The sequence below is a fragment of the Narcine bancroftii genome, chromosome 6, assembly GCF_036971445.1.
Source record: "Narcine bancroftii isolate sNarBan1 chromosome 6, sNarBan1.hap1, whole genome shotgun sequence".
NCBI classification, from domain to species: Eukaryota; Metazoa; Chordata; class Chondrichthyes; order Torpediniformes; family Narcinidae; genus Narcine; species Narcine bancroftii.
This window is the reverse complement of record NC_091474.1, coordinates 173639588-173927945: the sequence shown is the minus strand read 5'-3', so window position 1 is coordinate 173927945 and position 288358 is coordinate 173639588. Positions and strand designations below refer to the sequence as shown.

The 288358-nt window shown below is 40.0% G+C and overlaps 4 protein-coding genes and 3 long non-coding RNA genes across 12 annotated transcripts; 5 read left to right on the top strand and 2 right to left on the bottom strand.

The window, feature by feature from the left end:
- Positions 1–38798: 38798 nt before the first annotated feature.
- LOC138737665 (uncharacterized) lies at positions 38799–43752 on the top strand. The gene is made up of 3 exons (XR_011341122.1): positions 38799–38972; positions 40578–40715; positions 41502–43752. It is a non-coding gene; the product is annotated as an uncharacterized lncRNA (long non-coding RNA).
- Positions 43753–52922: 9170 nt separating this feature from the next.
- LOC138736763 (uncharacterized) lies at positions 52923–63459 on the top strand. 2 transcript variants are annotated; one of them, XM_069886784.1, is made up of 3 exons: positions 52923–53082; positions 53313–62744; positions 62851–63459. In XM_069886784.1, exon 2 carries the CDS (start codon positions 55487–55489, stop codon positions 57491–57493), a length of 2007 nt encoding a protein of 668 aa, XP_069742885.1. In that variant the 5' UTR covers positions 52923–53082; positions 53313–55486; the 3' UTR covers positions 57494–62744; positions 62851–63459. The 2 variants fall into 2 exon arrangements, with proteins under 2 accessions (XP_069742885.1, XP_069742886.1); XM_069886785.1 differs by having other exon boundaries at positions 52923–62548; positions 62630–62744.
- A 7854-nt stretch (positions 63460–71313) lies between these two features.
- Positions 71314–78545, top strand: LOC138736765 (uncharacterized). Its single transcript, XR_011340558.1, has 2 exons — positions 71314–71723; positions 78247–78545. It is a non-coding gene; the product is annotated as an uncharacterized lncRNA (long non-coding RNA).
- On the bottom strand, positions 72747–140606 carry zufsp (zinc finger containing ubiquitin peptidase 1). Of its 4 annotated transcripts, none has more exons than XM_069886786.1 (12): positions 140439–140606; positions 115353–115407; positions 114184–114274; positions 112539–113178; positions 111245–111355; positions 103444–103547; positions 94676–94844; positions 93605–93793; positions 92983–93148; positions 84994–85157; positions 74986–75200; positions 72747–73254 (listed from the first exon to the last, which is right to left on the bottom strand). In XM_069886786.1, the coding sequence occupies exons 4-12, from the start codon at positions 113146–113148 to the stop codon at positions 73207–73209; spliced, it is 1776 nt and encodes a 591-aa protein (XP_069742887.1). In that variant the 5' UTR covers positions 113149–113178; positions 114184–114274; positions 115353–115407; positions 140439–140606; the 3' UTR covers positions 72747–73206. The 4 variants fall into 4 exon arrangements, with proteins under 4 accessions (XP_069742887.1, XP_069742889.1, XP_069742888.1 ...); XM_069886788.1 differs by having other exon boundaries at positions 140479–140606; XM_069886787.1 differs by lacking the exon at positions 115353–115407.
- A 250-nt stretch (positions 140607–140856) lies between these two features.
- kpna5 (karyopherin alpha 5 (importin alpha 6)) lies at positions 140857–202633 on the top strand. Of its 2 annotated transcripts, none has more exons than XM_069886783.1 (14): positions 140857–140960; positions 145543–145673; positions 145759–145863; positions 145941–146040; positions 157450–157544; positions 171287–171418; positions 171958–172046; positions 176856–176955; positions 178034–178197; positions 179090–179168; positions 187904–188029; positions 193236–193363; positions 196991–197169; positions 198987–202633. In XM_069886783.1, exons 1-14 carry the CDS (start codon positions 140945–140947, stop codon positions 199172–199174), a joined length of 1632 nt encoding a protein of 543 aa, XP_069742884.1. In that variant the 5' UTR covers positions 140857–140944; the 3' UTR covers positions 199175–202633. The 2 variants fall into 2 exon arrangements, with proteins under 2 accessions (XP_069742884.1, XP_069742882.1); XM_069886781.1 differs by lacking the exon at positions 140857–140960 and adding an exon at positions 141025–141090.
- On the bottom strand, positions 200536–268320 carry LOC138737354 (protein FAM162B-like). Its single transcript, XM_069888105.1, has 7 exons — positions 268222–268320; positions 267567–267596; positions 267337–267389; positions 267099–267172; positions 263834–263945; positions 207287–207395; positions 200536–204294 (listed from the first exon to the last, which is right to left on the bottom strand). Exons 1-7 carry the CDS (start codon positions 268318–268320, stop codon positions 204175–204177), a joined length of 597 nt encoding a protein of 198 aa, XP_069744206.1. The 3' UTR covers positions 200536–204174.
- LOC138736762 (uncharacterized) lies at positions 220346–229626 on the top strand. The gene is made up of 2 exons (XR_011340557.1): positions 220346–228074; positions 228868–229626. It is a non-coding gene; the product is annotated as an uncharacterized lncRNA (long non-coding RNA).
- Positions 268321–288358: the final 20038 nt, after the last annotated feature.

Below are 288358 nucleotides of genomic sequence, written 5' to 3'. Positions count from 1 at the left end.
AGAGGCTCTACCAGCAGCTGCCAGTACCCCAGGGTCAACCCTTGCTACACCTAAGGGACCAGCGACTGCGGCTTAGCCATGTGCTGTGATCAGACAGGCTAGAGCTCGACCCCAGAAATCCCGGAGCCAGCATGCACTTCAGCCGCTGGCAGAGATGTTTCAGAATTACATGGAGGGTGCTGAGGCATCGGATAAAGAGCTATTAATGCTGCTGTTAGCCCAGCTGGGAGACCACCCTTACTCCTTTATACAGGATGTCAGGTCCTACCAAGAGACAATGAGCATTTTACAGAGGCATTACAGTAAGGGGCATAGTGAACTCCACTCCCGGCACAGACAAATGACCAGGTCACAACAAGTAGGGGAGTCTGCTAGAGACTTTATACTCTCTCTGAAAGACCTGGCAAGAGGCTGTAACTTTAAAGCAGTATCAGCTCAGGAGTATGCGGAGGACCTTATTAGCGACAGAATTGCTGCAGGCATACGGTCCACTGAGACGAGACATCGATTGCTAGAGAAAGGAATGGTGGGGCTAGATGAGGCAGAGACTATTGCAGAAGCTTTAGAAAGCACCAGGAAAGAATTGGAGGAGTACTCACAGGACCCTGGGGCTGGGTCAAACATCACACTGCTGGACTCTCTAGCCCCACGAAAAGAAATGTATGTTGCCTCAGGAATTCACAGCAGCAGCAGCACCTTGAGGGTCCCAAGTGTACTGACAATAACTACAACAGCAGTGCGAGTATAAGACAGCTTGAATAAACTAATATGTACACTAAGAGGTCTTGTCTCTGCAAGACAAACCTGGAAGGCTTGACTGTAGCTCTAGACTGCTTTATATACAAGGTCACCAGGATGACCCCTGGTGACCTAGTGGTGTAATTACATATCACCACATTCCTAATTCAGCTTCTCAAAGAATCAATGAAGTCGCAGCCTTGGGTTGTCTGAGGCAGATATCAATATAACTTGAAGTGTGCACAAAGCCTCAACCTCCATCACAATGGCAGTCAAGTCCAGACACTCGAACTTCCGAGCCATCTTTTAAAAAACCAGTATCTTCCACAGTAACCTTGGCAACACCTCTTCACACGCAGTCTCCTGTCAAGATTCTATTCCTTCCTCTCAATTTCTCTGTCTCTGCTGCATCAGCTCCCTGGATGAAGCTTTCCATTCCAGGACATCTAAGATGTCCTCTTTTAAAAAGCATGGCTTCCTTCTATGCCATTAACTCAGCCCTCACCTGCATCTCCTCTATTTCCTGCCTTGGCCTCTTCCACCCCTGAGATGCAATAAATATAGGATTCCCCTTGTCTTCACCTCCACATCCAACATATTATCCTCCACAATATTCGCCACCTACAATGTAATCCCACCACAAGATGCATCTTCTTCTCCCTTCCCCACCTTACAAAGGGATTGCTCCCTTGTTCATTTGTCCCTTCCAGCCAATTGCCCCCTGTGACCGCAAGCAATGTTACACTTGCATCTTCACCCCCTCCCTCAGCATCATTGTGGACCTCTAGTATTTTATTTCAATCAAAAATAGACTTTTTCACAATGTTATTTACAAGGGAAAACCATTCAAAGTCTCTTTCTATCCTTAGTTCTGCATCCATACATTTCCATCGCTGCTACCCGGGTACAACAGTTGAAAAGCGCCTAGTATATGATGGAATGAACTATTCAAATTATTGAAAATTGTTACCATGATTACATATTTGGTATCAGTAAAGAGGTTCAGTCTCTGGAGAGGCTAAGGTAACAGTACCACTGATAACAAATAAATCTTAAAGGCTGGCCAGGAAAGAGAACCTATACGAGGACCAGAAGAGTCACTGAGTAGGCAAACAGATGATAAAAACAAGAAATATAGATAGTGTGATCAAGAACAGTTGGGATCTATGGAGGAGACATGCTCAACTGCATATGTGGTGGAACATCAGATAAAATGAAAAACTGAATATTTTTATTAAGATATCCATGGAGATAAGCGAATGAGTAAGTGAGGTATTACAAAGCAAAGCTGGAATTACAAAAAGCTGTCAGAACTGCAGTTGGAACTCAGTGGGTCAGGCAGCATCCAGGGAAAGAAATGGTGAGTCAATGTTTAAAGTCAGAACATTTTAATCAAGATTAGAGTTTTAAAAAAGTGGTGAAATTACATATAGAAAGGAAAAAAGAAGCAGGGAGGGATCAAACAAATTCAATATTTTTTGGATATAAATTCTAATTTAGTAGAGAATAAATTTGTTATATGGGTAGCACTCCTTTCTTTCTTTGGCTTGGCTTCGCAGATGAAGATTTATGGAGGGGTAAATGTCCACGTCAGCTGCAGGCTCGTTTGTGGCTGACAAGTCCGATGCGGGACAGGCAGACACGGTTGCAGCGGTTGCAGGGGAAAATTGGTTGGTTGGGGTTGGGTGTTGGGTTTTTCCTCCTTTGTCTTTTGTCAGTGAGGTGGACTCTGCGGTCTTCTTCAAAGGAGGTTGCTGCCCGCCGAACTGTGAGGCGCCAAGATGCACGGTTTGAGGCGATATCAGCCCACTGGCGGTGGTCAATGTGGCAGGCACCAAGAGATTTTTTTAGGCAGTCCTTGTATCTCTTCTTTGGTGCACCTCTGTCACGGTGGCCAGTGGAGAGCTCGCCATATAACACGAACTTGGGAAGGCGATGGTCCTCCATTCTGAAGACGTGACCTACCCAGCGCAGTTGGATCTTCAGCAGCGTGGATTCGATGCTGTCGGCCTCTGCCACCTCGAGTACTTCGATGTTAGGGATGAAGTCGCTCCAATGAATGTTGAGGATGGAGCGGAGACAACGCTGGTAGAAGCGTTCTAGGAGCCGTAGGTGATGCCGGTAGAGGCCCCATGATTCGGAGCCGAACAGGAGTTTGGGTATGACAACAGCTCTGTATACGCTAATCTTTGTGAGGTTTTTCAGTTGGTAGCACTTAAAGCATATTTAAATGGACAAATTATGTTATTTGGCTAAAATTAAGAAAGATTCTTTGAAAGATAAATCAGTTGGAATGAAATATACGATGGATAGAAAAGGAGTTACATAAGAAATTTTCTGAAGAGACAATTAATTAATTAATTAAAACTTCCATTTTTAAAAAACTATTTATTCATTCAAAAAACAAATAATATATGACATATACAGCAATTAAACATGAACATGAACATTTATATATATAAAAGAAAAGAAGAAAGGGAAACACCCCCTCCCCCTTCAGCCAACTCTCCTAAGGAGAGCCATAAAAAAAAGAAAGGATATTAAAAAAAGTTAAATATACATATTAAAATCTAATCAATATAAATTGAAATGTAAATATTCTGAATATAATAGCCACATTAATAAACAAATTATAATTATCATGCAAAACATACATAATTTTTTCCATTATTAAACAATATTTGATCTCATTATGCCATCTATTACTATCAATCATATTTGTATCTTTCCACGTACTACTAATACGTATTTTTGCTACGGATAAAGCTAAATATACAAAAGCACGCTGAAACTTATTTAGTCCCAAGCCTTTTTCAGAGGTTGAAAACTACCCAATAAAAATACAGTTGGATCTAAAACTATTTTAATCTTATACAGATATTTGAAAAACAATTGAATTTTCTTCCAAAAAGATTGAATATGTATACATAACCAAACAGCATGAAAAAAAGTTCCAACTGTATCACCACATCTAAAACACAAATCTGATTCATTAAAACCATATTTTAAAAATTTTTTCAGGTGTCAAATATAATTGATGTAAAAAATTGTAATTAATCATTGCATAACGTGCATTTATCAATCAGTTACACTATCATAACAGATATCTAACCAATCCTCTTCAGAAAAAATGAAACCAATATCCGCTTCCCATTTAATTTTAGATCTATCCCAACCTTTTTTATCTATACCATCCTGTAATATTTGATACATAAATGAAATATAACCCTTCTCTCGTACATTCATAAGAAAAGTCTCAAATTTAGTCATTTTAGGTAAATTCATCTCTCTACCAAACATACATTTTACCAAAGGTCGAATTTGATAATAAAGAAATAAAGAATTCTTATCAATACCAAAATCTTCCCTCATCTGATTAAAAGATAAAAACTTACCCTCTTTAAAACAATCTCCCAAATTTTTCACACCTTTAAATCTCCAATGCAATAAACTTTGATTATGTATTGAAATAGTAATAAGTTGAATATTATACAATGGAGTCAAAGCTAATAATTTACCCCTAGAACCTATCATTTTATTTTTCTTTATCCATAACTTCATTAAATGTTTTAGTATACGCACATTATATTGTTGTAACAAATTCATATTCCATCTAAACAAAAATTGATGTATTTCAAATTTAGAAATACTTTCCATCTCAATTTTAGGCCAACTAGGGGACCGTACCAAATCCATCAATGAACTAATAAATTTAAGTTGGGCTGCCTCATAATAATTTTGAAAATGTGGTAAGCTTAATCCCCCCTAACTCATATTTCCAAGTTAATTTATTCAAAGCTACTCTCGAAAATTTACCCATCCATAAAAACTCCCTAACCATTTTATTCAAATCTCGAAAAAAATTCTATCAAGTAAATACAAAATAGATTGAAACAAATATTGTATACGTGGAAAGATATTCATCTTAATTGTATTTATCCTTCCCATTAAATTAATAGGTAAATCTTTCCATTTAATCAAATCAGTTTTAATTTTTTTCATTAACGGAACATAATTTAATTTATATAAAGATTGATAATTAACATTCAAAATTATACCCAAATATTTAATTCGATCAGTCCACTTCAAATTAATAGTATTCTTATAAACTGAATAATTTCTTTCACTTACCGGTAATATTTCACTTTTTTCCCAATTAACTTTATATCTAGAAAGACATCCATATTGTATTAAACCTTCCTTCAAATGCAAAAAGTGACTGAGCTGGATTTGTTAAATATACCAATACGTCATCAGCAAATAAATTAATTTTATACTCCTCATCTAAAACTTTCATACCTTGTATCTGTGTATTTTATCTTATCAACTGTGCTAAAGGTTCAATCACTAACGCAAACAAAGCTGGTGATAAAGGACAACCTTGACGAGTTGATCGAGTTAACTTAAAAGATTCTGAAATCAAACCATTCGTCAATATTCTAGCTATTGGTTTACTATATAGAGCCCTAATCCAACCAATAAAAGAAGGACCAAACTTGAACTTCTCCAAAACTTTAAACAAAAAATTCCATTCAACTCTATGGAATGCTTTCTCTGCATTTAAGGATATCACCATCGGATGATCTAAAGATTGTTGACATCTATTAATCCAACTAATCACTCGCAAAATATTATCTGAAGCATATCTATTCTTTATAAACCCTGTTTGATCAATATGAATCAAATGAAGCAAATATTAGGGCAAGAATTTTTCCCGGGAGATTGGTACTGGAAAGAGCCCATAGTGCTTTAAGAAGAATACCCTCAGCTGGTCAACCCCCGAGAAGGGTAATAATTCAATGTCTGAGTTATTTGGATAGAGAAGCAATACTTCAACTTGCAGTACAAAATGCGAGACAACGACAAACCCCATTATTAATTCAAAATAGCAGTCTTTTTTTAAATTCTGATCTGACTCAAGATGTCATTCAAAATCGATGTCGATTCAATCCAGTTAAAGAAGTTTTGTGGCGTAAAGGTTATAAGTCTACTTTTCGTTACCATGCAGTCTTGAAGGTGTTTAACGGAGACTATCAATTTCGGTTTTTTGAAACTGATTGTGAAGCAATGATTTTTGCTGACTCATTGCCAGATATAAGAGGACAAAGATGTAGTTCACCATTATCTCCTAAAGTAAATTTGGTAGCTCTGGAAATGAAAGAAATGGCAGAAATGGGAAAAATTGGAATGGAAAGAGTCCACCTCCTTCCGAAATGGGATCTTCGAGATTGGAGTCTTTTGGATGAAAATAAGAATTTTCTTATTTTATTTTTTCTCTTGTTATTATGATACTTTGATGTTACTGATTGTTTGGCTGGAGAGGGAGAGATTTGCATTAAGTTCTTTACTAGTCATCGGCCACTGGTGGGTGATCCGCACCCAATTTCTGTTTAGGAGATTACTACTTTTGGTAGTTTTTTTGGGGGGGGGAATTTTCTTTCTTTATTTTTAAAAATTTTTTTAAATTTTTTCTTAGTTTTTAATTTGTGATTTTTTTTATTGGAGGGCCTATATACATTGATCTGAGTTTTTATATAAAGATATTATTGTTATTTAGTAATAATAGTATATATGTCAAAGTTGAAGTTTGCTACTTTTAATGTTCAAGGATTAAATAGTATGATTAAACGTAAGAGAATCTTGGAGTATATTAAGAAAATGAAAATTGATATTGGCTTTTTACAAGAAACACATTTGAATGTGAAGGAAAGTGTGAAATTAAAAAGGGATTGGGTTGGGCATGTATATACTTCTTCATTTAATTCTAGAGCTAAAGGTGTAGCAATTTTGATGCATAAAAATTTATCTTTTGAATTACAATCAATGGAGGAAGAGGCAGGATGTATTCTTAAATTGAATTGTAAAATTTTTAGTGAAGTTTGGACTTGACTTAATATTTATGCTCCAAATGCAGATGATGAAGAATTTATTTCAGATGCATTTTTATATTTTGGTCAAGCTAAAAATAATAATATTTTAGTTGGTGGTGATTTTAATTGTGTTTTGGAACCTTTATTAGATAAATCTCCGAAGAAAGTTAAAAAATCCAAGATGGCAATCCTGGTCCAAGCATTGATGAAAGATCTTAATTTAGTAGATATTTGGAGAGAAAGATTTTTCCTTTTATTCATCTAAACATGAATCGTTTTCAAGGACTGACTTCTTTTTAGTATCAGCACATTTAAAAGGGAAAATACAACAAGCAGAATATAAAGGTAGGGTGATTTCAGATCATTCTCTGTTATATTTTATATATGAAACTTCTGAGAAAATTCAAATAGCTTAACATTGGAGATTTAATGCAATGTTGTTAAAAATATGGAATTTATTGATTTTTTGAAAAAAAAATAATTTTTTTGAAAGAAAATTCTAAATCTGTTCAAAGTAAGTTTGTATTATGGGATGCTATGAAAGCCTATTTGAGAGGACAAATAATTAGTTATACTTCTAAAATAAAAAAGAATCAATTAAATCAGAGTCTTGAATTAGAGAAACAGCATGATGAGTTAGAAAATGAACTTCAGAAAGGTGCTCCAGAAGATCAGAAAATAGAATTATCTAGGCTGAAAATGAAATATAATACTTTGCAATCTTATCAATTTGAATGTGTGATTAATAGGACTAAACAACGGTATTATGAATGGGGGAGAGAAAGCACATAAGGTATTGGCATGGCAATTAAAGAAAGAACAGATATTGAGGACTATTAATGCTGTCAGATGGAATTCTCTTATTACTTATAAACCTCATGAGATTAATGATGAATTTTATAAAAACGTTATATACATCTGAAGGAAAACAGGAAACTGGATCGATTGTTTTTTTTAATCACAGTTGAATTTACTGATATTATTGGATGGAGATATACAGGAGTTAGAAGAACCATTTACTGATTCGGAAATTAAAATGGCTATTCTAGAAATGCTGAATGGTAAATCGCCTGGTGATGATGGATTTTCGGTTGAATTTTATAAATTTTTTAATGTTGATTTATCTACAGTTTTTGGGGGTGTATTATGTCAAGTTGGAGAACATTATGATTTACCTGAGTCTTGTTCTAGTGCTTTAATTACAGTAATTCCTAAAAAAGATAGAGATCCTTTGAAGGTATCTTCATAATGACCAATTTCGTTGTTAAACGTAGATTATAAAATAATAGCTAAAATATTAGCAAATAGATGAATTTTTACCAAAGTTGATTCATATTAAGAATTAACTTCAATTTAACACTTTTCAAATATATAGAACTGAAAAATTAATTCAAAAAAATCAAAGCAGAAATATTATGAATTAAGAGAAAGAGCTCACAAAGTCTCAGCCTGGCATTTGAAAGCAAAGCAGGTATCTCGAACAATTAATGCAGTTAAAAAACATTCTGGAAATATTATGTATAAACCACAAAAAATATTCTTTTAAGGATTTTTTTCTCAATTGTATCACTCAAAATCAATTCAAAATGAAAATAAGATTAATACATTGCTATTTCAAATAGATTTCCTAGTTTGAATGTTCAGGAATATTTGAATTCTCCTTCTACAGAGAAGGAAGTAATCGAGGAACCGAGTTCATTACAAAATATGTCACTGGGGAAGATGGGTTTCCTGTAAAGTGTTATTTTAAAAGTTAAGGATCTTTTGATACCTCCATTTATGGAGGTATTAAATCAAGCATCAGAAACTCATTCTCTCTCAGATTCATTTTCAACAGCAATTATTACATTAATACCTAAGAAAAATAGAGATCTATTGAAACCAGCTTCATATAGACTGATTTCATTATTAAATGCTGATAAGATATTGGCTAAAGTGTTATCAAACAGATTGATAAAATATCTACTGAAGTTAATACATATGGATTAAAATGGATTTATTAAAAAATAGGAAATATGCAGATAATGTGACAACGTTAATTATTTTAATACATTTAGCTCAAAAAAGGGATGATATGACTGTTGCAGAGGCTTCAGGTGCAAAAAAAGCATTTGATAGATTAGAATGGGATTATATTTTAAAGCTTTAAAAAATTTGGGTTATGATGAACATTTATTGACTGGATCAAAATAATATAAAGAATCCCACTGAAAAAGTAGTGACTAATCGTCAAAGGTCAACAAATTTTCAATTGGCTCGATCAAGTAAATATGGTTGTCGACTGTCACCGGTTTTATTTATTTTAGCAATTGAAGCCTTTGCTGAATTAATAAGACAAGATATGAAGATAAAGGGCAATAAAGTGAATCAGTAAGAATATAAAATAAGTTTGTTATGTTATATCCTCGGTTGTACCATCAGAGGTCTTAATAAACACTCAGATAAGATTGTAAGTTTACAGCACAACTTTTACTTGTATCTTAGGCTACTGGTCATGTATGAATACACAGTCACACTGAGCATGCTCACCACTCACGTGTGATGCAGCTCTTACTGTCTTGCAGTGTTCATGCTCCAGCATAAAATAATCCCAAGTTTCCACTCTTTCCACTACCATCCGTCCTTCTTTAAAAAAGGTCTAAAAATTAAAAGAATTATTAAGATTTAAATTTCTTAAGAATAAATTGTTCCTGCTTCTTTACCTGTACTTGCCATTAGGAATGAAATACTCTAATTATGCAATTGCAGTTTTATATTATTTTTATCGGAATCGCACTGGTGGTAGGATGTTGCTTCTCCACCTCGTAGACCTTGTTGTGTCTGTATGCTTCAGTGGTGTTAGTACGGTTGTGGGTGGTGGTGTTGTTTGCCTCGGTTCTCCTGTTGCCTGCTGTTCAGCTGTTATGGTGTTGTTGGTTGGGGTTTCTACTCACATTCCTTCAAAAGTTGTTGGATTTTTCGAAGCTGCTAGTACCTCTGGCACTTTCCATGTCAGATCTGGGGTTGGGCGAACGTGAATTCTATTTTGTCTCAGCTGCCTGCCAGATTCTGTCTCAATGATGTATGACCTTGGCATCTCAGCTTCTCGAACAATCTTTGCTGGACTCCAGGTTTTTATCACTGGCTCTTCAACATGGACATGCTGCCCTCAGAAGAGTTCTGGTAGTGTTTGTGCATGTTTATTATAATGTTGACAACTTTCCTCTTGTATGTTAGTCAACTTACTTTTTGTTTCCTCTTGGTCGTCTGGTGGATGGATTTTGCTTGGTAGGGTTGTCTTGTACTTTCTGCCATTCAGAAGCTTTTCCAGAGATTTCATGTCAGCCCTCAAAGGCATGGATCGCAATGACAGAAGGGCGAGATAGGGATCTTCCTTTGTCTCTGACACTTTGTGAGAGTCCATCTAATTGTCTGTACTTGCCTCTCAATTAATCCATGGCCTTTGGGGTAATGTGGAGATGAAATAGTGATGGTGAACCCATATTGTGCAGCCATTTCTCTGAATTCATGTGATGTGAATTGGGTCCCATTGTCACATATCACTTGTTTGAGTATCCCCTGTTCTGTGAAGAACGCACGTGCTGCAGCAGTGATGGTTGATGCTTCCAGGTCCTTCACTTTCCTGATGAAGGGGAATTTGGAGTAGTAGCAGGACACAATCAGATACCATTCTTGGTTTTCTTTGAACAGGTTTGCTCCCACTGTGTGCCATAGCCTGGCGGGTATTTCCGCGGGTATCATCTCTTCTTTTTGTTGTGTATTTCTGTATTTCTGGCATGCCGGACATGTAGCCACCATATTTTCGATAACCTTACACATGCCTTTCCAATAAACTGCTGACTTTGCTCTAAGTTTGCATTTCTCCATTCCTATGTGGCCTTGGTATATTTTCTGGAGAATTTCTTTTTCATTGTCCATTGGCCGAGCCCCGACCAGCAGTACACCATTCTCAAGTGATATGTCGTTCCTAACGGTCCAATACTGTCGTATTGTAGCTGAACCAGTTTTATCTTTTCTGGCCATTCCTGTATCACCTGTTGGTAGAGCACCTGCAGCTCTTCATTTTTTGCGGTTTCTTCTTTAATCAGGTTTAGTTTGTTATTAGTTACCCTGACGAAGTGATGTACTTTGATCTCCATATCTTTCATTTTGTATTTGTCATTTGGGGAAAGATGTGACAACGCATCAGCGAGCACCATTTCTTTTCCTGGCCTATACTTCAAGGTAAGACATAACATTGGAGCTGGAAGAGTAGCCTCTGTAGTCTGGCTAGTGCCTTGCTTAGGTTCTTTTTCTGGATGTGCTCCAGTGGACGATGATCACTCTCTACCACAAACTGTCTCCCATAGAGGAATTTGTGGAATTTTTCACAACCATATATGACTGCCAACAGCTCACTTTGGGTCTCTGCTGTTGTCAAGGCTTTTGAGGCAAAGGCCTATTGGTTTTCGTTCCTGCACCAATGATGCCCCGAGGCCTCTGCCGGAAGCGTCTACTTGTAATGTGACAACATTTTTCTGTCATAGTAGCTCAATTCTACTTCTCTGCCGACCACTTCCTTTAGCTTGTCGAAATCTCACTGATGTTTTTGATGTATTTAACAGATCCATTAAATTTGTTGTGTCAAATTAATTTTATATTAAAAGATTATGGAGAACTATCTGGTTATAAAATTAATTGGGGAAAAAAGTGAAATTATACCTTTACTAAAGGGGAATTACGTAAACTATGGGAATAAAATATTTAGGTATTTGAGTGGAAGATGAATTTTAAAATTTATTTAAATTAAATTATTCTCTATTATTAAAATGAATAAGAAGATTTGGAAAGATGGAATATGTTACCTGTTACTTTAATAGGCAGACTAAATTGTGTTAAGATTAATGTTTTTTCTAAAATAACTATAATTTGTCAGTCAATTCCTGTTCCAATTCCTCAAAAGTCTTTTAAAGAATAAAATGCTTGTGTTAGAAAATTTTTATGGAAAGGAAAGATGATAAGAGTTTTTTTGGATAAATTAACTTGGATTTATGATTTAGGAGGTTTGCAGCTCCCTAATTGTAAAGCTGCCCAGCTGTGTTTTGTTAATGTAATGTATAATATAAATAAAATTCCATCTTGGGTATATATAGAACTTAGTAAAATAGGGAAACTAAACCCACAAGATTTTATTTATAAATGGAATTTAATGTATCTAACAATGAATAGAGAAACTCCCATAATGAAGCTTTGGATAAGATTGATAAAGAAATTGGAAGAGGAGGTTTATTGTCTGGAAACCCACATTATTTCAGAATAGATTTATTCTGTTTTCCATGGTAAATAAATATTTAAAGATCTGGCAGGGTCAGGGAATTAAGAAGATGGTTTTGAAGCATGAAAATTTATTTGTTTTAATAGAATAAAGGAGAAGTTCAAAATACCTGAAAATACTAGATTTTATTATTATCAAGTCATGGTAGCAACAGAATTTGAATCATTGTTATGTAATGGAAATATAAAGAAATTTATTTCAATTTTAATACAAAAGAAAGCCCAAAAAATAGGACCTAAGCTAAAAAAAAACCTGCCCCAATTTATCTCCCCAAAACATATCTATATACAATATAAAACACAACATAATCTGTCACAATAATAATGAAAATGTAAGTTCTTGATGTTAGTTAAAAGTAGACTACTTTTGTTTTAAGAAAGAGAGATGCAATGATAGTGATCAGGTTTGCATTACAACTACCAATGCCTTACTCTTTGATTAGACTTGGCTGCCAGCAGGGGACTGACACACAGAGTATGCAGATCTCTAATGGAGACTTGCAGCCTCATTGCATGCTTCATGGTGCTGTTTACAACAATTTTAAAGTAAAGAACCTTTTCCCTTCATCCATGTACTGTCTAATAACTCACACATACTAATATAAGATGAAACACCCCCTTTTTAATATATTAATATAGAGGCTTAGTTTGGCTGCTCTGAACACATGGAATGGATGCAAATCTTCACGGTTAATGTGTGGACATAATTCAACTATGTGATTTAACTGTAAAAGTACAATGAAAATATACTGACAATTGATTTTTACTTTTGAATTTTGACTGCATACCCCAAGAATGGTACAAGCAGAATATGCAATAACAACCAAGTTGAAGTCATACATTCTATTGAAACTTCAAATGTGAATTCATTGGGTGATTTATCAGGTCAACCAACTCATGGAAAATAAATTGTTTCCAAAAGCATCTGTTCAAATTTTGTTCCCAGTTTTGTTTTATTGTATGGTTGTTAATAAAAGTGTGTACTACATTGTGCAGTATTCAATATGATTACATTTGTAATATTAGTAGACCTTGTCATCAGAACTTCAGATAAAAATGTTACTTTTGGTAAGATTCAGTCTGTACACAGATTATTTAAATTGCTAATATGGTTTTGATGCAATTGGTTCAATAGCATTGTAGTTTTTACTTTCAAATCTTTTACCCTCTGATTCACTAAACTAAAAACATTTAACTTAAAGTTAAAACACAAACAATAATTTATATGGTAGATATTAGAAATGTATGCTGCTTGCCTCATTCCTCTCCATCTACTTAACAACACATTTCAGGCCATAATTGCTGCCATTTGCAATACCAGTAACATGGTGGAACAAATTCACTTTTGAGGAGCATTGTATGTTCATTAGTAAAGTGCTTTTCCACTTTTGCCAACAATTGGCAGCATCATACATTTCTAAATCAGGAGGAAACACAGCCAGCAGCGATTATGGCCTGAAATGTGTTGTTAAGTAGATGGAGAGGAATGAGGCAAGCAGCATATCTGGAGAATCCAAGGTTAGAGAGAGCCAGGTGACCATAAAATAGGCCTCACTTACACCCGGAGGCTCACTGCTAAATCTACATCCTGGCTCTCAACTAGCGGAGCATTGCATTAGTGGAATCTGATCACCTGCTGTATCTTTGCAAACATATGGTTGCCTGATGAAACAAGTAGGTTCAGGTCACAGCTCATCACGAAGTTAGAGGGATCAGAAGTGGGAAGTAACAGTGCTCATTTTTATTATTGTACCTCTCTCCATTCAACAAGTTTCCCCAAGATGATAAAATAAGAATATTCATTTAAATGATCACAAATAGGGAAAAGTGGCCCCTCCTCCTTAATTTTATTTGAAATTAATAGATTGAGATTTATTTGGCAACTGCCACTACTATATTTACTATATTTGAATTGCAATGGCAAAAGAAAACAAATTTAACGCAACTCTTGCCATGACAAATTAAATTTAAGGATAGGAAATAATTTAAAAAAATAAAAAATAAGAAAAGTGGAGAGCAGGTCCTCCTCCACATTGCTCAACAATTAATTTATATTTGTTGATATATAAACAAAAATATTGGTTTATTGAGATATTGGTGTCTCTGTTACTTCTCTGAATGTGGATCCAAACTTCTCAGGCATCACCGCATGATTTCCCCAGTCCTGGTCCAAGCTATGTCCACCTGGTTCCCACCATCGCCACCGGGTGCCAATCACCTGACTCCAACCATTGCCATTTAGTCCCGACCATTCCCATCTGGTCCTGACCATCACCATCTGGTTCTGACCATCACCATCTGGTCCTGACCATCACCATCTGGTCCCGACCATCTCCACCTTGTCTCGACCATCTCGACTTCATCCCAACCGTGTCCACTTCATCCTGACCATGACCACCTGATCCCAAACATCTCCACCTGGGCTCTATCACCTTGTCCCAACAATCTCCTCCTGGACTGTGAACCTAAACTTATCACACATATAACACAGCACAGTACAGGCCCTTCAGCCCATGGTATTGTACCAATCTATATAAACCTACTCAACAGCAATCTAATTTTTCCCTCCCTTACACCCATAACCCTCTAGATTTAGAATGGGGTTAGGTTAGATTACGTTAAGTAAGTTAATCATAATATGTAAGTTAAAGCTTTTTTATTTTCATGCTTAAAGATAATTAAAAGCAACTTTTGTTTAAGGAACCATTTGTCTTGGTGAAGATCTATTGCTGCTGGGTTTTGGGATCCTTTGAGCTCGTAACAAGCAAAGAAGATTTTGTCTTGTTCGTTCATTAGCAAAGCTTTTTCAAATATTTCCTGTGACATTTATCGACCCAATCTACCAAATAGTTATTGATCTCCTCAAACTTGCCTTCTTTTATGTCTCTTCTAATTGTTGAAAATGTTCTTTCTATACACAGGAACATAAGGCACATTGGGCCTGCCCTGTTATTGAAAAAGATAACTCTCAATGCCCCAACTATGTAAAAATATTACATTGCCCACAAAGGTTGGACAGAACAATGATTTTAATATGGACCACTGCAAAACATATAACATATAACAATTCACAGTACGGAAACAGGCCATATTGGCCCTTCTAGTCCACACTAATTTATGTGAAACTCCACTAGCTCCACCTACCTACTCCCTTGCCCATAACCCTCCAACCCCCTCACATCCATGTACTCATCTAACTTCCTCTTAAATGACAGAATTGACCCTGCTGCAACTACTTCTTCCAGTAGATCATTCCACTCAGCTTAAGGTAGGTGCATTACTCAAGAGAGAACAACTCTTTTTTTAACTAAAGATACAACTGTCATAAAAGATTTGATTCCAGTTCTCTTGTTAATTCCCAGTCATTTCTAATCATTAAAATTTATACAACTGTTGCTATCTCTTATGGTGGCTGCAGCAATAAAAGTTCCGACACATCTGTACGTCAAACTTGTGTAACTGACAATTAATTTTAATTTAAATCTTTTTAAAATTTGCAATTAAAAAACATCACATATTTCTCTAGTCCAATTTTTTTTAGTCCAACACTGTTTCATAAATAAACTTTAAATTCTGTGTACCTCAACATTAAATCAGCAACATGAATTATTTAGAAAATTTCCTAGAAGAGAACATTCTACCATCTACAGTAGAAGCATTCGCTTCTTTACTTCCAATAGAGAATACATTTTTTAATTGGATTCTGTTTTACAAATTAATGTTAACTAAAATCCATTCCCTCATATCATAGTATCAATTACCTTGTCTGTGAGCAATAATATGCCAATAAGTCAAAAGCTATATAGTTTATTCCTTTTATTGAGTATAAATATAATAACAACTCTCAAACTTATGTTGCACATTGAGAGACACTTAGATCCTCTGCTACTTCCTTGTTTAGCATTCCCTTGATTATCTAATGCACACATGTCAAACTCAGGCCCGCGGGCCAAATTTGGCCCGTGATATAATTATATTTAGCCCGCAAGATCATATCAAATATGTATTAGAGCTGGCCCGCTGGCCGCCGCGCCAGTATAGCGCATGCACAGCTAATACTACAAATCCCAGAATGCTTTGCAAATATGTTGCCATCGGCCCGTCAGCCCGCTAATCGCCCCCACCTCCTCTCTTTACTTTCATTAGCATCTGCGACCTGTCGCCCAACTCACATGTAATAAACCCCTTACGAAAAATGGCCAAACGAAAGACAGAAAACAGGACCTTTCTGAACGAGAAGCAAAAGCTCCAGAAGATGGAGGAGATGAAAAGAAGTCTGGTTTTACAGCAAACTATGTTCACTAAAGCAGAATCCCAAAGTGAGGCTGCTGTAAAGGGTAGTTTTATTGTGGCTGCAGAGATCGCCAAATCAGCCAGGCCCTTTACGGAGGGAGAGTTTGTTAAAAAGCGCCTGCTCAAAGTTTGCGATGTCATTTGCCCAAATAAAAAGCAAGCGTTTTTAAATGTGAGCCTGAGCAGAAACACCGTGGCTACGCGTGCTTGTGAGCTTGCTACTAATCTACAAGAACAACTGAAGGAGAAGGGGAAAGATTTTATGGCATACTCACTTGCTGTAGACGAGAGCAGCGACATCAGATACTGCCCAGCTATCAATATTCATCCGTGGAGTGGACACCAAACTTTCCGTTACAGAGGAACTTTTAGGATTGAAATCCATGCATGGCACAACCACAGGAAAAGAAATCTTTGAGGAGGTGTCCAAATGTCTCAATGAAATGATGCTGCCTTGGGATAAACTTGTGGGACTAACGACAGATGGTGCACCTGTGATGCGTGGTCAGAAAAATGGACTGGTGGGCAGGATTCGGGAGAAGATGTGGGAGAATCATGCAGGTGAGCTTACAGTTTACCACTGCAGAATCCATGAGGAAGCCTTGTGTGGCAAAGCCTTGAAAACGGAGCATATTATGAACACTGTAACTCGAGTAGTTAACTTCATAAGAGCCAAAGGTTTAAATCACCGCCAGTTCAAGTCCTTTCTGGAGGAGTTAGGATCAGAATACGGAGACGTGCCCTATCACACAGAGGTGCGATGGCTTAGCCAAGGAAAAGTACTGAAGAGATGCTTTGAGCTGCGTGAAGAAATATGTCTGTTTATGGAGAGCAAAGGCAAAGACACAACAGAGCTCAGGGATAAAAAGTTTCAATGTGAGCTGGCATTCCTGTGTGACATCGTGAGCCATCTCGATGCGCTAAACCTGCAGCTTCAGGGACGAGGGCATGTCATTACAGACATGTACAGTGCAGTGAGGGCTTTTAGAAACAAGTTGTGCTTGTGGGAGACTCAGATGCTGCAGGGAAACATGGCTCATTTTCTGTGCTGCCAAATTATGAAAGAACAGATCTCACCTGCCGTGTTGCCCAGTGCAGTTTGCTGAAAAACTAAGCGTACTTCGTGCGGAGTTTTCCCGACGATTTGCTGACTTTGAAGCCCAGAAATGCAGATTTGAACTACTCAGCAATCCGTTTGCGGTTGATGTGACAAGCGCTCCAACCAACCTCCAAATGGAGCTGATTGAGCTCCAGTGTAATGACACACTCAAGTCAAAGTATGACTTGGTCAGTGCTGCGCAGTTCCCACAGTTCCTTCCCGACACACTGCCCCAACTCCGTGCTCAAATGCTGTCAATGTTTGGCAGAACATATCTCTGTGAACAACTCTTCTCTTTGATGAAGATAAACAAAACACCACACAGGAGTCGTCTTACTGACAAACACCTTCATTCAGTCCTGAGGATTTCCTCAGCTCAGAGTCTGACACCAGAGTTTGATGAACTTGCATCTAAGAAGAGATGCCAAGTATCTGGTTTAGACCCAGGTGCATCAGAGTAAATCACAGTGTAGCAAGCTAAGCTTGGAGTAATATTTTCCTTGGTTAACTTTAGACTGTTCATAGTTGAAAGATTGGATTTTCATTGAAGCAAGTTGTTATTTTTTTGACTTGTTGGCTTGTGGAAAAAAAAACATTTAAAAGGAGCTTAAAGGCTATAGAGAAATATTATTTATTGAATACTTTATTTCTCATTTGTTAATGCTTCTTCTGGAAAGAGTTTAACCAAAACTATTATTAAACATTTATTTTAATAAGAAAAAGTTTAACATTACATATGTTGAAAGAAGAGAAAACATGCATATGTTGTTGAAAATTTTCAATAAATATTTAGTTTGGCCCACGACTTAGTCCAAGTTTTTAATTTTGGCCCTTTGTGAATTTGAGTTTGACACCCCTGATCTTTCTTTCTTCTTTGGCTTGGCTTCACGGACGAAGATTTATGGAGGGGTAATGTTCACGTCAGCTGCAGGCTCGTTTGTGGCTGACAAATCCGATGCGGGACAGGCAGACATGGTTGCAGCGGTTGCAAGGGAAAAATGGTTGGTAGGGGTTTGGTGTTGGGCCCTTCCTCCTCCGTCCCCTGTCAGTGAGGTGGGCTCTGTGGTCTTCCCCAAAGGAGGTTGCTGCCCGCCGAACCGTGAGATGCCAAATGCACGGCGCGAGGCGACACCAGCCCACTGGCGGTGGTCAATGTGGCAGGCACCAAGAGATCTCCCCAGGCAGTCCCTGCACCTCTTCCCCGGTGCACCTCCATCACGGTGGCCAGTGGAGAGCTCACCATACAACACGATCTTGGGAAGGCAATGGTCCTCCATTCTGGAGATGTGACCTACCCAGCGCAGTTGGATCTTCAGCAGCGTGAATTCAATGCTGTCGGCCTCTGCCATCTCGAGTACTTCGATGTTGGTGATGAAGTCGCTCCAATGAATGTTGAGGATGGAGCGGAGACAACGCTGGTGGAAGCGTTCTAGGAGCCATAGGTGATGCCAGTAGAGGACCAATGATTCGGAGCTGAACAGGAGTGTGGGTATGACAACGGCTCTGTATACGCTAATCTTTGTGATGTTTTTCAGTTGGTTGTTTTTCCAGACTCTTTTGTGTTGTCTTCCCAAGGCACTATTTGCCTTGACGAGTCTGTTGTCTATCTCGTTGTTGATCCTTGCATCCGATGAAATAGTGCAGCAGAGATAGGTAAACTGGTTGACCGTTTTGAGTTTTGTGTGCCCGATGGAGATGTGGGGGGGCTGGTAGCCATGGTGGGGAGCTGGCTGATGGAGGACCTCAGTTTTCTTCAGGCTGACTTCCAGGCCAAACATTTTGGCAGTTTCCGCAAAACAGGATGTCAAGCGCTGAAGAGCTGGCTCTGAATGGGCAATTAAAGCGGCATCGTCTGCAAAGAGTAGTTCACGGACAAGTTGCTCTTGTGTCTTGGTGTGAGCTTGCAGGCGCATTAGACCCTGATCTAATGGTCTCCTAATTACACCACTTCATATTATTTTACTTTTACTGTGCCCCTGATGCACAGTAAAGGTAAAAGAATGCAAGTTTGTAATGGACATTCTTAGCATTGTAAGATATTGTAACAATACTGCAGACAGACAAAATATTTGTAAACCCAGAGTTGTACTTTGCAATCAGATGATAAGTAAACTTGAACTTGGAAAAAATAGTTTATATTGGATAATTAGATGAGGGCAGACTTGACAAAGGTATATATCAGCAAATTAGATAAGGTGGAGATCCAGCAACATTTTTCTGGGGTGGAAATAGCAAATTTCAGAGGACATATGTTGAGTGGAGGAATGTTTAGGGGAAATGTCAGGGGCAAGTTCTTTTACAAAGAATGATGGGTGTTTCAGATGCATTCACAGGGGTTCAGGTGGAGGCTGGTGCAATGGGGACATTCAAAAGACTCTTGTACAGGTACATGGATCTAAGAAAAATAGAGGGTTATGTGTGTGAGGAAGAGAAAAATTATATTGCTGTTGAGTAGGTTTATATAGATTGGGACAATATCATGGGCTGAAGGGCCTGTACTGTGCTATAAAGTTCTCTGTTCAATAATGGTATTAATTATATTGATTATTTTTAAATAGATTTAATGTGCATTAGTAACATTTATTTAGCACCAAATATACATAAAAGAGGTATAATTTTATTGCATTGAAATAATTGGTGTATTGAAAAAGATGTTGGTCCAAAAATAAGAGATTGTGGCAGCCTGGGATCGGGCCGGCACATTGCGCGGCAGCAGATGCAGACAGAGATCGCTAAAGCGACTCCCAGGCCAACGAACCGGCAGGGGTAGACTGGGGCAGCATCAGACCAACAGCCCTAAAATGGCATTGGTCAAGCTGCCCATCTAACTCAACAGAAACAGGCTGGGGAAGAAGGGCATTCATATGCATGGACGTTCCTGCCTGCTAATGTTATTCATATGGCTGACTCAGTCAAAAATGGCGGAACTTGAACAATATAAAAGCAGCCTTTCCAACCCTAAAATAAAGGAGTGAGCTTAACCTGTAACACTCTGTGTGTGTGTGTGTGTGTGTGTGTGTGTGTGTGTGTGTGTGTGTGTGTGTGTAAGTGTGTGTGTGTGTGTGGGTGTGTGTGTGTGTGTGTGTGTGTGTGTGTGTGTGTGTGTGTTTCTTTCAAGTGGTAGCTATAACTGGTGACCCCGATGGGTTGAGACAGCATCTAAACCCAGCGATGGATAGCAAAGTAGCACTCAGCGCAGTCAGCGGTTCCAGATTCAGGGCAGCACAGCAGAGACCACCCGGTACTACCATGTGGTTACCACCCTGGATCCGCAGACTGCAGACAGAGTGACCAACTTTATTCACAGGCCACCATCAGAAGGCACTTACATTGCCTTCAAAGAGCTATTAACCAAGATGTTCAGACTCTTGCAGCGAGAGCGAGAAGCACATTTGCTCCACCTGGATGGCACTCATCAACGAGATGCTAGCCCTCCTGGGAGATGAGCAGCCCAGCATCATGTGCAAGCAGGCATTCCTGGAACAGATGCCTGAAGACATCCAACTGCTCCTGGTGGATGTGAATTTCACTGACCTCCAGAAAGTCGCAGCACAGGCAGACATTCTGTGGAAACAGAAACAGAAGTGCTCGGCTACCGTGGGGCTCGTAAAGAAGTCCCGCAATAAAACCAGAGCAGTCCCAAACAAGGAAGAGCAGACGAGATGCAGGAGCAAGTCCAGTGACATGTAGTGCTTCTATCACCAGAGATGGGGCACTGAGGCTTCCCGATGCCAGTCCTCCTGCAAGTTCCAAGGAAACGACAAAGCCAAGCCATCGCTGATGGACGTGATGGCTGGCCAATGAGAGATCCTCCTGTACGTCTGAGACCGCCTGTCCGGCAGACAATTCCTGGTGGATACAGGAGCAGAGGTCAGCGTGATACCTCTGACAGGGTTGGACACTAGGCGCAGGCTAGTGGGACCACGTTGAGGACTGCCAAAAACAGCAGTATATGGCTCTTGTAGGGCCGAGCTGCAGTTCAGGGGCAGTCACTTCTTGTGGGAGTTCACACTGGCTGCAGTGGAACAACCACACCTCAGAGCAGATTTCCTGCAAGCACACTGCCTCCTAGTGGACCTTAAGGGTAAGTGACTCGTCCAGACCATCGCACTGAGGGGTGCTAGATTTCCGGCAATGCACCTGGACTCCATTCAGAGCTCAGAGGATGAGTTCTCCAAGGTGCTAGCAGGATTCCCAGCAATCCTTTCCCCTCAGTTCATAGTCGAGATGCCTTTACACGATGTCAGATATCACATCCTGACCAAGGGCCCACCTCTCCACGCAAGGGCGAGACGACTTCCCCTGGAAAAGCTCCAACTGGCCAAGGAGGAGTTCTGCAAGCTCGAGGAGTTGGGTGTTGTTCGACAGTCAGACAACCCACGAGCCTCATCCCTGGACATGGTGCCTAAAGCAACTGAGGGCTGGAGACCATGTGGTAACTATCATCGTCTCAACGAGGCCACCACTCCAGATAGTTACCCCATGCCACACATCAAAAAGTGGACCTCATGCGAGGATATCACCAGATCGTGGTGCATCCTGATGACATCCCTAAGACGGCCATCATCACTCCATTAGGGCTGTTCGAGTTCCTGAGGATGCCATTCAGGATCAAAAATGTGACACAGGCATTCCAGCAACTGATGGACGCAGTGGGCATAGACCTGAACGGCACTTTTGTCTACCTTGACGATATCCTCGTGGAAAGTAGAACCCTACAGGAACACCTTCATCACCTCCGAAATCTCTATAATCATCAGCAGAAGTTCAGCTGCAACATCAACCTGGTCAAATACCAGTTTGGCCCGAACACCATCAATTTCCTGGGCCACAGGATTACAAAGGATGGGGCTACACCACTGCCTGACAAGGTCGAGGCCATCCACAGCTTCCTAAAACCCAGTATAACCAAAGGTCTGCAGGAGATCGTGGGGATGATCAATTTTTATTGCAGGTTTATCCCTGCAGCTGCCTGAATGATGCTGATGTCTGGCAAGGAGAAGGACCTGACCTGGGACAACGAATCCACATGTGTGTTTGTGGAAGCCCTGGCCAAAGTTGCACACCTGACCCACCTCAGACCAGATGCACCCACGGCCCTCACAGTTGATGCCTCAGGAACAGCAATTGGTGAAATCCTGGAGCAGCAGATAGAAGGAAAGTGGTACCCACTAGCCACTTGCCAACCTGTGGGGTGCTCAGCTACACCATATGATGGCATACCACCCACAAGCCAACAGCATGGTGGAATGTTTCCACAAGCACCTCAAGACCCCCCTCATGACCAGACTCAAGGGCCCCAACTGGGTGGACGAGCTACCATGGGCACTACTGGGCATCTGAACAGCGCCATAAGAAGACATCCATGCATCCTCCACTGAACTCATCTACAGAGACTTACTCACAAATCCCGGGGATTTCATTCCACAGACCAGAGGACAGCAGGAGGAGACAACCACCTTCCTGGACAGGCTGCATAAAAATGTCAGTAACCTGGCTCCAATCCCACCCTCCAGACACGGACAAGCCAAGTCCAACATCCCCAAAGAACTCAAAAACTCTGAGTAAGTGTTTGTATGCAGAGGACCCCACTGTTCACCACTGCAGAAGCCATACAAAGGTCCTTTTCAAGTCATCTGGAACAACGGAGCCACCTTCGAGCTGTACAACGGTGGTTAACCAAAGGTTTTCACTACAGATAGACTCAAGCCTGCCAAAACAGACCCAGCAGAACCCATGGAGACACCAAAACCTTGATGCAGAGGCAGACCACAAAAGACTTTGGAGACTATACCTACGGACACTATAGACTGTAACGCCAGTTCTGTGGGGGGGGTCATGTGGCAGCCCGCAATTGCGGAGATCGAGCCAGCACATCACTTGGCAGCAGACGCGGACAGAGAACACTAAAGCGACTCCTAGGACAATGAACCAGCAGGGGTAGAAGCTAGGGCAGCATCAGACCAACAGCCCTGGGGGGGGCGTGGTAAGATGGCGTAAGGAACAGACGTGCCTTCCAGTCCTCTCCTGACTCTAACTTATTGTTTTGTCTTTAAGTGCCCGTTAAAACTTTTTTAAAAAGTTTATAAATAGTATGAGGTGTTGAATTAATACCTAATGGTACATTTGTTAAAAAAAAAGTAAAAGGAAACATCAACAGATTGTTAAAAAATTATATTTTCCGAAATTATCTGAGCCTGATTGTTTACAAAAAGCCACGACTCAATATGAAATGGATCCAGGAAAACAAGCGAAGAATTCAGCCTTGGAGCTCCGTTCTGATTCCGTAAGTCTTTCTGAAGGTCGTTTTCAGCTGCCTTTAGAACAAAGGGCTGGCCGGATGCCAGTATTTCAAACAACGTCTACTGAGACTTTGACTGCTGAATTAGCTGGGGCGCCACCAGTTGGAGAGTTAAAGAGTTGTTATTTGACTGCTATACCACCAGTTATAACAACTCTTCCAGATACTGACGTAACGAAGCTTTTAAAGGAGGTTTGGATCAAAGATAACCCTGATCATCAGCCTCCTGATACTTCTGGGGGGTCTGTGGCAGGGGCTCTTACACGGAGTCAAACTGCTAGAAAAGCTACTAAATTAAAAGAAGGGATAGAAGGTCCTCTGATTCCACAAGAACAGCAGGATCCCACCATGTCTGGATCTACTGATGTTGATATACTTTTCAAGAGTCTTGAACATAAGATATTTTCTTCAATGATGCATTTAGGTGATTCTATGAATAATCTTACTTCTAAGATTAATGCATTGGTGGATGTCAATACTCAACAGATGGCTGATTATGGAGCTTTTAAAGTTGAAACTATTGAAAGACTTGAGATGTGTGATCAAGGATTATCTGATGTACAAGATCAATTGCAAGATGTGAATAAAACAATTGAAACGTTACAGATTCAGAATAAAAATTTAGCAAAAAAGGTTGATTATTTGGAGAACCAATCCAGACAGAATAATGTGAAAATTGTTGGCTTGCCAGAAGGCATAGAAGGGCCAGATACAAGAAAAATTTTCACTGAATGGATTCCACAAGTGTTGGGACAAGATAAGTTTTCTGAAGGTTTAATATTGGAACGGGCTCATAGAGCTTTGAGAAGGAGACCTTTTTCAGGACAGAATCCAAGACCTGTTCTGGTTCGCTGTTTAAATTACTGTGATAGAGAGACTATTTTACGTATGGCTATTAGAAATGCACAGCAAAACAAATCTCCTTTGATGGTTCAGAGTAATCCTGTTTTCTTCTATCCGGATTTGAGTCAGGAAATTATGTTTCAATGACGTGAATTTAATTCTGTGAAAGAATTATTGTGGTAAAAAGGATATAAGGCAACATTTAGATACCCTGCGGTACTGAAGATTTTTCAGGATGGATATCAACCAAAGTTCTTTGATAATCCTAAAGTAGCTATGGATTTTGCTCAGTCTTTACCAATTACGCAATTCCAGGAACGACGTAGTCCTCCATGGTCTCCAAAGAGGGCAGAGCTGCAAGAAGGGAATTTGATTTCTGGAAGAAATGGAAGAAACGGTGGTCGCAATGGCAAAGGAAACTCATTTAATAGATAAGGAACATTTGAAACTCAAACGTGAATGGGTTGGGCACGTTTTTTATTCTTCGTTTAATTCTAAAGCAAAAGGTGTGGCAATTTTGGTACATAAGAATCTACCATTTTAGTTACAGAGTGAAGAGAAAAATGGTGGAAGATTATTAAAATTAAATTGTACAATCTTTAATGAGGCATGGACTTTGCTTGATGTTTATGCTCCTAATGTTGAGGATACAGCTTTTGTTGTGGATATGTCTTTATTACTTGGACAATCGAACTCTAATGTGATGTTGGGGGAGATTTGAATGTGGTGTTGGAGCCTTTATTGGATAAGTACTCAAGAGTAATTAAGAAGTCTAAGATGGCAATCCAAGTGATTAATATGATGGCAGATTTGAATTTAATTGATATTTGGCAAAGAGTTAATCCTACAGAGAAAGTTTTTTCTTTTTATTCCTTGCGACATAATTCTTTTTCTAGAATTGATTATTTTTTAATATCAGCACATTTGCAGGATAGGGTTACATCTGTGGAGTATAAGGCTAGATTGGTTTTGGATCATTCATTATTATTATTAGAATATTTGAGTTCACAAGATGTTCAGAAAGCTTCAAGATGGAGATTTAATACTATGCTATTACGACACGAATTTAATTCTGTGAAAGAACGGTTGTGGAAAAAAAAGACATAGGGCAACATTCAGGTATTCTGCGGTACTGAAGATTTTTTAGGATGGAAATTAGCCAAAATTATTTGACAATCCTAAAGAGGTTATGGATTTTGCTCAGTCTCTACCAATCATGCAGTTTCAGGAACGATGTAGTCCTTCAGGGTCTCCAAAGAGAGTAGAGATGTAAGGTGGGATCCAGATTTTTAAAAGAAATGGAAGCAATGGTGATCGAAGTGGTAACGTTGATTTAAAAAAATAAATCTTTTATCTTTTTTTTGAAAAGAGTTTAAATAGTTTAAATAATGATGATAGTTTAATGAAATGGGAGTTGGGAGAGGGAACTGGGTGGGCACTAGTTTCCAGAAGTCATCAGCTAACTGTGAGTTATCTCACACCCAATATTTTGGGGGAGTTACCACTTTGGGCGGTTTAAACAGGAGGAGGTAGTTGTGACCTCTGACCTGTTTTTTTTTTCTTTTTAATTTTTGGGTTAAGAAGTGAAGATTTTTTAAAATTTTTTTTAAAAAAATAAATATATATATATTTTTAAACTCTTTTTGCTTTCTGATTGTAATTGAGAGGGAATTAGGAGGTTTTTTTTCTCTCCTTTTTTTCTTTTTTTGGGGGGGGATTTTATCTCTTTTTTCTTTCTTTTTTTAAGAGGATGATGTTACAGAAGATAATAAGTCAAAAATTGAGGATGTTGAATTAGATGAAGAGGAAGATGAGGGGAAAGGTGATAAGAAGAGAAAGAAGAAAATTAAGTACAAATACATTGAGGGAGAAGAGTTTAATAAAATTAAGTTAATTTAGATAGAGAATTTTGAAGATGTTATAAATGAAGAATATGGAGAATTTTATAAGAATTTGAACTTTTTTTTCTTTTTTTTTCTTTTTTTTATATAAGGGGAGGGGAAGGGAATAAAAAGTTTATCTGATTGTTTTTCTAAAGGATGTTTTTGTTCTCTCGATGAATTATAAAGGAAATTTGGTATTAATAGAAATTCTGTATTTATGTATTATTAATTATGATTTTTTTGTATAACAGATATGTGGTTGATATATGATTTTAATATTTGAACTTAGTTTTAAAGTGGATTTCATTTGTTAAATACATGTATTATGTTTGATTTAAATATATGTTTAAGGGTATTATTTTAGTATTGATTTTTTTTGTTGTTAGTAATTTTTTTTTGTTGTTAAGTTTTATCTTTTTTTTGTAAGTGGGGTTTTTTTATTTTATTTACAACATTGTTAATTAATTCTTCACTCTTTATTTTTGGGGGGGAGGGTTGGACTAATTTTAAATTAGATGATTAATGATTAATGTGTTATAATTATTGGGGGGGTTAATTTGTGTAGTTTAATGATGTAGTATTCTAATTTTTATTATCTTATTTTTATTATTTCTTTAAATGTAATTTTTATTTTATTCATGTCATAAAATTTTAAATAAAGTTAAAAAAAAGACCAACAGCCCTAAAATAGAGTTGGTCAAGCTGCCCAGCTAATTCATCAGAAACAGGCTGGGGAAGAAGGGCATTCATATGCATGGATGTTCCCACCCGCTATTGTTATTCATATGGGTGACTCAGTTAATGGACAACACCAGCAGGATCTTGAACAATATAAAAGCAGCCGTTCCAACCCTAAAATAAAAGAGTGAGCTTAACCTGCCACACTATGTGTGTGTGTGTGTGTGTGTGTGTGTGTGTGTGTGTGTGTGTGTGTGTGTGTGTGTGTGTGTAACTTTGTAATGGTCGGCTACAGGTACACAATCCTTTATCCGGAACCCTTGGGGGAACAGTGTGTTCCAAATTTTGGATTTTTCCAGATTTCTGAAAGTGCACTCGAATTGTGCTGCCTTATCCACCCCCACCACCTTCCAGTCACCCAGCCGTCTCCCACAACTGCCGGTCCCCTGCCCCAAGGACCAGCTTCCTGGCCACCTTCCCCGAGCGCCGGTCCCTCGGCTGCCTCCCCCAAGCACTGGCCCCTCGGCCATGTCCTTGAGTGCCGGCCATCTCCCCCAAGCGCCGGTCCTTCAGCCATCTCCCCCAACTTCTCTCCCCACTTACTGGATTTTGGAGCTTTCCAAATTTTAGATGTCCGGATAAAGGATCGTGTACCTGTAATGATTATCCAAAGATAAATTTAGTCTCTGAAAAATCAAATGTGTAAATGATATGAAACAAAATAATAATTAGTTTGGATATCAGTATTTGGAAAAAAAATCAGTTTGGATCAAGGTTACAATTGATATATATTTTATATTCATCCAAGAATGTTACAGTAGAGGTGGTGTATGTGTTTGAGTTGGGAAACAGCCATAATCTTACAATGGACTTATCAGAAGTCAAAGCAAAAGTGGGTCATGGTCAAGAACATTTGAAAAAAAATCTGGACTTGACAACTGGACCACCTTTTTATCTTTCTCAGCACTTCTAAAATATGATGAAATGTTTAATTCTCTACCTTTAGGTACTTACCAATTACTCCCTGTTTGCACAAATGGAAATAAACAATTATAACCTGCTAATTCATCAATGTTATTTTCTGAATGTATGCAGATTTCATAAAGAAACTTCAGTGTGTTTTTCCAGGGATGGTGGGGTGGTTGGTACAATAGGGACATTTAAAAGACTCTTAAACAGGCATGTTTATGTGGATACAAGCTAAATAGAGGGTTATGGGTATAAAGTAGGGAAGGCTCAGCTTGTTGAATGGGTTTTTATTGTCAGCACAACATACCAATGCCTATTTAAACATTGGCAACACCTGTGACACCACTTTTTTTTCAGGCAGTATATTAGGTGTGATAGAATTGGAGGGGTAAGAGGGGGTGGTGTGGCATTGCTTGTCAGGAAAAATATTACTACGGTGCTGATGCGAGATAGATTGGAGTGCTCGTCAAGGAAGGCGGTATGGATGGAATTTAAAAATTGAAAAGGAGAAGTTACGATTATAGGGGTGTATTATAGATCACCTAGTGGGGAGCGAGAAATAGAGGGGAAAATGTGTAAGAAAATAGCAGAGATTTGTAATAAGCACAGGGCTGTGTTAGTGGGGGATTTTAATTTTCCTAATATAGATTGGGAAACACATTCTGTGAAAGGGCTGGATAGATTAGAATTTGTAAAATGTGTGCAGGATAGTTTTTTGAAGCATTACGTTGAGGTACCCACTAGAGAAGGGGGAATGTTGGGAAATGAGATAAAGCAGGTGATTGAGGTGTGTGTTGGGGAGCACTTCAAATCCAGTGATCATGGTACCATTAGTTTCAATATAATTATGGAAAGGGAATAGGTCTGGTCTAAAGATTAAGGTTTTTGAGTGGAGGAAAGCCAGATTTGAAGAAATGAGAAATGATTTGCAAGGAGTGGTTTGGGCTGATTTGTTTTATTGGAAGGAGATAGAGGAGAATTGGAGGTCTTTTAAAGGTGAGATTTTGAGGGTCCAGAATCTTTATGTTCCTGTTAGGATAAAAGGCAATGGTTTGAGAGAGCTGTGGTTTTCAAGGGAGATTAGAAAGTTGGTTTAAATTAAAAGGGAGTCCTATATTAAATATAAGAAACAAGGTATAAATGAGATGCTTGGAAAATACATGGATGGTAAAAAGAAGCTTTCAAAAGAAATTAGGAAAGCAAAAAGAAAGTGCGAGGTGGCTATAGCGGACAGGGTGAAAATAAATCCAAAGGGTTTTTACAAATATGTAAATAGCAAAAGGAGATCGAAGAATAAAATTGGTCCCTTAGAGAATCAGAATGGACAACCATGTGCGGAGCCGAATGAGATGGGGGAGGTATTGAACGAGTTCTTCTCTTTGGTATTCACAAGGGAAAAAGATATGGAATTGTGTAGGATGAGAAGCAAAAGAGGTGATTATGGAAAATGTAGGGATTAGGAAAGAGGTGGTGTTGGAACCTTTGAGGCATATAAAGGTGGATAAGTCTCTGGGTCCCAACAGGATTTTCCCCAAGGCGTTAAGGGAAGTCAGGTAGGAAATAGCGGAGGTTCTGACAGTGATTTTTTAACAGTCACTAGAGGGGAGCATGGTGCCACAGGATTGGTGCATCACAAACGTGGTTCTCTGTTTAAAAAGGGCTTCAGGTGTAGGCCCTGCAATTATAGGCCAGTAAGTTTGACATTGATGGTCAGTAAACTAATGGAAAATGTTCTTAGGGATAATATGTATAAGTATCTAGAGAGGCAAGGACTGATCAGGGACACCCAATTCAGTGTCTTACTGAAGAAACTTGCCCTTTCAGGGTTCTCTTTGTTTCAGGTCACCACAGAGTTCTTTTTTTGTTTTTCTTATTCCAAGTGAAACATTAGACAGCCTGTCCTCTCCTCTTGCATGAACCATAAAGGCTGAACTAAGCACTCACAACCCATCTTCTAAATGGGGTTTTCCACAAGTTTGCCAGCTTGTCGGGAGAGGAGTCACGTGATGGAGTAGTGGCCGGTAGGAGAATACTAGCCTTCTCCAGTAAAGAAGAAATAAAGTGAAGAAAACGTAAAGCTCAAGAAACACAAAACACAACAAATAAAAGATAAAGGTGTGGAGAAAAGAAAGAAAATGGCAGCCAAGAAGGAAAAAGCAAAAACAACGGGAAAAAAAGAAGGAAAGACGCTGGAAGAGAAAGGAGAAGGCCTTACCTGCATGAAGAGGCAGGGAGCCGCCATGGATAGAGGAGCCCACTCCCCGAGGTTAGTGGAGACCCCGCAGGGACGCGACATCCTGACCGCGGGACTGCAAAAATGGCTCTCTGAGTCAAACAGAAGTGTGCAATGCGCACATCAAGGAAAAGGAAAACACCGATGGGAGGGGGACCCAGATCTGGAGTGAACTTACACAGCGTGACCAGCTGAGAGATGCGCGACAACAGGGCTCTCAGCTGGAAGAGGAGGAAAGCAACGGGAAAGGGAATTATAAGAAAGAAAAACAGCAACAGGAAGCCCAACAGATAATTAGCCCAGAAGAAGAGGACCAACATCAAGAAGCTAATGCAAAAAAACACCCAACAAACTGAGACAAGCAGCTCAACAAGAAAGTCAGAAGAGACACAGATACAAGGAAGAGAAGTAGAAGACACAAACCCAAATGCAGACACAGAAGAGAAGAGGAAGATGAAGACCAAGATCTGCACAGAGGAATAGAAGGCAAAATAAATGGACAGAGTATAGATTTTTTTTAAATTTCATGAACAAATGAAAGCATTAAAAGAATGGTTGACATTAGAATTTAGTGAAATGAAAAGTACAGAAGAAAAAGTGAGTAGAATAGAGCTGGTCATGACAGAAATAGGGAAAAGATTAGAACATGTGGAAGAATGAGAAATGGCTGTAGAAATGGAAGTGAATGACTTAAGAAGAAAATTGGAAGACAGTGACAAAAAATTAAAGAGTCACAAGAGTTGTTAGCTCAGAAGATGGATATAATGAAAAACTATAGTTGGCAAAACAACATCAAGATAATGGGCCTAAAGGAAGATGAAGAAGGCAAAAATATGAAATAATTTATAAAAGAATGGATCCCAAAGTTCCTGGGAATGCCAGAAATACAGGAAGGAATGGAAATAGAAAGGGCACATAGAACACTAGTCCCGAAACCACACTCACAACAACAACCAAGATCCATTTTAGTAGAATTTATGAGATACACGACAAGAGAAAATGTATTGGAAAGGGCAAGGAATAAAATTAGAGAAGACAAAAAAATCATTGGAATACAAGAGTCAAAAAATATTTTTTTATCCAGACATAAGTTTTAAACTCCTAAAGAAGAGGAAGGAGTTTAACACAGCAAACTCGATCCTATGGAAAAAAGGCTATAAATTTAAGTTAAGATATCCAGCTGTGCTTAAAATAGTTAGCCCAGGGCAGCAAAACAGACTGTTCTCAGATCCTGAGAAAGCACGAGAATTTGCAGAATGCCTGCAGGATAGAAAGAGAGATGAAGAAATGTAACAAGAACGAAGAACAATGACAAACTACATATAAAGATGTAAAAATAATGTGTAAGTAAGAACTAAAGAAGGGTGAGCTTTGTTAAATGTGAAGATAAAAGTCTTTTCTGGAGGGGGTTGGGTGAGAGAGAATAACAGTCACTGTGAAATCAGTTGACATTTGCGAGCGGGTTCACAATCCAAATGGAGAGGAGGATTTGTGGTAGCCCAGCAAGGGACAAGGGGCAACTCAGAGGGGGGGGGGTACACTTGGGGTTAAGCGAATTTTAGATGTGGGAGTTGTTGAAGTATATTATGTTTTAGAAGTGTTGTCAAACATTGAGTTCAAAAATGGAAAACTGAGAGATAAAAATGAAGAAAAGGGGAAAGATGGTGGCGAGGAAGTTAAAATGAGGTGTAAACTGAGTATGAGATGGTCATATTCAACTATATGACTATAAATATTAATGGAATACATAACCAAATCAAAAGGAAGAGGCTATTAAATTTATTGAAAAAAGAAAAAAGTAAATATAGCATTCATGCAGGAAACGCATCTAACTGAAGAGGAACATAATAAATTAAGGAGAGATGGGTAGGTCATGTAACAGCAGCATCATATAATTCAAAAGACAGAGGTGTAGCTATATTAATCAATAAAAATATACCAATAAAAAAAGAGGAGGAAATAATAGATCAAGCAGGGAGGTATGTAATGATAAAGTGTCAGATATATTCTGAATTCTTGAATTTGGTCAATATAAATGCACCTAATGAAGAGGATCAAAAGTTTATGCAAGATTTTTTTTGAAGATTGTAGATATGCAGGGGAATATATTGATAGGAGGAGATTTTAACCTTAATTTGGATTAAAGGTGGATAAAACTGGACAACAGACAAGCAAAAAGAATAAATTGGCCAAATTTATGGTTAAATCAATGCAGGAAATGCAACTTTTGGATATATGGAGGAGGAAACACCCAAAGGAGAAGGAATACTCATATTATTTGAGTAGACATAAAACATACTCAAGGATTGACTTGTTCCTGTTGTCAGCCCATATCCAAGGGAGAGTTACGAAAATGGAATATAAAGCTAGATTGCTATCTGATCATTCACCCCTGTTATTAGTAATAGAACTGGAGGACATCCACCAAGAACATATAGATGGAGATTAAACTCCATGCTACTTAAAAGGCAGAATTTAGAGAATTTATTGAACACCAAATTAAAATGTACTTTGAAATAAATACAGAATCAGTGAAAGATAAATTTATACTATGGGATGCAATGAAAGTCTTCATTAGAGGGCAGATAATAAGTTATGTAAATAAGATGAAAAAGGACTACAATTGGGAAATAGAACAGTTGGAAAGGGAAATAGTAAGTACAGAAAAAGAACAAGCAACAAGGGAAGATACAACAAAAATAAGAGAATTGGCGGATAAAAAAATAAAATACGAAACATTACAAATGTATAAGGTGGAAAAGAACATATAGAAAATAAAGCAGAAGTACTACAAGCTAGGAGAAAAAAAAACACACAAAATATTAGCCAGGCAACTTAAAACAGAACAAGCTAAAAGAACTGTATTGGCATCAAGGAAAAAGGACAAACAAATTACATATTACCCAACAGAGATCAATTAAAAATTTAAGGAATTCTATGAACAATTATACCGAACTGAGAATGAAGGGAAAGAAGACAAAATAGATGAGTTTTTAGCTAAAATTGAACTACCAAAATTGCAAGAAGAGGAGCAAAGCAAATTGATAAAACCTTTTGAAATAGAGGAAATACAAGATATATTAAAAAAGTTGCCAAACAATAAAACATCTGGAGAGGCTGAACTCCCAATAGAATTCTATAAAACATTTAAAGAGTTATTAATTCCTTCTCTCCTGGAAGAAATGAACAAGATAGAAGAAACACAAACATGCCAGATTCATGTAAAACAGGAATAATTACAGTAATACCAATGACAGGGAAAGATCCACTAACAACAGCATCATATAGACCAATATCTCTACTTAATTCAAATTATAAGGTAATAGCAAAACTATTAGCAAACAGATTGTGCCGACTGTGTACCAAAAATAGTAAAACAAGATCAAACTGCTTTTATTAAGAAAAGACGGACATGGACAATGACTGTAAGTTCATTAATTTAATTCCTGCAGTACAAGGAAATAAGATACCCACAGTGGCTGTTGCCTTAGACGCAGAGAAAGCCTTTCACAGGGTAGAATGGAATTATTTATTCAAAGTATTACAGAGGTTCAATCTACCAGAAAAATATATTAATTGGATTAAAGCATTATATAATGGACCATTGGTGAAGGTGACAGTAAATGGATATGTATCGAACCAATTTAAATTAAGTATGTCAACTGGGCAGGGATGTCCACTATCTCCCTCACTGTTCACTTTAGCTATAGAACCATTGGTAGAACTGATAAGAACAGAAAATAAAATGAAAGGGATAAAAATAAAGGAGAAGAAATATAAAATCAGTTTATTTGCAGATGGCATCATAGTATACTTAACAGAACCAGAATTATCAATAAAAGAAGTACATAAGAAATTGAAGGAATATGGAGAAATATCGGGGTACGAGATCAACGCAAATAAAAGTGAGGCGATGCCAATGAATAACGCGGATTACACAGAATTTAAAAAAGAATCACCATTTAAATGGCAAACACAAGCAATCCGATACCAAGGTATTAGATTAGACAATAATTAAGGCCACCTAAACAAATTAAATTATCGGCATTAATGAAGAAATTACTGGATGACTAGAACATTGGAAAGAATTGCCACTAACATTGATAGGGAAGGTAAATTGCATTAAAATGAATATCTTCCCAAGGATACAATACCTATTTCAATCATTACCAATTCCCTTTACAGAGAAATTCTTCAACAAACTAATGAGAATAATAAGGAAATTCTTATGGAAAGGAGGGAAACTGAGGATAGCGCTAGATAAATTAACAAAATGGTACAAACAAGGGGGCTTACAGCTACCAAACTTTAAAAATTATTATAGAGCAACACAATTAAGGTATCTATCAGATTTTTATCAAACAAGGGAAAAACTAGATTGGACCAAGATAGAGCTAGATAAACTAGTGGAGAAGGTACCAGAACATATACTTATAAGTGAGATGAAAAACTGGTGCAATATAAATGTTCACCAGTACTGCACCATTTACTCAACATATGGAAGAAGATTCACGTAGAAAGAAAAAAAACAAATTTCCAAAGACCAAAATTATTATTGACGCAAAATCAACTAATCCCTTTCACAATAGATAACCTTTCCTTTAGAGAATGGGAGAGAAAAGGAATTAAAAGAATAGAAAATTGTTTTTTGGGAAATAATTTATTAACATTTGAACAAATGAAGTTTAAATATGGAACTGTAAACTGTAAACCTAATTTTTTTTTTTTTTTCACACTATGAACCATATTGACCAAAAACACTCAGAAACATTTCCCTCTTGAATATACACAGTGTCATTTTCTCCCCTTTTTCCCCCCTCCCTTCCCTCCCCTCCCTCCTTCCCACCCCCTCCACACCCACTCAATGGTCAACATATATGATACATTAAACCCATTAAACAATGTCATCACACAATGAAAATAAACAAGAAAATTGTGTCATCTACTTTTACACACAGGGTCAGTTCATTTCATCTTCTTCTCATTCTGTCACTTTAGATGGTGGAGGTCTGTGGTAGGACTTCTCTGTTGTGTTCCATGTACAGTTCCCAATTTTGTTCTAATATTGTGATGTTATTTCTTAAATTATATGTTATTTTTTCCAATGGAATACATTTGTTCATATCTATGTACCATTGTTGTATTCTCAGGCTATCTTCTGATTTCCAGGTTGACATAATACATTTTTTTGCTACAGCTAAGGCTATCATAATAAATCTTTTTTGTGCTCCATCCAAATCGAGGCCAAGTTCTTTACTTCTTATATTACTTAGAAGAAAGATCTCTGGATCTTTTGGTATGTTGCTTTTTGTGATTTATTTAATACCTGATTTAAATCTTCCCAAAACTTTTCCATTTTCTCACATGCCCAAATTGCATGTACTGTTGTTCCCGTTTCCTTCTTACAGCAAAAACATCTATCTGATACTGTTGGGTCCCATTTATTTAACTTTTGGGGCATGGTGTAACCAATTATATTGTATTATGCATAACCTCATGTTTATTGTATTTCTCTTAGTTCCAGAGCATAGCTTTTCCCATGTTTCATTCTTTATCTTTATGTTTAGATCTTGTTCCCACTTTTGTTTGGGTTTACAGCTTATTTCATCATTCTCTTTCCCTTGCAGCTTGATGTACATGTTTGTTATAAATCTTTTAATTATCATTGTGTCTGTAATCACATATTCAAAACTGCTTCCTTCTGGTAACCTCAGCCTGCTTCCCAATTTGTCCTTCAAGTAGTTTTTCAGTTGCTGGTATGCAAACATTGTACCATGAGTTATACTATATTTGTACTTCATTTATTCAAAAGATAATAATTTATTTCCCGAAAAACAATTTTCAATTCTTTTGATCCCTTTTCTCTCCCATTCTCTAAAGAAAAGGTTATCTATAGTGAAGGGGATTCGTTGATTTTGCATCAATATTAATTTTGGTAGTTGATAATTAGTTTTTTCCCTTTCTACGTGAATCTTCTTCCAAATGTTGAGCAGATGGTGCAGTACTGGTGAATTCCCCTGTTGCACCAGCTTTTCATTCCACTTATATAGTATATGTTCAGGTACCTTCTCCCCTATTTTATCTAGCTCTAATCTGGTCCAAACAGGTTTTTCCCTTGTTTGATAAAAATCTGATAGGTATCTTAATTGTGCTGCTCTATTCTATTATTCTTAAAGTCTGGTAGCTGTGAGCCCCCTTGTTTGTACCATTCTGTTAATTTATCTAGCAATATCCTCAGTTTCCCCCCCCCCCCCCCCTTTCCATAGGAATTTCCTTATTATTTTCTTTAGCTCCTTGAAGAATTTCTCTGTTAGGTGAATTGGTAATGATTGAAATAACATTCCAAAGATAATCAAAGTTTTGTCAAAGAGGTAGGTTTTTAAAAGAAACTAATTTAAAGGATGGAAACAGATATTGAGCTGGAGGCTCTTAGGGATAGATTTCAGAGCTTAGATACATAAAGAGACATGCCTATAGTGGGTAGAGTGATTAAATAAAATAAGCATTCTTATTCAATAAATCCATGTGGAAATTAACAAATCTTACTTTTTATTTCTTTTTATTGCTTCATTGAAGCATCCTTCAATGCTTTAGGAACTAGAATGGTAGGGCAAATGTGTGGAATTCAATCAAGCTGATCGGCATGCTGGAAAATTTGCATTTGGCACTTCAATCCATGGAATATGGTCTATATGGTTTACTTTGTACCAGATCACCATAAGAATAAATCAAATGCATTATTTGTTGCATCCATATGGTACCTGATGTGCAAGAGAGAACAGTAATAAGAAACAAAAAACATGCAAGGTTGCTCATTGTACAGCATATAGCCCCTTTCCAGGAATGATGGGAAGATTAGTTTCCATAAGGAGAACTAAAAATAAAATCTACGGAAGCTGGAAATATGAAATAAAATAAGACAGTAGGTCAGGCAGCATTTCTGGAAAAATAAACATTTGGTGTTTCAGGTCTGAGACCATTCATCAGAACTTTGTCTGATCAAAACTCTCAGAATAAAAGGTTAATCATAGCTCTTTCCACAGCTGCTCCCCTTAACTCACTCCTCTAATGCAGTATTTTTTTTATTTATAAACACTATTAGGAACAATATTAATGTGAATGGTCTCAAAAATGGGAATCTTGAAAGTGATCCTCCAGCTGGCAGATGAAGCAGTCAACTAGAAGAGCAGGCATTATATACAATGGAAACCAGGATACTGTGATTACATAGAAAGCCTTAGATTACTTCAGTGCGACTCAGGGACCAAGCATCAAACATCAGTAGCTTGTTACTCTAGTAAATTTTAATCTTCTCTCAAGACCAAATGGATGGAGAAAATAAAAATGAATCAAGTCAGGGCCAGAATCACCAAAACAAATACAGAATATGTGGCAATTTAGAACCAAAGCAACGGACAATTGAAAAGTTTGTTCTCAAATGCCAATGATCATGATGGTACATGTTCAAGAAATGAGCAGCTGGAGGCTCTCAGTGGGTTAGGCAGCATCCATGGAGAGAAATGGATAATTAACATTTCAAGTTTGGTCCTTTTTTGGGGCAGTCTCAAGAAAGTTCTCCTTCATAAAAAATAACATTTGTCCCATCACTTCTGTACTTACCTTCAAGATCAAAGGTAAAGAGCTTGTAGGCAACATTGTCAATTCAATTAAACCTGGGGAGAAAAAGACCAAACCTCTTCTTGAAAACTCTCTCCTTATGCCCACCCAATCTTATTAATTCTAGTCTTTACCCTTTATCCACATTAAGGAGACAATGGGAAGGGAGGACCTCAGTACAATCACTAAAAGGGTAGTGCTAGGCAAATTAGTGGGCCTCAGGGTAATCAAATTCCCTGGACTTGATGGAAAGCATCCCTGGGTGCTGAAAGAAATTTTGAGTAATAGCAGATGCAGTTGTGCCAAGTTGTGAAAATTCTATCAACGCTGGGCAGGTTTCAGAAGGTTGGATAATAACAAATGTTATGCCACTGTTTTAAAAAATATAAGTGAAGGACAGGTAACAACAGGCCAGTTGGATTAATATCTGTAGTTAGGATAACACTCAAAGCTTTCATTAAAGAATAGAAATTAATTGGATAGAACTGTTCCATCAAATCTATCCAACATAGTTTGGGAAATGCAAGGAGCTGAAACAAATGTGGATGCTACAGCAGATGCATTTGAGGTAACGTGGCCAAGGAGTGATGTTATGAAGATCTTGATACAATCATCATCTCTTAAGTTAGTGCTGAGAAAACATGTGGGCCCAAAGGTATGCAGGTACCCCGGACTTGATGGAATGCATCCCATAGTAATGAAAGAAATGGCAGGAGTATTAACAGGTGGATTTGTGGTCATTCACCAAAATTCTCCAGACTCTGGACAGGTCCAAGCAGATTGGAAGACAGTAAATATAATGCCATTGTTTAGAAAAAGTAAGTAAATAAAAGGTAGGTAACTATGTCAGTTTGTTAATATCTGTATTTGGGAAAATGCTTGAAGGAGATGCCCAAGCCGGATCAGGCGCAGCAGTGCCTTTAACCCAACCTCCCCCTATTCCTTCTCCCCCAGTTCATGTGCTTGAACAGACGGACCAGCACCACCCCACCAACTCAGGCCAGACTGTCGACAACGCCGTTGGGGAATTGAGTGATGCAGTGGCCACAGCCTACGAGCCTGCCAGCAACACGACTCCAGTGATACCAATCCTGGCACCACGGTGGTCACGCCGGATGGTCAGGCCCCCTGACTGGTACAGCCCCTAACCTCCACCGGGCCCTTTTTTTTTACAGCCCTCTATCCACGCCGGGGTCAGTTTTCAAAGAAGGGGTGAATGTGATAGTACAGATTCTATCACCAATGTGTATATGTACAGATTGTAGTGTAGGATGACTGTGATTGGCTGAGAGCATAGCCGCACCTACCAGCAGGTCTTAAAGGATTGCTCCTAGCCAGACCAGGTCATTCTGGACTGGTCGACCTACATGTGATACACTCCAGTCTTTTAGTTAATAAAAGCCTTGGTTTGGATCAACAAGTCTTTGGTTCTTTTGACGCGCTCTACAGAAGGTAAAGTAGCCAAGAATCACTGGGGATTGACTGCCTCAACCCCTAGTACAATCCCCGGTGTCTGTAGACAATCAGGCAAGTGTTGCAATCAGGCAAGTGTGAAATAGGTAATTGCAGTGTGGGATTGAAATGACCCAAGTTTTTGCATGAGTGCAGGAATATGAAGGAAGAAAAGATTAAAATGAAGTTATAAGCTTTGCCATGGGCAGCAGGAGGTGAGGGTGGGGGGGGGGGGGGGGGGGACGTGTAAAGGAAGATTTAAATTGTGTTTTTTTACTTTTGCAGCCTTTGCTTCTACAAGGCTGAGAACCTGCTTGTCTTCTAGAATCAGCAGATATAAGCTAAATTCTTCAGATAAAAGCAATCTGTGTACCAAGAACATTTAATCTTCCTGCTTGTTTTGGTCACAGACTGTCAGAGGCCTAGCCTTGATGCAAAATAAACCATTGTATTCAAAGTTTACCCAAGACAATTGATGCAGTGAGCAGGAAGATTAAATGTTCTTGGTACACAGATATTCTTTCTTCAGATAACAGCATCCTTGGAATTCAGTGGCATGCTGGAGAACAGGTGGTTCCCGATAAATTTTGCAATAAAATCACAGACTTGGCCACTCCTAATAACAAAAAAGAGACCCAGCATTTCCTGGGGTTATTGGGATACTGGCGACGCCATATTCCACACTTGGCATTGCTTTTACGTCCTCTATATAAGGCTACCCGAAAGAAAACAGACTTTTTATGGGGTGACGATCAGGAAAGGGCATTCCAGTCCGCCAAGCAGGCTATTCTTCAGGCCCTGCCCATTGCTCCCCGCATCCCAGATACCCCCTATGAACTACAAGTCTCTGTTACTGATGTTGTGGCCTCCTGGAGCCTCTGGCAGAAACAAGAGGGCCGCCGAGTCCCGCTGGGATTCTGGTCCCGAACCATGCCTGAGGCTGCCACTCGTTATTCTGCTTTTGAACAACAGTTACTAGCCTGTTACTGGGCCCTGCTGGAGACTGAATGAATGACAGGCGATGCAGATGTTCAATTGCGACCTGCACTTCCAATAATGAATTGGGTCCTGGCTAATGACGCTAATCTAAAGATAGGGCGGGCTCAGCAGTCTTCTATTGTTAAATGGAAGTGGTATATTCAGAGTCGTGTGACCAGAGGGCCTGAAGGAGTGGGCCGCATACACGAACAGGTAGCTGATCTTCTGTCTCATCGTGAGGACGTTGAACCTGCCTTGCCCCTTCCTTTACCAGTTCAGTGGGGTAAACCATATGATTCGCTCACTCCAGCAGAACAAGAGGATGCCTGGTTTATTGATGGTAGCAGCCGGTGGGTGCAAGGAAAGCAAAAGTGGAAGGTGGTGGCTTACCATCCCAAGTCAGAAACTCACTTATCGGAGGAGGGGGATGGTGGCTCCAGTCAATATGGTGAGTTGAAGGCAGTCACTTTACCACTAGATCCCCATGATCACCCTCTTCATCTGTTTACTGATTCCTGGGCTGTGGCTAATGGACTTGTGGTATAGATGCCTGACTGGCAAAAGAACGACTGGTTGATACATGACCGCCCATTATGGGGTAAACAGTTGTGGCAGCTGTTGTGGTATGCTTCCCACCACCGTGAGATAACCGTATATCACGTTGATGCCCATATCAATGTGACGACTAACATGGCACAACATAATGCAGTAGCAGATCAGCTTGCCACTATCAGCCGCACTGATACCATCCCCCTGGCTCGATGGGCACATGAACAGAGTGGTCATTTGGGGGAGAAGGGATCAGCTATGTGGGCCCGTACACATGCTTTATCCGTCCATCAGGATGATGTCGCATGGTCATGCGTACATGCCCAGAATGTCAGCTTGTGAAGTCCCGTACCGTTGCTCCTGGTCCGCATGGCCGAATAAAATGGCCGAATAAAACTCAGCTGCGGTTTGGCAAATTGATTACATAGGCCCCATGCCAGTCTGTATGGGTAAACGTTACGTCCTAATAATGGTTGACAACTTTTCGAGCCTGGTTTTTGCTTTTCCCACCAAGACGGCTGACCAAGCTAGCACTATCCAAGGACTAAACCATTTAATCTCTCGTTATGATGTTCCAGAGGAGATTCAGTCTGATAATGGCTCGCACTTCTCTGGGAAGGCAATCTGTGATTGGGAAAATGACAACAGTATCTTATGGGTTCACCACATTCCTTATTACCCGCAGGCTGCTGGATTAGTTGAACGAATGAACGGCTTACTGAAGGAACAAATTCGTTTGTTAACACCACTGGGGACCCTGAAGGGGTGGTGCGATGTGCTGTAGCAGGCAGTCGACAATTTGAATCATCGCCCTCTAAAAGGAGATACACCTTTCCACCGACTTCTTCACGCTTCTGAATTACAGCCTATTCCAGAGGAAAAACAATCATTGCCCCCCATTCCCGAACGAGAGAATGCCGGACAAAAGGTATGGGTGGCACCACCAGGTAGTGCCCCTCCTGTAAAAGGAGAAATAATGACACCTACCCAGGGTAACACTCGGTGGGTAACTATTGAGGGACAGGATGATTTAGTCTGTTTAAACACTGAACGCTTATGGTATCGTGAGTGCTGTGTGTCAGGCTTCTTTGTTCCAGGTCCTCTGTTTTATGCTCCTGGTGATCTGGCTTAACAGCTGCTATGGTGCCAACAATTGGATTTGTAATATCGAGGACGTTCCAAGTGAGTTGCCCGTGGGGGACACGGTCCGATGCATTATACCAAGGAAGTCTTCGGTCACCTGCCTCAGCATGTTTCAAAATCTGTTCGTAAGCCCTATCTTTATGGGGGAGTTGACTGTGGATAGACAATGGAAAGCATTCACAGATCTAATGGAGAAATTGCAAAAATCGTTTATACCGGTTTGGCATAAAAATAAACCAAAAAAGGTGACTCAACCGTGGATAACAAGGGAAATTAGAGACAGCATTAAGTCCAAAGAGCGAGCATATCCATTGGCCAAAAAAAGTACCACAACCGAAGACTGGGAGCAATTCAAGATGCACCAAAGGAGGACAAAGGGATTAATCAAGAGAGCAAAAATAAATTACGAAAGTAAGCTTGCGGCAAATATAAAAACCGACTGCAAAAGCTTTTATAAATATGTCAAGAGGAAAAGATTGGTGAAATCCAGAGTAGGTCCTTTGCAGTCGGAATCAGGGGAATATATAATGGGGAATAAGGAAATGGCAGACCAATTAAATTCTTACTTTAGTTCTGTTTTTACAAGAGAGGATAAAAATAACCTCCCAAGGATGTTGGGAAACATAGAGACTAATGCAAGGGAGGAACTGAAAGAAATCAGTATCTCTAAGGACATGGTCTTGGGGAAATTGATGGGATTGAAGGCAGATAAATCCCAAGGGCCTGATAATCTACATCCTAGGGTACTTACGGAAGTGGCCATTCACAGATAGCAGATACTTTAAGAATTATTTTCCAGAACTCGATAGACTCAGGATCAGTACCCATGGATTGGAGGGTAGTTAATGTTACCCCACTATTTAAAAAGGGGGGTAGAGAAAAAGCAGGGAATTTTAGGCCGGTGAGCCTTACATCAGTAGTGGGCAAAATGATGGAATCCATTATTAAGAATGTAATAGCGGAGCATATGACTAGCAGAGAAGGGATCGGACGGAGTCAACATGGATTTACAAAAGGTAAATCGTGCTTGACAAATCTATTGGAATTCTTTGAGATGGTGACAGGTAAAATAGATGGGGGAGAGCCAGTGGATGTGGTGTAACTGGACTTCCAAAAGGCCTTCGATAAGGTCCCGCATAAACGACTGGCTTCCAAAATCAAGGTTCATGGGATTGGGGGCAAAGTATTGATGTGGATTGAGAACTGGCTGGCAGTTAGAAGACAGAGAGTTGGGATAAATGGCTCATTTTCTGAGTGGCAGGCAGTGACCAGTGGGGTGCCACAGGGATCTGTACTGGGACCCCAGCTGTTCACAATTTACATTAATGATCTGGATGAGGGGATTGGATGTAATATCTCCAAATTTGCAGATGACACTAAGGTAGGAGGGGTTGTGTGCACGGAAGAGGGGGTCAGGAAGCTCCAGTGTGATATGGATAAATTGAGGGACTGGGCAGATACATGGCAAATGCACTATAATGTGGATAAATGTGAGGTTATCCACTTTGGTAATACAAACTGGAGGGCAGATTACTATTTGAATGGCAATAGATTAAGAGATGGGGAAGTGCAGAGAGACCTAGGGGTACTTGTACATCACTCTCTGAAGGCGAGCATGCAGGTACAGCAGGCGGTTAAAAAAGCAAATGGTATGTTGGCCTTCATATCAAGAGGGTTTGAGTATAGGAACAAGGATACCTTACTGCAGCTGTACAGGGCCTTGGTGAGACCACACCTGGAGTATTGTGTGCAGTTTTGGTCACCTTATCTAAGGAAGGATGTTCTTGCAATGGAGGGAGTGCAGAGGTGATTCACCAGGCTGATACCTGGAATGGCAGGAATGACTTATGAGGAAAGATTGCGCAAATTGGGATTGTACTCGCTGGAGTTTAGAAGATTGAGAGGGGATCTCATAGAGACATATAAAATTCTGGCAGGACTGGACAGAATGGATGCAGATGGGATGTTTCCAATGATGGGAAAATCCAGAACCCGGAGCCAGGGTTTGAGGATAATAGGCAAACCATTTAGGACCGAGATGAGGAGGAATTTCTTTACCCAGAGGGTGGTGAATCTGTGGAATTCATTGCCACAGAGGGCAGTAGAGGCAGGTTCATTAAATATATTTAAGAGGGAATTAGATATATTTCTTCAGTATAAGGGTATTAAATGTTACGGAGAGAAGGCGGGGACGGGGTACTGAACTTTAAGATCAGCCATGATCTCGTTGAATGGCGGAGCAGGCTCGAAGGGTCGAATAACCTACTCCTGCTCCTATCTTCTATGTTTCTATGTTTCTATGTGTCTGTGTATTGTGGCCAACAAGGATAGTTTGAGCCTTGGTTGGAATCCTTTTTCATGGTTAGCTGGTATATTTGGGGGGTTGGGCCACACTATTCTCCGTTGGTTGCTCGCATTATTGTTTGTTTTTGTGATTATTGTAGTTTTGATTTCTCTTTTATGCTCTTTTTGTACTCTTATGCTTGTCAAGTTTTGTGTCTGACTGCCTGTGACCAAGGGGTGGAATGTAATGAAAGATTCTAACCGTGTTGTTTTTTACTTTTGCAACCTTCGCTTCTACAAGGCTGAGAACCTGCTTGTTTTTTTTAGAATCAGCAGACGTAAGCTAAATTCCACCGAGGGGCCAGAGATGCAGTTATCTGATAAAAGGACATCTGTGTACCAAGAACATTTAATTTTCCTGCCTGTTTTGGTCACAGACTATCAGACGCCGAGCCTTGACGCAATGTTTTGGTCACAGACTGTCAGAGACCTAACCTTGATGCATAATAAACCACTGTATTCAAAGTGATAAGCTGAAAGTTGTGTTATTTGATAGAAGCCTAGGCATGCTAGCTTGCTTGCTTATCTTTCTTTCTGTGCTGGGAATAGGTGCTTGAATTAGCAGTTTTTGGGTATTATAAGCCATGGTCCCCCCCGCTGAAAGAAGAATTTCTAGAGTCCAGCCAACATCCCAGTCGGGGGAAGTGGAGAAGCTGCTACCAGCACCCCGACAACCTACTACAAGAGTGCGGTCGTTGCCCCGCTTCAGCAGTTGGGACCAGTCCAGGCGTTGATAAGTGTAATTGTGAAGGGCTTGCATATTGTAGTTTGAAATCAGCTTTAGATTTTGTAATAAATATTTGTATAAACTGAACTGCTCTCGGTGTGTGTGGGCCTATTTTCTTTCGGTAGCTCAAACACTGTGATCAATCTAAAACGAACAAAATGAGAGGTATAAGTTTACCCAAGACAGGGGGGAGGAAATAAAGAGTAATAAATAGAAATAGCAGACTATTTTTTTAAACAGCATGGGAAAGTTGGTAGTGTTATAGCACACAATTTAAAAAGACCATGGGGAAAAACAATGGTGGACCTGACTTCCCAGAATGCCACGTGGCAGAAAAACCCTCCACGAATGCTCTGTGCATACAGCTGGACATTTAGCCGCATGGAATTCTGGGAGGACAGGTCCACTATCGCTTTTTTCCATGGTATTTATAAATTGTACACGTTAGTGCTACAAACTTCTCCACGCTATATAAATAGTGCGCTATAGCACTACAAACTTCTCCACGCTCTATAAATAGTGCGCTATAGCACTACAAACTTCTCCATGCTATATAAATAATGCACTATAGCGCTACAAGCTTCTCCATGCTATATAAATAGTGCGCTATAGCGTTACAAACTTCTCCCAAGTCATGTCGACTCCAAAAATGAACACTCTTTCTGATTTTAATGGCTCTCTGTGAATGTGCTGTAATCTGTGTGTGACCCTGTACCAGCCAACAACTAACTTAATAAAATGACATATCTAGATAAAATAATGTTTTGTAGTGGTACGCTTGGAGGGAGAGGGCAGAACTAGTGCTAACAGCTGCTGTCGTGACAGCTGGACACAACAGCATCTTATCTACTGGCAACTAGTCACTACAAACATGAGGCATAGTGATTCAGCAGCGCTCATAGGTCTACTGAAAAGCCCTGGCCTACTCAACGTAGCTAGATTATGAGGTCATTAGCACTTCAGATGTAACGTTGTCAGGTGATATGTTGTTTGCCAATATTAAACCTGATAACACTGTAATAGACACTCTTCTCTTCGCTGGCTGACAACTTTAGGTGTGGCCTCATTATTTCAACATGATGGCGTATGAGCGCAAACATCATCTGTCACATTGGTGACCCCGACGGTTCTAGCCGGTAGCTAGACCCTACAATGGACACATTCAACAGCAATGTGCCAATGAGCCAGCCATAAATAACGGACACACTCAACGGCCAAGCTCAAATTAATTTGCTACAGCAACGCGCCAATGAGCCAACAAAAAATAATGGACACACTCGACGGACATTCTGCAAGCCAAAGTTCAAATTACTTGCACCACTTGACACTAGATATTAAGCAGCAATGGACAGTCATTCCACAGAGCACCACCTATCCTATGTGTCATTGCAGACTTCAGCTGCTACCTGACTTTCAACAGTTAACTCTTTCTACCAGACTTTGAAATTAGCACTATAAGGCGTTCAGATGGCCAGAATACTAACTGTAAAGCCGCCTATTCTACCCCAATGTGTTGTTTGGTGGCCACTTGAAAGTGGAGAACCCAGCCAGGAGGAGCACTTACCAAACCATCCTCCTGTAGGTATAGTCTCCGGCTCGGAGAATCCCCCGTTGCACCTGAAAGCAGCATCAGCCCTGTAATTCTGCGCCGGTCGCACCAGACCTGTAGTTCCGCACCAGTCTCCCCAGCCCTGTAATTCTGCGCCGGTCGCCCCAGCCCTGACATTCTGTGCCAGCCACCCCAGTCCTTTAGTACCGCGCTGACCACCCCAGCCCTAACATCCCGTGCTGGCCACCCCAGTCCTGTAGTTCCAGCCCTGACATCCTGCACCCTGACTCAGGAGCCGGCATTGGCTCCACGGGACCTTTCCCCACCTCAGACCTTTCAGGTGGCAGAACACTACCTTCAGCGCTGCCACCTGAACGTTTCTTCACAGACACCCACAGCCACTCCAGAGCCGCATTCTCCAGCCGATTCCACCTGAAAGCAGCTATAGACTCTCACAATTACCAACAACCTCCTTACAGTATGGACTTTCAATTTTAGTAATGCGTCTCAAATGTTTGATACTGTTCTGGATTTCCCATGTGCCTTAGCTGTAATTATCTGTAATCAAATTTTTTGCAACTGCCTGTGATTACCTTTTGTATACGTTAAGTATCTCACATGATTCCTATTGTATTTATTCGTGTTGTCAATAATTGTTTGCGGCTTTCCACTTGATTAAGCCCTGTTAGGATATACGGTGCATGTCAATTCCTCCCCAGCAGCCTTCGTACACGATGCTCTGGCACAGCGCCATGAATGGCAAGTCAGTTTCACTCTCCCTGTTCGGTTCTATGGCAGAATGTCTGCACTAATTTGGAACCACTGAGCCAGATGGTCACTTACCGCTGGTTCTGGGGGGAGCTGTGTAGCGGTACACTTGGAGCGAGTGGGCAGAGCCAGCGCTAACAGCTCTTGTCTTGTGACGGCTAGACACAACAGCCTCCTAACTACTGGCAACTAGCCATTACAGCCATGAGGCATAATAACTCCGCATAGTGGAGGTCTACTGAGAAGCCCTGGCCTACTCGATGTAGCTATGTCATGAGGTCATTAGCACTTCAGATGTCATAACGCCAAGTCACATGTTGTGTGACTATATTAAGCCTGATAATGCTCTTCTCTTCACTGGCTGATAACTTCAGGTGTGGTCTCGTTATTTCAACGATAGCGTATGAGCGCAAACATCATCTGCCACAGTTTAACATTAAATTTAAGGTTAACACAAGTCCACTAAACAGTTTGCACTTTCTTTTTGGTTGCTCTTTTGCCCTATTGACTGCCTATCCTTCGTCATAATCCTGATGCGTTCTTCACAGATTCTAATTATATGACATTTGGTGCTACTCAAAATGTGCTTGACAATTGATCCAACAGGATAATTGAAGCATTTATGCTTAACATGAGCTTTATTGAAATTCAGTCTTACCCAAGCCTGGCACAATTCCTAATCTGTTCTGCTTTATCCACTAATTGCTTCACAATATCTAAGTTTTGTATTGGATTTCACATTCTAATCATTGTCCAAGGATATTTTTTTTGCAATTATACACAACCAATTTCCATCACTTCCTTCTCATTCAACCCTTTACTGCAAGTGGAAGCATGGCAAAACCTCTTTATAAATCTTAGAAGGAATCCAATCAAATTTTGTTGAGATTTTTCTTGTAAAGAACAAGTCTTTCCTGATTTGTACACTATTGCCCAGCAATTTTCCACCTTCCAGAGTGGCCCACATATTTCAATTTGTTTCTTGATCTTCCTTCCAAACATCTCCACCCTTCCCTCCAAACTACCACCATTCTTCTTATCAACCATTGACCTAAAGACAGCAAAGGGTTGTGTTTCCAGTGGGAAGGCCAGAAGGCCAGGAAACTGAGTTTGTGATGCACCATCAATAACTCTAAAATACTAGAAGTTACCTAAAACTGATAGCAATAGAATGGAGTCATAGCCTTGCTGGTCAACTGTCCTGAACTGGGGAGGGACCTGTGGGACAGTCACTTTTATTTAGGAGTCTGTGGGAGGAGCCACAGGTACAGTCAGCTAAAGGGGCGAGTCCAGACAGTTAAACATTCACCCACTGTTTTAGAAAGAGTCTAGCAGGGTGAAATGAATTAGCTGTTATTACAAATTAAGTCTTTTAGGTAATCTGGTCTGACTCTGCGGCACAGCTGTTGAGTCCTAGACATTCTAGAACATCTGTATGCAGTCGTCAGCATCGGCTTGATGGATGCTTGGTGACAAGTCTGGCATGCCATCTGCTGGTGCTGGGGTAACATGCCATGGCCCTTGTGTATCATTGCTAACAATAGGTGAAGGAGGTGTGGGGTGATCAGTAATGGTCTCAGGAATCCCTGAGGGCACTATGTCCCTAACAAAGACCATGTCCTCGTGCCCATCAGGGTACACCATATAGGCATACCGCGGGTTGGTCCCGATCAGAGGGTCAGACGTATAGCTCCTCGTGTGCTTCCATAGTAGGACCGGCCCTAGAGATGTCAGCTAGGCTGGCTATCTGGTCCCTGAAACAGACTTCCAAGGGAAGGAAAACATTCTTTCATGTGGAGTGGCATTGGTGGCTGTACATAGGAGTGATCTTATTGAGTGGAGTACCTCAGGACAGACATTTTGCCAGCAGGAGACTGGAAGGCCTCTATACCGCAAGGCTAGGTGGGTGGCCTTCTAGATGGTAGCGTTCTCCCTTTTGACCTGTCCGTTCCCATGGAGGTTGTAACTGGTGCTCCTGCTTGTGGTGATGTCTCTGGCCACCAGGTACTGACACAGTTTGTCACTCATAAAAAAGAACCCCCGGTTGCTATGGATATAGCAGGGGGTATCCAAACAGGTGAAGAGATTGCGTAGGGCCACGACAACTGTGGCATTTGTCATTGTCCAAACAGGGTATAGTGAACAGGAAATGTGAGTACTCATCAATGATGTTCAGGAAGTACACGTTGAGATCGGTGCTGGGGCAGGTAGCCTTTAGCAACTGTGCTCTGTCTGGTCAATAGAAGTATGGTTTGCACTCCGCACAGACCAGGCAATTTCTGGTCATAGTCCTGATCTCCTCAATGGAGTAAGGCAGATTGTGGGCTTTGATAAAGTGGAAGAATCTGGTGACTCCGGGGTGGCAGAGGTCATTGTGGGAGGCTTCCAATCAGTCTATTTATGCCCTGGCACATGTTCCACGGGATAGAGCATCTAACTGCTCATTGAGTTTCTGGGCCAGTACAAGATATCATAATTGTAGGTGGAAAGTTCAATTCTCCACCTCAATATCTTGTTGGTTTTGATTTTACCTCACTGTTGATTGTTGAACATGAAAGTAACTGCACATTAGTCAGTCAGCAAGGTAAATTGTTTGCTGGCGAGGCAGTGTCTCCTGTGCTGCACCGCCTCAACAATGGCTTTGGCGTCCTTCTTGACAGAGGAGTGTCAAATTTCTCGGCCCTGGAGTGTCCAGGAAAAGAAGGCTGTGGATCTGCCTGCCAGGTTAAGAGTGGCTGCCAGAGAAAGTCGGACACATCGCTCTCCTCATGGAACAGGGTGGATTCATCTATAGTGTGCATCATGGCCTTGGCAAGGTCTGCTTTTGTGCTGCTGAATGCTGCATAGGCCTCTGGTGCTGGGGAAAGGAGGGGGCGGATCTTGTCTGCATAATTGGGCACCCATTAGGCAATAGTAGGAGAAGCAGCGTAGGCCCCTTTACAGGGCTTTGAGGCTGTGGGGAAGGAGGAGTTTCAAAAGTGGCCGCATGCAATCAGGGTCAGAGCCAATAACTCCGTTCTCCATGATGCAGCCAAGGATAGCCTTATTATATGTGAGGTTAAGGAGTTTGGAAGTCTGGAGAGATTTTTGGAGGTTGCCGTCATGGTCCTGCAGGTCATGGCCACAAATAGTGACGTGTCCAGATACAGAATGTGGCCTGCAGCTCATATTGGTCTACCATTCGGTCTCTCTCCTGCAGGAAGACCGAGATCCCATTGGTGATGCTGAAAGGAACCCTTAGGAAATGGTAGAGGTGGTGATCCACCTCAAAACCAGTTTATTGGCAGTCCTTCGTCAGATGGGGAGCTGGTGGTATGCTGTCTTTAGATCATTGGTGGGGAATACATGATATTGAGTGATTTGGTTGACCACATCAGATATGCAGAGAAGAGGGTAAGCATCCAACTGTATATATCTGTTAATGGTCTGACTATAGTTAATAACCACTCTGTTTTTTCTCCCCATTCTTCACCACCACCACTTGGGCTCTCCAGTGACTGGTGCAGGCTTCAATGAGTAGCCGCTGAATCTTTGACCTAATAAAGGCATGCCAGCATCAGATGACACCAGTGGTATGAGTAGGGGTAGATGCCATCAATCCCCTGTGTGAAATTATGTCATTTAAGACAAGCATGCTGATTGCTTTCTTTTTCCACTGGACTCTGTGACAGATTATGTTGGATTTGTTTTGTATATAGATAATTTTTGGGAGATAAATTGCGGCTGGTTTTTTTAAAAGTGTAAGTCACATACAAACACTTTAAAACAGATCTTATTTAACATACTGGAGCTCTGCTCATGCTGCACATATGAGCCCTAGAGCCTTTGCACAAGCTTTGGAGAGTGCCCAAAAAACTTCACTAATGGATTGTTGTTTACAAAAAGGCAACAGTTGAAAGAACTTGTTGGAGCCACAGACCTTCTGGAGTGGAACTTGCTGTTCCAAGAGATTCATGTGGTTTTGCAAGGAAAGAAAGTAAAACAGGTTTTCTGTGAGAGAGATAGAGAGAGAGAGAGAGAGAGAGAGAGAGAGAGAGAGAGAGAGAGAGAGAGAGAATTCAGTTCTACAGTGTTACAGTCAGCAGCAGCAGCTGGGACTGGAACAGGACAAGCTGGAAAGCATGTGGAAAACCCCATTTGGAAAAAGGGTTGTGAGTGCTTAGTTCAGCCTGGTCAAAGCCCTTGTGGTTCACTCAAGAGGAGAGGACTGACTGTCTAATATTTCATTTGAAATTAGGGAAACAAAAAGGAACTCTGTGGTGGCCTGAAAGAAAGAGGTTATCATCTGGAGAACCCTGAGGGCACAAGTTTCTTTGACAAGACGCTGAAGTGAATGATTATAAAGAAATCAGTTGTGGGTGTCCAGTGAACAACAAATCTCTCTCTGAAAACCAACAAGAACCTTCCTGAGCAGTAACCATTTACCTTTCAAACACCAAAGCCTGGTGAACTTTATAAATGTTAAATTCTGTGCACAGTCTAAGAATTGCCTACAACCAGTGAACTTGGAGGAATGAGAAGTGAGATTGTACTGTGAATCAAAGAAATTTTCTGAACTTTCACACACATTACATGTGCGCTTAGAATTAGAAGGGGGTTCAGTGAGGTTAGTTAAGTCAATAGTGAAAAGTTAAAGTGTCATTTTGTTTTCATGTTTAAAGATAATTAAAAGCAACTTTTGTTTAAGTTAACATTTGTCTTGGTGAATATCTATTGCTGCTGGGTTTTAGGGTCCTCTGGGCTCATAATATCTGTCCCATTTAATTCCCCAGTATTTCCTAGGACAATGTACCAGTGGAAAAGGGGCTATAGTGTAACCAGATTCTTTCCAAGACCAGCACCAATTGAGTCATTGAGACCAGAGGTGCTCCATACGCAGCAGGAGTTTTTCTGACATCCTTGTATATGTCATGGATATGACAGCAGGCTGGATTCTTGCCTTGTCTGCTTCGACCAGGAGAAGTCCTCTGACAGAATATCACACATGTATATGTTGGGGATGGTCGCCAGAATAAACTTTGGAGAAAATCCTAATTTGATACAACTTCTACACATAGTAGTACAGACCAATGAACAGATAGGAAACAAAAAGTTGTTCGATCAAATCTAGAGTCAGGAAAGACTGCCTTCTCTATTTCTGCATTTCTGCAGATGTTCTGCCAAATCCTTCAGGAATTTTACAGGAATAAGAATCCCAAACAGCAGGGGCACAAAGGTCTTCCCTGGATAATGTTGCTGTTATGTCTCTGTGTTTCTTGGGAAGCTTCTTAAATAACTTAGAGATGAAAGGTTCAAATAACAAAATAGATTTTGTTTATTAGAACTCATGAGAAGCCAGGTGCATATTATTCAGGCAAGGGCAGAAACCTCAAGGCTACTGCTTATCTCTATGTCTGCAGGCACACAACGTTCCACAGTTCTCCAAAGTTCTGACGACAGAGGATGATTGTTTACTGCTTGTCTCGCAATTTGTTTTTATTAAGTGACCTTATTGCTGACATTACTGATATTGTGTACTTTCTTGTTTACTTAACTGTATAAATTAGGCTGCATCACTATTAGAGCTGGCCCAGGCTGGGTGCTGGGTTCTCTCTCCAAGATATCTTGCTAATAAAACTTTTCCAAAGCATTACCCTAGTGTTAGTAATGAAATTCTTTCTCCGCAACAAATTTGGTGCTGCAAGCAGGATCCTATTGGACAAGATCGCGAACCAGGGGACTGCAGATCCCATAATAGTGAGTGAGTGATGGCCCTGGCCAAGAACCTAGCTGAAACAGGCTCATGCACTGAGATTCCTGTTTGAAAGGGTGAGGTGACGTACAGAGAGTAGGAGTCTCTCTATCTAAAACAGGGGAGGGAGGGAGGGGGGGGGGAGATGGACAACATGGACAGAAGAGGCACCAGTGCACATGCTGTAAAGCAAGAGAAGTGACCATTGTGTGTATGTTGTGTAACTGTTGTTAAGATTTAACAGGAGGCCAAGATGGAAAATCAGCACAGCAAGGCAAGTATTCCCAGTCGAGCAGATGTCTGTTCCTGGACCACGACAGCGACCCCCGAAGAAGAGAGCCACTAAAAATTGAGGAAAGGAACAGAGAAGAGGCGGCTCACTGGTAGGAGATCCGCTGCATCCCCCGGGCCTGCCAGCCAACATCGTGATGAGGGTAACAGGGAATTGGAAGTATGCTGTCCCGTTTAGTAACAAGTGGTGGGGGAAACAGCGGGAAGATCGGTCCTGGCATAGATGGTGGCGTGTTTTCCCTGACCTTTTTGGCTGGATGGAGGAGTGTAAAAAAGTGAGTATTATTATCGATTTTACTAGTCCTTTGATGAAGAGAATCTTACTCATGAGGTGACGTCTCAACCCCCATTTGGGGTAACGACGTCCCAACCCCCGATTGAAGTAACCAATGCATCTTCCCCCAGTGCCATGCACCTGCCTCCTGCCGACATGGTTGGTGGCCACATACATCGTCTCTTCACCACACTCTCCAATCCCCATCGATGGTGAACCTTGCTAAACTCATAAGATATGACGAGAAAGGAAAAATCGGCAACCGTACAGGGAGCTACCAGGGAATGACCCTGACCAAGGGACACACAAGGAGGGATGTACTGGGAACCATAGTAGGAGGAGGAGGAACTGGAATAGGGGTGTTGAATTTGGCAGATATTGAAACACCAGAACAAGATGCAGACTATAGGCAGTGAAGTGGGAAAAGGAATTAGGATCAGAAACATGTGGGGAAAGACAATACAAGAGGAGATAGAGATGAGATATAATTTACAAAGAAAAGTATGGGACCATACAAGAAGTTTTATGAGCCTTGCACACTTGCCCATTCGGAAGGAACTCGCAGTTAGTTTCTGTAAGTCGAACCATAGTGAAACCCCTCTAACCTCGATTAGATCAGAATAAAGACTGGGAATTAATAGAAATGGCTATGGATTACAGGAATCACCATCTGCTACTACCTCCATCTCATCAAGCTGACACCTTGCAGCCGCAACCCCTGCCCCAACAACGGCCTGTGGAGGCCCCTGCACCATGGGCAGCCTCCCCCAACTCCTGCACTGGCCCTAGGAAAGATGTGAGAGGAAAAGAGGAACTGCCTGGGGACAGAAGAACTAGACTAAAGACCAGGGTCAACTATACGGTCCAGCTTCCCCGAGTAATGATTGGTGATGTACCCGTTTTGAAGCCTTGGTCTCCAGGAAAGGACCACAACATGATAAGTGTTGCCCCAGACCCCTTGAAGAAACCTATCGCTTTTCACCATTGGCTCCGGCAGACTTGTGTCATCTATCACCCCCTGCTGGGAGATATCCATTCCCTACTGCAGGTGGCTTAAGGGGCTCAGAGGCCAGTGGTCAGGGGAAATTTCATGATCTCGCCTGGTGAGGAGAGAGATGAAATGATGAGTTGGTAGACCAAGGGAACGAGTCGCTAGAACAGTGGCTGCAGAATAGAGGGAAGGAATACTTTATGAGCTCTTTCCCCTAATTCATAATATCTTTGTCTAGTTCTCTGTAATAATTTCTCAAATTTATGTTTGTAACAAATTGTATCGTAACTTCATATTAACTAAACATACTTTCTTGATTTTTGTACAATTTCACATTAAATCCTTTTCTAAAATCTCTATCTCCTCCTCCACTCTACTTATTTCAACTACATGTTGTTTCTTAATTTTGGCAGTATAACTGAGCATATAATACGTGTGTAAGTTCAGAAACTGATTCACAGTCCAATCTCATTTCTTACTCCTCCAAGTTCACTGGTACCAGGCAATTCTTATACTGTGCACAGAATTTAACATTTATGAATCTTCACCAGGCTTTGGTGCTTGAAAGATAAATGGTTACTGTGATAGTACAGGTCTATCACCAATGTACATAGTGTATATAGTTACTGTACCTAGACTGTGCTTACAGCGATTGGCTGAGAGCTAAGCCACTCCTATTGTCTGGGCCTTAAAGGGTTGCGTCCCTAGCCAGGTCGGATCATTCCGGACTGGTCGGCCACCTGTGAAGAGCTCCGGTCTTTTGCTAATAAAAGCCTTGGTTTGGATCAACAAGTCTTTGGTTCTTTCGACGAGCTCTACAATTTTATTAGCAAAAGAAATTTTTTTGAAAGGGATGGAGCGTTTAACTCGGCCAGAAAAACTTGATATCGACCCACAGTCAGCTACAGCCTTCAAAGCCTTTAACTTCTGGCTGCTGAACTTTGAAAACTTCCTGAGATTCATTCAGGTAGAGGAGGATAACCAGCGTCTAACAGCATTGCTGTCTATGGTGTCCTTAAGAGTCTACGAGAACATCCAGGATGAGACCACTTACACCGCAGCCATAAAGGTACTGAAAGGACTGTATGATCAACCGGTGAACAGAGTTCATGCCCGGCTCGTGCTTGCGTCGAGGAAGCAACAGCCCGGTGAGTCCAGCAGGGCATATTTACAAGTATTAAAGGCATTGGGCAAGGACTGTAACTGTGTGGACAAAACTGCTGCCGAGATCACAAATGATCTCGTCCGGGATGCCTATGTGGCCGGGCTCCGATCGAATAAAGTGAGGCTGCGCTTGCTCGAACAAGGGGTAGAAAAACTAGAGGACGTGGCCCGGATTGCAATCACAATGGAGGATGCAGCCTTAAAGTCCAACGAGTTCTCTAGGGTCTGGACCCCACGTTCTGATGTGAGTAGAGTGCCCTTCTACCCTACCACTGACGGCCTGTCGGCTGCTGCTACCCTGCCCCGTGCGAACCCGAAATGTTATTTCTGCGGGAGGGACAAGCACAGCAGGTCCCAGTGCCCAGCAAGAAAAGCCAGGTGCCAGAAGTGCCTTAAAAAGGGCCACTTTGCTGCAGTCTGTAGGTCTAAAATGGCCGCCAGCAAACACAGTGCCTCGTGTGAAGCCCAATCGCCGCTTTCCCATTCAAACTCTTCTTCCCCAGAGCTCTTGTCCAATGAGAGCGAGGGCTCCCCTGCACGGCAACGCCTGACGTCACGGAGACGCCGAACCCAGAAGGGGCAACCCACCGTCGCAACCATGGTGATGGCCCGCCTCTCGCCCCCGTGCGGAACACTTGACACTGCCGCCGCCACAGCCACCCCCGGGGCCGACGCTACCGCCGCTGCTGCCGCCGCCACAGCCACCCCCGGGGCCGACGCTACCGCCGCTGCTGCCGCCGCCACAGCCACCCCCGGGGCCGACGCTACCGCCGCTGCTGCCGCCGCCACGGCCACCCCCGCGGCCAACCAGGTGCTCACCCTAGCATCCATCGCTGATGACCGCCAGGGCCCGACCGCCGCGACCAACGACCTACCCACCGCCAATCGCGAGCAACTACAAACCCCAATACTTACTATTCACCCGCCAACGCCGCCACAACAGCACTTCCGGGAGGTCCTCCAACCTGCTCCTCGAGCGTTGACTACGTCATCCCGTTGCGTGACGTCATCCCGCAAAACTCCCCTGTCAATAGCTTCAATCACACTGAACCAGCAATGCTCTCATCCCCTCACTAAAGCAATGAAACTGATTAAAGTGCATGGACACTACACCAATTGCTTATTTGACTCTGGGTCAACTGACAGTTTTATCCAGTCAGATCTGGCCCTCCGTTGGGGACTTGACATTATTCCCACTACCCAGAGGATTTCATTAGCGACGAGGTCGCACTCGACTGGGATAAAGGGGTATTGCATCGCCACGCTGGAAGTACAGGGTGTGACGGTCACCCACTTCAAATTATTCGTCCTTCCCCAATTGTGCGCCCCAGTGTTGCTGGGATTAGACTTCCAGTGTCAGTTCCAAACGGTGTCCCTACACTTGCTCCCGATTCGCTGCGAGGACCGACCATTCACGGCCTTTGAAGCGAATGGTCACGAATGGTGTCGCGGTCTTCCAGCGGGAAATGGACAGGATGGTGGACCAGAACGGGCTAACCGCGACCTTCCCGTATCTGGACAATATCACCATCTGCGGCCACGACGTGCAGGACCACGACGCCAACCTAGACAAATTTCTTCAAACTGCCCGTCAGCTAAACCTGACTTACAACTTGGACAAGTGTGTCTTCCGGACCACACGACTCGCTATTCTAGGTTGTGTGGTGGAGAACGGGATAGTCATGCCAGATCCTGACCGCATGCGTCCCCTAATGGACTTACCCCCCCCCACATACCCAGAAAGCTCTCAAACGTTGCCTGGGCCTTTTCTCGTATTACGCCCAATGGGTTCCAAACTACGCCGACAAGGCGCGTCCTCTTATCAAGACCACCTCTTTTCCCCTCTCGACCGAAGCCACAGCGGCTTTCGATCGAATCAAATCTGACATCGCTGCTGCGACGCTGCACGCGATCGATGAGTCTGTCCCGTTTCAAGTCGAGAGCGATGCATCCGACTTCGCCCTGGCAGCCACCTTGAACCAGGCCGGTCGGCCTGTAGCCTTCTTCTCCAGAACCCTCCAGGGTCCGGAGAGTAGACACTCCTCGATCGAGAAGGAGGCCCAGGCCATAGTTGAAGCGGTGCGTCGTTGGAGACATTACCTCGCTGGGAGGCGCTTTACACTGTTGACTGATCAACGCGCGGTCTCCTTCATGTTCAGCAACACCAGGCGTGGTAAGATAAAAAAACGACAAAATCGCCAGATGGAGAATCGAACTCTCCACCTTTAACTATGACATCCTGTACCGGCCTGGTAAGCTCAACGACCCGCCTGACGCACTCTCCAGGGGGACGTGCGCCAGCATACAGATGGACAGACTACGGAAACTCCATGAGGCGCTCTGTCATCCAGGGGTCACTCGGTTTGCTCACTTTGTCAAGGCGCGCAACTTACCCTACACAGTCGAGGAGATCCGCTCCATGACCCGAGCCTGTTCGGTGTGCGCTGAATGCAAGCCCCACTTCTTCCGTCCGGATAACTCCCACGTTATCAAAGCCACCCGCCCCTTCGAGCGTCTTAGTGTAGACTTTAAGGGGCCCCTACCGTCGACCAACCGTAATACCTACATCCTTACGGCCATTGACGAGTACTCCCGCTTCCCATTCGCTGTAGCCTGCCCAGACACCACTGCCACCTCAGTGATACAGGCCCTTCACAGTATTTTCACCATCTTCGGGTACCTCAATTCCATCCACAGTGATAGGGGGTCCTCATTCATGAGTGCAGAGCTGCAACAGTACCTTCTGGAGTGTGGTATTGCTTCAAGAAGGACCACGAGCTATAACCCACGCGGTAATGGCCAGGTCGAGAGGGAGAATGCCACCATATGGAGAGCGGTTACACTGGCTCTCCGGTCTAAAGGTCTCCCCACCTCTCACTGGCAGGAGGTTCTCACTAGTGCTTTACACTCCATCCGCTCCCTCCTATGTACTGCAACAAATGCCACCCCCCACGAAAGGATGTTCCTTTTCCCGAGGAAATCCGAATCGGGAACCACTGTACCGGCATGGCTCACCGTCCCTGGCCCCGTCCTTTTGCGACGCCACGTCCGGCACTCAAAGAACAACCCCTTGGTCGACCGAGTGACTCTACTCCACGCGAACCCACATTACGCATACGTGGAGTTCCCAGACGGGCGGGAGGACACTGTTTCGGTGCGGGACCTAGCTCAGGACGCGGTAGACCCAGCAAACCCCCCAACTCCTTCTCCAGGCCCCGTGCCGCAACAGAAGGACCAACAGCATCCCAATGACCCGGGTCACCCTGCCGACAAAACGACTGGGGAATTGAGCGACGGAGCAGTCGCTCCCGACGAGCCCGCAGGCAACACCACTCCAGTGACCCCAATCCCGGCACCACGGCGGTCACGCCGGATGGTCAGACCCCCTGACCGCTACAGTCCTTGACCTACCCCTTCCTTTCATCCTCTCCCTCGTTTTTGTTTTTTTTTCCAGGGTCAATTCTCCAAGAAGGGGTGAATGTGATAGTACAGGTCTATCACCAATGTACATAGTGTATATAGTTACTGTACCTAGACTGTGCTTACAGCGATTGGCTGAGAGCTAAGCCACTCCTATTGTCTGGGCCTTAAAGGGTTGTGTCCCTAGCCAGGTCGGATCATTCCGGACTGGTCGGCCACCTGTGAAGAGCTCCGGTCTTTTGCTAATAAAAGCCTTGGTTTGGATCAACAAGTCTTTGGTTCTTTCGACGAGCTCTACAGTTACCACTTAAGAAGGTTTTTAAATTGGTTTTCAGAAAGAGATTTGTTGCTCGTTGGGCACACACAAACTGATTCCTTCAGATCAACCATGTCAGTGTCTTACCAAAGAAATTTGCTCCATCAAGGTTTTTTTGATAATAACCTTTCTTTCAGGTCACCACAGAGTTCCTTTTTTGTTTCCCTTATCTCTGGCAAAACATTATACAGCCAGCCATCTCCTCTTGTATGAGCCACAAGGGCTTTGAACAGGATAAACTAAGAACTGACAACCCATCTTCAAAATGGGATTTCAAATAAGCCTCGAAAAGCCACTGTAGAAAACCAGTAGTCATGCTCTCCCTCTCTGGGTCACACTCAGAAAAAAAACCTGTTTGATTCTCTCTGCTTGCAAAACCACATGATCTTCTTAGAACAGCAAACTGCATTCAGACAGTCTGCAGCACTGGACCCAATCTTCTGAGTCCATTTATCTGTTGCTTTCCAAAACAATAATCCATTACTCCATAACATATCCAATTAACACCTACTTGTGAGGTCCTTCAGCAAAGCAGTTTCCATCGTCTTTACAAAGGCATTGGGAGCCTGGACTGTCTGGCTTGAGCCAAGCTCTTGCATTTTAAATGAGATCTGTTTTGAAGTGTTTGCATTTGTTTGTGACCTATACTTAAAAAAACCCACAATTTATCTCCTTTAAAACGTATCTATATACAATATAAAATATAACATAATCCATCACACTAACATCTGGTTCTTTATCAAAGGCCTGGTTAAAGTCCATGTAGACAACATCATTCTGCTCTTATCAATCTTCTTGGTGAACTCCTCAAAACATTAACTCAGATTTGCAAGATATTATTTCCCACAAACAAAACCATGCTAGTTATCTCTAATCAGTCCTTGACTTTTCAAATGCAAAGAAATCCTGTGTCTCAGCATGCCTTTGAACAACTTTTTCCACTTGTTTTTCAATTTCCCTTTAATTCCTGTTGTCCTTCATGGCACCAGTCTTCTGAAAGCTCATCTGTGGCTAAAAAAATTACAAAATCCCTTCCTGGGCCCCATCACTCTCCTCTTTTATTTACAGATTGCTTACATTTCTCTCTTTTATATAAATAGCTTTACCTTAAGTACAGTTTAAATGACAGTTAAGTAGGAATTCTGCCTGTCGCATAGGAAAAAGAATCTCAGGGTTGTATGTGATGCTATGTCCTCCATAATGTTTGGGACAAATATGCATTTTTCCTTTATTTGCCCCTGTGCTTCACAATTTCAAATTTGTAATCAAACAATTCACATATAATTAAAGTGCACATTCCAGATTTTATTCAAGTTAATTTTGTAGACATTTTGGTATGACCCTGTAGAAATTAGAACACTTTTTTACATAGTTCCCCAATTTCAGGCCACCATTATATTTGAAATATAGCAATGGTATGTATATTAAAGCAGTCATGTTTAGTACTTTGTTGCATATCCCTTGCATGCAATGACTTCTTGAAGTCTCTGATTCATAGACATCAACAGGTATTGAATATCTTCTCTGGTGAACCTCTGCCAGGCCTTTACTGCAGCCATTTTTAATGTCTGTTGTTTTGCGGCTTGTCCCCTTAAGTTTTCCCTTCAGCAAATGGAAGGAATGCTCATTTAGATTTGGCCATTGAATGCTTTTCCGGTGTTCAGCAGAATGATTTTCTTGCTGTCCAATTAAGTTGGAGGTATTTGCTTGAACTTGAGCAGATGTTTCTATACACCTCAAAATTTATTTTGCTCTTGTCATCAGCAGTTACATCATCAATGAAGATAAGTGCACCAGTTTCTGTGGTAGGCATACATGCCAAGACCATGAAGTCTTCTATGGCAGTAGTCATTCACAGATCCACACCTGCCTCCTGAAGAATGTTTCTGATCTGTTGGAGAGGCATTTAGAGATTTCTTTTCATTAAGATGAACTTCTGTCATTACTGGGCTCAGCAGTACACACTTTCTTCTTAACAATGTTCCAAACAGTTGATTTTGGTAATCCTAAAGTGATGTCTCTTAGTAGGCTTTGTCAGGTGCATTCTATGCTAAGAATGCGCCTGAAGAAGCAGAAGCGGCCCTTTAAATTGCCGTTCAGGTGGTAGCGTTGAAAGCGCAACGCTGGCCATCTGAAGGACACAACTGCACTGGATGCGCCTCTGAGCACACTCCGGCTCCCGCCCACTGATGTAATGTCATTTTGAGCATGACAAGAAGGAACACAGGACAATGGCAGACCCTGTGCAAGCAGGAGACATAATGATGATGATTTCAGCGTTTCTGAGTGTTCAGAATGAGATACGGCAGATCCTTGGTAAGGCTATTTGTGCTGTTGAAGCTCCTCAATCGTCCTTGAGATCTGAAAATCGCATAGGTGCAATCAGAAGATTCCTGCAAAGGTTGAGGGCAAGAAGACACCAGTTAGAGGTCAAAAGGAGCATGGAACATAAACGCCACAGATGAAGGCGAATGCTACTGTCAATTAGCTATGGTGATACACCAGTCTCTTTGGAGGTTGCTGAGTTCTGGAGTAATGTCCTCACCAAATTTGATGATGCTGAGTGGAGCAGACACTTTCGTATGTCGTGTGACACCTTTCACTTCATGCTGGAACTCATAGAGCCTCACCTGAATGCACATAGACTGGACTTGCAGCGACCATTTGAGTCTGGATTTCGATTAGCGGTGGCCTTGTGGTGGCATGCCACCCCTTGTGAGTATCGATCCATCAGTACTAACTTTGAAATAGGCATCAGCACCGTGTGCATGGTGGTGCAGGAGGTGACTGCCGCCTTGAGGAAGTTCCTTGGTAAAAGTTTCATCTCCCTGCCAAGTGGAACATGTCTCCAGGAGACCATCGATGGCTTTGCGCAAAGGGGATACCCAATGTGTGCTGGTGCCATTGATGGGTCACACATTCCCATTATCGACCCAGGATGGATGCTGCAGCCTACTACAATCGCAAAGGGTGGCATTCGGTGGTTCTAAAAACGGTGGTTGACCACAGATTCTGGTGAGTTAAGCCTCTATTGATCTTTATCACATCACATTTCAAATGACCATAACTTCAGTGTGATTTCCATTCATGTTACAGCTTCTCAGATGTGTTTGTGGGATGGCCTGGCTGCATGCATGATGCCCGAGTGCTTGCTAACTCTCCTCTGTATAGAAAAGCAGAGGTCCAGGGTGGATACCTCTTTCCACGTGATGTGAGTGTTCACCTTTCAAAGCTCCATGTTTCAATGTTATGCCTGCTTGCTGTGTCAACGTTCAGGTGCATGAATTAACTACATTGCTGCATTGTTGTACCTGCAGGTGTCCAAGGATGTTGATGGAGTGGACATTCCAGAGCATCTTGTGGGTGTTGCGTCATACTCCCTACGAAGCTGGCTGATGAAGGGGTTCACACAGCACCGAGTACTGGATCCAGATCAGCGAAGATTTAACAAGGCCCTTAATTCAGCAAGGATAGTAGTGGAACTTGCGTTTAGCCGTCTAAAAGGCCGCAGGCAGTGCCTGTCCAAGCACTTAGATAGCTCTACCGCCTTAGTCCCAGATGTTGTTTGCCTGCTGTGTACTGTACCAATATATATATGTGAGATTAACAAGGAAGACTTCCCTTCAGAGTGGACATTGGTCGAAGCAGATGGTCCTGCACCCAATAGCGCAGATTGTCCTGATCAGCAGGCCCATGGGCACCAGGCCATCCGTTCTGCCATTATATCCATCCTGTAAGGGTATGTCCCTGCTACCCAGCTCCCCATTTTCCACAACTTGTTCTCCCCTTCACCCTCCAGCGACATGAGCCTGCTGCCTGCATGTTATGTGCTCTTGCGAAGGAAGGGATGCATATTAATGAAACGAGACTTGTGTGCTTGTCAAAAATGTAATAAAATTTAATAAAAGACGTTCTTTGAGAAATCACACTGCTTCATAAATATCTGAGGTAGATATCGCAATGTTAACATTTCACATCATTCTTAAACTTTAAGTAGACGATGGAATGGACAAATAATAGTGCAAATCCACTCCACACTTGAACACAGCAGATCAAAGACTAAAACAGTAAACACAACAAACACCACCACCCGACACCATAGCATCTCACTGCTGAATGTTTCCATCCTTAAAGTATCGCACAGAACATTGCACTTACGAGGGGCTTCATGAACAACAAAAGTGAACAGTGAGTTAGCAGCATTAAGGACGTTTAGTCCGACACAAACCTCATTCCAGCATTGAAAGGAATGAGTTGGAGGGGGTGATGAGGAACCTGTCCCGGACCCCACCATCTCAATCATGGCAAGGCGTCCACTTCTGTGATGCACTGGTGTGGAATGGAATGGCATGCTGGATGGAAGGGCCAGGTACATGGGATGAGGCTGACCATATGACTATGGGAATGGGGATGGGGATGGGGAGGCCTCCATTCGCGTGACCAATCTGTTGAAGATGACTGACTGCCTGTACTTTGCGGCACTCAGTCCCCGCAGGGAAGCTGCAAACTCAGACATCGACTGGGCATGCTTCTCCACTTTGGAGCGGCGCGTTGCTTCCTCATCCTCCCTCAGGTAGGCGAGCATGACTCGTGATCCAGCGCCTCCTCTGCACGCTGGCAGTCTCTCTCACTCTCCTCCCTGTCAAGTGCCAACATCATCACCTGTAGCTCCTTCGCGAAAACCTGACCCTTGGTCAGTCGCTGGCGCTTGCATCTGGGACCAGAGGCTATGGGTGGAAACAGGAAAAGTGCATCATCTTTGGACTTAGGTGCTTCTCCATAAAAACAACCTCAATGCTACTGTACCAACAGCATTCTTAACAGAGCCTGATGAATCCTATAACAATCCCTTGAGCATAGGGTTTTAAAAAAAAAATAGCAGGAGTTAGGATCAACAGATTGGAAAATGATGGAGAGTGTATTGAAGTCTCCAGAATAAAGGATAGGGCAGAATGTTGAGAAAAGGATAGAATTTTAAATCCAAGCAAAATGGAGACAAATGTGAGATCTGGGACTGAAGGTGTTGTACTTAAATGCATGCAGTGTGTAAAACAAGGTTGATGCGCATAAAGAGCAATGTTCAACATTGTGGGCATAACAGAGGTGTGGCTGAAGGCGAGTTACAGTTGGAAACTGAACATCCAAGAATTGACATCTGATTGAAAAGACAGGCTGGTGGGCAAAGTGGGTGGCATGGAACCGCTGGTAAAAGAAAATGAAATCATATCCTTGGAAAGAAGGGACATAGGATCAGAGAAAGTAGATTCCTTGTGGGTAGAGTTGAGAAACTGCGAGGGTAAAAAGACCCTGATGGGAGTAACATACAGACCTCCAAATAACAGCTACGATATACAGTACAAATTACAACAGGAATCCGAGAAGGCATCTTTAAATTAGAAAGGCAATGTTGGGATGGTTATGGGGGACTTCAATATGAAGATAAGCTGGGAAAATCAGGTTGGTGCTGGTTCTCAAGAGAAGGAATTTGTGAATGACTATGAGATGGTTATTTAGAGCAGATTGTGGTCGAGTCTACTGGAGAAAGGGCAATTCTTAGGGAAGGCAGTGGAGAAGCAAAGGCAGGAGTTACTGGGTATAATTCAAAAGCTGCAGTTTCATTTCATACCAAAGAAGAAAGGTTTAGGTTCTTCAAAAGGGATAGGCAGGGTGTTAAGAGGGCCCCAACCCTCGCAAATCCACCTTACACACACACACACACACACACACACACCCTTGCTAGACACCACCCTGCCCACACCAACAGCCAACCCACAGGCAACCCCATCCTCTCCAACCATTGACCAGGAACCAACCCTGCAACGGTCTCAGAGGCACAGACTGCTACTGGACCACCTGAACTTGTAAATACTACCCGGCTTTGAGACACCTCCCCCCTCGACTCATTTTAAGAAGGTGGTGAATGCGGTGATACAACCACAACACTAGTCATACTCCCACCAGCCTACTGCAGGGGGCAACCACTGTACCTGCAGGTAGGCAACCTGGCCAGCTGTCAATCACCGACCTGCATATAGACTTCAAGCCCACCCCTCCAACATCAGTTGGACAATGGAGCCATCAAGATATGACAACTGGTGTGTACAGAGTTTAAGTCAATTAAAGGCTGTAGTACAGTCCTTTCTTGTGTTTTGTGTTTGCTTGCTGCACCACAGAGCATGAGACCCTGACCTTGTATGCTCTGCCTGGCTGATGAAGGCAAGCATCCTCAATACCTTAGTACCTCCTTCAGACCTCTACAGTGATCATCTCAGCTGTTTAGATGATCCTCTGCACAGACATCCAGTCTGATGCTTTGCAGCTACCAATGTTGCAGCCACACAGGATACTCTCAATTATGGGGTGGGGTGGTAGCATTGCCATTCTCAGCCTCTATTGAGAAGCTTCTGCTGCACCTTCCTGACTGAGGAGGAGGTGTACTTCCAGAATAGGTCATCCCTCATATGCATTATTGAACCGCAGTCAATAACTCTCAAGACGAGTTATGCGAATAACATAGGCTTTTGTTTTTAGCAAGAACGTGGCAGTGTAAGCCATCTACGAAACTAGTCCCAATCTGAGCTGAGAGCAGTGGACAGGAACACATATGCAAGCAAGGGGGCTACTTGCCCCTAGTCAGCCTATAGCACCGGTCCTCCATACCAGTTAGCAGCGAGCAACTACATTCTACATACAGCAAGCATCAATACCAAGGATCACCACACTCAACCCCTCCCCAACATTTCTATAAAACGAAAGCCAGCTGTGACATACTGGTAAAATAATGGACTAAAGGCTAAATTAAGAGTACACAAGTGGAGTATTAGTAGTTACAATTACAGGTTGAGTCTGTCCTGCAGCTTGATGTCACGTCTGGACAGTCTCAGCTCCTGCAGGGGTGAGATTGGAGTTGGAGACTCTTGTGGTGGTTTTACCCGAGTTGGAGAAGGTCCAATAGTCGGTGTCGCAGGGGATGGTGAAAATCATGGCATCATGGATGGATGTTCAGTGCCGTCATTTGTAGGTATAAGGTTAGATTTTCGTGGAAGAAAATGGATGTGGCAGTGGGGATGACAATTGTTCATCTCCGTGGCCACAAGAGTTAGGTGGTAGGGTACCGTGCAGTACTTGTGTGGGTGGGTTGGATGTTTGAGGTGGAGGTGGTGACTCAGGCACCCCAGCTGATGTGAGGTATCGGACAGACATGGTGTCCTCCCTCCCATCTGGAAAAATGACAAAGGCAATAATGTGGGTCATAATGAGAGGTTGAACTCATTCGACTAATGGATCTGATCTCCAGGGTCTGACATGACACTTGAGCAGCATGGTTCCAGGGGTTGTGAGCCAGCTAGGCATTGTCCTTCCAGTAGTGGATTTCCTTTGGAAAGAAAACATACGTTCATGAGGAGTAACATTGCTGGCTGTGCTAAGGAGGGAGTAGATGTAATGTAGTGCAATTGAGAGAGGTTCCTGCCAGTGGAAGACAGGGAGGCGTTTAGTTTTGAGAGCAAGGAGTATGGTCTTCCAAATTGTGGAGTTTTCTTTCTCTACTTGTCCATTACCTTGTGGGTTGTAGCTCGTGGTATGGCTACTGGCAATGCCTTTGCCCAGTAGGTACAGACAGAGTTCATCACTCATGAAGGAGGATCCCCTGTCACTGTATATGTATTCTGGATAATTGAAGAGGGAGAAGAGGTGATCGAGGCACTTTGCAGGAAATTGTGAAAGGGAAACGGGAGATTTTATCGATAATGGTGAGGATGTATTTGATGGCGTTGGTAGAAGGTTGGGTTCTTTGAAGTTGATACTGAGGCATTTGAAGGGATGGGTGGATTGATGAGGTTGGTGCATAAAACTGTGCCGATTTGGCAATTGCGAGTGACCGCACGAACCTCTTCAACAGAGTAAGGGAGGTTGCGTGGCTTCACAAAGTGGTAGAGCCTTGTTACCCCAGGGTGGCATCATTGATGTTTGGAGTTGAGCAAAATTTATAGAGGCACAAGTACCTCTGGATACTGTGACAGAGTATTTAGAGGTGGTTTGGGAGGAATCGTTAGAGCAGTTTGCACACACACACACACACACATTTTAAAACACAGAATATTTGCAGAACTTTTGCAGAATGCTTTTTGCAGAAGACAACAAAGTACCGACAGCAGCTTGCCTGGGAGCATGTGATCCCAACGAGCCCCAGAAAATGTTACGGAGTCCAGAGGACCCCAAAAACCAGCAACAACGGATATGCACTACAATACAGGGTTACTTAAATTTTAGCTTTTCCAATTTTATCAATACAGTCATCTATTCTCAGAATAGGATAAGCATCTGTTTTAGTTACTGAATTAACCTTCCTATAATCCGGATAGAACCTAACAGTTCCATCTGGTTTTGGTACCAGAATACAAGGAGAACTCCTTAACATATATTTGAACATATATATATATATATATATATATATATATACCACCTCCTGATCCATGATTTTACTCTTTTGAATGTTTATTCTATATGGGTGCTGTTTTATGGGATTTGTTTCTCCAACATCTACATCATGGTAAATCACTGATGTTCTTTTTGGAACATCAGGGAACAAATATGTGTATTTCAAAAGTAATTCTTTCAACTCCATCTGCTCTTGTAACTTAAGATGGCCTAACTTTTCTTCCAAATTCTCCAAAATTGTTGAGTTAGACAGGCACACAGGAACCATGGTTTCTTTAAGGATACCCTCACAAGATTCTGTTTCCATAACTTTATGATCCACCACTTCCTCCATTCTGTCAACAGCCAACACCTCTGATATAGATTGTTCTTCACTACCTTTATAATCGTATTAAGGTTTCAACAACAATTCACCCTCCAACTCATATCCACAAGCAATTTCTTTAGTCTCCTGTTCAGATACTGCTTTCTCCCTTAAGCTAACAAGATCTGCATCTATTTCCTGTGGCTGAATTAACTCTTACCTTGACAAAGAGAAATCCTTACTCTCACAATGACCCAGTTCTTTCAAAAGTAGTTCAGAAGTACTGGGGAAATCTCTATCAACTGGATTTTCTTCAGCTGTCATCATTTTCTTAGTCACAGACCTAGTAACCGCACATGCACGATTTATCTCACCATCCTCTCTAATCACATCCTTACTAGGCCGATTTATCAATCTTAAAACTGATCCAACTTTATCCTCTGCCAAATCATTCCCCAACCGTGACACCGTGTATGGGTAACTTTGGAATTACTCCTACTACAACAGATCCTTTAACTAATTCTGAATTCAGCACAACCTTGTGAAGCGATATTGACTCTACATCACCCCCAACACCTTTAATCGAAGTTGTCTCCCCTGTGTCAGTCCTTGGATCCACAATTTAAAAACACTTCCCAACAACAATGACTGAGCAGCCCCAGTATCTCTAAGAATTTTAACTGGAACCTATGGTTCTCCCTCCTTTATTGAGACAAAACCCTTTGACACAAAAAGCTTGAAAACTTCCATGAACTCCTTACCAGGTTTGGCACCTCTGCTCTCCTTAAATTCCACTATTTGAATACATGCTACTGGCAAAACTTCTTTTCTTTTTCAAGACTAGACAATTTGCAATCACATGAGCAGGTTTTTTACAAAAATGACAATTTAAAAGTGGTCCTAAGGGACAATAACTTTTTTTTTGTAGCGAATAGTAGGTGCCTGCAACAGTTTGCTAGGAGCAATGTTGGAAATATTTAAGAGGCTTCTACGTAGCTAAATATGTATGAATAGGATGGAGGGATGTTTAAACAACAGAACTTTAGCTCATTGGGACTGGCACGGATATGTGGAGTTAAAGACTGTTTCTGTGCTGTGTTATTCTATGAATTACTTAAGGAGCAAAAATGATGAAAACAATAGGGGTTGGAGGCTACAAATACAGGTACACAATCCTTTATCCGGACATCTAAAATCCAGAAAGCTCCAAAATATGGCAAGTGGGGAGAGAGACGGCAGTGTGAGTTGGGCGGGTGAGGGGGAGAGACTGGCAGCACAAGTCGGGCGGGCGAGAGACCACCAGTGCGAGTTGGGAGGGCAAAGGAGACCGGCAGCGCGAGTCGGGAGGGCGAGGTGGGTGGTTTAGAACGTGGGAGGAAACCAGAGCACCCGGAGGAAACCCATGCCATCACAGAGTATGTATAAACTCCCACAGACAGCGCCGAATTCAAACTCATGTCGCTGGCATTGTAATAGCTTTGCACTAACTGGTCTTGATAGTTCAACGGTAAGACGCAAATGTTTCCAAAATAATAGGTTTATTTTAATCCAGGATGACTGACCTCACCTGATAATGCTGGAACTAACAATTTCTGAGAATTAACTTCATTAAGATTTTCCACTTTACAGGAAGAAGTGAATCTGTTGCATTGTTCAAGTGAACCGGCGTGGACTTGAAGGGCTGACATGGCCTGTTTCCACGCCGTAAACAGTTATATGGTAGTTGTATGAGGCGGCAGCGCGACTGGAAGGAGGTGGGGGTGGATACGGCAGCACAATTCGGGTGGGCTTAAATCTGGCTTTCTGAAATCCAGAAAAATCTCTAATTCAGAACACACTGTCCCCCAAGGGCTCTGGATAAAGGATTGTGTACCTGTACCAGCATGGAGTAAATAATAACTTTGTGTCTTAAATGCTCTAATTTTAAATGATTTTCAGAAGCTGAAAAAGATCACCTGCAAATTGGAGGAACAACACCCCACTAACTGACTGGCCACCATTGAGAACAACTTAAACTTGTTTTTTTTTTATTTCAGATCTAACTGTATGCTGTAGCATTTGATGGTTCAAAAGCCTTGCAGGAAATGCCTTAGAGGCAAATTATACCCCAAATAAGGACATTAAGAAATGGGTCAAATTGAGCCATACATATGACATTTGTTGAGAAAACAAGAGTTTCAAAATGCTTACTGTAACATACATTTTTACTCTTACCTTTTCAAATCAGAATATTCACTTTCAAACCACCCTTGTTTTTGGTAAGAACACTCCAATTTTCTTTAAGATGAGGACTCTCAACTCAATCAGAAGTTAACCTGGTGTTCCTGCAAACTGTGAAAGCAATTCAATCAATATATGGTTAAAATGAAAATTAACAAGGAATGCCTGAACATTTCTATTCCATTGAAATGCAGCTACTCACCAGCAGAAACAAGATACCAGGCAGGCAGGTCTCTGGTCAACTGGGACAGTGAGAAAATTAAAAGCTGCTTTCTTACCGCAGAGGTACAACTCTGCCACTGAGAACCAACCATGGAAATAGAGGGGTCACAACCTGTATCTGAATGTTTAAAAAAAAAGATGGTTGTTGACTTCAGGAGGGCCACACTCCACTGACGGTTCCATCATTGAGGTAATCAAGTTCCTTGGACCACATTTGATTGAGAATCTCATGTGGCGCCTTAACACCAGTTCTATAGACAAGAAAGCCCATCAGTGCCTCTACTTCCTCTACCTCCCTCCAACCTCACTACATTTGACAGAGGATGTATCGAGACCATCCTGTGGAACTGTATTACCACCTGGTTTGGAAGCTGCACCTTCTCGAACCGCAAGACCCTACAGAGGATAGTAAAGTCAGCCAAAAAGATCACTGGGGGCTCTCTTTCTACCACGAAGGACATTTACAACACTCGATGCAGGCGAAAGGCAATAAACATTCTGAAGGACTCCACACACTCCTCATGTAAACTGTTCTCCCTTCTGCATCTTGTAGGGGGTACTGCAGCACTTAGGCCCTTATGTTCAGATTGGGAATTTTTTTTTCTCTTACACCAAGCTATCAGGCTCCTGAATTCCCAGAGTGCATGTGAATAGAGTACTGAGGACTGTTACTGTATTTGTCCTAATATTTTAATGTTTTTAACTTCTTTTCTAACTTGTATGTAAATATGTGCCATGGTCCTGGAGAAACACTATCTCGTCTTTACCGTGCAAGCATGGTGATAATTTCTAAAATGCTGGGTGCAGGAAAAGTCACCCTCGCCGTGACTTCACTGTGTTGCCTTGGTCTTCTTACTTTTGTTCTTTTTGTCTTTCTTCTTCAAGCCATCCATGTGTGCCCGCAGCAGATTTGAGTACGCCATCTGAAATCGGTTCACTTCCTTGGAGCTTATCACTGTGCATGGTGATAAATAAAGGTGTCTTGACTTGATGCCAATTGATCCAGTATGTGTTATCGCCTGTTTACAACCTTTTCCCACTTGCCCCTCTGGTTTTGGGTGCTCTTGGTCATGTGACCATTCATCCTCTCAATCAGCACAGATTCTTAGGGGTAATAGGGTACATGATACACTCAATAAAAGCTTTTGTTAGCAGCTCAGTCTTTCATGGAAGTTAATCAAATTGTAAAACCAAACTGGAACAAATATCATTGAGACTCCATTCCAAACCAGGGTGTGATGCAACCTGTACACCTGTAGAAATTTGATATTGCATGCCAAATCTCTTTAGTCACCCTAAAGAGAGATGTTGGTGTATTTAAATTATACTTTTGACAGACTGTAAGGTAACAGGCTGCCACCCAATTATAACCAAAGGATCAACTTGTGAGCAGAAACCCTTCATCGGGACTGAATGTGGAGGAGAGAGGGCAAGTAAGAGGTTAGGATGTGAGGGATAAGGATCAGAGACAGTGAGAGATTGGGGAACTAAGGTCTTGAGGTTCAAGATGAAAGACATTGGCAGTTGACTGGCAGATGCCAGATTGAGCAAGAGAAGCAAAGAAGAAAATGTGACAATGTTGGTACAATGAGAGAACAAGTAGAACCAAGGGGAAGGGGGAGAGAGGAAGTATCTAATGGGGAAAATTGAGGTGGAAGAGGAACAAACCAAAGATGGAGTGAAATGAGTAGGTGGGGGGATGGGCAAGTGGAAAAGGGGACAAAATGGGGGGGGGGGGAGGAAGAGAGAGAGAGAGAAAAGAATGGAAGGAGCTTGGATGAGAGAGAGAAGACACAATATCTGAAATTGGACAGCTGTAATTTATATAAAAGGCAATCAACTCTCATTTTCTAGTGTGCAGAAAAGATACATTTAACCATACAGATCAACAATGAAAAATAAATCCAAAGTATAAATTGCTAGCTACTAGAATTTGAACAGGGCAATGATCTCAAATAGAATTTATACAAAAATTTAATTCACTGAGGTGTAACAAATAATGAAAAATAACTTTCAAATTTAGAAGAATACTTTCAAGACTGTTTATTGGCTACATTGTAGAAAAGGGTATAAAACATACACAGAAGCAATCTGATAAATTGGCAGTTTAATCTTATTAGAAACACATTTTTCTATCGATTGTTGCCTGTATTTACACAAGGAAACAATGAAAGTTATGCTCACATTTCCATTTGAGAACATGGCAGAACTAAAACCAGAACAATACACAAGTAGGATGTTAAACCACACTTGTGAAATTCATCAGTTGCATGAATCTATGACACTAATTACGAATAGTTGTATTCTGGTTTTCTTTCCTGCCACAGATAATACTCCTAATGTTAGAGGAAATGTATATTAGTTATCATTATAATTTCAGCAATTCAAAGACAAAATAAAGATTCATGAACTGAGATTTACATGTGACAAGTAAAGGAATAGAATCTGAAACTATCCTGCATGTTGAATTCAAGTGCAAAGAATTCCATTACGGCACCTTTTCTGCTGTCAACACTAGAGATGCATGCTTTCGAGCCTGTAAAGGAAACAAATGTATCGTAAACAGACAAAGATAAACCAATTTATAAATGGCTTTATTTTTATGAAGATTCAGTAAAGCATCAATTTCATATTTTGCTTTTAATCTTTAAACTTGGAATCCAATTTCCACATGTAAGCGTAACTTCTAACTTCACTCCTAACCACAAGGAATAAATCACATTCTTGCTCCTCCCTGAAAGATCTACATTGCTTTTTACACCTTTATTTTATGATGCCATCACCATATTTACTTTTGAAGAGCTAACATCCTAAAGAGGAATGCAAATTGGTATTAAAAAAATCCAATTAGATTTTAACTAGTGTCTGGATGTTCACAGCGTACAGTGGGAAACTATAATTCCTATACTGGAATATAATATCATTCTTGTACATAAATTAGAGGTTTTACAGAGTCAAGATTGTGCCACTGGTATGGACTAGAGCAGAAGCATGGTCTTCGAGTGCTCCTCTATGAGGGCCTTCTGCCCAGCTGGCCAACCAAAACACTAAGCAGGTTTAATCTGCCTGTAAAACAAGGCCTATAATGCTTTTAATTTACAACAAGGACTCATGAAGGTCTATCTTTGAGAAGGGAGTGGGAGGACAGCCTATCCCCGTCAACCTCCAGAGAAGCCTGGGAAAAGACCATACAGGATAGGAGACCACAGCAGTGTGGATCAGCACAGGATTCAGTGGACCCATACCAAGTCATAGGCTGCCAGGGACAGGCTTATGGGAACCAAGTATCAGGACAGAGATCTGTCAGGCTGTACATGGTGAGCAGAGCAATCAAATGGCCTCAGGTGCTGACAGTTTCTTAATTGCTTCAGGGATTCGGTACTAGGTACCAAATTTGGGTTCACCGCTGGACTAGACGGGAGGCTGAGCAGCTACTGACATTGCGTGAGTGCTGGAGGCAGCAACATGAAGGTGGTGACAGGATCTGCATACACAATGTCTTTGAAGTGACTCTTTCGTTTTTCTTTCTCATTGAGAGAGGGACTGGACCATTAGTACTATGTATGCCTTTATAGGGCAAACAGAGGAAAATAAATTTTAGTAAACGAACTCCCATCTGATGTGGTGAATGCTGGCTCAATCTTAAGTTTTAATAAATTGGATAGATACATGGATGGGAGAGGTCTAGAGGGTTATGGAATGGGAGCAGGTCAATGGGACTAGCAGAATAATGGTCAGCCCAAAGGCCTATTTTTCTGTGCTGCAGCATAGCATTCCATGGTTCTATGGAATACATAATAAAGGAACTGTGAACCTTCAGTCACAAGCAGTACGCCAGAGAGCCTTACTTGAGTATCACAATTTGATATCATTTCCCTAGAATAATATTTCTCAATATATTGGATTTTGGTACATCTTAATCTGATGTAATTGTTCTAATTATAAATTCCTGCTTTGTAAAATGTTTAAAAACATGGAATTTTTATTTCTTAGAATAAAAATGATTAAACTCTCATCCAGCTTGATGACATCAGTGTTGCCAGACGATCTAGCATGGCTGTTTTACAGCAATCAATATTGGAAAGACGACCACTCCACAATGATCAATTGGACAGCTTTCTTTGAAGGCTGCAAAAGCTAAAACAAGTTTCCAGCACTAACCAGTTCATTAAAGCAAATTAAGATAATAAAGTACCAAACTAAAATAGTTGTGATGAAAACTCGACTTGCCACACAGTACATACAGTCAATGATTAAGGTAACTTACATTTTTCTCTTCTACTGATAGAACACCATTTATTGCCACAATTTGATATTGTTTATGCCTCATACTCCCAATAAATCTACGAATCGTTTTAAGATTTAATCCAGTCACATCAGAACATCGAAGTTTCCACATTTCTTGATTGCTGGGATCAAAAATCAAAAGGCAAAGTGTTCCATTGTTCCTTTCTTCAAAGCCTACAATTGTCCGACTGTGACCTAATAATAAATTATTTTAAAAGATGGGTATTGTACCAAATTAACAAACTATAAACAAACTTTCAAGGAGTTTAAAATTCACCTTTTTGAAAACATTTAAAAAATTAAATTGCTTTAACTGTGTTTAAAAATCTGCTCAATTGGCTATTTAACTCGATGTTCTTTGGGAAATTACAAATGTTTATTGTAATTATTGCAATGGGAACATTGTCCTGATTATTTCTGAGCATCTCATCATATCCAAGGGGATTTCAAAATTATTGTCAATTTATTCCATAATGCAGCAGTGTCCAAATTCAGTCCAAAATACAGTAGACTGCCAGATGTCACAGTAGCCAAATAGCCAAGTTATAAAACTATTCCATAAAAGTATCAAAATAATTATGAATTACACCATTTTTCAAAGCTTCCAAAAGATTACCAATAATGGCAATCGCAAATACTGCACACGAGAACTTCAGTGATACACCTCAGCAAACTAAAGTTATGAACAATCTGTAACTTATAGATATCTGAACACCATGTATGGGTTTGTCAAAAATAAATGACAATTTTACCTACCTCAAAAAATAAGAGCAAAAGTCTGCCTTCAAGAGACACTCATTGATGAGCTTCCTTTTTCCCCTTACAACTATTATAAAATTTCTTGTACTTGTTTATATACTTTTTAAAAAAAAAACATTTAGAGATACAGCACAGTAACAGGCCCATCCAGCCCACGTGGCCGTCCTTTCCAAATAACCCATGTGATCAATTAGCCTACTAACCCTGAACACGTTTAGAACGTGGAAGGAAACTGAAGACCCCGGAGGAAGCCACTGCAGTCATGGGGAGGATGTACAAATTTCTTACAGACAGTGGCAGATTTTAACCAGTTGCTGGCATTATACTAACGCAGTGGTTAGTGAAATGTTATCTGCGCCGACCCCAAAATTTCTTGTTATCAAAAATATTTATATCAGGAAGATCTATTATAACAACTTAGATATGAATGGAGGAGACAAGATTAGCAGATGACGTAAACATTGGTGGTAGTAAGCAGGAGGATTGTCAAAGGCCACAGAAGGAGAAAGATCATTTAGAAAGTTGTGCAGAGCAATGGCAAATTACATTTAAAACTGACAAGTGCAAAATTATGCATTTGGAAGGAAAAAAGAGGGTAGAGGATAAAAACTAAATGGTAGCTCCTTGGGGAGTGCTGATGAACAGAGACTTGAATCTATAAATCTCTGAAAGTGACGGAATAGGGGGGGCACTTGCCTTCATTGACATAGAATGTAAAAGTTGGAAAATGGCAGGGCTACTGGAGCTACTATAATGGCAGCCCTGTTGCTGGTGCGGACCTGAAAATGGTAGCGGTGCCGCTGGTGGGGACCTGCGGAGAGTGGGGAGCAGAGTCTCAGCGTTCTGTGGAGTTCAACTGCCGTCAGCTTGGAAATGGTGGCAACTGTAATTTTATTTAAAAACTGCCGGGTCTGCACCCAAGATGGCAGCGTCTATGATCGCAGCAGCCATAAGGGGTTAAAAACTCCAGGGAAACAGAAAACTGGTTCAGGGCATCAGAAAAATAGGATACCACCCCCCATTTGAGAAGGAGAAATAAGGGAGGCTATCCTTGGGATGGTGAGAATGGCGGCAGAACAGTGAGGGGGTCTGCGGCTGAAGAAACACATGAGCGGCTCGAGGCAATTGAGGGATTTACACCAGGCGGTGGACAGCTGCAGACTAGCTGAAGGGGTTCCAGGTATCAGAACCAGGACACAAGAGAGCATCAAGGGCACTGAAAGGTTCCTGATCGTGTCAGAGGTTCAGATCTACACCTTGGACTGCTGATGGCTTAGACTGGATTCTGTGGTTGAAGGGGCTGGGGAAAGTACTGGAGGCAAATCCACAGACACTCAGTGACTCTTTTTTGCATCTCTTTCTCTGACTACTTGCTTCATGTCTGTGGATGGTCATTGATCGTCCCATAATTTATTTATCAGAAAAACTTGGCATGACGCTACATGCTCCTGGCTCACGTCCAAGGCAGGTATGCGGGAGGAGACTAGGGGTCTCAGCCTTTATTAGGGATCTTATGGGGAGGAGCTACAGGTACAGAAGGCGGGCCCAGCCTACCCAGCCCAGCGAGGTCATGCCTGCAGTACTGCATTCCATCAGACTGCTTGAAATCTGCGATTCATAAACATCACCAGGTGCTAAGTATCTTCTCTGGTGATGCTCTACTAGGCCTCTACTGCAGCCATCAGCTCCTGCTTGTTTTGGAGGCTTGTCCCCTTTAATTTTTTCTTCAGCACATGGAGGGTATGCTCAATGGGATTTAGATTTGGCCATTCAAGAATTTCCCAGTTTTTAACCTTAGTAAAGTATGTTTGGGATCATTGTCTTGCAATAGATGAAGTACCATCCAATGAGTTTGGAAGCTTTTGCTCAAACCTGAGCACATATGTTTCTTTGCACCTCAGAATTTATTTTGTTGCTGCCATCAGCAGTTACATCATCAGTGAAGAAGAGTGATCAGTAACTGTGGCAGCCATACATGCCCAGGCCATAACACCCCCACCATCATGTTTTACAGATGAGGTGGTATGCTTTAGATCTTCGGTTGTTCCTTTATGCCTCCACACTTTGCTCTTGCCATCATGTTAATTTTGGTCTTTTTTGTCCACAAGACCTTTTTCCAAAATTCAGGCTCTTTTAAATACTTCTTGGCAAACTAATCTGGCACCCTGTTTCTGTGGCTAACTAGTGGTTTGCATCTTGCAGCATAGCCTCTGTATTTCTGTTCATAAAGGCTTCAGTGATCACATTCACCCCTGCCTCCTGAAGAGCATTTCTGACCTCTCATCAGATGTTTGGGGATCTTTTCCATTATGATGAGAATTTGTCTCCCATCAGCAGTGGAGATCTTCCTTGGCCTACCAGTCCCTTTACAATTACTGAGTTTACCAGTATACTCTTTCTTCTTAATTATGTTCCAAATAGTTGATTTTGGTAATCCTAAAATTTGGGTAATGTCTCTTACTGTTTTATTCATGTTTTTCAGCATCGTAATGGCTTGTTTGACTTTCCTTGGCACATTTCTGGGCTTCATGTTGAAAAATGGCAACTGCAGATTCCAAAGGTGATCAAAAGCTTAGAAGCAAGCTTTACTCTTTTAAACCTGCACCAGTGAAGCAATTAAAACACACCTGAGTACTCACAAACACCTGTGAAGCCAAATGTCCCAAACATTATGGTGTCCTGAAATGAGGGGACCATGTATATAAAGTGTTGTAATTTCTACATGTCAAACCAAAATGTATACAAATAACCTTGAATAAAATCTGGAATGTGCACTTTAAATCATATGTGAATTGTTGGTTTACAAATTTAAAACCGTGGAGCGTAAAGGAAAAAAAAATGTTTTTGTCCCAAACATTATGGAGGGCACTGTAAATTATTTGGCATCCACAGAATGCCCCAAAGGGTATGAAGGAAACTCTTAATGGTTTCAGCAAAATTAAATTTTGTTTGTGATTATTATAGGTCACCATATGTCTCCAATATTACAAATATCCTCCTTAACCAATATCTCCATGAACACAAACACTACTTTTTCCAATCCCCAGCCAAGTTCTTTCTCTTTACCAATTATTCTTCAATACATTTTATGCAGAAATATTTGTATCAAATCTTACCCTATTTTTAAATCAGTACTTGTTGACAAAACAAAATTATCCCACATAGCTAACATTCCAATACATATTTTGATAGACATATTGTTCAAACTTTACTTGCACTTTCTTTTTCCCTCCAGTTTAGTGCACTCTGGGAGGAGTCACGTGATGGAGTGGCCGGTGGGAGAATACCAGCCCTCTCCAGAAAAGAAGAAATAAAGTGAAGAAAATACAAAGTTCAAGAAACACAAAACATAACAAGTAAAAAATAAAGAAAGAAAGTGGCACCCAAGAAGGAAAAAGTAAAAACGGGAAAAAAAGAAGAAAAGACGTTGGAAGAGAAAGGAGAAGGCCTTACCTGCATGAAGAAACAGGGAGCTGTCGTGGAGAAGAGAGTCCGTTCTTCAAAGTTGGTAACGACCGCTGGACTGCAAAAATGGCTCTTTGAGCAAAACAAAAGTGTGCTCACGAAGGAAAAGGAGAACACTGAAGGGAGGGGGACCCAGCTGAGGAGCGGGCAAACACAGTGCCCAACATCAGGGCTCTCAGCTGGAAGAAAAGGAAAGTGACAGGAAAGGAGTGAAAGGAGAAAAGAGCAGCAGCAGGAGGCCCAACAGATGAGTAGCCCAGAAAAAAAGGACCAACAGCAAGAAGCCAAGCAAGAAGAAGCCCAGCAAAATGAGGCAAGCAACTCATCAGGAAAGTCAGAAGAGACACAAATACAAGGAAGAAAAGAAGAAGACACAAACACAGATGCAGACACAGAAGAAGAGAAAGAAGAAGAACAAGATCTGCACAGAGAAATAGAAGGTAAAATAGATGGACAGAATAGAGATTTAAAAAAAATTCAAGAACAAATGAGAGCATTAAAAGAATGGTTGACATTAGAATTTAGTGAAATGAAAAGAGAAATAAAAAGTACAGAAGAAAAAGTGAGTAGAATAGAGCTGGTCATGACAGAAATAGGGAAAAGATTAGAACATGTGGAAGAATGAGAAATGGCTGTAGAAATGGAAGTGAATGACTTAAGAAGAAAATTGGAAGACAGTGACAAAAAAGTTAAAGAGTCACAAGAGTTGTTCGCTCAGAAAATTGATATGATGGAAAATTATAGTAGGCGAACAACCTAAAGATAGTGGACCTAAAGGAAGATGAAGAAGGCACAGATATGAAAAAAATTATAAAAGAATGGATCCCAAAAGTCCTGGGAATGACAGAAATACAGGAAGGAATGAAAATATAAAGGGCACACAGAACTCTAGGTCCGAAACCACAGACACAGCAAAAAACCAAAATCCGTTTTAGTAAAATTTTTGAGATATACGACAAGAGAAAATATACTGGAGAGGGCAAGGAATAAAATTAGAGAAGACAAAAAACCATTGGAATACAAGAGTCAAATTTTTTTTAACCCAGACATAAGTTTTGAACTCTTAAAGAAGAGGAAGGAGTTTAATACAGCAAAATCGATCTTATGGAAAAAAGGTTATAAATTTTTGCAAAATGCCTGCAGGACAGAAGGAGAGATGAATAGATGTAACAAGAATGAAGAATGGCAATAAAATACATATAAAGATGTAAAAGTAATGAAAATGTAATAACTAAAGAAGGGAAACAAAAGGGAAGAAAGGAAGTAACCGGGGAAAAAAAAGAGGGTGAGCTTAGTTATATGTGAAGAAAAACATTTTTTTCTGGAGGGGGTTGGGTGGGAAAGAATAACCGTCACTGCGAAATCAGTTGACGCTTGTGAGCGGGTTCGCAATCCAAATGGAGAGGGGAGTTGTGGTTGCCCGTCAAGGGATAAGGGGCAACTCAGAGGGGGGGAAACATTTGGGGTTAAGGGAATATTAGATGTGGGAGTTGTTGAAGGATTTTATGTTTTAAATGTGTTGTCATACATTGAGTTCAAAAAGGGAAAAGTGACAGATGAAAATGGGGAAAAGGGGAAAGATGGTGGTGAGGAAGCGAAAATGAGGTGTAAACAGGATATGAGATGGCCATGTTGAACTATATGACTATAAATATTAATGGAATACATAACCAAATTAAACAAAAAAGGCTATTAAATTTCCTGTAAAAAGAAAAAAATAGACATAGCATTTGTGCAGGAAACACATCTAACTGAAGTGGAACATAATAAATTAAAAAGAGACTGGGTAGGGCACGTAGCGGCAGCATCATATAATTCAAAAGCTAGAGGTGTAGCTATATTAATTAATAAAAATGTACCAATCAAAATAGAGGAGGAAATAATAGATCCATCAGGGAGGTATGTAATGATAAAGTGTCAGATATATTCAGAATTCTGGAATTTGGTCAATATATATGCACCTAATGAAGAGGATCAAAAGTTTATGCAAGATAATTTTTTGAAGATTGTAGATACGCAGGGGAATATATTTATAGGAGGGGATTTTAACCTTAATTTGGACCGTAAGGTGGATAAAACTGGACAAAACACTAACAAAAAGAATAAATTGGCCAAATATATGGTTAAATCAATGCAGGAATTGCAACTTTTGGATATATGGAGGCAACACCCAAAGAAGGAATACTCATATTATTCAAGTAGACATAAAACATACTCAAGGATTGACTTGTTCCTGTTGTCAGCCCATATCCAAGGGAGAGTTAGGAAAATGGAATATAAAGCGAGATTCCTATCTGATCATTCATCCCTGTTATTAGCCACAGAACTGGAGGACATTCCACCAGGAACACATAGATGGAGGTTAAAAGACAGGAATTTAGAGAATTTAGAGAATTTATTGAACGCCAAATTAAAATGTACTCTGAAATAAATACAGAATCAGTGAAAGACAAATTTATATTATGGGATGCAATGAAAGCTTTCATTAGAGGGCAGATAATAAGTTATGTAACTAAGATGAAAAAGGACTACAATCCGGAAATAGAACAGTTGGAAAAGGAGATAGTAAGTACAGAAAAATAACTTGCAACAAGGGATGAAATAACAAAAAGAAGAGAATTGGCAGACTAAAAAATAAAATATGAAACATTACAAACGTATAAGGTGGAGAAGAACATAATGAAAATAAAGCAAAAGTATTATGAGCTCGGAGAAAAAACACACAAAATATTACCCTGGCAACTTAAAACAGAACAAGCTAAAAGAACTGTATTGGCATCAAGGAAAAAGGACAAACAAATTACATATAATCCAATGGAGATTAATGAGAACTTTAAGGAATTTTATGAACAATTATACAAAACTGAGAACGAAGGGAAACATGATAAAATAGAAGAGCTTTTAGCTAAAATTGAACTGCCGAAATTGCAAGAAGAGGAACAAAACAAACTGATAAAACCATTTGAAATAGAGGAAATACAGGATATATTATAAAGCTGCTGAACAATAAAATGCCTGGAGAGGATGGATTCCCAATAGAATTCTCTAAAACATTTAAAGAATTATCAATTCCTCCTCTCTTGGAAATAATGAACCAGATAAAAGAAACAAAACTTTCCAGATTCATGTAAGACAGCAATAATTACAGTAATACCAAAGACTGGGAAGGATCCACTAACAACAGCATCATATAGACCAATATCTCTACTTAATTCAGATTATAAGATAATAGCAAAATTATTAGCAAACAGATTGTCTGACTGTGTATCAAAAATAGTAAAATAAGATCACACTTGATTTATTAAGAAAAGATGAACAGCGGATTATGTCTGTAAATTTATTAATCTAATTCATGCAGTTCAAGGAAATAAAAAGCCAACAGTGGCTGTTGCTTTAAACATAGAAAAAGCCTTTGACAGGGTAGAATGGAATTATTTATTCAAAATATTATAGAGATACAATCTATCAGAAAAATATATTAATTGAATTAAAGCATTATATAATGGACCATTGGCGAAGGTAACAGTAAATAGATATGTATCGAACCAATTTAAATTAAGTAGGTCAACTAGGCAGGAATGTCCACTATCTCCCTCACTGTTCGCTTTAGCAATAGAACCATTGGCAGAACTGGTAAGAACAGAAAATAAAATAAAAGGGATAAAAATAAAGGAGGAGTATAAAATCAGTTTATTTACAGATGACATCATAGTATACTTAACAGAACCAGAAATATCAATAAAAGAACTATATAAGCAATTGAAGGAATATGGAGAAATATTGGGGTACAAGATCAACGCAAATAAAAGTGAAGTGATGCCAATGAGTAATGCGGATTATACAGAATTTAAAAAGAATCACCATTTAAATGGCAAACTCAAGCAATCTGATACCTAGGCATTAGATTAGATAATAATTTAAGCCATTTGTACAAATTAAATTATCAGCCACTAATAAAGAAATTGCAGGATGACTTAGAACAATGGAAAGAATTACCGCTAATGTAGATGGGGGAGGGGGGGGGGGAGTAAATTGCATTAAAATGAATGTCTTCCCAAGGATACAATACCTATTTCAATCATTATCAATTCCCTTAACAGAGAAATTCTTTAATGAACTTGATAATAAGGAAATTTTTATGGAAAAGGGGGGAAACCGAGGATAGCGTTAGATAAATTAACAGAGAGGTACAACCAAGGTGGTTTGCAATTACCAAACTTTAAAAATTATTATAGAGCAGCATAATTAAGGTATTTATCAGATTTTTATCAGACAAGGGAAAAACCAGATTGGACTAATATAGAGCTAGATAAAATACAGGAGAAGGTACCGGAACATATACTTTGTAAGTGGGATGAAAAGCTGGTACAATAGAAAAGCTCACTAGTATTGCATCATTTACTCAATATATGGAAGAAGATTCACTTAGAAAGGAAAAAAAAACAAATTACAAATACCAAAATTATTATTGATGCAAAATTTCCTTTAGGGAATGGGAGAGAAAAGGAATTAAAAGAATAGAGAATTGTTTTTTGATAAATAATTTATTAACATTTGAACCAATGAAGTACAAATATGGAATAACTCATGGTACAATGTTTGCATACCATCAACTGAAAGCCTACTTAAAAGGATAAATTGGGAAACAGACTGAGATTACCAGAAGGAAGCAGCTTTGAATATGTGATTACAGACACAATGATAATAAAAAGATTTATAATGAACATGTACATCAAGCTGCAAGAGAAGGAAAATGATGAAATAAGCTATAAACCTAAACAAAAGTGGGAAAAAGATTTAAACATAAAGATAAAAAATGAAATATGGGAAAAGTTATGCTCTGGAACTATGAAGAATATAATAAACACGAGGTTACATGTGATACAATATAATTGGTTACACAGGCTATATATCACGCCCCAAAAGTTAAATAAATGGGATCCAACATTATCAGATAGATGTTTTTGCTGTAAGAAGGAAATGGGAACAACAGTACATGCAATTTGGGCATGTGAGAAAGCGAAAAAGCTTTGGGAAGATCTAAATCAGGTATTAAATAAAATCACAAAAACCAATATACCAAAAAATCCAGAGATCTTCCTGCTAAGTAATATAAGAAGTAAAGAATTAGGCCTCAGACTGGATTAAGCGCAAAAGATTTATTATGATAGCCTTAGCTGTAGCAAAAAAATGTATAATGTCAACTTGGAAATCAGAAGAGAGCCTGAGAATACAGCAATGGTACATGGAAATGAATAAATGTATTCCATTTGAAAAAAAATAACATATAATTAAAAAAATAAAGTCACATTATTTGAGCAAATTTGGGAGCCATAGATGGAACATAACAGAGAGGGCTTGCCTCGGACCTCCACCCCCTAAAATGATAAGACAAAACGACGTGATCCAGTGTGTAAAAGTAGATGACACATTTTTCTGGTTTACTTTTCATTGTGTGATGACATTGTTTATTGGTTTTATTGTATTATATATGTTGAATGTTTAATGGGTTTGGAGGGGGGAGGGAAGGTAGGGGGAAATAAGCCACTGTGTATATTTAAGAGGAAAATGTTTCTATCTCTTTTGATTGATATGGTTTAGTGTGAAAAAAAAAGAAAAGTTTAGTGCACTCTTTAAAAAATGTCCTCGTGCACATCTCTGGGAAAAAAAAGGGACAAAACTCCAACTTTGTTAAATTGCATGTTTGAATCACTAAGGAAATTAGAAAACTCAAGTGATTACAAATAGGCTTTTTAAAATTTACCTTGGTGCTGAAGGTAGATTGGTGGTTTGTGTGTCCAGATTACCTTGGGTTGTAATCTTCCTGTTGCATCCCTGCCTGAAGAATAGTATTGTCGAATCCACTCAAACAAACGTGGATGTGTGCCTGATGGTCCAGAGGGCTGGTTAAAATCAATAATTTGACACCTGCAGAAACCATAATAATTAATTTCTGTTTTTAAAAATAACATTAGGAATAAGTTATTTGTTACATGCATAGAGCAGCAAACAGTCTTCTATGCCCTCTACTGGTATGGGGCTTTCTCTTTCATCAATGGTAGGAAAATTATTGGAGAAGATACTTAGGGACAGAATTTACAAAACTCTTATTTGGAATGCATGGAATTATTATATTTAGAATGGTTTTGTGCAGTGGTCAATTTGATTGACCTTTTGTTTTTATTTTAAAAAATGACAAAAATGATTGAGGGTCATGCAGTCAATATTTTCTTAGTGGTCATTAAGGCATTTCACATGTTCCCTCATTATTGGCTTGGCTATGGAAGACGAGGTAGTATCAGAAAGACATTTTTCTGACTGGAGGACTATGACCAGCGGAGTTTTACAAGGATTAGTGCTAGGAAATCTATTATTTCTAATATACATGAATTATGGTAGAAGATATAGGTGGCTTGTTGTCATTTGTCAGATGACATGAAAACTAGTGGAGTTCTGGTTAATAAGAATAGTTGTCCAAGGATACAGCACGAAATAGACCAGTAAGAAATTTGGGTGGAGAAATAGGAGATGGAGTTCAATTTGGACAAGAGTACTTAAGGAAGACGAATGTAAGAGAAAAGGACAAGGTAAATACAAGACCTTGAGGATCATTGACACACACTGGAATCTTGGGTTGCAAGTCCACAATTCCTTGAAAATGGCAATATGGTGGTTAAAAGAAAAGTTGTAACATGGTGGCATGTTTCAAAAAATACTGGGAGTATAGGTCAATTTGGTGTAATTGGGTGGCACAGACTCGTGGGACAAAATGGCCTGTTACCATGCTGTATGTCTAAATTTAAAATTTAGAACACATAAAGAAGGTAAAGATGCCCGCTTGCTTCTATTAGGGTATTTGAGTTAAGAGCTGGGAAGTTACATTCCAACTGTATTCAATTTTGATTAGGTCATATTTGGAGTATTGCGTGTATTTCTGGTTGCCACACTAAAGACTTTGGCGAGGATGTATTTGCTAAAATGATAGGTTAGACAAGCTTGTGTTGTTTACTCTGGAGCTTTGGAGGCTGAAGGGTGACTTGACAGAAGTTTAAAATTTGAGGCACTGTTAGGGTAAATAGCATTGCCTCTCCCTGCCCCACACCTCCAAAGTAGAAATGTAAAATAATAGGGGGCATAGATTTAAGTGATAGAAGAGAATTTAAAGGAGATTTGCGAAGCAAGTTTTGGTTTTACACAATGGTTGGTGCCTGGAATATAATGGCAGGGAAGGTGGGAGGAAGAGATACAAGAGCAATTTTAAGAAGTATTTAGGCAGGTATGAAATTGAGCCATATAGGCAGATGGAAATTGTTTAGACAATTTGCATTACAGTACGTTTCCCCATATCTGAAATTCAGTTAACCCAAAAGTTTAATTATCCAAATTTTTCTTCAGCGGTGACATGACATCACAAGTTGAAATTTTTTTCCACCTGACATGCTCATGTGGGGCTAACGTGCTGTTAGCATCATTTTTAATCCAACGGAGCTTTCATGCATTGTACAATGGCAAAAAGGTCTGAAGATAGCACTGACGACATCAGCAAAAAGGAAGAAGTGTTTATGTTTGTCTATAGAACACAAAGCCAAGTTGCTGGCAAAACTGGACAGTAGTGTAACCATGAAACATCTAACACAGGGGTCCCAAACATTTTAGACCACTGAACCCTTCATGGAATAGTTGATCCCTCATCAACCCCCAGGCATGGAATCCCGGCGCTGGATCAAGCGGGGGGGGGGAAACGTGGTGGCACTGGAGATTGGGTCAATGTGGGGGAGGGAGGGGCTCTATCAGAGGTGGAGAGAACACATACATCTTTCTTTTTATGCCCAGTCCATCCTCCAGTTCACTCCTGACTTATTCAAAGGCCGAAGCCAAATACAACATGGCGGCCACCAAGGCCCGCTCTCGTGAGAGGTTGGCCACCACTGCCATAGGTGCTATTTTCCATTGATCTGTTCCTGCTTTCCACCGCAAAAGTACAAGTGACACCCCCACCCCACCCCCTGGCATTATTGACCCCCTGGCATTTATCAACCATTTGGATAGTCCAATCGACCCCCAGGGGTCGATATCAACCACTTCTCTAACAGAAGAGTAGGTGTTGGAACAAACACAAACTATGACCTGAAAAAAAAGGATAAATTGCTGAAGCTCTATTCTGAAAATGATGAACAGAAAAACTGTATAAAGGTAAAAGTAAAGAACTTGAGTGTGTATTAATGCGCTGAACATAAAACAACCAAAGCTCTATCATGATGACCTAAACATGAAGGGAATGGAATATTCAGCAAGCTGGTTGAGTAGATTTAAGAAAAGATTTGTGGAGAAAAAGCATCAGCTGATCATGAAGCAGTGGAGAAATTCATTGACGAGTTTGCCAAGATAAATACTGATAAAAATCTTTCGCCAGAACAAGTCTACAATGCTGATGAAACATCACTGACATGGAGAAGAACATTGGCAAAAACAGATGAGACAGCCCCATCAGGTAATAAGGATGCCAAGGATAGAATAATTGTGCTGGGATATGTTATTGCAGCAGGCACACACAAGAGTAAGCTTGCTGTGATAGGCAAAAGCTTGTGTTCTCATTGTTTTAAAAGGAGTGAATTTCTTTCTTGTCCAATATTATGCAAACAGAAAGGCATGGGTCACCAGGGATATCTTTTCTAATTCGTTTAATAAACATTTTGTGCCAGCAGGGAAGCTGGACTAGATGACAAATGGAAGAATTTTATTTTATTTCTCCAGCTGAAAATGTCATCAAAGATAATGTTCACGTCATGTACCTTCCCCCAAATCTTTGGCTTGGCTTCGCGGATGAAGATTTATGGAGGGGTATGTCCACGTCTGCTGCAGGCTCGTTGGTGACTGACAAGTCCGATGCGGGACAGGCAGGCACGATTGCAAGGGAAAATTGGTTGGTTGGGGTTGGGTGTTGGGATTTTCCTCCTTTGTCTTTTATCAGCGAGGTGGGCTCTGCGATCTTCAAAGGAGGTTGCCGCCCGCCGAACTGTGAGGCGCCAAGATGCACGGATGGAGGCAATATCAGCCCACTGGCGGTGGTCAATGTGGCAGGCACCAAGAGATTTCTTTAAGCAGTCCTTGTATCTCTTCTTTGGTGCATCTCTGTCTCGGTGGCCAGTGGAGAGCTCACCATATAACACGATCTTGAGAAGGCGATGGTCCTCCATCCTGGAGACGTGACCCACCCAGCGCAGTTGGACCTTCAGCAGTGTGGATTCGATGCTTGTGGACTCTGCCAGCTTGAGTACTTCGATGTTGGTGATGAAGTCACTCCAATGAATGTTGAGGATGGAGCGGAGACAGCGCTGATGGAAGCGTTCTAGGAGCCATAGGTGATGCTGGTAGAGGACCCATGATTCGGAGCCGAACTGGAGCGTGGGTATGACAACGGCTCTGTACACGCTGATCTTTGTGTGTTTCTTCAGGTGGTTGTTTTTCCAGACTCTTTTGTGTAGTCTTCCAAAGGGACTATTTGCCTTGGCGAGTCTGTTGTCTATCTCGTTGTCGATCCTTGCATCAGATGAAATGGTGCAGCTGAGGTAGGTAAACTGGTTGACCGTTTTGAGTTCTGTGTGCCCGATGGAGATGTGGGTGGGCTGGTAGTCATGGTGGGGAGCTGGCTGATGGAGGACCTCAGTTTTCTTCAGGCTGACTTCCAGGCCAAACATTTTGGCAGTTTCCGCAAAACAGGACTTCCATAATTCAGCCATGTGACCAAGGGACCCTTCAATTAATGAAGAGTGAATGTAAAAACACTTTGTGGACAGCATGCTGTCAACAGTGACAAAGGCTTGGGTGGGGCAGGTTTTCAAAAGCAATTTACCACAAAGGATGCCATTAATGCTGCAGCCAATGCTTGGAACAAAAGTGACTAAAGACACAGTTGTACATGCCTGGTACGATCTCTGGCCTGCAACTATGTTCCTTGATGAGGATGAAGATGTTGATTTTGAAGGATTCAATGTGTCAGGTGAGAAAAAAAAACATTGTTTGACCATGTTCAGAGTCCGTCAGTAAGATGGAAGAAGAGGATATTGAAGAAGTTTTTAAACATCAATAATGATGCTCCAGTTGTTCATTCACTGACCGATGGTGAAATAGCTGAACTTGTTCTGCAGCAAAATGAGCGCAATGAAGGACTTAGTTGACACTGCAGAAAAAGTGCCTTTTGACGACATTGTGAAAATGTGTGATGGACTTATTGATGTACTAGAACAGTGTACATTCATAACAGAACAAGGAATCATGTCAGTGTATAAAATCAAAGACAGAAAGCTAAGACAAAAATCACTGTTAATGAGACAGATGACATTGGAGGAAACATTTGAAAAAGCCATTGAGGAGACTTTCTCGTGGCTGCATTTATCTTATTTTGTAAGCAGAGATCATGTTTTTAGTTAAGAATTAAACATTATTTCATGCTTGAGAAGTTTCCGTTGCTTGTTTTGTTGGTGTTTAACCACCGATACAAGTATACAGCTTATGTTACTGGGCTGCTTAAAGCCATTATTCAGTCCCAAGCTTATTGGATATGGGGAAAATTTACTGAAATGAGGAGAGACTCTTCCATGTTTTCCTCCATTATCTCTTTTGCCACTCTTTTAGAAATGGTCAATCCACACAAGGAAATATTGCACATGCCCAAATAATTTTGAATGAACATTCCTAATTTAAATTTAGCAGAATGCAGGTAGTACAGTATGTTTCCGATTATCCGTAAATTGATTCATCAAAATTCTCAAATGTCTGAAATTTTTTGGCAGAGACGTGACATCACAATTTGAAAAAAGTTGAATTTTTTTTTCACCAACCACGCTCAAGTGGGGGTCTGGTGCACAATTAGCGCCATTTTGAATCAACAGAGCTCTCGTGTACTGTTCAAAGATACAGCAATGGTGTGGGTCTGTCTCACTGTTAGCGTCATTTTGAATCAACAGTGCTCTTGTGTGCTGTTCAAAGAAATTTCTCAATTTTCTGAAAAATCCGTATAGGTCAGGACCCAAGCATTTCAGATCATTGGAAATGTACTGTACAACTAACCTTGAGGAGCATTAAATTTGATTTATTTCTGTCTTCATGATATCGGCAATTTTACAATGCTATCTTGACATCAATTAGAATAGAAATCCTGATTTCTCTTCACTACTACATCCACCACTGCAGGGAAAGTTAGCTCAGTTTTATCTTTCACACAGGTAGAATTGCACAGGGCATTGAAAGTATCGTATTATTGCACTTTAAAAATAGATCAGTCTTTAATGCATCAACATTGAATAGTTTCACAAAATTTTGAAATATTGTTTGAGACATAAAAATTATTACCTCTACTGTTTCTTATAGATAAACTAGCATACACAGGATATATACAAAATCTATAATCCACGAATACATAGTAACTTAGCCCTTACTTGTATTTCCTCCATTTTCTGCTCATCTGCCCTGTCCCACTCTGCCCTTGATGCAACAAAAATAGAATTCCCCTCGTCCTCACCTACCACCTAACCAGCCTCCACAACCAACAATTTAGATTATCTATAAAATGATGCCATGATCAGACACATCTTCCACTCTCCGCCTTCCATAGGGACCACTCCTTCTGTGACTCCCTCATCCACTCATCCCTTCCCACTAATCTCCCCCTTGGCACCTTCTCCTGTGACCGCAGGAAGTGCCATAGTTACGCCCACACCTCCTTCCTCATTCAGCGCCTCAAACAGTCTTCCAAATGAAGCAACACTTAAGTTGTGAATCTGCAGGCTCCTGTTGTGGCCTTCTTTACATCGTAGAGACTGTAGGCAGATTGGGAGATCACTTCAGTGAGTACCTTTGCTATGTCTGCAGTAATGATGGGGATTTCCCAGTGGCCAACCATTTAAATCCTGCACCCCACTTCCACGCCAACATGTCTGTCCATGGCCTCATGCACTTCAAGGCTACCTGTAAATTGGAGGAGCAGCACCTAATATTCTGCCTGCGCACTCTCCAACTAGATGACATTCAATTCAACTTCTCTAGTGCCTCCCTTGCTTATCCACCTATTTCCTCTTGCTTGTGGGCCCGTGCTCCTCCCTTGCACTCGGTCTTCCTACCCCATAACCAACCATTTTATTTAGCTACCTGGCTACGTTTTGCTCATAGCTTGAAGGACTCAGACTCGAAACATTGATCATGCATCTTTATCTTTGCTACATAAAGTATGCTGTTTGACCTGCTGAGTTGTTACTTCAATCTCAGAGTCAGTACACTTTGATGTTTTACAGAGGATTAATTCTTTGTATTCAATTTTTGGCGGGATGAGGGAATAGGTGTTGCTTGTTTGTCCTATATAGTAGCATGTAATATTTTTTTCAAATGTTGTAGTCCTTCTGGCAAAGGTACTCCTGATAATGATAGCTGGACAAAATTATAAAGAAATGTTAATAGTTTCAACTCAAGGTGCTACGACTTGGAAGGGAAGGAACTTAAAGCGTGTTCCCATGCATTTGGTGCTCGTCCTTTTAGTTGCAGAGGCCATCGCTTAAGAAGGTATTGTTTGCACGATCCTAGGCAACTGACTGCAGCTATTGTACGTCAATGTACATGGTTGCAGATTGGGTGTCACACAAGTAAGCTGCTTTACCCGCAGAACAGATTCAGTAATGATTATCCTTTTAAGAACATGTATTCTTTATAGTTACCAGAAGCCTGTACAAGTTATTGGCTGCAAATCTGTACTGTGTTGGTCCCAAATCTATTTAAGATATTAGAATTAAACAATAGGGATACTGGACCAGAAAAATATATTTTTCTCCAGATATTATTTATCAAAAATATTTATCAAATCGAATCAATTTCTATTGGAATGCATATGTACATTAATTAATTGGAGGCTTTAATGGTGATATATTTAATGGTTGTTATATTGCACATCAGAAAATGTCAGCATTGTGCTTTTTCAGAAATCTAAACAGCTCGTTGGAAAGCTAATGACGTAGTTGCTATTTTTTTTTTCACACCATAAATCACATTAACCATGATACACACTTTTTCCTTTTCACACATATACAGTGCCATTTTCTCCCCCCCTCTCCCTCCTCCCATCCCACCATCCCGACCTCCCCCCTCCCGTCCATTTGAAGTACAAAATCTAGGATACATTAAACCAGTCAAACAATGTTGTCATTCAATAAAAATACACAAGAAATTCCACTGAGTCCATTCTTTTCATTTCCTTTTCCTTCTGTTAATTTAGGTAGTGATTGTCCCTGGTAGGTTTTCGCTATTATGTTTCATGTAAGGCTCCCATATTTGTTCAAATATTTCAATATTATTTCTTAAACTATATGTTATTTTTTCTAATGGAATACATTTATTCATTTCTATATACCATTGTTGTATTTTCAAATTATCTTCCAATTTCCAGGTTGACATAATACATTTTTTGCTATGGCTAGAGCTATCTTTACAAATCTTTTTTGTGCATCCTCCAAATCAATTCCAAATTCTTTGTTTTTTATGTTACTTAGGAGGAAGATCTCTGGGTTCTTTGGTATATTGTTTTCTGTTATTTTATTTAATATCTGATTTAAATCTTCCCAAAATTTTTCTACTTTCTCACATGTCCAGATTGCATGAATTGTTGTTCCCATTTCTTTTTTACATCGAAAACATCTATCAGATACTGTTGGGTCCCATTTATTTAACTTTTGAGGTGTAATGTTAAAGAGATTTTTTTTGTACTTACTTTACTCTTAGAAAGGAAAATAAAGAATAGATTTCTGTGGCCCCAATCCAAGCTCGAGTGCCTTGCAATTTGTTTTCAAATGAGGCAGCACCTTGAGGATCAAAACCATCCTTCCATGCTTCTTCTATCATGGTCTGGATTTTTGGAATGCAAGGAATTACAAGATCTAAAGGAAAAAAAGAATTTCCGAGAAGGGTTTGCAATTATCCAATCAAATGGAAAAAAACATTTTTAAAAATTCTATTTGTATCTCTTCATTCCACATGCTCGTAGACTGGAGCTAAAATTTTGCTATGCAAAAAAGAAATGGAGGTTACGAGTTAGTTTGTATCCTTTACAGACAAATATAGACTTTATATCTGAAAAACAAGTTTTGGACCAATTTCAGAATTTGAGCTCAATCTACTTTGAGCACTGGCATCAAAATATGTATTAGTTAGACATTCAACTTGATAGATTTGTGCAAAATGCAGCAGTCACTACACTTAAAAGTGAACTATTCAATGTGGAAAAAATGAAATCTAATCAAGGATTACCAAATTATAAGTAAATAAAAAAGTGTCTTGCTACCTACTCTGAACATGCTACAAATGTTAAAGCTTTTATGTATTAAAATCTGTACCATGCAAATTAGTCTGATATGGTTCCATCTTCATAAGTGAGGACAGAAGCATTTGAAAGTTTCGGTAACCACATCCCCAGCCTTTATCTCCAACAGAGGCATGATAGTGATCTGTTTCTGTGCACAGATAAACATGGTTGATATATGTGCCATTTCTCTGATAATATTCATACAGTGCTCTCATTAGACCTGTAAAACAAAAATGCACTTCAGTAATTATAAAAGAATGGAGCTTAATTCCTATAGCAGACAATTTTTAAAAAATGTAGACATATAGCATGGTAAGAGGCCATTTTGGCCCACAAGTCCATGCCGCCCAATTTGCACTCAATTAACCTACACTCCCAGTATATTTCAAACAGTGGGAGAAAACCAGAGCCCCTGGGGAAATCCCATGCAGACATGGGGAGAGCATACAAACAAACTCCTTACAGAGACGGAGACATTCAAACCATGATTCCAATTGCTGGTACTGTAAAGGTGTTGCGCTAACTGCTACAAGATTAATTATATTTAATTACTTATAATTAAGTATGAAAACTTACAGCACATTTTAATTTGAAATTTGGCAGTACACAGCATTTTCCAAAATAATGTCATCACAATTATGGGAAGTTTTAATGAAATAATGATTCATTAAATATGATTCATGGAGTTACAAGTACAGACATTCTCATCCAGCTTCTATTAGGTTTTAACTGAGGTCATTGTCTCTCAATGGGATGCTTGTGGGTTTAATTCTCTCTTCAGAAACTCAAGCTCACACTCCACAGCTGTGCTAAAGGTGTCACATACTCTTAGGAAACAATGTCTTTCAGAATGATGTTAAAATAGAGGTTCTGTACGATTTCATATGCAAGTGTAAAAAAAAACCGATGGAACTATTTGGAACCAGAGTAAACATTAGATTCCTGTCCAATGTCCATGTGAATTCACCACTAAAAACTTTAGGACATCTCTGAAAGCTCTCAATTCCATTAATGATAAAAACCCACAAGAATGTACAACTTATGACAATGACAGCCATCAAAAATCTGCTTATTATTTAAAATCAAAATGCAGCAATTATACCTGATGTTTTAGTTTTACCATCATCTTCCCCCATGGCTAATGCTTCCATTATTTCTGCTTTTCTTTGATGGTACTTTGCAGGATTCATTTGACCTCGGCAAACAGCCCTATCCATATTTTGCAGTGTCTGTTGTTTGTATCCATTACAATTATCAAAACCATACTGCTTCTAGAGAAAAGAAAAAAAATAATTTTTAAATAACTAAAATTCCAATGGGGCAAGAAATTTATTAAGTGCATGTCACAGTGGACAGTTTAAAAGAGCAACTACATAATTCTAAACTAAGCCATAAAAACAAACTCTACATATTTTTTTAAATTACAAATGCAGGTATCCAATTCAGAAATCTACAATTATGGACTTCCAGCTGGCTACTGCATAGATTATCAACGGTAGTTAGGTGTTCCTGATTTTTAAAAATGAATAAATAGAAGAAATATTTTTATACTTTACCCACTTGTTACTTATCATTGCTAGTTATTTAACAATGGCTAAACAGCAAAGAGGAAGAGACTGCTACTCTGACTATGGACTCCATTTCTGATCTTTTAAACAAGCATACACGGGAGATAAGTGAAACCGTTAAAGAAAGTCAACGTGAAGTTAAATCTACGCTTGAAAGTTTTGGAGTTGATATCAGATATTGATGTTCGTTTGGGGTCTGTGGAGCAAGATTTGGAAAAAGTCAATGATTGTGTGGATAAATTACAGGATCTTTGCTCAGGACTGTCTGCTAGCAACTTTAAATTAAGTTTGAAAATTATCGACTTTGAGAGCAGAAGCAGATGACAGACTATTTGAATTTTGGACAGATGAAAATACAGAATCTGGTCAACTGACCAACTTCTTTCCAGAGATGTTTTTGGAAGTATTTGGAAAGGAGTTCTTTGATTCTAAGTCTGAGCTCGACAGAGCACACCACTCTTTGATTCCCAATTCAACTCCAGGACGCAACCCAAATAAAAGATCTCATAATTTGTGAAGCCCATCAGAAAGGAACACTTCAATATTGTGAACAGATCAGATTTATGGATGATCTCTGTCCGGAAGTGATGAATCTGTATTTAGAATATAAAGAAGTCATGGCTGAGCTATACAAGAACGGTTTCAAGCTTGCTTTGTTATACCCAGCACGCCTCCGAATCACACCTTTCCATGGTCACAAGAAGTTTTTGAATTTGGTAGAAGATTCTTGGAAGATTTAGTTTCAACATCAAGTATTGCATGAACTGTTATTTGGTTTTTGAAGTTTTCTGTTTTCTTGATTGGATGAAGTTCAGCTGCTCTCTCCCTTTTGTTAATTGGAAGGGGTCATGTACTTTTTAGATGACATTTCCCAGCTTCTAATATTTTCCAATCTCAAACATGTCATCTTCTAAGAAAAGTAAGCCTCAATATTCCAAATTGTAACTTATTCATCTAAATAAATAAAACATCATAATTGCAGCTGTAAATAGCTTTAATTTTTTGTTGATAAAACCGAATAAACATTTTCATAGCTTTGAACTCCATAACAATGAGTAATACAAAGCATAATGTAAATGTTAACGATACTCAACTTTAAATATAAATGAATTAAAATGATAATAAATGATTAATAATGAATAATAATGCTTATGAATAATAATGATGAATTGAAATAAAAGGTTCTTGAGTGAGCTTACTCTACTTCCATGATTATTCCAAGAACGAGAACGAGCTCCTCATACACTGGGATATTACAAGATATGATGTCATAGTAACTATGGTAACTACAAAAACAATTAATCCTTAAAGGGAAAGTCATAAAACAACCATAAATCATAAACAAAAGGTTTTAACCTCTGCAAACTTGTTTAATTTTTAGTTATCTAAGTTAATTTTACTACTTTTTCTTGGATGAGAGTGTAAAGTTGAATACATTAATTTTATCTTAATAATAATTATTGGTATTCATTACATTAGTTACTTATTAATTGTGCATGAAATGCTCTATGTGCTTAAGCATTTAAGTTATTAGATGTCTGCAGGAAATCAGGCTAATGGTTATAACATATATGTTACCTGGATTTCAGAATCTAGATCCTTCATCCAGACATCTAAAATCTGAAAAGCTCCAAAATCCAGAAAGTGGGGACCGGCTGTTGGGGGAGGAGGCTGAGGGACCGGCCGTCGGGGGAGGCAGCCGGGGGAGACAGCCGGGTGACTGGAAGGGGGTGGGGTAGATACGGCAGCACAATTCGGGTGGGCTTTCCAAAATCCAGAAAAATCCACAATTCAGAACACACTGTCCCCCAAGACTTCCAGATAAAGGATCGTGTACCTATAGTCCAATTTATGTGTTGGAAATTTAAGGTTTGCCCTGTATGTATTTTGGCTATTTGATCTATTGAACTTGCAATTCTAAATGGGGAATAGACAGAGATTTAAACATTCATTGCTCTTTTAATATTAACCGCACACTTTTTTGTTATTTCTGATATGTGTTGCTTAGAAATACTTGAGACATTAATGCATTAAGCATATATTTTATGCTATAGCTAACTGGAGTAAAGGGTGTATGAATACAACATTCATGCGCTTGCATTAGAGTATGAAACTTTAATGTAATTCATTTGTCTTTCACTTTGGTTGTAGCTTTAAATAAAAGTTTATATTGCTTGTAAATATTAATAACTTTTTTTAAAAAAGGAGCTATCATTGAAATTTAAAGCAGAATAATTTTTGGGTTTAAAATGTCTTTTTTGGGCTCGTGCTGTTCTAAACAGCAACCTTCTGATTCTTGTATGGGAAAGAGGTTGGGATTTTGGTTACAAGGTTGATATGGCTTTAAGTTCTATGTAAGCTATGTTACTGCTCAGCTTCCAGGCAGCCACCTGGAGTTTGGTGATTATTTGTGCCTGGTTTTCTTTTCAACATTAATTTCAAAACATGAGTATTCTTATCAAAGTTATCTCTTGGAATCCAATTAAGCAAAGGAGGGTCTTTGCATGTTTTAAACAGCTGAGATCTGAGCTACTTTTCTTACAAGAAACCCATATTCGCAGCTGTGATAATTCCCACTTTATGTCAAAATGGAGAGGGCAACATTTTCATTCCTCTTTCAACGTTAAAGCTGGATTGGAGGGTGGGGGTGTGTCTCTATTTCATTAACCATATAATGATTACAGCACGGAAACAGACTATCTCGGCCCTTTTAGTCCGCACCAAACCAAGTATTCTCCTCTAGTCCCACCTACCTGCATCTTGCCCATAACCCTCGATTTCCCCCTCCCCCCCCCATCCATATACCTATCCAATTTTTCCTTAAATGACAAAATGGAACCTGCCGCCACTACTTCTCCCGGAAGCTCATTCCACCGCTGAGTGAAGATGTTTCCCCTCATGTAACTTCTAAACTTTTGCCTCTTAACTCATGACCTCTTGTTTCAATCTCTCCTACTCTCGATGGAAAAAAGCCTATCCACATCAACTCTATCTATTCCCCTCATAAATTTAAATACCTCTATCAAATCGCCCCTCTCCTTCTACACTCCAAGGAATAAAGACCTAATCTGCTCAATCTTTCTTTGTAATCTAGATTCCGAAATCCGGGTAACATTTTCGTAAATCTTCTCTGCACTGTCTCTACCTTGTTGATATCCCTCCTAAAATTTTGTGACCAGGACTGCACAGTATTCCAAATATGTCCTCATCAATACCTTGAACAGTCTCAACATCACTTCTCAACTTGTGTATTCTATGCATTGATTTATAAAGGCCAGCATACTAAAAGCCTTCTTCACCACCCTATCCACATGAGATTCTATCTTCAGGGAACGATGAACCATTTATTCCTAGATCTTCCTACTCCACTGCATTCCTCAATGCCCTCCCATTTATTACGCATGTCCTGTTTTGATTATTCCTTCCAAAATGAAGGATTTCACACTTCTCAGCATTAAACTCAATCTGCTATCTTTCAAGTCCACTCTTCTAAGCAGTCCAAATCCTTTTACAAATCTTCTTCATTATCCACAATTCCACCTATTTTAGAATCATCTGCATATTTACTAATCCAATTTAATGCCCATCATCCAGATAATTAATGTAAATGACAAACGGCAAGGGACCCAATACAGATTCCTGAGGCACACCACTTGTTATCAGCCTCCAGTCTGACAGTTATCCACTACAACTCTCTGGCATCTCCCTTCCAGCCATTGTTGAATCCATTTGACTATCTCAAAATTAATACCTTGCTCCTGAACCTTAACCTTCCATGCGGAACCTTATTGAAGGCCTTACTGAAGTTCACATAGACAACATCTACTGCTTTCCCCTCATCAACATTTCAAGCCACCTCTTCAAAAAATTCAACAAGATTGGTCAAACATGACCTTCCACACACAAACCCGGGTTGAGTGTTCCTGATCAGACCCTGTCCTTCCAGATACACATATATATTATCTCTAAGAACACTTTCTATTAACTTTCCTACCACAGGCATCAAACTTACAGGCCTATAATTGCTAGGCTTGCACCTCAAACCCTTTTTAAACAAAGGAACCATATTAGCAACACACCAATCCTCTGGCACTATACCCATTTCTAATGACATTTGAAAAATCACTGTCAGAGCCACTGCTATTTCCTCATGAACTTCTGTCAAGGTCCTGGGGAAAAATCCCGTCGGGATGTGGAGACTTATCCACCTTTATATGCTTCAAAAGCTCCAGTACTTCCCCTTTTTTCAGCACTAGTTTCCAATAATTACCCTCTTTGCTTCCTTTGCCCTGCACAATTCAATATCTTTCTCTTTAGTGAATACCAAAGAAAAGAACTTGTTCAAAATCTCCCCCATCTCATTTGGCTCCACACAGAGTTGTCTGCTCTGATTCTCTAAGGGACCAATTTTATCCCTCACTCTCCTTTTGCTATTAACACATTTATAGAAACTTTTTGGGTTTATTTTCACCCTGTTTGCTATAGCCACCTCATTCCTTCTTTTAGCTTTTCTAATTTATTTCTTAATATTCTTTTTGCATTCAATGTATTCTCCACGAATCTATTACAGAATTCTATGTTGTGTATTGGTATATGGTGTGTTGTGTGGTTTTGTGTTGGAAAGTGTCAGTTTGCCTTTAAGAGCCAAGGTGAAAGTGGACTGCCGAGAAAGTGGGAGATGGACTGGGAATGTGCAGAAAATGATTAAAAATTTCTTGACTTGGAAGACAAACCACCACTGGGTGTGCTGTGGACTGGAAGGAGGTCCAAAACATGAGTCATTGTCTGGAAAACAGCAAGCTGTTGGGCATTTTAAAAGGGAGGAAAAAGGGAGGAAGATTCTGAAGGCAGCCGGAAGAATCTGGACTAAGCCTTGGTTCCTCTCTCTGCAGGCAACACAAGAAGACAACTTCGAATTTTGTGTTCTTTCTCTCTCTCACAAATATCTTTTGGCTTCAGTTTACAAACAAACTGAATTTTGTTTATGATCTTTGCTTCGGTTGAGATCGAAGTTTTGCGAGTCTTGTGTGCTTTGTGTTTGTTTTGTGCCTAAGTTTTTTCTGTGGGCTGGTTGGAAATATAACTTAAACTTTAATTACATATGTTATATCTAGGCTGGGGAATTTATTAGTTTTACATTGCTATAGAAATTTGCATATTAACCAGTGGGCATTGTTATAAAAGCGGGGATTTTGAATTAAAGTTTGAAGGTTAATTTTTGTTAATAAAGTAATTGTTCATCTTTACCCACGTGTGATATGCCTTCTTTGTGGTTGCTGGTTTGATCTTGTAACACATCTCCTTTATTCCTTGTTTCTTATATTTATTGTAGGTCTCCCTCTTTTTTCAAACCAAATTTCCAATATCCCTTGAAAACCATGGTTTTCTCAAACTTTTGACTGCCTTTTATCCTTACAGGAACATAAAGATTTTGTACCCTCAAAATCTCACCTTTAAAAGACCTTTATTTCTCTACTACATCCTTCCCATTAAACAAATCATCCCAATCCACTCGTCATCAATCCTTCCTCAAATGTAGCTTCCCCACCGCCCCCCCCCACTCAAAAACGTAAATCTTAGGTCCTGACCTATCCTATTCCATAATGACATTGAAGTTAATGGCACATTCCTTTTATATCATATACAAATGGTCAATATATTATCATTACAGGCAAATTATATAAAATAATAGTAGTTTTCACTAGTGTATATTCCCCAAATGCTGAAGATGTAGGATTTTTTTGAAGGTTTTTTTTAAACAGCTCTACCAGATTTGAGTCTTTACTCATTGGAGCTGGGTGGAGATGTTAACTATTGATTAGACCCTGCTTTGGATCATTCATCCTCTAAACTTGCAACTTTGAGCAAATCTGCTTCTGTGATTCATTTAAAAAAAAAATCAAACTTTGTTATCTCAGATGTATGCCTTTTTAAAAAAAAACTCAAGCAGGAGAGAATATTCTTTTTTTTTCTCCTGTTCATCATACTCGCAGATTGATTATTTTTTAAATAGATAATCAATTGGTTTCATTGACCCAATCATGTGAATATCTGACCATGCTTCTGTTATTTTGTCTAGGGATTTTCCAGACCTCCCTCCTGCATATAGATATTTACAATTTAATTGCACTTTACTTTCAGATAATGAATTTTTGAAATTTCTGGAGGAGCAGATAATCATAAGCTTCTTTATAGGGAAAATTTCTCTCCTTTACTTAAGCAGGTGAAATTGTCTTTAATGAAATGGTCTCCTTTATCCATCTCTTTGATTGGACAATTCTATTAAAATGAACATTCCAATTAAATTTTTGTATCTCTTTCGGTCTATAGCAATTTTTATTCCTAAATAGTTCTTTGATTTACTTGAATCATCTTACATATAGTTTAAATAATTTCAGATTTTATTATTGGGCAGTCAATATATGTAATCTTATGTTCTTGTTACAATTTCATAATCGAGTTGACCGTCCTGCTTGGATAGAAATGGAATTAAATTCCACCAAAAATAATTCCATCTTGGCATTTCTTGGATCCTCACTTTCTTTGTTTCATATAAATTGAGAATCCCATTGATAAATACAGTTTGAGATTATGGGTGCAGTTTAGAAAATACTTTGGATTTCAGAGTTTCTCTCTGGTATGCCTCATTATGTCCATTCATTTTTTCACCCTTCTTTGCAAGATTCTGCTTTTAATGATTGGTATAGATTGGGTATTAAATGCTTTTATTGATAATAGTTTTGCATCTTTTGAACAATTGATTGGAAAATTCAATTTATCAAATGCACATTTTTTCAATTTCAGATCCCTGATTTTCCTAGAGTTCCCAAGGTGAACATCCTTGATACATTTTTTTGGATTACAACCTTCCAGTAAAGGGCTAAAATCTGTTATTTATGACAAATTGACTGGCCTAAGGCATGCCCCTGTAGTTCAAATTAAGAATGCCTGGGAACAGGATTTTAACCTTTCGCTGTCCAATAAGGAATGGGACTCAATTTGCAAACTGATTAACACTACATCTCTGAGTGCTCGTCACTGTCTGTTGCAATTCAAAGTGGTACATGTCTAAACTCATATTATCTAATTTTTACTCAAATATAAATCCTCGTTGTGGTAAATGTCAAATTGGCGATTCTTCTCTAATTCATATGTTCTGGTGTGCCTCAGTTTGGAAAAATATTGGAGAAGTTTTTAAAACATTATCGGTGATTCTCAATTGAAAATTAGAACCAAATCCCTTAATTGCTCTGTCTGAAACTCATGGAGAAGATGATGTTTTACTAACTCCCATTAAAAGTTGCATTTTATCTTTCACTTCATTGCTGCCCAGACATGCTATTTTGATTAAGTGGAAAGACAATATCCTACCTATTCATGCACAATGGCTAAGAGACATAATGTCCTGTTCACATTTGGAAAAAAAAGATATGTAATTAATGATTCAAACATTAGATTCCAAATATTATGGGGTCTGTTCATGGACTATTACTATAATCTCTAAATTCAGTGTTAATACAGAATATTGGCACTGTGTGGTCCCACTTCAGAGTGAGTTACTTTGTTTCATCAATATTAACTTTCCACCTTGTTTAGGTTCAAGGCTTTGGAAAATTTAAATTTATTAAGTCCATTCTTTATTATTATAGATGAGTGTTGGGAATTCATATGTATGATTATTCTTGCAGCACTTTTCTTTGTCTTTTATTTCTGTAGCACATTCCATAATTGTACCATACAAACTTATTATTACTGAAAATCAATAAAAATATTTTTAAAATAAATCTGCAATTATAATGAGGTTCAAACTCTCACAAGTAGATTGAATTTATTGGACCAAATACATCCAACTAAAAGAGAAAGCAAGGTGTGCTTTCATACTACTTTTTTCAGAGTGGTATTGAACTATAGAACGGGATTAAAAAGCTGATAGTGAAGTCTGTTTTCCTACAATTTATCAAGAATTTATTATGTAAAACTAAACATAAATCATACCACAAATGGATGGTATATCTCTGACCCTTACGTTTGTTTTGAATTGCAGTAGCAAGATTACAGAATTGTGCTTTTAAAAAGGCCAGATGAAACCAGGTCCACCAATTTGCAGACGACCTAATTCTTGAAAGAAGAAAATGAGGTGCTGCAATATGTAATGTCTCACTGACTAAAACAAAATCCAGATGGGTAAAAGTTCCAAAGTGCTGCAACAATAGATACAAGTATATACATTTTAGAAACATTAAAATAATTATACTTGGACTTGATTACTTCAGCTGAAAAAATTTCAGATGTGTGCAAATACCTGAAGTTTTTGAAATTCCTCTTGCTCTCTCTTTCTTTCAATTAACCATTTATTCTCCTCTTCCTGTAGTTGTTGAGCTAATTGATGATCAGCCAAGGCACATTCTAGAGATAAGTACTTGGATAAAACTGACAATCACCGAAGCATGTGTATAGTACAAAATTTTCAGAGTTATGCACTTCTACATCTTGGTATAGAATAACCTGTTTTACATCTATTCCAGTAGATAATCATTAATTGTACATTGCTCTGTATAAAGTCAATCAGAATGTTTTATGCTAAAATTTCTAATACAATTTTTTTTTTTAATCAAATGCTCTGCTTTTAAAGTGACAAAGAAATTGTTCTAGAACAACCAAAGTCTCATACATAAAAATTGACAATCGAAAAAGTGAAAAAAAAGTCTCTAATCAAATCACTTATGTTTACTGGCCTTTCTGCTTTTTGAACACCACAAAGATGTCTAATTGAATAAGTGCTAAGAAGATATGGTAATCATGCAAGACTGAGATAGGTACACCACAGCAGAAACTGAAATGAGCAGCATTTTGAGATGAGTGGAATAGTTTAACACTCGCCTCTCTCTGGATAGATCAGGACACCAGTTATCTGCAAGATCCAATGTCCAAAGTGACTGGGAAAACACTGAGAAGTAATAGCAAGATGCAACAACAAGAACAATAAATTATAGTAGAGGACATACAGTCAGCATATAGGAACATTAAATGCAACCAAAATCAGGGAGCTGATTGTTGACTTTTGGAATGGAAAACCAGATGTGTATGGTTCAGTGATCGTTGGGAAAAATCAGAGGTGGAGAGGATGAGCAAATTTAAGTTCTTGGGAGTCACTATCTCAGAGGATCTTTCCTGGACCCAACATCCTAATAATGGCATCGTGAAGAAAGCACTTCAGCACTTCCTTCTCAGGAGTTTGGGGAGGATTGGTATGACATTGGAAACTCTGACCAATTTTTTACAGATGAGTGGTGGAAAGTGTGCTGAGCCAGCTGCATCACAGTCTGGTATGAAGACACCAATATCCCTGAGCATAAAGCTCAGGATAGTTGGCGCAGCCTACAACATCACAGGCAAATCTCTTCCTACTATTGAGAACATCTGCATGGAATGCTGCCATTGGAGAGTAGAACATCAAGGATCCAGACCACCCAGCGCACGCTCTGTTTTCTCTGATGCCGCAAGACTCACACCTCCAGGTTCAGGAACAGCTGCTACCCCTCTACATCAGACTCTTCAACAATAAACTCAATCAGGGACTCATTTAACAACTCTTAATTTATTGGGGTTTTTTCCCCTTCAGTATTGCATTTGTTTACATTTTTTTATTTGTGTACATTGAATAGTTTTTTTTGCACTAACAATAACTAATAAGTGGTAAATCATCACCCGCAAGAAAAAGAATCTCGGGATTCTGTGTGATGTCATGTATGTACTCTTGACAATAAATCTGGAAAAAAAAATGCTGTTCACCTTCTTGGGTCAAATGAAGAACGTATAAACATGTTCAGAATTTGTTGCCAGAAATGTCTGACCCTGTAGAGTCAAAAGTGGAAAATGAAATCATCAGCCAGGTTTCACCACAATGGAAGTGGAATCTGACATGCGCACCAGAGCAAGGGGCTGTCAAATAGAAGGACAAAAGAGGCCATGTAGACAGAAGTCAAAATTAAGCCCATCAGGAACTCAAGAGGTGGCACTGCTGGAACAGAGAACAAGCCACTATTGGAAATGCACAGGCTGGGAGCCTGCACCTACAAATGACGCTATATACAGACAGCTCCAAAAAAATTGGGCAATGTAATGTGGCCCATAGTCTAACAAATCAAATATTAGAGGTCAAAAAAGAAAAATGTGTGGCCACTGGATACGATGAATTAACCACACAAGGTGTTTTTAGAGTGAATTAAATGGATTTACTCTGCATCTCCCATGCAACCTTTTAAAAGCTAGAATCACGCGCCTGAAACATGCTTGGCGTCATCATGCATTGATGTCACATGGCCAGTTCGATGCCTCCTGGGAATTGTAGTGCCGTCAAACCCCCCCACCGAACCAGCAGAAGGGTTTATCTGCCTTTTAGGTTGCCGGCCTCTGCGACAGACCGTTGGCTGCTGCAGTGGGGAACACTTGTCCACATGACTGGTTTAATCCTGTCATTTGTGAAAGACGGTGGCTTCCCTCCAATGTCCAAAATACAGGTAGATCTAGTTTGTTTGAGTATCCTATAAGGTACTTCGTAGGGTGTCTGCAAAGGTTGACCAAGAGTTCCCCTTCGGAAAAAGTCAAATTTACAGTTTTTGATGATTTCGGGCACAAAAAAAAGTGTTCTCCAGGTGACGATGATGATATGGGAAATTTCCTACCGTCTCCCTTAGCCTGCTCAACAGTTCCATAGGATCATCGCTGGAGTTGGAATGGTTGGGGACGAACTCCCTGGAATCACTAACAGAGCACTGTAGACGAGCTTCACAGATGAAGCTTGGAGGTCTTTCTTTGGAGTTGTTCTAATGCCAAGTCATACCCAGGGCAGCTCATCAGCTCAGTTTGGGCCCTCTAACTGAGCCATTAAGGCTGACTTGAGATGTTGATGAAATATTTCCACCATTCCATTGGTCTGGAGATGAAAGGCATTTGTATGATGAATTGTTGCATCAAGCGAGCGAGGCAAGGCTTTCCACAGCAAGGAAGTAAATTGTGGTCCTCTATTCAAAGAAACATGCGCCAGTAAACCAAAACTAGACAGTCAGGAACTGAGGAATGCCCAAACACAAGTGTCTGCAGTAGTATCTACGATAGGCACAGCCTCAGGTCACCGCGTAAAACTGCTTATTACTGTAAAAAGATAATGGCATCCTCTTGAAATTGGAACCAGACGAACGACATCCACATGGACATGAGCAAAATGCCAAGTAACTGCTGGGCAGGACTGCAGTGATGCCTTAGTATGTCACTGAACTTTTGCTTTCTGGCAGGCAATGCAGGACCTTGCCATTTGTGCAAGGTCTTTTTTAAGACTGTGCTACACAAACCTGTCCGAAACCATATGAATGGTTGATTTAATCGATGGATGTGAGAGAGTCGAATACTCGATGTTTCCATGATGCCAGAACTACTGGGCGTGGGTGTCCTGTTGATATATCACAGAGTAATAGTTTGCCATTAACTCCAAACTGGACATCTTTCAATTGCAGGTTCGTGATTACAGTTCAATGAGCATTCGTCTCATGGTCATGTTCTTGGGCCACGGCTAAAGTTGTGCAGTCAATACCTTGATCTAGTCGAAACCTCAAGTGGAGCAGAGTGGGAAAGTGCATCAGCTACTACATTGTCTTTTCCAGAAATACATAGTATTTTTGTGGAAAATTCTGAAATGTATAATGGTCATTATTGTCGAGCTGACTGGGCTCTGCAATCTTGGAAAATGCAAATGTTAAGAGCTTGTGGTCAGTGAGCATACTAAAATCTCTGACTCAAAAAAAATGGAAGTATTGAATGGACAAGTAAATGGCCAAAAGCTCCTTATCAAAAGCACTGCATTTCTTCTCTGCTTCACAAAGATGGTAGCTGAAAAATGCTAACAGTTTCCATTGCCCATTGACATATTGATGAAGGGTGCCTCGTACGGTCATACTGGAAGCATCTGTGGAAAGGGCGGTGGCTGCATTTAAAACTGGGTAACTGAGCATAGTGACATGAGTTAGCAAATCTTTCTTCTTCAAGAAGGCATTGTTTCCCTCTTCAGTTCATGGATGGTTTTGGTGTTCCTGGACAGTAAATCGAAAAGCGGCTTCATGATATGAGCTGCTCCTGGAGAAACAGATGGTAAAAATTTACCATTCCCAAGAATTTCTGCAGGCTTTTAATCGTAGCAGGTCTTGAGTATTTGGTAATGGACTCAACTTTGGATGGCAGTGGAGTCATGCCTTCCTTAATAATCCTATGTCCCAAGAAATCAATCATTTCTTGTCAAAAACGCATTTATCCAGATTGATGGTCAGTCCAAACTTTTGAAGACGAATAAAAATTGCACAAAGATGTGCCAACTGTTCTTCCTTAGTCCCACTGGCCACTAAAATGTCATCAAGGTAAATGGTCTTTACTTGTTGAAATGATTGAGCGGCATTCTTTAATCTGAATGGCATACATAAAAATTCCAACAACCCAAAAGGGGTAATTATTGCTGTTTTTGGAATGTCTTTGGCTCTACTGGTGCTTGGTGATAGCCACACACTGTCTACTTTGGAGGAGATCTTCGCTCCACGCGAATTAGCCGAGAAATCCTGAATATGAGGTATCAGATAACGATCCAGAATGGCGATGTTGTTAAGACACCTGTAATCTCCACAAGGCTGCCAACCTCCAACGTGTTTCAAGACCATATATAACGGAGATGCCCAGGGACCATCGGACCTACGAATTATGCCTGACTCCTCCATCTTGGCAAACTCTTCCTTAGCTAAACGCAGCTTCCTTGGAGGCAAGCAGCACACTTTAGCATGGATCGGAATGCCCTTAGTACAAATGCGATCAGTGGAGGAAGAAAATTGTAGTGTAGTAAGCTCAGGGAAATATTCCAACAGTGTGGAGAATTCATCTATTGGTTTACTTAATGTTTGAAGGCGCAGAGCAGGGTTATAGCCGTCTCCCAGAGGAATAGTCTGAAAAATAGTTCCATTTATTAGCCGACGCCCTTTTAAGTCAACGAGGAATAAATGAGCCCGAAGAAAATCTGCACCAAGCAAAGGTAGGGATACTGCTACTATAATAAATGGCTAAGTGCAGAGATGGTTCTTGAAATTGAGGTTCATCTTCTTGGTGCCAAAGGTCAGAATGTTTGAACTGTTAACTCCTGGTAGTAGCAGAGCCGGGGTAGGATGGAGGGTGCCAAAACTGGTGGGTGGAAATATACTAACTTCTGAATCCGTGTCCACCAGAAATTTTCACTGGGACAATTGGTTCCATATATGCAGTAGGCTTGCAGGTTTTTCACCAATCACCACAGGCCTTACTGGTGGTTGGCCTGGGCGTTTCCTGCAAACAGACAGGGTGGAAAGCACTTGCGGGCATTTACTCTCCAACACCTGTGGTAATAACACCAAGACGCGGTGCCCACAAGCCGCTTGCTTGTCTTGGGGCATTGCCTGCTTGTAGAGAATGATGTGCTAAGAGCACTAGAGTGTGACACGGGGTTAATATTGGAGGGGTTGGTTGTGCAGACTTGTCTTTCCTTGCTGCTACAGCCCTTGGGTCTTCAAATGAACATTTGGATAACAAGAGCCTAATATCATCTGACATTCGCTCTAAAAAGAGCTGCTTGAATAACATATTGAGCCTTTCACCAGCTGCCAGGAACAGCATTCCGTCCATTAGTTCTGAATAGGCGCAGTCAGTTTCCCAATCCATCGAGGTGTGGTAGTTTGGCTGCCTCTCCCTTCAGAACATACCATATACATGTTATAAAAGTGCTTTTAAAGCATCATACTTGTTGGTATGAGGTGGATCCCACAGGAAGTCACTGACCCTTTTAGCAATGGCCTGGTCCAGGGCACTGATGAGATTGTAATATTGAAGAAATCCAGGTGGGAATTGAAGGACGATACAAGGGAAAATTTGGTGTTTGGTGGAAAGAAATAAAGAAAAGTTCAAAGGAAAAGTCAAGAGTAGTAGAAAAAAGGAAAGTGCATGAATATACATGTTATAATCACCCAACAGTTCAGACCGACTAACTGATGTGAATGACAGATTGTGGTATTGAAAATATACAGTGTATACAAAGACATATTGTAAAATTCACTCTTCAATGCTTTAGGAAATCTCAGACTGGCATGGTTATATCTTCTCCCCGTGTCTGCGTGGGGGGTTTCCCCTGGGGGCTTCGGATTCTTCCCACTGTTTGGAACGTATCAGGGTGTAGGTTCTTTCTTTGGCTTGGCTTCGCGGACGAAGATTTATGGAGGGGGTAAAAAGTCCACGTCAGCTGCAGGCTCGTTTGTGGCTGACCAGTCCGATGCGGGACAGGCAGACACGATTGCAGCGGTTGCAAGGGAAAATTGGTTGGTTGGGGTTGGGTGTTGGGTTTTTCCTCCTTTGCCTTTTGTCAGTGAGGTGGGCTCTGCGGTCTTCTTCAAAGGAGGCTGCTGCCCGCCAAACTGTGAGGCGCCAAGATGCACGGTTTGAGGCGTTATCAGCCCACTGGCGGTGGTCAATGTGGCAGGCACCAAGAGATTTCTTTAGGCAGTCCTTGTACCTTTTCTTTGGTGCACCTCTGTCACGGTGGCCAGTGGAGAGCTCGCCATATAACACGATCTTGGGAAGGCGATGGTCCTCCATTCTGGAGACGTGACCCATCCAGCGCAGCTGGATCTTCAGCAGCGTGGACTCGATGCTGTCGACCTCTGCCATCTCGAGTACCTCGACGTTAGGGGTGTGAGCGCTCCAATGGATGTTGAGGATGGAGCGGAGACAACGCTGGTGGAAGCGTTCTAGGAGCCGTAGGTGGTGCCGGTAGAGGACCCATGATTCGGAGCCGAACAGGAGTGTGGGTATGACAACGGCTCTGTATACGCTTATCTTTGTGAGGTTTTTCAGTTGGTTGTTTTTCCAGACTCTTTTGTGTAGTCTTCCAAAGGCGCTATTTGCCTTGGCGAGTCTGTTGTCTATCTCATTGTCGATCCTTGCATCTGATGAAATGGTGCAGCCGAGATAGGTAAACTGGTTGACCGTTTTGAGTTTTGTGTGCCCGATGGAGATGTGGGGGGGCTGGTAGTCATGGTGGGGAGCTGGCTGATGGAGGACCTCAGTTTTCTTCAGGCTGACTTCCAGGCCAAACATTTTGGCAGTTTCCGCAAAGCAGGACGTCAAGCAGGCATTGCAGCATTGCAGCATTGCAGCATTGCAGGCAAAATCTTCGCTAGGATTCTACTAAATAGAATAATACCTAGTGTCGCTGAGAATATTCTCCCAGAATCACAGTGCGGCTTTCGCGCTAACAGAGGAACCACTGACATGGTCTTTGCCCTCAGACAGCTCCAAGAAAAGTGTAGAGAACAAAACAAAGGACTCTACATCACCTTTGTTGACCTCACCAAAGCCTTCGACACCGTGAGCAGGAAAGGGCTTTGGCAAATACTAGAGCGCATCGGATGTCCCCCAAAGTTCCTCAACATGATTATCCAACTGCACGAAAACCAACAAGGTCGGGTCAGATACAGCAATGAGCTCTCTGAACCCTTCTCCATTAACAATGGCGTGAAGCAAGGCTGTGTTCTCGCACCAACCCTCTTTTCAATCTTCTTCAGCATGATGCTGAACCAAGCCATGAAAGACCCCAACAATGAAGACGCTGTTTACATCCGGTACCGCACGGATGGCAGTCTCTTCAATCTGAGGCGCCTGCAAGCTCACACCAAGACACAAGAGAAACTTGTCCGTGAACTACTCTTTGCAGATGATGCCGCTTTAGTTGCCCATTCAGGGTGTAGGTTAATTGGGCGTAAATTGGCCGCCATGGACTCAGTGAGCTGAAATGGCCTGTTGCCGTACTGTATGTCTAAATTTAAATATCTATCACAGAAGATACTGTGAAAAATAACAAGAAGTTAGAAATTCAACACATAAAAAACATAAATTTCATCAATGATAACAAACATGTCAAGGGAATTTAGTTGTGAAAGGTTTCAGAATCTTCCAAACATCTTTAATTGTCACATGCTGGCTTGGTGAACAATACATTGAATTTGTTGAAGTGAACTATCGAAGAACAGGTTTTCATAATGCATTACCTTCAGCTTTACTCTCATTTAGATGCAACTCAACGTGTTCCTGCAGAATCTGCCAATTTTGAAATACCAGTATGCACATGGGACACGAATACAGTCTCTGCTTTGTGCAACCTAACAAATGCAAGGTAAAATTAAACTTCAGTTCAATTAATGAATAAACAGAAAGACGATGTTGAACTGATCAATCAACATTTGTGAAAACAGAAACATTGCTAATGTTTTAAGTCAATGACCATTCATCAGAATAGTTCTTATGAAGGGCCCTTCACCTCAGTTTTTCTCTGCAGATGCTAGCTGCCTTGCCTTGAAACATGGACTTTTTGGTTCCTATTTCAGATTTCTAGCATATACTTTCTTTGATTTTCAACAAACAAAATACTATTTTGTCGCTGATGTGACATATTAACCGATCTGACAAACTTCACTTATAATCCAATGAATACAAAAATCAGTGCTCCAACATGGATGACATAAAATAGTCAGTGATTCCAGCAGGAATATCGAGATTAGCTTTCATTCATGACAGAAGAAAATTTGTGCTTAATTTCAATGCTTTTGCTGCCTTATGTGTTTCAATTCATTTCCAAGCTCCGTGAATCTCCCTCCATTAATGAATATTAGAGGACACAGAAAAAGACAAATTGACATAACGAGGCTGGAATATAAACTAATTGAATAGGTTACATTTTACATTCTCTTACAACAAATAAAAATATATTGCAAAAAACTTGATTTTGAGTTAAAAAGTAAAACCTCACAGCAACTCTGATAGCAAGAGTTTTGGAAAACAATGACCTTAAAGATTTTTTTTTGTTTCTCCCCCTCTACACGACTTGCTGAGCATTTCAATCATTTTGTGTTTTATTCCAATACAATCAGAGTGGAGGGGAATGAAATTATTATCCGTCATACTGATCTTGTTTTCCTGATAAACATTTGTAGAAAGATTATAAAAGCTATTTCACTGGTGTCATTTACAAAGTATATTGAACCAGAAACAGCTCGCGTGGTTAATGCAGATTCCAGAACCCAAAACCAGAAATGTACAAAGCACTGAAATGCTTGACACTTATTTCTTTAACTAAATTTGGATGTAAAAAAAATGAAAATTATCTAATTTGAAATCAATTTAGTGAGTTTTTTTTAAATTTAGAAGCAGGCCAAAATGGTTGCCTTCTCAAATAGGTGTGAATCAGGCTTGGATAACCATTCTGGATTATTATTATTATTTTTTTTTTCCACATATTATTTCCTCACAATGCAATGATGATTTTATGACATATGTCGGCTATACCTTTTTGAGGACTTTCCAGTATTGCTGCATGCTTGATTTTACCATGTTCATTTAGATCTCCTGCTGAGTTTCCTACGAGGCCACGAGGACATTCAGAGGCACCAATTTTTACAGATTCTTCAGAATTGCCACAAAGTTCATCATCTGTTAATCCTTCATGGTTGTTTTCAGATAGTTTTTGTTCAGGTTGATGTTGATGTTCTAATGGTGTTAAAATTCTTGATTCACCCTTCCTATTGTTTTGTATAAACTGTCTCTTTTTGTTAGGTGATGTAGAGCAAGGTATACAAAGATCTTCTTGTTTTGGTTCTCTCTTCCTATTATTATCAAATTCCTTTTGTTCTGGAGAATCATTATCGGTACCTTTACTGGTTTGAAGCACAGAATCAGGACTCTTTTCTTTATCAGTAGAAGAGATCATCCTTCCATCATCCAAAAGTTTCCCCTCACCGTGAGAAGTCTCTATGTGGAATATTAATTCATCGTAAGAAATTCCAGATAAATTGCAGATCGGACATCTATTCTCATTTTCTTCATGGACAAAAAAAATGTGTATCCTCATGTCTGGCTCTGATAGGCCACTTTGCCCACAAATATCGCAAGTAAACATGATGACTTTTTGAGCTATCCTTTTTCACAACTAAATGAAGGAAAACAAATATAATCATATTGACATTTTTATAAACTATGAAAACTTGCTAATTCAAATATTCCTTGCAAGAGAATGACCCAAAAACAAGATTTCCAAAATAATGACAAGACAAGCTTTGCAATTTAGCAACATTTGCTGTGTCCATGTCATCTAGATTGCGTGCAAAACGCCAGAATCCCCTGAAACAGACATTCTTTTCTGAACTGTCAAGAGAAGAGACTACTGGGTGGTCAAGAAGGTATTCGAAGAGGAATTGTGACATCCCAACCAACTCTTGGGAAACTTTGGCTCTTCAACATTCATTGTGAAAAAATATCAGTTAGGGGCAGCACGGTCAGTGTAATGGTTACAGCGCCAGCAATCGGGACGAGGTTTGAATCCTGCGCTGTCTATAAGGTGTTTGTACATTATCCCTGTGTTTGCTTGGGTTTCCTCACACCAGGGTCAATTGGGTGTAATTAGACAGTCTGGGCTTGTGGGCTGAAAGATCCTGTTACCATGCTGTATGTATGTCAGGAAAGATTTAAGCACCTTAAGGGTATGCACTGAGAGCATGCATAGGATCTAAATAAATGATAGAAGGAGCAGGCCACAACTATGGAAACTGCCTACCCACCCTGTCAGCTAACACCTGCTCCATATATGGATGAATCTGTGGTTCTCACATTGGCCATATGAGACATCTCAAACCTCACCATACCATCCCAGATCCAAAAGGGAAAGCTCAAGAAGACAATGACAATTTGCTGTCTGGCAGTTTTGTCATGGAAAATATGTAGTGGACATGGCAACAAATAGTTTGGATCAAGAAGGCTAGGGATATGAGGAGTGCAAGAGAAAGCAGCATGGAATCCAAGGCTGATTCTTATGGAAAGTTTGAGTTTTGCTTGAGGAGTTGGATCCAACTATCCTGTGACTGTTTCTTATGAATTATAAACATTAAGCAACATTGATAAATGTTTTACTCAAGTTGATCCTGATGGGATAGTTTACCTTTTGGTGCATTTAACAGAAGTTTTCAGGAGCCAGAAGAAGTACATTTTTCTCCAGAATTGCTCAATGGTTTGGACACAAACACCCAGTCCTGTTGATACAATACAATGCACATCAAGGAACAGGCTGAGGTTACCAGAAGGAAGCAGCTTTGAATATGTGATTACAGACACAATGATAATTAAAAAATTTATAACAATCATGTACATCAAACTGCAAGAAAAGGAGAACGAGGAAACAAACTGTAAACCTAAACAAAAGTGGGAACAAGATCTAAACATAAAGATAAAAAATGAAACATGGGAAAAGCTATGCTCCGGAACTATGAGAAATACAATAAACACGAGGTTACGCATGATACAATATAATTGGTTACACAGGCTATACATCACACCCCAAAAGTTAAATAAATGGGACCCAACAGTATCAGACAGATGTTTTCGCTGTAAAAAGGAAACGGGAACAACAGTACATGCAATTTGGACATGTGAGAAAGTGGAAACATTTGGGGAAGATCTAAACCAGATATTAAATAAAATCACAAAAAGCAATATACCAAAAAATCCAGAGATTTTCCTTCTAAGTAATATAAGAAATAAAGAATTTGGACTCGATTTGGATGGAGCACAAAAGAGATTTATTATGATAGCCCTAGCTGTAGCAAAAAAATGTATTATGTCAACCTGGAAATTAGAAGACAACTTGAGAATACAACAGTGGTACAAAGAAATAAATAAATGTATTCCATTAGAAAAAAATAACATATAATTTAAGAAATAACATCACAATATTCGAATAAATATGGGAACCATACAAGAAATACAATAGAGAAATCCTACCATGGACATCCACCACCTAAAATGACAGAAGGAGAAGACACAACGAAATGAACTGACTCAGTATATAAAAGATAATAATTTCTTGTTTATTTTTATTAAGTGACGACATTGTTTAACGGGTTTAATGTATCTTATAGATTGAACTTTGAATAAATGGGAAGGGGGGAAGAGGGAGAGAGGGAAGGGAGTGGGGAAAAAGGGGAGAAAATGACACTGTATATATTCAAGAGTAAAAGTCTATATGTATTTTGGTCAGTATGGTTTATAGTGTGAAAAATAAAAAAAAAATTAAAAAAAAAGGAACTAAACTGAGGAATTCAGGTAACATACAAAAGCTTGTAGGTTGTCCATATGAGCTGCAGGAAGGCCCACGTAAATTATAGTCCTGAAAAAAATGTTAAAATATTAGCATTGTAGTACCCAGTGAAGTAACAATCTCAAATTGCACCATTATCTGAATATTTAACCACAGCACTTTCCTCATTTTGTATCGCATCCCATGAAAGTTGGTCATAAAAAGAAATTTATTTACCCTGCAAATTCCTTATCAAAACTACTAACAACCTGTCTCATTTTAGAAAGAAAATCTAACACATCGCAGAACACAAGAGGGTATTTAACTTTTAATGAAATCAAAGAATTCAAAATCCTTCTCAAAAAGATTCTATCATATAATGTACTAGTTCCTTTTAATGTTTGGGTTAGTATTTGTATTCTCAGTGATGACACAGCAGCAGACAAATATAGTCTGGGTTACTTGAATAATATTGACTCTCAAATATTCAAAGAATTTCTTTCAGCAATCTGTTTAGTCCCCTAAAAGGCAGGAGACAGGTAAAGACAGGTAAATGGGTGACTGTTAAGAGAGGGAAGGCAAAGAAGCAAACCACCCCTATGGCCATTCCCTTCAACATCAACTATACTGTTTTGGATACTGTTGTGGTGGAGACAATCTACCAGGGACCAGTTGTGGTGGTCACGTTGCTGACACAGAGGGTAACCCCTCGGCTCAGAAGGGAAGGGGGTAGAAGAGGAGAGCTATGGTAATTGGGGACTCATTGGTTAGGAGAGCAGATAGGAGGTTTGGTGAATGAGACTGAGGCACCTGGATGGTATGTTGCCTCCCAGGTGCCAGGGTCAGGGATATCTCTGATCAAGTTCATGGCATTCTGGAGGGGGAGGGCGAGCAGCTAGATATTGTGGTTCATGTGGGGACCAATGACAGGAATAGGTATGCGATCCTGAAGAGGGAATATAGGGAGTTAGGAAAGAAGATAAAATGCAGAACCTCAAAGGTGGCAATCTCAGGATCACGCGCCAGAGAGGGTAAGAACAAAAAGTTGTGGCAAATGAATGCATGGCTGAAGAGTTGGCGCAGGGGTTCAGATTTCTGGATCATTGGGATCTCTTTTTTCAGTTATTTTTTAAGGATTTTAAATCAATATGGATTTACAAAGAAACATTACAGATACGTACAATTAAATACCAAAACCGAACCACAGGTTGATAAGAAGAATCAGCACATTATCACAATTATCAAATTCTGCACTGTTGTTTATAAATAAAAAATCACACACCATGCCGATCCTTCAAAGAAAAGAAACAGAAAAAAAAGATACCCCTCCGCCAAAGGAATAAGAAAAAAGCAAAAAGCTAATTCTCCTATATGATGTGATAAAATCATGTTTTCCAGAAGCATTAATTACAGACAGATGAAACATTACGTGATTCATCCAGAGCTTACTTCTCCCTTAAATGATAAATGTCTTGTCGTAGACATTGCTAGAGATACAGGAGATGGTGGTATCGGAGACCTTAAATATGGGTTCCATACTCCATATTACTAAAAACACATCATAACAATTTCTGAGGTTGTAAGTAATCTTCTCTCGGGAAAAACTACGCATTTTTAACTTCCAGGAGGTCAAACTCAGTTGGGAATCAGTTTTCCAAGTAATGGCTATGCATTTCCTGGCCACCACTAAAGTGAGTTTAACAAATTTCAATTGATATTTCAACAGCCTCATTTTAGATCTTGTATCTGCTAATTTGCCTAATAAAAACAATTCTGGCACCTGAAGATATTGAATTCCAGTCATTTGTTCCAGGAGATTCCCCAAATCTTTCCAGAAGGATCTCACCTTAGGGCATGACAAGACCGAATGCAAAAAGGTTCCTATAACTTGACCGTATTGAAAACATAAATTGAAATCTGAATTATCCAATTCATTTAATTTTTGCAGTGTAAGGTACAGCTGATGCAAAAAACAAATAAATAAAGTTTTTAAAAAATAACAGCCTTAAGTATCCCAAACTATAATTCACTAAAACATCAATATCTCATTTACTGTCAAAATATTTATGTATAAATATGTTCCAATTATGCATCAGATGTCTCATTTAATTTCCAATTAATTTATACTGGTAAGCTAATTAAAAATTCGCCACATAAGAATTTTTTTTAACCTTCTAGTGAAAGTACTTTTAGATTTGCTGCGTGTCTCAGCACAAAACTAAATCCCTAAATCTTAAGGCATCTTTTACTGGGTTTAAAATTTCCTCCTTTCTAAAAGGGCAGTGCTAATATCAGGGTAAAAAAATTTTTACAACTGTTGACCATGAATGGGCTTCTCCTTTCCCTATCCCCCTGCACTGCTAATCTTAGGACTTGTTCTCTATCAGAATATTTCAAAAATTTAACTAAGATGAAATGAGGGCAGTTTTCTACACCAGGGCACACCCTTGGTGCCCGATGAGTACACTCTATTAATAATTTACTGGGGAAATTATCCTTCCCCAGCTTCTCCAGAATCCATTCTCCCCCACAAATGACATAATATCTGATCCCTCAAAACCAATTATTTTAACATTTGGTACAATGGCTAAAGATCTTCAGCATGTCCAGCTTCTGCCACATCTGTTCTCTCTCTTTCTCGCAGGCTTTAATCAAACTTCAGGTTTTTAAAAAAAATCTTATGACCAACTCTTCCACTTAAACATTGGATCACTTCCAGCAGAACATTTTGGAATATCGTAGCGACTACTTTGATAGAGCTACTAAATCAACACACATACACAGGGGTAGTCAACCAGACAGTGTATATGCTTCTTTTATATACCTCCCATCCCAGGCTCCATGGGATAGGGGTAGTGACATCACTATGTGTTTGCCGGCAATCCGCGGGGTTGGCGGGTTTAAAGTAAACACAGAGGGAGCCCCGCGCCTTCTAGAAGGCATATCAATCCAGCATGCCGTTACTCGGCATGCAGTACCACGCATAAGCAGTCCATTACCCAGGTAAGTGCATAGCAGTCCAACCTGCGGCTCCACACGTTCGCTGGTGAGCCGCACCAGTGACAGTTCAATACCGTGCTGTGTGCCCGCTTGGCCCACTACAATATGTTAATTCCTTTTTGAATATCCTTACGTTTATTTCACTTAATGTTTATCTGTTGCTCTCCATTATCATCTAGAACTGGAGAGGGACCAATATCCTGGCAGGCAGGTTTGCTAGAGCTGTTAGGGAGGGTTTAAACTAGTTTGGCAGAAGTGTGGTAATTGAATGTGAGTGCAGAGATTAGGGTAGAAGTACAAAAGCATGATGCTATATGTTCTGAGTTGGCGAGGAAGGACAAGGAGGTGTCAAAACATAAATATTTTGTCCCCTGCCAGTAGTAGCCAGTTAGAAGGGTTGAGATGTGTTTATTTCAATGCTAGGAGTATTAGGAATGAACTTGGAGCATTGGTCAGTACGTGAAGCTACGATGTGGCCATTACTGAAACTTGCTTGAGGAAGGAATGGCTGATGCAGGTACTGGGATTTAGTTGTTTTAAAAGGAATAGAATTGGAGGTAGAAAAGGGGATGGGTGGGGGGGGGGGGGAAAGAGTAGCTTTACTGATCAAGGATAGTATCACAGCTATAGAAATGGAGGACTCTGCAGGGGGAGGGTCCACTGAGTTAGTGCAGGTAGAAGTCAGAAATAGGAAGGGAGCTATAGAGTAGTCTATGGGCCCCCAAATAGCCTTCGGAGCAGATAAACAGGCAGATTTTAGATTGGTGCAGGAAATATGCAGTTGTAGTTATGGGTAATTTCAACTTCCCTAATATTAACTGCTACCTCCTGACTGGAAAAGGGATAGATGGGGCTGAATTTGTCAGGTATTCAAGAAGGATTCCTGCCACAGTATATAGACCGGCCGACAAGAAGCGAGGCCATACTGGATCAAATACTAGGTAATGAACCTGGTCAGGTGGCGGATCTCTCGGTAGGGGAGCAGTTTGGTGAGAGTGACCACCATTCCCCTAGCTTCTACATAGTTATGGAAAAGGATAAAAAAGTCAAAATGGGAAAGTGCTTAACTGGGATAGGGCTAATTATGAAGGGATGAAGCAGGAACTAGCGAGAGTAAATTGGAAATAAATGTTTAAGAGTGAAAGCACAGAAGTAATGTGGAAGAAATTTAGGGACCACTTGTGGAGAGTTCAGGATAGATTTGTCCCACTGGGACAACGAAAAGATAGTCAGAAAAGGGAACAGTGGCTGATGAATCAGCTCAGGCAGCTAGTCAAGAGGAAGAAGGAAGCACATGTTAGATAAAGAAAGCAGCAAACAGGAAAGGTTCATGAGAAATCTATGGTGGCCAGGAATGAGGTGAAGAAAGGACTTGAATGCTTCCTGCTGGCGATTGATGGAGTAGCAGCTTTTAAGTTTGCTCCAGACTCCTTTACAACATCCTTATACTAAAATAACTTTATATTGAAGAGTATGCTTCTAGTTTCTTTATTCACAACTATTTTAAAGATGATGACAAGAAGTGGTAAAGGTGGAAAGAGAGAAGAAACTCCCTTAATATCGCTTTTTTGTTGGAACAACCCAAAGTCGGCAGCTAATGATCTTAAAGGCTTTTTGAATCAAATTGATATTAAACAGGATGCTTTAAGAAAGAGAATGGATCATTATGAGGAACGGATCTCTGCTGAAAACTGTGGAAACAGCTGATGTGAGAGACCACAATCTGGAGGATTACTAATACTATTAAGAAACGTAGACTTAGAAGGAAGAAGTAGGAAGCAAAACGGGAATCCTCGGCTTGAAGGAAGATACTGAAATCGGGCAGCCCACTAAGTTCTTTGCTGACTTACTCTGTGAGGCTTTTGGATTGGTGGTCTTGCCATCTCCTCCAGAGTTAGACCATGCACACAGATCTTTAAGACCTAAATCAGCTTCATGCCCCGTTACCAAATAAGACATTTTTTAGATTTGAATCTCATCATAGAGGAAAGCTTGTATATCACAGTCAACGCATCAGAATTGTGGAACACTTCTGCCATGAGGTATTGAAGGAGCATGCTGTTTACAAAGAAGTTATGTCAGAACTGTATAAACATGCCTGTAAATGTGCATGGTTGTACCCTATGTATTTTCGAGTCATACTTCCTGATAAATCTCAGAAGTGGCTATGTTTGGTACAGGGAGCCCACAAATATTTGGAAGACTTTCGTCTATTTCTCAACATTAGTAACTGGACTGAAACTGCCTGATAACTTTTTTTTAAATCTTTTTTCCTAATCTTTTTATTGATTTTAATATAAAACATGCATTAGATTATGCAAGGAGAGAATAAGGATACATGATTAAAAAGATTACAATATACAACAATCAGTAAATAAATATAGTATCTTCATCTCACCATACTCAAAAAAATATATAATTCACTTTATAGTAAAACCCCCTAGAGTAATCTAAAAGAAAAAAAAACTGGAAAGCCTTCGATCAGCGTTAATCAAACAAAAGAAGCCAGGTCCTAACCCAAAAGAGAAACAATGGTATCAGGAAGGGAGAATAAATTGTTGTGTGTTTCTTTTATGATGTTTTTTGTATGCTTCCCTTGCATGGTTTGCTGAGGGTGGGTGGAGTTAGTTGTAGTTTTTCATTTTTATATTTTGGACATTGTATAAGTTTTTTCTCGAAAATTTTAAATAAAGTTAAAAAAAAAGGAAGGGACAATAAATGAGAGAAAATTATAGAAATTATATCATACATAAATATTTTATGAATAGTTGCCAAGTTTCTTCAAATTTAACAGAAATCACAAGTGTGAGGATTGGAATTTTTTTGGGAGTTGTATTAGCCTTTCATAGACATTTTTATCTTAGTCCTTTATAACCATATAACCATTTACGGAGTGGAAACAGGCCATGTTGGCCTTTCAAGTCCGCACCGGGTCACTGATTTTGTGCGCCCTCTTCAGGCAATGGTCCCAATGGGTTTGGTCCTCGAATTCCAACTTCAGTGGCTGAATTCTTCCGTTATTCCACCTTGGCAAACTCCAAGAGTCTTGTTTGCAAAACGTTTTCTGGCCCAAATGATCATGATTTTTTATTTGCTACCACCAGTGCTATTTTGATAAATGAGATTTGCTATTTGATCCATTTGTCATTTATTTCCATTAAATGTGTGTGTGTGTGTGTGTGTGTGTATACAACTTACATGATTAAATAGATTAAAATGGGAAAAAGATTTTAGAATAATAATTGATTGAGGATTGGAGAACTATATGGAAGGCTGGTATGATTAAAATTACTAATGAGCAATATAGATTAGTTTATTATAATTTTATACATCAATTGTATTAACTCCTCAGAAATTAAAGAAATATAATTTAATTTCTTCAGATTTATGTTTTAGATGTAGGTACTTTTTTTTTATATACACGACTTAAGGAATTTTTAGAGAAAGATTAAAAAATTCAATTATCAATGGATCCAACATTATTTTTATTAGGAAATGTTAAAGTGCTGAGTTTGAATTTGAGGTTGACTAAGTATCAAATTGCATTTTTAAGAATGGCAATGGCTATGGGAAGAAAATGTATAGCTATTACTTGAAAAATGAGATTGATTTGGGGTTGCAGAGATGCCATCTGGATTTGGGATCATGTATTCCTTTGGAAAAAAATATATATACTTTATGTGATAATTATCTTTCTTCCCAAAAGTGTGGAGACCTTATTTGGATTATATGGGTTTAAAATGTTGAATTCCCTGAGGTTCAGCGTGATGGTTGCTTTGATCCATGGAGGTTTATTGTCTTTTTTTTTTGGAAAACTTTATTTAAGAATTTTATAAAATATTACAAAGAAAGAAAATACAAAGATACAAAAATACAGATATATAAAAAAAGAAAAAAATACAAAATATGAAAAATAATGGTAATATCTCTCCCCACCCCCCTCCCTCCCTCTACTAGCTATACTATCTTAACTCTCTCCCCCACCCTTCAGAGCCTTACAAAAAATAATAAATTTAAAATTAATTAATCAACGTGCCAACTCTTTACATCACTTTTACTTAAGATCAATAGCCATACAATCCAAATATAAACTCCACATTTTAACAAAAAAAATTATTTTGCAAACTATATTTTTTCTAAATATAAACACGATTGCAGTTCATTATGATTGTAAATAAATCTCTCAAAAATTCATTAACTTTTCCCCAAAATGATTTAACTTTCTTACATGTCCATACACAATGCATAAAAGTATCCATCTTTTCTCCACATCTAAAACACAAATCTGTTAAACTAAATCCATATTTCTTCAACTTCTCAGGAGTTAAATATAATTGATGAATAAAATTATAATTAACCATACTATATCTCACATTCATTAATTTTGTAACACTAGCAATACACATATTTGACCAAGACAATTCAATATCTACATCTTTCTCCCATTTCTCTTTTGTCCTATGTAGCCCAACTTTTTTCTTCCAACAACCTATACATATCCAATATAAATCCTTTTCTTTCCTTGTCAACCATTAAAATCTCAAACTTAGATTGATTTGGTAAAATTAAATCCTTATCAAATTGTGTTTGCAAAAAATCTCGAACTTGATAATAAGCAAAAATAGAATTTTCAGAAATACCAAATTTCTCTTGTAATCTATTAAATGTAGCAAATTTACCCATCTCAAAACAATCTTGTATACAACTAATTCCTTTCAGTTCCAAATTTTTCAAATAAGGATTATTTAAAGAAAACAGAATTAGTTTATTCTGATACAATCGTGATTTCATCATAGTTTTCCCTTTAGAGTCTACAAGTTGATCCTACTTATACCAAATATCCAATATTTTATATTTTACCAGTCTTAATACTGGTAATTTATATTTTTGTAACAATAAAGCATTCCATTTATAAATAAACTGACATTTCTTTTTCAGAAATTTGATCCAACTTTAGCTCAGACAGAATTTCAACTGTACTGCTTCATAATAGTTCTGGAAATGTGGTCATTGAAGTCCTCCACATTCATATTGCCATGTTAATTTAAGCATAGAAACCCTAGACCATTTACCCTTCCATAAAAATAACCAAATTACTTTATTTAATTCTTTTAAAAAATTATTTGTTATCACACATGGAAATAGATTGAAAAAGATATATGCGAGGATAAATATTCATTTTTATACAACTTACTCTCCCAATTAAAGTTAATGGCAAATCTTTCCATTTCTGTAAATAAATTTTAATCTTATTCAACAAAGATATATAATTCAAAATATATGTCCTCATATTCTTTATTAACCATAACTCCTAAATATTTAATCTTATTGGACCATTTAAATTTAGTAATATGTCTATAATCTGAATAATCTTCACCTGATATAAGCAATATTTCACTCTTCTCCCAGTTAACCTTATAACCTGACAATATGCCATACTGATTTAATAAATTTTGCAGCACCCTCAAAGATTCTTTAGGATATGTTAAATATATTAAAACATTATCGACAAACAAATTAATCTTGTACTCTTGTTCACCTACTTTGATACCTTTAATATCCAAATTTTGCCTAACAGCTTGAGCTAAAGGTTCTATTACCAAAGCAAACAATGCTGGTGAAAGAGAACAACCTTGTCTAGTTGATCGAGATAATACAAAAGCCGATTAAATCTGACCATTCGTCATTATTTGTGCTGTAGGATTAGTATATAAAGCATTAACCCAGGTAGTAAAGAGTGGTCCAAATTGAAATTTTTCTAAAACCTTAAATTAAAATTTCCACTCAACCCTATCAAAAGCCTTTCCCGCATCCAGTGCTACTATCATTGGTTGATTAGCTTGTTGTCTAGCAGCATTTATTATAGAAATCAATTTAGTAACTTTATCAACTGAATATCAACCTTTTATGAATCCAGCTTGATCAACATGTACTAATTTTAGCAAATAATTAGCCAATCTATTAGCTAATACTTTCACAACAATTTTATAATATACATTTAATAACGATATTGGTTGATAAGCAGACCCTTTTAATGGCTCTGGATCTTTCTTTGGAATAACAGTAATCAACGCCCTCAAAAACGATTCTGGAAATGAACCCATCTCAGTTACCCGTTTTAAAACTTCCATATATACTGGAAACAACAAGTCATTAAATTTTTTATAAAATTCTGCTGTAAATCCATCTTCACCCGGGGACTTTCCTCCTGGCATTGATTGCAGCGCTTCCTTTAATTCCAATTCTGTAAAAGGACTATTTAAGTCATTAATATCCTTCCCAGTCAATGATGGCAAATTTAAATTAGCCAAAAACAAATCAATTTGCTCAGTATTTTGTCTGCTTTCGGATGTGTAAAATTCATTATAAAATCTAAAAAAATTCCTCATTAATTTCCTGAGGTTCATAAGTAATCTCTGAATCTTTCCTAACTGAATTAATCGTTCTTGATGCATGTTCTGTTTTTAAATTGCCAAGCCAAAACCTTATGTGCTCTTTCATCCAACTCGTAATAATGCTGTTTTAATCTTTGAATCTTTTTTTAATATTTATATGATTGCAAAATATTATCTCGTAATTTTAACTTAGATAAATATACCTTATTATCTTCAGTAGAATTCTTCTGAAATTCTTTTTCTAGCCTTTTAATTTATTTTTCCAAATTCTGACTTTCAATCAAACATTGTTTTTTTAATTCTAGCTGTATAACTAATGATTTGACCTCTCAAATATGCTTTTAAAGCATCCCATAAAATAAATTTACTCTGAACTGAATCTTTATTTATTTGTAAATGACAAGTAATTTGTTCTCTAATATATTTAATAAAGTCAGGTCTTTTTAATAACATCTCATTAAATCTCCAACGATAAGTATTTCGTACTTTCTCAGTGCCCAAACAAGAAGCCAACAACTAGTGATCAATGTTCTACGTTTAGACTCTGCGTGTATAAATCTACCTTGCAATTGAGCTGAAACTAAAAATAAATCAATTCTGAAAATGAAATATGCCGTGCAGAATAAAAAGAATAATTTTTTTCAGTAGGATTCAATTTTCTCCAAATTTTTACCAAATTTAAATCCTTCATTACCTCAATAATTCTCTTTGCCATTTTAGTTCTCTTTAAAGATTTATCTAACAAAGGATCTAAACAACAATTAAAGTCCCCTCCCACTAAAATATTTCCATTCGATTGGTTCAAATTTTAAAAAAATATCTGTAATAAATACTTCATCATTCTCATTTGGCGCATAAATATTCATCAAGATCCAAGCTTCTGAAAAAATTTTGCAATTCACCACCAAAATCCTACCAGCATTAACAAAAAAAGAATCCAAAATAAATGGTGCTTTTTTATTTACCAAAATAGCTACTCCTCTAGTATTAGAATTAAAAGATGAAGCAATCACATGTCCTACCCAATCTCTTTTCAATTTCAAATGTTCCTTCTCAGTTAAATTAGTTTCTTGCAAAAATGTTATATCCACCTTCAACTTTTTAATATAATCCAATACACGTTTCTGTTTTATCGGGTGATTTAACCCCTTAACATTAAACGTCGCAAAATTCAAATTGTTCATTATCACCTATAGAGTGGCACTTAACAAAATTTACTCTTACAATCAAAACCGGCTCCCCCTCTAAAACCAATAAAAATCCTCAAAAGAAAAAAAACCAAAAACATCCCTCCCCCTTACTTATTAAAACCCAACGATCAAAAATACAAACACAAAAATTCCCCTCCTCCCCACCAAACTGCAAAACAGTACCCCCCCCCCCGTCAACCGGGTGTGATTGATACCACTAGTGGCAGATGACTTTGAATTCAGACAGGGTCCTCTGCCTCTCCCCGGCGAGACTTCTAAAAAATAGAAAAAAAAAAATCATAAAATTATTGTCCAGACTGTTTTATAATATCTTCTGCCACATCAATCAGCTATAGCATCTCCATCTTCTGCAATTCACTTCCATTTCCATTCTTGACTTTAGGAATGTTAACTGCTGGCTTCTTGTAAAGATCAAAACTCAACTTGTTATCTGGTAAAGAATTAACAAAGGTTAAAGCATCTTGAGCTTTCTCAAAAAATTGAAATTGAGATGGCCCATAGAACACTTTCAGAACAGCTGGATATCCAAATGTCGACCTATTACCCTTCTTCCCACAACACCATCATAGCTTGATCAAACTCCTTATGCCACTGTAAAACCTCCTGACATAAATCCACGTAAAAGAAAACTCTACGACCTTGAACCATTATTGGATTGTGATCAATTCGAGCTTTCTGCACCGCAAGACGCAAAATTGTCTCCCGATCTTTATATCTTAAACATCTAAGTAAAACTGCTCTCCGAGGTTGTCCTGGGAAAGGTTTTCTTCTCAACGCTCGGTGAGCCCTGTCCAGTTCCAATCCATCTGGAAATGCTTCCGTCCCCAATATTTCTGGAATCCATTTATGAAAAAAATTTGTAGGATCTTGACCTTCAACATCTTCTGGAAGTCCAATAATCTTGACATTATTCCTTCGACTTTTGATTTTGCAGAGAATCTTTTTTTGCATAAACATACTCTTCTGCATATCCCAACCAGATACTGATTCTTCTACCTCGTACATTCTATCTTCGACATTTTTACATCTTTCCTGTACTTCATCTGCTGCAATCACACTTTTTAAGATCCTCCTTGATAGCAGCAATTTCTCCACGTACATCAGATAGTTTGCCTTTCTCTTCAACAAATTGTTCATCAACATTATGAAAACCAGTAGTTATATGTCATAATATTTTCTTTCTGTTTTGTTAACTCCTCAAACATTGTAACTACATCAGGTCCAGGTGAAGGATTTGAAGTAGGTGAAGCAATAGACTTAAAAGGAGAAGCCATTTTTGTAGTTCTGGCCCTACCCTCCATTGCTTCACCAGCCATTTAGAACAGTTCCTGATTTTCTTCATCCAAATATTTAATTTGCTCTTCTTCATCATCTTCCTGTATTAAAACGTCCTCTCTTGCCAACCTGCTGTGGGTCTGAACCCCAGTCCACTTTGGACCAACTTCTTCAGCCCGTCAAGGAGAGGCCCTGCCCCGCAGCACGAAACCAATCTAGGACCTTGTGAAAATGTGACGTCGGGCGCATGCGCATTGGGCCCATTGCATGATAGCATGCACTCGCTGGCACGTCGGCATGCATTGGAACATCACCCATAGCACTATCCTGCCCGTACCCTGCACGGCCCTGCTATACTCACCACCCTTGGCCATGCTAATGGTGCTGCGCTCACGAACGTCCTGGTCGACATCGCCGCCATCTTTATTCAGTTGAGTCTTCGGAGACAGCGATCTTCTAAGTTCATCCAGAGATGTCCTCTGAGGCTTGGATTCCATGATTAATCGATCCTGGTGCTTCTTCTGTTCGGTAGGCCCAGCTTTTTCAGTCTTTCCCACAACTTTAATTACGAACTTCTTTTGCTTCTGACCTCGTCCTTTCTTAATTTCTTGCAGCCCCAACACCAAATAATAAATTTAACAAATTTTTTAACTTTTGAACAGTCTTTATAACTCGGGCATTAATTAGTCCTGCCAGAGAGAGACAGAACCCATGTCTTTGTTCTACGCCATCTTGCCATGTTCCCTAGGTTTAATGTCTTTTTAATGGTTTAAATCTGCTCCTTTCTTTTGGGTTTTTTTGGGTGGGAGGAGGCTGGGTTATGGGGGTGGTGGGAGGGGGGGAAGAGGGGTTTTTCATTTGTATTTTATTTTCACAATTTTAAATAAACTATTAAAAAACTTTATTATCCGATAGATTTTTTGAATTTTTTTTAAAAAGAGGACCAAATAAGTTTAAAAAAAACTAACATCACTGACAAATCTTCTCGTCTGATTGTCTGGGATGCTTTGAAGGCTTACCTCAGAGGCCAAATTACATCTTGTACTGAAAATATTAAGAAAAAAGCTAATAAGAAAAAAAAATGAATTAGCATTCAAATTGAAACAATTAGATCAACAATATGCTTTGGCTCCAACCCTTGATTTATATAAGAAGCATGTTGGGCTTAAATCTAAATTTGATCTTCTTTTGACATATCTAACCAAAAAGTTAACTCTTAAAAAGTAAAAGTCAATTTTATGTACATGAAGACAAATCTGGAAAACTTTTGGCCAATCAGTTAAAAGGGTTGCTGCTAAATGGCAAATCACAGAGATCCAAAAAAAAAATGATGATAATATCACTACTGACCACACAGAAATAAATGATACATTTATAAAATTTTATTGTATCCATGTACTTCTGAATTTCCTAATGATAGTAGTTTAAGGAATAGCTTTTTAAGATTGGTTGAATTCCTATGCTATCTTCAGATAATCAAAAGTGGTTAGATGATCCTATAATCACAAGAGGATATAGTGAAGGCAATTTTTTTTCCTTGCAATCTGCAGTAGCACTTGGCCATGATGGATTCCCTGGGGGTTTTTCAAGGAATTTTCTTATGTACTTGCACCCTGCTTATGCTCTGTCCTTTCTGACTCATAAATTGGGCAAAATGCCAAAAACATTTTATGAAACCTCAATCTCTCTAATAACAAAAAAGATCAAAGACCTGACTAAGTGAGCACTTATAGGCCAATTTCTTTATTAAATGTAAATTTTAAATTTTTAGCCCAGAGATTAGAGAATATCATGGCATCTATCATTTCAGAGGACCAGACAAGTTTTATTAAAAATAGTTACTCACACTTCAATATACATCATTGAGTATTATATATTCACCTTCTACTGCAGTCTCATAAGGTGTTATGTCTTTAAATGCAGAGAACCTTTGATTGGGTTGAGTGGAAATATTTGTTTGAGACTTTAAAAAGATTGAACCTTCAATCTGGTTTCATTGCATGGATTAAGCTATTGTATTTATCTCCAGAAGCATCTATTGTTACTAATTTTAAACAATCTAAACCTTTCAATCTTCATTGTGGTACTAGACAAGGCTGTCCTCTTAGTGCTATACTATTCGATGGGAGACAATGTTTTATTTCATTAAACCCTTCTTCTACTTTTCCATTTTTCACGTTATCGCTACACACTTTCTCGCTGCTGTTGTTGCTAAACTCAAAAATCTTTTTATAACTCCAACTTGATGTCTTTGTCATATATATTACCTAACAAAAAGATTCTTGGATCTAATTTAACCTTTATTTTTAATATCTTCTCTTACACACTGCATAATTCTTTCCAAAAAATCTTTTGCCTTTTCACACAACCATACTGAATGCAAGAAATTACCAACTTCTTTTTTATATCTAAATCATTGGGTAGAAAAATTTGGATGTATAGTACATTTGATGTAAAAAATTATATTGAACCATTTGGTATCTAACATTAATTGTATTAGTTACAGTGTCTCTACATAATTTCATCCATATTTCTTCTTGAATTTAGATATTTAAATCCTGTTTCCATTTAGTTTTATACATATTTTTTCTCCTTTCTTTCTTGTAATTTATTATACATAGTGGTTATAAACATTCGAATAATAAAGGTATCTGTTATTACATATTCAAATTTACCATGCTCCTGAAGTCTCAAATCTGTTTCTATTTTCCTCTTCAAATAGGATCTGAATTGATCTTCTTTCTTTGGCTTCGCTTTGCGGACGAAGATTTATGGAGGGGTATGTCCACGTCTGCTGCAGGCTCGTTGATGACTGACAAGTCCGATGCGGGACAGGCAGGCACGGTTGCAGCGGTTACAAGGGAAAATTGGTGGGTTGGGGTTGGGTGTTTCCTCCTTTGTCTTTTGTCAGTTAGGTGGGCTCTGCGGTCTTCTTCAAAGGAGGTTGCTGTCCACCAAACTGTGAGGTGCCAAGATGCACGGTTGGAGGCGAGATCAGCCCACTGGAGGTGGTCAATGTGGCAGGCACCAAGAGATTTCTTTAAGCAGTCCTTGTACCTCTTCTTTGGTGCATCTCTGTCTCGGTGGCCAGTGGAGAGCTCGTCATATAACACGATCTTGGGAAGGTGATGGTCCTCCATTCTGGAGATGTGACCCACCCAGCACAGTTGGGTCTTCAGCAGCATGGATTCGATGCTTGCACACTCTGCCAGCTCGAGTACTTCGATGTTGGTGATAAAGTCATTCCAATGAATGTTGAGGATGGAGCGGAGACAGCGCTGATGGAAGCGTTCTAGGAGCCGTAGGTGATGCCGGTAGAGGGCCCATGATTTGGAGCCAAACAGGAGCGTGGGTATGACAACGGCTCTGTATACGCTGATCTTTGTGTGTTTCTTCAGGTGGTTGTTTTTCCAGACTCTTTTGTGTAGTCTTGCAAAGGCATTATTTGCCTTGGCGAGTCTGTTGTCTATCTCTATCAATCCTTGCATCAGATGAAATGGTGCAGCTGAGGTAGGTAAACTGGTTGACCGTTTTGAGTTCTGTGTACCTGATAATATATATGCAAATATTGTATTTTGTGATATCCCATATTTCTCCTTTAACTAATCAAATGTCATGAAAATTGAGCCTCTAAAACAATCTCAAATTTTTTGTATACCTTTTTCCATATCAGATGTCAAATAAAGAATTATTCATTGTTAATGGAAGAAGTTGATTTTGTCTTAAAGTCAATTGAGCCAACAGATAATTTCTTATATCTCTATGTGTATCCCATTCTATATTTAAAGCAAACATTTAAAAATTAAAAATTTACCTTTAAAAATTTCATAGTTCCATTTTATACAGTATTTGCTCTGGACTTTATTAACCTATATTATTCATCTCAATATATACCTAAGGTACTCCCCCCCACCCCCACCTTTGATACCAAGAAGACAAAAATCTCAATTGAGCTGCCTTAAAGTAATTTTTTAAAAAATGTCCATACTTATCCTTGCTGATTTTTCTCTCCATAAAAACTCTCTAATACTCTTATTTAATCGTCTAAAAAACATTTCAGGCATCTGAATTGGTAATGTTTGAAATAAGTATTGATATCAAGGAAAAATATTCATTTTGATACAATTCACACACCCTATTAATGTTATTGGTAATTCCTTCCATCTTTTTAAAAGTGGTAAATAATTCAATTTATACAAATTATTCAATTGTTTACTTACTATTATCCCCAAATATTTAACCACATCATTTTGCCATTTAAATTTTACTAACTTTTTACATTGGTTAATGCAAACTTACAGACTTAGGTATAATTTCACTTTTATCCACATTTACCTTATATCCTAATACTAATCCATATTCTATTAATCTTTTGTTTAATCTAATCAATGACATTTCTGGTTTAGTCAAATACACTACAACATCATCTGCAAAAAGACTAGTTTTATGAATTTTATCTATCTCAAAACCAGTAATTTCCTCATCTCTTCGAATCACTTCAGCTAACAGTTCTATTGCCAATGCAAATTGAGAGTGGACAACCGTGCCTAGAAGACCTTTCTAATCTAATCAAGCTCAACATTTGGTTCATTATACAATGTTTTTATTCCTTTTATAAATGTCTCAGGAAATCTAAACTTATATAACATCTTAAATAAAAAGTCCCATTCTAATCTATCAAATGTTTTATCTGCATCTAAAGTAACTGTTACCACTGGAACTTTCATTTTTTTGAGCTACATTTATCAAACTTGAAAATCTAATTATATTATCACCCGTCTTTCTTTATTTAATAAACCCCGTCTGGTCCATATTGATTAATTTTGGAACTATCTTAACCAAACGATTGGCCCACAATTTGGATACAATTTTATAATCTACATTTCGCAAAAATATTGGTCTATGTGAAGCTGTTTGTAGTGTATCTTTCCCTTTTTTGGTATTACCATTATCAATGCCACCTTAAAAAATTCTGGTACATCATTTACTTCTCTCATTTGATCTAACATCCTTTAAAAATTGGCACCAACAATTCCTTAAATTCCTTATAAAATTCCACTGGGAAACTATCTTCTCCTGGTACTTTATTATTTTGTAATGTTTTCAAAATATCTTACATCTCATCTTCTGCAGAGGAATTAGATAATTCTTTCTTCTCCTCTTCATACAAATTTGGTAATTGAATATGTTGCAAATATTGCTCAATTTTAATTTCATCTTGTTTGAACTCAGACATATAATTTCTCATAAAACTCTCTAAAATGTTCTTTTTTTCCCTTCGACTTGTAAACCATTTGGTCATATTTGTCTTTCATTGCTGTTATAGTCCAAGATACCTGTTCTTTCTTTAACTGTCATGCCAACACCTTGTAAGGTCTTTCTCCCAGTTCATATCTTTCAACTCTATGCATTTGTATTATATTAAGCTTGACCTTTTTTTGTTTCCATTAATGTTCTCATATATCATAGTAACTATGGTAACACGACAAAATAACAATCTTTCTTAAAGGGAAAGTCATAAAACAACCACAAATCATCAACACATGGTTTTAACCTTTACATTCCGCCCCCTAATCATTATAATTGACATTACTAATACATAATAATTACTATTACAGATATAAAAGTAAATATGATAAGTATAAAATTAGAAATCAAAATTTTCTGCTTCTTGTAAAAGACAGATTTTAGTAATAGCTCGAGTTAAGTAACCAGTCTTGGTTTTAATCTGCTCTTGCCGAACAAAAACTTTCTTGTCCGTAACTGTATCCCATGATTCTACCCAGCAACCAAGAATTTCTTGGTGCAGAATCATACATAATAATTACATACAAAATTGAGTTTAGCTTTAGACCATTTTGTCTTTTTTGTAATAATGAAAGATATCGCTTAACCTATCTTTTCCAGAATAAATCCGCAATAACCTGCACTTGTCTCCATCTGCATCTTGGATAAATATCTTCTTTATGAAATTCACCTGGAGGCATTAAAGGTTTAGATTTAAGAAGTAAAAGATGATTCAATGCAAGTGCCTCAATTTCATTTGAATCGACAGAAATTTTCATTATTGGACGACTATTATCATTCAGCATTTAATTAAGAATGATAACAGAATTAAGAATTTTCCTGATTGATCTAATCATTCTTTCCCATACACAACCTTGATGTGATCCTGTTGGTGGATTAAATATCCAAATAATTTCCTTTTTGAAGCAATGCATCATGAATTTGTCATTGATTTCGATTTTGAATTGCTTTACATAATTCTAGTTGAGCTGCTGTTAAATTAGATCTATTAATTTTATGGATTTCTGGATCCGCCATAGAAATTTCTTTCAAGTCCTCTGAATTTTGAGGCCAATCTTCTTGAGATTGCAAAAAAAATTGAGGACTGAACACGCAGGTGTTAGACCTTTTCAGAAACGCTTGAACTTTTGAAACTTGTGAAGCCATGTCAGCTGGATTATCCACTCTTTTAACACATCTCCATTAACATACAAAACCTTCTTGATCTCATTAATTCTGTTGGTTACAAAGGTACGAAACCTCATGGTTTTGTTATTAATGTATTTAAGTATGGATGTACTATCAGACCAAAACATAGAATCTACTAACTCCATCTGTAATTCTGTTCTTAACACAGTGTCCATTTTGCATGCCATTGTAGCGGCAGTCAATTCCATTCAAGGTATGGTGACTGGCTTTAATGGAGCTACACTGGCTTTTCCCATTACAAGTTTGCTCTTGATTATTTTGCAGTACTAAATAACTGACAGTACCATAACCACCTTCGCTTGTGTCAGCAAAATGGTGTAACTGAGCAAATGTGGCTATTCCAAGGTCTGTTGACTTAAAACATCTGTCGACTTCAAAACTTTATAATATTTTAAGACTTTCAATCCAATTTATACAATCTTGTGCAAATGAATCTGGTATAGCTTCATCCCATCCAAATTTTCTTCTGCACAATTCTGGCAGAATTTTCTTGGCTATTCATACAACTGGTGCCAATATTCCCAGGTGATCATGAATTGAACTTACAATCTCAAGAATATCTCTTCTTGTCAAAGGTTGTTCTTTCAAAATAATTTTGAACTTGAAAACATCAGATTGAACACACCATTGCACTCCTAGAATTCTTTTGATAGGTAGAATGTCACAATCCAAATCAAGATGTTTTCTCTCCTTTGATCTTTCTGTCTCAGGAAGAACAGGCAACACATCTCAACTGTTGCTAATCCATTTCAGAAGGAAGAAACCTCCTTTATAACAGATCTCTTTTAACTCATGATAAAGATCTATTGTTTCTTTTTCCGAAACCACTGAAGTAAGACAATCATCAACATAGAAATTATTTCTGATGATGTTTATAGTTTGAGAACTAAATTGCTCTTCATTATCTTCAGCACATTTCCTGAGAGCAAAATTTGCATAACTCGGTGACAAAGTTGCTCCAAATAGATGAACTGTCATTCTGTATTCAATCATATCTTTACAGTAATCACCATTAGGCCACCATAATAACTGTAGAAAATCACAATCTTCTGATGGTGCTTTCATTTAATGAAACATTGCTTCAAAACATTGCAGGAATTACAATAGGCCCTTTACAAAATCTTATCAGAACACCTATTAAAGTACTAGTTAAGTCTCGATCTTGTAAAAGTTGAGAATTCAATGAAACTGCTTGAAATGATGCTTCACAATCAAATACTACATATAGTTTCTCCTTTTATGGATGAACAACTCCATAATGAGGTAAATTTTCAGATACCTTTTCTACATAACCCTTGGTTATCACATCCGACATGACATTGGAATATTCCAAATGAAAGGAAGAATTTCTCTTGAATTTTCTCTTCAAATTCACCATATGCTGTTCTGCAATTATTTTATTATCTGGCATACAAATTTCCCTTTTCTTCAAAGGTAATGCTATACAGTAATGACCATCAACAAGTTTAAAAGAATTTGAAATTAAATCCCGAACCTGTTTATCCTCCTTTGAAAGTTCTTGAATATCTTTGAGACATTCAGGGAAATCAATTTTAAACTGTTGTTCCCACAGATCAAGTTTGACAACTGAAATTCTGTTGACATTAACTTCAACAACTCCTGATCATTATTCATTTTTCCTCCGAAAGGTCCAATAATTGTACATCTGAGCAATGTTCTGGTGGCATAAGGTCCATCGTTTTGACTTCTAGAGACTTTGGTACATCTAATCAGATTAGCATCTCAATTTTAGCATCAATCTTGGGTAAACAAATGTCTTTTAGATGATCCCACTGTTTGATGTCATCCTTAGATGGTATATTCTCCCTATTCACAGACATAATCTTCTGAGTATATACACTTGGAAGTTCGCAAAATTCATTGCTATTCAATTCAGCAATCTACAAAGCTGAATTATGATCTTTTACCCTGAAGGTTAAATTTATCCATTAATTCAACAGTAAAAAATGATGTAGTACTTTCTGGATCAAGGAATGCGCAAGTCTTCAGTATAAAGCTTCCTTTTTTAGCTTTAACCTGCACAGAACTATTGTTACAGAATATAAACATGTTTTTGGGAGCTATATTGGGGCAAGGTTTGTTATTGTGGATCACATACAAACACTTTAAAACAGATATTATTTAAAATACTGGAACTCTGCTCATGCTAGACATGTCAGGGCCTCAGAGCCTTTGCAAAAGCTTTGGAGAGTGCCCAAGAGACTTCACTAATGGATTGTTGTCTACAAAAAGGCAACAGATGAAAGAGCTTGTCGGAGCAAAATATTGTCTGGAAGAGAACTTGCAGTTCTAAGAGGGTCATGTGGTTTTGTAAGCAGAGAGAGTCAACAGGGAGAGAGACACAGATCAGTTTTACAATGTTACAGTCAGCAACAGCAGCTGGGACTGGAACAGGACAAGGTGGAAAGCCCCATTTGGAGGACAGGTTGAGTTCTTAGTTCAGCCTGGCCCTTGTGGTTCATGCAAGAGGAGAGGAATGGCTGTCTGATGTTTCACTTGGAATAAGCGAAACAAGAAGGAACTCTGTGCCGACCTGAAAGAAAGAGATTATCATCTCAAGAATCCTGAGAGGGCAAGTTTCTTCAGCAAGACACAGAAGTGGCTGGGTGTCCATCGTACAACAAATCTCTATGAAAACCAACAAGAACCTTCCTGATCGGTAAACATTTACCTTTCAAGCATCAAAACCTTGCAAATTCGTAAATGTTAAATTCTGTGCACAGCATAAGAATTGCCTACAACCAGTGAACTTGAAGGAATAAGAAGTGAGATTTGACTGTGAATCAAAGAACTTTTCTGAACTTACACAGACCTTACGTACACGCGCGCTTAGAATTAGAAGGGGGTCAAATTAGGTTAGTTAAATCAATAATGATAAGTTAAAGTGTGATTCTGTTTTCATGTTTAAAGATAATTAAAAGCAACTTTTGTTTAAGTTACCATTTGTCTTGGTGAATATCTATTGCTGCTGGGATTTGGGGTCCTCTGGGCTCATAACACTATTGAGAGAGCTTTGTCATCGGCCCCAGTAAGACTGTATGAACCAAAACTGAGCCATTCTCCTTGACTGCATCTTTAGTTTTGGATTTGGATTGTTTGACATCCTTCTCAACTTTACTTCGTTGAATACGCAGTAACTTGGGATGCTTTAAACTGCATGTATCACAACTGAATAGCTTGCTACAAGTTTTGCTGATGCGTCCTTTGCACAGGCAACCAAAACACATTCCAATCTTCTTTAAAAAGGTTAATTTCTTGTCATATGACTTTTTTTCTCCAATTGTGAACATTTTTTCTAAAGCATGTTGTCCTTTGCAATACAAACAGCTTTCCTGAACAGTCTGAATTATTTTTCCTTTATTTCCTTGTTCTTTCTTGTGCTTGTATCTGACACAGCAATACCAAAGGTACTTCCCTTTGATTTCTATTGAGACGATGATTGGGCTTCTTTACATCTTTAGGAACTATTGAAGTATTGCTAATATTTCCAAATGCTAGTTTGGTGTAAACATGCACATGCCATTCCAAGAATTGTACAACATCCTCAATGGTAGCATCCCTTCCAGAAAACATCTTAAGCTCTGCAAATATGGTTCTCCACAAGTCTTTCAACTTATAAGGTAATTTATTGACAAAAATCATCAAATTAGCAAGCAAATTCAGTTCTTGCAAATGTACACTACTTCTCATTGCGTAACAACATCTTCTTGGAAATAGTGCATATGCCTGTAAAAACTGTGTCCTCTGATTTTTATTGCTGGCCATAATTAATGAGATACAAAATCAAATAAAATGTGAAAAGAAATTTTTATACAGGAAACATCTAAAGGAGAAGGAATTGGATAAATTACAAAGAAATTGGGTAGGTACAGTAGTGGCAGCCTCATTTAATTCAAAGGCTCGATGAGTTGCAACATTGATAAATAAAAATTTACCAATAAAAATTTTAAATGTAAAAAAATACCCAGTAGGAAAATATGTTTTGGTAGAATGTCAAATATATTCATAAAATTGGACTTTGCTGAATTTATATGCCCCAAATGTAGAAGATAATACATTTATTCAAGACTTTTTTAATGAAACTGTCAACTGCCAATGGTAAGATTTTGATGTGAGGAGATTTTAATTTGGCATTAAATTTGAAAATGGACAGATTGGGAAAATATACAATAGTAAAGTGTCTAAGGAAGTAAAAGAATTAATGGTAGACATGAGTCTGAGATATTTGGACATATATTTGTGGCGGCATGCCACTAGGCAGACGAACCGGCCCCGCTTGTAATCCACGCGGTGGGGCAGCCGGCCAAAATGGTGCTGTCGGGCGGGGGTTTCCCCTTCTTCTCAGCACCGGGCTCAGAAGCCCACGCTGGGGTACCACATGATGCCCGAGTGACATCGGCGCCCCCCCCCCCACCCCACCCAGCGTAGTTCTCATTCAGGTCCAGGCTGGGAGTATAAGTCCAGCCCGGCAGCCAGCAATAAAACAGTTTTCTGCTCACTGAGCTCAACCCATCTGGTTGTGTGTTCTTTCAGTAGCAGTGTAGCTGCTGCTACAATTGGTGACCCCGACTGGTTCAAACGTCTTTGAACCCAACATGAGTGAACCTGGGATCAGTGGTATAGCCGTCAAGCTGCCTGAATTCTGGGTTCAGGAGCCGGAGACCTGGTTCGGCCATGTGAAGGCTCAGTTTCACCTCTGCCAGATTTCATCTAACATGACCAAATTCTACCTTGTAGTCACTGCCCTGGACCAGGCCACTACCAAACCTCGTTCAGCACCCACCCGCCGAAGAAAAATATGAGATCATCCAGCAAGTGCTCATTGGATCTCTCGGACTATCCAGGTGCCAGCGTGCCGCTCGGATGCTGCACCTCGACGCCCAGGGGGACAGGTCCCCGATGGTGCTGATGGACGAGATGCTTATGCTCACGGGTGAGCACACCAACTGCCCACTCTTTGAGCGCATTTTCCTCAACCACATACCCGGGGACATCCAGCCGCTGCTGGTCCAGAAGAGTTTCACCGACCCGAGGAAGGTCACCCAGAAGGCCCAAGAGCTATGGCCCTGGGCACAGCTCGCCAACGGGTTGGGGTTAGAGCTACATCGCACCACAGCCTATCACCCTCAGGCCACCTTAAGTCGGTACTTATGGTCCAACTCACCAGTCCCGACTGGGTGGACGAACTGCCTTGGGTGCTCCTGGGCATCTGCTCCACGCCCAAGGAGGATCTGCAGGCATTATCAGCTGAGCTGGTCTATGGCGCACCGTTGGCACTGCCCGGTGAGTCATCAATGCGCTTCACAACCCCCAGTGTCGCCACATGAGCTACTTCCCCACCTCTAGGCCCACTTGGACTCCTTCGCACCCCCACCGCCGCCCAGACACGGCGATCTTACGTCCACAGCGAGCTGCACTCCGCAGAGTACGTTTTTATTCGGCTGGGCACGCCCACGGCACCTCTGCAGAGACCTTATGAGGGGCCGAACAGGGTTGTCCAGCATTCAAGGGTCTACGTTCATGCTGGACATCGGCGGCAGGTGGGAGCAGAAGCCAGCTCACCTCGACCCTGCCGAACCAGTGATTGTGGCCCAGCCCAAGAGGCGAGGCCACCCAGCTAAGAAGGACATTGATGCCTTTTCTGGGGTGGGGGGGGAGAGGGGGGTGGTGCTGTGTGGCGGCATGCCACTTGGCAGGCGAACCGGCCCCACTTGTAATCCACGCAGCGGGGCAGCCAGCCAAAATGGCACTGTCGGGGGGGGTTTCCCTTCTTCTCAGCACTGGGCTCAGAAGCCCATGCTGAGCGTCGCCCCCCCCACCTCCCACCCCCCAGTGCGGTTCTCAGCTAAGTCCGGGGCTGGGAGCATAAGTCCAGCCCAGCAGCCAGCAATAAACCAGTTTTCTGCTCACTGAGCTCAACCCGTCTGGTTGTGTGTTCTTTCAGTAGCAGTGTAGCTGCCGCAACATAGTCACGAACTTACGGTTTTACTGGCTGTTCAAGTTCATTCATATCTGGCACTTACTATCTTGGACCACTCTCCTTTATTATTGTCAATAGTATGTGAAGAAGAAAAAGTTAATGGATATAGGTGGAGATTAAATAAGGTATTGTTAAAAAGGAAAGATTCTTGTGATTTTGTAAGAAAACAAATTATGTTTTTTAGGGAAAATAATAAAGATTCGGTAAAGAATAAATTTGTTATATGGGATACTTTAAAGACGTATTTAAGAAGACAAATAATTAGTTATAAGGTAAAATTTAAAAATGACTATATAATACAGAAATAATTGATTTAGAGAAAACAATACAAATTAGTCCAAATGAGGAAAAGAGGAATTTAACGCTATTATTAAACACATATGCTTCATTCCGCTTGCTTACTGTATTTGTCAACCCATATTAATTTTTGCCCATCATTAATCTTCGTAGTTTTCATGTCCAAACGACCCCCAAACTCTGTGCTGGCTCGAGCTCACAAAGAAACCCTTTTTTCCCTCTCCGGCCCTCCCATTTCCGCTTTTCCACTTCTGACCACGGATTCTCCCTGAAGCATTGCCTCGTGGGCTACTCATTACCAGCAATTTCATTTTTAATTTCCAGAACTTTACAATATGCACCTTGACAGTCGGATTCGTAACACCCCTCCTTGTTTCTCCATCCAAGCGACAATTTAATTCTGCGAAGTGGTGCGCGAGAAGGGGGAAATCAGAAGACAAAACTCACCAACTGCGCTAAATCCAAAAGGGAAGCTTCATAAACTCACAGATTCCACTTTGTACTAATTTTTCGCCGTTCACCTCCAAAATTCATAATGATCCGAGTCAGAAGTGCCTCAGTCCGTGACCGCAGTCGACTCATGCCCCTGAACGCACAATACTTCCGGTGTGACGGACGCTCGCAACCCACTCCAACGCGCAGGCGTGCAACCTTCATCGATGTCCCCAAGGCAACAATGACTCCCATATGTCATTTTTTATTTTTTATTTTGTTGCAACAAATTAGTATAATATAATATATGTCAATTTGGGTTGCGTTAATTATAATAATGCTATTGCAGCGCAGAAAATCGTTTTTAATATTATTCAGCCCGCCCACATTTTTTTGGCGGAAGGCGGTGCGCAGGCGTAGAGTGGATCAGAGCGAAGGGGCTGATGGGAGAGAGGGGATAACCGCCGGTCCGGTGCTGTCGTGTGCGCCATTTTGTTTGCCCACATTAGTTGACAAGACGAATGCTGCAGACTTCAGGTGGGGCCTGTCCTCGGGTATCTCGCTGCATTTGGTCCAACCTGTTCCAGATTGGCACGTCTCCGTCTTTTATTGAAAGCAGGACCGATGTGTTGTGCGATGAGTGCTTGTCCGGAGATGGCTGAGTGCGGTAGGCCTCTCGGGGAGTGTATACCGACCGTTCGGTTGGTTTGCGTTTCGTCCTCCCGGACTATGGTGTAATGGGAATTTTTCTAGAGCATCCGGCGGATTCCTCCGTGGGTGTTGTACAAACAAACGATTTCTGGCTTTCCAGTTCTGATTTCGACTTTGTGTCTTCAAGGAAGGAAACACTATATGCATGTGGGGGTGGGAGTGTTGGGGTGAAGGCCTGGACTTGAAGTTATGGGTGTGGCCTCTTCTGAGGCTTCTCTTCTGCGCTGATAATCCACCGACCTGATCCTTGGTTGTGACTTTGGTGTGTTTCACTCCTTACCTACTACCATTCTCTCCCACTCCCCTTTTAAGGTCCTTGTTTTGTGGCCGTCGTCATGTACGTTATTCACGGGGCATGCACATGGGCGATAGTTGATAAAGTTGAAGAACGAATATATAAATTATGTAAATGGAAAGCATATTCAATAGTTCAGTGACTTAAAAATAAATCTTAAACTTTTGATTGAAAAGGGGAATGCTTATTATGTGAATACGTAGAAATCTGACCAAGTATTCACCGAAGATTCCAAGATAGTAGTTTTGGTGGGGAAGAAAACATACTTTAAAAATCCATGGTTTTGGATGCCCTGTCCAGGTGAAATATCAACTCCGTATCCTGTCAGAATTTCCTGTTTCGGTGAGATCTATCTTTTTGCAACTTTACAAATATTGCATCTTTGAAATTTTTTGGGTACATTGTAAACAGCTGGAACGTTTGGCACGAACTCCCTGCCACATTCCAATAGTTGCAAGCTCCTATTTATTCTTGCCATTTCCTGTGTTAACTTGTTCTAAATCCACATCAGAATATTGTGTTCAATTCTGTGTTCTCTACTGCCTTAATTCCATTCTTCAATGTTTCAGCTACTTGCTGCCTTTTCCATTTTATTTATTGCAAGTGAAGCATCCTGCTCATATTCAATCTTGTTGATAAAATTAAGGAAAGGAGATACTATCAATATTAAAATGCTATCTTTCTCATTGAACTTTGAGGAGGCTTCCATGATGTGTCTCCAAGTCTGGTGCTGCTGTGTGACCAAGTAAAATGCAAAATTAATAGAAGAGGTTTTTAATTGTGGATAACTTGCTCACATCCATTTTCTATTTCTGAGCAACCTTTTTATACTTGTTGAAGCTGCCCCTTTAATTTTATAGCTTTCAGTCTTCTTGAGTCATTTTACGGCATTTATCAAATGGTGGAACTCCTTCAAGACAAGTCACCTTTATTCGTTGTTCATACCACGCTACCCAAATGGTCTGGGAGTTCAGGAGTCTGATTGTGGGGGGAGGGAGTAATTGCCTCATCTGGATGTTAGGGCCTGAATATTGCAGTACTTCTTACCAGATGGCAGAAGGGAAAATGGTTTGCTTGAGTGTGTAGAATCCTTCACAGTGTTTAATGTCTTTTTCCTGCATCAAGTATTGTAGATGTCCTTTATGGTAGGAAGGGAGCCCCCAATGATCCTTTCCGCTGATTTCACTATCCTCTGCAAGGTGTTGCAGTCTGAAGAGGTACAGCTTTCAAACCAGGATGCTCTCTGTAGAATGTAGTGAGGATGGAGAGTGGGAGATGAACTTTCCTCAGCCTTCACAGAAAGTAGAGGAGCTGCTGGACTTTTTTTGGCTGTGGAACTTGTGTTAAGGGATCATGTGAGGTTGTCCGGCAAGGAACTTAAAACTCTTAACAACCTCAATGGTGGAGCCATCAATGGTCAGTGAAGTGTGGTCCCCCTAGGCCACCTTGAAGTCAACAACCATGTCTTGTTTTTTTGGTTTCTTGAATACTTTACAACAGTAGGGAAACAAGAACTGAATCTTGAGCAAACAGTAAGACGCTGGAGGGATTCAATGGGCCAGCTAGCATCAATGAAATGTCAATCAAAGTTTTGGGTTGCAATCCTTTCATGACATTGAGTCAGCAGGCAATTCTTATTAACGCTGTAGCATTAGCAAAACATAAATTGAGTTATATATTTGCCTTTTATGTTAATTAATGCCTGACTAAGTCATTATCCGGAATTTTGTTTCTTAAATCTTTCTTGTGGTTAGATAACACAGTTAGCATAGCAATTAATAGGCCTCTGTAAACTGTTCGTGACCAGGGTTAAAATCTGGCACTGTCTTCATGGAATTTTTACATTCTCTTTTTGATCTGCATGGGCTTTCTCCATGATTCTGGTTTTCTTTTGCCCTCTAAACATAGTGTAGTTTAATTAGGTATAATTGGTCAGTATAGGTTTCATGCGCCAGTTGGGCCACTTACCATGCTGTATTAAAATAAAAAGATTAAAGCTGTCTGAGTTTAACATGACCTTGTTTCATTGAAGTGGGTATAAGATTCACAGTTTTCCTCTGGCATGATACTTATAAATTTAAAGTTTATTGTCATGTGTTCCAAGATTCAATCAGAGCTTATTTTGCATGCAGTCAAAGAGATCAGTAAATTTGAAGCAAAAACAGTATAGGTTTACTATTTTGAAGTCCATTCAGGAGTCTAATAACAGTGGAAAAGAAAGTTCTTGAATCTGGTTGTGCATGATCTTGTACTTGTGAATCTTCTTGGATGGAGGATAGTGAAGAGTGTGAGACTGGGGTGAGTCTGGGGTGATAGCTGCTTTTCTAAGGCAGCAGAAGTTGTAGATGTAGTCGATTGAGAGGGGAATGTGTGAGTGCTTGAACAATGCTCACAACCCTCTGCATCTTCCTGCAGTCTTGGGCAGAGAAGTTCTTGTACCATACAATGATGCATCCTGATAGGATACTTTCACAGATGCAGTAAAAGCATAATGGCCCTTCCTTCAGTTTATGATTTTGTTTTCAAGATCCCTTTATTGTCATGTACATAATACACAAATCTGTTAGCATACCGCAGTATCACTAGCCTGTCGACCCACCGATAAGAGATAGAAATAAAAGATAGCCCCTTCAGAGACACTGAATGTCTGGGGATTTGCTTGCGGTCCTCCTGTAACTTCTGCAGCCATATGGCCTCCTGTCCATTCCAGTGCTGAACTGGAGTTTCTAGTTTCAAACCTCCAATACAGTTAGAAGCTGTCAGCATCTGAGGCCCTTCGGGAGCACATCTTACCATTGGTATTTTCACAAATCCTGGTCCTGCACCTAGTTCTCATCAGTCTATCTCCAAATCCCACAGCCTCATGTGAGTCCTTTGTTCTTGCAAGCCCCTTGCTGATCTGCTGCCATGGTCTCCCCTGAAATGCTCTCTTGCAGGCTTCTCAGTGATTGTTGGGGGGGGGTCCTCGCTCTGTTCCCTGTGTCGGTTCACAACCCTCATTGAATGCCACCATCTTTGGCAAGTACCTCCATGAGTTTGCTAAGTAATCTTTTAGAAATGAGCATTGACCCCTTTTACGAGGCATTTAAAACCTGTCTGGGGCCATTGGCATAATGATTGGACTATAGGCCCCTGCAGAGGAGCACAGTATCTGTTCTCTGCTCTCTTGGATCTGCACCAGTTACAGCACTGCTTTGTTTTTCTTCTTTTAATGTAGGATAAATCTGATCTGAACCTGGTTACTACCAGCCTTGTACATTTGAGCTATCTCTTGTACTCACCCCAGGTGAAGATGATGCGAAGTACTTGAATAGTGCCTTGGATATTTGTATTCCCCAATTAGCTCTACCTCTATTCTTCATGTTAGTTGTGTATCCCATTTATGAGAGTTTAATTCACTACTTCAGAAAATTGATGCATTCTCTTAGATTGTGTATTCTTTTATGGTCTTAAATTGTGATTGCAGCAAGGAAGTTATTTTAAGTTCACTCAGGGTTCCTTATTTTGAATGATTTTCACTTATCCCATGAATATTTTTTAAAGTGGAGATTAGAAATTGGCCATATTTGGAGTGATAACGCTTTGGCTTCTCCAAAGGTATTTGAAATAGAATTTTGGAAAAAAATTCCCAATTTATGTTAATTTTTTTTTTTGTTGGACAAAAAATCTAGCTAAAGTCAAAACTTTTAGCAGCAGTTTTAGTCTCGAAGGAAGGAGTGGTTCATGAAAATATTAAACAAATTTACTGTATACATTTATATTGTGAAATACAATCAATTTTTCTTGAGCCATAAAGTTTAAATCCTGGAGAAACTATAGGCAAAAAAAAATCCCCTTGATTTCAGTTTGTTAAACATAAGAGAAATGAATACAAACAGCAAAAAGTTGTTTTTTTTTTTAAATCCAAAATTTGTTTAAAGAAAAGGCTTCAGGTGATGAATGTTGATTTGATACTTGCACAATAGATTTTGTTGAGCTAAACTTTTGTAAAGTAGTTTTGTCCTTGTGTTCATGAGGAGGGGGTGGCAGAGGAACCATTAGTCTTGAATTTTCTTCTTTTGTTACATTTGCAGACTTGACTGTTTGATAATTTGGGAGCATATTTCATTTCAGACATGGCAAGCCCAGTGAAAGACAATTACAGAATGAGAAGCTACAAGAACAAAGCATTAAACACTCAAGAAATGCGAAGGCGAAGAGAGGAAGAGGGAATTCAGTTACGTAAACAGAAAAGAGAAGAGCAGGTGTGCAAGGAAAAAAGTCTTAAAAAATACATGAATGTAAAGACAGTAACACTTTTTATCTAATAGTTTCCTTTTGTTAATCTAGTTGTTCAAACGCAGAAATGTGGCTGTTCCAGGAGATGATGAAGTCATGCTTGAAAGCCCCATTCAGGACCCTGATATAAGTTCAACTGTGGTATCTATGCCAGGGGTAAGTGGAAAGATATAGAATGTTTTTGTCTGATATATTTTGAACTAAAAGTACTAATACTTTTATTTCCCCCATAGGAAGGTGTAATCACAGTAGAAATGGTACAGATGATATTTTCAGAAGATCCTGATCAGCAGCTTGCAGCCACACAGAAGTTTCGTAAGTTGCTTTCAAAAGGTAAGAATCTGTTGGTGAATTGTATGTTGTCGAGGCATCACTTTACTGAATAGTTGGGCTTTATGGTGATGCACATATAATTGACATTGTCCTTTAGTGGTGGGGGGTAGGGGATGGGGGGAATTTGGAGGAAACAGTACTGATTGCTTGCCTGGTACAGTACAGATATCCCAGGATCAGTTTTCTGCATGTAACTGATTCTGTTCACAAGGGAAAAAACACAAATGCTGAAGAAACTCAGCAGGTCAAACAGTGCCTTTATGTAGCAAAGGTGAAGATACATCACCAATGTTTTAGACTTGAGCCCTTCATCACGGTGTGGGGGAACATGAGAGATGTCTGAAAAAAAGGGGGAAGGGGGAGCTTCCCCCTCCTTTAACTAGTTATTCTAGTTCCTACTTCCTTTCTCTCTCCACCTAGCCTAGACTACCACCTCTCCCCTCCTCCCTGCAGTGTTCCCCCCCCTCCCACCTGTCATCTTCCACCCTTACCATCCCCTTCCCCCTTTTGTTCAGACATCTCTCATCTTCCTCCACACATTGATGAATAGGGATGGATAGAGAATCTAATGATTGGAGTACTGTATACCATGGAAAAATATAGAATTGTCATTTATGTCTGAAAAAATAATTCGTTTTGTCTAAATGGTGAAAAACTGCAGTGCTCTGACATGCAGAGGAACTAAGATTTAAAAATCTGGAATGGAGGTATAGCTAGTAATTATGAACACTAACAAGATCATTTATGATTTGAGAATTAAATACAGAAGTATAGAGATTGTGTCAGATATGTTCATATGCAAATTTTTCAAAGATTGTTCCGGATGTGTTGAATATACCAACACATCATCAGCAAATAAATTAATTTTATATTAATCTTCTGCAATTTTTATTCTTTTAATATTCTCATTTTGTCTGATTGCTTAAGACAATTGTTATATGACCAATGTAAATAAGGCTGGTGACAATGGACAACCTTGACGCATTGATCTCGTTAATTTAAATGACGAAGAAGTTTGGCCATTTGTCACCACCCAAGCAACTGGATTTTTATATAGTGCCTTTACCCAACCAGTTAAAAAGTTGTCCAAACTTAAATTTTTTCACTACTTTAAATAAAAAATTTCATTCCACCCGATCAAATGCCTTTTCCGCATCAAGTGCAACAATCATTGGTTGGTTGGGCTGATGTCTCGATGCATTGATCAAAGTAACCAATCTAAGAATATTATCTGAAGCATACCTATTTTTAATAAAACCTGCTTGATCAACATGTACCAATTGTAAATATTTATCAAGTTTATTTGATAATACTTTAGCTATTATTTTATAAATCTACAGTTAATAAAGAAATTGGTCGATACGAAGCTACTTTCAAAGGATCTCTATCTTTCTTTGAAACTATTGTAATTATCACTCAAAAAAGAATCTGGTAATGATTGCTCCTCTGTTGCCTGTTTAAATACATCCATAAATACAGGAGACAAGACTTCATAAAACTCTACAGTAAACCCATCATCTCTGGGAGATTTCCCATTTGGCAAAGTTTGTGTAGCCTCCTTAATTTCAAAGTCTGTAAATGGAGACTCCAATTCTTTCACATCATCTCTTAAAACTGGCAAATCTAAGGCAGATAAAAACTACTCAATAGAACCATTATCTTGAACCCCTTCAGAAGTATACAACTTTTGGTAAAATAAATGGAATTGATCATTAACTTCCTGAGATTTATAAGTAACCGTTGAATTCTTTCTGACAGCATTAATAGTCCTGGATGCCTGTTCACTCTTCAACTACCAAGCCAACACTTTATGAGCTCTGTCCTCTAATTCATAATAACGTTGTTTGGATCTCTGTATTAATCATTCATATTGATACGTTTGCAACTTATAACAAAGCTTGTTTAGTCAGCTGCTTTTTTTTTTAATCTTCAGTTGTATTCTTTTGAAAATCCTTTTCTAAAACTGCTATCTCCAATTTCAAACTCTTCCCCAAAAACTGTTTAACTCTTGCTGAATAACTGATAATTTGACCTCTTAAATATGCTTTTAAAGCATCCCATAAAACTAAATTACTCTGTACTGAATTAGTGTTTATCTGTAAAAAGGAAATAATATGCTCCTTAATACAGCAAATGAATGCAGGCTGTTTCAACAACATTGCATTAAATCTCCATCAAAAAGTCGTCTCCATAGCTTCAGAACCAACACAAGATATAAATAACATAGAATGATCGGACACTTTCCTACTCTTATATTCAGCTTGAGTAATCTGGGCCTGAAGATGCTGTGGGGAATAAAAAGAAAAATCTTTTTCAGTTGGATTTAATTTTCTTAAAATTTCAACCAAATTCCAATCTTACATTAAAGATGCCATCTGTAGATTTCTTTATAGTTTTTGGAGATTTATCCAATAATGGATCCAAAACACATTTAAAGTCTCCTCCAATTAAAATATTTTCATTAGCCTGATTCAAAATCAAAAAAGTTTCAGATGTAAATCATTCAGCATCCACATTAGGTGCATACACATTCAATAATGCCCATGACTGAAAAAAGTTTACAATTCACCATCAAAACTCTATCAGCTGTTTCAGAAAATGACTTCAAACTGTATCTTCTTATGAACCAAATTTGCCATTCCTCGTGCCTTAGAATTAAAAGCAACATGTCCAATCCAATCTCTTTTTAACTTCATGTGTTCTTTTTCAGTTAAATGTTTTGTAAGAAAGCAATATCAACTTTCATCTTTATGATATATGCTTGTACACGTTTACACTTAATCAGATTATTAAGAAGCTGTACACTAAAAGTCGCAAAATTTAAATTAGCCATATTTTGCTATAAAACAACTCACACAGTAATTACAAATATATAAAAAGCTCCCCTTGCGTAAATTAAAAAAAAACCCGCCTTTTTAAAACTATCAAACAAAAATTAACAAAAACCCCAAAACTACAACAACTGTAGTAACTCTCCAATTAACTGTGTGTGGACAATGCCACTGGTGGCATATGACTTTAAGAAGTGTCTCCCCCCCACCCCCCCACCCCCCTGCCTGCCACCAAGCTGAGCTTCATAAAAATCAATCTTCTTATTCAAATTCATCCCACTGATTCCAATCCCAAAGATTGTTCTGGATCTTCAATGTCAAGTAGACTTCGTGTGATTTTCCCTTTATTCCCATTCCTCTTGTCATATACTCTTAGGTGATTATGGTCAATCAGATCAAACATGTACGTCTGGCAAAGAATTTGAAAAAATTAATGCATCATGATCACTCTCAAAAAAATCGAGATTGATAATTCCCATAGAAAACTTTCAACACAGCAGGGTACTGAAAAATAAACCTATACCCTTTTCACCACAACACCTCTTTAGCTGAATTAAATTCCTTACACCTTTTAATTATCTCTTGGCTCAAATGTGCATTTTAAAAAAAAACTCTACTACCTTGAACCATCAATGAAGCCTGATTTTGACGGGCTTTTTGAACAGCCATCCGCAAAATCATCTCTCTATCCTGATGTCTCAAACATCAAATTAGGACAGGCCGAGGTGGCTGACCTGAATAAGGTTTCTTCCTTAATGCCCTATGCGCTCTATTCAATTCCAAACCATCTGGAAAAAAATTCAGCACCCAAGATATCTGGAATCCATTGCTTAAAAAACTTAACTGGATCTGAGCCTTCAATATCTTCTTGAAGTCCTAATATTTTCACATTATTATGTTGACTTTGATTTTCCAAAGAATCAATCTTCTTCAACAATTCTCTCTTCTGAATTTCCCAACCCAGAAAAGAATCATACACTTTCTCCATTTTTTTCTCTATTCTGTTGCACATTCACAGAAATGCCTCTTCAATTTTCTTAGAATTATCATGCACCGTCAACTGCCTTCAAACACTTATTAATATCAGCCTTCACAGTGAACATATCCTTCACAAATATTCATTCTTGTCTTCATATCCATAAATCCCTGATTCATCTGTGAAGACATACTCTCCATTTGTTGAGCAATACCTTCCAAAACAGTGAAAATAGCTTCAATTCCTAATTCTCCCACTCCTTGAGACATCTCAGTTAAAGTACCTCCATGAGGCCTACCTTCCTTAACTGTAGCTGATGTCATTAAAGTCCTTTGTTCTTGTGTTCCCAACAAGACAGGACTTTCTTCTTCACCTGCACCTAGCCGTCTGACTGCATCATGGAATACTATATGTAGTGTTTTATTGTTATCTTGGAGTACTAACTGGAATGGAAAGCTTTTGATTCTTGAGATACATGAGAGGTTCTGCTGTAGTCTGACTTCTGAGTGAGTTGATTCAGTTCAAAATTTAATCTTGTATATTTGAAGGGTGCTAATTGCAAATTTAGTGTTTACTGCTATTGCATTACATAAAAACCAGTAATTTGAGCAGTTATGAGTTTTCTTGGCAGCTAGGATTTCCTCAAAAATGCATCATATATGTTGAACGTTGAGTGGGGGAGGGGTGAAGGAGGGAGGGAGGAAAAGGGGAGAAAATGACACTGTATATTCAAGAGGGAAATGTTTGTGTAAATTTTGGTCAGTATGGTTCATAGTGTGAAAAATATTTTTTTTTAAATGCAGCTGCAAATGTGTCTTTGTACTTCAGAAATGTGCTTATGCTGACAGCAGGACAGCAAGTTGTATTCTGATCTTGAATTCCTCAATAGAGTTCCAGATCAGAGAGAAAATTTAAATGCCCTAAACTTGCATTATCCACCCGCCAGAGAATTTTGCGCAAAATTGAGAAGCGCAAGTGGTATTCCCTTGACTTGAGTTAAATGGTGTAACTCTAGTTCTTTTTTAAATGTATTCAAATCTTCCAAGTTTCAAAATTTGAGAATCTAATTTGTTTTAAGGTGGTTAAAATAATTAAAAAAAAATTTTTGAAGTACCTTGAGTTCTGAATCTTCTCAGGGCCATGGCTTATCTGTCTATTCTTGAGTGATAGTTATCCCTAAGACCAGCAATGGGAATGCTTTTGATAGTTTCACAAGTTTGTTCTTTGATTATAAAAGCGGAGTCATTGTTTTGAGGTACAGGTACACAATCCTTTATCCGGAATCCTTGGGAGACAGTGTGTTCCCACTTCGGATTATCCAGATTTCAGAACAAAGCCAGATGCACCAGATTTAAACCCAACCGAATTGTGCTTCCGTATCCACCCCCTCCCAGTTGCACTGCCATCTCTCTCTCCCCACTGCCGTCTCTCTATTCCCCGCCTGCCCGGGTCGCGCTGCCGTCTCTCTATTCCCCGCCCGCCCGGGTCGCGCTGCCGTCTCTCTATTCCCCGCCCGCCCGGGTCGCGCTGCCGTCTCTCTATTCCCCGCCCGCCCGGGTCGCGCTGCCGTCTCTCTATTCCCCGCCCGCCCGGGTCGCGCTGCCGTCTCTCTATTCCCCGCCCGCCCGGGTCGCGCTGCCGTCTCTCTATTCCCCGCCCGCCCGGGTCGCGCTGCCGTCTCTCTATTGCCCGCCCGGGTCGCGCTGCCGTCTCTCTATTCCCCGCCCGCCCGGGTCGCGCTGCCGTCTCTCTATTCCCCGCCCGCCCGGGTCGCGCTGCCGTCTCTCTATTCCCCGCCCGCCCGGGTCGCGCTGCCGTCTCTCTATTCCCCGCCCGCCCGGGTCGCGCTGCCGGCTCTCTATTCCCCGCCCGCCCGGGTCGCGCTGCCGGCTCTCTATTCCCCGCCCGCCCGGGTCGCGCTGCCGCCTCTCTATTCCCCGCCCGCCCGGGTCGCGCTGCCGCCTCTCTATTCCCCGCCCGCCCGGGTCGCGCTGCCGCCTCTCTATTCCCCGCCCGCCCGGGTCGCGCTGCCGCCTCTCTATTCCCCGCCCGCCCGGGTCGCGCTGCCGCCTCTCTATTCCCCGCCCGCCCGGGTCGCGCTGCCGCCTCTCTATTCCCCGCCCGCCCGGGTCGCGCTGCCGCCTCTCTATTCCCCGCCCGCCCGGGTCGCGCTGCCGCCTCTCTATTCCCCGCCCGCCCGGGTCGCGCTGCCGCCTCTCTATTCCCCGCCCGCCCGGGTCGCGCTGCCGCCTCTCTATTCCCCGCCCGCCCGGGTCGCGCTGCCGCCTCTCTATTCCCCGCCCGCCCGGGTCGCGCTGCCGCCTCTCTATTCCCCGCCCGCCCGGGTCGCGCTGCCGCCTCTCTATTCCCCGCCCGCCAGGGTCGCGCTGCCGCCTCTCCATTCCCCGCCCGCCCGGGTCGCGCTGCCGCCTCTCCATTCCCCGCCCGCCCGGGTCGCGCTGCCGTCTCTCCATTCCCCGCCCGCCCGGGTCGCGCTGCCGTCTCTCCATTCCCCGCCCGCCCGGGTCGCGCTGCCGTCTCTCCATTCCCCGCCCGCCCGGGTCGCGCTGCCGTCTCTCCATTCCCCGCCCGCCCGGGTCGCGCTGCCGTCTCTCCATTCCCCGCCCGCCCGGGTCGCGCTGCCGTCTCTCCATTCCCCGCCCGCCCGGGTCGCGCTGCCGTCTCTCCATTCCCCGCCCGCCCGGGTCGCGCTGCCGTCTCTCCATTCCCCGCCCGCCCGGGTCGCGCTGCCGTCTCTCCATTCCCCGCCCGCCCGGGTCGCGCTGCCGTCTCTCCATTCCCCGCCCGCCCGGGTCGCGCTGCCGTCTCTCTATTCCCCGCCCGCCCGGGTCGCGCTGCCGTCTCTCTATTCCCCGCCCGCCCGGGTCGCGCTGCCGTCTCTCTATTCCCCGCCCGCCCGGGTCGCGCTGCCGTCTCTCTATTCCCCGCCCGCCCGGGTCGCGCTGCCGTCTCTCTATTCCCCGCCCGCCCGGGTCGCGCTGCCGTCTCTCTATTCCCCGCCCGCCCGGGTCGCGCTGCCGTCTCTCTATTCCCCGCCCGCCCGGGTCGCGCTGCCGTCTCTCTATTCCCCGCCCGCCCGGGTCGCGCTGCCGTCTCTCTATTCCCCGCCCGCCCGGGTCGCGCTGCCGTCTCTCTATTCCCCGCCCGCCCGGGTCGCGCTGCCGTCTCTCTATTCCCCGCCCGCCCGGGTCGCGCTGCCGTCTCTCTATTCCCCGCCCGCCCGGGTCGCGCTGCCGTCTCTCTATTCCCCGCCCGCCCGGGTCGCGCTGCCGTCTCTCTATTCCCCGCCCGCCCGGGTCGCGCTGCCGTCTCTGTATTCCCCGCCCGCCCGGGTCGCGCTGCCGTCTCTGTATTCCCCGCCCGCCCGGGTCGCGCTGCCGTCTCTCTATTCCCCGCCCGCCCGGGTCGCGCTGCCGTCTCTCTATTGCCCGCCCGGGTCGCGCTGCCGTCTCTCTATTGCCCGCCCGGGTCGCGCTGCCGTCTCTCTATTGCCCGCCCGGGTCGCGCTGCCGTCTCACTATTGCCCGCCCGGGTCGCGCTGCCGCCTCTCTATTCCCCGCCCGCCCGGGTCGCGCTGCCGCCTCTCTATTCCCCTCCCGCCCGGGTCGCGCTGCCGCCTCTCTATTCCCCGCCCGCCCGGGTCGCGCTGCCGCCTCTCTATTCCCCGCCCGCCCGGGTCGCGCTGCCGCCTCTCTATTCCCCGCCCGCCTGGGTCGCGCTGCCGCCTCTCTATTCCCCGCCCGGCTGGGTCGCGCTGCCGCCTCTCTATTCCCCGCCCGCCCGGGTCGCGCTGCCGCCTCTCTATTCCCCGCCCGCCCGGGTCGCGCTGCCGCCTCTCTATTCCCCGCCCGCCCGGGTCGCGCTGCTGCCTCTCTATTCCCCGCCCGCCCGGGTCGCGCTGCCGCCTCTCTATTCCCCGCCCGCCCGGGTCGCGCTGCCGCCTCTCTATTCCCCGCCCGCCCGGGTCGCGCTGCCGCCTCTCCATTCCCCGCCCGCCCGGGTCGCGCTGCCGTCTCTTTATTCCCCGCCCGCCCGGGTCGCGCTGCCGTCTCTCCATTCCCCGCCCGCCCGGGTCGCGCTGCCGTCTCTTTATTCCCCGCCCGCCCGGGTCGCGCTGCCGTCTCTCCATTCCCCGCCTGCCCGGGTCGCGCTGCCGTCTCTCCATTCCCCGCCTGCCCGGGTCGCGCTGCCGTCTCTCTATTCCCCACCCGCCCGGGTCGCGCTGCCGTCTCTCCCACTCTCTTTAATTCCCCCACCCCCCCCCCCCGCCACCACTCCGCCCCCTCTGAACCAGGACCAGCGGAAAAAAAATGCTGGTTTTTGGGGCTTTCCAGATTTTAGATGTCCGTGTAAAGGATTTTGTACCTTTTTATGATGAGCTCGATTTTATTTGGTGAGGATGAAAGTTGCCTTTGTAGGATTCTCCAATTAATGTGCTGGATCATATTCTAGCTACTACATGACACTACACAGGAAATTTTGCAAACCATGCAGAATCTCACGGCGTACATCTTTCCTACTGGTTGGGTATTTGAGCAACCAAATTTGGTGTCGTAATTCCTTCTTGCAACTTCTTCTTGGCTCTTTTCAAATGCACATCCAATTGCTTAGTAAAGTTCATTTGCATCATTTCAGGCACTGAATTCTGGATCATTAACTTCTGCATGCAATGATTTTTTTTCTTTTTGTTAATTGAATTACATTTGAGAATTTGGGTAATGGACCAAATTGATCAAGCAAATGGAAAACCTATTTGAATCAAGTTTGAGTATTTTTAGGTCTCTAGCCACATAGCTGAAATTGATTGTTCAAAGTTCAGATATATTGTCAAAGCACAACACTTTTTAACCCAGGCAGAATTTCTATTTTTCAGTGGTTTGAAAAAAAACTATGCTCCCTTTTGTATATGCATCTTTTCTTGAGTAATGCAGACAAACTGCAATGTGGGAAATAAATATTGAGTTGTAAGTAATGTCCAAAAAATTATTAAATAAATCTGAGTTTATTGTTTAGTAGTCAAATGGTGTAGAGATAGCAACTGTTGCTGAACCGTGTGGTATGAATCTTGTGGCACCTATGCCTCTTTCCTGATGGCAGCAGTGAGAACTGAGCATGTCCTGGGTGGTGTGGATCCTTGATGATTCATAGTTTAATCTCTTCTGTACCCTCATGGCCATGATGACCATTCTTAATGTGAAACCAGGCAATGCATTCTATACTCCAGCTGAGAATTAATCAGTAAACTTTTGAAACTTCTAAATGTTTTGGTTTTATGAGCAGTGCCCATAATTTATAAAATATCCCATAAACTTTAATTGCCCTAACTTACCTAGCTACTTTGATTTGGAGGTAAGTGTCCTTTGCTCTAGCAACAAAAGATAGCCATGTAAATTGATTTCTTTTGCTCCCACAAGCCATTTAAAAAAAGCAATGCTTGGAGTTGCTTGAAGCAAATATATGGTAAAAGTTAATGCTTCAAACTACATGAGAAGTCGTTTCTGTATTTCTTTGCACATCCTATCTGTTAGTATATTTTGGCCTCTTCCACTTTGATTTCAGATTTCCAACTTTCGATGATACTTTTTAGATTTCCATTTTGTTTTTCCTGATTAATTTTCCTGAAAATCTTAGTTTCTGCTTGTCCCAACTTCATCTAGGTGAGGGAAATCAAATTTGTAAAAGTAGTTTGGATTAAGAGTTTGGGACTATTGCTTTAAGCAATACTTCATAGAACCCACTTAAGGTATAGACTGATTTAATTTTGTGCAATAATCCAATTAGATAATAGGCTCATTAAGTGGTCATTATACAAATTCCCTGTTTGGCAGGATGTTATTCACTCAAATAATTTTTGAGTTTGTAGCTACGAAGGAAAAATGGTTAATGATAGATTGTGGATTTGGAATATTTCTGAGATATTTAAGGATATTTTTGCAATTCCAGGAAGAAAATTTCGCTAAAAATCCAATAACCTTTTTTGAATAGAGTATTTTTAAATGTTTCTCAATGTGGTATGAATATATTATGTCCTGTTTCATGACTGAAACATGTAAATCTGAGATAGCAGTTAAGTAAACAAATTGCGTCTTGATTGCTGAGGAATGTGCAAGATTAATAATGCATCAGTAAGGTTTTGGTGAGATCTTCATCTGTGTTTTAGTCTCCATCGTTAGAATTGTACATAGAATGGTACTTCTGTTGATGGGCTTCAGAAATTTTTCATAAGCAGATGCTGCCCAATGTAGAATACACCAGATTGGTCCCCTGGGATTAGGGGGTAAATTATTGAAGGAGAAATTAGGCAAGAATAGGTAAAAGATGAGGGATATTAATGCAGAGAGCATCTCTGGGTGGTGAGTGTTGATTTTAGGCTGAGGTGTTTTTTTTTGGAAACTAGTTGAGTTTGTGGAATAGAAGCAATGAAATAATGTAATTAAATGACAAAGAAATCTCATGAAACTTTAGTCTGCATTTTTTTTGTTTGCCTTTCTGAAATCAGTAATATTCCTTCAATGTTATTTAATTCTTAAACATTGACACTGTCATTGTACAAGTAAGAATAATTCTTACAAACAAGAAGAGCAATGGTTTATTTGCCTAAATCTGTGAGATCACACTGCATACTTCTCAGGTTGGAGCAGAGATTTGATTGCCGTGTTCTTTGTTGTATTTTTATGGAACCTTTCCAGATTCTGAGCATCTTGAAATTTTAGTTTACTGCAGCATCCTAAGAAACACTGGAGTTCCATTGATAACTAGTTTGTTGAACAATTTAACCACTTCCTTTTCGTCTGTATTGTTGTCTTAGCTTTTTTAATTTTTCTCCTCTTGTCCCATTTCATTGTCCTAGTACCTTCAGCCTCATTCAGTATTCCAAGCAAATTCTTTCCCTCCGTTCTTCTAATTAGTCTTTTAGTTTTCATTTTATAAAAACCTGTATTTTTCTCCCTCATGCTGTTGCTTTCCTTGTATTCTATAAATGTTTTTAAATTTAGACATACAGCATGGTACAGGACCTTCTAGCCAAGTGCTGCCAAATACACCAATTAACTGATAAACCCCATACATTTTTGTTTATCATCTTCTGTTTATCTCTGCACTTTCCAGCTGGCTGGAGGAAACTACATTCTGAATGGTAATTTGAATTCCCAAACAAGATGCAAATTAAAATTATAACCTCATATGTAGCAATGAAATCCTAATTCATTTTTGATATTGAATTGTTTAGTTAGTATGTTTTAATCATTTTTTAAAGATCTGACTGACCATGGAGGTACATTTATTGGTAATTCTAAATTTTATGGCTAGCAAGGGCTTTTGAATTTTTTGATCGTTCAAAACTGGCCACTTTTGATGCTCTGGACTCTTCTGTCTTAACATGTGATATGTTTGCCTGTAATTCCTATGTTGTAATGGAGTATGTTTTGCCATTATTTCAATATAAATTATTTGGTGTAGGCATTGAATTAACTACATGTTGTTTATTGACATTTTAGTGTCATTAAGCAAAATAATTGAAACAATGGAAAGATTCATTGTAAATTTTACTTTTTGATATTTTGCTAATTTTTTTTCCTTTAGAGCCCAATCCGCCAATTGACGAGGTGATAAATACACCTGGTATTGTGCCAAGACTTGTGGAATTTTTGAAAAGGAATGAGAATTTTACTCTACAAGTGAGTATATTTTGAAGTTTAAATTGTTTTTAGAACATAGAACCTCTGGCCAACTCAACAATCTAAACCCTTCACAACCTTGCACCCATAATCTTTTTGCATCCATGTGTCTTAGAATTTCTTAAATGTCCCAATTATACCAGCCTCCACCACCCCTGGAAATGCATTCCAGACACTCATGACCCTGATGTCTCCCCTAAAGTTTCCTCCCCTCCGCTTAATACAGATGTCCTCTGGTATTTTTTCAAATTTGCACTGTGTAACGGGTGCTGGGTATCCTCCCTATCTATGCTTCTCATAATTTTGTGGTCCTCAGATATGTTTTTTCTCTTTGGAGCAAAAGGCTCTGTTAACCTTGCCTCAAGACATGTTTTCCAATTCTGGAAACACTGTGATAAATTGTCTCTGCACCTTCACCAAAGCTTCCTGTAAATGAGATAAAATAGAATTGACACAATATTCCAAGTGTGGCCTAACCAGAATGTTATAGAGTTGAACATCACCTCATGGGTCTTAAACTCAATAACCCAACCAATGATGGCTACCATACTACCTGATCTTCCTCTTTCTTAACCTCAACATGTTCCAGTATGTTAGCCTGCATACTGACTGCACATTGACAAAGGACCCCTCTCTGGTGAGCACTGAAGCAAAGTATTCATTTTGGACTCCCGTTACCTCCTTTGCTTCCATACACATGTTCTCTCCTTTATCCTCGTAGCCTTGCCTTCACTCTAGTCCTCCTCTGTCCTTCGTGTGTCCACAGAAAACCTCGGGGTGTTCTTTAATCCTACTTGCCAAGACCTTCTTGTGCCCCCTTCTAGCTCTCCTTAAGTCCATCCTTGAGTTCCTTCAGATTTATTGTCCGAGTACATGCATGACAAAACGTACAATCCTGAGATTTTTTCCTGCAGGCGTGGCAGAATTACCACTGATTAGTGGTGCAAAAAATAAACTCTATGCACTATAAACAGATAAAAAGAACTGTAAACAGATAATGAATGTAAACAAACTGCATCACAGAGAGAACAAAAGAAAATCAATAGTGCACGGGTAAGTCCTTGAATGAGTCTCTGAGTTTGTCATTGACGAGTTTGATGGTGGAAGGGTAGCAGCAGTTCCTGAACCTGGATGTGAGTCTTGTGGCACATATACCACTTTCCAGATGGTTGCTGCTGCCCTCCAATGGTAGCATTTCCTGTGGGTGTACTCAATATTGGGGAAGGTCTTGCCTGTGATATCCTGGGCTGTGTCCTCTACCTTTTGGAGAGCTTTATGCTCTGGGATATTGATGTCCCCATACCAGATGCAGCTGGTCAGCACACTTTCCACCACACCTCTGTAGAAATTTGTCAATGTTTCTGGTGTCATACCAAACCTCTACAAACTCTTGAGGAAGTAGAAGCTCTGATGTGCTTTCATCATGATGTCATTGATGTTTTGGGTCCAGGAAAGATCCTCTGAGATAGTGACTCCCAATAACCTAAATTTTCTCACCTCTACCTCTGATCCCCCAATGATCACTGGTTGGCTACTTCTGGCTTTCCTTTCCTGAAGTCAACAATCAGCTTCTTAGTTTTGGTGACATTGAGTGCAAGGTTGTTGTGGTGCACCATTCAGCCGGTTTTCAATCTCCATCCTGTCTGCTGATTCATCTTCTTTATTCAACCCACTACCATGGTGTCATCGGCAAATTTGTAGATCATGTTATTGTTGTACCAAGCTACAAAGTCTTAGGTGTAAAGTGAGTAGAGCAGGGGGCTAAGAACACATCCCTGTGGTGCTCCAGTGTTGATCAAGATTGTAGAAGAGAAGGTTTTAAACAATCTTCACTGGTCTAGAGGTGAGGAAATCCATGATCCAATTACACAGTGGGTATTGAATTCTTTCCTGGCTACCATATAATTTTCATGATCCTTTCCTGACTTTTGCTTCCTTTTTTCCTCTTAACTAGCTCTCTTGCTTCTTTTGTCAATCATGACTCCCTTATCCTACCATTGTTTCCTTGTCTCAGTGCAACAAACCTATCCAGAACCCCAAGCAAGTGGTTCCTGAACATCCTCCACGTAACTTCTATGCTTCCCTTCCCTCACCGGAAAACATCTGTTCCCAGTTTACTCTTAAAGGTTCCTGGCTAATCCCAACGTAATCAGTCTTTCCTCAATTGAACACTTAAACATTTGCTTACTCTTATCCTTGTCCATTGTTATGCTAAAGGTCAGAGCTGTGGTCACTGAAATGCTCCCCCATCATGTGGTCTGTCATCTGACAAGTTTCATTACCCAGTGTGGCCTCTCCTCCAATTGGTTTGTCCATTTACTGTATCATGAATCCTTGGTCACACCTGACAAATTCTGCCCTATCTATTCCTCTTGCATTAAGAAGGTGTAGTAGTCAATATTGTGGAAGTTCAAGCTTCCCAAAACGACAACCCTGTTATTTATTTATTTGTTTGTTTGTTTGTTTATTGCACCTTTCCAAAGTCTGCCTACTTGTCTGTGCTTGGTGTTTAGAGGACTATTTGGGGAGGCCAATGGACGACTTGCAATAGTTTTTTTTTAAAAGTTCTGTCAAAAGTTCAAAGTTCAGATTTATTGTCACAGTACATAGCTGACCAATAATGCAACTGAGATTTTTTTTACCTGCGGCCAAGCAGAATTTCTACTTGTCCAGAAAAGATGCATTTACAAAGAGAAATGTAAACAAATGTGCAATACATACAAAATAAATATTCAATAATAATTAATGTGCAAAGTAAGATTCCTTAAATGAGTCTCTGAATTTGTTCAGGAGTCCGAATGTTGGAGGGGTAATAACTGTTCTTGAACTTGGTGGTATGAATCTTGTGACACCTATACCTCTTTCCTAGTGGTTGCAGTGAGAAGTGGGTGTGTTCTGGGTGGTATAGATCCCTAAATGTCATCCCTAAATGAGCTTCTGCTCTCTGATGGTAGCATCCCATGTAGATTTTCTGGGGAGAATTTTGCCTGTGATGTACTGGCTGTGACCACTATCTTTCGCAGGTATTTCTGCCCAAAGGTATTTGTGTCTCAATACCAGGCCATGATGCAGTTGGTAGCACATTTTCCAATACCCAATACACATCTGCAGTAGTTTGCCAAGGTTTTCAATGTCATGCCAAATTTGTGCAAACTCATGAGAAAGTAGAAGGTGCTGATAAGCTTTCTTCACAATGATATTTGTGTATTTGGGTCCAGGAAATATTCCTCTTAAATAGTTCCCACCAGAAATTTAAATTTGCTCACCCTCTCCAGCTCTGACTTTCCCCTAATGACCACAGGATCGAACACCTCTGATTTTCCCCTCATAAAGTTCATAATCAGCTCCTTGGTTTTGGTGACATTGACAGTGAGGTTGTTATTAGTACAACAGTCAGCCAATTTATCTCCCTCCTGTATGCTGACTCATTGCTTCCGTTAATACAGCCCACTACCGCGGTATCGTCAACAAATTTATAGATGGTGTTATTGTTATACTGAGTTATTGGCTTCCTCCCATTCTAATCCAGTAGACAATTTCTCCTCAACATCCTCTTTTTGCAGCTGTGATACTATTTCTGATTAGTAATGCTACTTCCCTGATTTCCTGAGAGTTCAGTCCCTCCATGAATCCCTCATCCACTCCTTCTTCCCTACCAATTGTCCCCTTGGCACCTACCCCTGTGACTACAGGAAATGCTCCACGTGTCTGTACCTCCTCCCCTCCCATCATTTGGAGTCCCAAACAGTCCTTCCAAATTACCATAGAACATTACTGCACAGAAACAGGCCTCTTCGGCCCTCCTAGTCTGTGCCAAACCTTTTTTGCCTAGTCCCACTGACCAGTCCATAGCCCTCCATTATGAATCTGCAGGGATCATCTGCTGCATCCATTGCTCCCATTGCAGTCTCTACATCGGAAAGACTGGGCACAGACTGGGAGATTGCTTTGATGAGCACCTCCGCTCTGTCCACTGCTGTAGCATGGATTGCCCAGTGGCCATCCTTTTCAATTCCCTTGCTGACATATCTGTCCATGGTCTCATGCACTTCCAGACTGAGATCATTGGCAAATTGGAGGGAATAACACCTCCTCTGTCTGGACACCTTCCAACTTGATGGCATTCTCCAGTTTTCATTTAAGCCCTCCCCATCCTGGTCTTTCCCCCAACCCCACCATGGCTCCTTTCCTCTTCGTTCTCTCTCCCTTTTTCCTTCTGTCTCCTTTCACAGAGCCAAAATCAATTCTCACCTTTCCTCTTACAACATCCATTTGGCATCTTTGATTTGTTGGTCTGGACTTCTCCCTCTTCCATTCTTTCACCTTTCTCAGTCTTTTTAATTTTTACATACAGGCCATTTTGGCCCACGTATCCATGCTGCCCAATTTACACTCTATTAACCAACATCTCCCCCCAGTACATTATGAACAGTGGGAGGAAACCGGAGCCCCTGGAGAAAACACACGCAGACACAGAGAGAACATACAAATTTCTTAGACAACAATCTTAATTGAGACTCTCCCTGCTTTTTGCTTATACAGTGCTCAGGCCCAAAACCTCAGTAATATATTTTTATTTCCTATGGATGCTGAGACTGGCTGGGTTCCTCCAGCATTTTTGTGCAACTCCAATCATGTGCAGATGCACTCCTCACTTGCTCTTTCACTAGTTTCCATTTGCTAAAATTAAATTTGCGAGATTAGTACTCTCCTTGTTAAATTGTCCTGCTCACTCTGTTCATAGGAAAGGAAATTTGCCACTCAGCACACACTTTATTAAGCTGTCCAGCTCTTGCTCACTCTTATACCAACTCCCTTTTGCTGGAAAGTTAATGTCTTGATGGTGTCCCATTTGGCAATTTTGTAGCAACTTTAGAACTCCTATGTTGCAAGAATGCATTTGTTATTTTACAAGTAATATAAATGTTTATATATTCTATTTGACTTGCAGAATTCATTTTGTTTCCTAGTTGTCACAGGAATCGGTATGTTTACATTTAAAACAAAAAGATGCAACTCCCTAATCATATTGTTGCAAATGAGCATATTGAGGAAATTCCTTGCGCAGATGTTTGTTTTCCTGCCTTCTATAAATCCACATGTCTTTGGTTATTATTCAAATGGGCTTCTTTTCCCTGGATGCCACTAAGGCCTTTTGTCAATCGTTGTTAGAGCTATGTGCATGCAGGCAAGTGAAAGCATGTTTAACTTGTCTTTCCACTATCAAAACACTCTCAGATGTGAGGATGAGGAATCTTTAGTAAAGAAAATCAGACTTTAATATGCTCCTGCAGCCATTGTACTAGTGGTCATCAATAATTTGTGACAAACATGATGAATGTCAAGAGTGCTTATGTACTTGTTATTTAGACCCTATTTCTGTCATTGTTTCATGGTCATTGGTCCTGTATCTCAAACTAGTATTCCTGCTCTGTTCATATATTCCATGATGCCCCTTGTGTTAGTGAATTCATCTGCTTGAATGTATTGTGACTTGCCTGTTGGAGAATTCTACTCATCATTGCCTTCTGGATGAGGAAATATTTTGCTTGTCTAATTTTTGCTATACCCCTTCTCTTTGTCGGGTTGAGTGTTGTCCATCATTCATTCATATTGGTTTTGAGCTTGATGCCACACCAGGTATATGTTACTTCTGTAACACAGTCACTTTATTCTGGAGTTCGCTTTTTTTGATTCGGTTTAAGGTTTAAATTTTGTAGCCAAATGGTCCTGGACAAGGCAGAAGTAGGTATGGGTCAACGAGTACCAATTAATAGCATTGTGATATGTTCCGTTATGTTGAAAGTAAGCAGGATTTGGATTTGTCCTGCTGGTTTATGGGCATTTTTCATATTGCTGTGTAAAAATGAATGGAATGGCTTGGCTGTGGAGTTTATTCCTCTACTGCAAGCCTGATTGTTGTCCGAACTTGTACATTTTACCATGTACATGATACAATAATGTCAAAATTTATCAGGTATGGGGATGCATGACCCAGCTAATAAGCTGAGCAGGTGTTTTGAAAGAGCTCTGCACAAAAAAGTATTAAAAAGACAGTTTAAAAGCTCAAAAAACAGAATTTTATCATCAAAAATGGATAAAGCAAATACTAAATGACCAAGGCAACTGAGAACAAAAACTGAAGTGACTGCTCAGCCAGGAACATCGAATGGAAGCCTGATGTATTCTCCAATCTGAACATGGTGGGAACTTTATGCAGTCCTTTTACGAGTATGGAATCAGCAATGAGAGATATATCAGAGGCGGTCATGGAAATTAAAGAAGCTGTGGAAGACTTAAGTGAATGACTCCTTCAGAGACTAAGCTGGACAAAAGACTGGCTGAAGGCATTGGAAGAAAAAGCAAAAATATGGGACACAGAAAAAAGGGCTGATGGACAATATCAACCATACAGTAAATTTTAGCAAGACGTAATAATGTAAGAATCATTGGACTGAGAGAAGGAATTGAGAAAAAAGACACAGTGAGTTTCTTTGAAACATGGATCCCACAAATGCTGGGACAAAATAAATGAAATGCATAGCTGCAAATTGAAAGGGCTCACCGGACTCTTGGACACAGAAGAACCAGCGAACAGACCCCGTGACCAGTCCTGGTAAGACCTTTATGTTACTAGGAAAGAAATGCAATCTTGTGAGCAGCATATGAATATTCAAAATATAATAATGGCCCATTAATGGTGCACAATGCAAAAGTAATGTTTTTCCAGGACTTCAGCCCTGCCTTCGTCAAACAAAGAAAGGAATTTGACGAGGTAAAGAAAAACTGTGATCTTAAAAACTTGAAATATTCAATGATTTATCCAGCAATGCTGAGGGTAGATGTCTCAGATGGTAATCGACAAATTTTCAAGAATAAACAAGTGGAAGAATTTTCAAGAAAGTTATAAAAAAAGATTAAAGTCGCCAGCTGAAAGGGCCGTAAAGACCATTTCAAAAAGGATTAACTGAAAGACATTTTTATTTATACTAATAGTACTGAGCTCTCTAGTTTTATTTAGAGAGCTCTGAAAAGACTGAAAGATGGTGAAGAAAGTTACAAAGTGGGAACCCCGATTGTTTTTTTTTTCATCCTCTCCTCTCTTTTTGGTGGGGGGGTGTAGGGGAGGAAATGATGGCACCAAAGGGAGGGATTCTTCTTCAGAAGAACCACTCTTGGGCTTATTTTTGCGCGCTTCAGGGTACTATTGTCAACGTCACCATCAGAGCTAGGAATGTGTGTTTCTTAAAGGGAAAATGTTTGTGTTGGAAATGCCTTTTAATAGGGATATGTGACGACAGTATTTAGAAAATTGGGAAGTTATTGTTATACAATTTTTGTGTGAAAATGGTATGGATAAAGCACTAAAGTTTATTAGTCTTAATATTAACAGGATAAATGGATCGGTGAAGAGGGTCTTGACATAATTAAAGAAATTAAAAGTAGATATAATCTTTTTGCAGGAAACCCATCTTAATAAATTGGATCATGATAAATTAAGAGGTTGGGTGGGACAAATTGTCTTTGTCTTTCTTTGGTTCAAAGGCAAGGGGATGGCTATTCTAATTAATATAAATAACCCTCCATGACTACCAGCCCCCCCACATCTCCATCGGGCACACAAAACTCAAAACAGTTAACCAGTTTACCTATCTCGGCTGCACCATTTCATCGGATTCAAGGATCGACAAGGCAAATAGCGCCTTTGGAAGACTACACAAAAGAGTCTGGAAAAACAACCAACTGAAAAACCTCACAAAGATTAGCGTATACAGAGCCGTTGTCATACCCACACTCCTGTTCGGCTCCGAATCATGGGTCCTCTACCGGCATCACCCACTGCTCCTAGAATGCTTCCACCAACGTTGTCTCCGCTCCATCCTCAACATTCATTGGAGTGACTTCATCTCCAACATCGAAGTACTCGAGATGGCAGAGGCCAACAGCATCGAATCCATGTTGCTGAAGATCAAACTGCGCTGGGTAGGTCATGTCTCCAGAATGGAGGACCATCGCCTTCCCAAGATCGTGTTATATGGCGAGCTCTTCACTGGCCACCGAGACAGAGGTGCACCAAAGAAGAGGTACAAGGACTGCCTAAAGAAAGCTCTTGATGCCTGCCACATTGACCATCGCCAGTGGGCTGATATCGCCTCAAACCGTGCATCTTGGCGCCTCACAGTTTGGCGGGCAGCAACCTCCTTTGAAGAAGACCGCAGAGCCCACCTCACTGTCAAAGGACAAAGGAGGAAAAACCCAACACCCAACCAACCAATTTTCCCTTGCAACCGTGTCTGCCTGTCCCGCATCAGACTTGTCAGCCACAAACGAGCCTGCAGCTGACGTGGACATTACCCCTCCATAAATCTTCGTCCGCGAAGCCAAGCCAAAGAAAGAGAATAGAAGATACCTTGTTTGATCAAGCCAGAAAGTATGTAATGGCATACTAAAATTTATGGAGAAACATGGACATTTATAAATATTTATGCCCAAAAGTATGACAATGAAGCCTTTATGAAGGACATCTTAAAAATAGCAGAGAAAGAAAAAAAAAATATTTGTTGGATATTTTCTGCTTGGATCCAATACTGGATAGTTCGGCAATAACAATCATGAACAATAAAAGCAGCAAAAATCATAATTTCATATGAAAGATCTAAATCTTATCATGGTATGGAGGCAATTTAATTTGAGATATTAGTGAAATTGGTTTGTTTTATAAATTGGATACATTCCAAATGGCTTTTTTGAGATTAGCTTAGCAGTGGCGAGGAAATGTAGCTATTTCGTGGAAAGATGAAAAGGATCTTGTGTACAAAGATGGCATTTGGAATTGAGATCATGTATTTCATTGGTGAAGATAACTTGTAATTTCAGGGAAAAATATGTATTTAAAAGGATTTGGAGCCCACATTTGTATTATTTTAATTTGAAAGCATAACGATAGGGTTTTGGGTGCCGCTGAGTCTCCTTATCATATTAAGTGAATTCTGTTTGGTTTTTTTTTGGTGGGTAGGGGGTTTTGATGTAGGATAGAGGGAGGGTGTAGTTTTAGGTTTGGAGGGAGGGGGGGTTTGGGTTTTTTGGTAGTGTTTTAGTTTTCTTTTAGCATGTTAAATTTTGATATATTTAATTTTGTAATCATGGTTGTTACTTTGAATATTATTTATGAAAGAAAAGAATGGAGGCAATTAAATCCCACAGAGAGAGACTACTATTTTTACTCATGGGTGCGTGACTCGTTCAAGGATTGACATTTTTAAAAGGAGTGATTAAAAACAATATCTAGCGAGGCTTCTATCAGACCATTCTCCATTAATATTAACTATAGTAATAATGGGAAAGCAAGAGAATATATACAGAAGGCGTCTCAATACTATATTGCTTAAAAGAACAGACTTCTGTGAATTTATAAAGAGACAGATAGAAATGTTTTGTGAAACAAATCTGCTATCTACTAATAATAGTTTTTTGATACGGACATGCTTAAGGCCTATTTAAGGGGACAAATTATATCCTATACGAAGACTCTGAAGAGGGGACATATGGCAGAAGTAAACAATTTGGTGAAGGTTATTAAAGAATTTAAAAAAAAATCAAAGAGCAGGACTACAAGAAGAATACAGATTACTGGAGAATAAAAAAGCTAAGATATAATACAATACAAATATACAGGACAGAAAAAGCTATATTTAAAAATGAAACAATATTTTGAGTTGGATGAACGGGTGCACAAAATTTTAGCTTGGCAGATTAAAACAGGAGTCATCAAGAATGATAAATGCTATAAAAACAAACTAGTATGTAAGCAAAAAGAAATTAAAGACACTTTTGGACAATATTACACAAAACTATCAAATCAAAATTACTAAGAGATGTGAATGAAATGAAAGAATTTTTCCTGAATGTTGAACTTCCAAGGCTGGAATAGAGAGAGAGGATAGAATTAGGTACTCCCTTCACAAGGGAAGAAATCGAAAAGTCCCTGGGCCCTCTACAGGGTAATAATCACTGGGAGAGGATGTGTTTCCACCTGAGTTTTATAGACAATTCAGAATTATTAATGCCCCTTTTAATGGATGTCCTGGACCAAACTGGAAACACAGACCCTCCCAGAGTAATTCTCAACCACGATTATTGCAGTGTAAATGAAAAAGAATAGGGATCCACTAAAAACTTCATAATACTGACCAATATACCTGTTAAATGCTAATTATAAGATACTAGCAAAAGCATTGACTAATAGGTTAGGACAATACTTGCCAAAACTGATGCATACAGACCAAGCAGGATTTGTTAAAGGAAGGCATTCCTCAAATAGTCAAGGAAGATTATTTAATATAATACACATGGGTAAATTGGAATCAAATCCAAGTATTACACTCTTCCTTGATGTGGAAAAAGCCTATGACCATTTGGATTGGCCCTTTTTATTTAAAACACTGGAAAAATTTGGTATAGGCAAAACTCATAAATTGGATAAAAACTTTATACCATAAACCACAAGCTAAAATGACAAATAATCAGATGTCGGCAGTGTTTCCTTTGAATAGATTGAATAGACAGTGATGCCCCCTGTCTCCAGAACTTTTTATTTTAGCAATTGAACAGCTGGTGGAGATGATAAGAAGTGATCAGGATATGGCAAGAAGAACACAAAATCAGACTATTTGCTGATGAAGTGTTATTGTACCTATCAGAACTGGCTAAATCTTTGGAAAAATTACAAGTAACAATAGAAAAATATGGAAGAATATTAGGCTACAAAATAAATATGGATAAAAGTGAGATAATGTCATTAACTTTAAATATAAAAGATACCAAAAAAAGAAGCAAATTTAAATGGAAGATGGATGGAATAAAATTTCTTCGAATAGCAACTGATGATAATTTCTCTGTACAAACTGAATGATGTAACTCTTGGGAAGATAGAAAAAGACCTACAGAAATGGAGAGACATCGATTACTTTGGTGGGAAGAGTTAACTGCATTAAAATGAAAGTGATGCCAAGACTGCAGTACATTTTTTCAATCACTGCCTATTCCATGCTATATTAGGCATTTCCTATGGAATAATAAGGTTCCAAGAATTGCAATGGAAAAACTGACATGGGACTATGGACTGGGAGGACTTAGACTTCCAGATTTCAAAAAAAAATTACCTAACTGTGCAGGCTTGATTTCTCGCAACCTTCTTCACTGAAAACACCTCTCTTTCCCCTCCCCCACCCTGTATTTAGTTCAAATGGGAATGTACTCAATGGAGGAGGTGGAAGCAAAGGACTTTATCTATAAATGGAGTTTCATATCTCTAAAGGAAAAGATCGATAATCCCATTCTAATACATATGATCAGAATATGGCAAGAAATTAATGAATAGGAAAAAGAGTAGGGATATCAATAAAAGCACCATTTTGTAGAAATGTGTTATTGCCTATGAACGTGGGCAATAGAATATTACATTTGTGGTATGACAAAGGGAAAGATATTAAGGTCTGTTACATGGAAGGAACTTGTGTCCTTAGAACAATTAAAACACAAATATGGAAGGGCCAATGGGAGCACCTTCTGTTTTCTCCATCTTAAAGAGAAAGATGGGGACCAATGTTAACCCCACCTGAAATTAGTGAAACTGAACAAAGGATTTGGATGGAGAACGCATCCAAACTTGTAACAAAAATGTACTATGCTCTCCAAAGCTAAAATGAAAAACCAGGGTTGCAGAGGTCAAGAGAAAGTTGAGAGTCGGACTTGGAAAAAGCTGTTCAGATTGCTGTTAAGGTCAGTATGACATCAATTATAAATGCAAGATATGGACTTGTTCAGTATAATTTTTTTACACCAACTATATCTTACCCCACAAAAGTTACACAGATCAAAAGCCAAAATGTCAGATGTTTTAGATGTGGGACTGAGACAGCAACTCTTTTTTAACATGCCACATGGTTGTGTGTGAAAGTGTGACAATTTTGGCAAGAAATCGCAGAAAAATTAACCAGGATAAGAGGAGTGGCCTTCACGGGGGACCTGGAGCTATATCTATTAGATAATTTAATGGAAATAAATGACAAATGGACCAAATATCAAATCTCGTTTATCAAAATAGCTCTGGTGGTCGCAAAAAAAAAATCATGATCATTTGGGCCAGAAAACGTTTTGCAAACGAGACTCTTGGAGTTTGCCAAGGTGGAATAACGGAAGAATTCAGCCACTGAAGTTGGAATTCGAGGGCCAAACCCATCGGGACCATTGCCTGAAGAGGGCGCACAAAATCAGTGACCCGGTGCGGACTCGAAAGGCCAACATGTTTCCACTCCGTAAATGGTTATGGAAGTCCGACTTCCCTCTACTGATGGACTACGGAAATGAACAGCTGTATACCTATGGGAAAAATTTACGTATACGTAAAGAATAAATATGACACTTTTGTAAAGGTCTAGCAGCTATACATAGGGACCCAGATGTGGTAATAAAAAGGGAAAAAAGTATAAAAGTAACTTAAATATACAAAGTTTTCCCAACTGTACTCTATATTCTTAAAATATTTGTAAGCTCTGACGTTGAAGGAAGGGAGAGACTGTTTTTGTTGGTGAGAAAATATTTAATATTGTCTATTTAAAATGTCACTAAAATTTTTGAAAAAAACCCAAAATAAAATATTCAAAAAAATGATTAGGTATGTCCTGATTTAATATAAAAATACTATTCTTTTTCTCAGCTAGTGACTCTCACAGCTTTGCTATTTTTGATGGTTGCGAATCTTGTAGATACAGGAAAGCCAATAGCTTTTTAAAAGTCATCTTTGTTATTTTGAAAACTTATTTGAATGGAGCAAATGAATGTAATTCTTTTAATAAGCATAAGGATCAGTTGGTTATTTGAATAGGGGAAAAAATTAGCTGTGGCTAGTTTTATTGTAAATTACAGCAGTAAATCGAGTATAAACAATCAAAACCAGTGGTTTCCAGTCACTGCTCAGATTTCTAAGAATAAAGTGGACTGGATTTTACTAGTTTTAATAAATTCCAGGTAGAGTTTGGGGTATCACAGAAATGTATTGCATTAAAATATTTTAATTGTTTACTTCATTTTTTTTGGAATGCTCTGATTATCAGACATTTTGGAAGCATTTTAAAACCTTGTCAACTTTGATGCTCAGCAATGCACGGCAAGTGTTTTGATGACTTTAAAAGGCAACCAGAAGAGTTTCTTGGGTCTTATTCTGGCCTATTTGCATAATTCAATTTGGTTCTTCAAGGCCCTGCAACTGCTTGGGGATTTCTCAGTCTGAAGATGGTAAGTGTAGGGGAATGGGAAGCACTTGCAACTGACCACTGAGAGAACATTCTGCACCATTGTTTTTGTTCATGTGTGTGTGAACTTGTTCATATGCACAAACCTATACATTTTCTTTCCTGAATTTAGTTGTCTTTTTGTCTGTTGCACTAAACTTCTTCTGATTTATTTTTCATTTAGACATGAGTAATTCAACCCAAAATATAGAATTAGATCATAAAAATTTCAATACTCTTAATGTATTGAGCTTTCAGATGGATTATTTGATATTTTCATATGTGCATTGGAAAAATGTAATGTAAATCAACTGAAATGTTTCTTGTTTTTGAGCACTTTAAATGTAATCTGTGGGGGAAAAAATATAAAACTCGTATCTTATAAGTTCTTGTAAAATAAATGTACAATATTTCTTTGGATTATTAACCTGAGCCATTTTATATCCTCAGTTTGAGGCCGCATGGGCTTTAACAAACATTGCTTCTGGAACATTTCTTCACACTAAAGTTGTTATACAAGCTGATGCTGTACCTATCTTCATTCAGCTGCTTAATTCTGAATATGAGGATGTGCAAGAACAGGTATTCCCTTTATTCTAAATTTTTTGTTTCATTTTTATATACTTTTTTTGATTTTTATGTAACACCTTGTATCGATAGACCTGAAAAGTATATAAATGACGAGCAAACCCAATTTATTTTTTGTTACTTTTTCATTTATTTGTGATTAGTTTGAATGTAAGGAGTACGGAATAGAAAGATTTCTGCTATTCAAGATTAAATATTGGACCTTTTTATCATAATTGGATATGATCCCTTATATATCATATTGGATTTATAATATCTAGCAGATATTTTGCATTGGGAAACTTGCTGAAAGATGGATAATGTGAATTGTGGTGTCTAATGATATGACAATGTTAACTCTGCCCCAAATTTTAAGCTTACCTAGAAGAGTCTTTGCAAGTCTAACTTAATCTACCTTTTTTTAAAAAAAAACCTGAGGAAGCAATTACAATTGAACTAGCTGTAATTTGTAACAATTTAATCAATCTAACTGAAAAAGTTCCTTCTGTGGATGTGCATTTCTAAAGTGTCTTAATTGTTGTATTGTGTTCTAGGCGGTTTGGGCATTGGGCAACATTGCAGGTGATAATGCTGAATGTCGAAACTTTGTATTGAACTGTGGAATTCTTCCACCCCTTTTACAGTAAGTTTGTACCAGTTAACCAAAAATGAATTTTTTTGTTGTCGCTGTTAAGCTTGTATTTATTCCTTGTTGCTTATTGATGAGAGAATGTGGCAATGAACATGCCCATAAGCCATCAAGTTGTGGTATTGCCATAATAAAGTCAAGCAACCTGTATCGGCAAAGTGATACACAAATCAAGTTTAAAGGTTAAAGTATCATGTGGCTTGAAATGACAGATGCTAGTTTTGTTCTTTTGTGTCTGCCAAAATTATGGGTGTTGATAAATCAGTCATGCATCGATTTGAATCCAGGTTATGTTCTGAAAGTGGGGATGCAAATAGATTTGGGCATGTCGATCATTATAAGTTAAATATACTGCTCAACGTTAATAAAATCTATTCCTCTGAGAACAAGATGAAATATATATTAAATATGGTCACAGATTTAATAACTGCCACCAGACTTGTTTGACACAAACCAGGCAGCAATTTACATTTCAAATCGGTGCCTGGGTTGAAGCAAATTGTACTTTATTGTGTGAGGAGCTGCAGGTTGTCTGGGCCTGAAGGGTCTCCGGTTTAATAATCTTATGTTCTTAATTTTTTTTCTTTTTGATGTTTTTTTAAACATTTTTATTGAGTTTAATATATAAACTTGCATACAAAATTCATTGAGATATATAACTAGTCACCTCGAATACATGTATAGAAAATCAGAAAGCATACAACAGCATTAGCCAGTTGCCTATTCATATGAAAAACAAAGCAATTAACACATTCTTAATGTATATAATTAAACCCATTTACCAAATTATTTGGGTAAAAAACCTATCAAACTAATCTACCCCCACTCCCTCTAATTAAGGTTATCATTAATTATGCAAAAGGAAGTTTGGAATCTGATTCGGATGGCGAACTCCCGGACTCTTCAGAGTTCTTAATTCTTACGATCCTAATAGTATTCCAAGAATGGGCTCCACATCTTTACAAATTGAAATTTTCAGTTTTTAATATTGTAGTGTTGCACCTATACTGTGTGGCTCACCTATGCAGTGAGCAAACCGAACCCAGCAGTTGCGAACAGGAAAGCAACTGATGGCATCTAGCAAGACTTAGATGTGCGTGTACTGGAAGCCCACATCACTTTCGCCTTGCAGGACACGGGGGTTAAAGGGAAAGGGCGCAGGTGTTTGAATCACGAGTTTTTTGATTTTTGAATAAAGGAGTTCGCACTGAGACGTTGATAGATTCGGCTGGTTTCTTTCACACTCCTAGCTCAACATCGCCAACCTCCAATGCTAGTTGTGGCACACCGTCATATTGGTGACCCCAACAATTCAAAAGTTTTTGAACCCAAAAAAAAAAGAACAATGTTAGCGCAGTTTCCCAGAAGCTGTCAGTATTCCGAAACTGATGGTTTCAACAAGGCAGAGGCCCAATTTCAAGTCAGGAACATTCTTGCAGACGAAACCAAGTATTACTACATGGTATCTGCACTTTTCCAAGAAACAGTAGGCCAAATAGTCGATTTCCTACAGCACCCTCCGGAAAACAAGAGGGATGAAGCAGTCAAGGCCCTGTTGCTGGAAATATTCAACTCATCATGCCACAAACGTTTGCTCCGTGTTGACGGTCTGGGTGTCCGCTCGCTGTCGGCCTTGATGAATGGTATGCTGGCATTGGCAGGCGGCCATAGACTATTCCTGCTTTTTGAGCAAATCTTTCCAGAGCAGATGCCTGAAGATATCCGCTTCTTCCTATCGAATGAGGACTACATGGATCCACAAAGGAAACTGTCAAAATAACTTCATCGGTTTTTGTTGCATGGACTCTGGAAACGTGAGGCACTGGACCAGAGCATGCACACACTTCAAACCTCCAACATGTAAAGGCACCACTACAGCCTTTTCAGCTATCACATAGAAGGTTTGAGCTTGTGCATGTAGACATTGTTGACCCATCTGAGTCCAGAGGATCAAGGTACCTGTTTGACAGTGGCAGATTTTCTAGGTAGCCTGAGGTAGTTCCCACAGCAGACATGACGGTGGAGACGTGTCCCAGGATGGGCATTGCAACCTGTGTTGCACAATTCGGTCTCCCTGCCCACATTACTTCAGACAAGGGAGTTAAATTCACGTCAACCATATAGTCTGTTGTTGCACAGCTGCTAGGAATTCAGCTCCACGGGATGATGGAATACCACCCACAGTAACAGTTCCTCAAGTACCAAAAATCAGTCCTTCTGGGCAGTCACATGGCAACCAAAGAGGATTTGGTGGCATCTTCGGCTGAACTAGTCTATGGCACTGCGCCTATGGTACCGGGAGAATTTGTTCCAGCACCACACAAGCAAGGCGATGCACCAAAGGAGATCCTCACAAAACTCGGAGAGGCTATGGAATTTAGCTCCGATACCTACACCGCATCATGGAATAGTACCATCGAATGTACTTGACGACCTGCAATGGGGTGGATTTGTGTTTTTCTGCAGAGGACCGAACAGAACACTCCTGCAACGATCGTATGAAAGGGATTGTAAAGTAATTTGACACAACGGGACGACTTGGGGGCTGGGAAGAAACTTTCACAGTAGACCACCTCACACCGGCACACATTGATATTGAATAGCTGGTTATGATTCTGACCATTCGCAAATAAGGCAGACCTTAAAAAAGGCAATCGATGCACACCGCTGATGCCATTTCTGGGAGTGGGGTCATGTAGTATTGCACCTACACAGTGTGGCTCACCTATGCAGTGAACGAACTGGTCCTAGTAGTCGCAAACAGGAGAACAATAGATGGCATCTAGCAGGACTTCAGATGTAAACGAGCCTCACACCAGAAGCCCATGTCACTTCTTCCCTACAGAACGCGGGGGATAAAGGGAAAAGACACGGGTGTTTTAATCCCGGGGGGTGGGGGTTTGGTTTTTGAGTAAACGAGTTTGCACTGAGATATTGCTGGACTTGGCTAGTTTCGTTCACACTCCTCGCTCAACATAGCCAACCTCCATTACTTATTGTGGCACACGGGCATAATATCTAATTTTCTCCAAGCTTAAATAAGACATTACATCATGTAACCACTGCATGAGGAGATGAAGAATCAACCTTCCATTTCAGTAAAATTGCTCGTCTGGCCATCATCATAGTAAAAGATAAAATTTCTCCGAGTTGCAGACAGAGCTATATCTGGTTCACATGGAAAAACCAAACAGAAATTTAAGGACAAGGATCTATTTTATATTTGTTTCTTCAGATCAGTGGCTAGATTGATCCTGGAAAGGAGTACACAGGAGGTGTTTGGATACTAAGGGATGAGGCCTTTCCTGGCATTGATAATATAGAAAAGCTGGGAGATGGAGGAGAGTGGAAGGAGTGAGGGAAGGTGGAAGACTGGAGAGAGATTAAAGGAAAATAATGTAAAGGAGGAAAAGAAGTGTGGGAGAGCAGAGGTAGGGACAGTGGTGACCTCAGACGATTCTGTGCTTGGACGTTACTCAATCGGGCGCAAGTCGAGGTTTGGCGGTACAGCCTTGAATTGATGCATTGCACTGCATCCCGGGGAGAATCAAATTAAGTGGATACTGTCCAGAAGCAATGATATATAAAGAGGTTTTTTTTATACTTTTGAGTTTCATGAATGAGGGGAATTGTATAAATCATTGGAGCATCAGCCAAACTATTGCAGCATCTTTTTTTGGTATGAGGAAATGGGAATAGGCAGGTTAATACAATAAAGAAAGTGCATGGCTGAATAACTTCCTTCAGGTCCTGCAGAACTATACAATAGATCAATTTTCCTGTAGTTTAAACTGTATGGGTTTATATGAAAAGTGGCACATTTTGTTATGCTGACCTATTGTGCAGTGGCCTCATTCATCAAAACTGTTTGAAAGTGATCAGGACAAAAAAGTTGTGCTAGGAAGGAATAGAGAGGAATCTGATTTCTCATCTTCTGTCACATCTTTACCAATGTTAAGACTCTTTGCAATATTGAAACTAAGATATGAAGATCATTTGATTATTGAAATAAACAAAGCAATTATTTTGTGCCAAAATGCATTTCTAAAGAGCAAACCCTTTATTTCTACAGACCACATGAAATGTATTGTCTTACTCTGTTCTCATCCCATTTAAAGTGGGAATGGATGCAGGAGAGACATTCTGCATTTAAACTCATTTGCTTGACAGTTGAAGTTGAATACAGAACATGCCCTTCACACAACCACCTCTCTATCCTATGTTGTGTAATGGTCAATTGATTTCTAGATAATGTGGGCTCTTCAACCAAAATTGGTCAAGTGTCTTTCTATTCCTATCTTAAAAGTTTTTTAGATCATAACCTATTTTGGATAATTTTTGTGAAAATCTATCAGATCCAGTATCCTCAATACCAATGTATTAAATGTTATTTATGTTGCATTTTTATACTGTAGTTATGGTAGGCTCTGAAAGAAAATGAAAGCTCTTGTTGGAACTTGGAGAGTTGTCTCCTTGTATTGGTAGAAATTTTTTTTGCATTGTATAGATTGAATTAATCCAAGTGCTGAAGCTGGTGTTATGGTTTCAAGTGGCCTAAAGCTATGAAAGCTTATATCACAACATCGATATTGCACACTTTTTGATGAACGTCAAATCTTTCTAAATGAATTATTGCACTGTGTAATTTTTTTGAATAATCAATGCAACTAACAGATTAGAGATGTTACCCATTGGCTGACAGTGAGGCTACTTTGATTAAATAAATTGCTGTTGCTCCTACATAATGGAATGATTTGAAAAGGTTTTTTTTTCTGTATACTTCAAATTAGTTTTTACCTGCAGGTTGTTGACCAAGTCCAACCGACTTACTACAACAAGGAATGCTGTGTGGGCTTTGTCAAACTTGTGCAGGGGCAAGAATCCACCTCCTGATTTTGAAAAGGTATACTTTGTTTCATAAACTATGGCATGGCATTTATCCATGAAGCTTGTAACCTATTCCTGCATAACAGAAAGCATTTTTGAGATTTCCATGCTAATGCAGATTTCCAAAGTCATTCACATGAATGCAAAGTTTCTACCAGGAATGTGCTGTGGCATGAGGGAGGTAGTGAAACAGCAGAAAGTTTTTTATTTTTCCAACATTCGAGCTGAAGCTACCTATGCCAGACTAGATATGATGTAATTGCAACATTTTCATTTGTGTCAGTAGACAGTCTCACAGGTAAATTTGAAGGATGCTGGAAATCTTAAAATATAAACAGAAAATGTAGGAAAAACTGCAGGATCTGTCAAGAGAATTACAGTTAATGTTTCATGTTCAGGACTCTTGCTATTGAGTACATACTTAGCTTGAGAGTTTGTTAATCTCAGAGCATTGCAAAGATTTTTCAGAGTGGCTGCCCGTAAACTTTGGGTTACCGTAAAGAGGTTCACTGGGATACAGATTACTTGACTTCCAGAAATCTAACTACATATTCTTTACATACAAATGAAAATCAGTGGTGTTAGGATGGTCCGTTAAAGAGCCATACAGCACAGTAAAGGTCCATCAGCTAAACTCATCCATGCTGACCAAGATTCTGGAATTGTCTGATTTATCTCTGTTTGACCTATATTCCTCTTCAGTTTTCCTAACCATATTTGTCTCCAAACGTCTTAAATGTAGAAATTATAGCAAGTGTGTGCAGAGCAATATGATGGGGATAGCTAAAGAAATGACTTGTGGAGAAATTTGCTTTGAGACAGTTGTCATGAACAGTATCTTTCATAACCTGAAGTCTGTCTGTACATTTTCACTCACAATTTGAAAATGGAAGGAAAAGGTTCTCTAAAAATAAATCAACCTGGAAGATTACAGACCAAGCCTTCATTGCACTGCTCATAGATAAGAATCCAAACTGGTTCAATGAATCTCAATATTTTCAATGGTCTTTAAGGCCTATGTAAAATGATTCCATATATTGTTTGTTACTTAATGAGTACATCTCTCATTGATCATTTGTGTTGCCCTGTTTTAGGTATCGCCCTGTTTGAATGTATTATCAAGACTGTTATTTAGCAGTGATCCTGATGTTTTGGCTGATGCCTGCTGGGCTCTTTCCTATCTTTCTGATGGACCCAATGAGAAAATACAGATCGTTATTGATTCAGGAGTTTGTAGGCGATTAGTCGAGCTTTTAATGTAAGCAGCTGAATTTTCCTTCTTGCATTATCTTTTCTCAAGTGATGTTGACATTTTTTATTGCATTTTTTAATCTAAAAATGTGCTTATATCCAAATCAAGTAAGATGCAGTTGCCACTAAAAAGTAATTTGAAGAATGTGCTCCTTTCCACGTTCCTCCTTTCCATTTCAACTCAAACTCGTCAAATTCAATGACGCAGGATTGTGTGAATTTGTGGCAAAATACATTTGAGGAACTCTGTATCAAACAGCATCTGCAGAGGGGGAAATGTTAATCTTTTGTATTGAGACTGCATTAGGATTGAGAGCGTTTATATAAAAAAAAAATTATAAAGATGAAGTGCAGGAAGAGGGATGAAGGATAACTGACTAATGGGAGCATGAGAAATGGTTGGGAGACTGTCAGCTGAGTGACAATAGAAGCAGGTGAGGAAAAAGGCCTCTTTTTTAATCTGCTGACATTTGTTCCTTCTCTGCTAACTCTACCCTCCTCCACCTAGCTTCATCTGATGTCATTCTTCATCCATCCGTCTTCTCATTCCAGGGTCTTGAGTTGAAACATAGACAAATCTTTACATTCTGCTTCCCCCATGAAATCCACTTGACGTGTTGAGTTCCTCCAGCAGTCATTTCTGTAAAATTTAATTGTTATATGTAGTTAATTGTAATCTTGAATTCTTTGGTGATGATATCTTGAAGTAGGAATCCTTGACAGGACCCAAATTTTTGGTTGATCTTGTTGTATAGTTTGATATAAATATTCATGGGGTTGCCTTTTATTTGGCATTGGAAGGTTTTAATAATCAAATCTGTATAACACTTTTAATTGCATTGTAATTTTATATGTGGAGATGAATATTGTTTAACTGTGTGCTGCATTTCTTTTTGTAGGCATAATGATTACAAGGTGGTGTCACCTGCACTTAGAGCTGTAGGAAACATAGTAACTGGAGATGATATCCAGACACAGGTGAGAGCAAGATCTATACTCTAGTTGGGCATTACTTCTACAGCTGTTACTGTTATTTGTAAATAATTTGTGCAAAGGGAAAAAGTAAAAGTGAAAATAAAGTTGTGTGGGGGAGAAAAGAACAACATGTTGTATCTTCACTGATGCTTAAAAATGACAGTGCATGTTGACATGATAGTAAAATATGATATTTGTTGAATGAAATAATAGAGTGCAACTTGATATTTTGTCCTATTCTGAGCACTACATTTTGAAACAGTGTGATTCTCCTCGAGAGAGTCAGGAGAAAATTGCTAATATAGCTCCAAAGCTATATTTTTGATAAATCTGAAGTAAAGAAGAGGAGCTTGATGGTAGTGTGGAAGATTGTCACATTTGATGTGATTAATGGTAATTTTATAAGGCTAATATTAACAAATGTTTTGAATGCCAGTTTACACATTTTGATACAATTCTTTTGATCAGTGTTAAAGCACCAAGTATTCAATGTTTCTGGCGCAGTTCTGATAACACATGATTACAACCACCATGACCTGTTTTCTCATGTATATGTCGAACAATCAAATCAGATTTATGAAATTCCTTGGCCAATATAACTGGATGTTTCACTTCTGGCATTATTGCTTTTTACAATCTTTCTCCTACTCTCAATGCATCATTTACAAGAATAGGATTCAATTTGTAAACACAACTTGTTTTTGTAACGTTCACATTCTTCTTCAATTTTGATATCTCGTTATCAAACGCCTCTTTTTGGCAAAAACGAATTATCTCCAATTCAGCATTCGTCAACTCATCAACTGTTAGGTTTCAAATCTTTCTTGATACAATTTAAAAGCATAGTTTTTAACCTAAGAATCCATGCTATAGCCTCTTTCAAACAAAACCATGAAGAGTAATAGCACATTAATTGAGTGATTGGATAATTCTCATTAGATATTTGAATAGTATTAGCATTTTGGATTTCCGGATCCTCCATTGAAATTCCTTTTAACTCTTATGGATTTTGAGGCCACTCTTGAAGCCACTCTTGAGATCACAAAAGAAATTAAGGACTGATACCCATGTGTGGTTCTTTTCAGAAAAGATTGAATTTTTGATTCTCACGAAGCCATATCAGATGGATTATCCACTGTTTTAACACATCTCCATTGATTAGTATGCAAAACCTTTTTGATTTCATAACTTAGACACAATGGTACAAAACCCTGTAGAAATCAAAACTTTCAAGCGGGGAAAATGTCACAAATGAAAGTTACGGATTTTTTTCTGCAGATACTGGACATGATCTGGAATTTGCTGCTGGTTAGGATGGTGCAGCAGTCAGACATGGCTTTCATGTGGGAACTGGATGAATAGTTGAATGAAAATTATTTCCATAATCATTAAGAAATGGTGTGCTGAATATATTGTTCGACAAAGGGCAAGAGTGCAGGAATTTGTGACAAAAGTTTTTTTTTCTGTAGTGCTCTGTGATTATAGTTACATGTAGTTCATGTAACTGCAACAGGCAAGCACTTGTGTATTACTCATATCGGTTAAGTGTACCTTCTTGGCCTTGTCCCCAAAATTACAAATGTCTCATTATTTATTTCAATTCTAATTACTGGAGAATTTGGCCACAATAGCAATGGGATTGAATTACTGGGTCTAGATAGGGGAGTTTAAATCCCACCAACAAGGAACTGAAATTCAAAAATTAAATCTTTAAAAGTTCTGACAAAAAGATTATCACAAAATCTTATCTATTTCACTAATATTATTAAGGGAAGAAAATTTGTCATCTTACTTGATTTGGTATGTATGCTGTACTTTGATATCTTAATTCATGATTAATAGGAATTGACAATAAGCATTGTCAATTCCAGTGACAAGTGTCTTTTCAGAAAGAGTTCATTAAAAATATGATCTAGGCTAATACTTGTACATTAAAAACCCTGGTATTGGGATTGGTAGATGCCAGATAAGTGTATTTTCTGGTTGCCTGAGACTTAGTCTTACATTGCCTAACTAAACTCTACATTAAGTACCAACAATTTAAAAGACAAAATGTGATATTGTACTTGCACTGAACAAACGTCACTTGCGTGAATATATAAACCTTAAAGCATTTTACTTTATATTCAGTCACATTCTTTGAAACCATTTAACCGACACTGCATCTGCAGGTTCCTTCCCCTCCCCCACCCCCACCCCCCCGACTTTCATGGAGCTGCCCAAAAGACGAACAGTAACATAGATAATTCCCCCTCTTCCCCAAGTTTACAGATCCAACTTCAGACTTGTGCAACTCTTATTAAGCAAGGATAAGGAGACACTTTAAGAGAGTTGCCCCATCGTCAAATAGCATCAACCAGCTCTTTATCCTGGGCCATTCCATTTTATTCAAGCGCAACTTTGTTCAATCAGCTGCTGTGAGCAAAGCAAGACCAAGGCACTCCACTGGCTGAATATTTGCTCCTATCTTCATCAAAGGTTTATGTGTTACTTCGGAAAATATTTAGTTTTACAATTTTTAACTTTTATTTATTTTTATTTATTTTTTTTGCCAGCTACTTGTGACCTGCTTGAATTCATGAGCATTGGTTTTATTGTATCTGTTTGGGGGAAATTCTGCAATACTTTGCTTAATTTGGAGTAAGCTAAGGTTCCATGTACCTATTCTGTTATGGGGTATTACAACAATCCCCGGAATAGACCACTTTGTCCTTGTGTCCCATCTTGAGTCAACAAAGAAGGGATAGTGGGGAAAAAAGGAACTGTGGAAGGAGGGCATAAGGGACCCAGTGGGCTGAGTGCATTATGGGCAGAGGGAAGCAGGATGGGGGTAGGGGATAAACTGGGAAGGAGGGCATTTGGAAATGATCTGGAAGGAGAACTAGGAGTGGGTTACCTTAAATTGGAGAATTTACAGTACTGCTATATGTGGTAGACCACCGAGACAGATTGGGATGCTTTACGGGTGGCAGACTTCTTGGAGGGGGAGCATCCACTCCCTGATCTTTGGCATAGCTATGGACGAAGATAAAAGCAGACAAAATGAGAGTGTTCAATTGGGAAATGGCTAATTATGATGAGATGAGGCAAGAACTAGTGAGACTGAATTGGAAGCATGATAATTGGAGAAAGCATAGAACTAAGGTGAAGGAAGTTTAGTGACAACTTAAACTGAGTTCACGTAGGTTTGTCCCTTTGGAACAAGGAAAAGATGGTAGGAAAAGGGAACAGTGGTTGACAGAACAGACGAGGCAGCTTGTTAAGAGAAAGAAAGAGCGTACATTAGATTTAGAAAGCAAGAAATAAGAATGCCTCATGAGAATTATGTGGTAGCCAGGAAGGAACAAGAAAGGACTTGGGAGAGGTTGAAGAGGCATGAGGAGGCTTTGGCAAGTAGGATTAAGGAGAACACCAAGGCATTCTATGCAAATGTGAAGAACAGAAGGATGACAAGAATGAAAGTGGTCCTCCTGCTTAAGGAGGCAACATGCGCCTGGAAGCGGAGGACGTTTGGGAGGTCCTAAATGAAGACTTTGCTTCAATATTCACAAGAGAATAAGACCTTGAACAGGTTGAGCTTGGAATAGAACAGAATTGTGTGTTGGACTATGTTGAGATTAAGGAAGAGGAAGTGTTGAATCTTCAAAACTGATAAATCCCAGAGGTCGGATGTGATGTACCCCAGGTTGCTGTGGGAAGGGAGGGAAGAGATAGCTGGGCCTTTGGCGATTACAGGGAAGTAACAGAGGATTGGAGAATGGCAAATGTGCTCCCCTTGTGTAAAAAGAAATGTTATGGATAGTGCTGAAGGTTATAAAAAGATGTAAACAGAATGTAGAGTTGGACAAAGCAAAACAGCGGCAGATGGAGTTCAATCTGGATAAGTGTGAGGTGATGAATTTTGGAACGTCAAACCAGAAAGCTGAGTACAGGGTTAATGGTCAAATGCTTAACAGTGTTGAAACAGATTAGGCTAGATTAATATGGGGATTGAGTTCAAAAGTTGAGAGATCATGTTGTAACTCTGGTGAGACCACACTAAGAGTATTCTGGTCACCTCATTATAGGAAGGATGTGGAAGATATGGAGAGGGTGCAGAAGCGATTTTACCAAGATGTTGCCTGCATTGGCAAGGTTAGCAAAGTTGGGACTTTTCTCTTTGGAGCAAAAAAGGATGAGAAAAAACTTTAATTAGAGGTCAATAAGATTCTGAGAGGCATGAGTAAGTTGGACAGCCAGCAGCTTTTTTCCCAGGACAGGGAAAAGCCAGGTGAATCTCTACAAAGTGAAGGGAGGAGTTTAGGGGAGACATCAGAGGTAAGTTTTTGCAGAGTTGTGGGTATCTGGAATGCCTTGCTGGGGATAGTGGTGGAGGCTGAAATGGGCATTTAAGAGACTCTTTGACAGACACATGGATGAAAAACAGAGGGTTTAGTACTTTTTTTGGTAGGAATATATTGTCAGCACAACATTGAAGGCTGTGCTTTAATATTCTATGTTCCTCTAATTTGTATTTTGCTCCTTCCTGGTAGTGAAAGAGGTACAGGGAAGCAGATCTGTGTGGGAATGCAGAGGGAAATTAAAATGACTAGTAACTAGAAGTTCAAGATGGCCATTTTAGACAGAGCACAGGCAATTGGCAAAGTGGCCCTGTCATCTGCACTTGGTCTGCTGAGTGGAAGAAGTGCAAGTGAATCTCTGTCTGACTTGAAGGTCCCTAAATGGAAAACGTGTTGGTTCGGGCATAGCTTTGCCTACAGTTACAGAGAAAATGTCTCAAAATTAGAGCAAAGGGATTTCATACAAAGCTCATTACTACCTCCCCTCTGCCCATCATGCTAATAAGAAGGCAGTGTTCAAATGAATGCACAAGTGATTTGATCCATTTGTATAAAAGTTGGACTCTATCTTTGACTTTCTCAATGGAAGAGCAGGCAATTTATCCCATTGAATCTGTTTTGGCTCAGAGCAATCTCACCTTTCCTGTATCCAATTCCCTTCAAACCCCCGCCCCCAGATTCTTATCATTCACTTTTATCAGGGGCAATTAATGGTTAATTAACAAGTCTGGTATGTGGGAGAAAACTGGAGCAACTAGGGAGACCTTTCACAGTCATGGAACATGTACAATGCCCTAGGTATCAAACCTAGATTGGTCGAACTAGCTGCACTAACTGCAGCACCACTGTGCCATTTTGTTACTGCACTTGGATTTGGAATCTTCTATTGTATTTCTACTTGCAATATATATTTGGATACTTTTTCCTCACTGTTCCTGGCACACACCTTTCATACAGCTCAGAATCTCTTATAATATGTGTTGTCATTGTACCCAATAGCAAGGTGTGGAAATCCCTCAAAAGATTAGTTGCAAATTGCGCTATCTGTCCATTTTGCTGAACTTCTGCATGTTCAGCAATTGTCATGGTTTCACAATCCATTTCTTCTTTATTAAAGATTACATTGATCAAAGACTGCCATGAGCACATTGTTTAAGAATTCAAGTAGAGCAGCGGGTTGATTCAATCCCAAAATTTGGCAAAGTAGAGATGGGAGAGAATGTATCCTTGTCTCCAAAAACCAATGTGTTCGTTGAAACCAAGAAGTCAAGATGGCATTAGAGTTGGGCAAAAATTTGACAAGGAATTAATTTATAGATGAGGATTTTAAAGTTGATCCTTGGGAGTTTTGGATGGGCTAAAGTCACAAGAAGTTGAAGTTAATAGTAGAATTCAGGAGGATAAAGAAAAAACATGTAAAGTGAAATCTGTTGGGACAAAAAAATTGAACATGCTCTTTGGCTGACTGTACTTTTCTATTCTGTTTAACTACATTTGAAATGCAATCAATGGTGTGTAAGCAAATAAAGTGGCCAGTTTAATTCTATATGGGCCCTACATAGCGCAAAATGAAAAAGCCAGTTTTTTAATGGCATTGAGGGAAAATTGGTAAATGCTGCTGGAAGTCTGCCAATCATGGTGCCGTAGATTTCTGTATCCACAAAAGCATACAGCTAAATATTTTGTACAGTGATTGGAAAATAACTTTTATTTCATTGAAGTCCTAAAGTGTGCCTGAAACCTTAATGTGGCTTGAATACAGATGCAGATTAGGAAGTGGGTAAAGCTAGAAAATACATAAACAGGAATAATATGAGATAAGATGAGGCAGGAATGAAGGTAAATGGTGAATTAATTATTGGTCAAACAATGGACCAAGGTTGCAAGTGCTCAATTAACCTAAGTGAATGAATGTTTTATTTGAGTGGCTTTGTTTTGCCACTACTCTACAGCCAAGAATCAATTTCCTACAGTTTCAACGGACCCATGTCAGATTTGTTGACCTGTTTGTGTGTCAGTCTCAGTTGATGTACCAACATGTTGACTGAAGTGAATGCAAGGCAATCCCAATTGCAAATTTCAGCAAGTGAAAATTTGTTGAACCTTGGCACTCAACACAAACATGAAGAACGCCAATTGAGCCATCCCATGACTCCACTTCGTCAAATCTGATCACCTGGCTGTCCTGGTGTGCAAGCAGAGACTGAAGACTAGCATTGGTGGTGAAGATGGTGAAAGTATAGTCGAGGGAAGCAGAGGAGCACCTACAGGTCTGGGTGAAATTCAAGTATTCATCATCAAACCTGAATGAATATGCACTGACTGTCACTGACTTCATCAAGACATGCATGGATGAGTGTGTGCCCAAACAAACATGCCGGTACTTCCCTAACCAAAAGCCAAAAGGTTCGCAACCTGCTGAGGGTGATAGATATATATTAGATATATAACAGTGATATAGATCTCTGCAGGAAGTCCAGGTGCAACTGTGGAAGGCTATCTCAGCGAAAAAGAGACAATTCTGAGGGAAGCTTGAGATTCAGTCAGATATTTTCCAGGGAGTGCAGGCCAATACATCTCACAAGGCAAGGCTGAACATCAGAAATGACTGTGATGTTTCACTACCTTTTATGCTCACTTTGAGAAGGAGAACTCAGCAGTTCCTATGAGAATCCTTGCAGAGCCTGATGACCCAGTGATATCTGTCTCTGAGGCTAACATCAGAACATCATTAAAGAGGGTGAACCCTCACAAGACATCAGTCCTTGATGGCACACCTGGCAGTTTACTGAAAATATGTGCCAACCAAATAGCCGAAGTGTCCACAGACACTTTCAGTCTCTCATTGCTGCAATTAGAGGTTCCCACCTGCTTCAAAATTTGTCTAGTGTCATAATCTCTCCACAGCAGATTCACTATCACTATCACTCAGCTCTGAATCATAAATCAGCTGCTCTTCATTGACTACAGCTCAGCCTCAAACACCATTATTCCCTCAAAGCTCCAAAACTTGGACCTCTGTAATTGGATCATTGGCTTCCTCATTGGAAGACCACAGTCAGTACGAATTGAAAATGTTGTCTCCTCACTGACAATTAACACAGATGCACCTCAAGGATGCCTGATAAGCCCGCTACTCTACTCACTCTACCTCCGTGACTGTGGCTAGGCACAATTCAAATACCATCTACAAGTTTGCTGATGACACCATGGTTGTTGGCAGAATCACAGACAGCAATGAGAAATCATACAGGAGGGAGATCAGCTGGTGTCACAACAATAATCTGCATTCAACATTAGTAAAGCTGAGGAGCTGACTGGACTTCAGGAGGAAATCTGGAGAACATGAACCAATCCTCATTGAGGGGGTCAACAGTGGAGAAGGTCGAGCACTTCAAATTCCTAGATGTCAACATCTTCGAGGATCTGTCCTTGGACCTCAATGTCGATGCAATCACTAAGTTTGCAGTGGGTATACTCTGAGGAATTTGATGAGATTTGGTATGATACCAAAGACTCAAATTACTGCAGGTATACCGTGGAGAACATTCAGTCTGATTTACATTACTGTCTGATATAGCGATGCCAATGCACAGGGAAGGGGAAAAAACTCCAGAGTTGTTATCCCAGCCACCAACATCATGAGCATCAGTCTTCACTCCATTGAGGACATCTACAAGAACATCCTCTATTCTCTAAGATCCCCATCACTCAGGCCATGCCCTCTCACAATGCTGCCATCAAGAGTGCAATACTTTAACCTGAAGACCAGCACAAGGACAACTTCTTCCCCTCTGCCATCAGATTTCTGAATGGACAATGAACTGCAAAGACTACTTCTCTCTTCTATTTTCTTGCACTGTTTATTTATTTTGAAATGTAATAGCAATATTTGCACAGCAATGCTGCTGCAAAACAACAAATTTTGTGACATGTTCATGACATTAAATGTTTTAATGAATGAATTTAATGGAATCCCTTGGTAAATATTAATTTCACTTTGGTAGGACTCATTTTTGCACAAGAATCGGAAGTAACCAAAAATAGGTAACCCAAAAGCAATTTCTAATCCAGCTAACTTACTTACGGGTTATATTGGCATATTTTGCAGTAAATTTGATCTTCAGATCATGACTGGTGCTAAAATTAATGCAATGATGTGCATTTCCTAACTCAGGATCTAGGTTTCCTTATAGGTATTCTTTAAAACTAATTTGTATTCAAGTATAGACATTCTAATCAAAAGCAACATCAGAATAATGTAATATAGCATTATCTGCTCTGTGGGCATAATGTATGGAGAACAAATTACTAATTTTGTATGTATTTTGTTCTAAATGAATGGAGAGGGGGAATTTTACTTGTCTACTTAAATATTTTGCTTATCACTTCACTTAGGTAATTTTGAACTGCTCTGCGTTGCCTTGCCTCCTTCATTTGTTGAGTAGCCCCAAGGAATCTATAAGAAAGGAAGCATGTTGGACAGTTTCAAACATTACTGCAGGAAACAGAGCCCAAATCCAGGTAATTGCTTCCACTTTATTGTACTTTCAAAGGTAATGCAAAATCTGTAAACGTGTTCCCTTAATTTGGAGACATTAAGCTTGACAGCAGAATTTATTTGAAACTTATTCTGTATTGAGTGCAAGAGGTTTCGAGTTAAATTTGTGAACTCTGTGCAAGTGTAATATAATCTCTCCTTTTACTTTAACGTCTATCAAGAGCCAAATGAAACCCACAAGTGAGAACAAATTCATGGATAAAGTATGCTAAAATTGGTCATTTGAATTTTCATGGTAAATTCAAAGTAGTTAGAGGTCAAAACTATGACAAGCATTTCAGTATTTCTCTTAATTTTTATCAATGGAAATTCAGAAATATGACAGGACCTAGATCAGAATTTGCTTCAAGGTTCTTTTTTCAAATATTCTTTTGTTGTCATGTAATATGACAGAACACGAAATTGTCTGCCTTATGGCAGACAGAAGGCAAAAAAAAAATTACCATTGGTGTCACTTGGCATCCCTTACAGTATAAGAGAATGAGAGAAAGAGAAGAGAGGCCCTTTAGGGTCACTGAGTATCCGCGGATTCGCCTCCAGTGCTCCCACAGCCCCACAGACTCCTGTTCAATCCATCAGTAACCCAAGCTCCAGTTCCAAACCTCCATCTCGATCAGGAAGTCTTCAGCACCCAAGACCCTTTGGGAGCTGCTCTTGCACTCAGTACACTCTCGAATTCTGGCTTCAATAGCTGATTCCCATGAGTTAGTCTCCAGCAGCTCGTATGGGACCCTCAGCCACTGAGCTCCTCACTTGTGTGCTGCCATGCTAAGTGTCTTGAAGGGTCATTTCCTCTGGTTCTCCTCAATGGGGATTTTCTCTCTGTTTCTGGTGTCCTGCACTACTCTTGGAGTCTGCAACCCCTTGTGCCCACTGCCAAGCACAGGCCTTGACATCTTGGGCACAGACCTCTATGTTTGCAGGGTTTTATTTACAAACACCATCAGCTTCTTTAGCAGGCCACTATTAGGACCTGATAGTTGAACCTTTTGGAGCAGCTCTGTGTCTATTCTCCTGGGTTCCCCTCCTCTTCATTGAGACAAAAGGGATCTTTTGGCACTTGTTTTAATGTCTTGAAATCAAGGTGGGATCTTTAGCAGTTCAGTGTTTGAAACTGCTTAGAAGTATCAGCCACAGTTCTCACACTTGTGTGATTCTATTTTCTGATTGTAGGATTCTCATGTAGCCACAGTTAACATTAGCTTGCACCTCATTAGAATTGTGCAGCTGTGTCTTGCAAATTGCACTGTTCAAAGTAAAACTACTTTAACAATGTATCAAAAGAAAATTGTATAGTGCTTTATTTATTTTTATTTAGACATACAGCATGGTAACAGGCCTTTTTGACCCATGAGTCCATGCTGCCCAATTTGCATCCAATTAACCTACACCCCCGGAACGTTTCAAACGGTGGGAGGAAACTGGAGCCCTCAGGGAAACCCATGCAAACATGGGGAGAACATAACAACTCCTTACAGTGTGGGATTCAAATCCCTGACCTGATTGCTGGTGCTGTAAAGGCATTGCACTAACCACTTTGTCATTCTCTTGTCTGAAATTTTCTAAAATTTTCTAAATTTATCAAGTTTTGAAAATGATTCAGACAAAGTGAAGCACTTAAAGGTAGGAAATACCATTATAGATTGCCAGTTAATAGCCATCCCTGACCATTAAGGACATAGAACAATACAGCACAGTATAGGCCCTTTGGCCCTTAGTGTTGTGCTGACCCATATATTCCCAAAAAATGTATTAAATCCTCCCTACCCATAACCCTCTATTTTTTTCACCCATGTGTCTATCTTAAATGCCCCCAATGTTTCGGCCTCTACCACCAACCCCAGAAAACATTCCAGGCACCAACTTAAAACAAAACTTACCTTTGTGTCTCCCCTAAACTTCCCTCCCTTAATTTTGTACACATCCTCTGGTGTTTGCTGATCCTGCACTGGGAAACAGATGCTGGTTGTCCACTCTATCTATGCTTCTCCTAATTTTGTAGATCTCTGTCAAGTATCCTCTTATCCTTCTATGCTCCAAAAAGAAATGTCACAGCTCCACTAACCTCGCCTCATAAGACTTGTTTCCCAATCCAGGCAACATCCTAGGTAAATCTCCTTTGCACCCTCTCCATAGCTTCCATATTCTTCCTATATTCAGGTGGCCAGAACTGAACACAATACTCTGTGGTCTTACCAGAAATTTGTAGAGTTGCAACGTGACCTCTCTACTGAACTGAATCCCCCTATTAATGAATTCCAGCATGACCTTGAGGGATGTATAGATTTGGACCCCGAAGTTTCCTCTGTTCATCCACATTCTTAACTAACCTACCATTATTCCTGTACTCGGCCTTCTGATTTGTCCTTCCAAAATGCATCACTTCACACTTATCCAGATTGAACTCAATCTACCACTTCTATGCCCAATTCTGCATCCTGTCTCTATTCTCTTGTACCTACTGTTACGAGCCCAGAGGACTCCAAAACCCAGCAGCAATAGATATTCACCAAGACAAATGGTTACTTAAACAAAAGTTGCTTTTAATTATTTTTAAACATGAAAACAGAATCACACTTTAATATAACTAACCTAACAACCCCCTTCTAATTCTAAGCGCACATATATGTAATATGTGTGCAAGTCCAGAAAAATTCTTTGGTTCACAGTCCATTCTCACTTCTCATTCCTCCAAGTTCACTGGTTGCAGGCAATTCTTGTACTGTGCACAGAATTTAACATTTATAAAGTTCACCAGGCTTTGGTGCTTGAAAGGTAAATTGTTACCGGTCAGAAAGGTTCTTGTCGGTTTTCAGAGAGAGATTTGTTGTAGGCTGAACATCCACAACTGATTCCTTTTTAATCAGCCACTTGAATGTCTTGCCGAAGAAACTTGCCCCCTGAGGATTCTCCAGATGATTACCTCTTTCTTTCACATCACCACAGAGTTCTTTTTTGTTTCTCTTATTTCAAGTGAAATATTAGACAGCCAGTCCTCTCCTCTTGCATGAACCACAAGGGCATTGACCAGGCTGAACTAAGCACTCACAACCCATCTTGCAAATGGGGTTTTCCACAAGCTGGCCAGCTTGTCCTGTTCCAGTCCCTGATGCTGACTATAAAACTGTAATTCTCTCGCTCTCACACTACTCCTACTGTCTGCTTTCTTCCTGCAAGCCAGTTTTTCATCCACACAGCCAAGGTTCCGCTTATCCTGTACCTCAAGACTTTCTGGTACATGTACCACCCTATGCTCATCAACTTCTTTTGTTAACTCTTCAAAAACTCTGACTTGTGAGGCATGACCTTCCCTTCACAGAGCCTTGCTGAATATCCTTTAGTAGACATCTGCTTCTCCAAATGCTCATGGGTCCTATCCTTAAGAATCCTCTCCATTAGTTTGCACATCACTGGTGTAACACTTGCTAGTTTATAATTCGCAGGATTCTCCCTATTACCTTTTTAAACAAGGAGACTACATTTGCCATTCTCCTCTGTCCCCTCCCCTGCAGCCAAAGAGAATTTATAGATCATAGCTACTGCCCCAGCTATCTCTTCTCTCACTTCCCACAGGAGTCCGGGGTATATCGCATCCAAGCCTGGGATATATCACATCCAACCCAAGGGACTTGTCAATTTTGATGTTTTGAAGAAGATAAAATTCTGCTTCCATGATTTCCACATTCTTCAGCACACAGGCCTGTTCAATGTTGACCTCACTATGATCATGGTCCTTTACTATTGTGAATACTGATGCAAAGTATTCATTTAGGACCTCCACAACCTCCTCTGCCTCCAGGCACATGTTGCCTCCCTTATCCTTTAGCAGCCTCACCTTCATTCTTGTCATCCTTCTGTTCTTCACATATTCATAAAATACCTTGGTGTTCTCCTTAATCCTACTTGCCAAGGCCTTCTCTTTCCCCCTTTGAACTCTAAGTCCTTTCTTAAGCTCCTTTCTGGCTACCACATACTTTTCATGAACCCTTCCTGTTTCCTGCTTCCTATATCTAATGTATATTTTCCCCCTTCCTTTTGACTAGTCACCTGACCTATTTTGTCAGCCATGGTTCCCTTTTCCTACCTTCTTTTCCTTATCCTAGTGTGACAAACCAGTCTTGAACCCTGCACAAGTGGTCACTAAATTTCCTCCACACTACTTCTGTGCTTTGACCCTTAAAAATCTGTTTCCAATTTATTCTCACTAGTTCCTGCCTCGTCTCTTCATAATTAACCCTTTCCCAGTTTGACTTTTCCATAGCTATGTTGAAACCAAGGGATTTGTGGTCACTCTCACTAAAGTGCTCTCCCACTTAAAAAGTCTGCCACCTGAACAGGTTCATTCCCCAGAACCAGATCCAGTATGACTTCTCCTCTTGTCGGCCAGTCTTCATTACTGTGTCAAGAATCCTTCTTGTATGTACTTGACTAGTTCAGCTCCATCCATCCCTCTTGTAGTCAGGAAGTGCCAGTCAATATTAATAAATAGGGCTATTTGGAGACATATAGACTACTCCCAGCACAGTGATAGCTCCCTTCCTATTTCTGACTTCCACCCATAATGACTCAGTGGACATTCCCTCTGTAGCATTTTCACTTTTTATAGCCATGATACTATCCCTGACCAGTAATGGTACTCCCTCTCCTTTTCTACCTCCCATCCTTTTAGTTTTAAAACACCTAAACCCAGGTACCTGCATCAGCTAATCTTGCCTTTTCTCTAGCCAAATTTCAGTAATAGTTGCATCGTAGTTCCATGTACTGATCCATGCTCTAAGTCCATCCCCTTTATTCCTAATGCTCCTAACATTGAAATAATCACATTTCGAAACCTCTAACTGGCTACATTTGTTTTGTTCCCTTCCTGTCATTCCTCACCAACTCAGCACAAAGCTTCATGCTTTTGATATGAGAAAACTACTTTCTTGTCACTCCTGTTGAATGAGGAAAGTGTATGAATTGCAATGTTGAAAGGTCTTGTACTGTGGGGCAAATTTCCAAAGAAAGCTGAATATATTCCATGCATTCATTCTTTATTGTTAATAATTTCACAGTTCAGCCATAAGAGGGTGTGATGAGATTGTCAATTTTTTTTGTGTTGAGCAAACATGTTTTGTTAACTGTATATAATAAGCCCTGGTTTGATACTTTCTGTCTTGTACTTAACAGGCAGTAATAGATGCAAATATTTTCCCAGTGCTAATTGATGTTCTTCAAAAGGCTGAATTCCGCACTAGGAAGGAGGCTGCTTGGGCTATCACAAATGCAACGTCTGGTGGAACTCCAGAACAGATCAGGTAATTATAACCAATAAGAGGGAGCTTTAATGCATGTACCGTTTGTCAATAACTTTGTTTTTATTTTATTAATTTGGAAAATTGTACTTTTGCTATTTGTAACAATATTTGTTGCAATGTCTGTAAATTTGTGTTGAGTTGAATTAGGAGTCTATTGAGGACCAGGATTTTAGAAATCATGTAATGAGGAGCCAAATCAAAGATTATTGCTGAAAATAAACACTTAGGGTGTAGAAAGTTGCTCTTTCGAATAGATAAAAGAAAAATATGGTTGGGGATCTGCCAAGAATAGTAAGTTGTGAAGAGCAAATATTAAATGTCCATTTTGATGAAAAATAAATGAGATCTAAATGGTGTGATAAAGGGATCAGTATTTCTGCATATGATTCACAAGGTTGGTATAGAAGCTGAGAATTCTAGAAAGCTGGCAGTTGTATCTTGTGAGGTAAATGAAATACGGAGGTAGAGGATATACTTTAGTTCTGTGGCATTGGAGTATAATGTAATTGGTCTTACGGATGTTAATACAGATCACAAAGGGTTTACTGTGCTGATAACTCAAAAGTTCAGAATTTTTTTTACAGAAAGATTGGATGGTTTGGGCTTGCACCTGCTGGAATTTGAAACACCGAACTTGTGTGATCTTGACAAGATGGTAGTGGCAAGGATGGCTGCTCTTATGGAAGTATCTAGATCAAAGGATCCATTTAAAAATAAGGGGTTGCCTACTTAAAATAAAGATGAGGCGGCTAAGTTCCTTCCAAGATTTGGTTGTATTTGGAACTCTTTCTGGATGAGTAATGAAAATAGGATCTTTACCTATTTACATCAAGTTCTCAGAGAAACAGCAACAAATCCATGTGGAAGTGCCAGCATTTCTTTCAGGTTTTTTGTTAATATTTTGATGTTGATGGTTCTGCTAGGATTCCATCGACTCAAACAAAGTTTGAACTTATTGCAGTTCCTTAGCATTTAAATTTTTGAATGTTAAGAACACGTGGGTTTGGCATAGTCTTGCTATTGAGAATGGTGCTAGGTTTATGCATATTTGATCTTGGGAGTGCAATTTATTTTCATGGGTTCTTGTTATGATTGCCATTAATGGCAAAATTTTGGACAGTGGAACACATTAGTTTCCAAAATATCACCCTGTGAGGGAGGCAACAAAAAAAAAATTATAGGTCAGTTAGCCTGATGTTAGTGGTTGGGAAAATGTTGGAGTCGATTATCAAGGATCAGGTTGCAGAGTCCATGGAGTCAAATGTCAAGGTTGGCCAAAGCCATCATGGTTTCCTTGAGTGAAAATCTTGCTTGACAAACCCATTGAAATTCTTTGAAGAAGTGATAACCAGACTAGATAAAGGTGATGCAGTGGATGTTATATATTTGGATTTTCAGAAGGCCTTTGACAAGATGCCGCATATGAGGTTATTTAACAAGAGCCCATGGTATAACAGGAAACATACTAATGTGGGTAGAGTCGTGGTTCTCAGCCTTTGTCTTTTCACTCGCACACCACTTTATTACTTATGCCATCGTGCTTTATGATTAATAAGGGATTGCTTAAGGTGATATGTGAGTGGGAAGGGAAGATTGAGAATCACTGCTCTAGACCCAATTGTTACTGAAATATTTTGCTTGAGAAAAATTGTCATTGGCCCATTTCCTTTGGAATTATGAAAGCTTGCACATAATGAGTTATTTAGGTACTTAGTACCTAAACAGTAGTTTTCAAACTTTTTCTATCCACCCACATACCATCTTAAGCAACCCCTTACTAATTACAGACCACTTTAGCTATAGGGAATGCTTAAAGTGGTATGTGAGTGGAAAGAAAAAGGTTGAAAACCACTGAGGTAGAGCATTGGTTAATCAGCAGGAAGCAGTGGTATACAGGGATTACCTTATTTTCACTTATAACATGCACGTGCATATAATAGTTGGCTGCTAGTTGTTGGCAGTGTCCACAGGGGTTGGTGTTGAGGCTGCTTCTTTTTGCTGTACATTAATGATTTAGATTATGGAATGAATAGCTTTTTGGCCAAGTTTACAGATGCTACGAAGGTAGGTAAACTAGCAGGTAGTGTTGAGGAAATTGGGAGGCTGGAGAACGACTTAGACAGATTAGGAGAATGGGCAGAGAAGTGGCAAATGAAGCACAGTGTTGGAAAGTATAGAGTCATGCAGTTTAAAGAAAGAATAAATGGGAAGATTATTTTCTAAATGGGAAGAAAATTGAAAATTCCCAGATGAGACCTGGGAGTCCTTGAATAGTGTAGCCTTGAGGTAAACTTGCACGTTGAGTCAGTTGTAAAAAAGGCAAATGCAAAACTGGCATTAATTTCAAAAGGAAAAAGAATACAAGAGCATTTTTTGAGCATTGGTGAGACCTCACTTGGGGTATTGTGAACAGTTTTGGGTACCCCATTTAAGAGGAGGCTCACAAGGATGATTCAGGAAATGAAAGGATGATCATATGAGGAATGTTGTAATGGGTCTTGGAATGTAAGAGTACTAGCTGGGGAATCTCATTGAAACATTTTGAATGTTGAAATCCATGGGCAGAGTAGATGTAAAAATGTTTCCCATGGTGGGTGAGTCGAAGACAAGAGGGCACAAGGGTGGCTATTTGGAAAAGCTGCAAAGGAGTTACTTTAGCCAGAAGGTGATAAATCTGGAATTGGTTGCCACAGGCAGTTGTGGAGGCTAGATCATTTAAGGGAGAGATTGATACGTTCCAAATCAGCCAGACATCAAAGGTTATGGTTAGAAGGCCAGGCAGTGGGGCTGAGAGGGAAAAATGGATCAGCCCATGATTAAATGGCAGGGCAGACTCTATGGGCTCGATATCCTATTTCTGTTCCTATATCTTGTGGTTACTTTGGATATCAGTTTTTTTTCCTGTTTTTGTGGTATCAAGCTCATTGACAAAATTACACACATCAAATAATATGTCTTCTTGCAAAGAAATTTCTTTTCATTTTTTTGTTAATCAAAAATTGTCTTTGTGTTCTCAAGAGAAAATTTAAAATCTATGTTTTAGGACTGAACTTCGAGCTTTTCAATGTGAATGTTATAAGTATAGGTACACGATCCTTTCTCCGGACATCTAAAATCTGGAAAGCTCCAAAATCCGGCAAGTGGAGACCAGTTGTCAGGGGGACCGATGGCCAGGCAACTGAAAGGGGGTGAGGGTGGATACAATTTGGGTGAGCTTTCTGAAATCGGGAAAAATCCAAAATTCGCAACACACTGTCCCCCAAGGGTTCCGGATAAAGGATTGTGTACCTGTAGTTACATTTGCATTTACATATGTTTACTTAGTAAATATTGAACTTTGGATTGGGGTATTAACTCAAATTACATTCTAAATTATTAAATTGACATAATTGAACACTAAGAAATTTAAATTTCTGTGGCTTGCTTCACAACTTCTCAAAGCATTTTGCAGCTAATAAAACTACTTTGGAAGTATGGGTATATTTGTGAAATAATAGTTGAATTCTGGAAAGAAACATCATTATCATTCAAGCAATGAACGTAATATTTGCTAAAATTGAGGATATACAGATTTGTTTGTATGATTGATAAAGGCAATTATTAACTTGAATCTTTCTTTCCTCAAAGGTATTTAGTAGAATTGGGCTGTATCAAACCTTTGTGTGACTTGCTTACAGTCATGGACTCTAAAATTGTCCAGGTTGCTTTGAATGGACTAGAAAATATCCTACGGTTAGGAGAACAAGAAGCCAAGCAGAATGGAACTGGTATCAATCCATACTGTGCCCTTATTGAAGAAGCCTATGGTGAGAAAATTGAATTCTTGCCTCACTTAAACTATATCCTTAACAGTTTAATGTTTTAAATGTTCGCTGAATTTTTCTAAACTATCTGATTTTCAATCGCAGACCAATTTTTAAAGGTTCTTCCAGATAGGGGGAGGGAAAGAGCATTATTAGAATGGAAGTATTGCCATTTGCAAATTAATGAAGGGTTTAACTTTCAAACAAAAATCACCAGATGTTTATCCTTCATTTACTCTATTTCAGGAACAGTTATTATGCTGCAATATTCTTCATGAAATCATAACTGAGCTACCTCACCAGATTGACAATGTATATTCAATATAACCATTTTGTGACCAAAGGGAACTCCTCGTAATATAAAGCTACTGCCATTGCAGAGCAATATAAACTGATGAAATCTTGTTATGATTCACTTGTGTAACACTTAAATATGTTTTCCAATGTGATTAAAACTAAAATTGTATTGCAAAAATACTTAGTCGTTTTTAGGAAAAATACTCTTTTGGTCAGCATTTTTGATAGCTTCTTGAATGCTTGTTCAAAATTTGCTTTCATCTGAGGTTTGTCCTTTGCCAATGTGAACATTTTCCTTGCACTTAATTGCTGCCATCCCAAATAAACTTAGTACAGGTTGAGTACCCCTTATCTGAAATGCTTGGGACCAGAAGTTTTTGAGATTTTGGAACAATCAAACTAAGCAGCACTGAAGGATCAGCAGAATACCTGTATCAGTGATTAAACAGCAACAACAAACAACAGCAGAATTTTTGATCACCAGCATGATGCCACAAGTGGAAAATAAACCTGAAATAATGTTTACCTATCAAATAAAACTCAATCTCTGCTTACTAAAGACCACCTCCCTGCTGCAACTGCTGGTCCCCGACACCTCCCCAGTGCCAGTATGGTCTCTACTCCTGCCTGGGAACCCGATGCAACTTCTTCAACACGGACAGCACTGCACCTGATGTCAAGAATGGGGTCGCTAACTCCAGCTGCAGTCGATGCTGAAGACTTAGACCCAGCTCCATTTGACACTCCCAGCCAAAAGCAAAGTTTTTTTTTTACTTTTATTGTAATCAAACTAGTGCCAACAGAGCATCATAGCCGCACGTGGGAAAGTCGGATGATTTTTTTTTCCACTTGCGACAACGTGTTGCCGCTTATATATATTTTTTAAAATCGGTTTTTGTATCTTTCAGTTTTTAGTTCTTCAGATAAGAGGTACTTCACCTGAACTATTTAATTTTTGGAAAAATAATTAGGCCATGACAAATAATCATATTTCAGTTGAGTGTACAACATTCTGTTTGCTGACCCAGGTCAACAAATCCTGAATGGTTATTTGCAGTTTTGAATTTTATTTGTTTGAATGTAACAGGACAATTATATTGCCTGTGGCAAAGTCTTGCCCCAGATTTAAAGAAGGAAATGGTTTTACAATTTTAGATGTATTTAAAGGCTGTTAACATTGAAATCATCTTTACAAATGTTCAACGCTCTTAATAATTTTCAAGCCAAAATTACTGAAGTGAAATGATCTCCAGAAACTTGCCTTCCCCTTGTTTTTCCAATCTTTTGTTCTTCAATACCCATTGAAATTGACAAGTTTTCAAATGTCTAGAGTTATCCCATCTGTAAGGGCTGCAGCCACTGTCTGACAAGCCAGCAACTGATAAATCAGGCCTTTTTTATCGTACTACGACTTGGTTTAAAAATTGCTTGTAATAGCCAATGAGATCTGGATCATGAAGTTGTGTAGATTATTTGGAAACAAAAGTGTTATTTGTATATGACATTGCGATCTTTAATTCCAGGTCTGGACAAAATTGAATTTCTTCAAAGTCATGAAAACCAGGAGATTTATCAGAAGGCCTTTGATTTGATTGAGCATTATTTTGGTATAGAGGAGGAGGACTCAAGTATTGCACCACAGGTGGATGAGAATCAACAACAGTTCATTTTCCAGCAACAAGAGGCTCCAATGGAAGGTTTCCAGTTGTAAATGCATGATTGCTAAAATTGTTTGATGCTACCATTGCACCATATTCATAACTACAAAATCCACAGAGCCAAAATTAAGAAGCTGTTGTAGTTTAGTTTAAAATTAGGAACACTTTTGAGAGAGCAAAAATGTGAGACAGCTTGTGCACTTTTCTATTTGCAGTTTAAGGTGTAATTTAAACTGCGGCTGTTGATTTTCATGTTGCATATTTAATGTTCATTTGGGTATCTTGAGTCATGGATCTGAATTGTGCATCTGAATTGCTCTAACAAAAGATGGTGGAGTAGCAGATACATTGATATTTAAGATGAAATTACAGCTATCCAAATAGAACTATTTCATTTAACTGTTTACAGCCCTAATTTAAGCAGAATACTTATTTATTCTTGTTTCTAGAGCCTCAAAAAACTTACAGGGTGTGGTTTCCTTTGTGTTGAATAATGGAATTATTATAGACTCAAACTATTTGAGACTATTTGACCAAACTTTTTTCTGAAGCCCTGAAGATATTTTGCTCTCACACTTACAAAATGGTTTGAGCAAATTGAACTTGTCACAGCAACTTTCAACACTAGAGTCTGAGTTTATAGGTACCCCCCTGCTGATAAATCTACCTCTTTAAATTAGGACACAATTGTTTAAAAGTTATTGACTTAAAATATTTGATAACTGCACAAGTTAATGTGAATGAAAACCGTAATTATCAGCATTTGCTAGTCTATATTTCAATATGAAAACCTGTAAATTTATTTATAACTTTCTAGAAAAAAATAATAATTGCACTCTGGACAGGTGACTTTGAATCGTAACACTGCTGACTATACATCATGTTGATAATTTCATAAGGTGTGTTTAGAATTTTCTAGTAGGTTCACCCAACACAAAATACGTAATCAGAAGCAATATGCAAACTTTATTCCTCTCTTTTTGCCCTTCCAGTCTTTCCCCACCCTCTTGCATTTTCCATCTCCTTGCCTCCAGGAAAAAAAATTAAACAGAAGAGTGATGTCATTTTCCAATTTGTAAAATTAGTTTATTGCCTAAGTATTAAGAGTTTTTGAATAACCAAATAAGTGCTGTTTACTGATTAATAATGCATGAAGTCGGATTTCAAGACTGAGCTGTTTGGTCTCCTAGATTCACTTTATTTTTCCTTTTGCATAGCACTAGTATTGGTCCTTTGGGGTGATATTTCAATATGCTCTATAAAGTTCATTTAATAAGCTAGTTCAAAATGGTGCAAAAAAACTTGTTTCATCACTAAGTAGGTACCTAATAAAGTTTTGAAATAATGCTGATTAGGAAATCAAAGGCATGTCACCACATTAATGTTGAAGTAGGAAAAATGGTGGCAAAAGTGATCCTTTCAAATCTTTTATTTGAATTCTGCAATTTAAAATCACAGCCACAGTTTCAGATGCTATTTCTTCAGTGTCGCAACAGTATTAACATTTTCTTTGTATCAACTATTTAGGACCTGCAGTGGACAACCTTTGGTGTGAAGAATGTTGTATAGTGATTTTGATTTTTTTTTTTTGTAAAGTATATTTTGAATTTTGCTCTTGCAGGTTCAATGTAAATATGCAAATGTCACTACTTTCATGTTTCCTACCTTCTAAAATCCATTATTTAAAATGGGAGACTAATTGTTTAATAATTCAGATGACAGTTTTGGTTAAATCTTAAGTTCATAATTGAGTTTTGTCCTGGACTCTTGATTTTGATTTAAAAGTTCTTTCTATGTATGCTATTGCTTATCAGAATTCAAAGTTTTACTGTTGCACCATGTTAGACCAAACATAGGAAGGAATAGCTAAGTGATTGCTGATAATATTAGCAGATAAGTGCTTAACATATTGGTGGGACACCCTGTTTTGCTGTCTTAAAGGAAGCCCATATGTCATAAATGTGTTATTGGTTATTTACAAATGTTGCCAACAGTAATTCTAAAGAGAAAGGGAACTGATTACTCAGCTGTATCGTTTGGAAGATCAAAACATGCCAAATTTGCATTATAATTAAATGCAACTGCCATACAGTGGCAAGTGTAAAGAAATAATTGGGAAAAACTTTTAAAATACTCCATTGCTAAAATATATAGTTATTTCAATACAGACACTTCACTAATTATAAGTCCTGCAAGTATCTTGATTTCCTTTCATTATTATTTTTAACTACAGCTGATGCTTTTCAATGAAAAAGTATAATTTGTACTCCATGCTATTGACGGGCTGAGGGGATTTTTAATAAAGTGCAGTTTAGCTGAATGCTTGAATTCAGCTATATACTTGAAACTTGTAGACCAACAATCCAAAATTGTAGTACAGGAAGTGTTTGTACATTGTTTTATGCATAGCTATTATAGTTGCAGGTCACCAATGCTCCACGCGTAAAGTTGATTAGATGTGCCACTGCTTTGGAAAGATTACTCAATTTCATTTGCACAATGTTTAACATGACCAAATATTACCTTAATATCTTTAACAGTATTACATTGAATTTATTTTGTCCCTTAGAGTTGATATTTAATGTTAGACTTCAAGAAACTAATGTGACAGATAAAATTATGTATATTAAAAATTCTATAAAGGGACACTTTCTATTTTGTTTTAACTGAAATAGTCTCCTTTTGCCTCAAATTTCCCTGGCAAATTCATAGAATGGTTTTGCTTAGCTGCCCAATAGTTAACCCTGCTATAGAATAGACAAGTCACAATACAAATGCTGATTTGACAATAGCCTACAATTTGCAGCCTTGTGTTGCCTTTCTTTGCTACATTAGCCATGTCTCAAAATCATGGAGTTCAAGTTTGTATTAGCTACCTTGCAGTAATAAGTTGTGTTATACAAAATATGAACCTGAAAACTAATACTGTATCGGGTGTATCGGCAGAAGTTTTGAAGAGCTTCATTTATTAAACAATGACAGTGCATCTATGCCACCAGTAGTTGCATAAATCACAAGTTTCTAAAGATCTGTTCTCTAACATGTCTGCATCATTAAAGCTAATGCTTTTGTGTGTATATTTTTTTTTACAATGACCAGAACTGTACAATTTGACATGAGTATATTCATTATTTTGGATCTATTTTCTTTCTGTTGGAATTACTATTTCTACTGTTGCTGGCAACAGCCCTCGAATCAACAGCCTGAAATCCTTTCCCTTACATTACTCTCCCTATTCCACTTCAATTTGAATGTGAGATTTGTGCGGGAGTAAAAGTTAGAAACATCAATTTAAATTGGCATGGGTAAATATGCAAATGAGCTCCCAACTGTTTTGTGCATTTTATATATGTGCAAAGAATGTTGCATTTTTTCCTTCCACTTTTGGACTGGGGAATAGTTTTCTAGTGAATATTTTGCAAGCATATACAAGCTAATTGATTACTCGGTTACATTGAAGTGTATTGGTTTTGGAAATATCTGGAAAGCAAAAATAAAATCCATTCACATGACTGATTTGGTTTTTCAAGTCAATATTTTGAATTGAAATGATCAAGTTTGTCTATTTTTGTGTTCTCTTAGCAGTTTAATCTTTATAAACAATTTGACTGCAGCATCCAAAGAAAAACTTAAGGGGCTGAATGTATTCAGTTGGCATGGAAAAGCCAAAAGATTTATTGCATTGGAATGGTTTCTAATTTGAGATGCAAGCACCAATTCTAATGTGTACTATTTTGGGGAAAAAAATTATTTTATTAAATTTGCATTATTGTCTGCATGTCTACCTTTAATGAATTTTTAGGCTATCAATCGCTTTGACATTAAGTTAAATGCAATGTTTATACAACTGGATAGCAAACTTTTTGAATTTGGAAATATCATTGTTCCTTAAGTGGTGCCAATGGATATTTAATTCAGTCAAACAGCATCAGCATTATTATCTCCTAAATGACTCTGTATGGCACTCCTTTACTAAGGGGCTATGTACTCGTAAAGCATATAATGACAAGTCCTCATGGTTCTGTGCTCGAGCTGAGAAAGCAGGCTTGCATCATTTAATTGCGATCCAATGATGCTTGTTTTTCCATGTCATACTCAATTGATCTTACCATTATTTTCTTAGATTTTTTTCAACTAAAGAATTATAACTTTTAACTTCTAAGAATTGTTCTATTTTCATGTTTAAAGATAAATTTATGGGTAGCATATTAGAGAAAGATTATTTTAGAGATTTGCAAGTGTTAACATTCAGTAAATAAAAAATAGTGCCATTTGTGGAAGGAAAAATGATAAAATATCAAATTAAAATAATCTGTCCCTGTGGATTAGGAATTTTTGAGATAATGCCACAGTGTAGTTAAATACACTGTGACAATAGGAACAAAGGGATCTCTGAATACGGATACATAATTCCCTGAAAGTGGTGTCACAGGTAGATAAGGGTTGTAAAGAAAGCTTTTGTCATTTTGGCCTTCATAAATCAAAGTATTGAGTACAGGAGTTGGGATGTTATGGTGAGGTTGTATAAGGTATTGGTGTGGCCAAATTTGGAGTATTGGTTGCCAAATTACAGGAAGGATATCAGTAAGATTGAAAGGTGTAGAGAAGATTTACTAGGATGTTGCCAGGTCTTCATGAATTGAGTTACAGGGAAAGATTAAACAGGTTAGGACTTTATTCCTTGGAGAGTTGATGTAAGTAGGCTCTTAATTTAGATTAGGAGAGATAAATATAAGAAGACATGGCTTTAGGGTGAAAGGGGAAAGGTTTAGGGGGAACTTTTTCACTCAGTCGTGGGAGTGCGGAACAAGCTCCCATCTGACATAAATGCGGGCTCACTCTTAGTTTTAAGAATTGGAATAATACATGGATGGGAAAGGTCTGGAAGGTCAGTGGGACTAGCGGAATGATGTTTTGGCACAGACTAGAAGAGCTAAATAGCCTGTTTTCTGTCCTGTGGTCTATGACTATAATATGTAGACCTTTGCCATTTTCTACCTTGCATGGAATTGAGAAAGACTATGTGTTCGTTATACAGCTTCTTTTAACAAGGTTATCGAGATTTCGCAGCAGAAATTCCCATTGCAGCTTCCTGCTCACGCAGAGCTTCTTCTTTCCATTTTGCCTTTTTTGCTCTATTCCAGCTGGCAAGTGATTCATGACGTTCAGCGGCCTGTGAAGTGCAGAGGATACAGAGTGAACAAACAAAACAATTTACTGGAGGAAAAACTGCACTTGCTGGAAATCTGCAGCTCAAAAGTGAAATGCTGGAGATTGTGCAACAGATCAAATAGCATCAATGGAGAAATTCAACTTTTTATGCCAAGGATCCATCATCTGAAGTGGAATACTGAAAATAAGAGGACAGACAGATTGCATTATCACCAATGTTGTTGAGGTAGCAATTGCTCAAATAAAAAATAGAATTGAGCAAAAATAATAGATCGGTGGAGAGAAACTGGTCTAATTTACTTAATTGTTTTTACAATGGTCATTGTGCGAATCTTTAAACCGAGCATAAATTTTCTGAAATTTGTATTTTTATGAGGATAGCAGTTCATATTGCTGTATAGTGGATGCTAGAGGAATGGAAAGAGTTGTTGAGCTGGAGGAAGTGAGACACAGACTGGAATGTCCAATCTCCCTGATGTGGAGGACGCCACATTGGATGCAGTAAATGACCCCTACACTTGGAAGGACTCTTTAGCACACTAATGGTGGTGAGGGAGGAAGTGTGGGCGCAAGTGGAGCATTTCTTGCAATCATAGGGGTAGGTACCAAGCGAGCAATTAGTGGGAGGGGACAACGAAGTCCCGAAGGAATTGTTCTGGCTAAAGAAGGGTCTGGTGATATGGTCCTGTAGGTGGCAGAAATTGTAGACTATGGATGCTGATAGGGTGATAGGTGATAAAGAGGAATCCTGCCTTGCATTTTGGGGTGAAAGGGACCAGGCCAGATTTGAGGGAAGTCAAGGAGATGAGGGAAAAGGCTGAGGTAATGGCAGAAGAGGTGGCATGATTTTTTTTTGATGAAGGATGTCTGATGTGCTGGAATGGAAGACCTTGTCCCGGGAGCAGATGCAATGGAGACTGAATAACTGGGAAAGGAATAGAATCCTTAAAGGAGACAAGGTGGGAAGAGGTGCAGTCAAGGTAACTGGAAGTTAAACAAGTTTTTCCAGAGATGTCTATAGTTTGTTTACTGAGATGGAAACAGATCAATAAAGAGGGCAGCGTTCTCAGAGAAGGACCAAGTGAATTTGAAATCTGGATCAAAGCAGCAAAGTGGATAGATTTGATGAGCACATCATGGTTGCAGGAAGCAGTGCCAATGTGGTTGTCAGTGAAGCAGTGGAAGAGTTGAGCCTTGCCTGTGTAGCTTTGTAGCATGGATAGCTCCACATAGCCCCAAAAAAAGGCATTATAACTGGGACACATGTGGGTACTCGTGGCTACACTTGACTTGGAGAAAGTGAGATGAACTGAAAGAAATTGTTCAGGTGTTTTTAATCCAAATATCTGCCTGATTTTTGACACTGCAGAAGAAGGGCTGAGGCCCAAAATGCCTTTTGCTGTATGTAGAACTCGAGTATCTGTCCCATCACAGCAATTTTGCCCTTCAAGGCAAAAGAAAATACAATCACTATGACTGAAGTGGCATTATCAAGATTGATGGAATGGAGAATATAACTTGTATGAAGCAATGTAGAGGAAGATTCTATCTAAGCATTTTATCCATTGGTGGTTAGGAGTAGTAGGAGAAGCCAGGTAGTTTTTTTTTGGAATGGGCAAAGTATAAAATCAGAACTGGACTTAAAAGGAAAGAGACAAAAACCATGTGAAAAAGTGAAATCTTAAAGCCATGTTCAAATTTTGCAGCTCAGATGAGAATGTGAAGTACCTTATTTCTTTAATGAAATGGAAGAAAGTAGCTCTGAGGATTACTGTAACTAAATGTTTCTTGTATTCCATTAAATTGACTGAAATCAATTGAAGGATGCAAGGACAGTTTAAAAAGGCCTTAAATACAAGAGCAACTTGTCCGTGAACTACTCTTTGCAGACGATGCTGCTTTAGTTGCCAATTCAGAGCCAGCTCTCCAGCACATGACATCCTGTTTTGCGGAAACTGCCAAAATGTTTGGCCTGGAAATCAGCCTGAAGAAACCTGAGGTCCTCCATCAGCCAGCTCCCCACCATGACTAACAGCCCCCCCCCCCCCCACCAAATCTCCATCGGGCACACAGAACTCAAAACGGTCAACCAGTTTACCTACCTCGGCTGCACCGTTTCATCTGTTGCAAGGATCGACAAAGAGATAGAGAACAGACTCGCCAAGGCAAATAGCGCCTTTGGAAGACTTACACAAGAGTCTGGAAAAACAACCACCTGAAGAAACACACAAAGATCAGCGTGTACAGAGCCATTGTCATACCTACGCTCCTGTTCGGCTCCGAATCATGGGTCCTCTACCGGCATCACCTACAGCTCCTAGAACGCTTCCATCTGCGCTGTCTCAGCTCCATCCTCAACATTCATTGGAATGACTTTATCACCAACATCAAAGTACTCGAGCTGGCAGAGTCCACAAGCGTCGAATCCATGCTGCTGAAGACCCAACTGCGCAGGGTGGGTCATGTCTCCAGAATGGAGGACCATCGCCTTCCCAAGATCGTGTTCTATGGCGAGCTCTCCACTGGCCACCGAGACAGAGGTGCACCAAAGAAGAGGTACAAGGACTGCCTAAAGAAATCTCTTGGTGCCTGCCACATTGACCTCCGCCAGTGGGCTGATATCGCCTCCAACCGTGCATCTTGGCGCCTCACAGTTCGGCGGGCAGCAACCTCCTTTGAAGAAGACCGCGGAGCCCACCTCACTGTCAAAAGACAAGGAGGAAAAACCCAACACCTAACCCCAACCAACCAATTTTCCCTTACAACCATGCCTGCCTGTCCAGCATCGGACTTGTCAGTCACCAACGAGCCTGCAGCAGACGTGGACATACCCCTCCATAAATCTTCGTCCGTGAATCCAAGCCAAAGAAGAAAATAAACTTGAATGGGATGGGGTAGGGAGAGGAGTGTTATGTAAGCCATTGCATCACCCCAAATTGCCAACAAGCACATGGAGTCACAAAATTGTTGTAAATAAATTATTTCTTTCATACCTGTTTTCCAGATGCAATTGTAGCAAAACAAGCCAAAATGGTCAAACCAATCATGATGTAGCATGTCTTTACTCGAGCTCTGTTTCTTGCTGCGTTCAGCATTTCAAATCTAATAGGGTCAAAATGAAAGACAATGTTATGCTTCAGCTGCGATTCAATGGATGTATTATTTCATAGTTCCCCTCCAAGAGACAGGAGCACCATCCTGAGGGTCATTCATAAATATTCCTTCACCATTAGGGTAGAAACCTGTACCTTGTGACCATCTGACCGTGGGAGGAGAAGCCTCAAGCAAACTAATTCAATGAGTTGTCGTAGTGTGACATGTAGCCTTGCCCTGTATTAACAAAAATAGTATCTTACAAACTCCTTGTTTAATTGCCAGAGTTGGATTTCAGCAATTGCAAAATGAGATTAGTCACAGATGTTGCATGAGTAGATTTCCTGATGTGACAAATGGCTTTAGTACTATGCAGCTGAGCTATTCAACCCATCTGAGGCATAATCCAAAGGTTACATTGACTGTGAAGTGATACATATGCATAATTTCTCCAAATGTACCTAGATGGCAATGTTATTCCATGTTATTTTGCTGTGATTCCTTCTTAAAACCATTGCTGTGGACCAGCATGAACAGCTATATTAATCATTCAAGTTGAGTTGAAGGTGCATTATTCTAGCAATTGAGTACTTGAAAATTGTGCCAGCCATGCTTGCTTTTTTATTTATCTCCCCCCCCCCCAGCAAAATCCTTCTTTTGAAAGACGTTGAGTTTGAATTATTCTGTAAATAAGGTATAGATTTTAAAGTTCACAATAACCCTGTGCAGTTTAAAATGTCTGTCATGTTTCTGAAAGGGATTTTCATTTAAGTTATTCATTCATTTCTCTTGTAAAAACAAAAAAAAATGCTTGCAAATATTCTAGTAGTTATTTAACCTTGTCATTTGGTTAGACTCACCAACAAGTGGAAATAACTTTTTTAATTTGTGTCCAAAACCCTTTCATGGAGTTGTATAGCACAGAAACTGGTCGCTCTGCCCACCATATCCATGCTAATCTTTGCCCATCATCGTTAATCCTATTTGCTCTCACTGAGAGACTGTTTTATGCCATATCATTTTAAGTGTTTTAAACCTGAAATGTAATAATTAGAACTGCTTCCACCACCTCTGGCAGCAAGTTCCAGACATCAACTGTTACCTTTTCAAAAAAAAAAACAATCTTGCCCAAAAAACCCCTTTGAAGCTCCTCCTACTTAGCAGAAACCTATACCTCCTGTTTTGATACATTATAACAGGGAAAAAAAATTGTATACTGCTATCTGGTCCCTTCTCTGCCTCCATCCTCTGTGAGGAAAGCAAACCCAGCCTATCCAATCTCTCCCCAACTGAAATACCCAGGCAACACCCATAGAACCATATAACCACTTACAGCACAGAACAGGCCAGTTCGGCCCTACTAGTCCATGCCGTAGCAAATCCCCACCCTCCTAGTCCCACTGACCAGCACCCGGTCCATACCCCTCTAGTCCCCTCCTATCCATGTAACAATCCAGTCTTTCCTTAAATGTAACCAATGATCCCGCCTCGACCACGTCTGCCGGAAGCTCATTCCACATCCCCACCACCCTCTGCGTAAAGAAATTTCCCCTCATGTTCCCCTTATAATTTTCCCCCTTCAATCTTAAACCATGTCCTCTAGTTTGAATCTCTCCCTTTCTTAATTGAAAAAGCCTATCCACATTTACTCTGTCTGTCCCTTTTAAAATCTTAAACACCTCTATCAAGTCCCCTCTCAATCTTCTACGCTCCAGAGAAAAAAGCCCCAGTCTGCACCAACCTTTCCCTGTAACTCAGACCCTGAAATCCTGTCAACATTCTCGTGAACCTTCTCTGCACTCTCTCTATTTTGTTTATATCTTTCCTGTAATTTGGTGACCAAAACTGTACACAGTACTCCAAATTTGGCCTCACCAATGCCTTGTACAATTTCATCATAACCTCCCTACTCTTGAATTCAATACTCCGATTTATGAAGGCCAACATTCCAAATTCCTTCTTCACCACACCATCTACCTGAGTATCAGCCTTGAGGGTACTATTTACCATAACTCCTAAATCCCTTTGTTGCTCTGCACTCCTCAATTGACTACCATTCAATGTATATGACCTATTTAAATTTGCCTTTCCAAAATGCAGCACCTCACATTTATCTGTATTAAATTCCATCAGCCATTTCTCAGCCCACACCTCCAGCCTTCCTAAATCACCTTTTAATGTACGGTAATCTACCTCACTGTCCACAACACCACCAATCTTTGTGTCATCCGCAAACTTGCTTATCCAATTCTCTACCCCTACATCCAGATCGTTAATATATATAACAAATAATAGTGGACCCAGGACCGAACCCTGAGGAACTCCACTAGTCACCGGCCTCTAATTGGACAAACAATTGTCTACCACTACTCTCTGACACCTTCCATCCAACCACTGCTGAATCCATTTCACTACCTCCTTATTTATACCTAATGCCTCCACCTTTTTTCCTAACCTCCTGTGGGGTACTTTGTCAAAAGCTTTACTAAAGTCCAAATAGACAACATCCACAGCTTTCCCTTCATCAACCTTTTTTGTAACCCCCTCGAAGAACTCAATCAGGTTTGTCAAGCATGATCTACCCCTGACAAAACCATGCTGATTACTCCCTATCAATCCTTGTACGTCCAAAAATTTGTAAATAGCATCCCTCAGAACACTTTCCATCAACTTACCCACCACAGACGTCAGACTTACAGGCCTATAATTCCCAGGTTTGCATTTGGACCCTTTCTTAAACAGAGGAACCACATGCGCCACCCTCCAATCCTTTGGTACCACCCCCGTGGCCAGTGACGTCCTAAATATCTCTGTTAATGGCCCCACTAACTGTCCACTAGCCTCCCTGAGTGTCCTAGGGAATATTTTGTCCGGTCCGGGAGATTTATCCACCTTTTTCTTTTTTAATACAGCCATCACTACCTCCTCGGTTATCCTTGTATGCTTCATGACCTCCCCACTATTTTTCTTTACTTCTCAGACTTCTCACTCAGCCTACCCTCGCTATCTACAAGGGGTCCAATTTTATCTCTCACTAATCTTTTACTTTTAATGTACTTATAGAAACCCTTTGGATTTATTTCTACTCTGTCAGCCAAAGCCTCTTCATGCCTTTTTTTGGCCTTTCTAATTTCTTTCTTAAGATTCCTTCTACACTCCTTGTAGTCCTCCTTCAACTTCTCAGCTCCCTGCTCTTTATACCTCTTGTACACCTCCCTTTTTCTCCTAACCAAGTTTCCAATATTCCTCGAAAACCAAGCCTCCCTATGACTTCCAGCCTTTCCTTTGATCCAGACTGGGACATAACTACTCTGTACCCTCAAAATTTCTTTTTTGAATATCCTCCATTTTTCATTAACATCCTTACCTGAAAATATCCTGTGCCACTCAATACTCCCCAAATCCCTTCTTATTCCTATGAAATTTGCTCTTTTCTAATCCAGAACCTCAACTTTAGGCCTCTCCTTGCTCTTCCTTAAAACTACCCTAAAACTAACAGAATTATGGTCACTAGACCCAATTGGTTCTCCAACAACATTGAACATTACTCTTGTGTATGCATTTACACACAGGACTTGGAGACATGGTGTTTTTCTCAATCTTTAATACCATCAGATTAACAGAGATATATATGTTGGAGGTGACATCACCACAGTTGGGTGGGTTTATGCACAACAGTTCCACCACCCCCACCCCCCTCACCGGCATGCAATAAATGTTGAATGGGTCCTCTCTAACTACTATTACTACCTTCGGCCCATGACTACTAGTGAGAATTAGGATATATATACTGAATGATTATAATATGGAAAGGACCTTAATAATTATGGAACTGTCCTTAAAGTGCTCAGGTGGTCTTTCGCTCTTTGACCGCCTTGGTGTGGCATGCTGGACCGGTATTTGCTTAGGGCTGTTGGGTTGATGGCGACTGCCAGCCTTCGCAGCCCCCTAGACTTCTACTTGCTGGCTGCTTGTCGCAGTTGCTGGGCTTCCCATCTCCGCCTTTCCTTCACTTTGAAAAGGTAATAGCTGAGGTCTGAAACTTGCTGCCAGAGGTGGTTGGATTGCCATGGTAGCCATGGCAGGTCTGGTTCTATCACTGCCAGCTCATGAGGTAGTTCATGGACTTCAGTTTAAGAAATGATCACAATTGGTCAATGTGTCTTTTCCACAGTCTGTCTCCCACAAGAACAGAGTATGAGTAGAGGCTTAACTTTTGTCGGATCACCCCTACCACCCATAGGTCTTTGTATTGTCTATAACTTTACACTCTCACCCACCTCCAGTGCTCAAGGTAAAGTTTGTGGTGATGTGGATTTTTCTAAACAGAGGCTCAGATCTGGTTGAACTGTGGACAGTCTTGTCTGCATGTTGTAGCCAAACATCAATTCTGCTGGGGTGTGTTTTGTGGTAGAATGCAGTATGTTTCTGTACCACAATAGTAAATTGCAATTTTGTGAGTCCAGGAGGCATTTAGAATTTTCTTGGTTTCCATCACCTTTTTGAATGTTTGCACAAAGCATTATGCCTCTGCATTAGTACTTGGGTGATAGGGTGCTGACAAGAGATGTCTGATATTGTCATCAAACATAATTTTTTTAAAGGGTTCTGATAGAAACTGGGGAACCATTGTTCCTAACCAATTCATGAGGTAATCCATATATGGCAAACATGGCCTGTAGCTGTTTAATTGTAGAATAGTCTTTGGTGTTTATCATGTGCAAAAATATTGGCCGTTTGGAATATGCATTCACCGCTATAAGGAATGTCCCTCCCATGAATGGCCCTGTGAATCTACATGAATCCAATGCCAGGGTCTGGAAGGCTAGTTCCAAGAGTTGGCTCAGCCTGTGGCATTTTTGGCTGCATTGACTGATATATTTTGCATTCTCTAACTGTTGTTTCAATGTCTGTCTATTGATGGCCACCAAACATGCATCCGGGCCAGCGCTTTCATTCGTACCATTCCTGGATGGTTGTGGTGCAGCTCTGATAATTTGATGTTTTGGAATTTGGCCGGGATAATTCTATGGGTACCCCAAAGTAAACATCCTCCTTCGACTGATAGTTCACGATGGCATACGAGATAAGCTTTTAGGTCTTCTGGTATGACCTCAGATTCTGGCTATCCATGAAGAGTGAAGTATAAAATGGCTTTATGTTGTCTCCTTTCGGGTTTTTTTTGCCAATCATCTGAGCTGTAATGGGCAGTTGTTGCCATTCTTCTTGGTTGATAACTGCTGCTTCTAATGTCCATTTAATAATTTTTTTTTGTTCAGTTTTGCGTAGTGGAAAGTGTGATAAGGCATCCGCTTGGCTGTTGAGTATTCCCGGTTTATGTTTTACCTCATAGTTGTATGCAACTAGTAGCATGGCACATCTTTGAATTCTGGCTGCAGCTACTATTGGTATCCCTTTGTGGGGGACCAGAATCAAACTTAGAGGTTTGTTGTCAGTGATTAGGGTGAAAGTTCTTCTGTAGAGATATTGGAATAATTTTACACCAAAAAATTATTGCTAATCTTTTTCCACTTGTGCGTAATTACGTTCTCTTGCAGTTCATATCTGCAAAGCATATGTCACTGGTTGCTTACCCTTCTCTGTGATTTGGGACAATACTGTTCCCAGTCCTACTGGTTAAGCATCAACAGCTAGAGTCACTTCTTTGTTTGACTCATAGTGGATCAGAACCTCTTTTGTTGACATTAATATTTCCTTTAGTCAATGAACTGTTAGTTTCCACATTCCAGTCCCATTTTTGATTTCTCTTGAGTTAGCGGTTTAGGGAGCTGCATAGTGTAGACATGTTAAGGATATGTTTCCAGTAGTGATTTATGAGCCTTAGAAAGGACTGGAATTCCAACTTGTTGGTTGGATATAGGGCTTTGCGAATGGCTTCTGTGGCTGCCGGATCCATTCGTACCCCTTCCTTGTCGATTGTAAATCCCAAGTATGTCACTGAGGGCAGAATAAAGACACTTAACCCATCGTAATTGTATATTGGCCTGTTGTAGTCTGTTTAAAACAGACTTTTGTAAGTGTTCCTTGTCATTTCAGCCCCTGATGATGATATCATCAAGGTAACATCCCACAACTATTCTATGTAGTAATTTGTCCACTGTAACTTGAAAAATTGTAGGTGTTGCTGAGATTCCATATGGTATGCATGTATAGGTGAACAGTCCTAAGTGGGTATTGATTGTCACATATTGTCTTGATTCTTTGTCCAACTCTATTTGTTGGTATGCCTGTGACAAATCAAGTTTTGTGAATTTTGCCCTCCATTTAGTGCTTGGAATAGTTCTGCTTTGAGCATGGGGTATTCTGGTACTTTTAATGCCTGGTTAATGGTGACTTTGTAAGCTCACACCAAGACACAAGAGAAACTTGTCCGTGAACTACTCTTTGCAGACGATGCCGCTTTAGTTGCCCATTCAGAGCCAGCTCTTCAGCGCTTGACGTCCTGCTTTGCGGAAACTGCCAAAATGTTTGGCCTGGAAGTCAGCCTGAAGAAAACTGAGGTCCTCCATCAGCCAGCTCCCCACCATGATTACCAGCCCCCCCACATCTCCATCGGGCACACAAAACTCAAAACGGTCAACCAGTTTACCTATCTCGGCTGCACCATTTCATCAGATGCAAGGATCGACAATGAGATAGACAACAGACTCGCCAAGGCAAATAGCGCCTTTGGAAGACTACACAAAAGAGTCTGGAAAAACAACCAACTGAAAAACCTCACAAAGATAAGCGTATACAGAGCCGTTGTCATACCCACACTCCTGTTCGGCTCCGAATCATGGGTCCTCTACCGGCACCACCTACGGCTCCTAGAACGCTTCCACCAGCGTTGTCTCTGCTCCATCCTCAACATCCATTGGAGCGCTTACATCCCTAACGTCGAAGTACTCGAGATGGCAGAGGTCGACAGCATCGAGTCCACGCTGCTGAAGATCCAGCTGCGCTGGATGGGTCACGTCTCCAGAATGGAGGACCATCGCCTTCCCAAGATCGTGTTATATGGCGAGCTCTCCACTGGCCACCGTGACAGAGGTGCACCAAAGAAAAGGTACAAGGACTGCCTAAAGAAATCTCTTGGTGCCTGCCACATTGACCACCGCCAGTGGGCTGATAACGCCTCAAACCGTGCATCTTGGCGCCTCACAGTTTGGCGAGCAGCAACCTCCTTTGAAGAAGACCGCAGAGCCCACCTCACTGACAAAAGGCAAAGGAGGAAAAACCCAACACCCAACCCCAACCAACCAATTTTCCCCTGCAACCGCTGCAATCGTGTCTGCCTGTCCCGCATCGGACTTGTCAGCCACAAACGAGCCTGCAGCTGACGTGGACTTTTTACCCCCTCCATAAATCTTCGTCCGCAAAGCCAAGCCAAAGAAAAGAATGGTGACTTTGTAATTGCCGCAAATGCAAATCTCACCGTTTGCTTTTCGTACAGCTACGATGGTTGCTGCCTCATCACTATATTCTCTTGGATCTAGTATGCCTTCATCTTTTAATCTATTTAACTCAGCTTCAATTTTTCCTTTCATTGCAAATAACCATAACCATATAACCACCTACGGAGCGGAAACAGGCCATGTTGGCCTTTCGAGTCCGCACCGGTTCACTAATTTTGTGCGCGATGTTAAAGGAATTAAATTTAAATTAAAACTGAATATTTATCAGGTTTAAATTGCTGCAAATTGTACATCTAGAAAGTGCATGGCCATATCTTGCAAACTGGCTGAGGTTCGGAGCTGTTTGAAACTCTTCTGGCTTTGATGAACTTTGGTTCCACATTCCCTTTTAATTGCAGTTTGGCTTGAACCCCTGTTATCTTTCCCAAACCTTTTTGGAAAACCACGGCGTGGTCATTGAGGATCTGGTGGAGTTCTGGCTAGGTATTGTCTTCATGGCTTGTTCTCAGTATTGAACTGATTTCCAGCCAGTCCAGGGGAATGTGTTGTAGCCAATTTCTTCCAAAAGGTGCTGGTCCCTGAGTATCTACAATGTAGAGAAATAGTGTTTTTGGTTGTTGTTGCTGTTTTGTACCTTGACTGTACATTTTCCCAATTCTTTGATTTTTGTCTCCCGTAACAGATCTCCGTATTACTTCAATAGTTTTCACTGGAAGGTGTGGGAGCAAGCATTGTTTTAAATGTAATGGCATCAGAGACCCTGAAGCCCCTGTTTGGATCTCCATTTTCAGAGGTTCATTTCTGAGCTTTTTTGTTTCTTTCAGATGTGCAAGACTGCAGCTGTTGTTTTGTTGTCATCAGGGCTGTTGCTATGCTCATTGCTAGTCTCTCTCACTCGCTCTCTCTCATAATGAGTCAATGAGGTACGATTAAAACAGTGGTTTTCAAACTTTTTCTTTCCACCCACATACCACCTTAAGCAATCCCTTACTAATCAGAGCACCTATGGCATAGGGATTACTCAAAATGTTATGTGAATGGGAAGAAAAAGGTTGAGAATCACTGGGTTAGAAGAAACTACGCACAAAACCTTTATACCCTCATAGACACCTATCAAAAGTTTGAATATTTCTTCTGATAAATGTTGATTAACTATCAAATTTAGTCAAACTTAATTTTTTTTAAGTTTCAATAAAGTTAGATGATTACAAATATCTATTTCTTGAAGCCATATGTTTCAGTGGATATGAATTTGGATCTTTATGCATGGAAATTCCAGCAGTTTATTAGTTTACAGATGGCTTTTCTCTGGAAAACCCCAAGATATTTAACAGCTTGTTTCTACCTCCATTTCTACCATCCATTCTCATTTCTAATGTGGATTAATGAATTTAAAAATGGATGAAGCTGTGGACAATGTAGAGGGCTTTTAAAATTATGCCACAGGATTTCAATCATCCACAGATATGGGCAGAAATGGAGGACGGAGTTTAATCCATACAAGTGAGATTTGCATTTTGGGATGTCAAAAAAAAAGACCATATACATCTAATAATAGGACACTTAAAAGCAAAGGGATCCAGGGTTTCAGTTCCATAGAAATTTTAAAATTGGCCATGTCAGAAAATAGGGTGGTAAAGTTGTATGAGTTTTTAAAATGGCAGTGTTGCACTGGTGCAGATCTAGGAGAGTGGAGGCATAGCACTGCTCAAAAGTGTTCAACTGCCCAGTTCTAATGTTGGTGGCTCCATGCACACATTAAACAGCATGCTATAGGAACCAATGATGTTTGTAAATAAAATCCTGTGCTCAGCAGCAGCTATGAAGAGAGCAGAAATGGCGAGAAAATCTCCAATTGAAAAGAAATATGGGAGATGACTCGTACATGGACGGTGATGATTGCAGTGGACTAACGAGGGGCTCAGCGGTTGAAGGACCATTGTGGATGTTGTCTCATGGACTTTAGTAAGGTCCCACATGGGAGGTTAGTTCAGACACTAGGTATCTATGGAGAAGTTATAAACTGGATTCAAAATTTGCTGAATAGGAGAAGACAGAGTGGTAGTGGATGAATGCTTCTCAGACTGGAGGCACATGATTAGTGGTGTGCCTCAGGGATTGGTGCTGGGACCATTAGTTTTTTGTTGTCTATATCAATGATCTGGATGATAATGTGGGAAATTGGATCAACATGTTTGCTGATGACACTAAGATTGGAGGCATCATGGACAGTGAGGAAGGTTTTCACAGCTTGCAGAGGGATCTGGACCAAATGGGAAAAGGGGCAAGAAAATGGCAGATGGGGATAAATACAAACAAGTTGAAGTGTTGCATTTTGGAAGAAACAACCAAGATAGGACATACATAGTAAATGGTAGGGCACTGAGGAGTGCGGAGGGACAAAGATACATAATTCCCTGAAAGTGACATCAGAGGTAGACGAGTTGTAAAGAAAGCTTTTGGCATCTTGGCCTTCATAAATCAAAGTATTGAGTACAGGAGTTGGGATGTTATTGTGAGGTTGTACAAGACATTGGTGAGGCCAAAGTGTGCATAGAAGATTTACTAGGATGTTGCCAGGTCTTCAGTAGTTGAATTACATGGAAATATTAAACAGGTTAGGACTTTATTCCTTGGAGTTTAGAAGAATGAGGGGAGATTTGATGGTGGTTTACAAAATCGTGAGGGGTATAGAGAGAGTAAATGACAGTAGGCTCCACTTTGATTAAGAGAGAGAAATATAAGAGGACATGGCTTAAGGGTGAAAGGGGAAAGGTTTAGGGGAACCACAGAGTGGTGGGAGTGTGAAATGAGCTGCCATCTGATCTGGAGGGTGCAGACTCGATCTTAAGAATAAATTGGTTAGATGCATGGATGAGAGGTCTGGAGGGTAATGGAATGGGTGCAGGTCATTGGGATGAGTGGAATGGTATTTTGGCACAGTCTAGAAGGGCCAATTGGCCTGTTTTCCATGCTGTAGTCTATGGATCTTCTCAAGATTTTGGTTATGCTGCATTTGAAGTACTGTGTACATTTCTGGTTGCCCCCTTGCAGGAAGGATGTGGAAGCTTTGGAAATAGTACAGTAGACATTTACCATTCTTTTTCTTGATTAGAGGATACAAACTGCAAGGAAAAGTTGGATAAACTTGGTTTATTTTCTCTAGATTGTCGGTGGCCAAGGTGAGACCTGAAAGTTTATCAACTTGTGGAAAGTTATTGATAGGGTAGAGATTATCTCTCTCTTCCCACCCAGTAAACTCAAAAACTAGAGAACATTTATTTAAGATTAAGGGGTGAAAATTTACACAGTGGTAGGTGTCTGGAATAGTAGTTAATAGATATAACAATAATCAGGGTATAGTGGGATATGGGTTATGGCAAGCAAGAGTTTGAGTTGAATTTGGGTCTCATGGGGCAAAGATCCTTTTGTTAACTCAGCAAAAATAGTTTTCATTTTGATTGTGATTCTTTTATCAATTGAGTACTTGTCTTGTGTAAAGCTTCTATTTCTCTACATGGATCAACAGTTATCACACCAGCCATGTGAAGATTCATGAATGCCTTAACATATACTTGCCATTATTAAATGAGATTGAGGCTGAATAAAAGTAGCCAATTCATGACTGCAAAACAAACTACCCCAGCATTGTGGGCTTGAGCTACTTTGATTAGTCAACCTACACATCTCATGCACAGTTTATAAATGGGATCAGCAACCTGCCTGAATTGGACAGTCTTCCAACATGAAATATTAATCACTGAAGCAGAGATCCTTTCTTGCTAGGATAAAAGTACAATTTTGTGCCTTCATACTTTGTGTCCAGACAAATGGAGGAATTTTGTGATTAAGTATGAAAGGAAATTGCGGTAACATTCAAAATGTGTAACATCTGATTGAATCTTGCATGATCAATGTCAAAATCAAATATTCAAGAACATTATCTAATCAGAACAAATAAACATAGATATGTAATTTATTTTGTCTGCATATAATTTCTAGTGGACAGTGTTGTGCATGTACTCCCCAGCAATTTGATAGAGGGAGTTCCCACAATCAATGGATACCACTGCATAGATTTGGATTAGTGACCCATTAGTCCTCACTCTCCAAAAATGTAAAGGGTTTGTAGGTCAATTAGTGTATGGACTCATTGGCCAGAATGGCTTGTTACTGTTATTGTTCTGTATGTCTAAATTTAAACATTTTAAAGGTATATTTGGATAATTATATTCAAAACTTTTCTGCAATAATACAATGACAGTATTAATAACATCTGCAGTTTTGCCCTTTGCCCTACAAATCAGAACATCTCCTTGAAAATAAATATTACACTCTTGGCAATATTTTGTTTTTGTACACTATTTGATATGACAGTTAGCTTTAGATCACTTGCTGATAAATTACCAGAATTTTTTTGTGTAACTAATTCATTTTTAAAATTATTTTCAATTCAATTTAAACATGTAACAATGTTTTTAATCAAGCAGCCAGAAATTCTGGCTTTAATGCAGGATCTGTCAATTATCACCTCAAAATGCTTTTAAGAAAAATTAGATCAAACCAAAAAACCTTGAAAACTGTATTTTGTGGTAGATAGCTCTGGCAGGAGATATTATTTCATGCAGTTGATTTAATGAAGGGATATTAGTGCTTTATAAGAAGGCAGGTTTGTGTAATATAGGTAATTGACAATTTACAGGCTCTCATTAGTTTAAAAAAATTTACTTGTAATCCATAGCAACTGCAGAACAATGAGTCTGGAAGGTATTAACTTTCCAGTGGCAAGGATTACATGTGTCATGTTGATTGTGATTACAGAAATTCCTCATCAATCAACTCAACAAGCAAGAGACAATATTAATTTATATTATGAAGTACAGTATAAACAAGTTTGAAGCACACTGGTCTTTTGACCTGATATGCTCCAATATCCTTAACTGATGACTTTGCAGTGTTCACACTTTAGGATCGATACAACTTTATTTATGTGGTGTTCACCTCTTCCAGTGCATTTTAGCTTTCCCAGGACCTTCTCTATTTGTTCATACTTTTACATTGTTCTGCACAAAATGTTGGCTCGTAAAGTCCCATAAGTAATTCTCGACCTTCAGTGGTCTTTCTCACTACTTGATCATTGCTTTGTAGCCACCAATTGCTTGCAAGTGTTAAATCAGCAGACAATATAGTTTTGGTAAAACCATCATTTTTATTATTAATTAACATGAAATTTATTTAACTCCACTATGCACAAATGTTCTTTTTCTTTGGCTTGGCTTCGCGGACGAAGATTTATGGAGGGGGTAAAAAGTCCACGTCAGCTGCAGGCTCGTTTGTGGCTGACCAGTCCGATGCGGGACAGGCAGACACGATTGCAGCGGTTGCAAGGGAAAATTGGTTGGTTGGGGTTGGGTGTTGGGTTTTTCCTCCTTTGCCTTTTGTCAGTGAGGTGGGCTCTGCGGTCTTCTTCAAAGGAGGCTGCTGCCCGCCAAACTGTGAGGCGCCAAGATGACGGTATGTGTTAAAACCCAAGCCATTACAGTTTAAGCTTGATTCTGAAGAGATTATTTTAAAGTTCAGTTTCAGAAAGCTTTTGTCAAAACTCAGCCTTTGCTGCTGTTCAAAAACAATTATGGAGTAAGTGTGAGGCATCAATCTTTTTGAAATTGTTCAAAAGCAATAATGAAGTATGTTGAATCAAGTTATCAGACCTGTAAAACTCATTTATTTTGTAAAGTTGCTTTCAGACCAATGTTTCCTCATCTAAACAATTTTCTCTCTTACTTGGAGATTTTAGAATGTGTTCCACACAAAATTTTCATCACATGGCTGCAAACTGAAGTGAATAAAGAACACTGCCGAGAACAGCAGAACCAGTTTAAAATAAACACCTTTAATGCTTCAAGTAATAGCACCAGGGCAAGAAAGGGGCACTATGAAAAATCAACAACTTCTGTGCAGATTTCCTTCTTAAAGATCACTTTGAAAAGGGTAGATTTATATAGCAAATTGGACCAATGTCTATGCATGATTTCATGTGTTCTAACTAATTAGAAATGAATTGGAAAGAGCTTTCACATTTGTTCATTCAGTGATGTCTCCCAAAACCTTTAATTCTTAGCTTCAATTACTTATTCAACACTCACAGCCAATTGTTATATATAGTGGAAACTTGGGACTATTATATGCTGGAGCAGGAGCCCCATCACACTTGAGTGGTGAGCATGCTCAGTGCAACAGCAGCCTGAGATGTGAGTAAAAGTTTGTGCTGTAAACTTAAGTTTCTCTGAGTGTTTATCAAGACCTCCGATGGTACAACTGAGGACATAACTTGGTGGCAGTGGTGGGATTGACAGAAACCCACGTCAGATAAGGAAAAAAATCCCTATAAAATGAAAAAAAATGAAGAGAAGGAACAAAGGAAAAAAGCAGCATTACCTGATGACCAGAGCTGGAGAAGATGGCCGCAGCAGCAGCAGCGTTGCACCCAGTCATGGATGGGGAAGCTGACGATGTCATAGAGACTTAAAAAGTTCAAGCAGAAGTGCAACCTGGCATTCAAAAGTCTCCTCAAGGGAATCACACCAGAGGAAAAGGGTAGTTACATCCTTCTTTGGACAGGGGAGAGAGGACTAGACCTGTTTAATAGCTGGGAGCTGGCTGAAGGAGAAGAAAATAACCCAGAATGGATATTAGAACATTTTCCTTCTCATCTGGAACTGAAACCCACCATGGAATAAAGCGATATGAGTTCCAGGGATCAAAACAAGAGCCTGATGAGTCAGTAGATAATTTCCTCACAAGGTTAAAGAACATTGCTGCAAAATTCAAGTTCAAAGAAATAGAGGAGAGAATAGTAGACCAACTAATCTGGGGAAGTGCAGAAAGCCCTCATAGGAAAAGACAGCTTGGAACGAGCAGATGCCATAGACACAGCTCAGGCCTTTGAGGCCACTAGGAGGCAAATGCAATCCCTCTCCATGCAGGACAGAGACAGAAGGGTGTATGCCATAAAGCTCACGTAGAGAAAGTCATAGACATCCAAGAACTGAAGGAAGTGCGGCAGAATACACACCTTTAATGACTGCAAGAAATGCCCCACATATGTTTCAAAGTGCAGGACCTGTGGGAAGGTCAATCATTGGAAAAGATGTGTAGGTCTGACATGAAAAGAGAAAGAAACCAAGAATACACAAGTATACCACGGAAGTGACAACAGTGACTCCGACTCACTGATGCTCGGCATCGAAACAATACTCATTCATGAGATGTCCAAGAAAGGGAAAGGAGAAAAAGATGAATTGCACACCACGATCCAAGTTAAAAGAAAGATCAGAAACAAATGAACAGATTCAACTTGAAAATAAGGTTGGATACTGGATCACAAAGCAACATCCACTTAGACTGTACCGCCAAATGTTCCACGAGTACATAAAAAATGGGTACCCGGAAGAAGACGCACTAGAAGCTGCAACTGTCACGCTCAGACTGGTGGCCCCATGATTAAACAACTAGGAAAAATCCAAATAAAAGGCAAACATGAAGAAAAGAGCATCATATGCACATTCTTTGTGGTTGACCCAACGGACCAGCAATCCTCGGCCTGAATAGTTGTCAAAATTTACAGCTAATCTCTGTAAACAATGAGATCTGGGAAAAGAAATTGTCCAAGAGGATCAATAGTGACCCCCCACTTGAGCAACGGCCTCTGATCACAAATAAGGCCGAGCTCATGGACGTGTACCCTGAATGCTTTGATGACACTGGCTGGTGCTTTGGGAACTTTGAATACCACATCACTGTAGTCCCAAAATACAAACCAATGATCTATGCTCCATGTAAGGTGCCATGGAGCTGAAACAAAAGCTAAAGCAGGAGCTGGAAGGAAAGTAGTAGAGCCAACTGACTGGGTAAATTATATAGTAGTAAAAGAAAAACTGAATGGCCACCTAAGAATTTGTCTGGACCCCAAAGACCTAAACCAAGCAATCAAAAGAGGGCCCTATCCAATACCAATGCTGGAGGACATCACTTCTGAACTAGCGGGATCCAAAATCTTCAGTAAGCTAGATGCCAAGAATGGGTATTGATTGCAATGTGACGATGGATGAAGTATCAACACTGCTAACAACATTCAACACTCCATTCAGCCTGTACAAGTTCCTGCACCTACCATTTGGCCTAAAGGTGAGCCAAGACATCTTCCAGCAAAAGATAGATGAGACCTACATGGGATGCAAGGGTGCTGTTGGCATCGCAGATGGCATCCAGATTTTTGGCAGAGATGGGAAAACCCACGATCTCCACCTACGTGAGGCCATGGAGAGAACAGGGGGAGGGGGAGGGGGGGGCAGGCATCAACCTCAATGCATACAAATGCATGCATCATGCCAGTTCTTCAGAATGGTGTACACACCTGAAGGGGTCAGGCCAAACCCAGAGAAGGCAACAGCCATTGCTGAAATGGAACACCCAAAGGACAAAGGAATTAAGAAGCTTCCTCACCCTGGTCCAATATACGAGTTCCTTCATCTCACACATATCAGACCACACAGCCAACCTCAGAGTTGCTGAACGAGGACATGGAGTTTCAGTGGTCACCATAGATTTCGACAAGCTAAAGGAAGTGGTCTGCAGAGAAGTAGAACTGAGCTATTATGACAGAAAAAAAAAACTCACAATAAGTAGATACTTCCAGCAGAGGCCTCGGGGCATCATTGGTGCAGGAAGGAAAACCCATAGCCTTTGCCTCAAAAGCCCTGACAACAGCAGAGACCCAGTATGCCAATATTGAAAGGGAGCTGCTGGCAGTCATAAATGGATGCGAAAAATTCCTCTGTGGGAAACGGCTGTGGTAGAGAGTGATCATTGTCTGCTGGAACACATCCAGAAAAAGTATCTAAGCAAGGCACCAGCCAGACTACAGAGGCTAATACTCCAGCTCCAATGTTACGACTTTACCTTGAAGTATAGGCCAGGGAAGAAAATGGTGCTTGCTGATGCTTTCACGTCTTTCCCCAAACGAAAAATACAAAATGAAAGCTATGGAGATCAAAATACATCACTTTGTCAGGGTAACTAATAACAAACTAAACCTGATTAAAGAAGAAACTGCAAAGAATGAAGAGCTGCAGCTGCTCTCCCAACAGGTGATACAGGGATAGCCAGAAAGGATAAAATAGGTATAGCCTACAATACACCAGTATTGGTCTGTCAGGGACAGCATATCCCTGGAGAATGGTGTACTGCTGGCAGGGTCTTGGATGATAAGACCAGAGACAAAGAAAAAAGAAATTCTCCAGAAAATATACCAAGGTCACATGGGAATGGAGAAATGCAAACTTAGAGCAAAGTCAGCAGTTTACTGGAAAGGCAAGTGTCAGGACATCGAAAACATGGTGGCTACATGTCCGGCATGCCTGAAATACAGAAATACACCAAAAAGAGGTGATATCTGTGGAAATACCCACCAGGCCATGGTACACAGTGGGACCAGACCTGTTCACAGAAAACCAAGAATGGTATCTGATTGTGTCCTGCTACTACTCCAAATTCTCCTTCATCAGGAAAGTGAAGGACCTGAAAGCATCAACCATCACTGCTGCAGCACATGCATTCTTCACAGAACAGGGGATACTCAAACAAGTGATATGTGACAATGGGACCCAATTCACATCACGTGAATTCAGAGAAATGGCTGCAGAATACGAATTCACCATCACTACTTCATAACCACATTACCCCAAAGACCATGGATACATTGAGAGGCATGTACAATCAAGTGCACTCTCACAAAGTGTCAAGAGACCAAGGAAGATCCCTACCTCACCCTTCTATCACTATGAGCCACGCCTTTGAGGGCCGACATGAAATCCCCAGCAGAGCTTCTGAATAGCAGAAAGTACAAGACAACCCTGCCAAGCAAATTCCATTCTCCAGACGACCAAGAGGAAACAAGAAGAAAACTGACCAACATACAAGAGGAAAGCTGTTAACATTACAATAAACATGCAAAACACTACCAGAACTCTTCCGCGGGCTGCATGTTCAAGAGACAGTGATTAAAAACCTGGAGTACAGCAAAGATTGTTAGAGAAGCTGAGACGCCAAGGTCATACATCTGTGGTGATATGTAATTACACAAGCTCAACAGGGGTCATCCCGGTGGCCTTGTATATAAAGCAGTCCAGAGCTACAGTCTAGCCTTCCAGGTTCATCTTGCAGAGATGAGACCTCTTAGTGTACATATTAGTTTATTAAAGCCATTTTGTACTCACACTGGTTATTGTCACTACAATTTAATAAACTAATATGATAGCTACTAGGATGGAAGCTGCTTCTGCTACAATGTGCATTCCCAACCACCTGGAGACTCTTCATGAGGAATAGAATCTGGGGAATGACCAACACACACGTGCATCAGAGGACAGAGAGTGTGAGGGACCGCTGTACTGGAATCTTAGTGGAATGCGGGGAAGACCATAGAAGTACAATAGGGCAGGTAAGAAATGGCCAAGAGCCCTGCCTGCCCATGGGTTTGCTGGTATAGGTGCTGCTGACCCTAAACCCCGGTCCAATCAGAAAGGGGCCACTACAAGCATGGGTGGAAGGATCTCCACATCGTGCTTCCGATCACCATGTATGTGCAGAATTTCTGACCACTCCAGAGCCAGGGAAAGCAGATACCACAACCACGCTCCCCCAGCAGCAGTTTCCCCAGTACCATGGAGACCTGACGCTACCGCTGGGCTACCCCCCTGGCCCCGCTGCAAATGTCCCAAAGCCAGAGACTCAGCCAACACCCCCAAGCACCCAGGTTACTCCTCCAGCAGACACAAGCCCCATAGAGGCAGTTCCCAGTACCCCAGGATCTGCCCTTGCTACACCTAAGGGACCAGAGACTGTGGCTTAGCATGTGCTATGACCAGACAGGTTGGAGTTCGACCCCAGAAATCCCAGAGCCGGCACACACTACAGCCGCTGGCAGAGATGCTTTCTGAATTACGTGGAGGGTGCTGAGGCATCAAATAAAGACCTATTAATGCTTCTGTTAGTGCAGCTGAGAGACCACCCTTACTCCCTTATATAGGATGCCAGGTCCTACCAAGAGGCAATGAGCATTTTACAGAGGCATTACAGTAAGGGGCATAGCGAACTCCACTCCCAGTACAGGTTCATGACCAGGTCACTAAAAGTAGGGGAGTCCACAAGAGAATTTATACCCTCTCTGAAAGACCTGGCAAGAAGCTGCAACTTTAAAGCAGTATCAGCTCAGGAGTATGCAGAGGACCTTTATTAGGGACAGAATTGTTGCGGGCATATGGTCCACTGAGACGAGACATCAATTGGTGGAGAAAGGAACGGTGGGGCTAAATGAGGCAGAGACTATTGCAGAAGCTTTAGAAAGTACCTGGAAAGAATTGGAGGAGTACTCACAGGACCATGGAGCTGGGACAAACGTCACACTGCTGGACTCTCTAGCCCCAGGAAAAGAAAAGTTTGCTGCCTCACAGGAATTCACAGCAGCAGCAGCACCTTGAGGGTCCCAAGTGCTTTTTCTGTGGACAAAGAAAGCACCCCAGAGCCCTCTGCCCTGCCGGAGAAAATGTCTGTTTCAAACTGTGGAAAACGTGGGCATTGTACAAAAATCTGCAGAAGCCCCAAGGCCACAGCCAAGGCCCATTCTCATGCTAATGAGAGGTAGGAAAGCTCTTCTTTCTCCACAGACAAACAGAAGAAGAATGCCATGTGCAGTCGGCCATCTTGGAAAATGCTACAGAGCAGAGGACAGTCTTCAGGAGATGAATATGACACTAAGTACTGTCAGATGGAAGGACACCAAGGACATGCCAGACTTGCTTCCCTACACATGAATCAGGCGAGTCCACACAATTTATATGATGCCACTGTGTGCGTAAAAATTAATGATGTGAGGGTAAATTGCTTAATAGATAGTGAAAGCATTGAAAGTTTTATTGACCAGGGGTTAGTCAACCGCCTTGCCTTCCCCACACACCCGAGTGAGCACCAGATCCTGTTAGCAGCCAGCAGCCTTGCAGCTGAGGTAAAACAGTTTTGCAGGGTTACTCAAGAAATCCAGGGCACAAAATGTGAAGGGTTCAAATTACTAGTACTCCCTCACCTCTGTGCCCCGGTACTATTGGGGTTAGATTTTCTGTGCCAGTTAGAAAGCATTACAATAGTACACAATGGGCCTCGCCCCCCTCTATGCCTTAAGAAACAAAGCTGCAGCCTGTCTGTCCTGAACATAGAACCCCCTCTGCTGTTCACACACCTGACCCCAGAATGCACACCAAGAGCCACAAAGAGCAGGAGGTACAGCCCAAGGGACAGAGCCTTCATTAGGACAGAGTTCCACAGGCTACTGCAGGAGGGCATCATAGAGCAGAGCACCAGCCCCTGGAGAGCCCAGGTGGTTGTAGTAAAGTCAGGTGAAAAACTGTGCATGGTGGATGACAGCCAGACAACCAACAAATTTACACAACTAGATGCCTATGCCCTGCCACGCATAGCGGACACTCAACAACAGTGTGCAGTATAAGGTGTTCTCCACCATAGACCTGAAGGCAGCATACCACCAACTGCCCATTGGAAACAGCGATTGCATTTACACAGCATTTGAGGCAGACGGCAGGCTGTATCAATTTCTGTGACTTCCCTTCGGTGTCATCAATGGAGTGTCTCTGTTTCAGAGAGAAATGAACCGAATAGTAGATGAGTTCCAACTGAAATTGGTGTTCCCCTACTTAGACAACGTGACAATCTGTGGCCACACTTAGGAGGATCATGTCATGAATTTAAATCGCTTCTTCCAGGCAGCCGAGGATAGGAGCCTAACATACAACAGGGACAAATGCATCTTTAGCACCAGGAAGTTGCCAATCCTGGGCTACATAGTGCAGAACAGAGAAATCAGCCCAGACCCAGCCCATATGCGCCCTCTCCTAGGCCTCACAGTACCACACACTGAAAGCACTAAAACATGTTTGGGACTGTTCACTTACTACGCCCAATGGGTCCCCAACTACCCGACAGGGCCTGCCCACTTATAAAAGCCTCAGTTTTCCCACTGTGCCCAGCAGCCACCTGAGCATTCAGGGACATTAGGGACCATATCGCTAAACCTAACATTTGGTCCATAGATGAGTCGATCCCATTTCAAGTAGAAACCGATGCGGCTCTGGCAGCCACCCTAAACCAAGACAGACGACCGGTGGCATTTTTCTCGCGAACCCTACAGGGGTCAGAGGTAAGACACTCAGCAGTAGAGAAGGAGACCATAGCCATTGTCGAAGCAGTAAAGCACTGGCGACATTATCTGGCGTGCAAACACTTCACCCTCATCACAGACCAATGGTCTGTGGCTTTTATGCTCGATAACCAGAACAGGGGAGAATTAAGAACGACAGAATCCTGCACTGGCGGATAGAATTGTCTACATTTAACTACCATATTCTATTCCACCCTGGGAGACTCAGCGAGCCCCCGGACGCGCTGTCCAGAGGCACTTGTGCCATCCTTAATCACACGTCCCAGTTGCAGAGCTTGCACAATGAGCTGGGCCACCCAGGGGGTTACTAGATTATTTCACTTCATTAAACCCAAAACCTCCTATTTTCAGTAGAGGAAGAGAAGTCCGTTAACAAGAGCTGCCCCATCTGTGTGGAATACAAACCGCAATTTTACCGGCCAGACAAAGCCACCCTGATAAAAGCTACCAAACCTTTTGAGTGCCTCAGCCTTGATTTTTAAAGGTCCACCCCCATTCAATAATAATATATATTTGCTGCATTCATGAGCACAGAAGTACAGCAGTACCTGCACAAGAGAGGGATTGGTACCAGCCGCACTACAAGTTACAATCCCAGGGAGAATGGACAAGTCGAAAGGGAAAATGCCACTATCTGGAAAACTGTCCTCTCAACCTTAAAAGCAAAAGACCTGCCTGTTACTAGATGGCAAGAAGTGTTGCCAGAAGCCCTACACTCTATACATTCTTTGTTGTGTACTGCCACTAATATGACTATCTTTTCTTTCACAAGGAAAGCCATGACGGGCACAGTGCTGCCCAAATGGATGATGACACCGGGACCTGTTTTCCGGAAGCACTGCAGACATCACAAAGCGGACCCGCTGGTGGATCAAGTGGAGTTGAGGCATGCGAACCCTCAGTACACCTTGGTCACATTCCCAGATGAAAGAGAAGACTCGGTGGCCACCAGGGTTCTTGCACTGACCGGATATGTGAACATGGAGGAAACACATGTCTATGGATCAACAAGGAGCAGAGCAGCAGTCACTAGAAGTCATCCATTGAGTCACCCCAGAGGACTATACCACCCACCCAAGAAATCAGGACCCTGGGTATGCCCACCCCACAAAATATCACCAACCTAGACTTGGTGGCAGAACCTAATCCCATACAAGAGGATTCCCAGCCCACACAGCCACATGGCCATCTGGTACTTCCCACTCCTCCACCTCGAAAGGCAAAAGACTGCACTCCCCACCCTCATACCACTACCGAGGAGGTCCAGAAGGCAATGGAAGCAACAAAAAATTTTGAACTTATGAACTTGCAAACAAGGGAAGGGGGGGCATGGGGAGAATAACAATTTTTTTTAAGGGGGGCGCAAATGTGGTGATATGTAATTACACCACTAGGTCTCCAGGGGTCAGTCATCCCAGTGACCTTGTATATAAAGCAATCCAGAGCTACTGTCTAGCCTTCCAGGTTCATCTTGCAGAGAGACAAGACCTCAGTGTACATATTAGTTTATTAAAGCTGTCTTATACTTGCACTGTTGGTGTGGTTATTGTCAGTACAACATTGAGACAAAATCTGGCAGGCAGCTGAGATGAAACAGGACCCACATTCGCCCGACCCCAAATCTGTCACAGAAAGCACCAGAAGCACCAGCAGCTTCTAATAAACTAGAAACTTGTGAAGGAATGCGAGTAGAAACCCCAACCAACACCGTAACAACTGAACAGCAGGCAACAGGAGAACTGAGGCAAACAACACCACCGAAGCATACAGACACAAGGTCTACAAGGTGGAGAAGCAACATCCTACCACCAGTGCAATACCGCTAAGAATATAGAACTGCAATTGTATAATTAGAATACTTAATTCTTAATGGCAAGTGCAGGTAAAGAAGCAGTAACAATTTATTTTTAAGAAATTTAAATCTTAATAAATCTTTTAATTTTTAGACTTTTTTAAAAAAAAAAGTCTTAATTCTCCCCTGTTCTGGTTATCGAGCATAAAAGCCACAGACCATTGGTCTGTGATGAGGGTGAAGTGTTTGCACGCCAGATAATGTCGCCAGTGCTTTACTGCTTCGACAATGGCTATGGTCTCCTTCTCTACAGTGGAAACTTGGAACGATTTTATGCCGGAGCAGGAGCACTGCACAAGCCGCATCACTCTTGAGTGGTGAGCATGCTCAGTGAGACACATTGGAAGAGCCACACCATACTGAGTGGTGAGCATGCTCAGAGCAACAGTGTATTCATCGATTACCAGCAGCCTGAGATGTGAGTAAAATTTGAGCTGTAAACCTCAGTGTTTATTAAAAACTCCGATGGTACAACAGAGGTCATAACATTATGTATGATTTCATGTGTTCTAACTAATTAGAAATTAATTGGAAACAGCTTTCACATTTGTTCATTCAGCGATGTCTCCCAAAACCTTTAATTCTTAGCTTCAGTTACTTATGCAACACTGTTATAGCTAATGTCTCCAATATCTGTGGAATATTGTTCCTTTTTGATAAGAAAAGCATTACAATAGATTTATTTGACAGTCCTTCTGGGGACATGTAAACCTTTGAGTTTTTTTTTAAACAGAAACTGAACAAAATGTTCACTCTAAGTTAAAAGTTTGTCTATGATCCTTAGCAGTAAGAGTTGGCCATATGGAATAAAAATTTCCAGAATTCTTTACAATGTCACAATACTTAATTACCCATAAATCTTTATAATATATCATTTCTGTTTCATTTCTCCAAAAGCATGAATCATGGCAGATGGCTTTTTTTTTCCAAGTCACTTCACATATATTTGCTAAAAGCATCTCTTCCATGTTTAAGTGGATCAGACTCCAGACTGTCTGTTAATCAGCCAGCAGCTGCTGTTCCTGAGCAAACACATTGATTTTGAGTTTTAATTAAGAAAGCACTTCAGTCTTTTTAAACAAACTTCCAGAAGAACAATGGCTTAACAGACTCTGCAAATCTGCTAGCTTCCATTTCAAAATGTAGAAAGGTCTGTAAAATGCAAATGTGCCCTGTCCTCCCAAAACTTACTTTACTGAGAAATATATGTTTTATAACTAAAGATTTAAACTTTAAAGATTAACATTAACACAAATATGTTACACAAGCTATTCATGTCTTGAGGTCATCACAGCAAACTATTTTCTCAGACCAATTGGCCCACAAGTTTCCAACATGCAAAGGGCAAGGTAGTTTTTGCTTTTGCTTAGAACCATAATGATTATTTCTTCTAGATCTTGACATCACCAGCAAGGTCAGGCTTAATTATCATTCTCCAAAAGCTGCTGAACCATTGCAGTTCTTGTCAAGGTGCGCCTGAAATTCCCCGGGAGATGGAGTTTCAGCATTTAAACCCAATGAGACGGTTTCAAATCAGGATGGTGAACATCTTGAGGTAGGGGAAGGGGAATCCATGGATTTCAGAGATATAATAGCATTTCTAGAACTTTGTTTGACTGACTTGTGTTGGATTTACATTCCAGAAGGGTCTGCACCATTACTTTCCTAAAATATTGATCGTTGACCATTTTTAAAATGGTTTTATAACTATTTTTTGTAGGTTGATCTGAGAGAATCTATTCTCTGGATCTAGGCAGAAACAACAGTAGCATTGTGGTAATACAGGTATACTATTTGGAAGCATTTCTAATTCATGTTACTTTTTTGATCCGGAAAATTACTGTCACTGGTTGGTTGATATTCATCACCATGTAAATAGCATTAATCTAGCCAAATCTGATTAATGACATTTTTTGTAGGTTAATGCAAAGTATATGCATTGAAGATTTGTTCATTTATATCGGGGGGTGTCAAACTCAAATTCACGGAGGGCCAAAATTAAAAACTTGGACTAAGTCGAGGGCCGAATTAAATATTTATTGAAAATTTTCAATAACATCTGCATGTTTTCTCTTCTTCCAACATATGTAATGTTAAACTTTTTCTTATTAAAACAAATGTTTAATAATAGTTTTGGATAAACTCTTTCCAGAAGCATTAACAAATGAGAAATAAAATATTCAATAAATAATATTTCTTTATAGAGGATTTGTCAAATGTTGCTAGTGTGCTGTCGAATAGTAAAATCTGATGGCTATTGAGAATGTGGGAGAATAACATGATTCCTGAAACAATCAAATGGGTGACTGATTGTGGGCATGAACTCTAGCAGGGTTATTTGCTATGCCCTTTTTCCATTGGTACAGATATCCTTTGATTTACACACTTTTCAAGTTTTATGCCTAATGAGCTTGTATCCAGGTGCAGGACCATTTTTAACCAGGAATATATTTATCACTGTGACATGAAACTATTGGAAGATCGTTTTATCCTGAGATAAAAGTTCATAATACTTACTCAGGCCTGTGTGCAGGAGGGCGGGGTTTGCGGGCGATCGGGTTGGACAACGACAGTGCGGGGGCATCGGCTCTCGCTGCAGGGCGGCATCTCGGCGGATCAGCGGCCCCGTCACCGTGAGTCGGCCTGCGGCAGGGAGGGGAAGTGGGCAACGGTCCTGGCGAGGTCAGGCCCGAGGCCTCCAGTTCTGGGCACTGGGAAGCGGCCAGGCCACGCTGCGGTGGGGGGGGCGGGCGGCGGGGACACGACAGTGCGGGGGCATCGGCTCTCGCTGCAGGGCGGCATCTCAGCGGATCAGCGGCCCCGTCACCGTGAGTCGCGGGTCAGCCTGCGGCAGGGAGGGGGAGTGGGCAACGGTCCTAGTGAGGTCAGGCCCGAGGCCTCCGGTTCCGGGCACTGGGAAGCGGCCTTGGCTTCCCTTGACACCGGCCAGGCCCCAAAACCAGAGTCCACGGTGAGACCCTGCAACGTAAACAGAGGAGGTGGGGGCGATTAGCGGGCTGACGCCAATGCATTCTGGGATTTATAGTATTAGCTGTGCATGCGCTATACTGGCGCGGCGGCCAGCGGGCCACCTCTAATACATTTTTGAAATGATCTTGCGGGCCAAATATAATTATATCGCGGGCCAAATTTGGCCCGCAGGCCAGAGTTTGACATGTGTGATTTATATCAATGGTAACTTTATAAGCATTTGCATTAAAACAAAACTATTTACTCCTTTAAAACAGATCTTTTAAATCATTAGGAAGTTTGCAAATAATTGCTTTGCACAAAAATGTATAGATTATTAAAAAAGATTTAATTAAAAAGAAAATTTACACAAGTTAGTTCTATACTTAAATAGTGTGCAATCGTTCTACTTTTAAATAGATCTGTTTTTGGCTTGTAGATCGACATGCCATTTCACGAAAATATTTAAATAAATCAGAGTTTAACTTTCTGTCATGGAATGTTTGTGGCTGGAAACACCTTTTGAGAAATGCCTGACCAATAAAGTGTTGCATTCCTCTGCTGCTTTTAAACAAATGCACTTCTGCAGCTGAGTGTTACAGACACATTGTGTCCCTTCAGCTCATGGAAAATGTGAAAACTTCAAGAGTATGGGACTGCAGTGTTCTACCACCAACCAGTGAACTCCCAGTCAGTATTCTAAATCAGCCATTCTCAATGGGGTGGGGGCAGAGACTGAAATTTTTTTTTTAGGTTTTTTTTTTAAATACTGTCAGTAGGAGAAAAGTATGTATGAAACCATCCAAGCTTGACTGCTTCACAGCAAAGGAGGGCCCAGTAAGTTTGAGCAGAGTCCTAAGGGGGCCACTGCCAAAAAAAGCTCTAAATACACTGGGAACTTGCCACTAAAGTGCAAGTGAAGCTCTCTTCCCAGTGGGTCAGGCCTCTCACATGCAACATTGGAGGTGTATCCCCCCCAGCACTCCACAAACCTGACTTTTGAGTATGATCTCTCAATCCATCTTGAGCAAAAGATAGATTTGTACTCAAAATTTAGAAAATTAAAAGAAATACAAAGTACTAAAATCAAAAATAGAAACATTCAGCATTGAACCAGTTTCTGATGAAAGATCATTTGCCTTAAAGGATTAACTGTTTCTCCACTGTTGGTGTATGACCTGCTACCTATTTCCAGCACTTTCTTCATTTATTTCCCAACATTTGTTTGGGTGAAGAGACAAAGAAAAGCAAAAGCATTTTCTCATGGATCCAAACAACAGCAGCAAGGAAATGTATCCACAAATCAGAACTAATTGGCAGTCAGTTGGCGGTTTTCCTCGTTGGCCCATTAACTACTTCATGTATCAGATTCAAAAGACTAAAAGTGTGGGAAAGGAAAGTTTAACATTAGTGATCTTAGGGACCTTATTGAAGACATTATGTTCTTTTCAGATAATTGTTGCAGAGCTCTGCCATTTATGTCAGCCTTTTTTTTAAAAAAAACTAAGATTACAAAATTATTTCTTGGAGGGGTTTGGAAGTATTAAAGGATGGGCCAGATTATTTAAAATTGTCCACAGCAGCTGAAGGATCTGGAATGAGGGCTTGTAAATGCAAGATTAAACTTGACAGAATTACCAGAGGATTTTAAACCTAATTAACAGCCTTTCTTCATCTGAAAATATTTGCCCACTTTTATACTTTGTTTCACCAACAATGCATCAAAGAGAAGAAAGCATGGAAGAAGAGTTCTCATTGTACACCAGCATGAAAATACTTGCAAAGAACCAGTAAGACTAATTGCTGAGCCGGTTTCAAATCTCAGTACATACACACATACTTTTCTAGTACAACAACAGAAAGGAATTGTAGAATGGACAGCCATTTTGATTATATGAGGATCAATTTTAATACCACAAATATAGGAATGGTCTGGCTCACTGTCTTGAGCACAACAATACCAAATTTGGACATCCTATTGTTTGTGATGTTGTGCTTCTCACCTTGCTCAATACTTGCTGAGTCCCTCTTCCAAATCCAACACTCTTACCAGCATCCAAAATAAACAAGAAAATGAAATCTTAATCAACAGCCTGGCGAGAAGCAAATGGAATCTTTGCCAATTTAAATTTTTCATTGAGAGAGAAAAACATTCTACACTTCCTTCCTATATCTAGGAATTAAAATTTAGAAATTTCTGAAGTCACTAAGAATTCTATTTTGCTTCCTGAGGAGTTGACAAAAGATTCATGAATACCAAAAGGAAAATCTCCAGAATGGCCCTTTTCAAGAATAGCAATTGCATTGCCGTGTTAATCCCCTTTAGAAAATCTCACGAGATGAACTGCCTTTCTCATCATCAGCTGTGGACCAGGCATCTCAGGAGAGTTTTCCGACTCATTTTCTTTCACCCTGTACACCACACATGTCAAACTCAGGCCCGCGATATAATTATATTTGGCCCACAAGATCATATCAAATATGTATTAGAGCTGGCCCGCTGGCTGCCGCGCCACAGCTAATACTACAAATCCCAGAATGCTTTGCAAATGCATTGGCGCCAGCCCGCTAATCGCCCCCACCTCCTCTCTTTACTTTCATTAGCATCTGCGACCTGTCGCCCAACTCACACGTAATAAACCCCTTACGGAAAATGGCCAAACGAAAGACAGAAAACAGGACCTTTCAATACAGGTGGGAAGCAAACTCTGACCCTACAGTTTGATGAGAAGAAGAGATGCCAAGTATCTGGTTTAGACCCAGGTACATCAGAGTAAATCACAGTGTAGCAAGCTAAGCTTGGATTCATATTTTCTTTGGTTCACTTTGGACTGTTCATAGATGAAAGATTGGATTTTCATTGAAGCAAGTTGTTATTTTTTTGACTTGTTGGCTTGTGGAAAAAAAAATACACTGAAAAGGAGCTTAAAGGCTATAGAGAAATATTATTTATTGAATATTTAATGCTTCTTCTGGAAAGAGTTTCACCAAAACTATTATTAAACATTTATTTTAATAAGAAAAAGTTTAACATTACATATGTTGAAAGAAGAGAAAACATGCAGAAGTTGTTGAAAATTTTCAATAAATATTTACTTTGGCCCACGACTTAGTCCAAGTTTTTAATTTTGGCCCTCTGTGAATTTGAGTTTGACACCCCTGCTGTACACAGTGAATCAACAACCATCTCTCAATTCCTTATCACCAATTCCTTTGCCCATCTGAGTATACATCCAAGACCAAACCCTCCATTAGCCATGATCCTCTAAATACATCATATTTTTAGCCTCTCGTCTTTGTATTTCCTGTAAATGGAAATATTTTCTCTATAGCGATATTGTCAAACCCATTGATTTTCTTGTGTGTCTTTGTCTGGTTGCTCCCCAGCCTTTTCCTTTCTGGAGAAAGGAGCACCAGTGAATTCAATCATCTCTGTAATGGGTTTTAATGTTACTTTGCAAGCCCAGTGGACAGCATGTAGGAGTCAGTAAGTCAGAAAGAAAACACTGGTGAAATTTCTGGTAATCCAGTTCACATGCCCAAAAATCAAGTTCCATTATCATTCTGACCAGTAATACTAAACTGGTTTGTCTAAAATCTTAATTTTCATATCAAATGTATAATAAATTTTAAATATATTTGAAACCACATCATAGGATTGTAAACTGGTGTCCTAAAATAACAATCTCGTTCTTGTATCTGATGAGAATATATCTGATGAGAGCAAATACAAATTTCACAAAAAAAATAAGGCCTTGGGGAAAAACAAACTAAGCTACAAGACTGAAAGTGAGGGTTCTGACAAAGTTTAACTATTTAGAGAACCATAGAACATTGCAACACAGAAACAAGCTTTTTCAGCCCTTCTAGTCTGTGCTGAATCTTTTTGGCTAGTCCCATTAACTTGCACCCAGTACTTAGGCCTCCATACATCTTTCATCCATGTGCCTGTCTAAATTCTTAACTGTTAAAATTGAGCCCACATTCACCACTTCAGCTGGCAGCTCGTTCTACACTCCCACCACTATGAAGAAGTTCCCCTAAACTTTTCCCCTTTCACTTTTTTCCCAAAACTTTATTTAAAAAATAAAAGCATAACACAGTCTAATAACAATCAAAAATTAATTTTGCAGAAATATATTTAAAAACCCAATCAAAAAAAAACCATCCCACCCACCCCATCAGCTAGCTCCCTTAAGGGGAGCCAAAAATGTGAATTATTAAAAAAATTATAAGTATTAATAGCAATTCAAAATATCTAAATGCATATACTCCAAATAGGGAGACCATTTATCAACAAAGAAAGAATAATTATCATATAAATTATAAGTAATTGTTTCCATAACAATGCAAGCTTTCAATTAATTATGTCAGCGTGCTAATATTAATCTCTGTACTAGCTTTCCAGGTACTAGCTACACATTTACGCACTACTGATAATACTAAGTGTATAAGAGCAATTTGAATTTTATCCAGCCCCATTCCTCTCAGAGAAACCATATCACCCAACAAAAAAAAAAATAATTGGATCCAATGGTAATTTAAAGTTATATAATTTTTCCAAAACTACCTTAATTCCTTGCCAAAATAGTTGAACTTTAACAAGACCAAACAGCTTGTAAAAAAAGTTCCAGTACATAAACCACATCTAAAACAAGAATCCAAATTACTAAACCCATATTTTTTCAATTTCTCTGGGGTCAAATATAATTGATATAGAAAATTATAATTAATCATTGCATATCTTACATTAGTCAATTTAATTACATTATCCTGACACATATCCGCCCAATCATCTTCAGGGAAAATAAACGCAAAGTCACTTTCCCATTTAAGTTTAGATTTTTCCCAATACGGTTTATCCATATTATCCTGTAACAAATGGTACATAACCAAAATATAACCCTTCTTTGGTACAGAGGAAATCAAAGATTCATATCTTGTCAAAGTTGGTAAATTCATCTCTCTACCATAATTATCTTTTACCAAGGCTCTGAGTTGATAATACACAAACAGAGAATTTACAGATATACCAAATCTTTCCCACAATTGATTAAAAGAAAGAAATTGTCCCTCTTCAAAACAATCCTGTATTGTCTTTATACCCTTAGAATCCCAACTCTAAATAATTAATAAACAATGAAAAAGGAATAAGCTGATTATTATACAATGGAGTTAAAAGTGATAATTTACCTTTTGATCCAAAACCATATTTCTTTTAATCCAAATCTTTAACAAATGTTTCAATACTGGCATATTATGTTCCTGTAACAAATTTGAATTCCAATGAAATATAAATTGATGTACCTCAGCCTCAGAAATACATCGCATTTCCACCCTAGCCCAGCTAGGGGGTTGATCTAAATCCATCAACCTACTAATAAATTTCAACTGGGCCCCTTCATAATAATTTTGAAAATGTCGTAACTGAAGTCCACCCAACACATATTTCCATGCAAGTTTATACAATGCCACTCGAGCTAATTTACCCTTCTATACAAACTCCCACAATGCCTTATTCAGATCCAAAATAAAAAGCCCTTTGAAAGTAAACAAGGTATTGACTGAAATAAATATTGAATTTGGGGAAAAATATTAATTTTAATACAATTGACCCGGCCAATCAAAGTTAATGGAAGATCTTTCTATTTAATCAAATCGCTTTAATCCATTTTAGTATAGGCACACAATTTAACTGATACAATGACTGATAGTTAGCATCTACAAACACACCCAAATATTTAATTTTATTTGTCCACTTTAATTTTGTAATAGTTTTAAATTCAGAATAATCTCCTATTCCGACTGGTAAAATTACACTCTTATCCCAATTAACTTTATGTCTGGATAATTCTCCAAATTTTGACAAACACTCTTGTAACTGCTTCAACGACCATTTTGGTTCCGTCAAATATATCAAATCATCTGTAACGAAATTGATCTTATATTCTTCATTCATAACCTTCATCCCTCTAATTTCTTTATTATGTCTAATAGCCTGAGCTAACAGTTCAATAGCCAACACAAATAAGGCTGGTGACAATGGGCAGCCCTGCTGAGTTGAACGAGTGAATTTAAATGATAAAGACACCTGACCATTTGTAACCACCATGGCAATCGGGTTTGTATATAAAGCTTTAACCCAACCAATAAAAAAAACAAATTTAAACTTTTATAACACCTTAAATTAAAATCCCATTCAACCCTATCAAAAGCCTTTTCTGCATCTAGTGCAACCACCATAGGATAGTTAGGCTGGTTTCGGAATGCATTGACTAAAGTAATTAATTGAAGAATATTATCTGATGCATTTCTATTTTTAATAAAACCTGTTTGATCAGTATGTATCAACTTAGGTAAATACTTAGCAAGTCTGTTAGTTAATACTTTCGCTATAATTTAATAATCTACATTTAATAGGGAAATAGGCCTATATGAAGACACTTTTAATAGATCTCTATCTTATTTTGGGATAACAGTTATTAAAGCACTTGAACAAGATTTTGGTAACATCTGATCCTCAATAACTTGTCTTAACACATTTCCAAATACATTAGATAAATCATCATTTAAAAATTTATAAAATTCCACAGAAAATCCATTATCCCCTGGGGACTTTCCATTTGGCATTTCCTGAATAGCTTCCTTAATTTCAAAATCTGTAAATGGAGATTCCAATTCCTGAACATCTTTCTATTCTAATACCAGTAATGTTAATTTAGATAAATAAGATTCAATAGAACCATTGTCCTGCTTCACCTCAGAAGTATATAATTTTTGATAAAATAAATAAAACTGGTCATTAATTTCCTGAGGCTTGTAGGTAATTGTTGAATTCTGTTTAACAGCATTAATAGTCTGAGATGTCTGTTCAGTTTTCAGTTGACAAGCAAGTATCTTATGAGCTCTCTCTCCCAACTTATAATAACGTTTAGATCGATTAATTAAGTGCTCAAACTAATAAGTTTGTAGTGTATTATAATGTAATTTCAACTTCGCTAAGGCAGCTTTTTTGTCTTCTGTCACATCCTTCTGAAAATCTTTCTCTAATTCACCAATCTTTTTCCAACCTTAAGCTTTCTGCCATATATTGTTTCTTAACTTTCGTAGAATAAATAATGATCTGCCCTCTCAAATAAGCTATCAAAGTGTCGCACAATACAAAATTACTATCCACAGAATTAACATCCTCAGTCAGAAATAAAGAGATATGTTCTTTAATAAAAGTAACAAACTCTTTTTTTCAGTTACATTGCATTAAACCTCCATCTATACGACAAACGTACTACTTCAGAACTTTCACAAGAATAATAATGAATGGTCTGAACTCTACTTTTATATTCAGCTTGCAATACTCTACCCTGTAGGTGTGCTGATACCAAAAAAAATCTATTCTAGAAAACAAATCATATCATGAAGAATAAAAAGAAAAATCTTTCTCTGTAGGATTAACCTTTCTCCAAATATCTACCAGATTTAAATCTTTCATCCACGCACCAATTTGTGTTGCCATCTTTGATTTCCTTATACTTTTTGGATTTCTATCCAATAAAGGGTCCAAAACACAATTAAAATCTCCCCCAACTAAAATATTTTTGTTAGCTCGAGTTAACAATAAAAAAGCTTCTGAAATAAACCGCTCATCATCTATATTAGGTGCATAAAGATTAAACAAAGTCCAAGATTCAGCAAAAATTTTACAATTCACTCGTAAAACTCTCCCAACATTTCCCTCTGACAATTCCAGTTCAAATGGTAAATTTTTATGAATCAATATCGCTACCTCTCTTGCCTTAGAATTAAAAGAAGAAAACACATGTCCAACCCAGTCTCTTTTCAATTTCCAAATGTTATTTTTTGTTCAAATGTGTCTTGTAAAAAGGCAATATCGATTTTCATTTTTATATATATTATATACAAGCCAATACCCACTTTTGCTTAATTGGATTATTTAATCCTTGAACATTAAAAGTTGCAAAATTCAAAGTAGACATTTTTACTAACTACTAATATATTTACAGACTATAGAGTAACGCTCCCTCTTATAAATCTTCAAAATCAAACAAAAACCCTTTATAGACAGAAAGAAAAAAGGAGAGAAAGATAAAAAAAAATATTTTTCCCCTTTCTCCCCCTCAAAAAGTAAAAGTAACCTAAAAATAATAAAAAAAAACACCCAAAGGTAGTAACCCTAAAATCTGGGTGTGGTAAACCCACTAGTGGCAGATGACTATCAAAGCTTTCGGTGTCATCCACCCATCCCCCCCCCACCCCCACCAGATGCATACTCATTATTTAAGTAAACAATCAAATAATAGATACATTCAGCCCAATGATTCCAAACACAGTGATTGTTCTGGGTCTTCAATGTCAAGAAGACTTTGTGTCAGCTCTTCTTTCTTTCCATTATTCCCATACCCATTCCCATTTCCGTTTACCCTCCTCTTAGGAGACGATGGTGAAAACTGACCATTCCTTTGCAGTTCTGGCAATGAATTAGCAAAAAACAAGCCATCATGATCATTCTCAAAAAATTGGGATTGAAAATTTCTATAAAAAAACTTAAACCTTTCACCATAGTACATCTTTGAATTAAATTCCTGTCATCTTCTAATAACCTCCTGACTTAAATCGGCATAGAAACACATTGTTATTTTGAACCATCAATGGAGATTGATTTTACCATGCTTTCTGTACTGCCATTCGTAAAATCATCTCTCTATCTTGATATTTCAAACAACGAATCAGAACCGTTTTCTGTGTTTGTCCTGGAAGTGGTTTCTTCCTCAATGTTCTATGAACTCGATCAAATTCCAAACCTTCAGGGAAAAACTCCTTGCCCAATACTTCAGGAATCCAGTGCTTAAAATTTTTTGTTGGATCAGAAACTTCAATATCCTCTGGAAGATCAACTATTTTCATATTATTCCTCCGGCTTTGATTTTCCAACAAATCAATCTTCTTCAATAAATCCCTTTTTTGAATCCCCCAGTCTACAAAGGAATCCTCCACTTTATCCATTTTTTCTCTATTACGCTCCACTTGATTTTGACATTTAGAGAAAGCTGTTTCAATTTTTTTAAATTATCTTGTACAGTATCAACAGATTTTATACATCTGTTCACATCACTTAACTACAGTCATTTCTTGTTTCATAGCTGTCATTTCATCACACAAAGTATTTATTTTTGTTTTCACCTCCATAAAACCTTGGGTCATTTGCGTTGACATTTGTTTTGACATATTCTCCATTTACAAGCAATCCCTTCCAAAACAGTGAACACTGAGTCCAGTCCAGGATCCATAACCATCTTTTAAGGCCTACCTTCTCCAACTTCAGACTCCTCCTCCTGAGTAGATTCCAGCAAGGTAAGTTCCTCTTCCTCCTCAGCCACACCGACCTAATCGGGTCGCCGCCGTTCAGGCTCCCCCACAGCCCACACCTTTTCCTAGAGTTCACGCACCCAGGAGGCACCGCACATGACCAGCAAAACTGCTGAACGTGCAGGTGTGTCTTCCAACGCTACACTGTGCGTCCCCGGGCCACCAGGCAGTGTTGCGGGCTCATGAGATCCTCTGTTGGTCAGGCCGCCCATGCTCCTGGTGTCACGTGTACGTGGGTCGGCAACAGCCAAACTTACCAATGTGCCAGCACCATCTTACAACTGCAAGGTTGGCGCCGACATCAAACTCAAACAGGCAAGAGTTCTGAGGTTTGGAGGCTCCCAATGGCAACTTCGTGGATTTAACTGTGCAGGTAGGCCTCAATTCTTATATAAGGTAGTTTTTTCTGAAGTTGAACTTTAGATTTCTTCACATTAGTAGCCATATTAAATCACTCTTATTCAAAAAGCTGTAAATACTATTTTTAACCACTTTTGTAATTTTTAAAATCAGGTACTTAAGAATCTAGCTGGGAAAAGGTGGAATTACACGTCTTTCTTCTACACCATCTTGCCACGCCCCCCTCCCCTTTCACTCTTAATCCATGTCCTCTGGTTTGTATTTCACCTACCATCAGTGGAAAAGCTTAGCTACATTTATTCTGTCTATTCCCCTAAATTTTAAATTCCTCCATAAAATCTCCCCCCATTCTTCTACGCTCCAGGGAATAAAGTTTTAACCTGTTTAACCTTTCCCTGTAACTCAGTCCCTGAAGTCCAGGCAACATTCGGGTAAATCTTCTCTGCACCTCTTTCTATCTTATTGATTTATTTCATGGAGTTAGGTGACCAAAGCTGCACACGATATTCCAAATTTGGCCTCACCAATTATAGATGACACTTTCCAAGTTCTATATTTCCAGATTTCAAAATGTGTAATCTTCAAAGAGATGTGAGGATGATATTCCAAATTACTATCCTATTAATCCAATAAACCAAACTTTGTAGTTGCAGCTTTATGTAGCTTTAATTCATTGATAAAACAGATAAACATTTTGCATTACGATTTTAAAACAATGAATAAACAAAGCATTCAGCTACATTTTAAAGACAATGATATTCAACTTGAAAGATATACAAAAAGAAATAAGATGAAATAAGGTAAAATAAGACAAATTCAAAGTATCTCGATCAAAGAATGAACTGCAAGTTCTTGGTCCATTTGGATATTATGACATATTACATCATAGTCACTATGGTAACACTACAAACAATATGTTTTCTTAAAGGAATAGCCAAAAAATTAACTAAGAATCAAAAACACAAGGTTTAACCTTTACATTCCAGCCCCTATTATAATAGGCATTAATGAGTAATATGTAATTACTATTACATATACAAAAGTAAATATGTTAAGTATAAGATTAGAAATCAAAACTTTCTACTTCTTGTAAAAGACAGATTTTAGTAATAGGTTGATTTAAGTAATCAGTCCTGCTTTTAATCTGAACTTGCCGAATGAAACCTCTCTTGTCCAGAACTATATCCATGAAATTCCATGATAACTACAATGTCTCCACATACAAAATTGTGTTTAGCTTGACTATTTTTGGCTTTCTTGAAATCATGAAAGATATTCTTTAATCCACCTTTTCCAAAATAAATCTGCAATTATCTGCACTTGTTTCCACCTGCATCTTGCATTCATATCTTCTTTCTGTAATTAACCCAGAGGCCTTAAAGGTTTAGATTTAAGAAGTAAAAGATGATGCAATGTAAGTGCCTCACTGGCATTTGAATCAACAGAAATGTTCGTTATTGGTCGACTATTTAAAATAGCTTCAATTTCACACAATACTGTCTGAAGCTTGTCATCATTTTGGATTTTACTATTCAAAATGGAATTAAGAATCTTCATGACTGATCTAATCATTCTTTCCCACACACCTCCATGATTTGATCCTGTAGGTGGGTTAAATATCCAATTAATTTCTTTTTGAAGTAATGCATCATGAATTTGAAGTTGATTCCAATTTTGAATTGCTTTTCATAACTCTAGATGAGCTCCTGTAAAGTTCGATCCATTATCAGAATGTAATTCTTTTACTTGATCACATCTGGTGATAAAACGTTGAAGAACATTGATGAAAGAGTCTGTATCAAACGATGACGATACTTCAGTATTAATTGCTCTTGTATTCAAACAAGTAAAAATAGCTCCATATCATTTTTCAACACTTCTTCCTCATTTTACTTGCAAAGGATCAAAATAATCAACTCCCATGTAAAAATCTTTTTGATCTCATTAATTCTGTTTGTCACAAAAGGTACAAAACTTCATGGCTTTATTATTAATGTAATTAAGACTGATGAACTATCAGTCCAAAACACAGAATCTGCTAACTCCATCTGTAATTCTCTTCTTAACAGTGTCCATTTTTCTCATCATAGTAGTGGAAGTCAATTCCATTCAAGATATTGGTGACTGGTTTTAATGGATCAACTCTGGCTTTTCCCATAACAAATCGCAGTACTAAATAGTACCAAAATCACCTTGGTTTGCATCATCAGAATGGTGTAACTTAGCAAATGTGGCAATTCCAAAGCCTGCAAGTTTAAAACATCTGTTCACTTCAAAACATTCTAACATTTTAAGGCCCTCAATCCAATTCATTCAAACATGTGCAATGGAATCTGGTATAGTTCCATCCCATCCAAATTTTCTTATGCATAATTCTTGCAGAATTTTCTTGGCTATTAATACTACTGGTGCCAATATTCCCAAAGGATCATATATTGATCTTATGATTGAAAGAATACCTCTTCTTGTTAAAGGTAGTTATTTCAAAACAATTTTGACTTTGAAAACATCAGATTGAACACAGACAGAACATCACAATCCAAGTCAAGATGTTTTATTTCCTTTGCTCTTTCAGCCTCAGGAATAACAACCAACACATCTTGATTGTTGATAATTCATTTCATAAAAAACATTTATATAGATCTCTTAACTCATGATAAAGATCTATTGTTTTACTTCAGTGGTTTCAGAAAAGGAAGCAATCATCAACATAGAAATTATTTCTGATAATGCTTATAGCTTGAGAACTAAATGGCTCTTCATTATCTTCAGCACATCACCTGAGAGCAAAATTTGCTCAACTCAGTGATGAAGTTGCTCCTGTGAAAAGGTATATTTTATATATTAATATGTCTTTAAAAAGAGATAAGCTGTGGGGGTTCACCACAAACAAAGACAGTAACACTTCACGAAAGACATGAATGCTTGAGCTATGCATAAGGAGAGATGTCATGACCACAGTGACTTTACAGAAAGTTTGAAGAATGCCTATGGAGACTTCACCAAAATTAAACAAGATTCAGGGGCGAGGGGGACCGTGCACGCAGTGGCTTTTGGAAGCTTGTTTGTAAACCCCATTTTGAAGATGGGTTTTGAATTCTGCCTGGTGAAAATCCTTGTGGTTCTTACAAGAGGAAATGAATGGCTGGCTAGAGTGTTTCTCATGAAATAAGGGAAACGAGGAACTCTGGTGACCTGGAAGAAGAAGTTATCATTTGGAAAACCCATAATGGGGCAAGTTTCTTCACCAAGACACTGAGGTACTGATTGTAGGAAATCAGTATGTGTGTGTCCAACAAGCGACAGATCTCTCTCTGAAAACAACTAGAAATAGGTAATAAGTTAAACTTTGACCCTGTTTTTAAGTTTAAAGAGAACTAAAAGCAACTTTTTTCAAGTAACCATTTGTCTCAGTGAATTTCTAAAGCAGTTGGGATTTAGGGTCCTCTGGGTCTGTAACATGATTGAATACAGAATGACAGTTCATTTATTTGAATTATCTTTACTGTAATCACCATTAGGCCACCATAACAATCGTAGAAAATCATGATCTGATGGTACTTTCACTTGATGAAACATCACTTCAGTATCTGCAGCAATTATAATAGACTTTACAAAATCTTATCAAAATACCTATTAAAATTCTGCTTAAGTCTGGTCCTTTTAAAAGTTGAGAATTCAATGAAACACCTTGAAATGATGGTCCAGTCATAATTTCTCCTTAGGTGGGTGTATAACTCCTTTTCTTTGGCTTGGCTTCGCAGACGAAGATTTATGGAGGGGTAATGTCCACGTCAGCTGCTGGCTCGTTTGTGGCTGACAAGTCCGATGCAGGACAGGCAGACACGGTTGCAGCGGTTGCAAGGGAAAATTGGTTGGTTGGGGTTGGGAATAGGGTTTTTCCTCCTTTGTCTTTTGTCAGTGAGGTGGGCTCTGCGGTCTTCTTCAAAGGAGGTTGCTGCCCGCCAAACTGTGAGGCACCAAGATGCACGGTTCGAGGCGATATCAGCCCACTGGCGGTGGTCAATGTGGCAGGCACCAAGATATTTCTTTAGGCAGTCCTTGTACCACTTCTTTGGTGCAACTCTGTCTCGATGGCCAGTGGAGAGCTCGCCATATAACACGATCTTGGGAAGGCGATGGTCCTCCATTCTGGAGACGTGACCTACCCAGCGCAGTTTGATCTTCAGCAGCGTGGATTTGATGCTGTCGGCCTCTGCCATCTCGAATACTTCGATGTTGGGGATGAAGTCGCTCCAATGAATGTTGAGGATGGAGCGTAGACAACGCTGGTGGAAGCATTCTAGGAGCCGTAGGTGTTCTCGGTAGAGGACCCATGATTCGGAGCCGAACAGGAGTGTGGGTATGACAACGGCTCTGTATACGCTAATCTTTGTGAGGTTTTTCAGTTGGTTGTTTTTCCAGACTCTTTTGTGTAGTCTTCCAAAGGCGCTATTTGCCTCGGTGAGTCTGTTGTCTATCTCGTTGTCGATCTTTGAATCCGATGAAATGGTGCAGCCGAGATAGGTAAACTGGTTGACCGTTTTGAGTTTTGTGTGCCCGATGGAGATGTGGGGGGGTGCTGGTAGTCATGGTGGGAAGCTGGCTAATGGAGGACCTCAGTTTTCTTCAGGCTGACTTCCAGGCCAAACATTTTGGCAGTTTCTGCAAAACAGGACATCATGCGCTAAAGAACTGGCTCTGAATGGGCAATTAAAGCGGCATCGTCTGCAAAGAGTACTTCACGGACAAGTTGCTCTTGTGTCTTGTGCCATCCGTACGGAACCGGATGTAAACAGCATCTTCATTGTTGAGGTCTTTCATGGCTCCATGGTGTATAACTCCATGATGACGTAAATACCATTTTTTGCCATCTTTACGTTCCAAGATATCTTCTGATACCTTTTCTTCATTACCCTTTGTTATATCCAACATGACATTGGTATATTCCAAATGAAAGGAAGAATTTCTCTTCAAATTCAGTATACACTGTTCTGTAACTATTTTTTTGTCTGGCATATAAATACCTCTTCTTCAAAAGGTAATGCTATGCAGTAATGACCATCAACATGTTTAATAAAATTTGAAACTAAATCCTAAACTATTTATCCTCTTTCAACAGTTCTTGATATCTATGAGACATTCAGGAAAATAAATTTCAAACTGTTGTTCCCATAGATCATTAAGTTTGACAACTGAAATTCTGTTGACATTACATTTAATGACTCCAGATCATTATTCATTTTTCCTCCTAAAGGTCTGTTAATTGTCCATCCAAGCTACGTTCTTGTGACATAAGGTCTATCATTTTGACTCCTTATTACTTCTATAGGTTCAAGAACTTTTGGTACATCTAATCCAATTAACATCTCGATTTTGGCATCAATCTTGGATAAGCAAATGTCCTGATAGGGAACACTCTTCATAGGCAGTCTTCTGAGTATATGCACTTGGAAGATCGCAAACTTCATTGTATTTAATCCAGCAATCTGTAAACCTGAAACTATATTAGTTTCAATGTTCTTTCATCATTCATTGTCTTCAAGATCTGTGATTTTTACCATGAAGATTAAGTTTATTCATTAATTCAACAGTACAAAATGATGTAGTACTTCCTGGATCAAGAAATGTGTAGGTCTTCCATATGAAGCTTTTTTTTAAAGCTTTAATCTGTACAGGAATTATTGAGAGAGCTTTGTCACCGGCCCCAGTAAGACTGTTGGTTTGAAATGAAGCTGAGATATCTTCTGACTGTGCCTGTAGTCTTGAATTCAGATTTTTTGACTTCTTTCTCAACTTTGTTGAGTATGTAGCAACTTGGGATGCTTTAAATCCCAAAACTGGGTCACTTATTACAATTTTTGCTGATATGTCCTTTAGACAAGCAACTGAAGCATTTCATTCTTTAAAAAGGTTAATTTCTTGTCATACAACTTTTTCTCCAATCATGAACATTTTTCTAAAGCATGGTTATTTTTTTTCCACACAACTTGTTCTAGATTCATATATTGGCAACTTTTGACCAACTCCTTCACCTGTCTTCCAGTATACTGTTCCAGGTAATACAGATGATCTTTAGTTTTTTTAGTATTACTTTCAATGTGATGTTCAACGATTTTCATGTACGTCAGATATTGTCATGGATCTCCATTAAAAACTGGACTTTCCTTCTTAGGTAAGCCGTATGAATCTTCTTGCTGTCCTAACATAGCAGAGATTTCATTTTGTTTTGCTATGAGTGATAATATTTCTTTGGCTTGGCTTCGCGGACGAAGATTTATGGAGGGGGTAAATGTCCACGTCAGCTGCAGGCTCGTTTGTGGCTGACAAGTCCAATGCGGGACAGGCAGACACGGTTGCAGGGGAAAATTGGTTGGTTGGGGTTGGGTTTTTCCTCCTTTGCCTTTTGTCAGTGAGGTGTTTTGTTAACTATGGCTTGCAACTGGTTGTCTTGTGAATGGAGCATACTGAACTTGAACTAGTGCCATAGGTGTAGGATCTTGAGTTGTAAGTGATGGCATTGATGGGGATCCTTGGTACACAAATGACATCAATAGTTGCGTGTGATCAACTCACATAGTTGAACTTTTTTGAAATGTTGTTCTTTCATATATTGTGCACTCTGAAAAGCTTGAATGTTGCTAGCTCTTTCCATAGGGTTGGTCATTGTCATTTGTGCACTAGCAACGCCACCCATGGCTCTGTGCTAGAGTCTACTCATTTCTTGTGGCTACGGTATCTATTGATCTGCTTGAATGTTAGGTGCTAGCCCTTTGGATATTTCACTTTGAGTGATAGATCTCGCAGAAGCTTGAGCTAATGTTTATACTTTGGCCATCTTCGTAGCATATTGTTCCTCAAGCTCTAGTCTTTTCTCTCTTCAATAATCTTCTTTGTTGTTCTTGCTGAATCTTCATTTCATCTTCCATATCTTCTAAAGCATGTATTTTCTCCATCCACTCACGTTGTGTACAGGTAGTTGCCAATTATGCTTGAACCTTAGCATGTATAGCTGATATGCTTGAAGCACACCAAGCCGTACTTGCTCCAGATGTCTTTGAAGACTTTGAAGATCTGCCTGGGCTCATAACCTTGGAAACACTATCATCAGGATTCATATCTGAACTTTCAGATACCACTAATTGAGCCTCTATCTTCTGCATTTCACTTGATACAGCACCAGTGTGACCTTGCAATGTGCATTCATCTGTTCCAGATCCACTAAACTTTAAGTCAGCTAATGAGGCATGCAGTGTCTTGATTGTGTCCTCTTCTTATTTGGTTGTTGAAGTCACTTCTTTAGTAGCTGCTCCAATCTTTTGCCAAGCATTGTTGGTCCACCTTCCTAGTTCAACTCACAATCAAAGTTCTTTGAGAGGAGCTGTTTGCTCAAGGTCTTTAGCCCATTGAGACTTATTTTCCATCTTGGATTCTTCACACTGTCTTCTCCTGGCTTATCTTGGTTCCTGGGAACTGTAAACAAATTTGTATCTGCTTGGTCCGTTTAAGATGATTTCTCTGAATTGTCTTTGATCTGTGGTACTTCATACAAGCTGATGTATGTATCAGATGTTTATAGAACACATTCTTCTGGGTTTCCTGTCAGATTCTGCAAACCAGAGCTCTATCATATCTTCCCAAGGTCACAAGTGTCAGTGCCTTGATTCAATTTGAAACTGTGCAATTGCTAGGCATATTCTAACAGAAAGCTGATCTTCTTGTTAAAGCTTAAATACTTTCTTTAACAAGTTGAATTATTTCAGACAAATTTTACGAATTTCTTCCAAACAAAGTTCACAATTATAAACTTTTATTTGAATCAAAATATAGATGATACTTTCAAAGTTCTAGTATTTCCCAGTTTCAAATGTGTTATCTTCAAAGAGACGTGGAGACAAAATTCCAAGAAGGCAGGGACAGGGTACTGATAGTGATGAACAGCCATGATCTGTGAAATGGAGTACTGGCTCGATGGGCTGAAAGGCCTACTCCAGCATCTATAGTCTATCAATCCAATAAACCAAACTTTGTAGATGCTGCTTTAATTCATTGATAAAACCAACATTTTGCATAACTTTGCATTAAGATTTTCATAATGAAAAAAAAAAGCATTCGGCTATATGTAAAGACATAGCAATATTCAACTTGAAAGATAAACAAAAAGGAAATAAAACAATTTCAAAGAAAAGTATCTCAAGCTCACGTCTCTTTCCTGGTTTGTCAAACAATAAGCTGCAAGCTTTTGGACCGCTCGGATATTACAACGTATTACATCATAGTCACTATGGTAACACTACAAACAATACTTTTTCTTTAAGGGACAGGCAAAAATTAACTAAGAATCAAAAACACAAGGTTTTAACCTTTACACCAATGTCTTATAAAACTTTATCTCAACATCCCAGCTCCTATTCTCAATTCTGTGATTTATCAAGCCAATGTTTTTTTCCAACCCTATTCATCTGCGATGCTACTTTCAGGGAATTTTGTATCTGTATTCCCAGATCCCTCCGTTCAACCGCACTGCTCAGTGCCCTACCATTAACTATGCATGTCCTTTCTTGGTTTGTCCTTCCAAAATGCAACACCTCACACTTGTCAGCATTAAAATCCATCTGCCATTTTTCAGCCCATTTTCCCAGCTTGTCCAGATACCTCTGAAAACCTCCTTCACTGTCTACAACACCTCCAATCATTGTGTCATCTGCAAACTTGCTGATCCAATTTATCATCCAGATCATTAATACAATATAGATGACAACAATGGTCTCAGCACTGATCCCTGAGGCACACCACTAGTCTTAGGCCTCCAGTCTGAGAAGTAGTCATCCACCACTACTCTGACTTCTGTCCAGCAATTGTCAAATCCAGTTCACTACTACCTAGGTAGTAAACCTCCCATGCAAGACCTTGTCAAAGGTCTTGCTAAAGTCCATTAGACCACAACCACATCCTTTCCTTCATCAACTTCCTGGTAACCTCCTCAAAAAACTCAAAAGATTGATTAAACATGAACTACCAAGTTGACTATCCATAATCAGCCCGTGACTATCCAAATGATTGTATATTTGATCTCTTAGAACATCTTCCAATAATTTACCTACTACTGACATTAGGCTAACTGGCCTACAATTTCCATGGTTATTTTTGGAACCTTTTTTAAAATAACTGAACAACACGAGCTGCACTCCAATCCTCTGGCACCATACCATGGCTAAGGACATTTTAAATATTTCTGCCACTGCCCCTAAAATATCTACAATAGTCTCCCTCAAGGTCCGAGGGAATATCTTGTCAGGACCTTGGGATTTATCCACCCTTATTTGCTTTAACTGCAAACACTTCCTCTTTTATATTGGTTCCATGACCTCACTGCCTCTTTTTCCCTACATCCCATGACACTGTGCCATTTTCCTGAATGAATACTGATGAAAACAAATCGAGATCTCCATCTCTTTTGGTTCATACAAACCGACCATTCTGATCTTCAAGGGGGACTAATTTTGTCATTTACTATCCTTTTGCTCTTAATATACCTGTCGAAGCCCTTGGGAGGTTTTCACATTGTCTGCCAAAGCAATGGCTGTCTTCTTTTAACCTTCCTGATTTCTTTCTTACATTTTTTTATACTCCTTAAGTACCTTATTTGAACCATGTTGCCCTTTCCTCTCTCTTCTTCGAACACAATCCCTCAAAAACCCAGGTTTATGCCTGCTAACATTGCCTTTGATCCTAATAGGAACATACAAACTCTGTACTCTCAAAATTTCACCTATGAAGGTCCTCCACTTACCTTGCACATCCTTGCCAGAAAATAGCTTATCCCATTCCAAGCATTCTAGATCCTTTCTCATTTCCTCAAAACTGACCTTTCTCCAATTTAAAATTTCTACCCAAGGCCAAGACCTATGCTTCTCCATAATCACAAGAAAAAGGAACAGAAGCAGGCCATTTGGCCCATCATGTCTGCTGCATGAAACCTCCCTGAGCTAAACTGTTCTCGCTCTAGTTCCAAGTTCTGGCCTTGTCCCATGATACTCTAATTAGATACCTATCAATTTCCCCTTTAAATTCCCCCAATGATCCTGCCTCCACAGCTGCATGTGGCAATAACTTCCACAAATCCACTACCCTCTGGCTAAAGAAATTTCTCCTCATCTCTGTTGTAAATTGGTACTTTTTAATTCTAACACTGTGCCCTCTTGTCCTGGAATCACCCAACAGGGGAAACATCTTATTTACATCTACTTTGTCCAATCCATTCATTATTCAAAATGTTTCTATGAGATCCCCTCTCATTCTTCTAACTTGAAGTTAATTGGATTATAATCACTGGATCGAAAATGTTCCCTACACATACTTCTGTCACCTATCCTGTCTCATTCCCTGAAGTATTGCACTCTCTAGTTAGTACCTCTATATATTGATTTAGAAAACTTTCCCTGAACACATTTGACAAACTCCAAGCCATCCAGTCCTTTTACAGTTTGGGAGTCATAGTCAATGTATGGAAAATTAAAATCTCCTCCTATCACAACCTTGTGTTTCCTGCAGCTGTATGTTATCACTCTACAGATTTGCTCTTCCAACTCTTGTTGACTATTGGACAGACTATAGCCCCTTCACACTTACATCCCACTAAATCAGCCATTCAGTGTCCCAGGATAGAAATGGGGGTTTGGCTTTTCACACTTGACCACTCCTAACTGGGACACTGAACAGTTTCACACTTGCAAGAACAGTCCTAATCCCAGGGATGGCTATCTTCTACTGGTGACGTCATGACGCATCAAGTGAAGGTGGACCTGACCTAAATCCTGATCAATGTATTATGATCTTATATTTAAACAAAATTAATCATGCACAATTATAACGTAATTAAGCTTTATTCACAGCACAGTACGAGCCCTTCAGTTCCTGTTGTTGTGTTAAACTTTATAAACTTTTTTCTATAAACGGGACAATGAGAAACTATGAGCAATAATATAAACGGGACAATGAGAAACTATGAGCAATAAATAGCAATAGCAAAAAATTTTTAAACAGGGTGGGAAAGTTTGTAGCGCTTAATTTATATAGCGTGGGAAAGTTTGTAGAGCTATAGCACTTAATTTATACAGCATGGGAAAGTTGGTAGCGCTATTCTGTACAATTTATAAATACCATGGGGGAAAAAGCGAAGGTGCACCTGCCCTCCCAGACTTCCATGCATCAGAGAAAGGGCTGTATTCATGGAGCATTCATAGAGGGTTTTCTCTTCCACACAGCGTTCTGGGAAGTCAGATCCACCATTGCTTTCCTTCCACCCCGTCTTTATAAATTGGGTGCTATAGGACTACCAATTTTCCCACACTGTTTAAAAATTGTCCACTATTGCTATTTATCTTCTCTCTCTCTCACTGTGACTTTCCCATGGCAAAGTTTATACCTTAATTTTAATCTTTCTTCCTGCATTCACAAAAACTTGGATTATTTCTATCCCAAAATTCAATTACTCCTTTCACACTTGCCTGATTGCAATGCCAGCATCTGCAGATGCCAGTGATTGTACTGGGGTCGAGGCAGTCAATCCTGGGTATGAAATGACACCATCTGACACCAACGTTGAGCTGATTTTGCTTTCACACTTGGCACTTTAAAGGCCGATTGGCAATTCATTCCGGAGATCACTTGCAAGTGCGAAAGGTGCTTTTAATACTACTCTAAGAGTGTGGTCATACCTTTCCCATTACTCAGCTCCGCCTATATAGCCTTAGTAGATGAGCTCTCTGGTTTGTTCTGTCTGAGCACAGCTGTGATATATTCCCTAATGAGTAATGCCACTTTCATCCCCCCCTATTCTATCACATCTAAAGCAACAGAAGCCTGGAAATATTGACCTGCCAGTCCTGCTCTTCACGCAACCAAGTTTCATTAATGGTCACAATGTTATAATTCCACATGGTAATCCATGCTCTAAGATAGTCTGCCTTTCCTACAATTCTCCTTGCATTGAATTAGATGCACCCAAGAAAATTTCCATCACATACAACCCATTGACTTCTAATGGTGCATGCAATTTTCACATCATCTTTTCTCCTCCATCTGCTCTGGCACTCTGGTTCCCCTCCCCCTACAAATCTAGTTTAAACTCACCAGAGCAGCACTATCAAACCTTCCTGCAAGGATGTCAGAATAAGTCCAACCTTCCCTGGAAGAGAGCCCAATGATCCAGAAACAGGAAGCCCTCCCTCCCTCCTACACCAGGTCCTTAGCCACATGTTAAGCTGCATTATCCTCCTCCTTCTAACCTCACTAACATATGGCATGGGTAGCAATCCTGAGATCACTACATTTGAGGTGAGGTCCTGTCCTTCAACCTAGCATCCAACTTCCTGAATTCTCCTTGCAGAACCTCCTCCCCTTTCCTAACCACATCATTGGTACTTACATGGACAACAAGATCTGGCTGTTCACCCTCTCTCCTGAAAATGCTGTGAACTCAATAGGAGACATCTCAGACCCTGGCACCAGGGAGGTAACATGCCATCCATGGAACTCAATCTCTTTCACAGAACCTCTTATCTGCCCCCTAACTATTGAATCCCCATCACTAAATCTCACCTCTTCTCCTCCCTTCCTAACCACAGGACTAGACTCCTTACCAGAGACCTGATCTCTGTGGCTTGTCCTTGCTAGGTTTCCTCCACCCCCACCCCACACCAATTGCATCCAAAAGGGCATACTGGCAATTGAGGGAGGGGAACAGGTACAGGGGTGCCCTGCATTGCTTGCCTGTACCTTTTCTCTCTCCTGAAAATCCCCCATTGACCCTCTTCCTGCCACTGAGGTGTGATAGTGTCCCTCTAACACCCATCACACCCTCTGCCTCCCAAATGACCCAGAGTTCAAGCAACTCCAGCTGTAATTCCTTAACTCAGGAGCTGCAGTCAGATGCACTTCTCACATCAGAGAGAATGCTGGCTTCCCTTATGACCCCACATTTTGCAAGAGTAATCCCCTTTCTTGGCTGCCATTCCAACTGTCAACAACTAAATGAACAAAATATTTGTGCCAACCTGCTGAATCATTTTTGTTCCTCAAATAGGGTGGCCTTTTCTGACTTCAACTCTGACTACTCCTGACCTCTTATCTGTTCTCACCATAACCTGTTAAGCTTTAAAAACCTAACTGTTCCAACTTAGCCCTCAATAACTGCTATGCTGTCCCTCATTTTTATAGGAATACTCAGCATCTTTGAGCTGCTGCCTCACCCCTATTTAAATTCTAACTACTGCTGCTCCTTGGGTCACCTGACTTCTTTTGCTCCAATTAGCTTCCAGCTGCTGCTTCACCCCTATTTAAATTCCCTCTTGGTCCAATCTGCTTCTTTATCCATTTTGGTATTTTTTTTGTTCAAAACTGGTTGGAGTAAATACTAATATTGGTATTTTGCACTATTTTGTGTTGTGTAGTTACAATGAGAGAGATAAAAATCTCTGGTATAGCTTGTTCACAATTTACCATTTGCTTCATCTGTTTTATGTTTTAATTGAAATTTGGCTCAGGAACTCACTTCCCAACATCTACTTATTGGCAGATTACCCACAAAATGTAACTGGTGGAGCATAGTACCGTGGGCATCTTCTTACCAGCCTGGGCAGGCTGGCCTGCCCTCTGTACCTGCAGCCCCTCCCTGACATCTGGGTCTTCTGATCAATAAATCCTTTGACTACTTGCTTTGTGACTGCGAGTGGTCATTGATTGTGCCACAATTTATTGATCAGAATTTTAAAGTGCCATAGACAAGCTGATTAGACTGGAGAAACTGGAGATTGATCCAAAAGAACCAGAGGCCTCCATAAAGTTTGATATGTGGTTACACTATTTGAAGGCCTGTGGTGTCGATGGTGATTGGTACAAGAAGTACGGAGCCCCAAGGAATGCAATATATGCATGCTTCCAGCTTAGCTCCTGATGCCAGGGTCTGGGTGAGTTGGTTGATGGTTTTGTGAGGGCCATGCGGGAGCTGGGATGAAACAACAGGTGCCAGGATGTGACTGCAGCAACCTACTAGGAGGATCTCATCTGCAATGTGCTAGATGCTGGATTCTGCTTCCATTTAATACAGGAACGACTCCTGGAGAAGGGCAATTGTCCCTGCAGGAAGTGGTGCAGATGGCCCGAGCGATGGAGATTGCTCAAAAGAATGCAGAGACCTACTCAGTAGGTCATGTGGCCACCAGGTGGGGAGAACAGGCAGTGCCATCTTGGAACTCTGGGCCCCTGAATGCCGGCCACCAATGACCACGTAAGATGCAACTACTGTGGCCAAAGCAAACATGCAAAAGTACTGCCCGACCTGTAGCACAACCTGCTTAAACTGCGGCAGGAAAGGACATTATGCCAGGGTATGTCATTCTAAGCCCCCTCTAGCAGTGCCTCATGTGGAGTGCAACCCACATCGCCATCTTGGGCCGACCCACTTCCGTCATCATTTTCGGTTGCTGAGAACCGAACTTCCAGGCCATGGGTGCAACTACATGGAGGGATGTCATATGCGACTTCACTTCGGACTCCACCACATGCAATCCATTGGGGTGGCCATCTTTATGATTTTATAGGTGGCCATCTTGACGGCAGCCAACCCAAAGACATAGCAGCAGTAAGCTGACGTTGGCTTCCATCATGCTGGACTAGAGTAGACCACACCAGCTGGGACAATCGATGATGGACACTGAGGTAAATGGGGGTCACACCACTGGCTGCCTATTCAACATGGGAAGCACCAAGAACTTCATACACCCGGGTATGGCCAAATGTTATTCCCTGACTGTGTCAACAGGCAAGTGGAGAGTGATGCCTCTGACTTTGTTCTGGATGCCAGTGGCAAGCCACTGGTATTTTTTTACTGCATCCTCCAAGGCCCTGAATGCAGGTATTTTGCTATCGAGAAGGAGGCACAAGATATAGTGGAGGCAGTGTGCCATTGGAGGCACTATTTAGCTGGCAGACCATTCACCCTGATGGACAAGAGAACTGTTGCTTTTATGGTTTTTTTTTCCCCTCCCGCTCGCGACCAACTCCTGCTTTTATGTTTAGCAATAAACAGCAGGGTAAAACAAAAATGTCAAGATCATGAGGTGTAGAATTGAGCTGTCCACCTATAATTTGAGATCTTGAGCCATCCGATGCCCTGTCCAGGAAAAACTGCAGCAGGGTTCAAGTTCATTGCCTCCATGCCCTCCATGATAGCCTCTGCCACCCTGGGATTACATTTTGTGAGTGCCTGTAACCTCCCCTATTCAGTGGAGGAAGTCAGGGAGCTGACTCGAATGCAAGCCGCAATTTTACAGACCAGAGAAGACCCAACTCATCAAGGCCACTCACCCCTTTGAACTTCCCAGCATGGACTTCAAGGGGCCCCTCCCATCCATGAATCGGAACATCAACTTACTGAGCATCGTGGACGAGTACTCATGTTCCCAATTCACCAGCACCCTGCCCCAACATGACCACATCCATGGTCATTAAAGCACTTGGCAAAGTATTCACTCTGTTCGGGTAACCCAGTTATGTTCATAGTGACCGGGGATCTGCCTTCATGAGTGAGGAGTTGTGGCAATACTTCCTTTCCAGGGGCATAGCTACAAGCAGGACCACCATCTACAACCCTGATGGGAACGGGCAGGTGGAGAGGGAGAATGGTATGATCTGGAACACAATCCTTTTGACCCTCAAGTCAAAATGGATGGCCATATCCCAGTGGCAAGAAGTCCTTCCAGAAACGCTGCAAGCCACCAGGTCCCTACTTTGCATGGCGACTAACACAATGGAAAATTGTTCTCCTTCAGGAACCTCGCTGCCGGTCTGGCTGACAATCCCAGGGCCAGTGCTTCTCCAGAAGGACAAGGCAGACCCACTTGTCAAAGAAGTGCACCTCCTGCATGTGAACCCCTATTATTCACTGATAAGGTGCCCAAACAGACAGTATGATACAGTGTCCATCCAGGACCTGGCGTGAGTGGGGGCCCTGGCATGGGAAGTGTACCCGATACCCCTCGGCAGTGACAAGTTGACCCCAGGGATTATATGTACAGGCAAAGTAGTGATCCCACCTCCAACACAGCCCCCCAAGTGTCCCTTCCCCCCCCCCCACACTGGAGTGTCCCTTTGCCCCCCTCCCCCCACACTGGAGTGTCCCTTTCCCCCCCCCCCACTCTTACAATCAAATTCTCCACCCAATAGACTCAGATTCTGTTCAGCCCTCCAACACCCAGCCGAGCGAACAAGCCACCGTTCTACTGGAACCAAAGATACAACCAGCAGTACTTCAGACATCTCCGTGTCGAATAAAACTGCTGGAGTGGCTGAACCTTTGAACTGTATGGACTACAAAACCTGTGCCAATGGACATTGCCCCGCAACACCCCGCAAGACTTTTTTTTAAAAAAAGGAGGGGTGAATGTGGTGGAACACTTTACTGTGGGCATGTTCAGGCATGTCCACAATGGGCTGGGCAGACCGGCCCGCCTCCCCATAAGATCCCCTAATAAAGGCAGAGAGCCCTATCTCTTCCCTTGTATTTGCCTTGGATGTGAACCAGCAGCATGTAGAGGCATGTCTGGGTTTTGTGATCAATAAAGCCTTTGACTACTTGCTTCGAGTCAGCTAGTGGTCATTGATTGCGCCACAGCAACAATTAAGACCAGGGAGGTTGTACTGCAACTGTACAAGGTACTGGTGAGAACCCATCTGGAGCATTGCATGCAGTTCTGGTCTCCTTATTTGAAGAAGGATGTCCTGGATTTGGAGGTGGTGCGCAGGAGATTCACCAGATTGATTCCAGGGATGAAGGGGTTAGCCTATGAGGAGCAATTAAGTCATCTGGGACTTGTTGGAATTTAGAAGAATGGGAGAGGATCTTTAGAAACATAAAATTATGAAAGGCATAGATAAGATAGAGGCAGGTAAGTTGTTTACATTGGTAGGGGAGACTAGAACTAGGGGACAGAGCCTCAATATTGATGGTAGTGGATTTAGGATGGATAGGAGGAGGAACTGCTTTTCAAATAGGGGTGAATCTGGAGTTTGCTACCCATGGAAGCAGTGAAGGTGACCTCAGTAAATATACTTAAGGCAAAGCTGGATAGATTTTTACATGGTAAGGAATTGAGGGATATGGTAAAAAGGCAGATAGGTGAAGATGAGCCTATCATTATGAATGGCAGAGCAGGCTTGACAAGCCAAATGGTCTACTCCTAATCCTATTTCTTATGTTCATCCATTTTGTTTGAGAACAATGCTGAAAATACACTCAGGATTCCATGTGAACATCTGCAAACTTTCTACAGGTATAAAATGTGAATAAGGAAAAAAGACAATTCTAGTCTGGAAAATACAGATATTCCATATAATATGTAATATTTCCTTTAATTTAATATCTTTTAGGATGAATATCTAACTGGGGAAATCAATCTGTTGTACTTCAATTCCAATTCATGGCTAAACCTGGTTCCCCATAATCTTGGAATCTGCGAACAGCTAAACCTGGTTCCCCATAATCTTGGACACTGTGAACATTTAAATGTTTTTGTACATATTTGTATATTTTGACCTCTAAATTTTCTGAAATCTATCCCAACAATGAAGTTATCTCAATGGAAATCCCCTAATTTTCATTTCAGACACCCATTTCACAGGCCTTTACTGCAAATGAATCAAATCATTTTTAATACCCAAACTAAAGGATTCCAAGACTTTGATTTGATATGTAGAACAATAAAAAGAAAAAGAGTCTATTTCCTATGGGGCATTTGGTGTTTAGATTCCACATAAAATATATTGTTGTTAGAGTAGGTTTACTATGTTGCAAACATTTGAAGCATTTTTGACAATTCCTTTATGCATGCAGAATGAAGAGAGTGCATTTTGACTCTTTTTTAAATGGATATCACTATTTGAAGTGGATTGTTGGTTAATAACATCCATGATCTCTGTGCTAGCTCTTGATCTCCAAAATCAAGTATGTGAAAATCTTTGAAGTATTTCTAAAGGTTTCAATTAATAGCTAAATAAATGGTTCAAAAGAGAACGTGGGATTCATTGTGTCTGCTGTATCTTTGCCAAACCAATCCAAAACTAATCCCATTGACCTGGGTCAGAATAAATCTTCCAACTTTGCAAAGATGTATTTAGTAATTAAAAGTTCTTGGGAACATTGATTTTGGCAGTCTCAGTTTGTGTCCGGTGGAAAACAGCAGTAGCTCAGAAAATACAGCATGAAAACATTGCAACATCTGCTGCATAGATAAAAAATTTCTGTGCAAGGTCACATAGACAACAAACCAAAGGGGAAGGGGGGGGGGGGCAAATTGTTACTTTAAGACAGAATAATTAATATATCCATTTTCTTACTAATCTAATACCTTTATCTTCCTAGCCAGCCACAACATTGATAAGTTTGACAGTAAATAAATTTTTCATTCATTTTTACTTATAAGAAACGCAAATAAAAATGAATCATGCAAAATAATGAAGAATAAGGAAATTAAGTGTTATGGGGAACAGGCAAAGAAGCAGAGCTGAGTCACAATCAGATCGGCCACCATCTTATTAAATAACGGAGCACCCTTGACAGATTAGTTGACCTACTCCTGCTCCTATTTGGTTAATGCTGATGAAAAAATTCTATATGGTCTCACAATACAAAAATCTTCTCTCAGTAACATTTCTGGCTGCCCTACAGATGCACCATGTTCCTTTACTTTCATAATATCATATTCTGGATGGGGATTCTCCTTGTTTAGACCATCCCCACTCCCACCTCCTACAACAGCTAATGTGTTGAGCCATCTCAGCCTGGGATGGGCTTCTAAATACAAGGTATTGAAAAATGCTAGGCCCTGGAGCTCAGGCTGGGTTTGAATTAGTCATTATTACTTGATATTGAAGTAGAGACAGGGATTTTGTTCCAAATTTTTATCGGAGAACAGCAGTGTCAGAAGTGCCATAATTTAGACTGTAATTGATAACATACTGTGGCTGTTATCTGAAGTAGAGGATCGTACTAAGTCAGTAGGAATTCGATCCGAATTACTCACCTTAAAATACGAAGGAGAAGTTTAATTGGTTGGTCTCATTTTCATGAGACCAAAAGGGGGACTTGTTGGAACCAAGGGGTTAAGTAATCATGGAAAATATGCCTATGTACTATTCATTATGTATTCATTAATCCATTCTTCTTTGGCTTGGCTTCGCGGACGAAGATTTATGGAGGGGGTAAATGTCCACGTCAGCTGCAGGCTCGTTTGTGGCTGACAAGTCCGATGCGGGACATTACTATGTAGCAATTTACTATGTACTTCAATTATTCTGTTTAGGGGAAATATTAATGTAATTAAGTAAAAGCCACAGTATGTAGAAAGGTTGGCTGATTATATGTGTAGAATTTGCTGACCCCAAATACAAAGAGAGAAAATACTTTCAACCCCAAGGTTACACTAAACTGCTAACTTTAAAGCACAAGTCCAGAGAGAAAACATCAAAGTCATACATGGGAGTAACAGGATATCAGATAGGAGAAGTTAGACAGGATGAGGTTGGAGGAACCATAGTGACGAGTGATTTATTATGAAACAGGCCAGTGACAGGAAGATGAGTGTATTGCAAGGATAAGTGATAAGAATACCATGACTGAGAATGTCAGAGTAAAACAAAATAAATAAACCACTTGCGTAGGAATGAGGAGTCATAAGGGTACATGGGAGGTGTTGATTAAAACAACAGAATGTTCTGGCCTGGGAGATTAAGATGGGAGGGTTACACTATAGATAATTGCAGAGCAGGTAATTGCTTGAGATAAATCTTAGGCAAGGAGCCTATCAAAGCCAACTCTTGTTCAGTGAACAATGTTGATCTATATAATTCAGCTCCTCTACTCCTAACAAAATCCTTGTAAATGTTATCCTTACTCTGTCAATCTTAGTGATATCTTTCCTATAGATAGGTAACCATAACTGCATATACTACTGGACAGTAAGAGTCAGTCTTGGGAAATAGCTCACCGAGCAGATGACCTATGAACTAACGACTGAACCAGAGCTCTGTTAAGCTTTATTCTTGTGCCATGTAATAAACTAATTGTGAAACCGAATACCTTCTCCTATCATTTCATGGCGATTATATTATTCCTTTGATCATTATAAATTCATTAAGAATATTGTACATATAAAACAGAGAATAGATATAAAAATCAACAATTTTGACCCGATCTATCTGTTGAGTTTAAGTGATCATTTAGGTTACCAGATAAGGTTTATCCTTACATGGAGTTGTGAGTATTTATTGAGTAATTCGTGGAGAAAGTGGTAAAATTGAGATGAAGATTGGTAATATCAAGGATTATATCACATTGTTCATTGTAAGTTTATTTTCAATATGCAGTAAAATCTCCATTATCCAGAATTCAAGCAACCAGCAAAAAAAATTGAGGAAATAAATAATAAATAAATTTTTAAATAAAAGTTTAAAATTGCAAAAGTAAATGTTCTCTGAAGCAACACACAACCCCTTGGTGAAGTTGGGAACAAACATTCAGCTAGCGGAGCACCCAGTCATGCCCCACCCACAGCAGCTGTTTGAATAAAGTTTCAATCAAGTTGTGTTTGAATAAAATGGCAGCGCCCAAGATGAAGAGCCGGCTAATGCCGCTCGCCCCTGGGGCAACTCTCCCAAAGTGTCTTCCTCTCCCTGCCTAGTAAGAGTCTTTAATTTAATCCCTCTATGATGGCACACAGTTAGCACAATGGTTAGTGCAATGCTGTTAGAGTGCCAGCAACCGGAATCCGAATTTAAACTGAGTAAATTATGGGAATTTCAGGACTACAATACAATGTAAAAAAAATTACATTTAGCACTGTCTTTTGTCTTTAAAACTGTTTATTCTTAATGCTAGTGTATTAGTGAGTCTCAAGCAATTGGAAAATTTGCATATCCTGCATCTACCTATCCCTGTAGATGCCAGATACTGGGGTTTTACTAAATAGGGCAGTTCTTCTCATTTCATGCATTGGTATTGGTATCAGCTCTAAACAAATTATGTTTCTTTGGTTGCAACATTAATTCTGAAAAACATTGGGAGAGATGTATTTTCAATATTCAGAACCATAACCATTGAAATAGAAGAACATACGAAACTATGGCAGGAATATCTTCCTCTTTCTTGAAACGACCAGACCAGAGAAAAATCATTCTGTCAAATTTTGTGGGTCTGTATCCTGGAACTTTCAGGGTTTCACGAACATCTGGTAAAGTAAAATGAAATGTGTTAGTGTGATATTTTCCATATGTATTAAGAAAACAGAAATGACTCATGGAATTATTAGAATTGCATTATAATTTGTAGAATACAGCCTCTTATTTGTATAGTATAATAATAGTTTGCACTCAATTAATCCAAGTACTCTATAGTCTACTATTAAGCTGTTTGAGCCTATTCCATCGTTCAATGAGATCACAGCTGATCTATGACCAAACCTTTTTGGTCTAGAGATGTACCCCTCTTCTGCTATTCATTTCAAATCAAGGACATAGACTGCATCCTTACAGGAGAATAATGTTGTAGATATATATCATGAAAATACTTTAGAAATTCACTACATTGTCAGCAATCGAGGCTAGAGCAAATGTCCTAAGATACAAGTTGCAAAAAGAAGTGAAACACCAAATCTGCAGCAAGCACAAGGTGATGTATGTTATTGATCCTCCAGTCTGGATGCCAGAGTTCTTTCAGTTAGTTTAAAGATGTGGTATTGCAGGACACAACATGAACAGCTTCATTTATGGCTGCAGACCATTCAATCATCTCAGAAATTTAACAAGATATGAAATGCTGAATTCTAATTCTTGATTTGCATTAGAAGGATTTGAAGTCATGTTCTTTGCATTATTAACCAATGTATGCCAGTTTCAAAATTTATCTCACCATCACTTACAGTAGTTAATAAATAAAGATTCCAATGAATTGGAGGAACAAGTACAGGGAATAAAATCCTAATGTATTAAGTCTTTCCCTGTAATTCAGCTCCTCTACTCCTAACAAAATCCTTGTAAATATTATCCTTACTCTGTCAATCTTAGTGATATCTTTCCTATAGATACGTAACCATAACTGCACATATTACTTGAAATTTGGCCTTGGAAATGTCTTGTACAACTTCAACAGAATATCTCAACTCCTGTACTGAATACTTTGATTCATGAAGACCAATGTTACAGTACACTTAAGAAATTATGTATCTGTATTCCCAGATCCCTCTATAGATTGACAGTGAATTAAACACAATTATGGAAAAAAAACAATTATGTTTACTGGATGGAAAGTTTGATGTCTTCTCTACTACTGGGGTATCAACTCTCTGCCAGAATTATAAAACCATGGAATTTAATAGATGAATTTTTGTGGTATATATCTGTGAATTTCAAATGTATGTCCTGTACAGTCGAGAAGTGGTTGCTCAGTTCAAGCTGGAATATGTAAGTAATCCTATGCAATAATATGAGGGTTTAAGAAGTATGGTGAGAAGGTATGAGAGCTTCTTAGTATTGATAGATCCATCAAAGGAGTAGAATGAAATATAATTACATTTAGACTTCATTTATAACTACCTTTCCAATGGGAGAAATAAAGAAAATGCAATGAGATAAAAATATAATTTTTCATACAGTCTTTCAAATTAATATCTGTCTCTGTTTTAAGTAGTTGGGAAAGCAGTGAGGAAGTCATCTCAATATACTAATGTAGGTGTAGCTGTCAGAAAGACCATCTTATTTGAATAGCATTCCCAACAATAATTGTTTCTTCTGGTGATTCAATATCAGTTTTTTTTTAAACACAATGCTAAAGAAAACTAAATAAATGCTTAAACATTAATCAATAATCCTTACTTAAAATTGGAATCATTTTTGAAATTTGATATATTAATCCAACATCACTGGGAAAGATTGTTATAATAGGTAACTTTAAAAATCCTGTTATGAGCAGGGTGAACCAAATTCCTATGTTCTTTGTTAATACATGCAACTTCATCATCTATCTCAATCCATTCTTGTGTGTGATTTACAGTAAGACTGCTTGCCAGGCATCAGCTACTGAGAAACTTCCTACAACAATTTAAAAAATTCCAACTAAGTTATTAATATTGAAGCTATTAGTCCAGAAATGAGGACTGGAATTGTGGCGAGCATTAGATGAGGTAGGACCAGCAATATGAACATTAGATTAATGTGCTTGTATTTGGCTGTTGGGGGTTATTTGGAATGATAATTGGCATATGGAGAGTTTTTATGGTTGGCACATCATGGGACAAAGGACCTATACTGTGCTGTAATGTTCTATGTTCATCAGAAGGTCACTGAAGTAAGCTCAATGCAGATGGTGCGAATGGCTTAAATAGGTTAATCTTCAAGCCCAAATAGGAAATTTAATAGACAAAATGTATCATTATCCTTTGGTAAGCATTTAAAAGTCATCACTGGAAAATATTTTATAAAGTGCTTGTGTCCTTATTCTTCTTATCATTTATGGGAACAAAGTAGAAAATCCAAATGCTTTTTGTAAATGCAAGTTGCTTTTTCCATCGAGGTTAGGTGAGATCCATTCATGCAAACCAGAGGACATGGTGGAAGACCAGAAGTTTAGGAGGGATATTGGAGGGAATTTCTTCTCACAGAGATTGGAGGGAGTGTGGATCAAGCTATCAGCTAAAGAGAAATGTGGGCTCGATTTTAACATTGAAGAAAAATTTGGACAGTTACATGGATGGGAGGGGTATGGAGGGAAATGGACTGGGTGCAGATCAGTGGGACTAGGCAGGATAATAGTTCGGCACAGACTGGAAGGGTTATGTGGCTCTAAAATTTCCAAAAAAAAAAATCCTGTCACAGATTTACTGCTACAAAATTCTATCAATAACGATTCGATTGCTTCATCCAATCTGAGAGTAACCAGGGGGCAAATGAAGTCAGACGAACCGCTTTTATACAGACAGCAGTCATGCTTGGGGAAGGTGTGGGGGGGGGGGGGGTAATAATTAGGAACTAAGTAACCACACATTTCAATTGACCCCAAATCAGCCTTGTAAAGTATCTGGACAGTACAAAGAACTCTCTGGGCGATCTAACCAGATTGTGATATTGTTGCAATCTCTGTCCAGCTGCCCTTCCTCCACTGGGCAGCGCAAATCTTCACCGAAACGAACATTTGTACCCAGCTTCACGTTGGGGAAAATGGAAGGGTCGATACAATTATATATCGAATCAACTGAAAGAGACTTGTACAGGTATTCAAGAGAAAGGTTTGCGCGATTTAGAACTACATGGAAATGTACACAAAGGAGATGGTTCCCAGCGAGTGAAACTGCAGATTCTTTCCAAGGAAGAAATTAAACTGTACTTACCTGTGCGAACTCTTCTCAACAGCACATCAGAAGCGAACGGAGTCCGCCGGTCCCGCGGCTTCGTCGCGTTCAGCCTGCAGAGAGCCGAACTTAGGCTGCGAATCATCTTCACATAACCCGCGCCGATCAATGGGACTCATCTATATAAACAGATCGTGAGCTCCCACACCCAAGAAGGACACGTCCCACACCCAAGCCATTACTGTCCAAAGTGGATCTGTACGATGTCAATACTCACGGGAGAACATATGCACTGATACTAATCAACTGCTGTTCTTCGTCAACGCCAATCTAATTTAAATCCAACAAAGGATGGGAAATGTTTACTGTCATATACATAGTACATATGCACCAAAGTTCTTTCTGGCTGCAGTGCAACAGAGATACTTCATAAAAACGACAATAGTACAAAATTAATTTAAAATAGATAATAAATACAAAAGATAGAGAGATCATTAATGCACTTACTGTTTTCTTTGGCTTGGCTTCGCGGACGAAGATTTATGGAGGGGGTAAAAGTCCACGTCAGCTGCAGGCTCGTTTGTGGCTCACAAGTCCGATGCGGGACAGGCAGACACGGTTGCAGGGGAAAATTGGTGGGTTGGGGTTGGGTGTTGGGTTTTTCCTCCTTTGTCTTTTGTCAGTGAGGTGGGCTCTGCGGTCTTCTTCAAAGGAGGTTTCTGCCCGCCGAACTGTGAGGCGCCAAGATGCACGGTTTGAGGCGAGATCAGCCCACTGGCGGTGGTCAATGTGGCAGTACTGCAAGAAGAACAAGTACAAACAGTCCTTCCCGTGGTCCATTGACAAGAGGAGGTTCAACAGCATGACAGTGTTTGGAAATTATTGCGACTGTTTTCCTTTTCAATCGTTTGGCAGCATGCAGGCGTCGTTGGTTGAATATTGATCTGTAGTAGGAAAACTATTTTGTTTCAGTGGCCATTGTCTTGGTGAATTTCTGTTACTGCTGGTTTTTGAGTCCTTAGAGCTCGTACCAATAGAGTCATGATGCAGCCTGACTTGCCATGTGGAAGTTTTCTAGAGAAGCCTCTGTAGAAGTTTGCCATGTTTTCGATATCATATCAAATCTTTGCAAACTGCTGAGAAAGTAGAGGTGCTGACTTACTTTCTTCAGGATGACATTTGTGTTTTTGGTCCAGGAAAGATCCTCTGAGATAGTGATTCCCAGGAACTTATAACCATTTACGGAGCGGAAACAGGCCATGTCGGCCTTTCAAGTCTGCACCGGTTCATTTCATTTGTCTTTTATTAGCTTCAGCTCCCTCAATAGTCACTTCTTAAAAAGACATCTTTAGTTGTACCTTAGTTACTACTCCCAATGACTTCAATCACCTCGATTCACTGACAATCATGCAACTATGGAAAGGCATCATATCATTAAGCACATAAGGGACATTGAGTAAAAGCTTTGGACAAGATATACCTCAAGGACCAATATTTACTCAGCCTCTCCTACTCAGATCCCTCAATAATCATTGAATTGTAATCCCCTCCTAAAGTTCGCAATCATCTCCTTGGTTTTGGTGCCATTGGGTACGAGGATGTTGTTAGTACACCATTCAGCCTGTTTTCAATCTCTCTCCTGTATGAGTCCTTTTTATAAAACCCACTACCATGGTATTGTCAGCAAACTTGTAGATGGTTTCTTTGTCGTTCCGAGCCGCACTGTCATAGGTATAAAACCAATTGAGAGTTTTACTTTATTGTGTTTTAGAAAATCCTTTAAAGGTGTTGTTATTAGTTTCATAGCTTATATATGAACTAAAATTCAATACTCTTAAAATCTGACATTAATATGGAATAAAATGATACAAAAATCTCAGCCTGGTGTAAATCTGATCAGCAGTTCTTCTCCACTTCTTTGAAGTAGTGCCATCTGCTGGCAACGATGGACACTGACATTGTTATTAAAGAATTATCTGACAACATTATCTTTTATCAACCTAAGAAAATCCATCAAATATATCATGAGGAATTTTATAAAGTTCTGATAATTTGGCCAAGATTTTGTTTTTGGTGGAGTTACTTCTCAACTGTGTTTGTCTTATGGTTATTGACTCACAAGGTTGTACATTGCAGAAGACAAGTCTAATCCAACCAAGTCAACTTTATTGTCATCTAATTGAACAAGTATGACGTGACAAAACAGAGTTCTCCGGTCTTCAATGCAAAAACACGTAGACACATAACACACATACAGACAAATAACACAAATGCATGACAAGTATTTTATCTATAAAAATAAATAAATAAACATTGTTTTCTACAAATGAGAGTCTCAGCTGGTTAGTGTGAGCAGTTCCTTTGGTCCTTCAGCATTCTCACTGCCCGTAGGAAGAAACTGATCCTCAGCCTGTTGGTGCTGGCTCTGATACTCCTGTATCTATTTCCCAATGGGAGCAGCTGAAAGATGCTGTGTGCAGGGTGAAAGGGGTCCTCAATTATTTTGCATGCCTTCTTCAGCCAATGATCCCAGTAGGTCACATCGATGGGGGGGTGCAGGAATACCCCAGTGAACCTCTCTTCCACTCTTATGTTCTGTGGATTGATCTTCAACCATTTCTCTGCAGCAACCATACCACACTGTGATGCAGCTGGCCAGGATGCTCTTGATAAAACTCCTATATAGGGCTGAAACAGGCCCCACTAGGAATGCTACAGTCAGTTTTCTTAGTGCACAATTTTGCAAATGATCCTTAACCATGCCTCCGGATGCCACCATCCAAAATGTCTTTTTACCTGAATGGAGAACTAAGTGATACTGAAGGGTGTAGTTCATGGATTTGAGGGCACAGGCCAAGTTCATCTACCTTTCATGGCACTGCTCTTGGACACTGGTTCATTTAATTCCCACCTCCACCACCGATGAGTTGCTTGATCTGTGGAACATGCTACATGACCACAGGCTGCTGAGGGGTCTAGGCCAAAATGCCTCGGGTTTGCAGAGGATAAGAAAGTTCCTGGAGGTGGAGGAAGTGCGGTAAGAGAGCATGGGTTTGTACTAGGCTGAAGGTGAATCGCTGCTGCCCGGTTGTCCCATCCTAATTGCTCACCAATGTCTTTTCCCTGGTGAATAAAATGGATAACATCAATTCCAGAGATCTGCGTAGCGTGAGTACAGGGACTGCTGTGCTTTGGTTTTCACTGAAATGTGGCTCAGTGACAGAGTCCCGGACACCACCATTCAGCTGGATGGATTCACTTTATTTTAGGCTGACAGAGATGCTGCTCTGTGTAGTAAAGCCCGTGATGGTGACCTGTGCATTTACATCAACGCGGAAAGGTGCAAGGACTCTGTACGAGTTTCCGGTTACTGCTCAACACTGGTGGAATTTGTGACTGTCAGATGTAGACCATTTTATCTACCAAGGGAATTCACCACTGTCCTCATAGTTGCAGTGTACATCCCCCCGGTGCTAATGCTAAGGAGGCAATCTGGGAACTGTATGGGGCTATTAATGAACTGCAGACCACACACCATGACGGACTGATTATTATTACTGGATATTTCAACCATGTGAACCTCAAGTCAGGGCTACCTAAATTACATCATTATGTAGACTTTTCTATGAGAGGGGTCAACATGTTGGACCTTGTGTTTACAAACATTTCTGATGCATATTGGGTGGAGCCCAGTCCCCACCTTGGATACTCAGACCACATCTCTGTAATGCTGATGCCAGCATACAGACTGCTCGTAAGATACTCCAGACCAGTACTGAAGCAGGTTAAAATGTCGCCAGTGGGGCCATTCATGAACCAAGACTGCTTTGAATGCCCTGACTGGAGCATGTTCAAGGCAGCAGCAACTAGTGGCAACTGCATCATTCTCGAGGAGTATATGGCATCAGTGACCAGCTACATCAATAAGTGTTCTGATGACTTCACTGAGCCCAAGACCATCATTACTTACTCTAATCAGAAGCCATGGATGATTATGGAGGTGCGTATGCTGCTCAGGAACTGAGATGCTGCCTTCAGAGCAGATGACAAGATAGCCCTTGCTATTACAAGAGCCAAGCTGTCGAAGGCAATCAGGGAAGCAAAGCGGGCACCTGCCCAGCACATTCATAATCAATTCCTGGACAGCAAGGACCTATGACATATGTGGAAGGGCATCCAAGAATTCATCAACCACAAGACCCCTCCATCTGCCTGTACTGGTGATGGATCCCTCTCAGATGCATTGAACAACTTCTATACACATTTTGAGGTGAAAAATGACATGGTGATGAAGAATACCACCCCTCCTCCAAATGACAGGTGCTGTGTTTTGCAGTGGCTAATGTGAAGAGAGAGCTAGGCAAGGTCAACCTACGGAAAGCTGTTGGACCAGATAACCTTCATGGCAGAGAGCTCAGGGGATGTGCGGCTCAGCTAGTAGATGTTCTCACTGTTATCTTTAACATCTCCCTGAGAAGAGCCATGGAACGAATGTGCTTCAAAGCCGCCACCATTGTTCTCGTGCCAAACAATTTGCCTGTGTCCTGCCTCAATGATTACCACCCTGTTGCACTAATGTCCATGGTCATGAAGTAATTCAAGAGGCTCGTCATGGGACACAACAAGCTCCTGCTGCCCCCGTCACAGGACCCCTTGCAGTTCGCATACAGACCCAGCCACTCTATGGATGATGCCTTCACCACTGCCCTCTTCTAGCCCTCACCCATCTGAAAAATGATTTGCATGTTCGAATGCTGTTTATTGACCAGTTTGGCATTCAACATAATCATACCTCAGTACCTGATAAGGAAGTTGAGCCTACTGGCTCTAAACACCTCCCTCTGCAATTGGATTCTTGACTTCCTGTCGGGGAGACCTCAGGCAGTCTGAATCAATAACAGCACTTCCAAGACTATCACACTGAGCATGGGGGTGCCCATGGCTGTGTGCCTAGTTCACTGCTGTTCACTCTGCTGACCCACGACTGTACAGCTAAACACAGCATGAACAACATAATCACATTTGTTGATGACACGACACATAAGAATTAGTAAGAATGAGGAGTCAGTGTACAGAGACAAGGTGCAGTCACTAACAGACTGGTGCAGAGCCAACAACCTGTATTTGAACATTAATAAAACAAAACAGATGGTTGTCGACTTCAGAAGGGCCCAGGGGGACCACACTTTACTGACTCAACTGTTGAAGTAATCGAGAATATCCAGTTCCTTGGAATGCACTTCGTGGAGAATATCACCTGATCCCTTAATATCAGCTCCATAGCCAAAAGAGCCCAGCAGCACCTCTATTTCCTGCGAAGGCTGAAGAAAGTTCATCTCCCACCCTCCATCCTCACTACATTTTACAGAGATGTATTGAGAGCATCCTGTGCAACTGCATCACCACCTGGTTTGGAAGGCCCTGCAGAGGATAGTGAAGTAAGCAGAAAAGATCATTGGGGGCTCTCTTCCTACCATGAAGGACATCTACAGCACTCAATGCAAGCGGAAGGCAATAAACATTGTGAAAGACTCTACACACTCTTCACGTAAACTGTTTTTCCTTCTGCCATCTGGTAGTAAGACGCAGGCCCTTATGTTCAGAGTGGGAAACAATCTTTTCCACCTAACCATCAGTCTCAGAACATATGTGGATAGTGTACTGTGAACTTTAACTGTATGCATCTTAATATTTTAATGTATTTAACTTCTGTTGTAATTTATATTTATGTAAATATGCTCCTTGGCCCTGGAGAAACATTATCTTACCTTTACCATGCGAGCATGGTATGAACGATAAATAAAGGTGACTTGATTTGAATAGAGTGTAGCATAGTACTCTTAGAAGCACACCGCACTATCAAAGATTTGCTTCGAGTGTGTGGAGAAAGCTGCAAGGGTCATTGTCATGGTCCATTCCCAGCAGTGGAGTGACAGACAAATCTTTGATTTAAAGGCTGTTGACAGGGGTGCATGCAGAGACAGACATCCAGAGCTGCTGGAAGCTCACCAACTTGGAGAAAGATGCCCTAGGTTCTGCCTGAAATGGTCTTACAGCACTCAGAGATGTCAGTGAAAGAATGCTGCAGACTGCATTTCCAGGCTCCAGGGGTACACACTGAGGAATCATGGCACGAACCTGAGGGCCTACAGGGAAGGACCAGAGTCTAAAGTCCTTCTGATACTGGCTGAGTCTGAAGGCACGTCCCTCAAACAATAGTGGGGGAATAACAAGAAAGGCCACATTGGTGCTAAATATAGAATATACAGTGATGGAATGTATGGATATGATACTAAGGATGTCAAAGGACTTTGAATGGTTTTCTTCTTTAATAATTTATTGTGAATAAAGTTTATTTTGGAGGAAAAAAATCAGCTTTCATTTTGGTCAGAAGACTCAGCAGTGTGTTGTGAACTCAAAACCTAAGAGGAGGCACTTTTACCAGTGAATATGAATTGGCACTGTTTAGTTCTTGCCAGAATTTCAAACGTATCAAAAAATTTACTTCCGCATGCATTGCCCTATTTTCTCCTCCAGCCAGATTTGAATACAAAAAAGTATCCAGGCTATATTAAAAAATTCTAACTACTCCAGAACTTGTGATAATGTGCATTCAGCATGTAATAAGTGGAAAATAAATTAGGTGGAGAAGAAGAGTATTTTTTTATTATGAATTTTTCTCCTTTTCTCTCGGGAATGCTGTCACCTCCTCTGTATCTCCCTTAAGTGGAAATTTCAGAGAGGGGAGGAATAATAGAGGGAGTTATATTCAACAATCCAGGAAAATAACAAATGTAAATGTTTGAATAAGTCACATGTAACATAGAATCTGTCTTGTTGCATATTCAACATTTGTTCATTCGTTTAAAGAATGTAATAGAAATTTGGTCTTTATTCCTCCTGGTTCATTTGCAAACAACAATGCCATCTAAAATTACTTTATTCATATACAAACTCTTGATATTGGTCCAAATGTTGACTTCAAAATATCAATAAGTAATCAGTGCTGCCAGAATATTATTTTGATTAAAAGTCATCTTCCTTTGTGCCTGAAGACCTCAAAATCTGTGAATATGTCTTCATCCATAGGGGAACGCTTGGTCAAGCTTTACAGACACCTTACAAAAGACTTTATAAGATACTCAGACAAACTAGGTCAACCTGAATTTTGGACATTGGAGGGAAGCCACTATTGACAGGCTTAAAACATTTTATGTAGACAAGTCTTCCCCACTGCAGCAACCAGCAGTCCGTCGCAGAGGTTGACCACCTAAAAAACAGACAAGCCTGCCGGTTTTGGGTGGGGGGGGGGGCGGGGGGTTGCCATGCAGCGGCACTACAACTTCCACGGCTATGTGACGTCAGTGCGTGATGATGTCAACACGTGTCGGGTACGTGATTTGGGCTTTTAAAAGGTTGTACTTAGAACAGTAAATTTGTTTATCCGTTTGACTCACTGAAGAAATGCCTTGTGTGGTTATTTCATCATGTCCACTGCAATTCCAGTGGCCACAGACTCAGATTTATTAGGAGTACAATTCCATGAGGAGCCAACATCCATGCGCTCTCAACCCTGAGAGTAGGTGAGTGTTTGATAGCAGTTCTGTGGCCTGGAGACCAGGTATGGGTGTATTGATGACTTACACTGGGCTGAGAGGGCTGTTGTGAAGTTTGCTTGACCCCTTAGGTTGAAACCAACCATGGCAGTCATACAAACAGTACCTAGTGCTTGAATTTGGACTATTGCGAGCAATTTTAGGCCCATATCAAAGGAAGAATATACTGGTATTAAAGAAGGTCTAAAGTTCCTTTTATTATAATGTAATAAATCATTAAAAATGTTATATGCATGGTATACTTCAAATTTTGTCTGCAGTAAAGCAAACAAAGAGTCACCATGAACGTTGCCCAGTGCCCCTAATAATAGGAGAAAAGAGAATCCCTTCAGAGATGCTGAAAGTCCCTAGATTCACCTCCAGCCCTCTCACAGCCTCTGCAGCTGCACAGACTCCAATTCAAACCATTGACAATGTGAGCTCCTGATTCAAACCTCCAATACGTCCAGGAAGCCCTTAGTGCCCATGAGCCACTCACTGGTCCATCATGGCAGTCCTGTAGGGTTGTCTCTATGCTTCTGCTCGGGGCTGGGTGGGGGGGGGAAATTGGGCGAGGGAGTGTTCTCCTCCTTTCTGGTGCCTTGTGCCAGTCCTCCGCTTCCCCGGTCTGCAGCCCTTCCTGGTACACTGCCGGCACAAGTGCCACCATTTAGGGCACAGGCCCATGGTTGCAGGCTTTAAAAAGACACTATTGACTCCTTTGTAGGTCATTTAAAGCCTTTACAGAACCACCAGCATGAGGACTGTTGGTAGGTTCCAGCGAGCAGTGCTATATCTCTGCTCCTGCTCTCCTGGATTTGCACTAGCAGCACTGCCATTACAGTGTCTCTGTAATATCATAATTTATTTTGGAGCATTATCCCAGGGAACAGATGATTAACGTAAGAGGAGCATTTGATGGCTCTGGCCCTGTACTCGGAGGTTTAGAAGGATGAGAGGGGATCTCATTGAAATCCACCAAATACTGAAAGGGCTGGATTGAATGGACATGGAGAAGATGTTTCCAGTAGTAGGAGAGTCTTGGAGCAGAGGGCACAGCATCAGAATAAAAGGACATCCTCTTAGAACAGAGATGAAGAGACAGATGGTGGTAAATCTGTGGAATTCATTACTTTTAAAGCAGAGTTGATAGGATCTTGATTAGTAAGGCACCCATGTGTCCCTTTGAAATTTTGGTCAGTTATAATTGATCATCATCAGTTTTTTTGAAAATTTTATTTATCATTTGCATCAATTCGAATTAACTCAATAGAAATGATACCTAACAACAGCATAATACAAAATGATTCAAATTTCTTTTCCATTTTCTCCTCCACCCCCCCCCGAAGAAAAGAAAGAAAGAAAAAAGGAAGGAAAGAAAAATACCTAAATCTATATATTTACTATTATTACCATAATTATTTATTTTCTAACTATTAATTATTAACTGAGAGGAGTGGATGATGTGGAGGATGTAGATGGAAATCCATATTTGCTTCCCAAATCTTATAAAAACTCCTGATCTGATTCCATAAACTATTTTTTTTTCTAATGGTATACAATGGTATACAGTTTTGCATTTATTTCAATGTTCCATTTATCTATTGTTACAAAATGCTCCATTTTCCACCTTATTGCTACACATTTTTTCACAGTCGCTATTGCTATACTCAAAAAATTTATTTAATATTTATCCAACTTGAGTTTCGTATCTGCTTCATATATATTACCAAGCAAAATATTCTTGGATATTTTTGTATTTTTATCTTCATTATTTGTCCTAATAATATACTCAAATCCGTCCACTTTTACACAGGACCAGACCGAATATAAGAAAGTCCCTATTACCTTATTACATTGAAAACATTTATCAGAGTAATTGGGGTTAAAACCATTTAATTTACATGGAATATAGTATAGTTGATGTCGAAAATTATATTGAACCATTTGATATCTAGCATTAATCATATTTGTAACACTCTCTTGAAACAATCTTGACCATATTTCTTCTTGAATTTGTATATTTAAATCTTTTACCCATCTTTGTTTAGATTTATATAAAACCTTTTTCCCCAAAGTATCTTGCAATTTTATATTGGTAATAAATTTCTCAATAAATGTATCTAATTAAATATTAAAATTGACTTTGCTCCAGAAGGCTTAAATTTGTACATAATTTCCTTTTTAAATATGATTTAAGTTGATAATATGCAAAAATTGTATTATTTTGTATATCATATTTCTCCATCAATGGTTCAAAAGTAAAAGAAAAGATCCTAAAAAACAAACTTTTATTCTCTGTATAACTTTAGTGTACCAACTATAAAATAAATAATTATTCAAAGTGAAATCATTTTGGTTATTTGATAATTTTTAATTCCTCTCTCCATATCTTGAATAAATTATTTAAAATTGATTCTTCTATTTTCCCTTTTAGTAATTCACTGTTCCACTTATACAAAAATTGTTCTGGAATAGTTTCTCCAGTTTTATTCATTGCAATCTGAACCCAAGCTGTTTTCTCACCAATTTGATAACATGAGGACAAGATTCTTAATTGAGCTGTGTTGGGTATAAGCCCACTTTCTGCTGGACATCATGACGCCCATGTTATGATGCCACCCTTCCATATATACGTATATATATATATATATATATATATATATAATCCTATGTGTCAGTAGCCAGGTTAATCTAATAGAAGTAAAGGATGAGAAAGCATCACATCTCTAAGTCTTAATAGAGTGAGTGCATACACAACAGTGGCGACAAGGAACGAAACGAACCCTACACATACTCCATGCACCAACCATGAGAAAGAAAACAACAGAAGAAAGGTAGAAAACAACTACCTAATGACCCCAACAAATTTCCACCAAAAGATCAAGGTGAAAGCGTGCCAAGATGGAGGAGGGAAAGTTCAGGGAATTCAACGAAGTAGAAGAAAGTTGGGATAACTATGTAGAATGGTTAAACTACTACATAGTCCACAATATTGTGGAAGGTCCAGTAAACTGAAAACATGCCCTCTTCCTCAGTATAATGGGCAGCAAAACATTTGACCTCCATAAGAACTTGCTGTCCTTGGAGAATCCAGAGATGAAGACATTCAAAAAATTATACACAGCTCTAAGGAACCATTCAAGCCCCAAACCATCAGTTATGGCAGAAAGGCAATGATTCTATGAAAGGAGACAAGGACCAGGAGAAACAATAAGTGAATACCAGGCATCATTGCGCAAACTGGCAGAGCACTGTCATTTTGAGCAGTTTCTAAATCAGGCACTGTGAGACAGATTAGTGATGGGGCTGGCAAATCGCCAAGCAAGGCAAAAGTTATTAGCAATGAATCAAGACGTTACGTTACAGATTGCATGCAGAACAGCCTGCATCTCTGAAATGGCAGATAAAAACTTGAATGTGGGTCAACCAGACCTACTGGTTGGGAAGTCTTCCCGCCAACAATGCTTCCATTGTGGGAAATACAGACACTTATCAGAAAACTGTTTCTACAAAAATTCTAAATGCAACCATTGCAAAACAGAAGGACATATCAAATCTAAATATCTCCTTCTAAAGTGCAGGTGGCAAATAAACAGGCAGCTAAAGTCAAAACAATTCCAGAGAGAGAGAGAGGGAGGCAACCTAGCAACAATGATAACAGCCCAACAACTGGCCTTCAAGCTCCTGAAATTTTAGCTCCTGGGATATTACACATCCGAGGAATAAATGGAAGAAACACAAGAGTCTTTATACAGCTAAAAATAAATGGACACCCCCTGAAGATGAAGTTAGAACCAGGGGCAGATGTATCCCTAATGCCATTACATGTAAAATAACACTTGCTACCATGCCTCCTGGTAAAAACAACTGAAATAACTCTAAGATCTGTTACAGGAGACAGAATCAAAATGTTTGGAAAAAGTACGGTCCAAGTACGATACAAACAACAGCAACCAAAAGAAACTCTCTACATCATAGATACCCAGGGACCAGCGCTCATCAGAAGAAACTGGCTACAACACATTTCCCTAAACTGGCTGGAAATTGGTTCAATACTAAATGTAAATCACATGGACACCTCCCAGCTAGAACTCGTCCAAATCCTCAACAACCACGCAGTGGTTTTCCAACAAAAATTGGGGAAAATCAAAGGTGTTCAAATCAAACTGCAATTAAAAGCAAATGCAGAACCAAAATTCTTCCAAGCCAGAACAGTCCCATTTTCTATAAAAGGAAAAACTGAGGCTGAATTAAACAGACTAAAACATGAAGGCATATTAGAACCAATATAATATATATATATATATTATATTGGGCAGATCCCATCATATCCATACGAAAAGCAAACTCTGAAATTTGCATTTGCGGCGATTACAAAATTACCATCAATCCATCACTCAATATATCCGAACATCCAATGCCCAAGGCAGAAGAATTGTTCCAAGCACTACAGGGAGGGCAAAAATTCAGTAAACTAGATTTGTCACAAGCATATCAACAGATAGAATTGGACAAAAAATCAAGGGAATATGTGACCATCATTGCCCATCTGGGACCATTCACCTACACACCTGCCTTACGGAGTTTCAGGAACACCTGTGATTTTTCAAGCAACGATGGACAAATTACTACATGGACTCTCAGTTGGGTGTTTCCTAGATGATATCATCATCACGGGCTGAAACGACAGTGAACACTTACAAAACCTTGAAAAGGTTTTAACCAGACTACAACAGGCATTAGTACGATTACGCAAAGGCAAATGTGTCTTCATGCGCCCCTCAGTAGCATATCTTGGGTTTACAATCGACAATGAGGGGCTGGGAATGAATCTAGCAGGTACAGAAACCATTTGCAAGGCCCCATACTCAACCAAAAAATTGGAATTACAGTCCTTCCTAGGACTTGTTAATCACTACTGAAAACATATCCCTAATATGTCTACACTATGCAGCCCGCTGAACCAATTATTCAAGAAAGATCAAGCGTGGTATTGGAACACAGAAACTAAAAACAGTCAATCAACTAAAGGAAATACTAACATCAACAAATAAGGTGCTGATCCACTATGACCCGAGTAAAGAAGTTACACTCGCTGTGGATGCTTCACCAATGGGACTAGGAGTGGTATTATCCCAAATCACAGAAAAAGATGAGCAAACAGTAGCGTATGCTTCGCAAATATTTACCACAAGCGAGCGCAATTACACCCAACAAGAAAAAGAAGGATTGGCAATAATTTTTGGTGTACAAAAATTCCACCAATATCTTTATGGAAGAAAATTCACCCTGATCACAGACAACAAATCTTTTAGTTTAATCCTGGGGCCATTCAAAGATGGGCCATTCAAAGATGGGCCATGATACTAGCTTTAACTATGATATAAAACATAAATCAGGAACACTCAACAGCCATGCAGATGCCTTATCATGCATGCCGCTACCCAAGACTGAAGAACGAGAAGAAATTATTAAATGGACACCAGAAGCAGCAACCGTCAACCAAGAACGACTTCCACCACTGCCCATTACAGCCCAGATGATCGCAAAGGAAACCCGAAAAGAGGCAACATTAAGCAAAATCCTTAATGGGTGGCCTGAATCTGAAGTCATTCCAGAAGATCTAAAACCTATGAACTATCAGTCGAAGAAGGATGTTTACTATGGGGTACCCATACAATTATTCCAGCCAAATGGAAAACTGCCATATTATCAGAACTACATCACAACCATCCGGGGATGGTACGAATGAAAGCATGTCTGTTGGCCCTCCATAGACAGAGACATTGAAACAACAGTAGGAGAATGCAAAGTATGTCAGTCAATGCAGTCAAAAATGCTGCAAGCCAAAGCTAACCTATGGAAATGGCCATCCAAACCCTGGCATCAGATTCATGTACTTCGCTGGACCATTCATGAGTGAGACTTTCCTAATAGCTGTGGATGGACATTCCAAATGACAACAATATCAGACATATTTTGTCCATATCCTATCACCCAAGTATTAATGGGGGGGGGGGGCAGAACGTTTTGTATAAATATTCAAAAAAGGAATAAAAACTGAAATTTCTAAATGCCTCCTGGACACACAAAGTTGCAGATTTTCTGTTGGGATACATAAACACGCCACATTCTACCACAAAATGCACCCCAGCAGAACTAATATTTGCCCGTAACCTACGGACCAGGCTGGCTTCAGTTCATCCAGATCTGGGTCTCCGATTGCAAAAAACAGCAGCATCACAGACCTCGCCTAGAACATTGGAAGTGGGCGACAGAGTTCTGGTACAAGATTATAGACAATATCAAGATCCATGGGTGGTAGGAGTAATCTTACAAAAATTGAACCCCTGCTCATACTCTGTTCTAGTGGGGGACAGATTGTGGAAGCAATATGTTGACCAATTGCAAGCATTGACTAAGGTTCATGATCTGTTTCACGAACTGGAGGAGGTGGAATCAGACCTTCTGTGGCCTACCCCAACCATCCCACCCCTCAGACTGAGTGAGGGGCGGGCAGAGACGGTCATGGAACTGAGCAGTCCAGTGAGGAGTCCAGTAACTGAGACACGCAGCCAGGAGGACAGCGAAGACAGGCAGTCACCGCTGAAGGTCAGCAAAGGCGGGCAGTCGCCACCGACTCAACTGCCAATCCGACTATCTATGGGTCCTGCCCAAAGACCGGTACTGCAAACCAGGCCGAGGCGGTCCAAAGGAGAAGAAGACCACCTGAACGCTTTAAGGACTATGTGCCCTGATTGTTATTAAATAGTTTCTCTTTTAATTACTCATGAAATGTATTCTAATTCTCACTTGTAGTCCTGAGCCTGATCTAATCATATTAGTTCAAAGGGGCCCAGTCAAGATTTACAGCTCTGGGGTGGGGGAAGAATGTTAAGGATAAGCTGGACATCATGACACCCACAATATGATATCCCCCTTCCATATATAACCCTGTGTGTCAGTAGCCATGTTAGTCTAACAGAAATAAAGGATGAGAAAGCATCACGTCTCCAATGTGTGAGTGCATCCTCAACAGTTAGAATGAACAGGATCCAGCCCATTCATTATTCAGCCAAGTTTGTGAGCAGCAAGCATGTCATATAACACTAGTTATATTGAAAAATTGTCAATAAAACTATTATATTAACAATTAGCTGTCAACACAAATTCTATTAAAATTCAAGTTCAAGTGCTTTCCGATCATAGGCAAGTTGAACAGAATAAGAGATTTCACCTTTGCTTGGAGCCAGTGTGGCCACGACAACCATGTGTGCCACTGCAGTGGTACTCTTGAAAGATTACAACTCCCAGAAGTCCAGTGAACTGGCATGAGACATCATAACATAGTGACGTGGTGTGTGTTGTTCAGTATTTTAAAAGAATATGCCGTGACTTGAGTAAAGGAGTTCTGATTTACCTGCAACTGTGTGTGTCATTATTTTGCATTCATCAGCCACCCCTGTGTTTTCAGTCGCTACAATTGGTGACCCTGATGGGTTCAAAATGAGCTTTTGGACCATACGGATACTGCAGCTGTTGCTGTTAAACTACTGCCCTTCTGGAGAGTGGAACCAGAGCTGTGGTTTTGACAGGCTGAGGCACAATTTTACCTCAGGAAGATCAAGGTGGATGTGACTCGCTATTATCACCTCATCAGTGTCTTGGACCAAGCCACCGTTAAGCGAATCAGTGAAGTCCTGCATGATCCACTGGAGCCTGGAGAGCACAAGTACGACACTCTAAAAGCACTCCTGCTGCAAATTTATGGCATGTCCTGCAGAGAGGGGGCCGCCAGACTGTTCCACGTGGAGGAGTTAGGTGACCCCACCCTGTCCAAACTAATGGATGATGTGCTGTGCCTGGCATCCGGCGAATGACCAGCTATGTTATTCGAATAGCTCTTCCTGGAGAGGATGTCAGAAGGTATAAGACTCTTCTTATTGCAGAGTTCTTTCGACGACCACAGGGCAGTAGTATCAGAGACAAATGTCCTGTGGCTGGCAAAAAAAAACACACCAAAAGGTCTCTGGACAATGTCACTGTGTCACAGCTGACTGCACCCAGCACCTCCATGTTGACACTACTTCCCAAGCCAACTCTCTCAACACATCAGCTCCTACAACAAGGCAGGCAGGCAGCCTGCTTACATTTCTACCTACTGTTTTAACCACTGGCATTAGGGAGTCAATGCATGTAGGTGCCTGTCACCCTGTGTGTTCTCGGGAAATTCCCTGGCTGACCGTCGTTAATGGCTGTGACTGTTGGCCAAAAATCTATTAGCCTTCTATATGTTTGAGATCAACTATCCCAATTTAAATTTTTGGTGGACACAGGATCGGAGGTTAGTGTTTTCCACCAACCAGTTTTGATACACCTTATCCAACCCCCTAACCTCCAACTCAGAGCAGTCAATAGTTCCAATATACCCATGCATAGCACCAAAAAAATGATTGCTCGGTTCGAGGGGAACATTTACCCATGGCCTTTTATTATAGCAGCAGTATCATGACCACTACTTGGGGCCAATTTCCTTCGAACTCATTCGATCATGGTGGATTTAAAAGGATGTCGGCTGGTGGATATTACCACCTTTCAAACTATTCACCTGGCAGAATCACATGTTCCTGCGCTATGCCTTCAAACCCTGCGTAAGACTGTTGATAAGTTCTCTAGATTTGTAGAAGTTTCCCAAAGTTACAACTCTGCAGTTTTCAATTCCCACCGCAAAACATGGAATAACTCACTATATTTCTACCTCCTCCCATTCATGCTAAAGCACATGGCTTGCCTCCGGAAAAACTGTAGTTAACTAAATAAGAATTCCACAAAATGGAAGAGCTGGGGATAATTCACAGGTCATGGGCGTCTCCATTACAGTTAGTCCAAAAATGCACTGGAGGGTGGTGACCTTGTGGAGATTATAGACAGCTCAATGACGCCACTCTACTGAATCACTACCCTATTCCCCATACTCAAGATTTTCCAGTGAATCTGCATGGGGCCAGAATCTTTTCAAAAGTGGATTTGGTGCATGGATATCACCAGGAGCCAGTGGAACCAGACAATATGCCGAAAATTGCAACACTTACCCCTTTCAGATTGTTTGAATTTTTATGAATGCTTTTTGGGTTAAAAAAAAGCAGCTTAGAACTTTCAGCGAGTTATGGATGCAGTAGAGCGTGGCATGGTCAACGTATTCATTTATCTCGATGACATATTAGTCACCAGCAAAACTAAAGAAGAGCACATGGAACATCTGCATAATCTCTTTAGACGTCTTGAGAGAACTTGGACTGATCATCAATCCAGATAAATGTGTTTACAGTAAACAGTCCATAGAATTCCGACAAGGGTGTGGTTTCACTGCCTTCCAAGATCGATGCCATTACCGAATATTCCAGACCAACCACTGTCAAAGGTCTGCAAGAGTTCTTGAGTATGGTTAATTTTTATCGTCGATTCCTTCCAGCAGCAGCTCTCGTTATGAAGCCTCTGTTCAATCAGCTGTCTGGTAAGGCCAAATCTATTCAGTGGGCAGATGAAAGTCGAAATGGTTTCATAAAGACAAAGCAACCATGCCTAGTTATCCAGTCCTAAACGCAGCCACTGCCCTTTCAACAGACATGTCTGATGGACAATGGAAGCTATTGATATTCTTTAGCTGCCACCTTTGAGGCCGAGAAAAAATACAACCCATTCGATAAAGACACCTAATCACATATTTGTCCATCCATCACTTCTGTTACTTTTTGGAAGGCAGACACCACCATATTCACAGAGCATAAACCCTTGACCTTCGTGTTTTCAAAGGTGTCGGAGCCCTAGTCAGCTCGAGAACAGAAGCAGTTATCCTTCATTTCAGAATTCTCTACCAGAATAATGCACATCACTGGAAAAGACAATGTAGTGGCTGATGCACTTTCCCACTCAGTTGCACTTGAGGTATCAGCTAGGACCACGATATTGGCCATGCCCTAGTACAAGACAGTGAGATGGAGTTGTATCACACCTCGATAACTAACCTGCAATGGAAGGATGTGCAAATCAATGCCCATGGCAACAGGACATTTACGGCCAATGGTTCCAGCATCGTGAAGACGTAGTATTTTTGATTTTGTCCATTGTCCTTCTCATCCATCCATCAGAATGACCATTCATCAGATTTCAGACAGATTTGTTTGGCACGGTCTGAAGAAAGACGTCACACAAATGGCTAGATCTTGTGTAGCTTGTCAAAAAGTCAAAATCCATCGGCATACGAAAGCACTGCTACAACCATTCCCACCGGTAACTCGCCACTTCAACCATGTCCATGTGGACATTATGGGACCAATTCCAGTTTCACGAGGCTTCACGATGATCTAAAGGTTTACAAGATGGCCAGAGGCAGTCCCCATGGCAGATGCTTCTACGGAGTCTTGTGCATGAGCATTACTTATTCTTGGGTGGCTCGTTCGGCCTACCGGCGCACACCACTTCTGACAGTTGACCTCAATTTACATCTCTGTTAAGTACAGCCTTATCTTGGCTGCTTGGCTATAGACTTCATCATACAAGCACCTATCACCCTCAATCCAACGGGATGGTTGAATGATTCCATCGTCACCTTAAATCAGCCTTAATGACCCATTTTTATGGTCCCAACTGGGCAGACAATTTATCATAGGTGTTGCTCGGCATTAGGACAACTCCAAAAGGTGATCTTCAAACTTCATCTGCGGAGCTTGTATATGGCGTGCCTTTTGTGGTCCCACAGGAATTTATTCCACATGGATCCAGTAAAGATGAAGATCCCAAAGAATTGCTGAGAAGACTAAAGGATACAGTAGGCAAATTATCCCCTGTACCACCATCATCACATGGCAAACATGTTTCTTTTGTACCACATGAACTGAAGGACTGGGAATATGTAGAGCACTTGCAGGTGCCAAATGAGGGACCATACAGGGTGATAAGATGAACAAGGTCAACCTGCATCTTGGACATTGCCAGGCAGTCTCTGGCATTCACAATTGACAGACTCAAACCTGCCCATGTGGACAAGACAGCCCCTATTCAACAGCCAGCAGTCCGACACAGGGGTGAACCTCCCATAAAACTACCAGGTGATAGTGCAGGTTCTGGGGGGTGGAACCATGTAGCAGCACTAGAGATAGGCTACAACTCCCAGAAGTCTAGTGATCAGCACGGGACATCATAATTTCATGACTTGGCAACGCATCGTTCAGTGTTTTAAAAGAATATACGGTGACTCAAGTAAAGGAATTCTGATTTACCTGCTACTGTGTGTGTCGTTATTTCACATTCATCAGCCACCCCTGCGTTTTCAGTGGCTACATTGCCAATTTTTAAACTTTTTGTTATTGACTATTGATTATAAACAATTGATAGAATAAAATGATGAAATCCTGAAATAAAGTCCTCACCCAATGTTGATGGTCGTTTTCTCTCCAAGAAGTTTACACATGTTTTAATATTTCCAGGAACAAAATTAACTTATAAATGCTGTTAAAGTTCATTAAAGTATCAAATGTTAGACTCAAGAAATTAATTTTACACATGATCACATGGTGGTGCTGTTACGTCTGTCTCTTGCTTAAAACCATCCAGTCGGCTTTTAAACACAGCTAAGATGCTACAGCTTCTGGCAGCCTTGTAATGTTGGTTTACCACAGGAACACATCTGTGGTCAGATATAATTGATCATCAACTTTCACACTTATTCATGTTTACTCCCAAAATCTTATTCGAGCTTCCTATATATTTTTTGAAAATGTTTTTTTGTTGTTGTTTTCAACTATCCTGTGGCTTTTCTCTGTTCTTGAAAACAAGAACCACAGAACCATAGAACACTACAGCACAGAAAGCAGGCTATTCGGCCCTTATGTTCTATGATTAAGTGCTGAGGCTTTGACTTGAGAGATTTCAGTAAAGAGGGCTGAGCAGAGGGCCAGGTAAGAACTGGTAAGGTCTTTCGGCTTTTCAGACTTAGTGGAGAGTAGCTCAGGGCAGCAAGGATGTCTAAAAGTGCTGAGGTTTGCTCCTCCAGGACATCAGGGAGGCTTCTAGTGTTCCTGGGAATACATCTGTAGGAAGTAGATTCAACTGCAGCCCCTCAATGAATTGGAGCTGGAATTGGATGAACTCAGGATCATCTGAGAGGCAGAGAGGTCATAGTTTTCAGCTATAGTGATTTGGCCTCACCGAAAGGACCTGCTGTAGGATTTGGTTGACCATGAAGAAAAGTAAAGGGAATAAGAAGACAGAGTACAGAGTTACCCACTAGCCATGCACCTCAGTAACGAGTGTAGGAGTACTTCACTTTGGATGTTGCTGGAGGAGGGAGAGGGAGAGAGGGAGTTGGGGGGAGATGACCTATCAGAGCCATGGCTGGCTCTGCGGTTCATAACTAAAATAATACATATCCAAATATTTATATATATTTATTTTAAATTACATCACACCAAGACACAAGAGAAACTTGTCCGTGAACTACTCTTTGCAGACGATGCCGCTTTAGTTGCCCATTCAGAGCCAGCTCTTCAGCGCTTGACGTCCTGCTTTGCGGAAACTGCCAAAATGTTTGGCCTGGAAGTCAGCCTGAAGAAAACTGAGGTCCTCCATCAGCCAGCTCCCCACCATGACTACCAGCCCCCCCACATCTCCATCGGGCACACAAAACTCAAAACGGTCAACCAGTTTACCTATCTCGGCTGCACCATTTCATCAGATGCAAGGATCGACAATGAGATAGACAACAGACTCGCCAAGGCAAATAGCGCCTTTGGAAGACTACACAAAAGAGTCTGGAAAAACAACCAACTGAAAAACCTCACAAAGATAAGCGTATACAGAGCCGTTGTCATACCCACACTCCTGTTCGGCTCCGAATCATGGGTCCTCTACCGGCACCACCTACGGCTCCTAGAACGCTTCCACCAGCGTTGTCTCCGCTCCATCCTCAACATCCATTGGAGCGCTCACACCCCTAACGTCGAGGTACTCGAGATGGCAGAGGTCGACAGCATCGAGTCCACGCTGCTGAAGATCCAGCTGCGCTGGATGGGTCACGTCTCCAGAATGGAGGACCATCGCCTTCCCAAGATCGTGTTATATGGCGAGCTCTCCACTGGCCACCGTGACAGAGGTGCACCAAAGAAAAGGTACAAGGACTGCCTAAAGAAATCTCTTGGTGCCTGCCACATTGACCACCGCCAGTGGGCTGATAACGCCTCAAACCGTGCATCTTGGCGCCTCACAGTTTGGCGGGCAGCAACCTCCTTTGAAGAAGACCGCAGAGCCCACCTCACTGACAAAAGGCAAAGGAGGAAAAACCCAACACCCAACCCCAACCAACCAATTTTCCCCTGCAACCGCTGCAACCGTGTCTGCCTGTCCCGCATCGGACTTGTCAACCACAAACGAGCCTGCAGCTGATGTGGACATTTACCCCTCCATAAATCTTCGTCCACGAAGCCAAGCCAAAGAAGAAAGAAGAAAGAAGTATTGTATGGGTATGTAAATGCACCGTGACGCAGAGAAACACTTTCATCTGTCTGTATGTGTACACTCAGATGACAATAAAATTAAACTTGAACTTGTGAAGGGTGAATTCAGGTAAAGCAATAGTGTGATGTGGGTATGTAGTCAGGGACAGAGATGGATGTTGCCTTCCTGCTGCCAGAGTCTAGGATGCGT

Coding starts and splice junctions, on each gene's coding strand:
- zufsp (XM_069886786.1), bottom strand. CDS start 113,148: ATGTTTACTTGCGATATTTGTGGGCAAAGTGGCCTATCAGAGCCAGAC. Junction 111,356..112,538: donor ACTGGAAAGTCCTCAAAAAG/GTATAGCCGACA, acceptor TGCATTTGTTAG/GTTGCACAAAGCAGAGACTG. Junction 93,794..94,675: donor TGGTAAAACTAAAACATCAG/GTATAATTGCTG, acceptor TTTGTTTTACAG/GTCTAATGAGAGCACTGTAT.
- kpna5 (XM_069886781.1), top strand. CDS start 141,048: ATGTGTTGTGCGATGAGTGCTTGTCCGGAGATGGCTGAGTGCG. Junction 146,041..157,449: donor TCGTAAGTTGCTTTCAAAAG/GTAAGAATCTGT, acceptor TTTTTCCTTTAG/AGCCCAATCCGCCAATTGAC. Junction 176,956..178,033: donor CACCTCCTGATTTTGAAAAG/GTATACTTTGTT, acceptor GCCCTGTTTTAG/GTATCGCCCTGTTTGAATGT.
- LOC138736763 (XM_069886784.1), top strand. CDS start 55,487: ATGGAGCGTTTAACTCGGCCAGAAAAACTTGATATCGACCCACAGTCA.
- LOC138737354 (XM_069888105.1), bottom strand. CDS start 268,320: ATGGCCTGTTTCCGCTCCGTAAATGGTTATAAGTTCCTGGGAATCACT. Junction 267,597..268,221: donor CAAATGTCATCCTGAAGAAA/GTAAGTCAGCAC, acceptor CCTCCATAAATC/TTCGTCCGCGAAGCCAAGCC. Junction 204,295..207,286: donor CAATTGCATCTGGAAAACAG/GTATGAAAGAAA, acceptor TGCACTTCACAG/GCCGCTGAACGTCATGAATC.